Source organism: Eurosta solidaginis, chromosome 3 (assembly GCF_040869045.1).
Source record: "Eurosta solidaginis isolate ZX-2024a chromosome 3, ASM4086904v1, whole genome shotgun sequence".
Taxonomy (NCBI): Eukaryota; Metazoa; Arthropoda; class Insecta; order Diptera; family Tephritidae; genus Eurosta; species Eurosta solidaginis.
In genome coordinates this window covers 209,062,265-209,350,622 of record NC_090321.1, presented here as the reverse complement: position 1 = coordinate 209,350,622, position 288,358 = coordinate 209,062,265, and the positions used below count along the sequence as shown (strand labels likewise).

At 36.7% G+C, this 288,358-nt stretch overlaps 5 protein-coding genes, 3 non-coding genes and 1 pseudogene across 16 annotated transcripts; 6 read left to right on the top strand and 3 right to left on the bottom strand.

Annotated features, from left to right (window-relative positions):
- The first annotated feature begins 2,826 nt into the window (after positions 1-2,826).
- TRNAT-UGU (transfer RNA threonine (anticodon UGU)) lies at positions 2,827-2,898 on the top strand. The gene has a single exon. It is a non-coding gene; the product is annotated as a tRNA-Thr (tRNA).
- A 2,337-nt stretch (positions 2,899-5,235) lies between these two features.
- Positions 5,236-5,307, top strand: TRNAT-UGU (transfer RNA threonine (anticodon UGU)). Its single transcript has one exon. It is a non-coding gene; the product is annotated as a tRNA-Thr (tRNA).
- Positions 5,308-11,742: 6,435 nt separating this feature from the next.
- Positions 11,743-13,960, bottom strand: LOC137246940 (histone acetyltransferase type B catalytic subunit-like; annotated as a pseudogene).
- Positions 13,961-23,361: 9,401 nt separating this feature from the next.
- Positions 23,362-28,560, top strand: LOC137245004 (uro-adherence factor A). The gene is made up of 4 exons (XM_067774966.1): positions 23,362-23,864; positions 23,933-25,969; positions 26,077-26,216; positions 26,281-28,560. Exons 1-4 carry the CDS (start codon positions 23,797-23,799, stop codon positions 26,454-26,456), a joined length of 2,421 nt encoding a protein of 806 aa, XP_067631067.1. The 5' UTR covers positions 23,362-23,796; the 3' UTR covers positions 26,457-28,560.
- A 5,727-nt stretch (positions 28,561-34,287) lies between these two features.
- Xrcc2 (X-ray repair cross complementing 2) lies at positions 34,288-97,554 on the top strand. Of its 4 annotated transcripts, none has more exons than XM_067774962.1 (2): positions 34,288-35,135; positions 97,186-97,546. In XM_067774962.1, exon 1 carries the CDS (start codon positions 34,346-34,348, stop codon positions 35,129-35,131), a length of 786 nt encoding a protein of 261 aa, XP_067631063.1. In that variant the 5' UTR covers positions 34,288-34,345; the 3' UTR covers positions 35,132-35,135; positions 97,186-97,546. The 4 variants fall into 4 exon arrangements, 3 of the variants coding, with proteins under 3 accessions (XP_067631063.1, XP_067631066.1, XP_067631064.1); XM_067774965.1 differs by lacking the exon at positions 97,186-97,546 and adding an exon at positions 92,741-93,269; XM_067774963.1 differs by lacking the exon at positions 97,186-97,546 and adding an exon at positions 92,758-93,267.
- sug (sugarbabe) lies at positions 46,537-53,298 on the bottom strand. Its single transcript, XM_067777988.1, has 2 exons — positions 52,576-53,298; positions 46,537-47,677 (listed from the first exon to the last, which is right to left on the bottom strand). Exons 1-2 carry the CDS (start codon positions 53,166-53,168, stop codon positions 46,759-46,761), a joined length of 1,512 nt encoding a protein of 503 aa, XP_067634089.1. The 5' UTR covers positions 53,169-53,298; the 3' UTR covers positions 46,537-46,758.
- LOC137247380 (small nucleolar RNA snR44) lies at positions 54,729-54,857 on the bottom strand. Its single transcript, XR_010951844.1, has one exon. It is a non-coding gene; the product is annotated as a small nucleolar RNA snR44 (small nucleolar RNA).
- A 9,057-nt stretch (positions 97,555-106,611) lies between the features above and the next one.
- LOC137245002 (ribosome biogenesis protein BOP1 homolog) lies at positions 106,612-120,906 on the top strand. The gene is made up of 5 exons (XM_067774961.1): positions 106,612-106,827; positions 106,902-108,516; positions 119,714-120,201; positions 120,269-120,564; positions 120,629-120,906. The coding sequence occupies exons 1-5, from the start codon at positions 106,720-106,722 to the stop codon at positions 120,780-120,782; spliced, it is 2,661 nt and encodes an 886-aa protein (XP_067631062.1). The 5' UTR covers positions 106,612-106,719; the 3' UTR covers positions 120,783-120,906.
- Positions 120,907-130,220: 9,314 nt separating this feature from the next.
- Positions 130,221-284,088, top strand: Dhit (Double hit). 6 transcript variants are annotated; one of them, XM_067777983.1, is made up of 9 exons: positions 130,221-130,502; positions 130,594-130,800; positions 143,365-143,666; positions 199,928-200,298; positions 202,915-203,340; positions 265,457-265,537; positions 266,493-266,554; positions 280,293-280,581; positions 280,651-284,088. In XM_067777983.1, the coding sequence occupies exons 5-9, from the start codon at positions 202,916-202,918 to the stop codon at positions 280,739-280,741; spliced, it is 948 nt and encodes a 315-aa protein (XP_067634084.1). In that variant the 5' UTR covers positions 130,221-130,502; positions 130,594-130,800; positions 143,365-143,666; positions 199,928-200,298; position 202,915; the 3' UTR covers positions 280,742-284,088. The 6 variants fall into 6 exon arrangements, with proteins under 6 accessions (XP_067634084.1, XP_067634087.1, XP_067634082.1 ...); XM_067777986.1 differs by lacking the exon at positions 130,594-130,800; XM_067777981.1 differs by having other exon boundaries at positions 130,221-130,800.
- Positions 284,089-288,358: the final 4,270 nt, after the last annotated feature.

Here is a 288,358-nt window from a genome sequence, read left to right as displayed (position 1 = left end):
TTAACACAACTGATCTTAAGCCGTGATTACTCACGAACGTACGTAGAAAAAACGTGTCAGCTGACACGACCTATCTTATGAGTGTGCAATGTAAACGAAAACTCACCGACGTGCAACGCCCGTACGTACGTAGCGCGGAACGTAGAAATCAAAACAATTTTGATTTTTTCCGTATGAACGTGTCAGCTGATCGCTCTCTCACTAGACAGAGTTGCCTAGTAAACTTTTGTGCGCTAATTTTTGACCGTTTGCAGTTTTATGCAAAAACTCCTAATTAAAGTTTGAAAAATTGTGAAAATAATTCGAAATAATTATGTAAAAGTGCAGATTATATATATGTAATCTATTTATTTTTATTTAATATTAATTCCAGCCTTTTGCAACATCAAAAATTAAATTGGAAAATGTTGATGTTTCCATAAGCATGCATGCAAAATGGTCAATGGCAACAGTGCTTATCTGTAAACAATACACACACAAATATCTTATGTACATGTACACAGACGCACACATTGATTCCTACGGGCTTGAGGGTTCGGTCAAATGTGCTTCGTACGACAAACGTCCTTACGTACGGCACACGTCGGTGGGTAACTGCCACATTACAGGTCATTTCAACGGCGATCAACTGTCAATACATGAGCAAATTTCAAAGAGAATTTTACGCTCACTGCGCTCTCTACTTTGTACTTATGATGATGGTGCCACTTGTTAAAAAAAAAACACCAAAATAAGAAAACCATCAAATCGAAAAAACACACAAAATGGGAAAACAACAAAAAACTAGTTTTTCAGTTATCAATACAAATTGATATCGGGTACAATTTTGCAACTTCTCTTCAAAGCAAAATTGCGCCCTCTTGTTGCAAAAGTTTTGCTTGAACGAACAGGATTTTTCCAAATTTAGTAACATTTTGTTCAAGTTTTTATGAATTTTTACTCACGCGAACGAATCTAACAAGATAATAAAAAAAAATCCTTTTTTAATGTTGATGTTTCCGACAAAATAAAAGTTTGAGTTGTTTTGGAATTGTTTCAACTTAAAGTGTTACGAAAACTAAACTTGCCGAATTACATGTAAAGTTACTGCAGTGGTGAATTACCTTCCTGCGATTTGATTCTTTACTTTTCTGTAACTTACAAGTTCTCTTTTTAAAATGTTACGTCAAACATTTATATTAAAAGTTTTGTTCGAAAAAATCAAGTGTGGCAACTACATGCGAGAGAAGAAATTGAGAATGAGCTGAGCTGCAACTGAAAGAATTGAGAATCAGTTTTGTGACTATTATTTTCATTTCTATATTCATATGTATGTATATGTAGCAAGCATGCGTTTTATGTATTCACATATTTACGTATTTATATGGCGGCCGCAGTGGTGTGATGGTAGCGTGCTCCGCCTACCACACCGAAGACCCTGGGTTCACACACCCCGGCCAAAGTAACATCAAAATTTTAGAAACAAGCTTTTTCAATTCGAAGAAAAATGTTCTAAGCGGGGTCGCCCCTCGGCAGTGTTTGGCAAGCCCTCCGAATGGATTTCTGCCATGAAATGCTTTCAGTGAAAACTCGTATGACGTGCAGATGCCGTTCGGAGTCGGCATAAAACAAGTCGGTCCCGTCCCGCCAATTTGCAAGAAAAATTTAAAAGGAGCACAATGCAAATTGGAAGAGAAGTTCGGCTTAAAATCTCTCCGGAGGTTATCGCGCCTTACATTTATTTATTTATATGACAACATAGGTATTTTCATAGAAAGCTGTCGCAACAACTTTTTTTGTTCATTTGACTACTAAAACGGTCAATTACGAATCAACGATTTGTGCGCAGTTGATCGATGGATACAAATTGACAGAAAGTTCGGTTGAATTGACCCGTAATTCGGTTGATTTTACCTGTATTTTTCTTTCAGTGTAAGAGCTTACGAATTTTTCTCGAACACAAACGAGAATTTCAAAACCCGAGAACTTAGCTTTTCGCGAGTTTCTCATTTGTCATATACTGAAATTTTGCCGCTGTATTGACAATATCTATGGACTCTTTCTTACTTGTGGCTTTTTTGTTCATTATATTGTTTTTCCAATGATACTGCACTCAAAACATATTTATATATATATTTTTTTTTTTTTTTCGAAGTATTCTAATTTTTCATGAAGATATCGAGAAATCGGCTTTTCTCGAAACTCCCGTAAGTTTCGCGAGCTTCTCGACATTCAATTTAGCCGCTGTATTATTTGTATTCCATGTGTTCCGGTATATTTTATTTGTGGTTTTGTGAAAATTTTTATTTGTGCTCCAGAAGAAATCGTAAGCTCTATATAAAACTGCCAGTGCAGCGATTAAGCTGGAGTCATTGGTGCCGTATGTCGTATCGCTGTATCCGTATCCCTAACGTAATCAGCTGTTTATCGTTACGACGGTAAACCAAAACCCAATTGGTTGGCTACGATACGGTTACGACTTTAGCGGCACCAATAATCGATTGCATTGATTCTCATAAGGTTGGTCGAATCAGCTGTTAAAATGTTACCGATACGGTTACCGATAAAGCACCAATGTCTCCAGCTTTAAGCTGAATGTCGAGAAGTTTGCGAGCTTTACGAGTATTTCTGAAATCCCTTCTCGAACTTGTTAATCGTAAGTTGTATAAGTTTAAGCTTTTTGACGTAATTTCCTATAGGTTCAAAAAAACTGTAACTTACAATATTTATGTCAAAAAGCTGCAACTAAATGTGCATGCGCCAAAGTTCTAAACATTATTAGCGGTTGGTGTGTTAAACATCCACGTAATAATAATAAAAACGTACTTTGACACATGTAAAATATTCGCCTCTTTAGCTCAGTGGCAGAGCACTGGTCTTGTAAACCAGGGGTCGTGAGTTCAATCCTCACAGGAGGCAACAATTATTTTTTTTTAACACAAATAAAGCTTCTTTTTAAATCACAGTTTTGGTCTTTATCATTGACCGAACTAACTTCCAAATGATATTTAAAACGGAATTAAAAAATTTCTGGATCTCTCATGTTTACGTGGAAACGCAGTGCCACGTTTGTTTGTGTACATACATCTTTCGCAGGGGTTAGAGTTAGTTGTGAGTAGAATATAGAATTTATGAATCGGTTTTGTAGATGCCTGTTTCAAAGCAGGACCGAATATTCAAATTGGTTCCGTCGAATACATGGGCAACATACTAGATAGCGGTGCACCACCTGATTTTGGGCCAAATTTCAAGGGTGGTATCCTCCGTTTTAATAAAATTAGAAAATATATTTCTGTGAAGAGATATTAGCAAAATTTAGCAAATTTAGGTAACGTTAACAAGGCGGTACGTAGTTTTGAGGTATAAAAATACGCGTTTTAGCTTTCTCTATAAGATCCTGAAACCGAAAATTATAACTTATTTCTGTCAAAATATCTATATTAGAGAAAAGCGAAGCAAATTTTGTATGTGGTTGTTGAAGCTTGCATAATTTTTTTTATACACACACATAGCAATTCAGAAAGGGTTTCTAGGCTGGAAAATGTGGAAAGCGTAGCTGGTGTTGGACCTATCCAGGGTTAATTGTTTTACCCCGGCTTGAAAAAGAGTCGCGCAAAAATTTGGAATAACAAATCGCGTGATTTTTTACTCCAAATTTTCTGATTTTTCTATCAAATACACACGTTTTATTGAAAAAGTGCCGCAGCCGAAAATTTAGAATAAAACATCGCGCAATTCGCTATTACAAGTTTTCATATTTTTATGATACGAAGGTAAAACTGTCTTGCGTAGTAAAAAAATTTCGACAAAAACATCCCCTCTTTCCCCGCTCTCTCTCTCTCTTCTCATATCTTCTCTTCCGTTTCCTTCCTTCTCTTCTCTCCTCTCATTCCTTCCTTCTTTTCTCTCCTCTTCTCTTCTCTTCTCTTAATTTTCGTTAATTTCACTTAAAAAAACTCCTCAGGATATTGCTTATTCTATGTTTTTATGCAAATGTGTAATTTTTTGCAGTGTTCGTGTGACCTGCACATTTTGTCAACTTTTGATTACAATTAGGCAGTGCACCTTCATATAGTAAATTACACAAAGCCAGTTTTAACATAAAAAAATAGTTTTGAATATAAATACTTTATTTTTAATGAGTAAAACCACTGAAATGATGGAAAAATATTTGTTTATTTGGCATCTTATTTTGTGACTGTTTGGGTTTTTTGCTACCCAACCCTGATTTTCATCCGCAAGTTTTATTTGAACAGGTCTAGCAGCGTGCTGCTTAGCATGCAGCGATACATGTGTGTTATAAATCATAAATATAAGGTGTAATAATATCGGAAGAGATTTTAGGCCGAGCTTCTCTTCCAATTTGCGTCGTGTTTTAATTGAACCCAGGATCCTCGGTATGGTAGGCGAGGCACGGTTCCATCGCACCACGCCGGCCGCCATGTGTGTTTGCGTAGCATAAACCAATGTGTTTAAAATGAAGTTTTTTTTTATATAAATGCGTTCAATGCAATCTTATGCATGATGAGTATATTGCACGTAGTTTTATGGAAAACGGCAGATCGAGCGACTCTGGGGCTATCTGAATTGAAAAGTAGCCATCTTCCAACTTTTGTTAGAAGAATAATTTGACATTTGTTATGGCTATGAGTGCTTTCACACCATAAATCTGCAATAATTACAATCTTTCATATGTCACGCTATTTTTTGATACGAAAATCTTTTAAGATAGGATTAGTTATTAGAATCATGTATGAGAGATGTTTTTTGAAGATATTCCTGTTCAGATTTTTATTGCCAAGCGTGAGTAAACTTAAATGCACATCAAAATGAAATATTCAGATATATTTTTGATTTGTAGAACATTGAAGAATGTATATGCTTAGTTCGAAAATGTAAATTTTTTTCTATATTATATAGTAACTGTATTAAAATCTTTTCATTACATTTAATTCAGGATTTTATTCTTGAATTCCAGCTCAAGATCCTAACACTAATATTAAATTATTATTGCTATGATAAATTTTTGTTTAGATAAACAAAATTTTAATTAGGGTAAGAGAAAGAAATTTTATTCATTTAATTGAAAGTACTGAGTTTTGTGATTCGGTTCTTGTATTTCTTGATGTATCTTTATAGGATGTATGTGTAGTTTTGAGTGCACTGTATTATTCTTACTATTAAATAAAATTTGTGTGGCATCTTTGTCTAATTACTGTTACGTAAACTGAGTACTTTGACACAAAATTAACAGAAGCCTCTTTAGCTCAGTGGCAGAGCACTGGTCTTGTAAACCAGGGGTCGTGAGTTCAATCCTCACAGGAGGCACATACGTTTTTTAGTATTTTTTTTTTTAACTAAGCAAAACATACGTTTTTAAAATATTGGGGAAGTTTTTTTTTATTTAATCTGTAACACAATAAAATTTCTGGAGCGCCTAGTAATAGTTTTTTTTTTATTTATATACATTCAAAATTTTTGACTTCATCGATAAGGTGGCGGCTAATTTTCAATTATAATTATATTTACAATTTTTTTCATAAACAAATTATTTGTTTATGACACACTGGCTATGCGTATGGAAGGTTTTCTTATGGCTTGTTCCGTTTTGAAAAAGTTAACAGTTCGCACTCAAAATCGGATTATTTTCTTAAATAAACATTACAAGGGGAGTTGAAACCCATTTCATGTTAATCTGTGCATAAGCAACTACTTTATGCAGGAGCTTAAGAGCTCTTAATGTGTATTTTATGCATTAGTTTTGAGGTTCTAAATACGTAGAAAACGTGCTCAAAACGAACTATTTCATGAACTGCATCAACTCGTTTTAGAGCTGTTTATGCATGAAAAAAGCCCAATAAAGATTATTTTATACACTGGCTTTTGACTCTTTAAAAATTACAAAAAATCACTCAAAATTTTTATTTCACTTAACTGTTTTTTTCGATATCAAATATTATATAATTTCTACAAATTTATAACCGGTTATAAAACTAAGCATAAAGTTGAGCGAAGCTTGAATTCCAGATTTGGTAGGATATGCTTTCTATTGACAGCATTTCGTGAAAATCCAAAATAATGAAAAGTAAATTCTTTGCCTTTTCATAGATTTCATAACCCCCGACAGCTTCACATTCACAACGAGGTGTGTGAAGTAATTATAATTGTTATAAATCTTGGGTGTCACTTATACGCCTTTTTCTATACGTTTTAAGTCGGAGCACTGTTTACATGACAAATTGCCAAAGAAAAGTCTTTTAATCGGCTCCAGTCGATTCCAGTCAAGTCTATTGAATGAAGGCATGGATTCGTTATATTTATATATAAACAAAGCAATTGAATTTATTTAAAGCTCAAAACATAAGTTGAGAACCGCTGCGCACTACTAGATTTAAAACCCACTGATTTACATAATGCATAAAGTTTGCTGCATTAAATCAGGGTTTGGTAACGAAAACATTGTGTACCATACTTATCCACAAGGAACGAAGAACCCAAACAATAGTTGTGTTTTTTTCACGTCTATATACGTTTACGCTTAAACTTTATATGTACTGCTAAGCGACAAACTTTAAATACACCCCTGAAATTGCTACGCATAAAATTAGTACTACTAAATTTCAATACGCATTATACTCAGATGTAACTGAAATATGTGTCCATGTTTCACCCTCTGCACTAATTCCATGTATTCTATACGCGTCCACTATCTATCACAAGTGATTCAGACATATGTTACACACAGAAATATAACAGAGGGTTTTGTCTCCGCTTTTCGGTACATCCTGTAGCTGTAGCTAGTTATTTAACCACTGCGGCTAGATGGGTCTCCTAAGCATTATCTAAGCGAGGATAAGCGTTTTTTACGCGCAAATGTAAACGCATACGGTGTAAAAAAAACACGGCTAATAATGATCAAGAACAAAACAAAAAGCCAAATATATAAATATTTTTCCGTCATTTCAGTTGTTTTACTAATATAAATTCAAAGCTTTATATTTAAAAACATTTTTGGATTATAAAATTGATTTGACATTAACAAATTCATTATTTAGTGCGTTTGAAAAATATTTTATACTCTTTATAAAAATCTTTGACACAAGGCGCTGCGTATAGCTGCCAGGTAAATTTAACTCCACGTGAGCAAATTTTTTGAACATAAAGATGTTGCATGCGCGAACTTCAGTGGAAAGCAGCGTATAATACTTATTGAAATAATTTTATGCAGCAATTTCAGATGTGAATTTTTGTTTGACGCTTATCAGTCAAAAAGTATTAAAGGGGTAACAACGGGTCACTATCCCCTTTACCCAACTTCTGCATACTAATTGTTATAAAATCTCAGTTTAGTCGATTAAACAATGAAAAGGCCAACAAATACAATACAAGGCTTGATGTATTTATTATTTAAGCAAGGGCTGCAGCCATACAAAGTACATTATTTACATAACTAGTAAAAAAAAAAAACCAAGCGAAGAATTCGTATTTTTGAAATGAAAAGAATTCAAATATACATGTATAAAACTATACTTATACATACATCCCAACAAGCAACATTTTTAAAAATAATTTAAAGTGAATTAGCTTGAACAAACGATATATAAACGTTTTCAAAATTTTACTTATTTTGAGTTTTTGGGCTGGTTATTGGTTTTGAAATAATATCAATTTTGTAAATTTTACTTATAACATCTGAAAATCTTACGACCGCTAACTAGATTTGTTTTCAATTTATGCCATTCGTGGCGCCTACGCATATTTTGTAACTGTTAATTCTGTGCATGAGAAATTCGAGTTGTCAGTTGGCATTATTTGCTTTTTTTTGTCGCTTTTTGGTCACTAAGGGCTCATTTACATACGTATATCTGCGCACTCAGCACAAATCGGTAATGCTATTCTGCGGAGTTCTTAAAACAATAAAAAGTTTATAATACTAATGGAAAACAAAAGCTTACTTTTTCATTTGGAGAACGAAATAGCCTAACGTACAATATTGATAGAAGCAAGACGGCTTGTCGAAATATACATATATTTAAGCCCCTCTTTTACAAAAATTTAACGACAGCCTTGTTTAACCTATCTTTGAAGTATGGAACTTTACCGACAGCATGGAAGGAATCCTTTCTCATCCCTCTCCATAAATGTGGCATTAAGTCGTCCATTGAAAACTATCGTGGCATAGCTAGACTGTCCGCTATTCCAAAGTTGTTTGAAGCAATCGTTACAAATTACATAACATTTTCGATTTCAACATTAATTGCAAGTTCTCAGCATGGGTTTTGTAAGGGCAAATCAACCATAACTAATTTACTTGAGTTCACAACTCTTATTTCGACGTTATATACACCGATTTTAGAAAAGCATTCGATAAAGTATGCCACTCATTACTTATATATAAACTCGACATGCTTGGGTTTCAACCTAATCTCACTTGTTGGATTTCCTCCTATCTTTGTGGCAGAACACAAAGAGTAATCTTTAAAAATATGTTTTCGAGTATCATTAGTGTCACCTCTGGTGTTCCTCAGGGCAGCCCTCTTAACCCGATTCTGTTTTTGCTATTTATAAACGATATCTAGACAATTATAAAATATTCTAAAATCTTGATGTATGCTGATAATGTAAAACTTTTTAAGACTTACGCGTCGATTGAAGAACGCTATTTACTTTAGACGGATTTAAATTGCTTAGCTGCTTGGTGCAATGTGAACCACATGCCGCTTAATCTTCAGAAATGTAAATGTATGTGTTTTTCGCGCAGGAGTTTACAACCAGCTTCTTGCACAATTTACAACCAAAACCTTGAAAGTTTTATTGTTTTTGTAGACTTGGGAGTTACAATGAACTGCAAACTTAGCTTCAACTCTCATATAAATGTCACTGTCAATAGAGCTAAAGGTGTCTTAGCATTTGTGAAAAGGTGGTCAAAATTTGTGACTAACAAATAAATAAATAAATAAATAAATAAAAAAGAGTTTAGCGACCCCTACGTTACGAAAACCCTCTTCACAACATTAGGGCTGGCCACATTCAACACGGCGGATACAGACCACAGCTACAGCAAAGCAAAACTTGACCACAATCGTAGCCATGCATTGGCTACTTGGTTACAATGGCAACCACAGCTACAGTGGCAGCGCTGTTTCGAACAGCTGATGTATTTTAACATTTCATTGGCAAATAAGCGTCTCGCCAAGTTGATTGAAATTCTGCAAATAAAATTAAAAAGTCAGCTACATGAATTAATGGAAATAAAATAACTCGTTCTGTATACTGTATAAATCTGATATATTTCTACGATCATTCTACAATCAACAAATTCATTATACTCTTAATAGCAAGCTGCTACACATGGTTCTGGCCTCTGGTATTACCATTGGGAACTGGTGGAGCTCGACGTTCTTGGAATTGTAATTAAATACCATTTTCACTGGACAATAACCTGGAATCTGGACAATGGAGAGGCGAAATAAATTCATTGGAGTCGTTCCAACAGAGAGTTGTAAACCGTTCTTCCTCTCATGCTTTTGAATTACGAAACAGCCTTAAAGAATTTTTAAATACAACTTTCTAAAAAAGAAGTGCAGCAAAGGGAATTATAGGCAACAAGCTTCAAAATTATATCGTCGTTCTCTTGTCAGAAGTATAAATGAGTGTTTTTTCAATTTCACTGGTTTCATCAGTGAATGTTCTATATTAAAATCCCGAAAGCTTATACTATAGGAAACTACATTTTTTGGGCTTTAGTAAAGCGAATATGAAAAAAATTCTAGATTTTCTGAAAATAGCTAACTTTAGAACTTGACGGACATTTTGCTTTTTGTTCATTCATGCTCCTGGCAAGTGGGCGACGAACAATCCAAGTTTTCATGCCTTGACAAAAACCAAATATTGAATTGATTATTTTGTCTTTACTATAAATATTTCTAATTTAAAATATTGTTTTGACAAACTTAAGTAAAACTATAACGCACACCTACGCTTAAAGAGTGTTAAGTCAAATACCTAAGTCTTTATACACACTACAGTGTTCTCTAATCCTATACAGACTGATCTATATACTCAATTAAATAGTAGTTCCACCACTCACCCCCAAAGGCTTGATGAAACCTGACTTTTATTTAATCTATATGATGGAATCAGACATCTTATCAAGTTTTTTAAACATTGTGAGTTTTTGAGTTATTCACTCTTTAGGTAAAGGTGTGCGATATATCAGTTTTTTCGTTTAGTGATCGTAATCTAATCTGCTTGGGGGGGGGGGGGGGGGGTCTTTGCAGCTAACCGCTTTATGGCATCAATTACGCTCACCGAATGAACCAGGAAGGAGGCAATGGTGATGGTCTCTATCTTTACAAGTAATACCGAGCATTATCTTATCAGAGCCGTAATAAACTCCTTAAATCTCTTGCTGGCAGTACCTGGGGAAAAGATAAAGAAACGCTCATTACCACTTGTAAAGCAATTGGCTAGCCGATTGCATGCGCGTCCCCGATATGGTCGCCAAACCTTGGGGGGGGGGGGGGGGGTCGAGGGAGGGATGACCTGAAGGATTAAGGTAAATCGTTACCGGGATGGTCGGGCTAGCACTTTAATGGTGCTGTGTCACCGGAGCGTACCGGATCTGTATCCGGCAAAGGACCATCACATCGATAACACTCCCCAAAGCCTTCGGGGAGTAACCTTATCGCTACAACAACAACAGGCCTGTCAAAGCACTGCCCTCAGGACCGCTACTGGCTGTCTTCTTATGTCCCCAGAAAATCACTAACACAATGAGGCGAGAATATCCCCCATTAGGGAGAGAAATGAAATGCTAACCAATCAGTTCCTGTTGAATACCAAGAAACCTGGGCATGTTGTTGTTGTTTTTGTAGCAGTGCTTCGCCCCATCAAATTGTCATCAATATCCTCTAACGGGAGTCCAAGGAAATTTGCTGTTTCAACAGGGGTGAACAATAATGAGAGGGGTATTAGAGGCAGTGGTTCCACAATACAGTTAAAGAGATGGTTGGTGTCATGTGGGGACATATTGCAAGCAGGACATATGTTTTTTAAGAGTTTAACCTGTTACAGTATCCAGATCGAAGTTGAGGTAGAGTGACTCGCGTTTCCCTAGGGAGTGTGCGTTCCTCTTTTTCGTTCTGGATAACCGTGTCAAAGGTTTTTGACAAATTATGCACCACGACTACTATCTTTCTTTCCTGGCCATAAATCCATAAAGCCAAGAAAGTGAGGTGTTCAAAATGATTGCAAGAGGGTGATACAAAAGCATTGGTTCGCGATGACGTAGTTTATAAGTCCTGCACTGACTCGCGTTTGGGGCGTCCCCATTCAGCGTGCTAAAAGTCATATTATCTGCAAGTTCACTCACTTGCTGACGTCTACACAAAACATCCTGTCAAAGATATACCCAGAAAAGTTTTTGTTATAGCGAAAAATCAACCATCCTCCGTCTCTTGCGGGATATTAATCAACTAAGCCCAGGCAGTATCATGACATTCCCGTAACCAATTCAAACTGACCATCGTAACTTCTTCGTATCTATATTTTCATGTTCTCTGTATATAAAGCTACGCAGCAGACGGAGGAGGTAAAAGACGTAATACACGAATAAATTCGGAACTCTTATTGTACAATTAATAATTTAGGTTTTATTACATAAAAAATAATAATCAGATGTAGAAGAATACAAGCTAAATGACACTTAAAATCTATATCATTTACTGTAACACATACAAAAACTTTGCTAGGTTCATAAGCTTAATCACGTAACTTTTCAACAATTTGTTTTGTATGGGTTCTCTTCTTTTTCATATCCCTCATGCAATTGCTCCATACGTTGACTTGGTGTAGGTAAACGCGGTCTCAACCATTCCGTATCCACTTTAGCTTTTTCCATTTTCTTAATATCATTTATGTATATGTTTATAATAAATTGCGTTTAACCGACGCTTTACATCTAAACGATAAGCATGATAATCGTCCTTATCATAAATGTTTGTATAATATAGTCGAAGTATTTCATAAACCCGGCGACACTGACGTGGATTTAGCTGGAAAGAGATGAGCATCAGTTTAACAGGTGGTTTTAATAGTTACTAGTTAAATTAGTTTACCTTGTACGTTTCGCGTGCCTCATGAACCATTCCTTTGTTAAATCCTTTTTTGATGACATCACTTCCAAAACTTTTTAGGCCCATACACAGACGAGCATCAATATAGTTGCGTAAACGCTGAAAATCACCCGATGGATCTTCCACTGCCATATCAATGACATTAATGATTGGTAAGTAATGTTTATAGACAGTTTCAATGAATTTTGTGCCAAATTGACTAATGCGCGGTCGTATGTGTTGAGGATATGCGTAGTACTCATTTACAGTGGTGTTGCCAGTGGTTGCAGACTGATAATCACCATTATCATTTTTATACTTTTCATAGCTGTAGGAATATAAAAATTGATATAAGTTACTTATTGAAAGTAGCATATTTAGTCAACATACCATACAAAGAAGCTCCATTGCGGATCATCAACATCAATATAGGATACTGCATCAACGAACCATAATTTAAATGTCTACAAACGACTGAAGAATTTTAAGAATGCTGGCACCTTATAGTCACAATGATATAGTTCGAATAAGTGCTCTTGTCCGTCTTCATCAGTAACACTGTGTTCGGTTATTTTTTCACCAAATGGTTGAAACTTATCTGCTTTATCTAGTGTTTTCAAAAACGCATCCATATTAACAAAAAAAAACAGCCATCAGGTAATTTTTCCGCTATCGGTCGCACAACTACATCAACCTTTATATCTCCGCCTGATAGTTCACCAACTCGACTGTCATATTCAATGCCAATATAAATATGTAGAGGACCAGCAGTGTATAAAATACGCACACATAAACCTTTATATCCGAATATGCTTTCAGATTCACCAAATATTTGATGTGCCATCATGGGATGAAATACAAGGCTGGCATCTTCCAAATCTTGTTTGCGGCGTACTTGAATATGCGAAACATATAACTTTTGTGCTGTTTATGTTAAATATTTTGTGTAATGCGGATGACTTACTTAATTTAAATTCCACACCTTGGACTGCAGTACGAGGTCCACATATTCGTGTATACCTTTTAATTCGTTCGTAGGAGTCTCGCAAATCCTTCCACCGCTTTTTGCATTGTTCCTCTACATTTTAAATTGAAATTTACACCACATGAAGAAATAAATCTCAAATATGTATACTAACCTTCACTTTGCATAGCAGAGGAGACCTGCCTCCATGCCAATTCCTTTTTCTTTATGTTTTTATAGTCCTCCAAGCCCAGATTATATATAATGGGCATTTTCCGCACCTCTTCAATTAATTTTTCATCTATATCCATATTTAATTTGTTGAAATTGTAGCAATCTATGTATGTAATTCAGGTTTATGAAGAAACAATTTTTTCATATTTTTTCAGGTAATTGTTTGCTTTAGGTTACAACTGCTAAAACTCGTCCAAAAATATTGGGAGAGGTGTCAAAAGACGCACTTATGACCCAGGATCACGAATCCGTGAAAATATATTGCCAAAAACCCGGCTCCGCAGCACTCCGAAACCGGGGGTGGGATCCATAGTATTTTTGCGCAGAACGCCTTTCTGCACTGGCGCCCTTCGGCCACGCTTATAAAAAATTACCCTGGGTGGGTCCAACACCGGTTTGGAGACCAAAACTATATCCGCGCAAAACACTTTTACCCACAGTTTTTCTTGTCGGTACCACAAAATCACAAAAACCACATGAAAATTTTCGGTTTTGTTTCCAAATGTCTCCGAAAAGAAATAAAATGTCTGGTTTCCACTTTCGGATTCGTGGTCCAGGGATCAAGACGCATCTTTTGACACCTCTCCCGATATTTTTGGACGAGTTTTAGTAGTTGTACCCTAAAGTAAACAATTACCTTTTTTCAGTCGAAGATTTTTCTTACCAATAATTTAAACTGTTTCTGTATAGCTTAATATAATATCAAATAAGTTATTATTATTATAAAACCGTGAGATTATAACTAATTTTATTATTTTACCAATTTTACCCAAGAAAAACTTTCAATAAACACGCGCGAAATTAATTGTCAGAAAAGTTAAGAAGAAGCATTTATGCTTTGCCGCTTGTCAAAATAGAAATAGATTTAATCTGGCGACAGCGGCATTCGTGGTTGATTGGCGTGTTGCCATGTTGTCGTTAAAAAAACTATCGCCATAAGAACATGAGTAAAAATAATATGACAGATGTGGCGGCTACACCGCCGTCGTCAATGTGGCAAGTCCTATTGGTTAGACCGATATTAGAGTATGGCTCAATAGTCTGAAATCCGCGTTTTCAAGTCCATACTGACAGGCTCGAATCAATACAAAAACAGTTTTTACTATTTGTCTTAAGGAATTTTCAATGGGATTCTTCATTTAATCTTCCCCTTATACTAATCGATTAAAACTTATCAATCTTCCAACCCTTGCTAGTCGTAGAGAAATGCTTGGCGTAATATATATGACAAAACTACTGAATGGATCGATTTCAAGCTCATTTATTCTGAACGAAGTGAACTTTGTGTTCCCTGTCGCACTACGAGACACTTCAAACCTCTTCTTTTAAAACAATGTAGAACGAATTTCGAACTTAACGAACCTTTCCGGTGTTTGTGCCAAGATTATAACTCTCACTCAAACACATTTGATATGTCGGACTCCCTTTTTTCTATAAAAAAGACTGTCCTTATCTCTCTTAATCGTTAATGCTGTATATTTTTTTTTTGTTTCTATATTCTATTAATTTAAGTTTTAAGTGTTTTAGACAAACCACTGCCCATCAATGACTCGGCCCAACAAAAAAAAAAAAAAAAAAAAAAAATTTATAAAATTAATTAAAAACAAAAAAAAAAAAAACAAATAAAAAAAATATTGAACAGAATTAGCCTGGAATCATTGGGCCACTTAAGGGCAGTGCGCTGCCACAACGTCCAATTATTATTATTATTATATTGTCTGCTTCTCTCGTTGTATATCTGTACTGTAATGTTTGACAGGCTGCACAGTTCAGTAGTAGTGATATAGAAGTATTACATATATGTTAAATTCTTATAGTTTGGAAGTTACTTCACGTCATTGCATTAAATAGATGTTTTGACAACGTCCTACTATGTGCCTCTTTAGTTCAGTGGCAGAGCACTGGTCTTGTAAACCAAGGGTCTAGAGTTCAATCCTCACAGGAAGAATTTTCGCAGCTTTATATTTTCTATTTGAACATTTTTTTCAAATCATAGATATTTTTTATTTGATTCGGTATCCGAATAAAAAATATTTTTTATTTGTTATTTGATTCTTCAGCCGGAGCAAAGATATTTTTTATTTGATTCGGCTTTCAATTAAAAAATCCCTTGATTCTTGAGCGGAAGCAAAGATACTTTTTATTTTTTATTTGATTCGGCATTCAAATAAAAAATACATTTTATTTGTGATTGGATTCTTCAGCCAAATCAAAGATACTTTTTATTTTTTATTTGATTCGACATCCATTTTGTTACGCTAGCCTCAAGATACATAGATACATATGTCACCGGCAACCGTACTTGTTCTTGCGTTACACCATTATCGACAAAATGTATCTCAACCAGGTATCTGCGCGTGTTGCGCAACATTAGTGGAAGGAGGCCTACATGTACAGGTATGAATGTGTGCATGCGCAAAAACGAAATGCAACTGCACATGCGTGGGTGTGAATTGAGTGAAAGTGGTAGGAAATTCCGTTTAGATACGAATCGGGGTATGCGCACGATCGAGCTGAAGTGCGTGGGCGTGCCGCGGAAAAGCTAAAGTAAAGTATAGTGCCGGTCAAGTGGAAAAAAAACTTCATTATTAATAAAAAAAAAAAAAAATCCCGTAATTTTCACAAAACGGTTTCAATTCCGTTCAATCTGCAAAATTGTAAAGTCCAAGCCAACCAACAACGAAAAGGAAATTTCGTTGGACACCCTGCCACCGGTAAGTACTAAGGTACAGTTTATTTAATTAAATTCCAGTTTGTGTCTTTTGCTGAAAATTTAAATTGTTGATTATTTCATTCTTTTTCCGAAAAGAAAAAAAAAAAAAGATTCACGTTTGAAACTAAAACTTAGTAAAATTTAAATGCACAGAATTTTTCCAATTTTTAGTTACCTCTTTTTGTACTCGTAAGTTGAGCGAAGTTTCCCTTTTGCAATAAATGTAAAAATCACTAAAATAGACCTCGGTCTCAAATGACGCAAAAGATTTTTTTTGCAGACAGGTGAACTTTAGCAATATTATTTTTCGCCATGGTAAAATTATATAAATTATTCCCTCAGTTGACATAAATTAAAATTTAGCTAATTTTTCTTCAACTTAAACCTAATCGAAAGATCTTTTTATATTAAACATAAGTGGAAGATAAAATAATCTCTTTAAAATGCAGGCTAAAATTTAATAAACAATTAAATGAATAGAAAAATAAATAGGTAGAAAAAAAATTTAAATCTTTGGAAGTTAGAATTTAGTTAAAATAAAATTGGTGTAGAATGAAAAAAAAAAAAAATTAAATAAACCCAAAAAAAAAAAAATTAAAAAGAAAACAATTTTATTAATCAGAATTTGTTTGGAGTTTGAATTTTTGAGTAGCAGAAGTTAATTTAAATTAAAGTAAAAATCCGAATTAAATTAATGGAGTTTTCTTTTCTGAAAATGGTGTCGCCCTGTTGGTTTTTCCCAGCTCTCTTGTGAGTTTGTTTGTTCTTTTCAAAAATATTTTCCACCGAATAAGAAAAGGGGTCCATTTACTACGAAGAAGAGCCATTTTGCATCGCGGCAGGTGGCTAGATCAAAAGTTAGAATTTAAGAGGGCAACATGAGGGCAACATTTTTTTTACAGAAAAGAAAACGCATAAAATTAACTTGAAATTAGTTAAAAGGATAAATGATAATTGATTTGGAAAAAAATTTGAAGTTGAAATGAGACTAGTAGGTGAAAACAAAGAAAGAACTTTTTTTTTTGGTTTGCTTTATTGCATGCATATATGTATGTAGGTATGTCCATACTTACTGCATTATGTGCCAATTGGGATTGGAAAGATAGGGTATGGCTGGGCAGACATACATAGGAGCAAGAAGCAATAAAGGAAACAACGAGACATGATATTCAGCCTGTAGACAATTTTTGGTTTTTTTGTTTCTTGTTTCTTTTATAGATTTTGGGGCAGAACCTAGGAAGGGGGTAAGGCACATACTTACCCGCATTTTAAACATTTTTTAAAGAGAGTGATTGGAAATTCTGGAACACATATGTTCCAACGACATATGTAGCGCACTGGATTGCCGTGGAATGTCATAGAGAGCAAGGAGAGAGAGAGAAACTTCCAGGCTAGAGAGTGATCGTGGCCTGCAAGCGACATTAACTGAGCGAAAGCAAAGAGAATAGATAATAAGAGGCGTCATATCGCCATTTCAGAAAAATGACTGCGTTTTGTATGAAATTTGCCAATGTACCATTTCATGGGCTCGGCCATTCCTCTTTGTGCCTGTCCGCGAAGATTTGGTAAAATGCAGTGAAGAATTAACTCAGTGAATGAAAAGTAAATATTGGCGCATATTCATAGTCGAAATAAAATAGGTTTTAAATTTAGTTGCAGCTTTTTTGATAGATAGCTCATAGAAAATTATGTCAAAAAGCTGCAACTAAATTTAAAACTTATTTTATTTTGACTATGATTATGCGCCATTGTGTTTCTGTCTTAAAATAGTGTAAAAAGTGAATAAAAAAGGCAAATAAATAGTGTAAAAATTTAATATAATTGTGTAAAAACATATAAAAAAGTGAAGTGAAGTGAAATATTGGCTTCAAATCAAGAAATTGTGCAAAAAGTTTTGTGTTTGAGCTAAAACATAAATTGAGTGAGAACTGCATTCTCCTTCAACCTTTTGTTTGACCATACGGCTTCAGGCCTGAAGTGAAGGGAACATAGAAAGTTCTCCTTCTTCTTCAGGCTTGAAATTTTTAAATTATCCATCCATTTTCTTGATAGGTCGGGATCGTCCGGAAACGAAAAGAAAGTTAATCCTGGATCTGCCCTTGCATTTCTGCAGCACCCAGGAGCGGAGCACTTTCTTAATGAAGGCATTGTTCAATGTTCAAATTTATTTTATTAATTTTTTTTTGATTTTCACAATTTTCACAAGTGAATTTTTTCAATTATTTAAAATTTATTTTAAAAATTTGTTTGTGTATGTTTGTATAAGTATAAGTAAAAATTTTTTTGTTAATTTTTTTTGATTTTCACAATTTTCACAAGTTAATTTTTTCAATTATTTAAAATTTATTTTAAATTTGTTTGTGTATGTTTGTATAAGTATAAGTAAAAATTTTTTTGTTAATGTTTTTTGATTATCACAATTTTCACAACTTTTTCAGATTTTGATTTGCGCAGAAATATATGCTTCTACTTAATTCGAAGTTTTCTGTATATTAAATGTTCATTGGAATTTTACCAATTTTGGCGCAATTTTCTACCGATAATTTCCATTAAATCAGAGATTAATAACTTTATTGCTGTAATCCAAATACATATACATTTATATAATATTGTATAGATTTTAAAAACACATATACAATATATATATAATACATATATAAATTTTGGAAAAACTTATACACCTGCATAATTCCTTTTAGTTTCTTTAATCACACACAAATTCTTTTTGAAATTATATACCACGATTTCAAACTTCACTTAACACTTTACAACATTTTTCACAACTTTCTCAACTTTCTGCACAATTTTCCGAAACAATTTTTTCTAAAATGTTTATTTATATTTCCACTTTTTTGCACAATTTTCCGAAAGAAATTTTTCTAAAATTTTTGTTTATATTTCCACTTATTTGCCTTTTGAGCATAAACAACACACACTTCTCACAACACAACACAATCTTCTTTTCACTCATTTAAGCTCAAACGAACAACTTATTTTTTCAAGAAATCTGATTTTTATGACAATATTTCACTTCACTTAACTTTTTTATCCTTTTTTACACAATTTAATCAACTTTTTACACAATTTTAATCACTTTTTTACTAATTTGCACATAATATTTACGAGTTTTTATTTCTTCACTTCGTATCCTGTTTTTGTTTACATTTTCATTTACACTGACATTTCACATTCTCACTCAATTTATGCTTTAGCTCAAACACAATACTTTTTGCACAATTTCTTGATTTTAAGTCAATATTTCACTTCACTTCACTTTTTTATCCTTTTTTACACAATTTAATCAACTTTTTACACAATTTTAATCACTTTTTTTACTAATTTGCACAGAATATTTTCATGTTTTTATTCCTTCACTTTTTATCCTGTGTTTTGTTTTACATTTTCATTTACACTGACATTTCACATTCTCACTCAATTTATCTTTTAGCTCAAACACAAAACTTTTTGCACAATTTCTTGATTTGAAGCCAATATTTCACTTCACTTCACTTTTTTGTATGTTTTTACACAATTATATTAAATTTTTACACTATTTATTTGCCTTTTTTATTCACTTTTTACACTATTTTAAGACAGAAACACAATATTTACTTTACACTCACTGAGTTAATTCTTCACTGCATTTTACCAAATCTTCGCGGACAGGCGCAAAGAGGAATGGCCGAGCCCATGAAATGGTACATTGGCAAATTTCATACAAAACGCAGTCGGTTTTCTGAAATGGCGATATGACGCCTCTTATTATCTATCCTCTTTGATATAACCATTTGTTAATTTCAAAATTTTTTTAAATATCACTATTTATTTTATTTCTGTAAAGAGTCCCTTTGTGTTTTTGCTAGGAACGCGTGGCTTGCACATTGCTGGTTTTTTTTTTTGTTTTTGTTGGTTACACGTAAGCACATTTTTGTTGGCTTCCAAGCTAGCTTTCGGGTTTTAATTTTTTTTGATATTTTTTCTTTGTAATTTTTTTCCTTTGCACACAAATTTCTTCGGTTTTTTTCTTTGCGGTGTTCAAACAATTTTATCTCCACCCACCTTTAGATTCAAGCCACTAATAATATTTTTTTCGTAAGCAAATCTTTATGGCACTTACATACTTTTTTTGTGAGATTTTTTTTTGTTCCTTTGGTATTTTTTTGGCCACGCAATTTCGTAAGCCACTCGACGCCCGCTACCGCGAGTGAGTGAGCGTTTAGGCAATGAACGTATGGTATTTGTACGAGTGAGAAGAGACATATGTATGTAAACTTTTCCTCCCTCACAGGTCCCCCACAGCTTGAAGGCGCCTACAATGCTGATGTGCTGAGATCAGGTGAGTGAGAAAAAAAAAACAAAGAAATCATATTCTTCTCTTTACATATATACGTATGCAATTGACCTATATATATTCCTATGTACATAATACCTTAGCCTAGGTCAGGAATTTCCATTAACTTTAGCTGCTTTGGTTACTTTATTATATATATATATACACCGATAGATCTTTTTGCGGTTTATTAGAAGGAAAGATATGACAATGATTTTTTTTGTAGAAGCAAAGTATCTTCCTAATACGGAATACATTAGGGGGTGACGAGTTATACACAACCCTCAATATCGTTCACATAATTTTGTTTGAATTCGACTATTTTTTTTTTTGTTTTTTGCTTCCAACTGGATTGTTTTTTTGAATTATGGTTGAAAAGTTATTTGAAGATGTCAAGCTCTTGTTTAAATAGATATATTGTATTGCTAAATAGAATTGTCAAAATACTTTATTAGCCTTTTTTTGCGAATTGAAATATTTTTGAATGATATGTTATTTAATAATGATTAATACATGTTAATAAAACATATTTTCGTCAACCAGACGATACTAGAATTCTTTAGCATTATGAATGTATTATTCATTACGACACTAGTTCGCAGTTCTTTTTGAAGGATTTTTTTGGGTAAGAAATGGTATCCTCTTAGTAGAAATGAGGACACTTCAAATGGGTATACGATCAGAATTTTGTTCCTTTCGGCAGTCCCCTACTGCGCCACACGACGAGCTATGGCATCTCGTATATGAATTGATAATTTTGTTCCATAGATTATGTGTAAAATGGTAAGTTTTCAGTTTGTGTTACTTTTCCATTAAAAAGAGTTCTACGTGACCTGTTGGAGGCAGAGTAAGGTAAAGAACCAAGAGTTTAACCAAGTTATGTATAGCAGACATCCAGTCTGCCAATTTTTGGAAAATTAACAACTTCAGTCTTGATTTCTTTTAGGTTCCATATAAAAGCAGGAGATTTTTTGCGTTGTACAAAAATGGCGTGTTCTTGTATTTTGAAAGCCGATAACCTCGAAAAATCTCAGGGCCAATAGAATTTTTCTGATTTTTACCTAGGCCCGATCAGCCTAGCCAAGCTGTGGAGCATAATCGGCTCGTGAGCGCCTAAAGCTTCTTTTGGCTAGAGGGATCAGAGGCCAGAGAGCTCGCCAAGGAACATATATTATAGTGGTCCTATCCTGTCGGTTCCGACACAGTTCTAATCAGAAAGCAATATACATATACCCGCTCATGGCTAAATACATTGCGATCATCATGATGATTATTTCAGTATTTTTATCGGTGGGTCTATCTCGTCCCCTTCAAAGACTTACAACTTTGAGATTCGGACCAAACTTAATGTACCACTCCATTTGCATGAAAGGTGTAAAAAATATCTTTGATTTGGCTGAGAAGCCAAATCAGAAATAAATATTATCTTTGATTTGGCTGAAGAATCAAATAAAAAATGAAAAATATCTTACGGCGGAAGAATCAAATGACCAATAAAAAGTATTTTTTTTTTGAATGTCGAATCAAATAAAAAATAAAAAGTATCTTTGATTCGCCTGAAGAATCAAATATTAAAAAAAATATTTTTTATTTGGATGCCGAATCAAATAAAAAATATAAAGCGTCTTTGATTTGAAGTTGAAGGATTTAGAATCCACCCTGATTACTATTTTATAAAAATTAAAATAAAGATCCATTGTTTTTTGCCGCAAATTCGCGGGCAAATTTTATGACTACGGAACCGAAAGTGAGTTCCTTGCCTTTGGTTCGTTCGGATCCACTTTTCGGTCATCACGTCACTCCCAACATCGGGACTCACTATGTTAGCCCTAGGGTGGCCACAAGAAATCAATTTTAGATTTTCCGCTAGGGCACCCCCATAAAATATGCCAATAGATTAGAAAATGGTACATACAAAGTTTCAAGCCAATCCGATAATATTAACACGTGCCTAATTTCGGTCAAAGTTAGGAAAACAGCGATTTTCAGAAAAAAATGTTGTGTTTCGTCAGTATACGACGAGTCAAGTTCCTGGCATAAATGGTTTCACTTTTACTGACGAAACACTAAAATTTTTTCTGAAAAATAGACCAAAATAGACGTTTACGCTAAAATTTTATATGGACTGCTAAGCGTCAAACTTTAAATACATCTCTAAAATTGCTGCGCATAAAATTGGTACTACTAAATTTCAATACGTATGAGAAGCAAGGCACAAACACATACAGATATCTTATCTGAGATATGCAATATAATTGTGAAAGTGTCGCTCACAAACACACGCGCACGAGCTGGGAGAGAAGCTATAAAAATTGTGCATCTGTAGTTATAGCTGAGAAACTTATAGCAGATAACCAACTAGTAGATTCCAGAACAGAACCGCCTAGAAATGTCAACGAATAAACCAAACAGTATAAAAGGCGACACCAGTAGAGGCGCAATAATCAGTTTCGATTAAGCACGCTATCTGTCGAGCAATAGATGTGTTATTTTGAAAGTAATTGAATAAAGGCCATTTTGCATTATTAAATATTGGAGTTATTTATTCAACAGTTTAGTGATTCGAACTTAGTAGAAGGTTGCAAATAAGGAGATTTGCAGTGAAATCGTTGCAGTATTATACTCAGATGTAACTGAAATATGCCTATGTTTCACCGCTACACTAGTTCTATGTAACACCTCTTAAAATGGTGCGTGTCCACAATTCATCGCAACTGATTCAGCTATATGTTATACAGTATGGCCATCACAGGGTTGTGTCTCCGCTTTTCGCTACACCCTGTGCTGTAGCTAGTTATTTAACCACTGCCGTTAGAAAGGTCTCCTAAGCATTATCTAAGCGATGATAAGCGTTTTTTTTATGCACAAACGTAAACGTACGATACGCGTGTACAATAACACGGCTAATATACAGTTATCGAGTCAATAAAGCGTCGATAGCATTCTAAAGATGACATATCCAAACTGATTATCGGCAACCGTTAGAAAAACTTTATCAGAGTACAATTATCGACTAACACATCACCAATCAGAATTAATATCGAAAAAAAAGGTATTTTTATTGGAAAAGCTGGAGAAATAAATTCATCTGTTTGGGCAGCGGTGCTTGTAAATATAAAAATTGGCCATAAGCTCCTAAAAACAAGCAAGTCTGCAATATTTTAAAGGCTACAAACAAATCAAGGCAGTAAAGGCGACTGGAGTGTAAAAAGACCTTGAAAATGGTTTCAGTGTCACGACTAGTGGAAGGCGAATACATGTGGGATGATTCATGGCTTACGATTAGTGTAAAAGTCCAAAATATCTGCGATATAATTAGTTGCGTAGCTAAAAACTAGTAAAACAAATTTGCAAATATTGGCAATTATTTGGATTGTGGGTAAATGTAAAAGTTTATTAGCATCTTAGCTTGAGTTAACATAAGTTTAAAAAGACAACAAAGTTGTCTCCAATAAGAAAAATGCCTTGTGAATCGTGTCATGTACAATTTACCGTATTTCGCCGTAAGCGTAGCTGTGCTGATTGCAAGTAAATAAAAAAAATTAAATTAAATTGCAGCAAATCTTTTATAACTAAATTACTTGTATCCCTCACAGGCGTTTTTATTGCAGCAATTGCTTGACAACAACCAAACGTCGCACCATCACTACCAACAATGTGCATGTTGCTGCGCCGGGGGCCCAACTTTGTAGGCGTTGTTTAATTTTTGCTAAACGTCCACTGCTTCGCACTGATTTGTTACAATTGAGACCGAAGGACCTGATTTTCTATTTACAATCCAAACACATTTCAACAACTGGATGTGTTGAAAAGGATGAACTTGTTGGCTTGGTGCTATCACATGTACATCAAATCGATGCGGCTGCCAGCGAGTCCACAGCAACGAATTGTACGTCTGATGATGGAAGTGGTAGTGCGCGCAATTACACAGAATCCGCGCCACATTCGTTCGATAGTATAAAACAAACGTGCCAAAGTTTTTTCACAAGTATTACCGAGAATATAAGTGATTCTCTCAATTCGTTTGACAATAAAACCTATTCGCCTAAACCAAGTGCACGTGGTGAGAACAAGGGTAGAGAAGCACGTTCAGGGCGTGGTTCAACAGATAGTGATGCATCTATTTTTGATCAGCCTAGGGTGTCAACTAGGGAAATACCTTCCTACGCAAGTTTTCAGCAGCAGCAATCTAATCACAATAATTATCATATAACGCAAGCAACGACAGTAACCACAACGACGTCCACATCAGAGTTTGTACCATTCACAACAAGAACAACAACTGCAACAGAAACTAATTTTACTACCTCGCCTACATTGGTGAGTAGCGGTAGTGTTAGCCAATCTTCTGTTGGTCCTGAAATTAGCATCAGTTCAATCGATCGGGCTTTGGCGGTCATACCACAATATACCCCGTCCTTGACTAACCAACCACAGCACATTGAATTAAAAGCCCTCCAGGTTGCTATTGAGATATCAGATTGTGAATGCTCAGATGATGAGTTATTAGCAACGTTTAGTGAACGTTCTTTGGCGGCACGTAAAACTAATGAAGATTCCTCTACTAAAGAGAGTACTAAAAATTTGGAAACTGATGAACGTGTTGGTAATAAGTCTAGAGCCAGCACTGATATAAATTTCGCTGAAATATCTTCACATTCCTCTTTCGAAGAACTGGGTGCCATTGGTGGTATATCGGATGAGAGCAAAGCTGCCACCGACACCAATAGCAGTAACTTAGAACAGTGGCAAATTTTAGACACTGCAATAACGCTTCAAACCTCTGGTAGCCCTTTAACAGAACAGAGTTCAACTGTCGCATGCGCTTCAGCAGTTCCTGTAATAAACAGTAATATGCACACTGACGATACTATAACAGATATACCAAAAGATTTGCAGGTTGCTATACCTACAAGACAAGCACAACAACCGGGGCAAGCGCTATGCCAGCCTGTTCCGTCAGTGTCGCAGCGTGTAAAAAAAGTGACTCGCCGTCGCTCTGAAAGTTACCTAAACAGATTGCGTCAGCGTCCAACTAGTGAAGATGATTCACCAACAAGTAATCAAGCATCTAATATGGTATATTTTACACTTGATGAACTCGGCGTTGAAGATATAGTACATAATGCAAGTACAGAAGCGAATGAGACTGATGATGCGTTGGTGCGTCTAAATAATGTTTGTAGAAAACGTGTCATCGGTGGCAGCGGCTTCACCACCAATTGTCAACGTTGTGGCAAGCATAAGGCAACATTACGTAAACAAGTAGAAAAAATGCGTCGACATTTGGAAAGTGCTCAGCTTTCTGAAGAAGAAATTAAAAAAGAACTAAAAGATTTTCTTAGTTATCTTGAGCTACGTAGCATATCGATGGAATGTTCAGATACGGAAGCAGTAGGTTCGTCGTTGAGTGGCAGGAATTATGGTGTCGAATCGCCAGGATATGCGCAATCAACACAACCACAACAACAACAACAACAGCGAATTATTTGGGATGGAGCAAGCATGTCACCTTGGGACTATCAGCTAGATGATAATGAGGGTATTCATGTGTATGCTGGTACAAGCTCTGACATGAGTGATTATAATGGACAATCGTCGCGTTTTATTAATCTTGATGATTTTGAAACTATGTGAGTTTATATAAATTATGTATGACGAATTCAAATACCTACCTAAGTACCTAATTACTTAAATCCATTACTAATTTCAACTTATCTTTTAATCTCTTTTGCTCCAGCGATGACCTCGAAAATTTGTCAGTAAAACAACTAAAAGAAATTTTAATGCTTAATCGTGTTGATTATAAAGGTTGCTGTGAGAAGCAAGAATTGCTCGAACGTGCACAGCGTTTATGGAAGAACTCAAAATCGGCTCCAGGTACGTTTATCATCCTCCTTATAATTATCTTGAATTCATCAATTTCTTTTTAAATGATTTACAGCTGTTGATAAGTTGCCAACCGATGAGCTATGCAAAATTTGCATGGATGCTCCAATAGAGTGTGTAATATTGGAATGTGGACACATGGCAACTTGTACCAGTTGTGGCAAGGTACTAAGTGAATGTCCCATTTGTCGTCAGTATATTGTCCGTGTAGTACGTTTCTTTCGTGCGTAAATGAAATTCAATTGGTGATAACTTGTGGAAAAGCGACGTCTTATTAAATATTTGGTATGCTGCTACGCTATTGAGATGATTCTAAATTACTTAATTAGCAAGGTATTTCTTGAATTAATGAAACGAAAAATCGCAGCGATCATTTGAAAGTGCTCTTAAACGAAGTGGACCATTAAATCGAGAAAAAGGAGGCTAGTCCTCGTTAAATTGCATGCATTAGCTTATTCACATGCAAATTATTCAACAATTGATTCAAATTTCAACTCTTATTAGTTATTGTAGCGTATTATCTTATGTGTGTATATCTAATTATAATAATTACTAATACGTTAAATATTTCGGACCTATACCAGTGGTTTTTCTCGTCGAAATAAAACCGGACTCGATGAGTTTCTGTTCGGACGTTATCGACATCGATTTTGTATAGTTTTGTAAAAAGTACGTCAATCGGAAACGACTGCAAATATGTTTGTACTTACGATATATGTACATATATTAGAATGATTTTCTGTCATCCATCTTTTTGTAGCAGTGTCGGTCATCTTTCGTCAAATTCGGTTTGGAGCCAAACCGACTTCCAGGTTTTGTCATTTTCACATCTGACACAAGGGTCTTTGGAAAATCGTTCCAATATCTATAAATTTTCCACCTTGTCGAAAAATCTCATCGCGAGAAAAACAACCGGAATATGATAAATTATGTTAAGTATACATTATTGTGCTAGAATTATTTTTTAATTTTAATACATCATTTGCTGTATTTTTAGTTTTCGATGCCATATAAAAGCAGTGACTGGTAAGTGCGTGATCTAACTAAGAGGAAAATTCAAGGTTAAATTGTTGGGACTCAAAGTTAATATAGTTTCATGTGCCTAAAATCCGCGGTACTAACCGCATCATAAGAGCGGACGAGCTTGCCAGGTTCGCAGTGGCCGGAAAGCCAATAGGACCCGAGCCTATGGTGCCAATAGGGTCACATATAATAAGGGAGGAGTTTCGACAAAAGGAGGCGTGCCTCAGAGAACAACACTGGCGCGAAAGACCAGGACTTCGGCGGGCAAGGGCATTAATAGGAGGGTACAATTCAAAGCGATATAAAGCTATGATTAACCTCCCATAAAGTAGCCTTAGGATTTTAACAGGTATACTCACAGGTCACTGTAGGTTAAAGAGCCATATGCATAAATTGGGCATATCGTCTAGTAGCCTATGTCGATTCTGTGATGTCGAAGATGAGTCTGCAGAACACATCCTGAAGGAATATCAGGCAGTCGCGAGATGAAGACTTAGGATCCTAGGATCATCCAAATTAGAAAATAGTATACACCCTCTGAAGTCGAGAATCATTCTGGATTTTCTCAGAGAACTCGGCTTGGATGAGGTGTTTTAAAGAGAATGAGGGCACAATAGACCAATATGTCGCAGTGCTTAACCTCACAACATCTATCTATCTAACCGCATCATAAAGATTCAAACCCCCATTTTGCGAAATGTCTGTAGTTGCACAGATACTTATTTTTTGGTATAAATTTCGCAAGCAAATATCAAAAATTCTAGTTTTAAATCCTTCGAAAGTAACGCGTCTCTTCGCGCGTTTGTTTTTTTTTTTTTTTTTTGTTCTCAGGCAACTTTTTATTCCCTGTATTTTGATATAGAATATAGGACAACAAATGCTCTATGATCAAATATAGAAGAATGTGGATTCTATACATATATATCAATATATGTTAAGGCCGTTACAATCAAATTTAAGGTGAACAAAGTAAAACATTTGAATTGACAAACGAGCTATAAAAATGATAAATTATATTAAAAAAATGCATTCAAACTTTAAGTGCAAAATCGACGCCTCTTAGATCGCACTTATCAGCTGCCCTTCGTGATGTTTTTTTTTTAACACTCGTTAAGTTTTTTTCTTGCTTAGCATTTTAAATCTTTTACTTATTCCTAAACTAAAGTCCAAAATAGGAGACTCTTACCATAAAATGGAGATGCACTAGATGTGATGTCAAATAATAATAAATTTGTAAAAACAATTTGCATACATCCTATATCTACCTGTATATTTAACTAAATAAATAAATATATATATATATATATCTTTAGTTAGGATGTAAAATATGAATTTATAGTATCTTGTTAATTAAAACTTTTCTGCAATGTTTATGTACAAATGTACAATTTATATAAACAACAAAGGCATACATACATATATATGTGTATACCAGCTGTATATACAAGTTCGATTAATAATTTTTTTTCTTTTTACGTAGTCTTACTATTGTATTAAATTACCGCATTTCCAATAGGTCTGGTTAATGCAATATGAATACAATAAAATAATAATTAGCATAAAATAAATATAGATGACACATACATACATGCATAGTTCTTATTGCAATGGCAATAGGAATGATATACTACACTTATAGATAATATATACATACACAAGAAATAAATATATTTCTCTTAAAAATATCTTATAACTTTAAACGAGCTATTCTCGTACATTTGTATGCTTGTATAGCCGAACGAGCTCGGGAACGGCCCAACCGGTTTAAATGAAATTTGGCACAGAGATAATATAGCCATCATCCAGTGGCAAAGAGCCTGAGCCAAATAAATAATTTTGCAAATGCAACAACAATGATTCGAGCCAGATATATCCAGACAGAAGGCTTGTTCAATTTGTGAGCCAGATAATTTGTTAATTACTTGTCTTTAGTTTGGCAACGCTGCCTTTAATAAACATACTTTTTCAAAAATAGCCTTTCGCCGTATGAGTTAAATGAAAAACAGCGGCGACATCGGCCTATCACATTTCACGTGTGTGAAAATTTCACGACATATGCTTTTCAAGTCTCTGGATGATCCAGAGCATTCCCGTGAGAATTGAACGTGAGCCGGAGCTGTAAAACTCACTGGGTGACGGCAAATGTACACCTTCCCTGCAAAAATTGTTGGATTACGTGTTCCATTTTCTTCATGTTGGAGTACTCGAACAATACTCCTTTGCAATGCGTTTGCGAACTACCATCAGCCGATCATTGCTCGTGTTTTAACGAACGTGATCACGACACGATGACGATCGAACAGAGTTGCCAAACGTAAAATATTGCATACAAATAACTGATAATAAAATTTTACTATGGCAACTCTGATAAAATGCGCACTGGTTTTATGTATACACTCTATAGTATAGAGAAATATTAGTTTCTTTATTCACGCAAATGCTAAATAACAAGAATATTCCCCCTCTTCATTTACTTTCATTTTAAATTAAATTCACTCCGATAATTCTTTCCGACACAATTTCTCCTTAGTACTTCGGCATATGATCCTCTGTGGGTGCTCCATGTTGTTGTTGTTATTGTTGTAGCGATTAGGTTACTCCCCGAAGGCTTTGGGGAGTGTTATCGATGTGATGGTCCTTTGTCGGATACATATCCGATACACTCCGGTAACACAGCACCATTAAGGTGCTAGCCCGACCATCTCGGGAACGATTTATATGGCCACATTGAACCTTCAGGCCATCCCTCCCTCCCCACCCCCAAGTTCCATGAGGAGCTTGGGGTCGCCAGAGCCTCGTCTGTTAGTGAAACGGGATTCGCCGCTCGAAGGTGAGGTTGACAATTGGGTTGGAGAAGCTATATATTGCGCTACACAACCCCTTGAATCCCGGGTACTCAAAGGAGTACTACAGTGAAAGTACTTTGGAAAGTACTCTCACGTATGTACTCTATGGAATACTCACAAACAAAGCCAGAGTGGGATCACCTACTCCTCTCCTAGGACATCGCAATGTTAATTGGAGCACATTTTTTGTATGAATACAGATTAGTTTTGGAACACTCCTATACTCCCAAAGGAGTATTCCTTACATTATTTATGGAGTACTCGCGTTTTTTGAAGGGTTGTAACTTTCTACCTAGGTGTTGCCACTCCGAATGTTTCACAAGGTTGCCATCTATTCGAAATTAAAAAAAATTGCATGATATATGCTGATATGGGTATCAAACGAAAGGTATTTCACTCCGCATTATAATAGGGACATTTTTGAGTAGGGTTGCCATTTAGGGTTGGGGTAGTTAGACGAAATAATACTCTACTTATTCATATTCTATTAAAGCTTTAAAGGAGAACATGAAAGTTAAAAATCTTCGTAAAAAAATCTTACACATGATTCGACTTAATTTTCTTAATTTCACACACGTTAATAAAATTGAAATGCAATATCAAGGCACCGTGGCAAATTCTAGCAAAAAATATTTAAATGTATATTTTTGGCAATTATGAAATGAATAATTGCAATTTCTCACAGATTACTATTAGAAAGATTTCTCACCATAGCAAAAAGACATCCTACCATGGTAATTTGCTACCGTTGAACACTAGAGGCATATGTTCAATTTGAAAGCGACATCTAACCATTTAACTACTTACCAATATATGGCGCTTAGGGCAGTAAGTTGACATTTAATTAAACTAACTGATAGTTGTCATAACTGATAGTTGTCATTCGTGAAATTTCCAAATTTTTGGAATGTAATAAAATTGTGAGATTTTCATAGTGTATAATTAAAAGAATTTTTGAAATTAATAACTCGGCGCATGAAGACACTCGACCTAAATAACTTAGTTCCCGATTTCACTAATTGTCATAACAATCCCTTATACTATAGGCTGGAATTACCCATTTCAAATTTTTCATTCCAGTTCATTTTGCGGTTAGTGTTTGATATGTTTTTGAAATCTATTTTTAAGGAAATCAAATATTGGCAAATAAAAATATATAATATATGTACATATAAAAAAAGTAGACTTTGATAAATGATGACATATAGAACAAAGTATGTTATGCGGCATACTCGAAGATTGCCGAGCTAAGCTCGGTCGCCCAGGTACTACTTAGTTAATCTTCCAGATTTTGTGGTTGTTGTTAAGCTGGCACATCGAGTGGTAAATTCCTAATAAAATCAACTCACATTTTCCAAACGTATTTGCCCCACGGTATGCTTTTTGCTAGCTGTTCGAGTTTATTTATGTCTTGAAAGCGCTTGAGCAAAAAATTGTAAGAAAAGCACACTACAACGAGGATGAAAAGCTTGGCTTTAATTTCCACGAAGGTATAACGAAGAGGTAGGGAAAAAAATAATATTTTTTTCAATTTCGAAATTGAAATCTCAATAGATTTTTTGTTATTTTTCGGTTTTGTAAAAAAAGTATAAATATGAGTGTCCTCTACCCTTATTTCTCATTTTATTAGTTTTTGTTTTTACCTTTCCAGTTAATATCACAGTAATAAATTTATAATAAAGAAATTTAATTCTTTTTTAAATAATTTTCGAGCGAAGGTTATATTTTTGTTCTGATGTTTTTCTTAAAAAATGTCTTGCATTTTGGCTTCGTTAAGAAAATGAAAGGGAACGAATTTCTCATATTTTCTCGTCAATAGTAAACTATGAAAGAAGTAGGTATGTGGATCTGCAATTACGGTCACTTTAAGTATGGAGCCGACTTACATCCCAAACCTAATAAATAACATCTTACCTGAAGCAATGCTGGTGTTTGATGTTTAGATGAGAGGGGAGAGGCGTGGTAGGGATTCAAAGGGCTGTGTAGCATAATTCTTTCAAAGGGGTTGCCAGTGCAATTAATTTAAAGCTTCGTCAACTCAATTTCTATCTGTGGCGAATCTTGTCTCTACCAAGCGAGTCTCTGACGACCTTCCTTCCTAGGGAAACTAGCGGAATGAATATAATGGTGGAATGATCTAGAACATTCAATGGGTTTGGAGGCTTCGACGCTTTTGCTGATCTTCCAACCGGCCAAACTCGATCGGACATGAGTCCCGATCGTTTCGTACCTAAACTGGACAGCGGAGATAGTAATGACGCGCGCCTTTTCATGTCCATCCCGTTATCTTTCGGCTCGGTCTTCCATGCCAAGCATTGTGGATAAAACAAGTGTGATATCTTCTGCGTAGACGTCAAAATTACAAACCACAAGCTGAAGATAGCCGACCGTATGCGTTGCCATATTGAATATCCAGTCAGGCAGTTGATGGTTAAAGCGGGAGTCATTGGTGCCGTATGTCGTATCGGTGTAGTCGTATTCCTCACGTAATCAGCTGTTTATGTTACGATGGTAAACCAAAAACCAATTGGTTGGCTACGATACGGTTACGACCTTAGCGGCACCAATAATCGATTGCATTGATTCCCATAAGGTTGCTCGAATCAGCTGTTATAAGGTTACCGATACGGTTACCGATAAAGCACCAATGTCTGCAGCTTAAGGGCCAAATTAAACTTCCTTAACCCTAACGCCATAGTAGTAACCATACCCATATCCATATCCATCTCCAATGTGATCGATTAATGGTGCCTTAACCTAAAAATCGTGAAAATTTCATAAAAATGTAGAAAATGCAAAAAATTACAAACATATTCCACAAAAAATAAGTCTCTTAGTCAAAACGTATCCAAAACAATAAATAAAATACACAAAAAGTTAATAAATTCACCAACTCAAATATTTTTAGGTTATGGATATGGCGAGAAACCAAAAACCAATTGGTTGGCTATTGGCACCATTAGCCGATTACATTGATTTCCATAAGGTAGGTTCGATCAGCTGTTTTATCTGGTTATGGTTTTATGGTTATAAGTCACCATTAATTAGCCCAGACATTACACTGGTTTTGTACAAAATAGCCCTTATCCCGTCGCAAAGATCCTGAGCCAGATATATAATTTTACATGTAAATGCAACAACAACGAGTTGAGCAAGATAAATCCAGATAGAAATCTGGTTCAATTCGTGAGCCAGATATTTTGTTAATTTCTTGTCTTTAGTATAGCAACGCTGCCTTTAAATAACAAACTTTTTCAAAATCCTTTCAGCGCAATAAATAGCTTCTCACACCCAATTCTCACTATCATTGTGAATGATAATCTGTGATGTGTGATATCTTCTGCATAGACGTCAAAATTCCAAAGTGATTGGATCACCTGATTTGTAATTGACTAGCGCTGTCTCATTCTGTATCTCTTTCTATCACCCGCTGAAGATAGGCGCCGCCATATTGACCACCCTGTCAAAACGCTAAAAAGTAGCCATATTCAACAACCTGTCAGGCAGTTGACAGATAAGATATCACACTTAGTCATCATTCACAATGGTCACTATCTGTGGCGAATCTTGTTTCATTAACAACCGAAGCTCTGGCGACCCCGAATTCCTCATGGATCTAGAGGTGGGAGGGCATTATGGCCTAGAAGGTCGCATGTGGTCATAATAAATCGTTCACGAGATGGTCCGGCTTGGTACCGGATCTGCATCCAGCGAAGGACCGTCAACATCGATAACACTCCCTAACGCCTTCGGGGAATGTCCTTATCATCTCTACAACAATGACAACAACAGAAAAGCCACTGGATGATTCTAATGTTGCCAGGTGTTAGCTTGAACTTGAAACAAATTACAAACCTTTGCACGGCATACTTTTTGGGTGTTAAAACTGAAAAAAGAAGCAGACTACTACTATTTACTCAAACTGAAGCACTAACCTCTAATCATCAGCTGACACAAATCACAAAAAATATTGCGTATTGCGCATGTAAACATTAGATCAGCTGTTTTTTATGGCCAAATTTTACATCATTTTCGCTTAGCTCTTGTTTTTTTCTATCTTTCTTTCATTCGCTCAAGCAGTCACCTGTGACGTTGTTGCGCAGAACGAAGCAATTTTTAACTCGTGAATGCGCAATCTATTATCTTGATTTGTGATCAGCTGATTCATACAATTCAAATTTCGATTATTTGCTTAAATTTTCTTTTACAGTGAATTTGAATTTTGTGTTCTATTAAAAAAAAAAATTGCAAATGGCTTGTAAAGTTTTTAATGCTTTCGAAGGATGCATAGGTGAACTAGCAAATCAAAGACTAACACTCCAAGATATCGACACAGAGCTCTTCCCTGATGGCGCTCCACTTAATAAATCTCTAATTGAAATCTCGGGATCTTCTGAGGCGGGAAAAAGTATGCTATTGTGGCGCCTAATGATACGTTGCTTACCGCCCACATATTTTGGAGGTCGCAATGGGGATGTCATTTTTATAGATTTACGTCATAAATTCGAATGCGAATATTTTGCAGAACAAATCAAGCATTTTGTTATATCCTCCGGTGAGCCACATACTTTAGCCGAGTTGGATGGGGTGGCAGAGAAATGTCTCGATTCATTGCATTTGCTAAATTGTTATACTCCCAAACATTTTGAAGCTGCTTTGGAATTAACAGAGGCACTTTTGATCAAACACACCGACTGTGCATTGATTGCAATTGAAGGTCTGGATGCTTTCTATTGGTTAGACACTTATGCTCGTCGTCAACGTATGCAAATACATTATTCACGTAATGTGGAACGCTTGCGTAATTTGTGCGAACGTCATGGGATATGTTGTGCTTATACAGTTGATGCCAATTATTTGGCTGCAAAACGATCGAAGGGTGTAGATGGAAGCGAGGCTGATCAGTGTGCCTGTGCGCCAAATGTAAAAGTTGATCATAAATTATATTTAGAGCGGAGATCGAGTGGTGAACGTTATCTTAATGGAATACCTGTGGAGATTAGAGATAACGGCTTGCATTTTGTGAAAGCGCGTTGAAAAAGTGAGTACCTAAATGAGTTGGTTTGAATTGGTTTGTTTTTTATACTCAGTGTGCTTTGCAAACATAGTATATTAACTTTGATTGGATAACGGTTGATTGTACACGTATAAAGGAATCGAAATATATATAGACTTCCATATATCCAAATCATCAGTATCGAAAAAAAAATTTGATTGAGCCAGGTCCGTCCGTCCGTCTGTCTGTCCGTTGACACGATAACTTGAGTAAATATTGAGATATCTTCGCCAAATTTGGTACACGAGCTTATCTGGACCCATAATAGATTGGTATTGAAAATGAGCGAATTCGGATGATAACCACGCCCACTTTATATTTATAACATTTTGGAGAACACATAAAATCTGATTATTTAGTAAATAATACACCTACAATGTTGAAATTGGACGTGTGGATTGATATTGAGACTCTTGATAAAAATTTGAAAAATTTTTTTAAAACGGGCGTGGCACCGCCCACTTGTGATAAAATCAATTTTACAAATAATCATAAATCAAAAATCCTTAAACCTATCGTAACAAAATTCGGCTGAGAGGTTGTCTTTACTATAAGGAATGCTTTGAAGGAAAATTAACGAAATCGGTTAAGGACCACGCCCACTTTTATATAAAAGATTTTTAAAATGGTCGTGGACGAATAAAATAAGATATATCTTTGCAAAAAAGAGCTTTATATCAATGGTATTTCATTTCCCAAGTGGATATATAAGAATAAATAGGAAAAACTTCAAATTTAAAAAAATGGGCGTAGCACCGCCCCTTTTATGACTAAGCAATTTTCTATGTTTCGGGAGCCATAACTCGAAGAAAAATTAATGGATCGTTATGAAATTGTGTACACATATTTTCCTTATAGCAGAAAATATTTCGTAGACTAGAAAAATAAGCTATAACTTAGCAAAAAAATAGATTTGCATCAATGATATTTCACTTATCAAGTTTTACTGTAAGAGGAAATGGGGAGACATTTTTCTTTTAAACGGGCGTGTTATGTAGAAAAGTAATTTATCTGAAATGGAATGTCACCTAATTTTAAAGAAGTCTTTAAAGACAAAAACAACGCCAACATCACTCAATTAGTAAATTTTTTCCAAAAAGCCAATCTTAAATTTTGAAAAATAAATTAATAAAAAATTAAAAATTCATAACAATAACCTCTTCAGACCCTGGGGACACATATGTGCACTTTTAATTTCATACAACTTAATCATCTTAGTGACATGTTATGGTAAAGGTTTGTACTACAAATTCTTCTAAAGCTATCAAAGTTTCCACTATTTATCACTAGGTAGCCCTAAACACTTATTTTTTATGTATTTATCTAATTGGAATTTGACAGTTGAGAATTTTTGCAAAAGACGCCTACTCAGTAACTTTGAAATTCTATAAAAAATCAATTGTTCATTTTTTTTTTGGTAATTCAAAGTGGATACTACAGTTGAAGTGTTGGATTATCGTGTGAAAAGGTAAGTTTTACATTTTTCTTAATTATACCCGCGTAACTTTTCCTTATTTTCTGTGGTGCACATATGTGTACCTCAGGACTAAACACTAGTTTTGTGTAATGTATGACCGATTTTCAGTTTCAACATGGACGACCGAGAAATTGAGGCTTTATTGAATGATAGCGACTTGGACTTCTCCGGAGATAGCGATGATGAGTACCTACCTTCAGATTTCATGGAAACGAACAGCGAAGAAGGTGCAGATGTCATGGAAATGGGGAAGGCGAAGAGGGTGCAGATGTCATGGAAATGGATGGCGAAGAAGATGCAGGTGTGGAACTGGTACAGAACGAGACGAATTCAGAAGAGGAATCGTAGAATACACTGCGATCAGCGTTGTGGCGCACTACTGAAATGACTCCTCGTGGGCCAGATATTTCAGAGGATGTACTTGTTTCGAAGGGTACGTCAGACATGAATATATTGTACTGCTTTTTTGAGTATCTGGGCCTAGAATTCTGGGAGTTAGTAGCAGAGCAGAGCAACCTATATTCGGCACAAAAGCGGGATTTAAAATTGTTGAACACGAACGTTATTGAAATGATTAAATTTTGTTATGGCTATCAGCTATCTTAACTAATTTTTTTTGCATTCTAGAATTGTGGGTAGGGATTTGTTTAGGGTAGAATCAGTCATCATATCAACCCACCTGATGTGATCTAAGTAGTAAATTGATTATACCTTATTCTTTTGCGTTACCCAACACTACCACGGTGTGTCAAAAAAAAGGAAACAGCTGAGAAAGAGAGAATAGAGGTGGGATGAAAAAAAAATTCGTTTGGCTCGGCCATTTTTACCGGCGGATCGAGACGAAACACAATCTTTTTATTTGAGAGAACACCAATAATTTGGGTAAACCATTAAAGTTTGTATTTTTTTATAATCCGGTGTTCTGTGCGCCATCATCAAAAATTGTGGAAAAAGCCCACCGCAATTGGACTGCTAAAAGTCGCAGCAGCGTTTCTGCGCATATATTTGAAGGAAAATTCCATTCCTTTTTATCAAAGCTTACATCGCACCTGTATCAATTCGCTTGTAATATCAAGCAGAGTGCCGCCGCTTGTCTAAAGATTCCTTGGCATAAATCTGCCAAACAATTCGTCATAAAAGCAAAAGTGATTGATCCAGGCGACAAGGGTGAGTGAAAAGACGTTCCACGTAATTTGGTGAGAAGTTTCATAGTGCATGCTCGCGTCTAGCACAAGACAGCAATGATCATGATGGGGTGCACGTGCACGTATACTTAGAGAGGATTAAGGATGGCCAACCATAATTGACGGGTTCCGACGAGAAGTGGACGATTTTAGAAGGTGATCGCCTACTGCATATTCTTATATCACCGCCTCCACCCTTTCTTTCTCAGATAAAAATGAAAAGAAAAAGGCGATATATAATGGAAACTAACTAAATAATATTTTTTTGCATATTTCAATTTGAGGCGAAGTTAAGAAAACTGCAAACAACTTTGATTACAACACGACTCGAAGTCTAAGCAATTTATAGTCGCCAAATATTCTACAAAATTTTATTTAAAAACTGTAAAAGCTATTTTCATAAGTAAATATGAAGAAAGATCTGTAATAAGAGAAGCATACATTTGGATATAGGTACTCATTTAAGCCAGCTAAAAAAAATAACAATATTGTAACAATATGGAACTTCACAACATGTTTGCGCAAAGAACGTTAGATAATGTAAGTCCTACACTAATTTAAATTTAGCTATATGCATATGTATATATTCGTAATCGTATATTTTTTTTTAAACAAAAATACTAGAGTACGCCAACTACCGTATTTTCTTTCTGCTTACATCATTCAAAGTGTGAAGGAACAGTATTCATAGTTTGAATGATTTTCATTAGTGTTTAACTAAATTTCATTTCCACACCTCGCTTTGGGGGTGATACACATCAGTGGGTTTATCTACTTGTAAACAAACGTATGTATATACATATATACGTGCAAATGGTCTGCATGAATTCACGATGAATTATTGTTCGGAATTCATTACAGGTGTGGAAATCGTAATTTAACAGATTTTTTTTTGGGTATTTAACCCAACTAACATTGTAAAAGGATACAGATTCTTTAGAAAAGTTTTTGCGATAAACACTAAGCAAACGTTGATTTTTTTATAGGCTTGAAATAGTCGAAACGGCGTTGCCGAAACGCTTAATTGATATAAACCTATAAACCAATTTAAGGAAAGTTTTTTTGCTACTTAGTTTTTATTGAACGATAAGTTTCATTTAGATACCTACAAAATTTCAATAGGAATAGATACCTAAAATGAAAATAATATATGTATGTAGATCCACACATGAATTTCTGATGTCATACATTCATTGAGAGGAGTGTAACTGCAATGCTAACGAATCTTAGCAATGCTAAGAGATGTTCAATGTAGCTATTCTCTTACATGTGCAACGTTTTTTTTTGAAAGATAACTTGAAGAAAAGTTCAATTAAATAGACAAACTGTTATCTTGAGTTTTGTTGTTACCATTTACATAGGGATTCAGAATCCAATTAATTATAATCGCTGCCTCCAACACTTATATACGTTATTTTTTTTTGAAAAAAGTTAAAGAAATTATTTAATACCGGAAACGCTTTATGTCGCTTCACAAAGCAAGTTGCTTTAAGCCACTTGTAAAAACCTTTATAGTAATGCCTGTACAGAAATATAAACGGCACAGTCGTTTACATACATAAGGTTATTAAATAATAGTTTTCAAAATAATGAATAAAGTGTAGATTATTGTTATGGTCTTGTAAGCCAAATATGCAGTCGTGAGTTTATTTATTTTGGTTGGGTATGGGAGAGTGCCAGTAACTCTCAATACAAGGTAGGGCAGGGGATTGAGAAGACACTCAGAGGAGTAACGACACCTATCTCCTCCACACGCTGGTGTATACATTTTCCTTTTGCTGAGGCACACTTTTGCGTAGTCCTGTTTTTTTTTTTTGGTTGTGTGTTACGACCTTCACCTTGAGGTTTTTCATTCCACTGTTGTAAGAAGTCCGTCCGTTTCTACTATGCCAGTCAATAGAGTAAGCAACGAATATAGGCTGTGTGCTTTTTGCTTTTTGTGCTTTTATTTTGACTCTTTGTCTTTAGGCGGTTTAGTCCGCATAGTGCATGAAAATTTATAGTTATATACATACGCTCACACTAGGGTGGATCGCAGCAAGAACCCCGACCTCCCGAGTAACCAAGCCCGGTTAAAACAAGCATGCACGCCCGCTCCGAGCTCCCTAGGTCAGTTGCAGTAGAAAACTGATTTGGCGTTTGGTGGTATATATAAATTTGCAGGCGTGTACTTGATGATGGGCAACCTCAAATATCCTCAAGGTAAGCTTTATTGGAATAGAGATTTATGTGTGCCTATTATTGCGGATACAATGAACCGAGACAGATTATATGAGCTTCGAAATTATCTACACTTTGTTGATATAAATAAGCTAAATGCCGATGACAAACTATGGATAATAAGACCACTAATAGACCCCATTTGGAAGAAATGCCATAAGTTGCCACGGTCTAAGCATATGTCCATAGACGAACAAATGATTCCATTTTCAGGACGATGTGAATTTCGCCAATATGTGCCATCTAAGTCAAATCCTCTAGGTCTTAAGAACTTTGTACTGGCTGCCCGAGATGGGCTGGTGTTGGATTTAGAGATTTATGTTGGCAAAAATACTCTACCCCAAGAGGTTGTGAAAAGTCTAGGACTAGGAGCAGGCATGGTACAAAAACTTTGTCGCACATTTGTAAACAGCTGTGTCCTGTACACTGGCAGGTTTTTTACTAGTCTAAAACTGGCCGAGCTTTTGCTAGAAAAAAATGGTGACATTTTTTTGACTGGGACTGTGATGATAAATCGCATTGGCCCAGTAACAAAAACTTAAGGCTGATAAGGCTCTGCAAAGAGGACAGTGGGATGAAAAAGTAAGGAGTGACGAACGAGTATGTGTCGTCAAATGGATGGATACAAAGCCTATAACAATGCTGTCGACATGCACAGGAGGTACTCCGGCAGATACCTGTAAACGTTGGTGTAAAAAGCAAAAGCGAAAAATTGATGTAAATCGGCCAGTAGCTATTAGAAATTACAACACCTGTATGGGTGGGATTGACTTATGCGACAGGCTAATTGTTTACTACCGGTGTAGTGTGCGAAGAAATAAATGGACAGTTAGAACTTTCTGTCATTTCCTTGACCTAATTTCCGTCAATTGTTGGATTATGTACAGGCGTTGCTGTGCTGAAGAAGGCATCCAACACAAGGACAAATTAGAACTACTCCTATTTGTGTAAAATGTAATATCTACCTATGTATTTTAAAAAATAATTGTTTTGAAGACTATCACACCGTGAAAAATCTCAACTCGAAATAACATAAGTGAGACCTGAAGTACGCATATGTATGTGCCATCCATACTTAAAAATAAAAATGTTTATATCTTTCAAAACATGTGTTTTTTTCAGAGATGCACCTTAACGTTAAACTAATCGTTTATCAAAAAATTTCCACCGTTTCCGTTGAAACACTTCGAAATATTATCGATAAAGAAATTATCAAGATAAATTGTATCTCGTTTTTAACCGAAACGAAAAGCTTTCGTTTACGTTAAAAACGTTAACAAAAACGTGATACTTTATGTTTGAATTGTGCTGGCAATGCTATAGCCATGGTGAAGCCGTAAGGTGGTAACAACGAGGGCACATACACACACAAACTCCATGTAATTTGTTTGTGTAATTCGTTGGTGGTAATGTCAAAAATACTCTGAGAAATGTTCGTACTGTCAAAATTCATGAGAAAAGTTGCAATCAGCTTGGCGAATGCTTTCACCTTTAATGACTCCGCCATCAATCAGCTTTGCCAGCATAGTTTTAAATTAATAATCAACATAAACGATTTGATTTCGTTTTGATATGGCAGAAAACGAAACGAAATCATTTCGCTAATTTGACGTTTTTAACGTTAATAAACGAAACGAAATGACTTTGTTTCGTTTATTAACGTTAATTATCGTAACGAAATGATATCGGTTCGTTGGTTAAGCATGCCTGGTTTTTTTTATACCTCCACAACTACAAAAAACCAAACAAAAACATTAAAACCATGTTTAGATCATGCTCGGGTCTGAAGAGGATATAATAAAAGCAGCTATCATAAATACACATTAAAACTTTTAGTTTGTTAATATTTTTGCGTTAGTCTTATACCTATGTTTTTATGTTTTTTTGTACACAATTCTCGATTCCACCTTACTCATAAATTTTTTTTTTATGAATAAAACTTTTCGAAACAATTTTATATACATTTCAAACTGCAATCTTCATTGCATTCATCATAAAACTAAAAGTCAAAGAACAAGACCTTGAAGGGGAAAATACACATATACATATATAAACAAACAATACATATTGCATTCATTTCATCTACAACGCCCTGTGGATCTCAAAATCCAATACATTTTACATTGGCGCATATTCATAGTCGAAATAAAATAGGTTTTAAATTTAGTTGCAGCTTTTTTGATAGATAGCTAATAGAAAATTATGTAAAAAAGCTGCAAGCGAGTTCAACTCGCTCATTGTGAAATAGTACAAATAGCAAGCTGCTACACAGGGTTCTGGCCTCGATGGTATTACCCTTGTGTACTAGTGGAGCCAAAATTACACATACACATTGGAAGGTTAATCCAGTAATTAATCATTACACACATTGGACAATAACCTGGAACTGGGACTTTCAAATATAAGAAGGTCCTCATCCATGCAACCAAATCTCGAAAAAAAAAGAAATGAAATGTGCAATTGAAGCTCACGCTGAGTATATAATGTGCGGTTACACCCGGACTTAGACACCTTTACTTGTTTATAGTTTGTTTTGTTTTCTTCTCGACCATCTTGGAGTTATTGTTGTAATGGAAGTGTTATTAATCGTACTCGCTCGGACAAAATGGGCGTATTGTTTAGATTATTCTGCGACATGTTATGGTGTTAAGGGCCAATTAATGGTGACTTATCTATAACCAGATAAAACAGCTGATCGAACCTACCTTATGGAAATCAATGTAATCGATTAAAGGGCCAATTAATGGTGACTTATAACCATAAAACCATAACCAGATAAAACATCTGATCGAACCTACCTTATGGAAATCAATGTAATCAATTAATGGTGCCATACCATAACGCTAACGCCGTAACCGTACCATAGCCAACCAATTGGTTTTTGGTTTCTCGCCTTATCCATAACCTAAAAATTTTGAGTTGGTGAATTTAATAACTTTTTGTAGATTTTATTCATTGTTTTGGATACGTTATGACTAAGAGACTAATTTTTTGTGGAATATGTTTGTAATTTTTTGCGTTTTCTTCATTTTTATGAAATTTTCACGTTTTTTAGGTTAAGGCACCATTAATCGATCACATTGGAGATGGTTATGGATATAGGTATGGTTACGACTATGGCGGTAGGGTTAAGGAAGTTTAATTGGCCATTTATTTAATATTATAAAGCTGCCCGGCAACGCACAAAATTTGCTTGATTGTTACCTAGCAACGTGTAGTTGTGTGCGTATCGGGCGATATCGTGCTCACACGTATTTGTTGTCGGCTTCGCGTTGATGAAAATCTAAATTTTTAGATTTTTTCGCTTGACAGGTGGTCTATTTGATCGTGGCCGACGTCGTTGACAAGCATTAATGTGTTAGTTTTGTAAGAACGTGCAATGAGCAGCTTCACGGAAGAAAGAGATTTTACGTTGCGGTTTAGTGAAACCTACGATAGCAAAGGTCGGATGGAAAAAAAAAAATTGCCAAAAATCAGGTAATTTTCTTAGTGGCTTAAGATTAGCATCTTATTATATTAAAATTGAATAAGCTACAAAACTGCAACTCGAAAAAATTCTTAGAAGAAAGTTGAAAATTTTTATGAAAATTCGCAAAATTTACAAGCAATAAAAAATCGTCATCCGATGACATGTTTACGTCTGCACGCTACGAATTTTCAATAGTATTGAATCAATACAAATGGCTTTTGATTCTTTCTGCTTGTGTGGTGGCCGGGCAAGCGACAATCACCCGAAACGCATACAACTACACGTTGCTATGGTAACCATCAAGCAAATTTTGTGCGTTGCCCGGCAGCTTAAATGCGAAAGTTTAAATGCTAGAATAGCCGTGTTTTTTAACACGCGCGTATACGTTTCGTTTGCGCGTGTTAAAAAACGCCTATCTTCGCTTAGATAATGCTTAGGAGACCCATCTAGCGGCTGTGGTAAAACAACTAGCTACAGCAACAGGGTGTAGCGAAAAGCGGAGACGCAACGCTCTGATGGCCATAGGGTATAACATATAGCTGAATCAGTTGCGATGAATTGTGGACACACATATAATACATAGAATTAGTGTACAGGGTGAAACAAAGACACATATTTCAGTTACATCTGAGTATAATGCGTATTGAAATTTAGTAGGACAAAATTTATGCGCAGCAATTTCAGAGGTGTATTTATAGTTTGTCGACTAGCAGTCAATATAAAGTTTAAGCGTAAACGGATATACGCGTTTTAAAAAACACGGCTAATGTCACTTCGTGTTGTAACGTCGTCGCGTCAAGTTCGTTTCCCCACAACTCAACCGCGTGCTATAAAAGGACGCTATTCATGCGGTTGAGAACAAAATGGCGGATAGTGAGGGAATCGAAATTACAAAAAATTATTAAAAATAGTTGAAAAACTTAAAATTTATCGTACTTGGAGTAAACCATTAAATCTAAATATAATTCATCGTACTTGGAGTAAACCATTAAATCTAAATATATAATAACCTTAATTACGCAGAAACCTACGCACATGGTTCTGGCCTTAGTGTATTACCTGTGTGTTGGTGGAGCAACTGTACAACAATTTAAAGACATTAAAATTTGAATATATAACATGGTGTTATGTATTAACACCAATGAAGGGATAACCTGGTGTTTTATAAGCTTAAGCTTTAACCAAGAAACTAATAATCCAAAAAAAAAAAAAAAATGTTAGAATGTGGGGAAGTGTACACGTTTGGCTTGGTGACTCAATGACGCCAGATTGGCTGAATAGATTCTGATAAAATTTGGCTCACAAATAGCCAATAGTTCGGCTACATTAGACATCGAAACTATTTTGAAATAGATTTGGATTGTCTATTATTTCCTTTTTCGGGACTATCTCAGGATATTTTCAGGACTATTTCGGGATAATTTTGCAACTCTGAGGATTGTTTCTGGGATAATTTGGACCGTTTCTGAATTGTATTGGCATCATTTCAAGTTGGTTTTGGGATGATTTCGGAACTTTCGAAGTATGATTTAGCGACTATTTCCGGAGCACATTGGAGTTTATTTCAAAATCTTTTCTAAAATATTTTAGGATAATTTCGGAACTGTTTTCAGGGCGGCCGCTGTGGTAGCGTGCTCCGCGTACCACACCGAAGGTCCTGGGTTCAAGCCCCGGGCACAGCAAAATCAAAAATTTAGAAAGACGTTTTTTTTTATTAGAAATCAACTTTTCCAATCAGGTCGCCCCTCGACACTGCTTAGATGACGTTCGGAGTCTGATTAAAACATGTTGGTCCAGGCCTTTCAGTTTATAGGGAAAATTAAAAGGAGCACGACGGAAATTGGAAGAGAAGCTCCGCTTAAGTCTCGTCATAGGTAAATCGCGCCCAGTAATTTTTGTAAATTTAATTTTGTTTCGGGAATGTTTTGAAATTGTATCCGGTATAATTATAAAACTATTCCGGTGGTAATTTCAGAAATATTTGGGGGCACGTTCGGAACAATTTCATGCATGTCCATGAAATTGTTTTAAGGAACATTTCAAGTCAAATTCCGGATCTCTACGGCACAATTTCCTGATTGTTTCAATCATGGTTTTTTTGGAATCAGCTTGAGATAATTTGAGGTTAATTCGAGGATCTGGATCAAATCGGGATTATTTCGGAATAATTTAATGATTGTTTTTTTCATAACAAGGTTTTCGGGATCATTCTCTCTAGATCTCTAGATAATTCCTAGATTATATAATTGATTTTCGGAAACACTTCAAGCCTATTTCAGAATAATCTCGGAACTCATACTTAGCCCATTCCCAGCTCACGATCCTTTCGTCAAATTTGTTGCTTTGCGAACAATATCGCAGAGAAGGCTTTCGAGCTTGTTTCTTTGCAATTATAACCATTTCGTCCGCGCAATGTATAGCTTCTCCAACCCAATTGTCAAAATCACCTACCCGTGGCGAATTCCGTTCCTTAACAGGCGAGGCTCTGGCGACTCGAAGTCTCTCATGGAGCTAGGGGTGGAGGCGGGATTGCTTAGAAGGCTCAATGTGGTCACATCAAATCGTTCCCGAGATGGTCGGGCTGGTGCCTTAATGGTATTTGTTACCGGAACGTACCGGATCTGCATCCGGAAAAGGACTATCAACATCGATAACACTACTCAAGGCCTTCGGGGCGTGTCCGTATCGCTACAACAACAACAATAAGAATCACGCTTAGAAAAACCTCTTTAAATTGAAAAAATTGTTTCTAAATTTTTGATGTTGCTTTCCCCGGGACTTGAACTCAGGGCCTTCGTTGTTGTGGGCGGTATGGTAGACGCTACCACCTCACACATCGAATCCTCTATCTATATCTGGAATGGCGCAAAGCATTACCTCTTCAGCAAATCTTCCGTCATCTACGCGCCTTGTTGAGTGTGGTGGACAAGGGACACGATAGGAAGGCGAAGAATTATAGTAAATTTAGAGTGCGAGAAACATAGAAAGGGGGGGACATAGAAATGAAAAAGATAAATACAATAAAAGTGCATTAACATGTTATTTCTTATAGTATTTTAATTTATGTTAAAAAATAAAACAGTCTTGATAGAAACACATGCAATAACAAAAAACTATAATTATGTTGTAGGCTAATAATCTTTCTATGCTAAAGGAACTAATCCATTTTAAGGGGATGCACATACATACAAGCTATTGTAAGACTAGAATTGACATGTATTCATTGGCATCAAATTCAAAATCAAAACTATTTGCACTTCAACTCCGATTCACTCGCAAATCGAGTGGCGTATCCAACTCCATACCGACTCCGGCAGTTAAATCGCTTTGGACATTAGAGCTGCAGCTGCTCGATGTAGTGGGGGTGCTAGGTGCTGGGGAATGACCCACCGTTGTGGCATAATAATAATCAAGTTGGGCTGCTTTAATGCTGCTACAAAGATCCTCCTCCATGGCAGCACTCAGATAATAATGCGGCGGCAGTGGTGGTGGTACGCAAAGTTGACAAATTGCTGGTATTGTAGCATTGTTATAAACTTTTGCCGCATACGCGTCATCATGCAAATGATGATTACCATAATGCGTCAAATGTGTTGGAACCAAAACACTCGACTGCTGGTGTGCCGTCTGTAAAGGGGAAGTGGCTTGCTGTGTTGTTGCTACCGCATTTCTTGCGTCAATACCAACTCCACTATTTATTGTGGCATTCTCCGAAGGTGTAATCGCTGCAGTAGCTATTAGTTGTGTTGCATGTTTGAAAGTTTTAACATGTTTGCGCAATGACGAGGGATCCGTATAACGTTTTTGACAACCAGGCACCTTGCACATATACGGTTTATCCATGGCATGTGTGCGTGTATGCTTAAAACGATCCGATGAATTCGAATATGCTTTGAGACAGCCTTCATAGGTGCAGAGATAGGGTTTTTCACCCGAATGTGAACGTATATGAATTTTGAGATTCTCGGCGCGTGAGAAACTCTTCGTACAGAGATGACATTGATGCGGCTTCTCTTTGGTATGAGTACGCGCATGTACGAGCATCTTATAACGTGCCGAAAAGCCACGCGTGCGTGCACATCTATGCCAACGGCAATAGTATAAGCCATCAATGGATGAGGCAACAGCGTGAATTTTGGTTACATGTGCAGCTAAAGCTTCGAGCGTGTTGTGATCTCTGTAAGATAAAGAAAAGATGGTGCTGCCATATAGTCTGGGTATGAGTAGTTCAAACACTATGCTAGACTAAAAAAAAAATAAAAAAAATTTTAAGCACTTCCTTTATATAAATGGACAAAAATCAGCGAAAAATGTCTCCTTATATAAAGACATATTCTTACTAAACTTTGATTTTTAAATTTTGACATAGAAATTGCAAAAATATTTATGAGAAGTAAAAACATAAAGGTGGAAATTAAATACAATTTTTATACTCAGTTGAGCAGAGCTCACAGAGTATATTAAGTTTGATTGGATAACGGTTGGTTGTACATATATAAAGGAATCGAGATAGATATAGACTTCCATATATCAAAATAATCAGGATCGAAAAAAAATTTGATTGAGCCATGTCCGTCCGTCCGTCCGTTAACACGATAACTTGAGTAAATTTTGAGGTATCTTGATGAAATTTGGTATGTAGGTTCCTGAGCACTCATCTCAGATCGCTATTTAAAATGAACGATATCGGACTATAACCACGCCCACTTTTTCGATATCGAAAATTTCGAAAAACCGAAAAAGTGCGATAATTCATTACAAAAGACAGCTAAAGCGACGAAACTTGGTAGATGAGTTGAACTTATGACGCAGAATAGAAAATTAGTAAAATTTTGGACAATGGGCGTGGCACCGCCCACTTTTAAAAGAAGGTAATTTAACACTTTTGCAAGCTGTAATTTGGCAGTCGTTGAAGATAGCATGATGAAATTTGGCAGGAACGTTACTCTTATTACTATATGTACGCTTGATGAAAATTAGCAAAATAGGAGAAGGACCACGCCCACTTTAAACAAAAAATTTTTTTTAAACTCCAGTAATGATATGGTGCAACAAAATACAAAAATAAAAGAAAATTTCAAAATGGGCGTGGCTCCGCCCTTTTTCGTTTAATTTGTCTAGGATACTTTTAACGCCATAAGTCGAACAAAAATTAACCCATCCTTTTGAAATTTGGTAGGGGCATAGATTTTATGACGATAACTGTTTTCTGTGAAAATGGGCGAAATCGGTTGATGCCACACCCAGTTTTTATACACAGTCGTCCGTCTGTCCTTCCGCATGGCCGTTAACACGATAACTTGAGCAAAAATCTACATATCTTTAATGAACTTGGTTCACGTGCTTACCTGAACTCACTTTATCTTGGTATGAAAAATGAACGAAATCCGACTATGACCACGCCCACTTTTTCGATATCGAAAATTACGAAAAATGAAAAAAATGCCATAATTCTATACCAAATACGAAAAAAGGGATGAAACATGGTAAGGTAATTGGATTGTTTTATTGACGCGAAATATAACTTTAGAAAAAACTTTATAAAATGGTTGTGACACCTACCATATTAAGTAGCAGAAAATGAAAAAGTTCTGCAGGGCGAAATAAAAAACCCTTAAAATCTTGGCAGGTATTACATATATAAATAAATTAGCGGTATCCAACAGATGATGTTCTGGGTCACCCTGGTCCACATTTTGGTCGATATCTGGAAAACGCCTTCACACCAATCCCTTTTTAAAGCTCTCATTAATACCTTTAATTTGATACCCATATCGTACAAACTCATTCTAGAGTCACCCGTGGTCCACCTTTATGGCGATATCTCGAAAAGGCGCCCACCTATAGAACTAAGCCCCACGCCCTTTTAAAATACTCATTAACACCTTTCATTTGATACCCATATCGTACAAACAAAGTCTAGAGTCACCCCTGGTCCACCTTTATTGCGATACCTCGAAAAGGCGCCCTCCTATAGAACTAAGGCCCACTCCCTTTTAAAATATTCATTAACTCCTTTCGTTTGATACCCATATTGCACAAACGAATTCTAGAGTCACCCCTGGCCCACCTTTATGGAGATATCTCAAAACGGCGTCCACCCATGGAACTAAGGATTACTCCCTTTTAAAATACTCATTAACACCTTTATTTTGATACTCATATTGTACAAACAAATTCTAGGGCCACCCCTGCTCCACCTTTATGGCGATATCTCGAAACGGCGTCCACCTATGGAACTAAGGATAACTCCCTTTTAAAATACTCATTAACACCTTTCTTTTGATACCCATATTGTACAAACAAATTCTAGGGTCACCCCTGGTCCACCTTTATGGCGATATCTCGAAAATGCGACCACCTATACAACAACCACAACTCCCTTTTAAACCCCTCATTAATACCTTTAATTTGATACCCATACCGTACAAACACATTCTAGAGTCACCCCTGGTCCACCTTTATGGCGATATTTCGAAACGGCGTCCACCTATAGAACTAAAGCCCACTCCCTTTTAAAATACTCATTAACACCTTTCGTTTGATGCCCATATTGTACAAACAAATTCTAGGGTCACCCCTGGTCCACCTTTATGGCGATATCTCGAAACGGCGTCCACCTATGGAACTAAGGATTACTCACTTTTAAAATACTCATTAAAACCTTTCTTTTGATACCCATATTGTACAAACAAATTCTAGGGTCACACCTTTATGGCGATATCTCGAAACGGCGTCCACCTATGGGACTAAGGATTACTCCCTTTTAAAATACTCATTAACACCTTTCATTTGATACCCATATCGTACAAACGCATTCTAGAGTCACCCCTGGTCCACCTTTATGGCGATATCTCGAAAATGCGACCACCTATACAACAACCACCACTTCCTTTTAAAACCCTCATTAATACCTTTAATTTGATACCCATATCGTACAAACACATTCTAGAGTCACACCTTTATGGCGATATTTCGAAACGGCGTCCACCTATGGAACTAAGGATTACTCCCTTTTAAAATACTCATTAACACCTTTCATTTGATACCCATATCGTACAAACGCATTCTAGAGTCAACCCTGATCCACCTTTATGGCTATATCCCTAAATGGCGTCCACCTATAGAACTATGGCCCACTCCCTCATAAAATACTCTTTAATGCCTTTCATTTGATACACATGTCATACAAACACATTCCAGGGTTTCCCTCGGTTCATTTTCCTACATGGTTATTTTCCCTTATGTTGCCACCATAGCTCTCAATGTAATGTTCGGTTACACCCGAACTTAACCTTCCTTACTTGTTTTATTTTATTTTTATTTTCTCCTTTTCTTACATTTTCTCGATGTCTTAACATATCTGTTAAGTTTTACGCTTGTAGCTCGAGAACTTACATAAAAATCAATCCCAAAATTCCCTTCGTTCCGTTTGATTTTTCTAAATATCTCAGTCCGTGCGCCCCTAGCGAAACTTTTTGTATTGTGTCATCGGCAGTCATCGACCTCTGAATTAAGCTCTAAATTTTTAGCCTCTAGCTCATCGAGAAGTTACTTAAAACCCGGTTTCAAATTTCCAAATTATTATATAATTTTTTCGATGCGTGCGCCACCTAACGGAATTTTTTCTCCTTTTGTTCGTTTGTCACGGTGTTTTAACCTATCTCTGAGGTTTCATGTTTGTAGCTCAATGAGAAGTTACTTTAAAATCGATCTCAAAACACCAAATTTCCAAATTCTTATCGAAATATATTGATCCGTGCGCCACCTAACGGAATTTTTTCTCCTTTTCTTAAATTTTCTCGGCGTCTTATCCTATCTGTGAAGTTTTACAGTTGTAGCTCAATGGGAACTTACATAAAAATCAATCCCAAAATTCCCTCAGCTTTGTACGGTTTTTCCAAATATCTCATCCCGTGCGCCCCCTAGCGAATCTTTTTGTATCGTGTCATCGGCTGTCATCGACCTCTGAACTACGTTTGAAATTTCAAGTCTCTAGCTCATCGAGAAGTTACTTAAAAGCTGGTTTGAAAATTTTTAAATTCTTATTTAATTATTTCGATCCGTGCATTGTTGCATTTTGTCACTTAGTTCTAACCTGTGTGTAAAGTTTCACGTTTGTAGCTCAGTGAGAAGTTACTTAAAAATCGATTGAAAGATTTGTATGAAAAGCAGATAAACGTTCAACCGACCTAATATCAAGGAAGTAAAATGATAAAAAATATATAGTATAACAAAAATAATGATAAAAGACTGAGTTCACTTTTGGTTCCTTCATTTTTGATTGCGATCGCAAATGGACGGGTATGGTGAGGGGCATATAGGGGGGAGGGAAGGAAAAAGGAAAGGGAAGGGGGAAGCTAACCTGGAAAAGAAAAATAGAGCAAAGTACTGATAAAGGGGGAAAGGAAGTGCACAGCGATGGGAGGGAGTCAGTCATGACTAGGGTAAAAGTAATAAAAATGAAAAGGTAGATAAGGAGGTTAACTGAAAAAATAGGATGATGGTAAAGCTGAAAGTAAAGGGGTCAGGGAATCCGAAATTGAAAAAGAAGTGGAACTGGATGTTTTGGCTAGACGAACAAAGTGCAGAGGGTCTAAAGTTATTGGCGCCATTCAAGAGAGGACATAAATTTTGAATGGAAATTTTCGGTACTTAATATTTCAGGTGTGTAATTTATTAATCGACGTTAGATCTCACAGATCGCAAAAACGATAGTCCTGCATGAATAATAGACAGGGTGGCATCTCTACTGACGTAGTAACTACAAGGCGCGGTATACCTCCGAAAAGATCTAGGCCTAGCTTCTTTTCCTACCTACATGTTTTACGCCGACTCCGAACGGCATCATGGCAGAAATACACTCGGAGTGTTTGCCAAATCACTGCCGAGGGGTGACCCCGCTTAGAAATACTGTTTCTAAATTTTTGATGTTGCATTGCCCGGGACTTAAACCCAGGATCTTCGGTGTGGTAGGTGGAGCATGCATGCTTCCACCACACCACGGTGGTCAGTCATTACTTAAAAAAATTTTCAAACAGCTAACCTAAATTTCAAATACATTTTCGAACTTACCTGCCACAATCAATCCACTCACAAGTATAATCACTACGCTTAGGGCTCGAACTAGCGCTACTTGTGGCTGATCGTATTGTTACCGTCTCATGGCGTAACGCATCAGCCGCATCATTACTAACATCATCCAAACCCACAATATCTACAGCCATGTCATCAAAATGTTCCGGTGTTGGAGGCATGCCATCACCACTACTGCTATTCACTTCACTTTGACCAATTTTCATTATGACCGATTTTGTGTGTTCTATATCCTTAGCATGGGCTCTGTTTCTTGGACTGCCGATACTTTCGTTGCTGGCGGTGGTGGCGGCAGATACCGCAGCCACAGCTAGCTTATATGAATTGTATTCGTTGTTGGTGTATGGTGGTGTTATGGGAGGTGTTGGGAATCTTAAATGTTGCATTTGTAGCGCCACAACGTTGTCCGCCGATAAATCCGTTCTACCAAAATTCGTCCAGCCTTCATAGCCGGCTAAAGCAGTGGCAGTAAAGTTGGCATGCAAATGCTGATATGATGTATAATAAGCGTTCGTAGGCACAAATGCGGAATTTAAGGTACTGCTCTGAAATTGTGGATTTTTAACCGCCATTTTGCAGTAGACTTTGTTATTTGTTTAGTTTTGTTTTTTACGCAATTTGGAAACTGTGAGCTAGAGTGCTCTTCTCCAAGTGTCTCTTCTTGTTTTTTTTTTACTTTTCCTAGAACCGTTATGTGGGGCGGTTTCACGACAACTGAATGTGTCTACTGGCGCGGCCTCTCTCATATAAGGTTAAACACCAAGCGCCAACGATAAGAAAGTAGCATACATCCATATATACATACGAGTAGAGCTTATCAGCCACCTTCCTGCATATGCTCTGCTCTTTACTATAAATGAATGTACGTAGTGTCTGGTAACTAAAAAATCTATGAATATATGTATGCGACTAGCAGGGGGGCAGGCAAGAGTCTACCAACAAAGTGCGTTTATCAGACCAATATTCAATAAGTGTTTCGGCTATTTTTAACAGCGACTATGAGGTTTGCGTATATGTAATACATTTCACGCATTTCCGAGTGAACTTGATTTTTTTATGAGCCAACTCTGGAGTAGGCTACCTATATTTGGCCATGGGTGAAACATGAGTTGGTAAGATTGACTCCTACTACATCTAATGACCGTCCTTGAGCTTTATTGATAGACATTGCGAAAGACAACCTAATAGGAAATTTGAGGCGTTTGAAATTTAAAGGCATATCTGCCGGTATTACTTGAATCCTTGGTATGAAAACTTTGTTGTTTTCGAAATTTCCCGATCAAATCATTGCTTCAATGACATTGGAAGTTTTGTGATGATAAGCCTTGTCGCATTACATAAGCGCAGAGGATCCAAATTACGAAGCATAATATTATGGACCCTTTTTTAAGGATCAATCGATGAGGAGGAATTCCTGGTGGCTCCAAGTAGTTAAGAAACTCAACCGGACAATGCACAGTTTGCGATTCTACCACGACTAGGTCCATGGATTGATAAGTAGTATCGTTTGTTTGGATTTTTATGTAGATATAGAAGATGTAGACAGACTGAAATTAACAAAAAATTTTAACGGCGACAGATTACTAAACGTCCAAACGGAATAACAGCCAAACTCACATCTGTAGTTAAACTTTAGCTGTTAAAATAACCTTAGTTTGTTCGGCAGCCATAGTTCTGAAAAATCCCATTTGTAGGGAAGGTGCCACGCCCCTTTTTCCCAATTCCACATTTTACTGGAGGTGTTAGGACTTAATGTCATATAGCTCTTTACCAATTTTTATTATCCTACCATTACTACATCCAGAGATATGCAGTATGATATATTCCATATATGTATGGGAGGTGCCTCGCCCCCTTTTTCCTAATTCCACATTTTCTTGGTGGTGTTAGGGATTGACCTCATATAATTCCTTACTGAATTTCAATGTTCTAGCATAATACCTTCAGAGTTATGCAGTATCAAAGATTCCATTTTTATGGCAGGTGCCACGCCCCTTTTATATATCAAAATTATTTTTAGCCGATCACCATCCCTGGAAGGTTTCAGGTGGGTTGTGCAAATTTGGTTGTGATCGGTCGATCCGTTTAGGACGCAACCCGAACTATACCTACATACATATGTACATACATACATAATTTGAATTTTATATATGTGACCCGGCCTATGAAAAGGTGGCTTATGACTGAAAAAGAACAGCTGTTAACAGCTGTTTCTCACAATTTCTTTTTTGAGTCATAAGCCACCTTTTCATAGGCCGGGTCACATATATAGATATTTGTTCTTGCTGTTGCTACTATTGTTTTTTTGTATATAGTTTAAAAAGTAGTCCGGGTGCTGCATACTATTTTCAAGTCTATATGTGCATACGAAGAAACGCCGTCTGTCGTCGTCTATCCATCTATCCATCCTGTCCTGGGCCCGGATTACGTGTTACGATCCGTGATCGAAACTCATTTTTTAAATTAAACGGTGGATCGGATTAATTGCATATGCGAACTAGCGACAAATAGTACTCAATTATTATAATTTTTAGAAATAGTTTGACAGTTGCATAGTTATCGCTTGACTGAAAATGGGTTTCAGTCACTGATCGTAACACGTAATACGGGCCCTGTTTTCATTTATTCGTCTGTGTACTGTTCACTGCTTCGTCCATACAGCCGCCTTTCTATCCGTCTACCTATCCGCCCATGTTGTTGTTGTATTAACAGTGCTTCGTCCCATTTAATGGGCACGACCACTCACAAATTGTCATCAAAGTCCTCTAACGGGTCCATGTGGGGACACATCACATGCAGGACATATATTGCGTATGTCGGTGTGGTCTGGACAAGTAAGAGTTTAACCTGTTACAGTATCCAGAGCGAAGTTGGGCCAGGGCGACTCGCGCCTTCCTTGATAGTGGGATATTGAATATTAATAACGGGGTTCCCCGGGTCCTGGCGTCCTGGCAAAAGCGTTTATCGATTCTATGCGGATTTGGCTTAGGGCCTGCTTCTCTGGATCAAACGATTGTGTTGGCAGGTGCCGAATCTCGTCATAGTGCTTATGGAGATGTTCCCTCAATCCCCGTGAAGGCGGTGCTAGATCAAGCAGTTGTTTGCTAGGATGTCCTGGTTTGTTGTAATTTAGCAAAAACTAAATTCTACATTTCGTTGTGCTCTTTAATATTGCGCTCTTTGGCTCACCATGTAGGTTGTGTTGGGGGTTATAAGGAGACATCCGTTTGCAGTTCCGATTACAGCATTCTGACAGGCCTGTAGCCTTTTCTGGCGACCCCAAGCTCCTGACGGAACTTGGCGGTGGGGAGGGAGGGATGGCCTGAAGGTTTAATGTGGCTATATAAATCGTTCCCGATATGGTCGGGCTAGCACCTTAATGGAGCTGTGTTACCGGAGCGTACCGGATCTGTATCCGGCAAAGGACCATCACATCGATAACACTCCCCAAAGCCTTCGGAGAGTAACCTTATCACTACAACAACAGCAACAACAACAACAACGATGCTTGAAATACTTTTCTCAAAAACTCGCGATAGAGCTAGAACCGGCAAATGTAACTTCGTAGAAACCAGACTCAGAGCAAAAAATACCGGGACGCGGAGACAAAATAAGACTCTTAAAAAGTTGGAAATGTGAAACGTTGCTGCAATGCGAAAGCTGAGCTTTTTAAGTCCACGCACTCACGGTTACTGTGACAGTGGCAATTATGGTGCATTAAGCATTTTTTCATCCCCACCGTTAAAATATCTCACTCTTATCACCCAGAATACAGAGCAGCTAAAGGACTATACCGTTAAAATAAAATGGAATGGAATGGTGATATTTAAATCGAATCTGATTCTGTAATTGGATTTTTTAATGTTAATTCATTCTCTAGTCATCGCTAATGTAGTTTTCTAACGTCCGTTCCTCCGTTATCGCTTTCGTTGGAGACTAAGTCTTCTAAGGCTAAGACATTTATTCGTCTATCCGCTCTATGTCTCCATATATCCTTCTGCCTATTCATAATCACAATTAATGCCAACTATCCCTGTTTGGCAATAACTGGCGCCAGTTGGGAGCACCAAGGCAGACCAAGTCTACCTCCACCTACTTCTCCCAACTGAGTGGAAGTCTCCACCTTCTTCTGCTTTTGAACTGCGGCGTCGACTGAAATACTTTCATGACGTAATCAGCGAAGCATTATGGCTTTTATTTGCTGCAATATCTTCATATATGCGTAAAGCTTATACAGCTCATTTTTATATCTTTTTCGATACTCATCGTCGGTATCATGAACAGGACGATAAATCTTCCGGAGAACTAGTTTCTCGAACATCCCAGAGTCATCTCATCTTCTTTCGACACCGTTCATGATGCCGACCCATGCAACCAGACAGATATGATGAGTGACTTATAGAGTGTGATTTTCGTTCGTCGAGAAATTAGTCACATATTCATAATTTAGTTGATCCAAATTACTAGTCTGTCAAGTCACTCATCCATCCGTTCTTCTAACCACCCATCTAAATATCAGGCTATTCCCATATGTATTCATTATAATTGTACCTGCTAATAACGTTGCTATGTATGTATGTTGTTATAGCATACCTTGTTTGATTTGCTTTTGTTACTGACTTATTTAGGCTATTTGAAGAGCTTCTCGTGTCGTCAAGTGTTGTATGTGCGTGGGGCTATGTTATGTTTGTGTTGCTCTGTGTAATGGATGAAGAGTGCCTGCTTGAGTGGGTGGCGAGGGGACAAGCCACGAACAATATTTTTTGCGTGTGCTCGTTTTGCATTATATTTGATAGTCTTTGATAAGACAAAAAAAACCGCAATACAAATGTAAGATCGGGTTAAAGTGAACATATGTATTAGACTGGGTCGATTTATTAACCGATATCACGCCATCGATTTTTCGATAGGATTTGGGCTCAGGAAAAAAAGTTCCACTACGCATACCAAAAAAAATTATTTTCGAGCCTGCGAAAAAAAAATGGCGAAAGGGTAAATTTTTCGACCAAAACACTCCCCAAAAAATTTTTTTTTCAAAAAACTGTTATCGTCAACGTTTTTACAACAGTTTTTGAAAAAAAGAAAAATATTTTTCGGGTTTTGGGGAGTGTTTTGGTCGAAAAATTTACCCTTTCGCCATTTTTTTTCGCAGGCTCGAAAATTATTGTTTTGGTATGCGTAGTGGAACTTTTTTTCCTGAGCCCAAATCCCATCGAAAAATCGATGGCGCGATATCGGTGAACTTTCGTCCATACAAATCGACCCAGGTTAATATGTATATACTCAGCTGGCCTCTCTACAAATCAGCGAAATTAACGGTTTTACATTTTCTATATTTGAGCGACTTCAGTATTAAATTAAAAGCGGACTTTCAAAACCTATTTAACTTCAAAAGTGAAATGCAACAATTTCCAGGAAATCCATAAAACTTTGGTTTTAAAATTATTCAGCTCACAAACCATATCAGGGGTGTTAAAACTATGAAAAACGAAGAAAGCTTCCCATTTTATTGTCAAATGTTTTCTCCAAGCAACAAAAAGCTGTGTTCTGCAGCAAAAAGTTTTTACAAATTTTTACTGCACCTCATTCGGTGAGACAAATGGCAATTAGAGAGTGCAATTTTGACATTTCATTGGGATGGGAAGCTGCTAATTTGTGCTGGGGAAATTTCTTCTATCCCAAATTAGCAAGTACAAAAACGATTGTAAATCAGCTGTTTGATTTTTATACTCAGTTGAGCAGAGCTCGCAGAGTATATTAACTTTGATTGGATAACGGTTGGTTGTACAGGTATAAAGGAATCGAGATAGATATAGACTTCTCATATATCAAAATCATCAGTATCGAAAAAAAAATTGATTGAGCCATGTCCGTCCGTCCGTTCACATGATAACTTGAGTATGTAGGTATGTAGGTTCCTGGGTACTCATCTCAGATCGCTATTTAAAATGAACGATATCGGACTATAACCACGCCCACTTTAAGTCAAATTTAAAAAAAAAGTTAATATCTTTACAGTATATAAGTAAATTATGTCAACATTCAACTCCAGTAATGATATGGTGCAACAAAATACAAAAATAAAAGAAAATTTCAAAATGGGCGTGGCTCCGCCCTTTTTCATTTAATTTGTCTAGGATACTTTTAACGCCATAAGTCGAACAAAAATTAACCAATCCTTTTGAAATTTGGTAGGGGCATAGATTTTATGACGTTAACTGTTTTCTGTGAAAATGGGCGGAATCGGTTGATGCCACGCCCAGATTTTATACACAGTCGTCCGTCTGTTCTTCCGCATGGCCGTTAACACGATCACTTGAGCAAAAATCGACATATCTTTAATGAACTTAGTTAACGTACTTACTTGAACTCACTTTATCTTGGTATGAAAAATGAACGAAATCCGACAATGACCACGCCCACTTTTTCGATATCGAAAATTACGAAAAATGAAAAAAATGCCATAATTCTATACCAAATACGAAAAAAGGGATGAAACATGGTGAGGTAATTGGATTGGTTTATTGACGCGAAATATAACTTTAGAAAAAACTGTATAAAATGGTTGTGACACCTACCATATTAAGTAGAAGAAAATGAAAAAGTTATGCAGGGCGAAATAAAAAACCCTTAAAATCTTGACAGGTATTACATATATAAATAAATTAGCGGTATCCAACAGATAATGTTCTGGGTCACCCTGGTCCACATTTTGGTCGATATCTGGAAAACGCCTTCACATATACAACTACCACCACTCCCTTTTAAAACTCTCATTAATACCTTTAATTTGATACCCATATCGTACAAACACATTCTAGAGTCACCTCTGGTCCACCTTTATGGCGATATCTCGAAAAGGCGTCCACCTATAGAACTAAGCCCCACGCCCTTTTAAAATACTTATTAACACCTTTCATTTGATACCCATATCGTACAAACAAAGTCTAGAGTCACCCCTGGTCCACCTTTATTGCGATACCTCGAAAAGGCGTCCACCTATAGAACTAAGCCCCCCTCCCTTTTAAAATACTCATTAACACCTTTCGTTTGATACCCATATTGCACAAACGAATTCTAGAGTCACCCCTGGTCCACCTTTATGGCGGTATCTCGAAACGGCGTCCACCTATGGAACTAAGGATTACTCCCTTTTAAAATACTCATTAACACCTTTCTTTTGATACCCATATTGTACAAACAAATTCTAGGGTCACCCCTGGTCCACCTTTATGGCGATATCTCGAAACGGCGTCCACCTATGGAACTAAGGATTACTCCCTTTTAAAATACTCATTAACACCTTTCTTTTGATACCCATATTGTACAAACAAATTCTAGGGTCACCCCTGGTCCACCTTTATGGCGATATCTCGAAAATGCGACCACCTATACAACAACCACCACTCCCTTTTAAAACTCTCATTAATACCTTTAATTTGATACCCATATTGTACAAACAAATTCTAGGGTCACCCCTGGTCCACCTTTATGGCGATATCTCGAAACGGCGTCCACCTATGGAACTAAGGATTACTCCCTTTTAAAATACTCATTAACACCTTTCTTTTGATACCCATATTGTACAAACAAATTCTAGGGTCACCCCTGGTCCACCTTTATGGCGATATCTCGAAACGGCGTCCACCTATGGAACTAAGGATTACTCCCTTTTAAAATACTCATTAACACCTTTCTTTTGATACACATATCGTACAAACGCATTCTAGAGTCAACCCTGATCCACCTTTATGTCTATATCCCTAAATGGCTTCCACCTATAGAACTATGGCCCACTCGCTCATAAAATACTCTTTAATGACTTTCATTTGATACACATGTCATACAAACACATTCCAGGGTTTCCCTCGGTTGTGACCATAGCTCTCAACTGAGTATGTAATGTTCGGTTACACCCGAACTTAACCTTCCTTACTTGTTGTTTTTGAATTACATCTTTTTACATTTGGTTAAGGATATTCAAAGCGTTTTTTGGGAAATGGTCTAAGCAGATAGTTTGGATGAAATCCCTGGGGCGGTATCCATACGATCAACATACATATGTACATGCCGAGGAGACAATAATGCTTTGAAAATCCACCAGAAAATGTCTTGGGAACATACACTTCTCGGATCTAATGAATAGAGACCGTTAGCAGCAATAAAATAAAGCAAGTCCATATCAAAGTTCAAACAAATATTGTATGTACGAGTATGTACATAATCAAATTTTTATTAAACAAATTTTTTTTTTTTCATAATCAAGTATGAATAATTATTCCAAGTTGCTTTGTTAACTATACATTCCTAGCAATTGGCTCTTAATTTTCATGATGACGGAGTCATAATACGATCATATTTATGACTCATATCGGATTTCTAAATTAGGAGCGCTCCGAGAATGTTTGCGGGGTCATAAATTTTGTACAGTGTTAATGCTAAAATTTGAATATGAAAGGTCAACCAGATAAATCAGTGTTACCATTTTAGCTTTTTTCAAGCTAGATTTAGCTTTTTTCCCCTTTTAGCTTGAAAAGTTGCGATTTAGCTTCAAGCTTTTTTCAGCTTTTTTTTTAGCTATTTTACAGGGACTGAATCTATTATTCCATTTAGACTTGCAAAACTATTAATTTTGGACTTTTAATATATTTGGATCAAGATAAAAATTATTTTCCCATTTTTAATTTTTGAGTCCGATAGAACTAGTTAAACTCGGACTTTTAAAAATAAATGTCCGGAAATAAAAGTTAAATCCGGACTTTTATTTTTTAAGGCCAAAATGAAACTCCGGCTTGATAACAAAGAAACGGCTTATCCGAAATAAAAAAAATCCATTTATATAAAGGAAGTACTTTTAAAAGTCCGAGTTTAACTAGTTCTATCGGACTCAAAAAATAAAAATACAGATTTTACTTTTATATGTGGACTTTTATGGAAAAAGTTCGAAAAATAAAAAGGATGCATGATTAGACATGATATTGCTATTAGGATACCTGAGAACTCAAACATTTTCACCTAGGACAATTTTTTGACCCGGACTTTTTCGACTCCGAAAAAAAATCATTATTATTTTCCGTCCCTGCTAGTTTTAGCTTTTTTCAAAATTATAGAAAATCTAGATAAACAGTTGTATGTAGATTCAATTTTAAGAACATTGAATGAATTTGAGCTAGATTTAAAAAAATTGAGGGCCTAAAGAACAACATACGATCACGGATCGAAAACGGATTTCACACAAGCGATTAAAATAAGGCTATCCAATTATTTAAAAAAAAAAAATATATATTATTAATTTAGTGAGTACACGTTGTCCCTAGTTCACATATTTCATTAATCCAATGAACCATTTCGGAGCTATAGTAATTTAAAAAACGGCATTCGATCACGGATCGTATGTACCGATTAGGCCCCAGATAATGTTGGCATTATGGTAGGCAGAAATCGAGACGTAGTAACTTTATTAAGGCAACATCAACCTAATATCATTTTCGTTCAGTGTGTTTCGATTCTGACTATTTCATCTGCTTCGAAACCGCTTCCGAGAGACACTGAATTTTTGATTTCAGAAACATTTAACTGGTTTTCTAAGTCCACATGTAGACAAAAGAGCTATGCAATGATACATATGCTGCGTAAAGCGACGGACTCGACACTTTGCAAATCGCATCCACACGAATGGGATAACTCCTTGTTTTTCTGTTCTTATGTCAACCGGCATAATATTTATTTGAATGATACCGTTGTGTGTAAGATTTATAGCTCATATAAAGTAAAACTTAGGTAAGGAATTATTATAAGCCATAAGGTAGAATGTAACAACTTTATTATAAGGCTTATGGACCAACAAAAGTAAGGCTTATTTACTTAAGGCTTTATGAAAAGAAACTACTTCCTGTATTAGGACCTTTTATATAAGAAGAAGATCCTGGGTTCACGCCCGGGGAAAGTTAACATCAAAATTTTAGAAACAAGTTTTTTCAATTAGAAAAAAATGTTTACAAGCGGGGTCGCCCCTCGGTAGTGTTTGGAAAGCACTCCGAGTGTATTTCTGCCATGAAAAGCTCTCAGTGAAATACCATCTGTCTTGCAGATGCCGTTCGGAGTCGGAAAAAAACAAGTAGTTCCTGTCCCCCAATTTGTTGGAAAAATTTAAAAGGAGCACGACGCAAATTGGAAGAGAGGCTCGACCTAAAATCTGTTGGGAGGTTATCGCGCCTTACATTTATTATTTTTTTTTTTATATAGCCCACCCAAAATCAGCCTTACGTAAGCTGTTATAATAACGAGGTTGAACGAGGATCAGTGCACCATAGTATAACCTTATTATAAGTTTTATTGCACATATAAAATTGCTTGGACTACTAATAACCCTGCAAAAATCGTTGGATCATGTGGTCCACTTGTGTCATACTGGAATACTGCATGGATTACGCTGATGTAATGCTGAGCTGGAGTATCTCGTCCAGTCCTAGGACATCGCAATGTTAATTGGACCATATCTTTTGTATGCATTGTGGTTAATTTGGGAGCACTCGCTTGGTCCATAGCGAGTACTTCATACATGCATGCATGGAGTACTCGCGATTTTTGCAGAGAAGACACCATCTGACTTCAAATAGCTTTATTCATATTCATAATAACCTATTTCAAAACTATTTAACCGGGTGTCACTCATCGGCAGTGGTTCGGCCAGCCCAGGAAGTGTCATAAAAATATTCCCTCCAAAAATTCATTTGCCATATATCGTTTGGAATCGGTGTAAGACACATACCAAAAACTTGAAAAAGAAGTTCTCAGACAGTGTCCCGCCAATTGTAGGAAAAAACAAAAGGAGTGCGACGAAAATTGGAGGAGAAGCTCGGCTTAAAATCTCTTCGGAGGTTATCGCGCCGTACATTTATTTTTTATATAAAGAGAGTACTTAAAAATTTGTTGTCTTTTTATTTTCTTCTTTTGCTGCATTGTCAAGTTGAGCTGAACTATGTGTCACTATGTTTCATTTTTGTAGCTCAGTACCTCTAAAAATATATATGGACCCCTATCCCATCTAGAAAACTCTTTTATGCTACATATTACAACCTCATAAGGCCCGCAGTTTCGTTCAAAGTTTCAGGTTTCTAGGTTATTGGGAAGTTTTTTAAAACTCTAAAACGAAATTTCAAAGCTTGACTGATTTTCTTAATTTTCACGATCTCTGGACCACCTAGCGAAAATTTGTTTCCTTGATGTTTCATATTAAGGGGTACTAAAGTATGTTCTAAGTTTCAAGAATCCAGCTCTGGGGGACGTTACTCAAATAGCGATCGCAAGATTCCACATATTTTAAACGGACTTTCTAAAATCTCTATCTCTGCCCCTTCAATAAAACTCTTTTGTCCTTATTATTACGACCTTATAGAGCTTAAAGTTTCGTTCAAAGATTCAGGTCTTTGGGTTTTCGGAAAGCTCATTAAAACTCGAAAGCAAAATTTCCAAGTTCGGACGATTTTTGGAATTCTCGCGTTCTCTGAACCACCTAGCGAAAATCTTTTTCCTCACGTTGCATCGTTGTGGGGCTCTGAATTATGTTGTTAGTTTGAAGAATCTAGCTCTACGAAAAAGTATTCAAATAACGGTTGCAAGATTCCATGTGTTGTAAATGGACTTTCTAAATATCTTTTTAGATCCCTGTCCAATATAGAAAACTATTTTATCCTAAATATTTCAACATTACAGAATCATCGTTTTAATCTCTGTGTTATCGGGAAGTTCCTTAAAACTCGGAAGCAAAATTTCCAAGTTCAGACGTTTTTTAGAACTTTCACGATCCATGGACCACCTAGAAAGGTTTTTTCCCTCACGTTAAATTGTTACCGGGTTCCGATATGTGTTACAAGTTTCAAGACTCTAGCTCTCCGCAAAGTCACTCAAAAAGAGATTGCAAGAGTCTACAATTTTGCATGGGAATTGGCCAATAAACATCAAACAAAACTAATATAAAGGAAGAAAAATACCCTCAACAAATTAAAGCAAAGGAAGTTTCATCTGAAAGACTAGGTGTTAACTTGTTAGATACACATATAACCAAAAGTTGAGAAACATCTTTCAGACTCCACACTAGTGGGGGAGAAAAATTGAAAATATACATCAGTACCACGAGATCCACCGTAAGGCATAATCTCTATTCCATTTGAAAGCAGATCATGTTGTTGTTGTCGTGTTAACAGTGCTTCGCCCCACTCAATGGGGGCGACCACTCATAAATTATCATCAAAGCCCTCTAACGGGAGTCCAAGGAAACTAGCAGTTTTAACAGACGTGGACCATAGCGAAGTTGGTGTTAGAGGCCTAGGCTCTAATTACAATTGAAAAGATGATTGACATTATGTAGGGACACAACACATGCACGACGTACATAACGTTTGTTGGGGTTGATTTTGAACAAGTAAGAGTTTAACCTGTTACAGAATCCAGAACGAAGTTGGGCCAGGGTGACTCGTGTCTCCTTTGGTAGTGATTTCTCTCTGCAATTAGGATAGTGTATATTGATAACTGAGCTCATCGGGCGCGTCCTGGCAAATACCTTTTGTGTCTCGTTGTGCTATTTAATGTTGAGCACTTTGGCCTCGCTATGTAGGTGATGTTCAGTGGCCATAAGGCAGTTCTGAGCGCTGCATTTTTGCAGGCCTGCAGCCTTTTCCAGTTTGGGTTCTTAAGAACAGGCGACCAAATTTTTGCTACGCATCGCACATGAGCGGTCGGCCAAATGTCTTGTACGTGGTTAGCAACGTTTCTTTACCTTTTCCCCAAGTGCTGCCGACAAGCAACTTGAGGACTTCCTTGCGGCTTTGTTCTTGGGATACAATTTCGGTAGCATGCGCCCTGAAGGTGAGAGTATTATCGAACGTTACCCCTAAGATCTTTGGGTGACTGGCAGTCGGTGAAGTAACTTCATCGACGTGAACGTCCAATGTCATCTGTGTATTCACGTCGTAAACAGAGTGACCGTCGATTTGGTCGGTGATAATGTCGGTCGCGGGAGGTGAAAAACTAGAAAGACTGTATAGTGACTCCTTCTGAAGGGGAAGGGAACTTTGATATGTAGAAATCAAACAGAAGGGGGGATAGGACACCACCTTGTTGTACCCACTGCTTAATTCTCCTAGGCTTTGAGGTTTCGTTCCTAAATTGAACCGACGCATTATGGGAAAAAGTTGTCTCAAAACCAAAATTCCGAACAATGGTTGAAGCTAGAACGGTAAAACAAGGCCAATCATTTGCCGATATGAGAAAAATCGGATATCGTCGGAAAGTTTAAAGCTAAGTATAATTTGCATTTTTCAGCCGTTTTTTTAATTATTAACAAGTAAGGAAGGCTAAGTTCGGGTGTAACCGAACATTATATACTCAGCTGAGAGCTTTGAAGACAAAATAAGGAAAATCACCATTTAGAAAAAATGAACCTGGGGGTAACCCTGGAATGTGTTTGTATGACATGTGTATCAAATGAAAGGTGTTAATGATTCTTTAAAACGTAGTGGGTCTTAGTTATATAGGTGGACGAGATATCGCAATAAGGGTGGACCAGGGGTAACTCTAGAATGTGTTTGTACGATATAGGTATCAAATTAAACGTATTAATGAGGGTTTTAAAAGGGAGTAGCCCTTAGTTGTATATGTGAGGGCGTTTTCGAGATATCGACCAAAATGTGGACCAGGGTGACCCAGAACATCTTTTGTCGGGTACCGCTAATTTATTTATATATGTCATACCACGAACAGTATTCCTGCCAAGATTCCAAGGGCTTTTGATTTCGCCCTGCAGAACTTTTTCACTTTCTTCTACTTAATATGGTAGGTGTCACACCCAGTTTACAAAGTTTTTTCTAAATTTATATTTTGCGTCAATAAACCAATCCAATTACCATGTTTCATCTCTTTTTTTATATTTGGTACAGAATTATGGCATTTTTTCATTTTTCGTAATTTTCAATATCAGAAAAGTGGGCGCGGTCATAGTCGGATTTCGGCTGTATTTTATACCAAGATAAAGTGACTTCAGATAAGTACGCGAACTGAGTTTAGTTAAGATATAACGTTTTTTTGCGCAAGTTATCGTGTTAACGGCCGAGCGGAAGGACAGGCGGTCGACTGTGTATAAAAACTGGGCGTGGCTTCAACCGATTTCGCCGCATACGAAGTATGCAATGTGTAAAAGATTAAAATATGCAAAAGAAGGCAATTGGGAAAAACTTTACAACAACTAAGGCATGACGTAGCTGAATGCGTTTGTAACCATTTCAACTATCGTAGGAGTGCGGGTTCGACTCCCACTCCCGGGAGAAAAGGCTTTGAAGATATTTACGAGGTATAATCGAAACAGCTGTCGCCTTGTCCGTCCTGATGTCACGTTGTTTAAATTTTTCCCAAATTATTAAATGTATTATATAAGGCTTAGACGCCTGAAGGTCCACACAGCTTATTGACAATTTGTTCCCGCCTCACATATATTCTGCCAGGCGGTATACACCATATAAAGGACCAATTAATGGTGACTTACAACCATAAAACCATAACCAGATAAAACAGCTGATCGAACCTACCTTATGGAAATCAATGTAATCGATTAATGGTGCCATACCATAACGCTAACTCCATAACCATACCATAGCCAACCAATTGGTTTTTGGTTTCTCGCCATATCCATAACCTAAAAATATTTGAGTTGGTATTTAATTTAATAACATTTTGTAGATTTTATTCATTGTTTTGGATACGTTATGACTAAGAGACTTATTTTTTGTGGAATATGTTTGTAATTTTTTGCTTTTTCTTCATTTTTATGAAATTTTCGAGATTTGTAGGTTAAGGCACCATTAATCGATCACATTGGAGATGGTATGAATATGGGTATGGTTACGACTATGGCGCTAGGGTTAAGGAAGTTTAATTGGCCCTTAAAGCAAACTTGTCCCGCTTTTATGGCATCGCTTTAATTTTAGACGCCTTCTTTGTACTACATAGATATCACAAAATTTGTGGCGATTCGTGTTTTACTTTGCTCAATAAAAAAATGCATACTGTCTAACTGTAGAAAAAATTGCCGTCCCGTGGGTTTGAAAGCTGCTGGCTTCGTGGAAAAGAATAAGCAAAGAGTATATGCGAATTGTTTTTTATCTTGACCAAAGGCTTTATTAAAAGTTGTGTCATAATAATAACAAAATTTTTTTGAAGTGCTATAAAAAACTTTCCATTTTCGATTGGCGAAAATAATAAAATAAGAAGTGAAATAGATTAAGCAATAATAAAAGATACGACCATGGGAAAGAGTATACGACAATGCAAAACATACAAATATTTTATGGTATAGTGAAAGATTCAGCCATATTGAATGAGGAGAGCGCCGAAATCCTCCAAAAAAAATCCCTCACACAAAGGTCCCTAGTCTTAAAATTTCCCAAATTCCAAGTTTTTAAAATCAAAATACCCAAACAGTGATTTTGTCGTGAAACAAGTCACGGTAGTCATTCCATCGGCGATAAGTGACGATAATTGGGAACATTAAGAGAGATCAAATCTTCCTTCTTCAGTCTCTCCCAACTCAGTAAAGGTCTCCCCCTTTTCAGCTTCCAAATATTGTTCTGGAACAGGAATAAGGCTGTGTCTTTTTCCTTTGCATAAAATGTCTTAGCCAGCGAAGCCTGTGGGATTCTATTTGTTACATTGTGCTCATATCAGTGTAAATCTAATACAGCACATCATACAACTTCCTTCGATACATACTCTAAGAGCCATCCAATCTTCTCTCTGGAAATGCTTGATACTGATCCATACATTACGGCAGGTGTGATGAGAGATTTAAAGTGCGTGATTTTTGTTCATCTAGTTCAGTCTTCAATTTTCTTCTCAGTCAAAAGAAGCATTTGCTGGTAAAAGGTATTTTTGAATTTCTAAGCTGACATTGTTTTCACTGTTAATGCTGGTTCCCAGATAGACACAATTTTTCACGGCTTAGTATTTATATCCGCCCACAGTGGCGTTGCTGCCACTCTTCCCCGACTCTTCCTTCATTGACAGCAAGTCCTTCGTTTTTTTCTTGTTCAGCGCAGTACCCATGTTTTTGCCTCCAGCCCATAGAATGCCGAATTTTTGTCACATTTCTTATGGCCAATGATATGAATATCAACAGCATACATCATCAATTGCACATTGCATCCGATTGCCGTTTAGATCTACTATTACAATGATTTTTTTAGTGTCAAATTTGGGGACAGCAGTATAGTATGTTATCTTGGATACCGCAATACCAGGTCTCCTTCGCTACCTCCCCCTCAACTTAGTACTGGCCAGGTAGCTAAAACCCTCAATAAATTTTTATTCTTGTAAGCCAAACTTGAACATTTCTTATTTGAAGATATGTACACTCAGAGAAAAAATCGTTCTAAAACGAACGAAACAAGTTCAAAATTAAGAAAATTCGTTGATAAAAGTCTGTTAAGTACGTTTTTTCTTAACTCGTGACCGATGGGCTTGTTTTAAGAACAGTTTTTCCAAGCACACCGTTCGTATTTTATCACCAGTTTGGTATTGATGTATGAACCTTCGGTGCTCATTTCAAGCACTACTTCGGCTTGATTTAAGATTTTTCGTCCTCACGCTTCGAGAACGATTTGGGGTCGATTCAAAAATTTTCGGTCGCAATTCAAGAACGGTCCGTACTTGATTTGGTGGGAGGGGAAAGAATTTTTTTTAAATAGGTACAGATTTATTTTTTATTAATAATAATCATTTTGTCATAAATAAAAAATATTTATAACAAAAAAAAATGTTTATTAAAATTCAAAAGTTTAAGGGAAAATGCATAATATGCATTTTTCATACATTTCTCTTATTGAGAAATTATTCTTTTTTGGAGACGTAATCTGCATATATACTTAAAAAATTTCATAACAAGTTTGAGAATTACCTGTGCATATGTGAATGGAACTGAACGAAAAATAAGAGTTAAAAAAATAGAACATAAACAAATTGTTTTAAAAAAATTCAGAGTTTGACGGTGATTGAACTTGCGCCACACGATTGCAACCGCAAGATCATAGCTGCTCGGTCACTACAACTGCTTGGTAGCTCATGCCGAATGTTGTACTTAACATTGTAATGTTCACGAATTGTACCGTTTTTCTTTTGGTTGAACTTATTTTAAGAACATCGTACTCAATTTGAGAACATTCGTTCTCATTAATAGAACATTTGTTCATAATTTAAGACTAGTCGTTCTCTTTTCAAGAAAATGGTGTCAGTTCAAGAACAAGGTTGTTGTTTTAAGAACAGTACGTTCGTTTCTCAAGAACAAAAAAGTAAGAACATGAAGAGCTTGAATTGAGTCCGGTGGTGCTGGATTTTAGAACGGCGTTTTTCTCTGAGTGAACGATTTGTTATGACCACATGCGACCTTCTAATTTTCTAAATTGCTTCTAAAATATGTAAATTTTTTCCTATCTTTTTGTTCACTTTCATTATAAAATTGCTTCCGAGATGAGTGCTGTAACCATAAATTTAATCCTGGAAGTATTTCTTGAGCATTTCTTGGACCCTTCAAGAAATGCCCAAGAAATCTTTGCACGTTTCAATTGATGCATTACACCATATTTTGATTGAAATTTTGTAAGGAAAATTAATAATAATAATAAGAGAAAATACATAATTTAAAACAAAAAAATTTCAACTTTGGTTTACAAGGGGAAATGCGAAAGACAGACAGACAAATCCAAATCCTTGGGTCCGAATTGCATTCCCCCCTCATTTCTACTGTGTCGCAAAAGCCCTACTTTCGATCTACCTTGCCGATTCCTTCTCGAGGACATCAACCAGCTCAGCCTGTAGATGTCCGGAGTTTGAAGGACATGTCCTTAAATCATAGTACTTAAACCATATGAAATGTGTTATAATGGTACCAAAAATATAGGAATATTTCTAAAACTATTAGTCTCCTATGCAGCTTGCTAACAATGCTGGAAATTTATGAAATAAGTTCGTTCCCATTTCTGTTTATTAATATTATTTTTATACTCAGCTGAGCAGAGTTCACAGAGTATATTAATTTTGTTCGCATAACGCGGCATAAACTAATCGAGGTAGATATAGACTTCTATATATCAAAATGATCTGGGCGGAAAAAGAAATTCATTTAGCCATGTCCGTCCGTCCGTCTGTCCGTTAACACGATAACTTGAGTATTTTGAGGTATCTCGATGAAATTTTCTATGTAGGTTCCTGGGCACTCATCTCAGATCGCTATTTAAAATGATCGAAATCGGACAATAACCACGCCCACTTTTTCGATATCTAAAATTTCGAAAAACCGAAAAAGTGCGATAATTCATTACCAAAGACGGATAAAGCGATGAAACTTGGTAGGTGGGTTGACCTTATGACACAGAATAGAAAATTAGTAAAATTTTGGACAATGGCCGTTACACCGCCCAGAAGGTAATTTAAAAGTTTTGCAAACTGTAATTTGGCAGTCATTGAAGATATCATGATGAAATTTGGCAGGAAGGGATGAATATCGGATGAAGAACAAGCCCACTTAAAAAAAAATTGTTTTAAAGTCAAATTTTAGCAAAAAATTTAATATCTTTACAGTATATAAGTAAATTATGTCAACATCATTCAACTCCAGTAATCATATGGTGCAACAAAATACAAAAATAAAAGAAAATTTCAAAATGGGCGTGGCTCCGCCCCGTTTTCATTTAATTTGTCTAGAATACTTTTAATGCCCTAAGTCGAACAAAAATTTACCAATCCTTGTGAAATTTGGTAGGGGCATAGATTCTATGACGATACCTGTTTTCTATAAAAATGGGCGAAATCGGTTGAAGCCACGCTCAGTTTTTATACACAGTCGACTGTCTCTCCTTCCGCTCGGCCGTTAACACGATAACTTGAGCAAAAATCGATATATCTTTACTAAACTTAGTTCACGTACTTATCTGAACTCACTTTATCTTGGTATTGAAAATGTGTCAAATCCGACTATGACCACGCCCACTTCTTCTATATCGAAGTTTTCGAAAAATTTTAAAAATGCCATAACTCTATACCAAATACGAAAAAAGGGATGAAAAATGGTGATTGGATTGGTTTTTTGATTCAAAATATAACTTTAGAAAAAACTTTGCAAAATGGGTGTGACACCTACCATATTAAGTAGAAGAAAATGAAAAAGTTCTGCAGGGCGAAATCAAAAGCCCTTGGAATCATGGCAGGCATACTGTTCGTGGTATTACATATATAAATAAATTAGCTGTACCTACCCGACAGATGATGTTCTGGGTCACCCTGGTCCACATTTTGGTCGATATCTCGAAAACGCCTTCACATATACGACTAAGCGCCACTCCCTTTTAAAACCCTCATTAATACCTTTAATTTGATACCCATAACACAGTATAGTCACTTCTGGTCCACCTTTATGGCGATATTTCGAAAAGGCGTCCACCTATAGAACTAAGGCCCACTCCCTTTTAAATAATCATTAACACACTTCATTTTATACCCATATCGTACAAACGCATTCTAGAGTCACCCCTAGTCCACCTTCAAGGCGATATCTCGAAAAGGCGTCCACCTATAGAACTAAGGCCCACTCCCTTTTAAAATACTCATTAACACCTTTCATTTGATACCCATATCGTACAAACACATTCTAGAGTCACCCCTGGTCCACCTTTATGGCGATATCTCGAAAAGGCGTCCACCTATAGAACTAAGGATCACTCCCTTTTTAAAATACTCATAACCACCTTTCATTTGATACCCATATCGTACAAACAAATTCTAGAGTTACCCTTGGTCCACTTACGGCGATATCTCGAAATGACGTCCACCTATAGAACTATGGCCCACTCCCTTTTAAAATACTCTTTAATACCTTCCATTTGATACCCTTGTCATACAAAAACATTCCAGGGTTACCCTAGGTTCATTTTCCTACATGTTGTTTCTCCCTTATTTTGTCTCCAAAGCTCTCAGCTGAGTATGTAATGTTCGGTTACACCCGAACTTAGCCTTCCTTACTTGTTTTGGTGAACTTCATCTAAACACATACAACTTTTCTTTTTTAAATTAGCAAACCAGTTTTCGCGAGTTTTGCTCCGATCGCACTGATAACAGCCCCCATCTGACATGATAATACAAACATTCTTAAGTGTGTTAATATGCAAATAAATTGAATGATCCCTCGTAAGGAATACCATTATTAATTGATCCAGCGAATGATGGCAATCTAAGGAAAATCCCAAGCTGTGACTTTCAGCGCAAAAAACAGTATCAGTAACAGGCAAATATCTTTTTTTTTGTTACACCGTGCAACACAAATATTTTTTTCACCTACGAGTAACACCTGTAATAATGAAAAATGCCATGCAGCTTTGGAAATAAGAACGCCCCCTTACAGAGCCATGTTTGTGAGTGTTGCGGATTGGACAGTTCAGTGCCGGATATAACCCCGGTCCACTGTCTTATGAGCATCTTCTGCGCTACTGCCGCGGCAACAATTTTTTGACCCTCGTACACTCGAGTATGTGGTTTTCAGTCCCGTCCAACTACAGGCATGGCTTATAATTATTATAACATTTTGTCGCGGTATATATTCGACAAAATAAAGGCAGATCTTCTCTTTCAACGTTTTGTATACTGCTTTTTATTATCTTCTACAAAATGGTGGACCTAAATGTTTTATGCTGACTCTTAACGGCATCTGATAAGGCAGGTAAATTTAACTAGGAAGCGTTTCATGACAGAAATACGCACTCCCAAGGGAGCAGACTCTCTACATTCTAAATATTCTAAGCCCATATCTGGCTGAAGTACACGCAAATTCGATTTGGACAGTGTTATGGATATGTACATTTATTGTCCATTAAACGGTTTTATTGAAAACAATACTTATATGAAGTAATAATAATACTAAAAGCTAGAAAATAATTAGGTAGGTCCTAGGTACTAGTCATCACACTCCTCATCAATCTAGGGCGTTGATCAGACAATTAAATAAAAGCGTTGGGGCGTGAAATTTCTAAAAATGTGAGGCGTAGCATAACCTGATTAAGGTTCAGTTGGTCTTACTTATCACTATCAATAGAAATTTGACGCATCCAACGCTTTTTTATAATTGTCTGAAGAGGAGTGTGATGACTAGTACCTACGACCGACCTAATTATTTTTTAGTTTTTATTATTATTATTACTTCATGTAAGTATTGTTTTCAATAAAACCGTTTAACTTAAATTTTTTCTTTAATTATTTTATTTTCAAGTTTTTAGTGTTTATTTAATTGCCTATTATTTCTCATTCTATTTAGTTAATTTAGTGACTCATTATTACAAAGACTCTTTCCTGACAATTTGTTACAATCTAAGTCCTCAATACATAATCCTTCCATAGACTTTACTCGACTCAGCGCCACGTATGCTTCTCCCTCCTCGAGCTCCAAAGTATTTTGATGTCACTTCTACCGGACTGTATGTAATATTTGTTCCAAATATGAGCCAAATCGGACCACAAATACGAGTATTTTTAATATACCGATCCTTGTGCCACCTGGCGGCGATTTTTTTCCATACGTCGCCTTCTATTCATGTATGTATTTGTGTTCCAAATATCCAAATATGAGCGAAATCGGACCACAAATACGATACGATATTTCGATCCATGCGCCACCTATCGGAGTTTTTTTCTTATTATTGCATTGTCATCGGGTTCTGAACTATATTCCAAGTTTCAAGCTTGTAGCTTATCGGGAAGTTACTTAAATTTTAATTACAAAATTCGTAAACAGCGGCCGGCCGCTACACAGAGTCAAGCTAAATAAAACCGTTTAAAAATATTATCAAAATTTCAGCTATCTATTATATTTAAAGAGTGTGTGATGCATGATGTCTGGGCCGACCACGCGCAAACTAAAAAAAAAAAAAACAATCAATATACAACACACTTGTTTATTATTGTTAAACGTTAATTTATATATCGCTCATTTACTTCAATAGTGTCATAACTCAAAAAACTCGACTTTTGAGTTAATAACATATAAACGTGCCCAATATCATGATCTATGTTGTATAAAAAAAAAACTTTGTGACCAGTTAAAAATTTACCACGTGCTATAAAAATGAAAATTTGCCTTTATATGCGCAACATACGGCAGTTAAAATCTTTGAATGGCTCTCCTGGAAAATTGTGTTGTTTGAGTTATGACACTATTGAAGTAAATGAGCGATATGGTCTATACACGACGCTTTTAACTAGTGAAACTTTGTTTAGAACTAGCAATGGAAAAGTCTCGCCCGTTCAACTAACACCAATATATTATCGCTGGTTCTTGGTATAGAAGCCCCGAATTGTTGGCCATTTTTTATACCTTTCATGAAAATGAAATGGTATATTAATTTCGTCACGAAACCGAAAATTGTAAGTCCTTAAAGGAAAATAGATAGACCCACCATTAAGTATACCGAAATAATCAGGTTGAAGAGCTGAGTTCATTTAGCCATGTCCGTCTGTCCGTCTGTCTGTTTGTATGCAAACTAGTCCCTCAATTTTTGAGATATCTTGATAAAATTTGGTGAGCGGGTGTATTTGATTGACATTTGTCGGAACCGACCGGATCGGACCACTATAGCATATATCCTCCATACAACCGATTTTTCAGAAAAAGGATTTTTGTAATATCTTCCCCAATTTAACAGATTGAAGCTTCAAACTTCACCATATACTTTCGTATATTGCACATATTGTTGCCTGAAAAAATTTATGAGATCGGTCATATATATAGTATATATCCCCCACAACCGATTGTTCAGATAAGGAACTTTTCGTAATTACTGCCCTATTTTCAGAGCTAGAGGCTTAAAATTTCAACGAATGCTTACGTATATAGCATATATTTTTGTCTGAAAAAATCATAAAGATCGGTGGTATATATAGTATATATATGGTGGTATATATAGTATATATATATATATATTTTCGCAAATTTTAGCCCCATTTTAACAGCTAGAAGCTTCAAATTTCACCGAATATTTACGTATATAGCATATATTGTTGTCTGAAAAAATCATAGAGATCGGTTGTATATATAGTATATATCTCATACAACCGATTGTTCAGATAAGAAACTTTTCGCAATTTCTACCCCATTCTAACAGCTATAAGCTTCAAATTTCACCGATTGCTTACGTATATAGCATATATTGTTGTCTGAGAAAATCATAGATACCGGTGGTATATATATTATATACTTCATATAAACAGTCATTTTGACCCCTTTTTTACGGCTAGAAGCTTCAAAATTCATCAAATTTCATCAAATAGTTACGTTTACGTCATATATTTTTGAAATACGTGATTCGTAGTCATAGTTTTTACATGCAGACCACAAAAAACGTGAAGCATTGCATCCTCACACAGATTACCTACCTATTTTTATACCTTTCATGAAAATGAAATGGTATATTAAATTCGTCACGAAACCGAAAATTGTAAGTCCTTAAAGGAAAATAGATAGACCCACCATTAAGTATACCGAAATAATCAGGTTGAAGAGCTGAGTTGATTTAGCCATGTCCGTCTGTCCGTCTGTCTGTTTGTATGCAAACTAGTCCCTCAATTTTTGAGATATCTTGATAAAATTTGGTGAGCGGGTGTATTTGGGTGTCCGATTAGACATTTGTCGGAACCGACCGGATCGGACCACTATAGCATATATCCTCCATACAACCGATTTTTCAGAAAAAGAGGATTTTTGTAATATCTTACCCAATTTAACAGATTGAAGCTTCAAACTTCACCATATACTTTCGTATATTGCACATATTGTTGCCTGAAAAAATTTATGAGATCGGTCGTATATATAGTATATATCCCCCACAACCGATTGTTCAGATAAGGAACTTTTCGTAATTACTGCCCTATTTTAAGAGCTAGAGGCTTCAAATTTCAACGAATGCTTACGTATATAGCATATATTGTTGTCTGAAAAAATCATAAAGATCGGTGGTATATATAGTATATATATGGTGGTATATATAGTATATATATATATATTTTCGCAAATTTTAGCCCCATTTTAACAGCTAGAAGCTTCAAATTTCACCGAATATTTACGTATATAGCATATATTGTTGTCTGAAAAAATCATAGAGATCGGTTGTATATATAGTATATATCTCATACAACCGATTGTTCAGATAAGAAACATTTCGCAATTTCTACCCCATTTTAACAGCTATAAGCTTCAAATTTAACCGATTGCTTACGTATTTAGCATATATTGTTGTCTGAAAAAATCATAGAGATCGGTTGTATATATAGTATATATCTCATACAACCGATTGTTCAGATAAAAAACTTTTCGCAATTTCTACCCCATTTTAACAGCTATAAGCTTCAAATTTCACTGATTGCTTACGTATATAGAATATATATTGTTGTCTGAAAAAATCATAGAGATCGGTTGTATATATAGTATATATCTCATACAACCGATTGTTCAGATAAGAAACTTTTCGCAATTTCTACCCCATTTTAACAGTTATAAGCTTCAAATTACACCGATTGCTTACGTATATAGTATGTATTGTTGTGTCAAAAAATCATAGAGATCGGTGATATATATAATATATATATGATGGTATATATAGTATATATATATAGTATATATATTTTTTTTTACGATTTCGGCCCCATTTTAACAGCTAGAAGCTTCAAATTTCACCAACTGCTTACGTGTATAGCATATATTGACGTCTGAAAAAATCATTGAGATCGGTGGTATATATAGTATATATCTCATACAACCGATTGTTCAGATAAGAAACTTTGCGCAATTTCTGCCCCGTTTTAACAGTTAGAAGCTTCAAATTTCACAAAATGCTTACGTATATAGCATATATTGTTGTCTGAAAAAATCATAGAGATCGGTGGTATATATATTATATACTTCATATAAACAGTCATTTTGACCCCTTTTTTACGGCTAGAAGCTTCAAAATTCATCAAATTTCATCAAATAGTTACGTTTACGTCATATATTTTTGAAATACGTGATTCGTGGTCATAGTTTTTACATGCAGACCACAAAAAACGTGAAGCTTTGCATCCTCACACAGATTACCTACCTATTTTTTATTTTATATTTATCTTAAAAATCGTTTAGATATGTTCAAATTTCACCAAATGCTTACGTGTATAGCATATATTGTTGCCTGAGAAAATCATAGATACCGGTGGTATATATAGTATATATCCCATACAACCGATTGTTCAGTTAAAAAACTTTGTGCAATTTCTGCCCCTTTTTAACAGCTAAACGCTTCAAATTTCACAAAATGCTTACGTATATAGCATATATTGTTGTCTGAAAAAATCATAGAGATCGGTGGTATATATATTATATACCCCATATAAACTCTAATTTTTGCCCCCTTTTTACGGCTAGAAGCTTCAAAATTCATCAAATTTCATCAAATAGTTACGTTTACGTCATATATTGTTGAAATACGTGATTCGTAGTCATAGTTTTTACACGCAGACCACAAAAAACCTGAAACTTTGCATCCTCACACAAAGTACCTACCTGTTTTTTATTTTATATTTATCTTAAAAATCGTTAAGGTGTGTAGATCTGTTCACTATATATTTCTTATCTTATACATCCGATTATTCGGAGATTACGAACGGGATAAGATTATTTTTCAGCCCCATTCATGAGAGGTATGAAGTCTTCGGCACAGCCGAAGACCGTCCCGTTCTTACTTGTTTATTTTATATTTATCTTAAAAATCGTTAAGGTATGTAGTAGATCTGTTCACTATATATTTATTATCTTATACATCCGATTATTCGGAGATTACGAACGGGATAAGATTATTTTTCAGCCCCATTCATGAAAGGTATGAAGTCTTCGGCACAGCCGAAGACAGTCCCGTTCTTACTTGTTATAACTTAACATATACCTAACATATTTCATTTCATTTCATTTCATATATTGATCAAAATTATTAGTACAATAAGATTTGAGGTCTTTTATAGTACAACAAGAAAGGAAGTAAGTAGTAGTACAAAAAGAAAATAAACAGTTATATGATACTGTTATAAACAAATATATATATGTCCCCCCAGCGGGTTAGGGGGCTTAGAATATACCCGCGGCAGGTATGCCTGTCGTAAGAGGCGACTAAAATACCAAATTGATTCAAGAGGTTGTGTAGCACAATCCTCTCAAGGGGTTTCCAGCACAATATATAGTTTCTCCAACCCAATTGTCAACCTCCCTACCCGTGGCGAATCCTGTTTCTTTAACAGCCGTTGCTCTGGCGACCCCCAACTCCTGATGGATCTGTGGTCATACCAAATCGTTCCCGAGATGGACGGGTTAGTACTATTATGGTGCGTGAAGGAAAATAGGGACCTATCACTATCGTTTCATATATTTGATGTTTGAATTTTTTTCAGCTCTTTTAATCATAATCGTATTATTGTTCTTGTTATACTCAGCTGAGCAGAGCTCACAGAGTATATTAATTTTGTTCGCATAACGGTACCCCGTAACGGCATAAACTAATCGAGATAGATATAGACTTCTGTATATCAAAATGATCTGGGCGAAAAAAGAAATTCATTTAGCATGTCCGTCCGTCCGTCTGTCCGCAAACACGATAACTTGAGTAGATTTTGAGGTATCTTAATGAAATTTGGTATGTAAGTTCCCGGGGCACTCATTTCAGATCGCTATTTAAAATGAACGAAATCGGACTATAACCACGCCCACTTTTTCGATATCGAAAATTTCGAAAAACCGAAAAGTGCGATAATTCATTACCAAAGACGGATAAACTTGGTAGGTGGGTTCACCTTATGACGCATAATAGAAAATTTGTAAAATTTTGGACAATAGTCGTGGCACCGCCCACTTTTAAAATAAGGTATTTTAAAAGTTTTGCAAGCTGTAATTTGGCATTCGAGTATGTAATGTTCAGTTACACCCGAACTTAGCCTTCCTTACTTGTTTTTGTTTTTTTATCATTTTATAAGCCAACAATTTTTGTTTTCTTTTTTTTTGAATCTAATGACTTTTATATTAGGGAATCGACAGTTATAACCATATCGCTATGCAGTAACAATTTTGTATCGATAATCGCCCCTTGGCAGTGTTAGAGAACCACTCCGAATCTATATCTGCCATGAAAAGCTGTCAGTGAAAATTCATCTGCATTGCAGATGCCATTCGGCGTCGGCATAAAACGAGTAGGGCCTGTCCCGCCAATTTGTAGGAAAAATTAAAAGGAGCGAGAAGCAAATTGGAAGAGAAGTTCGGCCTAAAATCTTACTTTTATTTTTATTTTTTTTTAATAGAATAATACTTTAATATTGGTAACGGCATCATTTTCGCCACTTTTCTTCCATTTAATTAAATATAATCATCATCTCGTTAGTTTTGATAAAACTACTTAAGTTAGTGAATAGTAAAATCGATATGGAAAGCAAAAAATATTTAGTTGATTGACAGTAGTTGAGTTCACCAGCTTTTAAAGATGCGATTTTTAGAAATTTTAACTAAATTCTTTCCGCGTACGAAGTCAAAATATATGAACACTGTATATCTTACCTTAGGCCGAACTTACATATAATGTTTTGCCAAAAGCTTCTTGAAAAGCTAGTGCACAATCACTTGGCGAGAGTCCCCAGGTCTCATTTTTGGCCGCCATATATCAGTACAAGGGAACCAGCATTGTTTTCTACTAAAAATAGCACCTCGATATTTAACAGTTGAAAGTACCAACGGCATTTCTCCAGTTAAAGGTGTGCCGAAAGCGAAGTTCTTATACATATATTCTCGTAAAAAGAACCAATTCCGTTTTGCCAGTCCACATGACTCAGCCCACCTAGCGTGTCGTACACATATTACACAGGTGGAGCTCTGGCGATCCCAAGTTCCCCATGCAGCTAGGGGTGGAAAACGGGATGTCCTAGGAAGTTTAGTGTGGTCATATTAAATCGTTCCCGATGGTCGGGGTTGTACCTTAATGGTGCTTGTTACCGGACCACATCGGTTATATATCCGACAAAGGAACAATGAGCTGTTCGAGCTCTACGCAGACATCAACATAGTCCAACCAATTAAAACGCAGCGGCGGCGCTGGCTGGGCCATGTTATGCGAATGAAAGATGTCGCTCCGGCCAAGAAAGTGTTTCTATCGGAACCTGCCTATGGAAGCAGAGGAAGAGGGCGGCCCCACTCCGCTGGAAGGACCAGGTGGAAAACGATTTAAACTCCCTTGGTGTGACCAATTAGCGCCGGTTGGCAGAGAGAAGAAGCGACTGGCGCGCCTTGTTGGAAGGCCATAACCGTTTAAACGGTTAAGCGCCAATTAAGTCAGTAAGTAAAGGAACATTAACACTAACTAAACAGGGTCGTCCTTCGACAGTAGCTTGGCATACTTTTCGAACGTATTTCTGTCAGAGAAGCTCAGCCAAAATCTCCTCGGAGGTATATCGCGGCAAAGTATTGTAATTATTGTTATTGTTGTAGGCCGAACATGGAAGTGTGAAGGGAGAGTAAGAGTTGACTGAGCACAAAGTACATTCTTCGATTATTCAAATTTATAACCGAGACAAACGAAATCGTTATACCGGATTAACTAGCCGGATTAACTAGCTGATTCCAACATAGTTCAAGAATTAAAAATCGTTAATTTCTAATCGTTTAATTGTTATTTTATTCAAAACATATGTATGTATATTAGACTGGGTCGATTTATTAAGCGATATCGCGCCATCGTGAAAAAAAACCTTAAAAATCAAAGTCGAAAAAAGTCAAAAAAATTAAATTTCGCAGGTTCGATAATTATTTTTTTTGGGTATGCGTAGTGGAACTTTTTTTCCTGAGCCCAAATCCTATCGAACAATTGATGGTGCGATATCGGTTAACTTTCGTCTATACAAATCGACCCACGTTAATATATATCAACTGAACAAAATTGTTGAATTGTTAAAAAGTTTGTAAAGCTGTAATTTGTAGTCTGGGCCCTATTCAGTAACTATGAGTTTTGAAATGTACATTTTTCTTTCATACAAATTATATTAAGAAAAAGTGTACATTTTAAAACTCACAGTTACTGAACAGGGCCGCTGACTTGGCTAATATTCAAAATATAAAAAATTTTATGAAAAACGTTTTGTAAACGGCAAAAAATTGTTCCAAAACAAAAAGCTGGGGAATATTTGTTCAAATTATTTTGTTATTCTTTTTCTTCTATTAAAAAAACAAAATTTAAGGCGCGATAGCCTCCGAAGAGATTTTAGGCCAAGCTTCTCTTCCAATTTGCATTGGGCTTCTTTTAGTTTTGCCTAGAAATTGGAGGGACGGGACCCACTGGTTTTATATCGACTCTGAACGGCATCTGTAAGGTAGATGAGTTTTCACTGAGAAGCTTTTCATTGCAGAAATACACTCTCGGAGTGCTTGCCAAATACTGCCAGAGGCGACCCCACTTAGGAAAATTTTCTTCTAATTGAAAAAACGGCCACCGTGGTGTGATGGTAGCGTGCTCCGCCTACCACACCGTATGCCCTGGGTTCACACCCCGGGCAAAGCAACATAAACATTTTAGAAATAAGGTTTTTCAATTAGAAACAAATTTTTCTAAGCGGGGTCGCACCTCGGCTGTGTTTGGCAAGCGCTCCGAGTGTATTTCTGCCATGAAAACCTCTCAGTGAAAACTCATCTGCCTCGCAGATGCCGTTCGGAGTCGGCATAAAACATGTAGGTCCCGTCCGGCCAATTTGTAGCGAAAATCAAGAGGAGCACGACGCAAATTGGAAGAAAAGCTCGGCCTTAGATCCCTTCGGAGGTTATCGCGCCTTACATTTATTTATTTTTCTTTTAATTGAAAAAACGTGTTTCAAAAATTTTCACGTTGCTTTGCCCAGGGCGTGAACCCAGGAACTTCTGTGTGGTAGGTGGAGCACGCTACCATCACACCACGGCGGCTACTCTTCTATTACTGTTTCGTATTAAGTTTTTGTTATAAATATTATCATTGTAGGCCGATCATTGAAGACTGTGGGGAGAGTAAGAGTAATCTGAGCGCACAGTAAATTCTTCAATTATTCTAGTTTATAACCCAGACAGACGCAGCATCAATCTGTATTTATAAGCTGATTCGGATATCACCCAAGCTACTTTTAAAGATAAAATTTAAACTCTAAACATGCATAAACCACGGAAAAAAAGTATTGTTGTTACTAAGGCCGTCCTTTCAGTGCAAGTTTAATCTCTAGTTAAAGTTGACTAGAGTTTAACCCTGCCACTTCGGCCGCTTACACTAAGATGAGCAGAAAATTTTATGTTATCGAACAAAGTCGCAAGATTAAACTCTGTTCAACTTTAACTGGAGTTCGAACTCACACTTAAACAAGTAACGAAGGCTAAGTTCGGGTGTAACCGAATTTTACATACTCAGATATTGATAAGGGTTTTAAAAGGGAGTGGACCTTAGTTGTATATGTGAAGGCGTTTTCGAGATATCGGACCAGGGTGACCCAGAACATCATCTGTCGGATACCGATAATTTATTTATATATGTAATACCACGATCAGTATTCCTGTCATGATTCCAAGGGCTTTGGATTTGGCCCTGCAGAACTTTTTCATTTTCTTCTACTTAATATGGTAGATGTCACACCCATTTTACAAAGTTTTTTCTAAAGTTATATTTTGCGTCAAAAAGCCAATCCAATCACCATGTTTCATCCCTTTTTTCGTATTTGGTATGTAATTATGGCATTTTTTTCATTTTTCGAAATTTTCGATATCGAAAAAGTGGGCGTGGTCATAGTCGGATTTCGCCCATTTTTAATACCAAGATAAAGTGAGTTCAGATATGTACGTGAACTAAGCTTAGTAAAGATATATCGATTTTTGGTCAAGTTATCGTGTTAACGGCCGGGCGGAAGGACATAAGGTCCGCTGTGTATAAAACTTGGCGCGGCTTCAACCGATTTCGCCCATTTTCACAGAAAACAGTTATCGCCATAGAAGCTATGCCCTTACCAAATTTTACCCGTCCTTGGTAACGAATTATCGCAGTTTTTCGGTTTTTCGAAATTTTCGATATCGAAAAAGTGGGCGTGGTTATAGTCCGATTTCGTTCATTTTAAATAGCGATCTGAGATGAGTGCCTAGGAACGTACATACCAAATTTCACCACGATACCTCAAAATTTACTCAAGTTATCGTGTTTACGGACGGACGGGTGGACGAAGCATTTAAATAAAGTAAGTGCTAGCGTCTGTCTACTCTTCTATGCACAAATGCTAGACTGTTATCAGGCAGACATTTTTACTGGTTCAAAGTGGATTGCTGAAGTGCTGATTAAAAACTCGGCATTCAAGCATATACTTTAACATGGTTATAACTAGAACCCAATTTGTTTATATGTAAGTTTGTTATAACACACGATGTAGCGCATTTGTGGAAAGTCTGACGGTTGGCGGTGGATAGAGGTAGGTAACTTGGCTGGGTGGCGGCAGCACATTGAGATTAGCGAATATTCAAAACGACGTAGCAGCAGGCCGCTGCTGGTGGTATTACTCAACACACAGTGATAAGACTCCCAAGCAGGTATACACATCTGTACGAACATATGTCTCAAATAAATTTTCTTACCAAAGAAATAGACTGTGCATGTGATTTGGAGCTCAATTGTAGCTGATCGTCAAATACTTTATGACTTATAATAAATAATTATTTGTATTATTGGTTTATTGGTGGGTGACTTGTCTCCGCCTGCTTGTTGTACATAGTGGGGGCATATAAAGGACACAGCAAAGTCTGCATGTTATCACGGATCCTATGGTTGCGCTATGGAAGCTACATACATATATACGTCAGCTGTCGTAATAAAATCATAGTTCCAAAGTCCAACTGGGTTCAGTCATCCAACCTATTGGGGGGTATTTGCGTTGCGAAACTGATATTCCTATGGATCCAATACAATTAGAAAATATGCAAGTCAGTCAATTGACTAGACGTACAAAGTCCAAGTGCTTCGCGTATGTTCGATAGCCACTTTGACTGACTGCGTAGGCGAAGTTACATATTGACATAGTAATACTGCAACTGTGATGATCTTTAAAACAAGTGCGAATCATGTCAAGATATGAATTACATATTGGTTTCCTTCATAGGCAATTTTCAGCGTCTAGTAGCTAAGTATGCCAGTACGTATCAAGAAATATCCAGTCTTCCTCCACCTGTTTTTTCAGCCCAGTGGAAGGTAGCTTTTCCTCCGATGTCGAATGCGGCTGTCGTTATGAGTATTTTGTACATCGGATCTTCATTATTTCGCATAAAATGATCTATGGTATACCTGTAATACTTAATTTATTTTTTGAGAGACCAATGACCGAATTATTTGGGTATCCGGCTAAATTATTAGCTTATACATTAATTTCCACCTATTTGAGAGAAAATATATGAAAATAGTGCAGCGAATAAAAGACCAAAGGCTTCCTTGGCTAGGCCATGTTTAACGAATGGATGAAGATTCTTCGGCTAAGAAAGAAATTCTATCAATACCGATATTTGAAGGGGGAGACCTCCACTGACTTTTTAGGGGCCGGTGGGGAAAGACTTGATCCAACTTTGTGCTTCCAAAAAGTTGTAGCGAAATAGCTGGCGTAACTTGGCGAAGGCCTTGGGGAGTGTTATCGATTTTGATGGTCCTTTGCCGGATGCAGATCCGGTACGTTCCGGTAACAAGCACCATAAAGGTACTAGCCCGACCATCTCGATTTGGTATGACCACATGAAACCTTCTAGGCCATCGCGCTCTTCCACCCCATAGATCTATCAGGAGTTCGGGGTCGCCAGAGCCTCGGCTGTTAATGAAACAGAATTCGCCACGGTTAGGTGAGGTTGACAATTGGGTTGGAGAATCTATATATTGCGCCGGCAACCCCTTGAGAGGGTTGCAGTACACAACCCCTTGAATCAATTTGGTATTTTAGGATATTCTAAGCCCCCTAACCCGCTGGGGGTCACTAAGTATAGCACATAAAACTGTAAACATCATGACCTAAGGGTTTTAAATATCCCTTCTTATCTTTCCTTTCTTTTCTGTTTTTCTTTCATTTCCTTTTCTTTCTCTTAATTTCCTTTCCTTCCTATCTTTTACTTTCATTTCCTTTCCTCTTCTTTCCTTAATTTTTCATTCCTTCGCTTTCCTTTTGCCTTCTTTCCTTTCCTTCTTTTTTTCTTTTCCTTTCCCTTCTTTTTTCTTATCCTTTCTCTTCTTTTAAAAAATAAAAATAATTGCAAGGCGCAGTTTCGTAGATTAAATACGTGCTTGGCATATGTATTAGTGTAATTTTTCTATTGATATCTAAGCGCAATATTTAACTTTTTAAACGGTTTTATTTAGCTTGACTTGACAGGTTGGCTGGCTGGCTGGCACGAATTTTGTAATTGAAATTTAACTAACTTCCCGATAAGCTACAGGCTTGAAACTTGGAATATAGTTCATTAGAACGCGATGACAATGCAATAATAAGAAAAAACTCCGATAGGTGGCGCATGGATCGAAATATTTTAAAAACTCGTATTTGTGGTCCGATTTTTTTACCTTTGGAACACATAAAACATACATGAATAGAAAGCGACCTATAAAAAAAATCGCCACTAGGTGGCGCAAGGATCGAGATATTCAAAAAATCATATTTGTGGTCCGATTTGGCTCATATTTGGAACATATAACAAATACATACATGAATGGAAAACGACCTGTAAAAAATCTCGCCGCTAGGTAGCGCAGGAATCGAGATATTCAAAGAAATCGTATTTGTGGTCCGATTTGGTCCATATTTGGAACACATGAATAGAAAGCGACTTATGGTGTCCGATTTGGCTCATATTTGGTACAAATATTACATATAGTCCGGTAGAAGTGACATCAAAATATTTTGGAGTTCGAGGAGGGACAAGCATACGTGGCGCAGAGTCGAGTCAAGTCTTTGGAAGGATTATGTATTGAGGCCAGAGATTGTAACAAATTGTCAGGAAAGAGTCCGTGTAATAATGAGTCACTAAATGAACTAAATAGAATGAGAAATGATAGGCAATTAAATAAAGACTAAAAACTCGAAAATAAAATAATTAAAAAAAAAAGTTAAGCGGTTTTATTGAAAACAATGCTTGCATGAAGTATTAATAATACTAAAAGCTAGAAAATAATTAGGTAGGTCCTAGGTACTAGTCATCACACTCCTCATCAATCTAGGGCGTTGATCAGACAATTAAATAAAAGCGTTGGACGCGTAAAATTTCTATAGATAGTCATATATAAGACCAACTGGACCTTAATAAGGTTATGCTGCCCCTCACATTTTTAGAAATTTCACGGGTGCAACGATTTATTTATCTGATCAACGCCCTAGATTGATGAGGAGTGTGATGATTAGTACCTAGGACCTACCTAATTACTTTCTATCTTTTAGTATTATTATTACTTCATGCAAGCATTGTTTTCAATAAAACCGCTTAACTTGAAAATTTTATTTTTATATCGATATTTGCATATCGATACATAGATATGTATTTGCATAATTATCTATACCTTAGAATTATAGTTTGGCTGTAAAAGGAGCGCGAAAATTTCAACTTGCCTATTTATATAATATACTAGCAGACCCGTCAGACGTTGTTCTGCCATAAATTTGATCTATCTCCATACTTTTAAATAAACTTTTTCCGTCTAACTCTGCTCCCCCCCCCCCCCCCCCCCCCCCTCCCTCACATTTTCTTAATCCTTTTATTCACTCCTCCATCCGTCTTTTCGCTTCATCTATCTCTATTTTCGTCTCACTCTATCTCTTTCTCAGTCTCCTCCTTCTGTCTTTTCTCTTCTCTAAAGTTTTTCCCATTCTTCTTCATCCCTTATTACCAGGCAAATCGATTAGGACGTATGTAAATAGTTATGTGGGTATTATTAATTCATGTCTTTATTTCGGCTTCGCATGCACATTTATCAGTTTTGCCAGGTTAATACAACTAAATCGAATATCACAATGAAACTAACTTTAAAGCTCTCGGCAACAACTTTCATTTGATATCCATATTACACACACATTCTAGGGGTATCCGGGTCCAGGTTTTGCCCATATCTTGAGACCCTAGTCACCCAGCGGTATAAAATTACTCTGTACTAAAGCACTCATCAACAGCTTCAATTTGATACCCATAATGTAAAAACACATCCTAGTGTTACCCTGATGCACGTTTTGACCTATATCTCGAGAGCCTTCACAAATAGGTATGAAAACTACCCTGTACTAAAGCACTCATCAACAGCTTTCATTCGTTATCCATATTCTATAAACACATTCCAGGGGTACCCGCGTCCACGTTTTCGCTTATATCTCGAGACTCTAGTTACACGCGGGTACGAGAAATACCCCGTATCAAAGTACTCATAAACAGCTTACATTCGATACCCATATTGTACAAACATATCCCAGGATTACCCAGGTCCACGTTTTAATCTCAAGACCCTATCCAGAACGGGATAAAATTAGCTTAAGTCTGTCTCCTGGTTCTAAGCTACCCCTCCACCAATTTTCAGCCAAATATGTACATCCGTTACTTCCTCTTCAATACTCTTTATCTATTAAAAAAAGCGCATCAAAATCCGTTGCGTATTTTTAAAGGTTTAAGCATTCAAAGGGACATAGGGACAGAAAAAGCGACTTTGTTTTATACTATGTAGCAGGCATGCTTAACGAACGAAACGATATCATTTCGCTACGATAATCAACGTTAATAAACGAAACGAAGTCATTTCGTTTCGTTTATTAACGTTAAGAACGCCAAATTAACGTTAATTTGACGATCTTAACGTTAATAAACGAAACGAAGTGACTTCGTTTCGTTTATTAACGTTGATTATCGTAACGAAATGATATCGTTTCGTTCGTTAAGCATGCCTGCTATGTAGTGATATACATCCATACATACCTATAAACCTAAGCCCGAAGTTAAATAACGCACGAATGCTATATATGTACGTATGTATGTGTCGCATCATGCCTCACTCAAAAGCAATTAGCGCGGACAGTTCACAGCGAACAAACACACATACGCATTTTTTGATAAAAATATTACTTTTGTTTAAACAATTTGGCTGATATAAGAAATGAATCAAGTATTTTTTTGATGCAGATCGAAGGTAAATATTTCAAAGTTTTACTGAAAATTAGAATTTTTTAAATCCATCCATCCGTTTATGAGTTATAGCTGTGTAAACAAAAATTTTATAATTTTTTTATACATTTTGGCAATTTGCCACGCCCCTATAATATATACCTTCAAATTATATTAACTGTACCATCTCACGTAGCTAAGTTTTCAAATGCAAAAAACCGTTTTAAAATCGGAGCATTCTGTGTGAAGTTAGTTATGTGCGTACATGGCATTTTTGCGACTTTATTTTATAAGATTTATAGATGATGAAAGAGATCCCTAAATGAGTACTAGCGTCTCAAACAGCTTGCTAAAATTATGTTTAAAGAATGAGCTTATGGTTGAAAAAACTATACTATCATCATAATCCAAATATAACGTACACAGTGCATTTTGTCAATTTTGTTTAAATACTTAGAAGTAGGTACATATTTGCATTTGCGTATCAAAATGCATGGGAAAACATGTGACGAGATACTTTATCTGTCTACTTGTTTTACGTATGGCTGAGAGCTTCAATTCAATTCCTATTCCCAATCTTATATTTTTCCATGCGACAACCCTTAGGTTGAATATACTGCGTTGTTCTTTGACTATGGACGTTTAAACGGTTATGGCCGTCCAACAAGGCGCGCCAGTCATTTCTTCGCTCTGCTAACTGTAGCCAATTGGTCACACCAAGGGAGTTTAAATCGTTTTCCACCTGGTCCTTCCAGCGGAGTGGAGGCTGCCCTCTTCCTCTGCTTCCATAGGCAGGTTCCGATAGAAATACTTTCTTACCCGGAGCGTCGTCTTTCATTCGCTTAACATAGTCAAGACAACGTAGCCGCTGCGTTTTAATTCGCTGGACTATGTCGATGTCAGCTTCTTTGCAAAATATGATCGGACGAGTGCATGCCCGACGATTGGAATCTAAGGGTTCTTTGAAAGAAAAGAGATACTGCAGACTGCGCCAACTATTGCGGAATCAGCCTTCTTAATATCGCATATAAGTTCCTGTCAAGTGTATTGTGCGAAAGATTGAAGCCCACCGTGAATCGGGGGATCTGGTAAATATACCATCGACCAGATTTTCACAATGCTCCAAATCTTGAAAAAAAAAACCCGTGAAAAAAGAATCGACATACACCACCTCTTCGTTGATTTTAAAGCCGCCTTCGACAGCACCAAAAGGAGCTGTCTATATGCTGCTATGTCTGAATTTGGTTTCCCCGCAAAACTTATACGGCTATGCAAAATGACGCTGAACAACACCATCAGCTCAGTCCGAATTGGGAAGGACCTCTCCGAGCTGTTAGAAACTAAACGAGGTTTCATACAGGGTGACCCCATATCGTGCGATGTCTTTAATTTGAAAATTATACAGAACTTAATCGCTCTGGAACAATATTCCATAAAAGCGTGCAATTACTGGTATATGCTGATGACATTGATATCATCGGCCTGAACACACGCGCCGTTAGTTCTGCTTACTTCCAAACTGGAAAAAGAAGCGGTAAAGATGGGTTTGATGGTGAATGAGGACAAAACGAAGTACCTGTTGTCATCGAGCAAAGAGTCAGCGCAATGCGCCTTGGCAACCACGCTACTTTTGGCAGCCATAACTTCGTAATAGTAAAAGATTTCGTTTATTTGGGAACCAGCATTAACACTAACAACAACATCAGCTCTGAAATCCAGCGAATAATCACTCTTGCCAATAAATGCTACTTTGGACTAGGTAGGCCATTTAAAAGTAAAGTCCTCTCTCGTCAAACGAAAATCATGCTCTGCAAGTTACTTATCGTATACGTCCTGCTATATGGTGCATAAGCATGGACCATGACAACATCAGATGAAGCGGCTCTGGGAGTGTTCGAGAGAAAGTTCTTCGAAAGATTAATGGCCCTCTACGCGTTGGCGATGGCGAGTACCGAAGAAGATTTAATGATGAGTTGTACACGCTTTACGCAGACATCAACATAGTCAACAACATAGAGATAAGAGTGTTCGAGAAAAAAATTATTCGGAAGATGTACGGTTCTGTCCGTGATGTCGAAAAAGCCCAAAGACTTCCCTGGCTAGGTCAAGCTATGCGAATGGAGGAAACCTTAATCTCCCTTGGTACTTCCTATTGGCGCCAGTTATAGCAGCCTATGGATAGCTGGCGTGACTTGTTACGCAATGGTCAAAATCGCTTTAGCGGCTTAGCACCAATAATTGAATGTATGAGTAAATGAAATGAGTTTAGCACTTGAAATGCAGCCAAGTGGCTCTCAAAGGGATATTTATATAAAAAGAATATTCTACGCTATTTTGGAAATACGTCAACTTTGTTTATATGCAGTTTGGGATAATTTTAAAAATATAGCTGAAGTACCTTTATGACCGTCGTCGTCAATCATAAGTATGTGGGTATTTCCGTAAAAGTGCCAACCAGGAGCGAAAAAGTAAAATGTGCCTAGTATAATATACATATGTGACCTGGAATCACGAAACGACCCTATTGTGCGAAAATACCGTTCTTCACTTTTTGAGTGATTCTTATAGGAAATTTCCAATAGAACAAACCGCAGTTTTCTATCCTCTTTCTTGGTTTTTTCACAAATCGCATTTAAAGCCAAATCGGACCACAAATACGAAATTTTGAAATATTTCGATCCATGCGCCACCTATCGGAGTTTTTTTTTTCTTATTAAATTTTAATTACAAATTTCGTTCACAACGGCCACTCGCTACACAGAGTCAAGCTAAACAAAAATTTTAAGCGCGTTTTTCTCTAAAACTTGTTTTCGCACAATAGGGCCGTTTCATGATTCCAGGTCATATATACATATTGTAACGAATTTACTGCAATTCCCCTTATTTGCAATCTTCTGCTAACGTTCGAATCACTGAACTGTTGAATAAATAACTCCACTATTCAATAATGCAAAATGGCCTTTATTAAAGTACTTCTCAATAAACAACACTACTATTGCTTGCCAGATAGCGTCTTAAATGAAACAGATTCTAGCGCCCCTACTGTTGCTGCCTTTTATACTCTTTGATTTCCTCGTTGCATCTTCTAGGCGCTTCTTTTCTAGAATCTACTAGTTGGTTATCTGTTATAACTACAGATGTACGTGTATAGCTCTCATATGCGCGTGTGTTTGTGAGCGACACTTCCACAATTATAATTGCATATCTCAGATAAGATATCTGCATGTGTTTGTGCGTTGCTTCTCCGCTGCGTGTACGTACATATGTGTAGACATAATGATTGAATTATTGATGTGCATTCACGTCACTGCTTAGCATCGGCTTAGAGATGACAGTACCTATTAGTGTTGCTAATATTCGTTACAATATATAGATCTCATTCGAAAAGCCTGAATGTCCTCTTCTACACAAAATATTGTTCCAATTAGTTGGCTGATATAGAAGATATTAACGGTTATTCGAATATGCTTAGTAACATGCCAACCTAATAAAAACGCACTGCGTTTTTTCAACGCACGCACTTAAACGGGTTTTTTTGCCCAAACCGAAATAAGCATGCGTTGCGACAATGTAAAACATGTATGCAAACGTTAAACCGAAATGTCACGCAGAACAAAAATTAGAAGTCGAGTTAGTTTATGCAGTAAATAAAATTTCGGTTGCTCTCATACAATTTATATGTCTATAAGACATTTTTGACAGAAAACTGCCGCAGTGCGTTTTTATCAGGGCGGCCTGTAACATCACAATTTTTTTTTGGCTATGATTCAACAAATCGGCCATAATATAGACAAATATATGGGAGTTAAAATAACGGGGTTATCTATAAAAGGTCAGTCACAAAATATCGTTTTCACACAGAAACTTAATCGAATCACAATTTTATTTAATGAAATAATTAAGTTTCCCTTTTCATACAGGGTCTTTTGCTTCATTAAGCCGACATCAGCACGACGTCAGCAGCCCCAAAAAATATTTCTTTTTTAACAAAAATAGGATATTGGAATGCAGCCGTTTCCTTCTTGCGCAACTACCAATAGATTTTGCACCTAACCAAATATGTGCCTACTTTCGAAAAAGCCGTATTATCTTTTACAGCAAATGCAGCGAAAATAAAATTTTGAATTTTTTCGTGTTTTTCGTAAATTATTGGAAATAATTTATTTTTGATTGTCATTTGTTACATTGACAATAAAATTCAAATGTAGTGTTTATCATGGTATAAATATTACAAGGTAAAACCGGTGAGAGCCGAAATGACGTTTAAAAAAATTTTAAAATTCTCACTGCTCTCACATTTTTATTTTTATACTCAGTTGAGCAGAGCTCACAGAGTATATTAACTTTGATTGGATAACGGTTGGTTGTACAGGTATAAAGGAATCGAGATAGATATAGACTTCCATATATCAAAATCATCAGGATCGAAAAAAATTTGATTGAGGCATGTCCGTCCGTCCGTCCGTCCGTTAACACGATAACTTGAGTAAATTTTGAGGTATCTTGATGATGGTTCCTGAGCACTCTTCTCAGATCGCTATTTAAAATGACGATATCGGACTATAACCACGCCCACTTTTTCTATATCGAAAATTTCGAAAAACCGAAAAGTGCGATAATTCATTACTAAAGACGGATAAAGCGACGAAACTTGGTAGGTGAGTTGAACTTATGACGCAGAATAGAAAATTTGTAAATTTTTAAAAGAAGGTAATTTAAAACTTGCAAGCTGTATTTGGCAGTCGTTGAAGATATCATGATGAAATTTGGCAGGAACGTTATTCCTATTACTATATGTATGCGTAATAAAAATTAGCAAAATCGGAAACGACCACGCCCACTTAAAAAAAATTTTTTTTTTTAAGTAAAATTTTAACAAAAAATTTTATATCTTTACAGTATATAAGTAAATTATGTCAACATTCAACTCTTGTAATGATATGGTTCAACAAAAATAAAAGAAAATTTCAAAATGGGCGTGGCTCCGCCCTTTTTCATTTAATTTGTCTAGGATACTTTTAATGCCATAAGTCTAACAAAAATTTACCAATCCTTGTGAAATTTGGTAGGGGCTTAGATTCTAGGACGATAACTTATTTCTGTGAAAAAGGGCGGAATCGGTTGAAGCCACGCCCAGTTTTTATACCCTGTCGACCGTCTGTCCTAAACTCAGTTCACGTACTTATCCGAACTCACTTTGAATTGGTATAAAAAATGGCCTAAATCCGACTAAGACCACGCATACTTTTTCGATATCGAAAATTACGAAAAATGAAAAAAATGCCATAATTCTATACCAAATACGAAAAAAGGGATGAAACGTGGTAATTGGATTGGTTTATTGACGCAAAATATAACTTCAGAAAAAAACTTTGTAAAATGGCTGTGACACCTAGAAGTAGAAGAAAATGAAAAAGTTCTGCAGGACGAAATAAAAAACCCTTGAAATCTTGGCAGGAATACTGTTCGTGGTATTACATATATAAATAAATTAGCAGTAACCGACAGATGATGTTCTGGGACACCCTGGTCCACATTTTGTCGATATCTGGAAAACGCCTTCACATATACAACTACTACCACTCCCTTTTAAACCCCTCATTAATACCTTTAATTTGATACCCATATCGTACAAACACATTCTAGATTCACCCCTGGCCCACCTTTATGGCGATATCTCGAAAAGGCGTCCACCTATAGAACTAGGGCCCACTCCCTTTTAAAATACTCAATAACCCCTTATCGTACAAAGAAATTCTAGAGTCAACCCTGATCCAACTTTATGGCGATATCCCTAAATGGCGTCCACCTATAGAACTATGGCCCACTCCCTCATAAAATACCAAGAGGGGTATCAAAAGACGCGTTTTGGATCCAGGATCGCGAATCAGCGGAGGTAAAAAATTTTGGGTCTGTCAAGAGATATTTGCAAAAGAAAATTTTCATGTGGTTGTTGTAATTTTGGTGATTTTAGTTTTGGTCTCCAAACCGGTGTTGGACCCACCCAAGCGCCCCCAAAGGCCGCCAATGGCAGAAAGGTATTCTGCGCAAAAATACTATAGATGCCACCCTCGGTTTCGGAGCACTCCGGGGCCATTTTTCGGTTTTTCGTTAATATCTTTTGAACGATCTAAAATTTTTATTTACCGCCTTCGGATTATTGTTGTCGAGGTTAATACGATTCTTTTGACACCTCTCTCGGTATTTTCGGACGCGTATTACCAGTGTCATGTTGTCGTTAATATTTTTGAGTTCTGACATTAATATTATGATATTTTATCCAAAACCGAATTTTTTATTGGTGGAAATAACTTTTTTTGGGTCGAAAAGAAATCTCAACGGTCAACCGCATTCCAAAGTTTTCAATTCAAGAATTGTATTGTGGTGTCCGGCAAAAAGAAGCCTCAGGCCAACAAGTTGTTTAGAAATTTATCTGCGTCTGCGCGACGAGAAGAAAACCCCGACTTACTTCCAAGGTGTACGGAAGAGATACATACATATCTACAATAATAACAATAATAACAATTTGGTGTGATATATATCTGAGGAGATTAAGGTCTAGCTTTCCAGCCAATTCGAAGGCTACGTATTGTGTATTCGTTTTTCTACGAACTGACCCAAAAATTATCTGCTAAGGTGGACGAAATTTTGGTGCCAAGGTAATGCCGAGGGAAAATCAATACCATTTATACAAATTTTCTTAAATATTTTTGAGGAATAGGCCAACACACTAGCTCTACACCACGGCGGCAGACTTTGACCGTTCAGCCGCTAAATTCAGCCTCCACGAACTATCATACTCTAACTGGACGATGATGTTTAGCTAAGCTGCGAAGTGCTACTGCGTTTTTGCTGGCGTGGGCAAGTTATGGGAAGATCTCCACTGCGTTCGGAGAAGCAGGTGGGAGAAGACTTTGATCTCTCTTAGTGCCCGCTGTTGGCGTCAGTTATCGCGAAACAGCGTTAGCTGGAGTGGTTTGTTACACAACGGCCGCATCTGATAAAGTGAAGTTTCGGCATATTTAATGGTTAAAGACATAGCAACCAAGTGAGGAAGGATGAATGAAAAATCATAGGGGTTGATTCCAACATTCGCTTCTTAATTAGAAGAGGTTAAGATTAAGGTCTTTTCTTTTGTCCCTTTGCAAAAATAGGACGTGTTGAGGCATCCATTATATTGGTAACTCATTTTTTTGCCTTATATGTACATATAAACCGATTTCAAAACTTTTCGAAATATTTTTTCATTTATTTCATAAGCATTCTATTTTTTTGGGATTTAAAAAAAAGTTAAAAATGTCAAACCAACAATTTTTTTTGGGTTTACTTTGGTTTGGCATTTCCACAAAATTTAAGAGTGATTTTAAAATTTTTTTAAAAATCAAAAAACCATTATGGCCGCCAAGAAGAGGAAATGGTTTTACCTGGTAATATTTATACCATGGTGTTTATTATTTGTTATTAAATTATTAACTTTGTATTTTATACTTTAAATTTTAAAATATTTTGTTATCGAATTAGTTTTTGTAAATTTTTGATAAATAATATTTTTATACTTCAAACCTAAAATAAATATTTTTAATATTTGGTTAACCACCAAATATATTGCCATTATATTTGGTAATAAACCAAATATTTATTTTATTTTTAAAATTAATTTTTATTTATTTTTGAGTTTCAATATTTTAATACTAATTAGAATTTTCATTTTGAAGTTAAATAAAAATTTTCAAGTAAAAAAGAAAACATAATTAAAAATTATTTTTAAAAATTAAAGTACAAAGTAGTTAACACTATAGCACCAAGCAAACCGACTGAATGAGATAATTAAGAATTTGTATTTTGGATATATGGAAGATTGAGTTCAATTGGGGCTTTAATGTAGAAAACTTGACTAATTATTTCATTAAGCCTCTGTGTGAAATTGGCATAAGAAAAAATAAAATAACAAGCATTTATTTTATTTATTTCACTTTTATTTTATCATTCAGTTTCGTTAATACCGTTATCTTGCTCTACATGACATCGCCTTCTTTAATTTGGTTTAGTTTTGTTAAATTTCCTCTTTTATTTCATTTAAGTGTTTTTAGCTAGCTTGAGGTCCAGAAAGTGTATATATAAAATGCAAGTTTTATCCGTTTTTTACCAATATGTTTCGATTACACACGGTAATCGTCTTCAGGGTATTCGTGTCCATGTCTCAAGCCAAAAAAAAAAAAACTCTTAAATAAGTAAAAAGCTCGACAAAGAACTTATAATTATTTTATTTTATTTAATATTATTTGTTTTATTCTACTTAAATATATTTTTATTATATTTTGTTTTATATAATTTATTTCCTTTTTTAGGAATTAACGCCTACGGTCGCTGTTACCATTTATAATTTAATATGACCGTTGATTCCATGCTCATATTCGAATCAAATGGAAACAAAAAATGACTTACTACAATACAAAATAAAATTAAAATATTAAAATTTATAATTTTTTTCTTGTAAAATAACTCATATTAGTACAAAAAGGTAAAATAAAATAAAATAAAAAATATTGAAATAATTTATTAAAAAAAGCGCTGCAAGCGAAAATTTCGAAAAAAAAAAATCGCGCGATTGCACTACACTATTGGATAGACGTCTAGCAAAAGACTTCTATCGTTTTTAAACTCAAATTAGTAAACCAGTATGCAACGACCGTTAAGTTGGAAACACCCATGTGCAAAGTAACAAAAAAATTGTACATTAAACACGACCAGATGGCATGTTAAAAAATATTTTATATATATTGCTAATGTTTGCTTTTATTGTACACTCAAATATTCTTACTAGATAAACATGTCTAGACCTATGCAGCAACACCAACAACAGCATTAAAAGCAGAGGCTGCAGGTGTAGTGCAAAACGCGTAAAAATAAAATATATGTAGGTATGTATGTATGTATGTATGTATGTATATATGTATTGTGTGATAATAAAAAAAAAAAGGCAAATAATTAGACATACCCTAGCTTTTATCTATATATGTACTAGAAGACCCGGCAGACGTTGTCCGGCGCTAAATTTGGCCTATCTGCATACATTTTAATAAGCTTTTTCCGTCCGACTCTACCCTCTCCCCTTTTCACTTTTTCCTAATCCTTTTATTCATTCCTCCCTCCGTCTTTTTCGCTTCATCTATCTCCATCTTCGTCTCATTCTATCTCTTTCTCAATCTCCTTCTCCTTCTCTCTTTTCTCTTCTCTCAATTTCTTGTCATTCTTCTGCATCCCTTATTGCCTGTCCCAGAGGGTGGTATGTATTTTATTCCAGTCCCAGTCCTAGTCATAATCCCAGTCCCAGTCCGTCTCTGGATAATATATTACTCTGTACTAAAGCACTCATCAACAGCTTTCATTTGATATCCATATTCTATAAACACTGGCTAGGCATTCACTGGCCCACGTTTTGGCCTATATCTCAAGAACCTAGTCACCCAGGGGTATGAAAATTGCCCTCTACTAAAGCACTCATCAACAGCTTTCATTTCTTATCCATATTCTATAAACACATTCTAGGGGTACTCGGGTTCACGTTTCGGCCTATATCTCGAGACCCTGTACGTCGATCGCAACCAAACCTATGTAGTAACCACAGCGCGAGGTTTACGCAACTTGTGTGAAAGTTTGAACAAGATCGACCGACGCATCTCTTCAAACACCGGCGACCAACTAACACACATTTTAGCCTTTCTTTTTATATATATAGATTTTTATTTTTCACACTTCACTATAATATTAAAAAGAAATGCAGATTTTCGTTGCTTTTGAAATTCGGCTTAAAAGTTGCACTTGTTCCATGTAAACTCTCCTGAATTAAAAAAAAAATGTCATAGTACCTCTAAATCGCGGGCCCCCACAGAAACCCCGGGCCCGGGGCTAAACCCCTCCCCCCCCCCATAATATTGCGACTATAAACTGAGATATAACCTATCCTATATTTCAAGTTAGATCGAACTACAAACGGGGTGCAAAACAAATTCTAAATCGGTTCAGTAGTTTAGAAGTCCATCGGGAACAAACATAGTGACACGTGATTTTTATATATTAAGATGTACATTGTAAATGTAGGTATGTACATATACATTAGGCATGTAGACGAAGTGAGTTTAACAGTACCAGAATAGGATTTCCTGGGTTTGTTTCACAGGCATCGCATCTAATCACTTTGACGCTTTGATATCGCCATAAGATAGCAATAAAGCGCCTTGCGGACCTCTTCATTTTGTCTTTAGGCCAGAACTGTGAGTTTTGAAATGTACACTTTTTCATACAATTAAAAAAAGGTACTTGGCGCGATTCATCTCCGATCTCCTTTTAATTTTTCTTACAAATTGCCGATACTGGATTTACATCTTTTATGCTGACTCCGAACGGCAAGATGAATTTTCACTGAGAAGCATTTCATGGCAGAAATACACTAGGAGTGTTTGCCAATCCATTGCCGAGGGGCGACACCGATAAGAAAAATATTTTTCCAATTGAAAAACTTGTTTTTAAAATTTTGATGTTGCTTTGCCCAGGACTTGAACCCAGAACTTTCGGTGGTAGGTGGCGCACGATACCACCACGTAATGGTGGCCGACCTGACAACATGATCTTACAAATATATATTCGCATGAGACAGGGTGTGCGAATAATCCGAATCCGGCTACATTTTGTAAGCTATTATCCGGAAACCGGTCAAAGCATCTACATATATCATTTGGGAACAGGGTTAACTGATTTTGGTCAGTTGTTATTTATATAGCACCATGGCATCTTTTCATAGCTAGGGCCGCAAACTTGTGTTATAAAGCACAAACTTACTACCATATACATATGAACCCCCAGCTGGTTAGGGGGCTTAGCATATACCCGCCGTAGGTATGGCTGTCGTAAAAGGCGAATAAAATACCAAAAAAACCCTCCCAAAGGGTTGCTAGCGCAATATATAGCTCTCCAACCCAATTATCAACCTCACCTGCCCGTGACGAATCCGGAACATAACGGATCTGCATCCGGCAAAGGACCATCAACATCGATAACACTCCCCAAGGCCATCGGGAGTGTTCTTATCGTTACAACAACAACAAACACCAGAGTTGGGATTCAAGGGGTTGTGTAGCGCAATATATAGCTTCTCCAACCCAATTGTCAACCTCACCTTCGAGCGGCGAATCCCGTTTCACTAACAGACGAGGCTCTGGCGACCCCAAGCTCCTCATGGAACTTGGGGTGGGGAGGGAGGGATGGCCTGAAGGTTTAATGTGGCCATATAAATCGTTCCCGAGATGGTCGGGCCAGCACCTTAATAGTGCTGTTACCGGAGCGTATCGGATCTGTATCCGACAAAGGACCATCACATCGATAACACTCCCCAAAGCCTTCGGGGAGTAACTAATCGCTACAACAACAACAACAACCAGAGTTGGTCAGCTTTGGCAGAGCTTTCATGGTGTGCGTGGAATTGTGTATCACAAATTAAATGCGAATGTGTAGCGCCCCATGGTAATGGAGCCGTCGCTTGTGTACCGTCCTTATGGGCGGCGCTCCCTAGCCATCTAGACCAAAGTGTTTTTTAACGGCAGTGTGGTCACTTGTACATATTTGCTCAGAAAACCTCTATTATATCCGCAAGAGTTTTAAGCCATTGCAACGGTCTTCAAGGTGCACACACGGAACTCGATGTGTTGTTTCATACACTTGTAACGGCCATATTTAGAGTGACTAAGCAAATTTGGTTCCATATCGACGAGAACAGACTACTTAAACCTAATTGTCTTGCTTTGTTCCATTATTTGGAGTATTAAGTTGGGAGGTTTCTTTGGCTTATATGGTTTGTGGGGTGTTTGCCCGTTAAAACAACAAAACCCGACGGTAACTACAAAATGTCAGCTTTTATACAAGTATTTTACTTGTATGATCTTTTTTCAGCATATTTTTAATTTTACTTGAATTAAATTAAATATTTTGAAAATCTATTTTTCTCCGTTTGATTCGTTTTCGTATACTTGTTAACTAAACAAAATTTTAAACACGACGCATACAAGCTTACAGATTCCAAATTGCGTGCTTACATAATACAGATAGGATTTCCAAACAATCTTAAACGAAATAATGTTTTTCCGCTACCACAAATGTTTAGATAAAATTTGATATTTAAATTTTGATTTGATAATTAAATTTCGCAAGTTTTATTATAAGTACTTATAAGAAAGAATACCTGCACTCTTACGAATTTATTCACCACTAAACCTTGACTACAAATGCCGACCTCAATAATTTCTAAAGACGTTAAGTGGGGGGTCCTTATGGCCTAAAATGTGAGAGCATACATACATATGGATAGGTAGGTAGAGTTAATGCAATGTTGTTGCAATGGTAGCGCTTAAAAAACCTGGCTGCAAAGACGAAAATAGGTACTACTATGAGCAAATTAAAAATAGGTTGTGTGTGTAACATAGTGACCCTCCACGGCCTTCACTGGTGGCATTCGAAAGTAATGATAATTACAATCGAGTTGGTGTTTACAGGAGCAAAGTATACAACTCAAATATAAATTTAAGTATTTATAGGATTATAAATATTTTAGTGCCAAAATTAATTACAGTCCAATGCTATTTGCTTACATTTATAACTTATATTAAACATCATGAAAAACTAAAATTAATAATACTTTATTCAAGTGTTCTACGCATGTACATTCGCCCGCACCCACTCACTTAAGGCTTTCTCCACCAGCGTACCATCGATGTCATTTGTTTGCACATTACAACTAACTATAAATTGACGTTTGTAACGTCTACTCCAGAGATCAGCTAAACGTTGAGAGTTGGATGCATATTCTGGCCCAAATAATGTTGTACTTGAAGGTGTCACACCTTTTCCACGCGCTGGAAATGCAATGCCCATTTCGTCTAGACTTTCTTTGCTTTGTGGACATATGAAAATCATTGTTGCAGAAGTCATACGCAGCATTCGTACTGTTAACTTTCTGCCCTTAATATCTAAATTGTTGCTACAGGAGGTAAAGCCGGTATCTATAGGTGGTGCGCCATTTGTTCCATTCACTATTTCTTTGGAGTCAGTTTTTGCATCCATTTTGAAAACTTAAGATTGCAGTTGTTGGAAGGAATTTGGGCTATCGCAGTTTTGGTTACTGTAGAATTTTTTAAATTAAGCAAGTCACCGAATAGTAATAAATAATTTGGTGATAAAGAAAAGCTATCGTTTTATTTGTTTGGAGCTTGAATGTATCGAACGTTTTTGGTATCGAAAATTTGTTAGAGCTTGCACAATTTGGTACTTAAAGGTGGTTTTACATAAACCCTTTAAGATAACAACGAAACGGCTTGACGCTTTCTGCGCTTTGAAACCAACAATTTGTAATGGGTGGATTTTCTTGGTACCCTTGGCACCCTGATTTATTTTGACAGCGCTATAAGTTAATGCCGAATTTACATTGAAAGCTTTGTTACATTGCTATGTCTTAAATATGATTACAAACTATGACCGCATCTATGTCTTGTTAGGCAAGGTGCACACGAGGCTACGCGTCATAGACACTGCAGGCGAAATTTGTACGCTTTGATGCCGAACACATGTATTTGAATGGAGAGCTGCATACGAGGCGTCAGCTGCAGAAACCGACAAAGCATGAAATTTTCGTGTAGCTAAGCGTACAGCAATGTTGGTCGCTGGGCGTACGTACGCTTGAAAAAAAGGAAGAACAATATCTTTTAATTTTTTTTGTATGCAATTTTGTGTAATTAGTTAAAAAATGTTACTTTAGTTAACAAAAGTGCGGGAAAGGTATATTACCACAGCGAAAAAGAGTATTAAACACCACAACAGCTTGGTTAGACATTGTTGAAGCGTTTAAAAGGCTAAAAAGTGTTGGAAACTAGAAACCACCCTTTTCTCTAGTCCGCGGTGGTTTAAAATTGCCTTTCATAATTTACAAAGGCACGGGGATGCGAACAACGTTTAATACATATTTTCCTTTGGTTTCGGGGACGGATGTAGCTGAAGAAATTTAATTTTTTATTTTTTGCAATATTTGTTTGCTTTTTGTAGCGACGCTCGAAAGTAGCTTCTTGTGCAGATTTTGAGGCGTAGAGAAATTGTAGCTATATGAAGTATCTTGTACGCGTCTATGACGCGTAGCCTCCTGTGCACCTTGCCTTACAAAAAAATTATGGAAGGTAAAACAGGTAAAAAGTTAAATAATTTAAGCTAATGACGTTGCCAAAGCGACAAAATAGAGCCACGTGAAAAGCGTTCTGGAAATTCGGACTTAAGAATATCTTAATTTTTTTCATGGCTTTGTGTTCCTGAAGAAAGTGTTTTATGTAAATCCGGTTTTATGCGAAGCGAAAAGTTATGGCCGTGTTTTTTTTTTACGCGTATATACATATACGATTAAACTTTATATGGACTGCTAAGCGTCAAACTTTATATACTCTTCTGAAATTGCCGCGCATAAAATTAGTACTACTAAATTTCAATACGCATTATACTCAGATGCGACTGAAATATGTGTCTATGTTTCACCTCTACACTAATTCCATGTATTACCTCTACAAATGGTGTGTGCCCAATATTCACCGCAACCGATTCAGCTATAGGTTATTCACATTAAATGGGGTTACACTGCCTAGGGGCTTAAGGAGTAATCTCCGTAAGCATTATGAGGAAATACGGCACCTGAGAACACAGCCGTATGAAGCTAAAAAACACAAGCAGGTCCTCAGTGCACTCCGCAGACAGGCGTCGGACCTCTATGCCAGGAATTGCCCGGTGAATCCTGTACTCAAGAAAAATACCCAAAACTAGCAGAAGAGGAACGCACTCTCCCTAGTCACTCTAGCTCAACTTCGATCTAGATACTGTAACAGGTTAAATTCTTACCTATCCAGAATCAACCCCGACATATAAAACATATGTCCTGCTTGTAATGTGTCCCCACATGACACCAACCATCTCTCTAACTGTATTGTGGAACCAATGCCTCTAACACCCTTCTAAATATGGTCCACCCCTGTTGAAACAGCAAGTTTCCTTGGACTCCCTTTAGAGGATATTGAGGACAATTGGTGAACAGTCGCACCTATTGGATGGGGCGAAGCACTGCTACAACACCAACAACAACAACAACAACAACATAGGTTATACGTCTCAAATGTCGACCATTTTGAACATCCACGTCGATGGCACTATGCTACCGACTGTCCTACATCCCAAAATCTTGGGTGTGACGTTTGATCAGGATCTACATTTTGGTGAGCATGCAGCCTCCATTGTACCGAAAATCCAGAGTCATAATAAAATCCTCAAATCTCTTGTTGGCAGTACTTGGGGAAAAGATAAAGAAACGCTAATTACCACCTACAAAGCAATTTGGCAGCCGATTGCATGCTATGCGTTCCCGATATGGTCGCCAAGCCTAAAGACCACTCACTGGAAGAAGCTACAATAATGCCCTCGGCATGCCACGGGTTTCTTCTTATGTCCCCAGAACACCATCTAGATAATGAGGCGAGAGAAATTAAATGCTAACCAAACAATTCCTGTTGAATACCCAGAAACGGGATTCAAGGGGTTGTGTAGCGCAATATATAGCTTCTCCAACCCAATTGTCAACCTCACCTTCGAGCGGTGAATCCCGTTTCACTAACAGACGAGGCTCTGGCGACCCCAAGCTCCTCATGGAACTTGGGGGTGGGGAGGGAGGGATGGCCTGAAGGTTTAATGTGGCCATATAAATCGTTCCCGAGATGGTCGGGCCAGCACCTTAATTGTGCTGTGTTACCGGAGCGTATCGGATCTGTATCCGACAAAGGACCATCACATCGATAACACTCCCCAAAGCCTTCGGGGAGTAACCTAATCGCTACAACAACAACAACAACAATACCCAGAAACCTGGGCATCTCAACAGACATCTGATTGATGAGCCAACACCGCCCAGGGGCTTAAGGAGTCATCTCCGTAAGCATTATGAGGAATACGGGACCTGAGAACTCAGCCATATGAAGCCAAAAAACACAAGCAGGTCCTCAGCGAACTCCATAAACAGGCGTCGGACCTTTATGCCAGGAATTGCCCGGTGAATCCAGTACTCAAAGAACAGTACCCAAAACTTGCGGAAGAGGGACGCATACTCCACGTGAGTCACGCAAGCTCAACTTCGATCTGGATACTGTAACAGGTTAAACTCTTACCTATCCAGAATTACCCGCGACATACAGAACATATGCCCTGCTACAACAACAACAACAACAGGCCAACAGTGTGTGTCTCCGCTTTTCGATACATGTTATGTGTCTAGTTGCCGCTAGATTGGTCTCCTAAACATTATCTAAGTGAGGATAAGCGTTATTCTTACCCGAAAACGTAGAACGTAGACGTATATACGTGTAAAAAATATATGGCTATTTTTAACTTCTGGGGCTGTCAACATATGAGTTTGCAAATCTATTAAAATTTTGCCAATTTTACTCTTTAATTAGTATACATTTTGGCTGCGTGAAATATTATGTATATGTATATGTATTTGAGCAATTAGCTGGTAATTTTTGATTTTTTTCTATTATGAAGCAATTACGTTTTTAGCATACGACACCAAGGGCCTTGAAACAAAGAATAAAAACCCCGACACGTAAGCAGATTTTCATATAGATTAATTTAATACAAGCTTATGCATTGTGAGTAGATTGTACGTATTTTTACGGAGAATGGTAGAATGAGCGACACTGGCGCCATCTGATATTGAAAAGTAGCCAACTCCCCAATTAAAAATCAAAATCATAAGAAAAAGAATTTGGCATTTGCTTTGGCCACGGGTATTGGTATACTTTGCAAGGGAATTTATTTTTCCTACTGGTTGGTAAATTTTCTATCATTTTTCGCAATTAAAAACTGCAATATAACAATCGAATAACACAAAATATGTTATCAAGTATTTTTGTTGTATAGGAAGAATGTTTACAACAGTGCTTCGCGAAATTTTGTATATGAATGGACAAGGCGTAATAAACTTCAATTGCCAAGTCTGAAGTTCCTTCATATTTACAAACGCAACATCTTGGTTGATTGTGGCGATGTTATTGAAATGCATAAACTTGTGTTAAACGCATATATATGAAAAATGTCATTGTGCCGCGGCCTTTAACGCTCCCTTCTCCTCGGTGGGTTAAGAAAGAGGACTTGAATCATGGTACAATGACTTGAATACAATCATGTGTTTGTTTACATTTAAATGTCAAACACTACAAAAATCAAAATCAAAGGAAGAAGAATTTGACATTTGCTTTGGCCAAGGGTATTGGTATACTTTGCAAGGGAATTTATTTTTCCCACTGGTTGGTAAATTTTCTATCATTTTTCGCAATTAAAAACTGTAATATAACAATCGAATAACACAAAATATGTTAGCAAGTATTTTTGTTGTATAGGGAGAATGTTTACAACAGTGCTTCGCGAAATTTTGTATATGAATGGACAAGGCGTAAGGTGTAATAAACTTCAATTGCCAAGTCTGAAGTTCCTTCATATTTACAAACGCAACATCTTGGTTGATTGTGGCGATGTTTTTGAAATGCATAAACTTGTGTTAAACGCATCTATATGAAAAATGTCATTGTGCCGCGGCCTTTAACGCTCCCTTCTCCTCGATGGGTTAAGACATAGGACTTGAATCATGGTACATGACTTGAATACAATCATGTGTTTGTTTACATTTAAATGTCAATACAAAAAGTGGCAGCCTTGTTGTTCAACTGTCACTTAAGCTACACGTGCAGTTTTGTGGAGGAATTTGTAAAAAAAAAACAAAAGAATAGGAGTTCTGTTGATGCAATTTGATATAAATGGCTAAGAAACAGACAAAAAGAAAGGCAACTGCATATGTGGAGACGCATAAAGCTAAAGACACTGAGCTTGAGTTGGCGGATGAAGCTGAAGAGGTTATACAAGAGGTGAGGAACTTTTGAGTTAACTTTTGCATGTTAAGCAATAAACCAGCAACCTAAAATGTTTTTATGTGCTATAGGACTTATTAAGGAATATTTCGAATGAAAATAGTGGCGATACTACGGATGATGAAGTGAAAAACAGGAATTATGAATCTGATGATAGTGACGAGCTGGAATTTGAAAGTGATGAAGAGGGTAATTATGCATCTAAATGGGATGCTGGAATGGAATCAGACGATAGTGAAATTAATGAAGAAGCATCTGAAGATGATGAAATAAATGAATCGGATATTGAAGATATATCAGGTGAGGATGAGGGCGAAGATGAAGACGATGAAATAAATGAATCAGATATTGAAGATATATCAACTCAAGATGAGGACGAAGATGATATAGACTCAGATGACCATGATGATAAAAGTGCTGATGAGAAGGTCTCTCTAGAAAAGAAAACAGAAAAAAGTATTGAGAAGGAAGCAAGCACTCAAGCAATCACATCTGCTAAAAAAATAGACAACTCAGAAAAAATTTTGAAAACGCCTCTTAAGAAATCTGAAAAACAGGTTGGAAAAGAAACACTAGAGCCCAGTACGTCCAAATCCGCGATACGAAAACTCAAATCGCAAACAGCTAAAACAAGTCAAGCTCTAAACAACTTACAGAAAGAGCTGGGAAACGAAAATGGTGCAAAGATTAAAATTGGCAAAGCAGCAGAATATGACAACTCAGATACGTCCGATGAGGAAGATATACGTAATACCGTGGGTAACATTCCATTGCGCTGGTATGACGAATACAAACACATCGGATATGATTGGGATGCGAAGAAAATAATAAAACCACCCAAAGGTGATCAAATCGATGATTTCTTACGTAAAATTGAAGATCCTGACTTCTGGCGTACTGTTAAAGACCCACAAACAGGACAAGAAGTTGTACTCACCGAAGAGGATATAGCTCTAATTAAACGTATTAACTCTTCACGAGTACCCAATCCACAACATAATGAATACGAACCATGGATTGAATGGTTTACAAATGAAGTTGAACGAATGCCTATAAAAAATGTACCCGATCATAAACGCTCATTTTTGCCGTCATCCTCTGAGCGCAAAAAAGTTTCACGTATGGTACACGCACTCAAAATGGGTTGGATGAAAACTACAGAAGAGTTGGAAAGAGAAAAGCAAGCTGCACGTGGACCCAAATTCTATATGCTATGGGAAACTGATACCAGTCGAGAACAAATGCGTCGCATACATGATCCTGTATCGGCACCAAAACGTGACTTACCAGGACATGCTGAATCGTATAATCCACCACCAGAGTATTTATTCGATGCCAGGGAGGAAAAGGAATGGCTGAAATTGGCTGATCAACCTTATAAACGAAAATTACATTTCATGCCACAAAAGTATAATTCTCTACGTGAAGTACCAGCTTATCCACGCTATATACGTGAACGATTTATACGTTGCTTAGATTTGTATTTGTGTCCACGAGCTAGACGTACCAAATTAAATATCGATGCAGAATATTTGATACCGAAACTGCCATCAGCAAAAGACTTACAACCATTTCCCACAGTGGAGAGCTTGGTTTATCGTGGACATACAGATTTGGTGCGTACCATTAGTGTTGAACCAAAGGGTGAATATCTCGTTTCCGGTTCGGATGATAAAACGGTTAAGAGTAAGTAATAGTTCGAAGTGTTTTCTACTGCTGAGCAGCAGTGTTAGAGTCCACTGTTTAGATGGTGGAGAATAAGTCCTGTCGTTAGCATTTCATTGATCCTTTATATGTCCTCACAGTTTTCTCCCTTCTGTCTGAATTATTGCACCCCAAAAAAGCTGCTGCAAGGTATTTTATATATATAGTAAACTAGAAGACCCGCTAGACGTTGTCCTGCCCTAAATTTGGCCAATCTGCATACATTTTAATAAGCTTTTTCCGTCTGACTCTGCCCTGCCCCCTGTTGTTGTTGTTGTTGTTGTTGTAGCGATAAGGTTGCTCCCCGAAGGCTTTAAGGAGTGCTATCGATGTGATGGTCCTTTGCCGGATACAAATCCGGTACCATAGCACCATTAAGGTGCTAGCCCGACCATCTCGGGAACGATGTATGTGGCCACGCTAAACCTTCAGGCCATTCCCTCCCTCCCTACCCCCAAAGTTCCATGAGGAGCTTGGGGTCGCCAGAGCCTCGTCTGTTAGTGAAACAGGATTCGCCGCGGATAGGTGAGGTTGACAATTGGGTTTGGAGAAGCTATACATACATTCTAGGGGTACCCAGGTCCAGGTTTTGGCCTATATCTCGAGACCCGAGTCACCCAGGGGTATAAAAATTACCCTCTACTAAAGCACTCATCAACAGCTTTCATTTGATATCCATATTCTATAAACACACTCTAGTGGTACCCGGGTCCATGTTTTGGCCTATATCTCGAGACCCTAGTCACCCAGGGGTATGAAAATTACCCTCTACTAAAGCAATCATCAACAGCTTTCATTTGATATTATCCATATTCTATAAATACACTCTAGGGGTACCCGGGTCCACGTTTTGGCCTATATCTCGAAACCCTAGTCACCCAGGGGTATGAAAATTACCCTCTAATAAAGCACTTATCAACAGCTTTCATTTGATATCCACATTCTATAAACACATTCTAGGGGTACCCGGGTCCACGTTTTGGCCTACAGCTCGAGACCCTAGTCACCCAGGGGTATCAAAATTACTCTCTACTAAAGCACTCATCAATAGCTGTCATTTGAGATCCATATTCTAAAAACACATTCTAGGGGTACCCGGGTCCACGTTTTGGCCTATATCTCGAGACCCTAGTCACCAGGAGTATGAAAATTACCCTCTAATAAAGCACTCATCAACAGCTTTCATTTGATATCCACATTCTATAAACACATTCTAGGGGTACCCGGGTCCACGTTTTGGCCTACAGCTCGAGACCCTAGTCACCCAGGGGTATGAAAATTACTCTCTACTAAAGCACTCATCAATAGCTGTCATTTGATATCCATATTCTAAAAACACTTTCTAGGGGTACCCGGGTCCACGTTTTGGCCTATATCTCGAGACCCGTCACCAGGGGTATGAAAATTACCCTCTAATAAAGCACTCATCAACAGCTTTCATTTTATATCCACATTCTATAAACACATTCTAGGGGTACCCGGGTCCACGTTTTGGCCTATATCTCGAGACCCTAGTCACCCAGGGGTATGAAAATTACCCTCTACTAAAGCACTCATCAACAGCTTTTATTTGATATCAATATTCTATAAACACTTTTTAGGGGTACCCGGGTCCACTTTTTGACCTAAAGCTCGAGACCCTAGTCACCCAGTGGTATGAAAATTACCCTCTACTAAAGCACTCATCAACAGATGTCATTTGATATCCATATTCTATACATACATTCTAGTGGTACCCAGGTCCACGTTTTGGCCTATAACTGGATACCCGAGTTACCCAGGGGTATAAAAATTACCCTCTACTAAAGCACTCATCAACAGCTTTCATTTGATATCCATATTCTATAAACACACTCTAGGGGTACCGAGGTCCACGTTTTGGCCTATATCTCGAGACCCTAGTCACCCAGGGGTGTGAAAATTACCCTCTACTAAAGCACTCATCAACAGCTTTCATTTGATATCCATATTCTATAAATACACTCTAGGGGTACCCGGGTCCACGTTTTGGCCTATATCTCGAGACCCTAGTCACCCAGGGGTATGAAAATTACCCTCTACTAAAGCACTCATCAACAGCTTTCATTTGATATCCATATTCTATACACACATTCAAGGGGTACCCAGGTCCACGTTTTGGCCTATATCTCGAGACCCGAGTCACCCAGGGGTATGAAAATTACCCTCTACTAAAGCACTCATCAACAGCTTTTATTTGATATCAATATTCTATAAACACATTCTAGGGGTATCCGGGTCCACTTTTTGGCCTATAGCTCGAGACCCTAGTTGTTGTTGTTGTTGTAGCGATAAGGTTGCTCCCCGAAGGCTTTGGGGAGTGTTATCAATGTGATGGTCCTTTGCCGGATACAGATCCGGTACGCTCCGGTACCACAGCACCATTAAGGTGCTAGCCCGACCATCTCGGGAACGATTAATGTGGCCACATTAAACCTTCAGGCCATTCCCCCCTCTCCACCCCCAAGTTCCATGAGGAGCTTGGGGTCGCCAGAGCCTCGTCTGTTAGTGAAACAGGATTCGCCGCTGATAGGTGAGGTTGACAATTGGGTTTGGAGAAGCTATATATTGCGCTGGCAACCTGAAGGGTTGCACTACACAGCCCCTTGAATCTGGTATTTTAGTCGCCTCTTACGACAGGCATACCTACCGCGGGTATATTCAGATCCCCTAACCAGCTGGGGTCTCGAGACCATAGTCACCCAGGGGTATGAAAATTACCCTCTACAAAAGCACTCGTCAACAGCTTTTATTTGATATCCATATTCTAAAAACACTTTCTAGGGGTACCCGGGTCCACGTTTTGGCCTATATCTCGAGACCCGTCACCAGGGGTATGAAAATTACCCTCTAATAAAGCACTCATCAACAGCTTTCATTTTATATCCACATTCTATAAACACATTCTAGGAGTACTCGGGTCCACGTTTTGGCCTATATCTCGAGACCCTAGTCACCCAGGGGTATGAAAATTACCCTCTACTAAAGCACTCATCAACAGCTTTCATTTGATATCCATATTCTATACACACATTCAAGGGGTACCCAGGTCCACGTTTTGGCCTATATCTCGAGACCCGAGTCACCCAGGGGTATGAAAATTACCCTCTACTAAATCACTCATCAACAGCTTTCATTTGATATCCATATTCTATAAACGCACTCTAGGGGTACCCGGGTCCACGTTTTGGCCTATATCTCGAGACCCTAGTCACCCAGGGGTATGAAAATTACCCTCTAATAAAGCACTCATCAACAGCTTTCATTTTATATCCACATTCTATAAACACATTCTAGGGGTACCCGGGTCCACGTTTTGGCCTATATCTCGAGACCCTAGTCACCCAGGGGTATGACAATTACCCTCTACTAAAGCACTCATCAACAGCTTTCATTTGATATCAATATTCCATAAACACATTCTAGGGTTACCCGGGTCCACTTTTTGGCCTATAGCTCGAGACCCTAGTCACCCAGGGGTATGAAAATTACCCTCTACTAAAGCACTCATCAACAGCTTTCATTTGATATCCATATTCTATACACACATTCAAGGGGTACCCAGGTCCACGTTTTGGCCTATATCTCGAGACCCGAGCCACCCAGGGGTATGAAAATTATCCTCTACTAAAGCACTCATCAACAGCTTTCATTTGATATCCATATTCTATAAACGCACTCTAGGGGTACCCGGGTCCACGTTTTGGCCTATATCTCGAGACCCTAGTCACCCAGGGGTATGAAAATTACCCTCTACTAAAGCACTCATCCACAGCTTTTATTTGATATCAATATTCTATAAACACATTCTAGGGGAACCCGGGTCCACTTTTTGGCCTATAGCTCGAGACCCTAGTTGTTGTTGTTGTTGTAGCGATAAGGTTGCTCCCCGAAGGCTTTGGGGAGTGTTATCGATGTGATGGTCCTTTGCCGGATACAGATCCGGTACGCTCCGGTACCACAGCACCATTAAGGTGCTAGCCCGACCATCTCGGGAACGATTTATGTGGCCACATTAAACCTTCAGGCATTCCCCCCTCTCCACCCCCAAGTTCCATGAGGAGCCTCTTACGACAGGCATACCTACCGCGGGTATATTCTGATCCCCTAACCCGCTGGGGTCTCGAGACCCTAGTCACCCAGGGGTATGAAAATTATCCTCTACTAAAGCACTCATCAACAGCTGTCATTTGATATCCATTATCTATACACACATTCTAGGGGTACCCAGGTCCACGTTTTGGCCTATATCTCGAGTCCCGAGTCACCCAGGGGTATGAAAATTTCCCTCTACTAAAGCACTCATCAACTGCTTTCATTTGATAGCCATATTCTATAAACACACTCTAGGGGTACCCAGGTCCACGTCTTGGCCTATATCTCGAGACCCTAGTCACCCAGGGGTATGAAAATTAACCTCTAATAAAGCACTATTCACCCAGAGGTATGAAAATTATCCTCTACTAAAGCACTCATCAACAGCTGTCATTTGATATCCATATTCTATACACACATTGTAGGGGTATCCAGGCCCACGTTTTGGCCTATATCTCGAGACCCGAGTCACCCAGGGGTATGAAAATTACCCTCTACTAAAGCACTCATCAACAGCTTTCATTTGATATCCATATTCTATAAACACATTCTAGGGGTACCCAGGTCCACGTTTGGGCCTATATCTCGAGACCCTAGTCACCCAGGGGTATGAAAATTACCCTCTACTAAAGCACTCATCAACAGCTTTCATTTGATATCCATATTCTATAAACACATTCTAGGGGTACCCAGGTCCACGTTTGGGCCTATATCTCGAAACCCTAGGTACCCAGGGGTATGAAAATTACCCTCTACTAAAGCACTCATCAACAGCTTTCGTTTGATATCCATATTCTATACACACATTTTAGGGGTACCCAGGTCCACGTTTTGGCCTATATCTCGAGACCCGAGTCACCCAGGGGTATGAAAATTACCCTCTACTAAAGCACTCATCAACAGCTTTCATTTGATATCCATATTCTATAAACACACTCTAGGGGTACCCGGGTCCACGTTTTGGCCTATATCTCGAGACCGTAGTCACCCAGGGGTATGAAAATTACCCTCTACTAAAGCACTCATCAACAGCTTTCATTTGATATCCATTTTCTATAAACACACTCTAGGGGTACCCAGGTCGACTTTTTGGCCTATATATCGAGACCCGAGTCACCCAGGGGTATGAAAATTACCCTCTACTAAAGCACTCATCAACAGCTTTTATTTGATATCAATATTCTATAAACACATTCTAGGGGTACCCGGGTCCACTTTTTGGCCTATAGCTCGAGACCCTAGTTGTTGTTGTTGTTGTTGTAGCGATAAGGTTGCTCCCCGAAGGCTTTGGGGAGTGTTGTCAATGTGATGGTCCTTTGCCGGATACAGATCCGGTACGCTCCGGTACCACAGCACCATTAAGGTGCTAGCCCGACCATCTCGGGAACGATTTATGTGGCCACATTAAACCTTCAGGCCATTCCCCCCTCTCCACCCCCAAGTTCCATGAGGAGCTTGGGGTCGCCAGAGCCTCGTCTGTTAGTGAAACAGGATTCGCCGCTGATAGGTGAGGTTGACAATTGGGTTTGGAGAAGCTATATATTGCGCTGGCAACCTGAAGGGTTGCGCTACATAGCCCCTTGAATCTGGTATTTTAGTCGCCTCTTACGACAGGCATACCTACCGCGGGTATATTCTGATCCCCTAACCAGCTGGGGTCTCGAGACCATAGTCACCCAGGGGTATGAAAATTACCCTCTACTAAAGCACTCATCAACAGCTTTTATTTGATATCAATATTCTATAAACAGATTCTAGGGGTACCCGGGTCCACTTTTTGGCCTATAGCTCGAGACCCTAGTCACCCAGGGGTATGAAAATTATCTTCTACTAAAGCACTCATCAACAGCTGTCATTTGATATCCATATTCTATACACACATTCTAGGGGTATTCAGGTCCACGTTTTGGCCTATATATCGAGACCCGAGTCACCCAGGGGTATGAAAATTACCCTCTACTAAAGCACTCATCAACAGCTTTCATCTGATATCCATATTCTATAAACACACTCTAGGGGTACCCGGGTCCACGTTTTGGCCTATATCTCGAGACCCTAGTCACCCAGGGGTATGAAAATTTACCCTCTACTAAAGCACTCATCAACAGCTTTCATTTGATATCCATATTCTATAAACACACTCTAGGGGTACCCGGGTCCACGTTTTGGCCTATATCTCGAAACCCTAGTCACCAAGGGGTATGAAAATTACCCTCTACTAAAGCACTCATGAACAGCTTTCATTTGATATCCATATTCTTTACACACGTTCTAGGGGTACCCAGGTCCACGTTTTGGCCTATATCTCGAGACCCGAGTCACCCAGGGGTATGAAAATTACCCTCTACTAAAGCACTCATCAACAGCTTTCATTTGATATCCATATTCTATAAACACATTTTAGGGGTACCCAGGTCCACGTTTTGGCCTATATCTCGAGACCCTAGTCACCCAGGGGTATGAAAATTACCCTCTACAAAAGCACTCATCAACAGCTTTTATTTGATATCAATATTCTATAAACACATTCTAGGGGTACCCGGGTCCACGTTTTGGCCTATATCTCGAAACCCTAGTCACCCAGGGGTATGAAAATTCCCTCTACTAAAGCGCTTATCAACAGCTTTCATTTGATATCCATATTCTATAAACGCACTCTAGGTACCCGCTTCCCCAGGCAGTCGGTTCTATGTACCGGAGCGACTCGGTATTATTTTTCCCGACCAAGGACTGTCATTTCAGTGTGACCCCATCTAATTTGTTTCGTCCCTCCCACAAATTGTCATCCTCCGAGCAGCTCTTTGCAGCAGGACTGCTCCATATTCTCTTACTCCGGGAAGGCATCGAATCCAATCCGGGTCCGTCTCCCGACCCCGGTCCTGAGAAATGGTTTTGCTGCATCTGCCGGAAAAGAATCTTTTTAAGACGGTCATACTCTGTTCAGTGTGTCTCGTGCAATGGATGGTTGCATCGGACAGGTTGTTCTGGGCTTCATCCCAAACCCCGACGTCCACGTAACTTTTATAAATCTTTTGTGGCTCCTTCTGTTCACGCCCAAGGGCGTCCCATAGTCTACGCCTAAGGCCCCCCCCCCCCCCCCCCCCCCACTATCTTCCAGCAGCCCTGCTGCTCAGCAAGCCACAACAAGTACCCGCTGCTGCTCGCGCCCCACGGCGCCAACAACTCAATCAGCTGATACCACTCATAACTACTACCTTCATAGTAGAGTTGGTTGCAATGCTGAGCATCAGCCCCTGCCCCCGTCTTCTCCCCCCTCTTTTCCGGCAGCAATCGTGCAGGTCAGGGAAACAGACTCTTAGTCCCTAACTCCGTTTGCACCGTCTGCCATCACAGAATATATAGGTTTGCGACATCCGCCCAATGCAACTCCTGCCTTGGGTGGTGCCACTTTCCTAGATGTTCTGGTCTCCGCGACGGCAACCCCCCGACGGGTTTCATCGCGCCATATTGCCAGGTCGCAAACCCAAATCATCCGGGTACCCCAATGCTTGCCCAAGGACGCCCAGTCCGAGGGCCACAACAGCAATTGCGTACTGGCCTTCCACAACCCAGGCGTAGTCACCCGTCACTTACCCCCAGAGTGGCGACGTCTCCTCTTATGCACTTCAGAATTCTGCAGTTAAATTGTAATGGACTAACTGGGAAGATTACGGAGATAGTCGATTTCATGAAGCGGCACAACATCCGCATTGCTGCGATTCAAGAGACTAAACTCACAGCAAGATCTGCATTGCAGACCTGCTCTGGGTATAACGTCCACTGGAAAGACCGCGAGAGCGGAAATGGAGGCGGTCTCGCGTTTATCATACACCACTCTGTGCAATATTATATATTTGATCCTGGCATCGACCGCAGGGACAATGTCTTAGAACGTCAAGGCCTATCTGTCCGGTCAGGCGATGCAAGCCTAGAAATCATCAACGTCTACATCCCTCCTGCCACCTGTTGCCCCAGTGGATACCGCCTCAGGGCCTTACTCACTGGCAACAATCGCATTATCTTAGGCGATTTCAATGCCCATCATGATCTATGGCATTCAAACTTGCGGGCGGACAGTAGGGGTGAGATGTTGGCGAATCAAATAGAAGAAACGACGTTCTGCACAATAAACGGAGACGCCCCCACACGTATGGTAGGAAGCTGTCACAGCTCGCCAGATATCTCAATCGTGAGCGCAGAACTCGTAAACTGCGTCAACTGGCAGCCGATGGTAACATTGTCATCCGACCACCTGCCCATACTTATTTCGCTTGAGCGTACCGCCGACTTCATCGTCACTGAAAAACGCACTTTCATAAACTTCAAAAAAGGAAAGTGGGAAGAATATAAATCCTTTACAGACAGCCGCTTTGCTGCCCTCCCTATCCCGACTGATGCCCGCCAAGGGGAGCGTGCCTTCCGTATGGTCATTAAATCCGCCTCGGCACATTTCATTCCCGCCGGGAGAATTCCCGAAATCCGGCCCCACTTCCCGGCGAAGACCGCAAACTTAGCGAGAGAACGTGACCTTATAAGACACCTTGATCCAGGCGACCCCCAAATAAGGGATATAAACCAACGCATCAGATTGCTTGTGGATGAACATGGAGGGAGGAGCACCTAAGAGGTTGTAACCTCTCTACCGGTGTGGGTAAACTTTGGTCCACCGTAAAGTCCCTATCGAATCCGACTAAGCACAAAGACAAAGTTTCCATCTCCTTTGGCGACAAAGTGCTGTCGGACGCGAAAAAATGCGCGAGGGCTTTCTGCCGACAATATATAATGCATCCTACGGTCGACAAAGATAGACGGAGAGCCAATAGACACGCACATAAACACAAATTCGGCGCGTCACCAATCACCATCACCGCTAACGAGGTTGAGGACGCCATTGGTCGTGCTAAACTATCCAAAGCAGTGGGCCCAGACGGCATAGCCATGCCGATGCTTAAAAGCCTAGGGAAAGAGGGTTTCAAATATTTAGCGCATGTCTTCAATCTGTCTCTTTCCACCTTTGTCATACCTGAGAAATGGAAAATGGCCAAGGTGGTCCCGCTACTAAAGCCTGGGAAACCAGCTAACATAGGTGAGTCGTATCGTCCGATATCTCTCCTATCGCCAGTGGCAAAGACGCTTGAAGCCATTTTGCTCCCTTATTTCAAAGCAAATTTGCAGCTAGCCCCTCATCAGCATGGCTTCAGAAAACTCCATAGCACTACCACCGCGCTAAATGCCATTAGCACCCAGATAAATTGCGGTTTAAATCAATACCCCCACCATAGAACAGTACTCGTAGCGCTAGACCTATCAAAAGCTTTTGATACGGTCAACTATGGCTCGTTACTGCAGAACCTGGAAGGGTCTACCCTTCCCCCATGTCTTAAAAGGTGGACCGCAAATTATCTGGGTGGTCGGCAGGCATCGGTGCAATTTAGAAACGAAACATCAAAACCAAGGAGAATTAAACAAGGGGTGCCACAGGGTGGTGTCCTATCCCAACTTTTGTTTAATTTCTACATTTCTAAGCTACCTTCACCACCGGAAGGAGTCACAATCGTTTCCTACGCCGATGACTGCACAATAATGGCCGCAGGCCCAGGCCCAAAGATCGATGCGCTATGCAATAAAATAAACGGCTACCTCCCTGATCTCTCCAGTTTTTTCGCCTCGCGAAACCTGGCAATATCACCGACTAAATCTTCCGCGACCTTATTTACAACATGGACGTCCCAAATGTCGACCATTTTGAACATCCACGTCGATGGCACTACGCTACCGACTGTCCTACACCCCAAAATCTTGGGTGTGACGTTTGATCAGGATCTACATTTTGGTGAGCACGCAGCCGCAATTGTTCCGAGAATTCAGAGCCGTAACAAAATCCTCAAATCCCTCGCTGGCAGTACTTGGGGAAAAGATAAAGAAACGCTCATGACTACATACAAAGCAGTTAGCCAGCCGATTACGTGCTACGCGTCACCCATATGGTCGCCAAGCCTAAAAATCACCCACTGGAAGAAACTACATGCCTGCCAAAATACTGCTCTCAGAATCGCCACGGGCTGTCTTCTTATGTCCCCAGAACACCATCTGCATAATGAGGCGAGAATACTCCCCATCAGGGAGAGAAATGAGATGCTGACCAAACAGTTCCTGTTGAATACCCAGAAACCTGGGCATCCCAACAGACATCTGATTGATGAACCAGCACCGCCTAGGGGCTTAAGGAGTCATCTCCGTAAGCATTTTGAGGAAATACGGCACCTGAGAACCCAGCCGTATGAAGTGAAAAAACCCAAGCAGGTCCTTGGTGAACTCCATAAACAGGCGTCGGACCTTTATGCCGGGAATTGCCCGGTGAATCCAGTACTTACGGAAAATTATCCAAAACTTGCGGAAGAGGAACGCATACTCCCCAGTAAAACGCGTGCCACTCATGCTCAACTTCGTTCTGGATACTGTAACAGGTTAAACTCTTACATATCCAGAATCAACCCCGACATTCAAAATGTATGCCCCACTTGCAATGTGTCCCCACATGACGCCAACCATCTCTTCAATTGTAATGTGGAACCAACGCCTCTAACACCCCTTTCCTTATGGTCCACCCCTGTTGAAACGGCAAGTTTCCTTAGACTCCCGTTAGAGGATATTGATGACAATTTGTGATCGGTCGCGGCTATTAGGTGGGGCGAGCATTGCTACAACAACAACAACAGGGGTACCCGGGTCCACGTTTTGGCCTATATCTCGAAACCCTAGTCACCCAGGGGTATGAAAATTACCCTCTACTAAAGCACTCATCAACAGCTTTCATTTGATATCCATATTCTATAAACACACTCTAGGGGTACCCGGGTCCAGGTTTTGGCCTATATCTCGAGACTCTAGTCACCCACTCACCTATCCTATATTTCAAGTTAGATCAAACTACAAACGGGGTGCAAAACAAATTCAAAATCGGTTCAGTAGTTTAGGAGTCCGTTGGCCTCAGTTGTGTGACATGTGTTTTTTATATATTAAGATATTAATAATGTACATACATATAATCCATATCTTTCTACAGTTTGGGAAATTGCAACTGGCCGTTGTATACGCACAATCGAAACTGATGATGTTGTACGTTGTGTTGCATGGTGTCCGAATGCTAAGTTATCCATCATTGCAGTCGCATCAGGCAATCGATTACTTTTGATTAACCCCAAGGTGGGCGACAAAATGTTGGTAAAGAAAACCGATGATTTGCTAGCTGAAGCACCACAAATAGACACTTTAGAGAGTGAGCGCATTAAAACGGCTGTACAATGGTCAGTCGCTGAGCAAGAAGAACAATCTAAGGGCGTACGTCTAGTTATCACACATTTTAAACCCATTCAACAAGTGACATGGCATGGACGTGGTGATTATTTGGCTACTGTAATGCCAGAAGGTGCAAATCGTTCAGCACTTATACATCAATTATCCAAACGACGTTCACAAATACCATTCTCCAAAAGTAAGGGTCTCATACAATGTGTACTCTTTCATCCAATCAAGCCATGTTTGTTTGTGGCGGTGAGTAAACGCATTAAATTATTTTGTGCACTGTACTAAAAAACTGTGTTCGTTTTTCTCTTCACAGACTCAACACAATGTGCGCATTTATGATTTGGTTAAACAAGTGTTAGTTAAAAAATTACTAACAAATTCAAAATGGATTTCTGGCATGTCTATACATCCAAAAGGCGATAATTTATTAGTGTCTACCTATGATAAAAAGATGCTCTGGTTCGATTTAGATTTGTCAACAAAACCATATCAGACGCTGCGTTTGCATAAAAATGCTGTACGTAATGTTGCTTTTCATTTGCGTTATCCGCTTTTCGCATCCGCAAGTGACGACTTAACCGTCATAGTGTCACATGGCATGGTTTATAAGTGAGTAGAATTTTCTGTACTAATATTTTCCTTGTCATTTTCTATGCAATTTTTTCCACTTTAGTGACTTGCTGCAAAACCCTTTGATAGTTCCCGTAAAGAAATTGCAGACACACGAAGCGCGCGAAGAATTTGGCGTGCTTGATGTAGCATGGCATCCAGTGCAGCCATGGGTATTCTCTTCAGGCGCAGATGGCACAGTTAGGCTTTACACGTAGTTCAATAAATTTGTATTTTTTAAAACACTTATTATTAATGTAAATGAGGTATGTAAACAAGTATGTATATCCTTTGAAAAAGTTAAAGATTGGAAAATAAAGTCAAATTAAAGTTAATAGAAAAGCATTTTTGAATGTGGGGTGGGAGGGACGCAACAAATTAAATGAGGTTACACTGAAATGGCAGCCCTTGGTCGGGAAAAATCCCGAGTCGCTCCGGTACATAGAACCGGCTGCCTTGGGAAGCGCAATTTTGAATGTTGTTGTTGTTGTTGTTGTAGCGATAAGGTTGCTCCCCGAAGGCTTTGGGGGAGTGTTATCGATGTGATGGTCCTTTGCCGGATAAAGATCCGGTACGCTCCGGTACCACAGCACCATTAAGGTGCTAGCCCGACTATCTCGGGAACGATTTATGTGGCCACATTAAACCTTCAGGCCATTCCCCCTCCCCACCTCCAAGTTCCATGAGGAGCTTGTGGTCGCCAGAGCCTCGTCTGTTAGTGAAACAGGAGGTTGACAATTGGGTTCGGAGAAGCTATATATTGCGCTGGCAACCTGAAGGGTTGCGTTACACAACCCTTGAATCTGGTATTTTAGTCGCCTCTTATGACAGGCATATCTACCGCGGGTATATTCTGATCCCCTAACCCGCTGGGGCCAATTTTGAATGTCGAGGTTCGAGGTTCCTTCTGTGCTCTCAAAAGAAAAGGTTCGCGGCGTTATGGTCTAGAGGGTTCAATGTGGTCACATTAAATTTTCCGGGGGTGGTCGGACTGGTACCTTAATGGTGAATGTTACCGGAAAGTGCCGAGTCTTTATCCCGCTAAGTACCATCACCATCGATTACACTCCCCAAAACTTTCGGGAATTGTGTTTATAGCTACAATAACAAGAAAAGAAAAAGATAATTTTTGTGACGACTATATACAGCAATAATGAGCAAGGTAGCCCCGAGGGTCCAACATGAACGCACCTTAAGCCCTTGGCTTGAATATTATAAGGGAAACCAGGCTATGGGACGGGGGTTGTGTATAGCCCGATCATAGTAATGAGGTGTCACACCCTTCAAGAAATATCTCTGCTTTTGTTAATAGTCGTGGATCTAGAGAGGACAACTCGATAAAATCTGAAGTCCTGGTATACTGTGCCAAGCTCATTGGTGGGACGACTGCTTTATATGGAAAAACAATTAGGGCTTGGGTTTTGAATTTATAAACGATAGGCCCAAGACCCCCAGCGGGTTAGGGGTTAGAACATACCCGCTGTAGGTATGCCTGTCGTAAGAGGCGACTAAAATACTAAATAGATTCAAGGGGTTGTGTAGCGCAACCATTTCAGGTTGCCAGCGCAATATAGAGCTTCTCCAAACCCAATTGTCAATCTCACCTATCCGTGGCGAATCCCGTTTCATTAACAGCCGAGGCTCTGGCGACCCCGAGCTCCTCATGTATCTAGGGGGTGGGAGGGCGGTATGGCCTAGAAGGTCACATGTGGTCATAAAAAATCGTTCCCGAGATGGTCGGGCCTGGTACCGGAACATTCCGGATCTGCATCCGGCAGAGGACCAAGGCCTTCGGGGAGTGTCCTTATCGCTACAACAACAACAACAACAACATAGGCCCAAGAAGGTATGCGCGAACCCCCGCTGGGTTGTTGTTGCTGTTGTAGCAGTAAAGGCACTCCCCGAATGTTTTTTGGGTGTGTTATCGTGGTTGATGGTCCTTTGCCGGATATCGATCCGATACGTTTCGGTAACAAGCACCATTGAGGGGAACGGTTTCATATGACGATATTGAACCTTCTAGGCCCTTGAATCCCTATCAACCCCTCGAATCCCTATCAACCCCTTGAATCTCCTGAGATCGCGTGGTCTCTGCGTATCAAAGAAAGCCACAGGAAAATCGATGACCGATTACACATCAGCTCCCGGATAACGGATTTGAGAATGGAGAGGAAGGGAGGCAAACAGGATGGACGAAACAAGTTAAAAGTCATTGCAAATGGATGGCAAGGGGTGCCGAAAGTAACTCTTAGCCCATGGCAACCATGCTGGTTTGTGCTTGAGAAAAAAGAAGCAACAATTACCACCGATTTCATAGACATCAGATGATTTAGTTGTATTTTTTGTTGTTCTACGCACGTGTTTATATTTTTTGTTTACATTTCAACATGGCTACTTTCCTTCTCACGTTATACATACGGCGGATAATGCTTTATTCCCACGTCCGAAAGAGCTGTTATTGCAGAATGCGGAGTCCATCGACCCTATATCTGATACGTAGGAAGCTATCTGCTGTGATCTTCAGCGTGTAGGATCTTACCCCAGTTGCTTATCAAGAAATGGAGGCGTCCATAGGATCCAGCTACCATGAATGCGGCTACTAACCCCGTAAATTCAGAACGCACTGTTAGTTGAGCTTTTAGCTTCTAATGTACTTTTTGCCTGGATCTCTATAATTTACTTATAGCCTACATCCGAAATTATCGGTGCTACGCAACGATTCTCTAAGTACTTATAGGTAACATCACCGTTATCTTATGTGGCATCAAAACGGGCTTTCATGCTGTCCAAGTGAGCTTACCTGTTGGCAGCCACAGCACTTCAACCTACCTATTTGATTGGGAGGGCCCTGTTCATTAAACCAAAGCTACGGAAAATAATTTTTTTCAGTCTTCAAACAAAGCCCTTCTATGTATATCCACAGCCTAATTGATAGTCCTTTTGGCAATAGTCTAACACTACTAATCACTTCCTAACAATGTCTTCCATGATTAAGCAAATACCTACAAAAAATCTTATTGGGTGATTTGAAAATTATTTGCAAAAATTAGCTCAAACAAGTAAAGGTGTCTAAGTTTGGGTGTAACCGAACAGCTTCAATTGCACATTTCATTTCAGTTAAATTATTTTTATACTCAGTTGAGCAGAGCTCACAGAGTATATTAACTTTGATTGGATAACGGTTGGTTGTACAGGTATAAAGGAATCGAGATAGATATAGACTTCCATATATCCAAATCATCCGTATCGAAAAAAAATTTGATTGAGCCATGTCCGTCCGTCCGTCTGTCGGTCCGTCCGTCTGTCGGTCCGTCCGTCTGTCCGTTAACACGAGTAAATTTTGAGGTATCTTGACGAAATTTGGTATGTAGGTTCCTAGGCAATCATCTCAGATCGCTATTTAAAATGAACGATATCGCACTATAACCACGCCCACTTTTTCGATATCGAAAATTTCGAAAAACTGAAAAAGTGCCATAATTCATTACCAAAGACGGATAAAGCGATGAATCTTGGTAGGTGAGTTGGACTTATAAATATTTTTTTAAGTGAAATTTTAACAAAAAAATTAATATCTTTACTGTATATCAGTAAATTATGTCAACATTCGACTCCAGGAATGATATGGTGTAATAAAATACAAAAATAAAAGAAAATTTCAAAATGGGCATGGCTCCACCCTTTTTCATTTAATTTGTCTAGGATACTTTTAATGCCATAAGTCGAACAAAAATTTACCTATCCCTGTGAAATTTTGTAGGGGCTTAGATTCTAGGACGATAACTGTTTTCTGGGAAACAGGCGAAATTGGTTGAAGCCACGCCCAGTTTTTATACACAGTCGACCGTCTGTCCTTCCGCAGGGCGAAATCAAAAGCCCTTGGAATCTTGGCAGGAATATTGTTCGTGGTATTACATATATAAATAAATTAGCGGTACTCGACAAATGATGTTCTGGGTCACCCTGGTCCATATTTTGGTCAATATCTCCAAAGCGCCTTCACATATACAACTACCACCACTCCCTTTTAAAACCCTCATTAATACCTTTAATTTGATACCCATATCGTACAAACGCATTCTAAGAGTCACCCCTGCTCCACCTTCATGGCGATATCTCGAAAAGGCGACTACCTATAGAACTAAGGCCCACTCCCTTTTAAAATACTCATTAACACCTTTCATTTGAACACATATTGTATAAACAAATTCTAGAGTCACCCCTGGCTCACCTTTATGGCGATATCTCGAAAAGGCGTCCACCGATAGAACTAAGGCCCACTCCCTTTTAAAATACTCATTAACACCTTTCATTTGATACCCATATCGTACAAACAATTTCTAGAGTCACCCATGGTCCACTTTTATGGCGATATCTCGAAAAGGCGTCCACCTATAGAACTAAGGCCCACGCCCTTTTAAAAAACTCATTAACACCTTTAATTTGATACCCATATCGTGCAAACAAATTCTAGCGTCACGCTGGTCCACCTTTATGGCGATATCTCGAAAAGGCGTCCACCTATAGAACTAAGGCCCACTCCCTTTTAAAATACTCATTAACACCTTTCATTTGATACCCATATCGTACAAACAATTTCTAGAGTCACCCATGGTCCACTTTTATGGCGATATCTCGAAAAGGCGTCCACCTATAGAACTAAGGCCCACGCCCTTTTAAAAAACTCATTAACACCTTTAATTTGATACCCATATCGTGCAAACAAATTCTAGCGTCATGCTGGTCCACCTTTATGGCGATATCTCGAAAAGGCGTCCACCTATAGAACTAAGGCCCACTCCCTTTTAAAATACTCATTAACACCTTTCATTTGATACCCATATCGTACAAACAATTTCTAGAGTCACCCATGGTCCACTTTTATGGCGATATCTCGAAAAGGCGTCCACCTATAGAACTAAGGCCCACGCCCTTTTAAAATACTCATTAACACCTTTCATTTGATACCCATATCGTACAAACAATTTCTAGAGTCACCCATGGTCCACTTTTATGGCGATATCTCGAAAAGGCGTCCACCTATAGAACTAACGCCAACTCCCTTTTAAAATACTCATTAACACTTTTCATTTGATACCCATATCGTACAAGCAAATTCTAGAGTCAGCCCTGGTCCACCTTTATGGCGTCCACCCATAGACCTCTGGCCTACTACTTCTTAAAATACTCTTTAATACCTTCCATTTGATACACATGTCATACAAACACATTCCAGGGTTACTCTAGGTTAATTTTCCTACATGGTGATTTTCCCTTATTTTGTCTCCATAGCTCTCAGCTGAGTATGTGATGTTCGGTTACACCCGAACTTAGGCTTCTTTACTTGTTCTACATAACACGTGGCACCGCCCGCTTAAAAAACAAAAAAAAATGTCTCCCCATTTCCTCTTACAATAAAGCTTGATAAGTGAAATATCATTGATTCAAAACTATTTTTTTGCTATGTTATAGCTTATTATTCCATTCTAAGACCCTTTTAAAAATCTTTCATTTAAAGTTGGGCGTGGTCTTTAACCGATCTCGTACATTTTTTCCAGAAAGGGAAAATCTGTGTACCCAATTTTATTACGGTCCGTTAATTTTTCTTGGAGTTATGGCTCCCGAAACATAGAAAACTGCTTAGTCATAAAATGGGCGGCGCCACGCCCATTTTTTAAAATTTGAAGTTTTTCCTATTTATTGTTATAAATGAACTTAGGAAATGAAATACCATTGATATAAAGCTCTTTTTTGCAAAGATATAGCTTAATTTATTCGTCCACGACCCTTTTAAAAATCTTTTATATAAAAGTGGGCGTGGTCCTTAACCGATTTCGTTAATTTTGCTTCAAAGCATTCCTTATAGTAAAGGCAACCTCTCTGGCGAATTTTGTTACGATAGGTTTAACGATTTTTGATTTATGATTAATAATATTTGTAAAATTTATTTTATCACAAGTGGCCGGTGCCACGCCCATTTAAATTTTTTTTTTTTAAATTTTTATCAAGAGCCTCAATACCAGTCCACATGTCAAATTTCAACATTCTAGGTGTATTATTTACTAAATAATCAGGTTTTTTGTGTTTTCCAAAATGTTATATATATAAAAAGTGGGCGTGGTTATCATCCGATTTCGCTCAATACCAATCTATTCTGGGCCCAGATAAGCTCGTGTACCAAATTTGGTGAAGATATCTCAATATTTACTCAAGTTATCGTGTTAACGGACAGACGGACCGATATGGCTCAATCAAATTCTTTTTCGACACTGATGATTTTGATATATGGAACTCTATATCTCTCTCGATTACTTTATACCTGTACAACCAACCGTTATCCAATCAAAGTTAATATACTCTGTGTGCACAGCACGCTGAGTATAAAAACCAGCTGCTGTGGGTGAAAGTACTTTCATACTTGTGTCGAACTGATGATGCGAAAGGTTCCTTGTGCTCAGCTATTTCATTCACAATGCACAAGTGGTTGTCTCTATGTGAGTATGAGTGTGTGTGTGTGCACGGATTTGTTCTGATTACCTAAGCTATGTGCTACAATGGAGCCTAGACGACGAGCGCAACACATTGTCATATGGCCAATAGAGTTTGGCCTCTGTTTTGGTACACATTTGTGTATGCTTATTTGGGCGAAATAGAACACAAAGAAAAAAACGGAAAAGAGAGCAAAGCACCCATGAAAGAGTGCAAAAAGCTCCAAAGCATTGAAAAAAAAAACACAATAAACCACCTACTCGGTAGTCTTCGTACTCGCGTGCGTAAAATTTGGGCTAAAGCAATGGCAAACTAACCCGCGCCTGAGTGGACTGTGCCATCCAATTGCTCGCGAGCAAGAACATTGGCGAGTAACTAAGTGAATGGGGGTGAGCAAGTGAGAGAGTCCAATTTGGCGGTTTTATCTTATATTCACCTGCTGATATGGGCTATATGCGAGCTTTTTGCCAAAACACAAGTATGGGAATAAAAAGTTATGATTTTAAATGCGGCTAGAATCCAGCAACATATAACCCGCAGCGGGTTCTTTAACTAACTATTTAAGATGAAATAAAACTCAAATCGAAGAATTCAGTAATTTAACTATTTGTTTTTTATTTTCGAATCATTTCAAAGTTAGTGGAGGTAGTAGAAGCCGTGATAACCAATTTTTATAACCTACGACTTGAAGCCGCTCAGGCCCGTGAGTTGCCAAAGGAGGATGCCGCACTCGCTGACGAAGTAGTAGACGCACCAATCCACTTGGGAGAAGTCAAAAGCAGACAGGAGTTTCATATGTTCCATCAAGCAGGAAAGGCGTGGAAAAAAGCGCGAGGCCGCAAAATTTCTAAGTTCTTTTGTAACTCCTACGATATCAGACTTATAAAATTGCTCATATCTCCAAAGAGAGCAGACTAAAGGCTCATGATGGGCAAAGTAACTGGACACTGCTTTCTGGCGTCACATGTTTATAAATTAGACCTCGTCAGTAACAGCAGATGTAGGACCTGCGGGCTGCAGGAGGAAACGGTTAAGCCAGTGTTGTGTTCGTGTGCTACGCTCGCGAGGTCAAGGCTACAGTTATTACGAGCGGCAGAACAGCTAGATCTCGGGACAGCTATTAAGCTAGTTCCTAGAAAACGTTAAGTATTTGCCAAGAGGATGGAATTATTTTATAACAAGCCCTAGTACCGAATTGAGGTTTTTCCGTTTGGTCGTGAAACCAATTCTGGTAACATTCTTCATTGACCCACCAGCTCAACATAACCCAACCTTCAACCGCTTAAGCACTAATCGACAACTCACCCAAGAAAGTTAAGATGGGATGCATTCACTTCTCTACCCTGTTGGAGGCTTGTCAATGACCTGTCCAAAGACCAAATTTTCGCGAATTACGAATCATCACAATTCGTTTAAGTTATGTCAATACGATCACAAAACGTGCATGCATAAACTTTTTGTCGATTTCTATGCAGCCTAGGATGGTACGAAAAGGAGCTGTCTATTAGAGGCCTGCATGACTAAGTTAGGCGTTGTACGAGTGAGTAAGAAGCTAACGCTTCTGATGGTTGCGATAATGCCAAAGTTACATCGAGTACCTACGTCGCAGAGTGAAATGTAGTGAATGGATGTAAGTTGGGTCTTAATATGGCTCCTAGAATGTAATTCTGGTGCAGATCTGGTTCCGAGAGCAACCTGTGACTATACAAAAATGGTATTCGAGATCAATCCGAGTCAAGTTTGGGATCATTTTTGTTTGGGGGTCACTTCAACAGCATTTCCGGAGTTTTCAAGTTGTTTCGGACCATTTCAAGGACACTTCAAAACAAATCGGGAGTGTTTTTCGTATTACTATGGGTTCATTTAAGGGTTCCTAAAAAACTGATTCCTAAATAATTTGGAAATGTTTCCGAAGTGAGCTCGAAATGATATCAAAGAAACCCTACAATGTTATTCAAAAATGTTGTCGAAGAGATCTTGTGAACAATCTGGAAATGTTATCGGAATTATTTGGACGTAATCCCGAAGCAATTCCAAAACGATACTTGTGGACAGAAATAATCGACCAATTACAATTCCAATGTAAAGTTGTCCCATAGGACACCAACTAGCAATGATCCCGTACTGACCCTATTACATACCTGAGGACAAGCTCTCAAGCTGTTAATCCTGAGTAATGACTTAAGTAAGTAAGGTTTTGTAATCACAGAAGTTGAAATTTGCTCTGACTGTTATGATCATAGAATTTATCTGGTTAAAAAACCTTACTTACCAGCTATGATAAAGAGCGTCTGATAACAAGATAGATAAGTGATGAGTAATAGTCAAAATCACAACAAATACCATAGAACTAAGGCGATCATTGCTTTATCATGTTCACATGCTGAATTACCAGCACATGCTGAATTACCGGCGCAGGTAACATCACCAACTCAGTGCTAAGCAGTGTCAAAAATTCGCTTGGTGTTATAGTGATAACTCATTGAGTTGACCCCGGCCTTGGCGTTGGTGTCATGGTGTCAAAACCACAAAAATGCGGCTTAGTATAAAGTTAAGCTCATGGCTCAATTATATGGTTGGCTCATTTCACCAACTGATTTTATTTTTTTCATTTCACAAAAGCTGTTAAGTTTTATGTTTTCATTCCATTACATTCGTCTAACACCACCACGCTGATTTTGACAATCTGAACAAAGGTTGTTGCTGTAGAGATGAGCCATCCATATAGTTGAGCCATGAGTTAAGCTGTTTATCAAAATGGTAAGGAAACCCTTTTTGTCGTTGCTTGAAATTCTCAAAAATTGAATGCTAGCGCTGGTGGGTATAAAAACAATGACTGTATAGGATAAGTTTTGTATACACGTAGAAGCAGAAAAAGCTTTCAGAAAAAATTATTGCTGATAACAAAGGTATTGCGAAAGCGCTCGCAACTTTTTCAATTTCGAAAGAATGTATTCACAAATTTGTGAGTAAAGTGGGAGCATAACAAGCCAACTTATCTCTGATTGAACATATGTATGTATGACCATTCAGATATCTTCACATTCTCGACTAACCAACTGCTACTGGAAATTTGGCTCATTATGCGGTACCACAGCTGCTGGCTGGCCTATGCTCCTTATTGTGCGTGCATACGAAATCAGTTTGATTCGCTCAACCATAGACAAACAACGGCCGGGTTTAGGTGGTCAGTTGTCTGCTGGGAGTACCAAAAAAAAAAAAAAAAATAAATTTTAATAAAATCACTCAGATATACAAGAAAGATAAATGTATAGATAGAGTAAAAAAGTGATTTTTCATATAGGAAACAAAATATTTTTAAAAAGTAAAATGTTTTTTTAGAAAAAAAAGTGAAAATAAATTTTCATAAAAGCAAATTTGTATTTACCAGCTCGACAAAGAAGAATTAAACCACAAAAATCTACAATCTGTGTACACTAAAATTAAGTGTAAGTGATATTGTGTTACCATAGCTAAATGAGGTATTTGTAGTGAAAAAAATTACAAAAATATTTAAATTTAAAAAATTTCAAAATACAGGAAAAGCAAAAATTTCGAAAGGTGCGAAAAATATGCCACAAATTCTTTGAGTGCGAAAATTCCGAAAAAGAAGAAGAAGAAATATATAAAAAAAAATAAATAAAATACAGAAAGTGGTGGAAAAAACTTGTGAGTATTTGTGTATGTGGTGTAAAAACGACGCTGATTGGCGCGAGGCAGGACGAAGTTGAGGCAAATCATTGAGCGGTGAGATGGATTTTTCTTTCACCTACACAATTTTCGCGCACATAAACATATCCCAGCTAATGAAATTAGGAGTACTCTGAAATAAAGAGGCTTATTTGAAAAATATCTGCGTTGTTCAAAGATTCTCCAATAAAAGGTTCGACATAAAGCAGGAAAAGCTTTAAATCACTTCCATGATAAAAACACTCACAAGGCATAACCGTTCTCTTTTCGTTGGCAATGACTTTTTTGAAGTTCTTGCGCTTTATAATATTAAAAGTAAAATATTAAAATTTGTTTTTGTTTGAGAAAAAGCATTTATATGTTTGTGTGCAATAAGAAACGGTTATACCTTGTAGGTGTTTTTATCATTATCAACGTGTTATTTTTGTGAGTTCGAAAATATTCAAAACTCGAAAAATGATTTAAAAATGGTCACGCAATCCCACTTCACCGAATTTGGAGTCATTTCAGAGTCCTATCCATGACTCCTTTTAATTCATTAATGACTCTAAAAAAGCTATAAAATTCATTTGAAAAATTCATTGGTTTCTGTTTCGTTTCGAACTTTCAGTGCACGCGCTTAGAATGATTGTTTGCTCATTAAGGTTTCGGTCGGATTCGAAATTTTTTCGTATTCATTTCTACGACTCCGTTCAGTAGGCCAGACTAGTTGCTTATTAAAGCCTAGTTAGTCATTTATAACTCAAAAAATTCTCTCAAATTCACTTAAAAAGAGTCATAACACGCTCAAAATTCTTCGGTTTCTGAGTCCTTTCGAACTCATGTATTTAATCTTTCTTTCTGAAAAGAGAGGTTTCTGAAAAGAGCTATTTACGTATAAGGACAGTTTTTGGAAAAGTTTGTGTTCTATGGCTTCTAACGGGATCTTTTCTCTTGTCAAATTAAAATTGAATCCAAAAAAGTGTAATAGCCTAGTTGAGGGGTCGACTGCTAATACGCTACCAAAAATATCGAGTGAGGTGTCAAAAGACGCGTATCTCGAGAACAATAATCCGAAGGCGGAAAAGAAAAATTTTATCTCTGTCCGGAGATATTGGAAATGCTTCAAAAAATGTGCGGTATCAATCTCTTAATGTAGACTTTTCGCCTTCTTTTGGTTAGATAACACCATGAAGAAAAAATGCGAGTTAGCCACGCAAGTCGACAGTCTCATACTACAGATTCAGTGACTACTTCTGAGCCGCTGCAATCAATCAAAGTCGGCAACTACCTCAGAACCACGTTTTAAAAATGTCAAAAGCCGGTTATTTGCAGTATTAAAACTGCCAGTTAGAAGTACTGCGATGGTACAGAATTCGAACTAGTACCGTCTATTAATACAATAGTTTTGCATTAGTTCGGAAAAATTGCTATTCCCTGCAGGGGATCTATGTAGTAGGTACGCAAAAAAGAAAGCACACGTCCATACATACATACATACTTAAAAAAATATGTGATATACTTACGTACATATTACAATTTGTTTGTTTCAAACAGAAAATAAGCGTATGGCTGGGCGGAAGATCTGTACTCATTGTCGTTGGAGCGTAGTGGGAAATAAAAGCCGCTGCCTGCGTTGACGTTGGCGTTGATGGCGATTTGTCGTGCGACCGCTCGTTCGCATTTCCATTTCTATACATACCTACATATCCATACATACATATCTGCGTTAATGTTTGATATGCCTGCATTATTCTGCTACGAGGTCGGCTTTAATATATATACGTATGTATGTATATAGGTAAAGGCTAAAAAACAATAACAAATACAGGCGATCTTGATCAGGGGTGAGCCAATTTTTACACATTGCAATTTTTTTAGTGTAAAAAACATTTTTTCATTATACGTTTTCGAAATCCGATTTGAAAGTCTTTCCAATGGTACCAAGATCTTTTAAATCGGTTGAGCCATTCCGTAGTTATCACAGCTCAAAAGCACCATGATATCAAAATATAAAAAGATGCATTTACTTAAAAATTAAAAAAAAAAAGTAGAAAAAATACGACATTTTAGTTTTTGAATATGTTATATATATTAAATAGGCCTTTCTAAAAAAATTTCTTTTATTTTAAAACGCTTGGCCTTTGAAGTTTTATCCAAGTTTAAAAATTTATTTATGAAAGAAAATTTTTTTTCAGTGTAATAAAAAAAATTTACAGTGTATATTTTCGAAAGCCGATCATTTCCAATGGTAACAAGATTTTCGAAATCGGTTGAGCCGTTCTGTAGTTATCACAACTCAAAAGGACCTATTACCGTAATTTTTTACGCAATTTTCACAACTTTGACGCCTTGCCACGCCCACAATTTTTCAAAAATGGAATTTCTAAAAATGAGGTGCTTGTATAGGTAAAGTGTACCTCTATGCAAAATTTCGTGAAAATCTGAAGGGGTCGGGTTCAAAATGTGCCTTTTTTATAGGTTTTGATATGAAATTCATCATATGTACATAAATTGTCAATATTTAGAATTTTTGTCTGTTTGGATGGTTAGAGGCGCATCATTCAAAATCGACTCCTGGAGTTAAGTGAAGCTTTCGAGGACAAATTGCTGTAGACATGAGTGAAAAAACGCTTCTAAGATGCTATGGTAACGCTAATACGCTTTCACCTTATACGCTTATATGTTTTGTGGTACGGTATGATGAGATGATGAACACGTATACCCTTAAATGTTTAAGCGCAAATACGCTTTCACGCCAAAACGCTTTCACGACAATATGCTGTTACGCTGATACGCTTTTACGAAAGTACGTGTTTACCTTAGTACTCATTAACGCCTTCACCTTATACTCTGCCGTATGTTTTGTGGTACGGTATGATGATATATGTATACTCTTAAGCCTTTTAGCGCAAATACGCTTTCACGCCAATACGCTTTTAAGCTGATATGGTTTTATGACAATACGCATTTACCTTAGTACTCATTAACGCTACTCCGCTTTTATGATAATACGCTTTAATTCGTAATGGCTAGCGCCAATACGCTTTGCATTAATACGCTTGTGCGCTACGCCGTTCCTAAGTTTTCCCCATAATATGCTTTCACACTTAAACGCAAGCACGGGTTTGCTATATTATTATTTGTCTATATGTCTGAATGTTCAGAGGCGTATCATTCGAAATCGTATGTTGGAATTCAATGTAGCTTTCGAGGACAAATTGCTGCAGATATGAGTGAAAATACGCTTCTACGATACAATGTTAACGCTTATTCGCTTTCACCTTCTACGCTTATATGATTTGTGGTACGGTATGATGATAGCATGATGCACACGTATACTCTCAAACGTTTTAGCGCAAATACGCTTTCACGCTAAAAAGCTGATGTGCTTTTATGACAATGCGCTTTTACTTCAATACTCATTAACGCTACTACAATTTTATCATAATTCGCTGTTATGCCAGTACTCTTTTCTCCAATTCGTTTTGCACTAATACGCTTGTGTGCTACGCGGTTGATAAGTTTTGCCCATAATATGCTTTTACGCTTAAACGCTAACACGCTATTACGTTCTGCACGCATATTCTGCTACGCGCACGCTATATGCCATACCGTTTAAACTAAATATATTGTATTACTCTTATATACTCCAACGGTATGACGATATGCCGTTACGCTTACGTCTACTACTCTTTCTATGCCTAAATTAAGTTCTTTTTAAACGTTTATGACCAGTGACGTAGAAAATTACTGTACTGAATGGCTCAACCATGTGTAAAAAAAATATGGCTTAGATCACTCTTTAATTGTATACAAGATTGCCCCTCAACGAACGAGCCCGGCTTTGCTAGTAGTTTCGTAAAAAAGTAATGATTGAAAAAAATATAAAAGACCAAAATGTCTTGAAATATAAAAATAGATAAATAAAAAGATAAATACTTTTGGGAAAATTCAAGCATCAGGACGGACAAGGCGACAGTAGTTTAGATTGTCTCTGGGAAATTTCTTCAGAGTCGTTTTCCCAGGTATTTGAATTCCTAAGATAATCGGTCTGTCTCAAAAAACACAAGTCCCAAGCCTTCTAACTTATAAATATGCATGTCTCTATTGCCTTCGGCTGGAGATATTCTTTTGTACAAACAAACTTTGCATATCTATATGTAACTAAATGATTAACAACTGCAACGAGGCTCAGTGCCTCCGGGCAGCTTGAGCGCAGATCATTCGTAGTGGAACGACATATACACTTTTTAGAATATGTGTGGATTTGTGTGTATTCACCCAATAAACAAAATGTTTTTGTTAAGTGGTTTGTTGGGTAGATACACACAAATTTCATAACATATCATAAAAAGTGTGTTTGTCATTTTATAAAATTTTGTGTGTGGTAAGAAAATGTTGTCAATGTGTTAGTGTCATTTTGAGTTTGCCATCTCCTTTTGACAATCCCATCAACCATGCAATGATAAAAATAAAATCAGCTGATAAGATGAGCCAACCATATAATTGAGCTATGCTCTATTCAAAACTGGTAAAAAGCTTAAAATCAGTTGAGATATAAGTCAAAAATTGCCAAGTAAACATTTATGAGTCATGTTGATACAATTTTATATTTTTTTCAAATTTGGCTTTCATGAAAATTTGAGTATCTCAGTTAGTTTTGAATATATTTAAGAAAATGAATACTTACTGAACTCAAATAAAATTCTGATGCAAGTCTGGGTTGATGCCGTCTGCATATAGCACCAAAGTTAACAGAACCCGAAAAAAGGTGAAAAATTTATTCGTTGTGAAAATTTTCACAGTTTTGTTAAGTTTTCCTAGTTTATATGGATATCGTTTAAAGGGGTCGTAATGTGATTAGCTCCGAAAAGAAAACGAGAATCGGTGCATAACCAAAAAAGTTATAGGCTCGTAAGGGTCAAAAGGTGCGAAAAACAAGTTTTTTACCCGTAACCCGATTTTGGAGGTATCCAGGGAAAATTTCGTATGCAGTCAATCTGAGATCTTCAAAATCTACTAGAAAAATGGTATCACTTACCAGGTATTTTTTTTTCAGAAATAAATAAAAAAGTAAATGGGCGTGGCACCTCCCATACAAATGGAATCTTTGGGACTGCAGACCTTTGAAGGTATACATGCCAGAACATTGAAATTCAATGAGGAGTTATATGAGGTCAATCCCTAACACCACCAAGAAAATATGGAATTGGGAAAAAGGGGGCGTGGCACCTCCCATACAAATGGAATATATTATACTGCATATATCTGCATGGTAGGATAATTAAAATTGGTAAGGAGATATGTGACGTTAAGTCCTAAAACCTCCAGTAAAATGTGGAATGGGGAAAAACTATGGCTGCCGTACAAACTTAAGTTATTTTAACACCTAAAGTTTGACTGCATTGTTGAGTTTAGCTGCTATGCCTTTTGGACGTTTAGTAATCTGACGCTGTTAAAAAATTTTTTTAGCTTCAGTCTATCTACATCTTCTATAAAAATCAAATTCTGTGTGTGTGCTCCCTATGAAAACGTGTTTGCTATACTTTGATCATCACCGAATTTTGGCTCGAGGTTTCCTTCGATCAAGACGAAAGTTTTTCATATTTCAGAATTAAGAATTTTAAATTTAAATGTTTTTGTTTTTTGGCTATGCGAAAGAACTATCTTAGCTCCCAGAAATGATCATGTTAACAAAATCAATGATCGCTTTCAAAATCAATTTCCTGGTGAAGTGACGAAATATAAATCGATCGACACAGTTACAGATGAAGATAAAATTGTGAATTATCCAAATGAATTTCTATACTCCTTAGAACCAAAAGGAATGCCTGCGCATATATCAACTTTGAAAATTGGCTCACCAGTCATGCTTCTTCGGAATGTAATCAAAGCAACAATCAGCGGTAAAAGCAAAATGTTTTAACAGAAAATTTCACCAAATATGCATACAAAATTCAATTCAATTTACAGAACAATAAATTAAATTATCAACAAACAAAACAGAAAAAATAACGCAACATCCATTCGATCTCGGGCGTTACAACATGCGCCTGGTAAAGCTAGATGCCTTTAACCACTCAGCCAAATGAATGCCCACTGCTCGCTTTGCAAAAAAAATCATATAAAATTAGTATATACTTAAATGGTGAATAAAGGAATAGCAACAAGAACGGCACCCGCCGCGGGTTAGGGCGTTAGAATATACCCGCGGAAGGTACGCCTGTCGTAAGACACGACTAAAATACCAGATTCAAGGGCTTGTGTAGCGCAACCTTTTCAGGTTGCCAGCGCAATATATAGCTTCTTCAAACCCAATTGTCAACCTCACCATCGAGCGGCAAATCCTGTTTCACTAACAGACGAGGCTCTGGCGACCCCAAGCTCCTCATGTAATTGGGGGGGGGGGGGAGGTAGGGATGGCCTGAGGGTTTAATGTGGCCATATAAATCGTTCCCGAGATGGTCGGGCTAGCACATTAATGGAGCTTTGCTACCGGAGCGTACCGGATCTGTATCCGTCAAAGGACAATCATATCGATAACACTCTCCAAAGCCTTCGGGGAGTAACCTTATCGCTACAACAACAACAACAACAACAACAACAATAACAAGAAAGGCAATACTTAGAGACCAATTGCAAAGCGAGCAGCGGGGCATTCATATGGCTGAGTGGATAAAGGCATCTGCCTTCACACTAGTATAAAGTATGAATGTTGGATATTTCGAGTTCAATACTCAGCGCCTAAAAAGCTAGCGAAGAAGTAAAATTCAGAAACATGACCTACTAACCATCGCCGTTTGTAAACATTGCAATCTTTCTCTAATATCTATAACAAAAACAATTGTATAAAGCAATATAAGCATGTCTCGCTAATTAAATACAGACAAAGTTTAAATATTTTACACTATTCGTTCTCTGAATCATTTAATTTATAAAAAAAAAAAAAACTAAAACAAATTTTAACTTTTTTTTTGGCTTTTTTCTTTATTTTTAAGATGATCGAAAAAAAATGGAAACTCCATTATCATAATTAATTTTTCAAATACCGCACCTCATACAATTATAATGTGAATTAAAAAAAATTTAAAATTATTTATTCTCATACGTTTGAAGTGTTTAAACATAAAAAAAAAAAATGTCAAAACATTCTCGAACAAATTTGCTGCTACTTCTACTTGCATTTTTTTCCCCCTTTTCTCCCCTATTCCTGAGTTATCATCTGCTCATCCTTAACAGCAGCAGAAAGTGTAGCTTTGCGCATTCAGCTGCTGTCAACACAATTTTTGTTATACCCGAACGCTGTAGCACGAAACATGCATACAACAACAAAAATGTCTCATTTTTCTCTCCCAACCAACGTACATACATACGTACTCGAACAGAATCCACTACCCTTCCATTAGAAAGCTTTCATTTGTTAGCCGAATTTTTGCCTTTGCTAGCACGCTCTCTCAGTGCGCACTTACAAGCACTCTCATTTAATATCTGATTGAAGAAAATTAGTTTGTGCAAATCATATGCAAATATGTAAAGAAATTGTTTGAAAGACGATAAAAGCAACAAGAATATAAAAAATAGAAACTAAGTAGTAAAATTCTTTTTGAGAAAAAATAACTGACTCCAAACTTGTGATATGAAAATAAAAATTTTAAATTTCTAATTACAGATTTTCGACACACCTGATTTAGTCAGCTTCCGTAAAATACCCATTATTGCTTTTGTTGTATTATTATTATTTTTTTTTAATTTTTCAACCAACGTCAAAAGTAGCTGCTGATCAATTCATTATAGACACATAAACATACATAAAATCCAGCCACCTTCTCCCGTATGGCGCCAATCTTTATTGTAGATATTTTATTTATCAAATTACACTTAAAAATGCTAGACACCCACACATGTGCACGTTTTATAACATTGCGCCCCATTCATGACAATATCAAATTTTTCATTCAACATTTTACCATTTGAATACTTCCTAGAATTTATCGAGCTGATATTTCTCCCGCCACCTGCTGATTGTCAACTTTTCTTTGAACTTTCTGACAAAGTGTCCCACACACAGTGAAACTCACTGCTACGTTGTTTGCTTGTTTTAACCCTTACATTTACCATTTCACATTTTTTCTTATCTAATTTGAGTTCATTTTTTCTCCTTTTATCGATAAAAGTCATTCAATTTGTGCGTGTAGGCGCATAAGATATGCCACTTTACTGATGTGTGTATGTGTGTGTGTGTGTATTTGACTCTTATGAGTAGCTATGCTCAGTCAAGCGTATGCATAACAATCACCTACATACACATTCAAACTACACACTTGCTTGTTTTTTTTCTTTCATTACGAGTTTGCAACTCATGAATGGTCCTCGTCAATGGAACTTTGTGTGATAAATTTTCAACTTCCTTAAAGGAAGTTTTCAATCAATCTTTATTAATCGCTTGCGTGAAAGTTAAATTTGTTCTGTAGTTTTTTCCTATTTAATTTACGATCAATGTTCACATGATACTAGCAAAAGTTGAGGCTTGTTCTTAGTGTGTTGTGTAGGAGTACGCTGCGTATGAGTGACATTTTTCGGGCTACTAATTATACCTTTCATGAAAATGAAATGGTATATTAATTTCGTTACGAAACCCAAAATTGTAAGTCCTTAAAGGAAAATAGATAGACCCACCATTAAGTATACCGAAATAATCAGGATTAAGAGCTGAGTTGATTTAGCCATGTCCGTCTGTCCGTCTGTCTGTTTGTATACAAACTAGTCCCTAAATTTTTGGGATATCTTGATAAAATTTGGTGAGCGGGTGCATTTGGGTGTCCGATTAGACATTTGTCGGAACCGGCGGGATCGGACCACTATAGCATATATCCTCCATACAACCGATTTTTCAGAAAAAGAGGACTTTTGTTATATCTTACTCAATTAAACAGGTTGAAGCTTCAAACTTCACCATATAATTTCGTATATTGCACATATTCTTGCCTGAAAAAATTGATGCGATCAGTCGTATATATAGTATATATCCCCCACAACCGATTGCTCAGATAAGAAACTTTTCGTAATTACTGCCTTATTTTAAGAGCTAGAGGCTTCAAATTTCAAGGAATGCTTACGTATATAGCATATATTATTGTCTAAAAAAATCATAAAGATCGGTGGTATATATAGTATATATGGTGGTATATATAGTATATATATATAGTATATATATATTTTTTTGCGATTTCGGCCCCATTTTAACAGCTAGAAGCTTCAAACTTCACCAAATGCTTACGTGTATAGCATATATTATTGTCTGAAAAAATCATAGAGACCGGTGGTATGTATATATATTATATGCCCCAGTAGGGTACTTAAGTATTAAATGGATATAATTACTTGAATGCTTATAACTTTTGTATTAGTCGATTTTGCTGAATGAAAGCTTATTTTTTTGTAATAAAACAGAGCTTAGAGGGTGAAAAAAACCTGTAAAAAAATAAAAAGTTTTCGGATCCTTCCTCGCAAAGTACAATTTTTTTTAATATTTTTAGAAAAAAAATTGAAAAAATCCGTAATGATTTTTCGTTATCTTTGAATCTGCAGGGCGTAGTAAAAAGTATTGTATGCACAGTTTATAGCAAATTTTATTGCCTTTTAAAAGCTTCAAAGAGTTAGGAATTGATCAATTCTTTCTCGAGATATATATGATTAAGTGCACCCAATTTTTTTTTTTGTTTGAAAAAAAAAAAACCGTTATTCGTAAATATCTCAAAACCGTTACGTTAGAATTAAAAATAACCTTGATTTTCGGAATCAGGGGGTGATTTTACATAGGAATTTCATAATGGCGTCTCTGGTGCAGAAAAAAAGTTGGAAGTTTTGATCCAGTGGTAGGTGATATTTAAACATGGTTTATAGGCTATCATCAATGTGATTCATTCCAAGGGACTAGTTTCGATAGGGATTTGGGAAATATCAAACCGGAAGACATGTGTGTTGAATGATGAATTGTGAAAATCAAAATTAACAACTCAGACGCTATTTTATAGTTGCGCAAATAAACAACAGATGTTTGAATGTAAGCCCAAGCGATTTTTCAAACCCTTCTCATACGCACATACATATATTTCCAACTTAAGTATGAGGTGAGAGTCATTTCAAAGTAGTATTTAAATCCCTGGAACCCACTAAGGGGATTTTACATCACCGATTTCGCTTATTCTTGGCTTAAAGATATAGAATTTTTGAAAAAATCGGAACCGTTTTTGGATAACTTACTTTTTATTGCCATTTGAAAGCACGTTCGACTTGGGTCATTCTATTTGAATTCATTTTTCTATTTAAATTTTCTGAAAAAATTATGCAAAGTGAGCTTTTAAATTTATTATATAACTTTTCTTTTAGAGCTTTGTAAATAAATTGTTGTTGTTTAATAAATTGTTGAACTCGGTGATGCAAAATCCGTGTTGAGCTGGCATTGAAAGCGCCTGGTCTTTTAACGAACTTTTGTACGGTTAGAAAGAGTTAAATTTCGCAATCGAAATCTTAAAACTAGCAGTTATGCGTAACCGTTGATACCCCTTTCGATCATATCGGACCGATTTCCGACATGAATAATAAATGTCCTAAACAGTCTTAAATTAGTATAAAATATAGTATCGCGCCGAACGCAATCGCCGCGCCGATATTTTTGATAATCGGCGGCGCCGTACGAAAAACCACAAAAATCGGTGGCGTTATTTATCTCTATAGTGGAGGGTTAGTTCGTGTCGAAATTTATGATAGCGGTTGCAAATTTTGGTTTAAACCTTAAACTTTTTGGTCCACATATATGAACTTTTTTTGGTGTTAAGTGCAGATCTTGCACTCTCTATTCCATTCTCTTCTATTTTATCCTCCATTTTTTTATGCTTGGCCATGCCTTATTCCGTTTATCTTCCTCCCACTCCCGAACCCATACCCACTGCCACTCCTAGCCCCACTCCCAGTTTCACTCCCCCTCCCTCTTCGACTCTCACTTCCTTTCTCTCTAGCTCTCTCACCTCAATTTCCTCAAATATGGAATCTCTATACCAAATATAGATTACCTGCAGCACCTCACCGGCTGATCTTTATTTCTATGAGCCACTACGACACTATATGTATGGAACTAACGTTCTCTAATGCATCTACTTTCTCAATAAACGGAGGTATTTGTCATATTGTAGCTTCTACAAAAAACAAATATATATTCTTGCCTTTACTTCCTCCTATAAAGGCTTGATCCCTGTCTCTCCTCCGTATCTCCTCGCTGCTATTCACGATTTCTCTCTCTTTTACCCCCACTTTATTCCTCTCCCTTAACCTGCTTAATTTTTATTCATCTCCTTTCCTTATCTAGGTTCCTCTCCTTGTTATATTTCCCTTGCAGCTTCTCCATATTTTTTTCTCTTCCTCACTTTCCCTCTATTTGTCTCTGTCGGTACCTCCCTACCATTTCAATACCGCTCTTCTTCTTAACCACCACCTCTTTCCAAACACTCATTAACACATCCTATTTGATACCCATATTGTGAAAACATATTCTGGTACACATTTTGGTTTATATGTCAGAAATGAGTCCACATATGAGTCCTAAACCCACTCACAAACCATCTACAAAACGTTACGAAACTAACAGGGCTATGATTTTTAAAATTGGTTTATCCGATCTTGGGTCATAAACATACCAATATATTTTGCATTCATCTTATATATAAGATTAACCTATTCAAAAGGCTAGTCCTGGTCCACTCCCCGGAAAGAAAAGTTTCTGAAATAAAAAGTTTATCATGGAAGTATCCCAAAACCGAACTTCAAGAGAATCACATCATAAACATTTTTTTTGAGAACAGGTAGGCCCCTGGTAAGAAAGAAAACGGACAAAATTGTAAAACTAAAGCATCCCCAAATCCCCTTGAACACACGCACACAAAATCGATTCGGTTGTTAAGAGAAGTGACCCCACTTCCCAGAACGAAAAGTTTCTCAAATATTATTTTAGTCAAAGAGGTACCCCTGTACCGAATTCCAAGCGAATCGCATCATGAATTAAATTTTTTGGCGCCCGTTCAATTCCCGAAAAGAAAAGTTTCTGAAATAATGAGCCAGTAACGGATGTACCCATATAACAAAGTTTCAGGGAAATCGGATCATATACTATTTTATTTGGAGTACGTTGGCCTCTGGCCCACTTTCCTGAAATAAAAGTCTCACAAATATTATCTTTGTCAAAAACATACCCCTGTACTGAATTTATAGCGAATCGCTCCATAAATCGGATTTTTTTGAATAAGTCGGTTTTTGGTCTACTTCCAGGAAAATGCAAACCCAAAGCATTCTCAACCCCCTTCAACAAACACACAAAATTTCACCAAAATCGGTTCAGAAGAAATGTATATATTAAGATATATTTACATGTACTCACCTATACTTTGCCGTCCTAAAAAATGCACCGAAAGTTATAACAACCCAAAGTAGTGAGCACGTTATATAAATTTAAAACAAAATATTATCATGCTGAATTGCAGTAAACAAAATTTCCAACTAATAACAAAAGAAAGTGTATGTGTAAAGAAAGAAAAACAAGAAAAAAAATTATTTATTAATAATAAAATTCCATTTTTGTTTCAACAGTGCAATGCCTTCCATGAAACAACGTTTACACCTTGCAGTCAAAATATCGACAAAAATAACAACAACAATAGCTATCAATACTTAAGTTGCAATAAATGGAATTCAACATTTCAAGTGTCGACGGTTAATGCAACAAAAACAGTGAATGCGTTATTGAAACGACGGCATCGTCTAGTGACTCCAGCGGCTTACTTATTAAGCTGCACAAAGTGTTGCGACCAGCGCCAAAACGTAAAAGGTCTCATTTGCGTGCGCATCGTTTCGTTACGCGTGCGTGCATTGCATATTTCATTATATTTCTGGTGAGTTTAACGACATCAATAGTCCACAATGAAATTAATATGTAACATGATAGGCAAACAATTTGACATAAATACAGACAATTTAAGAGCCAGACAATTGCACAGCCATTTACTTGATGTCTATTTCATAATCGTTTAAAGTCATTCATAAATACATTTGCTCAATTATTGCTAGCCAATTTGTCAATGACCCACCATTCGTTCGGTTAATTTGGTGGTACTGCAGAAATTGCATAAAACCAAAAAATATGGTAATCGAATATCTTCAAATAATTTCTTGTTGGTTTTATTCAATGGTTTTCTGCATAAATTGATTTTTGATTCTGTTTGCGTTATGCTGGAGTGTTGGACATGAGCTTGAGCTGCTGACGAAGTAGGAAATATGTATATAAAATTTTGTTTAAGATTGCTTTATATAAAAATGCATATGTACAGCAAACTGGGTCGCAAAAAAGGTGCAATAGTCCGCCCCTAATTTATTGAAGCTTTTGAAACATGTAGTTCCATAAATTTGTAGGACAAATGAAACAAGTAAGGAAGGTTAAGTTCGGGTGTAACCGAACATTACATACTCAGTTGAGAGCTATGGTGACAACATAAGGGAAAATAACCATGTAGGAAAATGAACCGAGGCAAACCCTGGAATGTGTTTGTATGACATGCGTATCAAATGAAAGGCATTAAAGAGTATTTTATGAGGGAGTGGGTCATAGTTCTATAGGTGGACGCCATTTAGGGATATCGCCATAAAGGTGGACCAGGGGTGACTCTAGAATGCGTTTGTACAATATGGGTATCAAACGAAAGGTGTTAATGAGTATTTTAAAAGGGAGTGGGCCGTAGTTCTATAGGTGGACGCCTTTTCGAGGTATCGCAATAAAGGTGGACCAGGGGTGACTCTAGAATGTGTTTGTACGATATGGGTATCAAATGAAATGTGTTAATGAGTATTTTTAAAAGGGAGTGCGCCACGTTCTATAGGTGGCCGCCTTTGCGAGATATCGCCATAGAGGTGGACCAGGGGTGACTCTAGAATGTGTTTGAACAATATGTGTATCAAACGAAAGGTGTTAATGAGTATTTTAAAAGGAAGTGGGCCTTAGTTCTATAGGTGAGCGCCGTTTCGAAATATCACCATAAAGGTGGTCCAGGGGTGTAGTTGTATAGGTGGTCGCTTTTTCGAGATATCGCCATAAAGGTGGACCAGAGGTGACTCTAGAATGTGTTTGTACAATATGGGTATCAAACGAAAGGTGTTAATGAGTATTTTAAAAGGAAGTGGGCCTTAGTTCTATAGGTGGACGACGTTTCGAAATATCGCCATGAAGATGGTCCAGGGGTGACTCTAGAATGTGTTTGTACGATATGGGTATCAAACTAAAGGTGTTAATGAGTATTTTAAAAGGGAGTGGGCCTTAGTTCTATAGGTGGACGCCTTTTCGAGATATCGCCATAAAGGTGGACCAGGAGTGACCCTAGAATTTGTTTGTACGATATGGGTATCAAATTAAAGGTATTAATGCGGATTGTAAAAGGGAGTGGTGGTAGTTGTATAGGTGGTCGCCTTTTCGAGATATCGCCATAAAGGTGGACCAGGGGTGACTCTAGAATACGTTTGTATAATATGTGTAACAAACGAAAGGTGTTAATGAGTATTTTAAAAGGGAGTGGGCCTTAGTTCTATAGGTGGTTGCCTTTTCGAGGTATCGCAATATAGGTGGACCAGGGGTGAGTCTAGACTTTGATTGTACGATATGGGTATCAAATGAAAGGATTTAATGAGTATTTTTAAAAGGGAGTGGGCCTTCGTTCTATAGGTGGTCGCCTTTTCGAGATATCTCCATAAAGGTGGCCCAGGGGTGACTCTAGAATATGTTTGTACGATATGGGTATCAAATTAAAGGTATTGATGAGGGTTTTAAAGGGAGTGGTAGTAGTTGTATATGGGAAGGCGTTTTCCAGATATCGACCAAAATGTGGACCAGGGTGACCCAGAGCATCATCTGTTGGACACCGCTAATTTATTTATATATGTAATACCTGCCAACTTTTTCATTTTCTTCTACTTAATATGGTAGGTGTCACAACCATTTTACAAAGTTTTTTCTAAAGTTATATTTCGCGTCAACATACCAATCCAATTACCATGTTTCATTCGTATTTGGTATAGAATTATGGCATTTTTTTCATTTTTCGTAATTTTCGATATCGAAAAAGTGGGCGTGGTCATAGTCGGATTTCGTTCATTTTTTATACCAAGATAAAGTGCGTTCAGATAAGTACGTGAACTAAGTTCAGTAAAGATATGTCGATTTTTGCTCTAGTTATCGTGTTAACGGCCATGCGGAAGGACAGACGGACTACTGTGTATAAAAACTGGGCGTGGCTTCAACCGAGTTCGCCCATTTTCATAGAAAACAGTTACCGTCATAAAATCTATGCCCCTACCAAATTTCAAAAGGATTGGTAAATTTTTGTTCGACTTATGGCATTAAAAGTATTCTAGACAAATTAAATGAAAAAGGGCGGAGCCACGCCCATTTTGAAATTTTCTTTTATTTTTGTATTTTGCTGCAGCATATCATTACTGGAGTTGAATGTTGACATAATTTACTTATATACTGTAAAGATATCAAATTTTTTATTAAAATTTTACTTAAAATTTTTTTTTTTTAAGTGGGCGTGGTCCTTCTCCGATTTTGCTAATTTTTATTAAGCGTATATACAGTAATAGGAGTAACGTTCCTGCCTAATTTCATCATGATATCTTCAACGACTGCCAAATCATAGCTTGCAAAAGTTTTAAATTACCTTCTTTTAAAAGTGGGCGGTGCTACGCCCATTGTCCAAAATTTTACTAATCTTCTATTCTGCGTCATAAGTTCAACCCACCTACCAAATTTCATGGCTTTATCTGTCTTTGGTAATGAATTATTGCCCTTTTTCGATTTTTCGAAATTTTTGATATCGAAAAAGTGGGCGTGGTTATAGTCCGATATCGTTCATTTTAAATAGCGATCTGAGATGAGTGCTCAGGAACCTACATGCCAAATTTCATCAAGATACCTCAAAATTTACTCAAGTTATCGTGTTAATGGACGGACGGACGGACGGACATGGCTCAATCAAATTTTTTTTCGATCCTGATGATTTTGATATATGGAAGTCTATATCTATCTCGATTCCTTTATACCTGTACAACCAACCGTTATCCAATCATACTTAATATACTCTGTGAGCTCTGCTCAACTGAGTATAAAAAGCAGCGTATAAATTGGAAGAGAAGCCCGGTCATAATATCCCTGCGCCTTTATGTACTAATTAAAGTTGCTTGGAGGCGTCTTCAATTCAGCCATTTCAATTTCTTCACAAGAATATATACATGAAGCGGGCTGTCTTCCATTAGGAGGTCACAGGAATGTGGCCTTAGGCTAAGGTGGATTTACTACCATTCACGAGGAAGTACAAGCCACCTGCTTTTAAATTAACAAGGCTAAACGGCCAGCAATTAATCTTATAAAATAGCACCAGTAGCGGATTTGAGGTGGGATTTTTTTTTTTTTTTTAAAATGGACTATGTGAAACGTGCTGGTCTGAAAAACATGATGGTATAATGAAGTTTGAAGAAAACATCCCAAAATGTTGCTTCGTTTCAAGAAATTTCTACTTGGCAAGATTCAACAACAAGTTCTGAGGCCCGTTCTATGTTGAAATCTATTTGCGAGACAGAGTTCGTGATTTCAATGATTTGTTTGAGCAATGTACTTTCTGTTACACGACCACTAAGCTTATTTTTGCAAATACCGTCAATAGATTTGAGTCAAGCTTCTGAAGCATTGAGTGATACTTTGCGAACATTAAAAAACCATAGACTTGAAAGAGGAAGTCGTTTTTCGGTACTTTACAAAAAAATAGTGGCTTTAGCAGATGAGTTGAAGTTTGATATTGTCTTCCCACGAATTGCTAAAAAGCAAATACATCGAGCGAATTACACTTCATCAGACGCTGAAGAGTATTATCGAAAAGCAATTTATATACCTTTTCTTGATCATATCATTCTTGATTTACAAGGTAGATTACCTGAAGATACAATGCAAGTTTTTAATCTTAATTTGCTACTCCCATCGAGAATCATCAAAGATAATACACTGCAAAAAAAGAATTTGTCTAAAGAGCTTGTCCAAAATCTTGGTAAACGATACGCATCTCTTATTGGAGGAAATAAAATTAATCTAGATGGAGAGTACGAAGTGTGGTCAGAACGCTGGTCTATAAGCAACATAAAAAATCAATTCCACTATCAGCTGAAAAAGTTTTGAATATGCGTTTCCATCAATAAATGCTCTTATCAAAATTTTGGCCACGCTTCCAGCTAGCAATGCTTGTGCTGAAAGGAGTTTTTCGACACTTCTCCGGTTGAAAACGTGGTTACGGCCCACAATGTCCGAGAACAGACTCACCGGTCTTGCACTTTTAAATACCCATTTCGATATTGAGATTGATGATATTGATCATACAATTGAAAGTTATGTAAAAAAAGGGAAGCATAGAATTAAATTTACTGTGTGAATATAAACTATGCAGAAGATAAAACTGATGTCAAAAAATTTGTTGTACTATTGTTAATTTGAATAACTAAATGAAACAAAATATGTGTATGAAATTACTAAACAATGTAAAAAAATACTAATAAATTTACGTTCTGCTATACGTTTCCCTTGTTGTTTTGACTTGCATTTTCACGTATAAAGTATCTTGATATGAACTTTGTTCAAAACACATCAGCTCTTGGGAGCAACAATTACTGACTGAAATAAAGGTCAGTGTAGTTTGTGAAAACTGGCCCACCGCGGATTTTGATCGTCTTGTCGTCTTGTAAACCTGCTTACTATCAATTTGCTTATTTTCTTCACAGTTAGAGGGAGTCTAGGTGTTCTAAGGATACACATCAAGCGTATTTAGTATCCTTAATCTTCTTACGACGGGCACAAATTGTGCTGAAATAGACTATTATTGCATTGATGCAATGTTTCCCGGCCGGAACGATCGCAACAGATAACAGCGAACAAATCTTCAGGGATTCAAGGGATTGATAAGCGCAATACAAAGCTTTATAGCTTCAAAGTTCCCGCAACCCAATTGTCAACATCACCTACGCGAGGGGAATCCTGTTACAAATATGAATGTATCTTACACATAGTTAGCAGGCGAGGCTCTGACGACCCCAGGTTCCTCATGGAACTATAAGGTGGGGAGGGCGGTATGGCCTAGATGGTTTAATGTGGTCATATGAATCGCTTTATCGTTAATACAACAACAACAACAATATCAACAACAAATCTTCACCGTGGGGTCCAAAATGAACTCAGGTGTAGGGGTAGGAATATACTCGGTGTATATAGAGATTTCAATGTCATTCAAACTTCCGTCGTATTGCGGTGTATTTCAAGCTGAAGTCTTTGCGATTTGGTAAGCCTGTAAATCACATCAGGAAAATAAGATAGCTGGCAAGGTAACAATAATAATACAACAATTACCTGAGCCCAAATCACATCGCAGTGGATATTTCTAAATTAAATCACCAACATCTATATTAGTTATCACAAGAATATCACCTAATAATATTAGAATTCAAATGGCAGCTCCTCGCCGTGTCACATTGTATCGAATTACTTGAAATTGCATATATTGTGTGATACTGCAATTTCGTCTATCAGGGCTCCAAATCACAACGTCAGAGTATAAATAACTTAGGTTGCAAACATTTTAACAGATGCTTAAATTATTGTACGTCTTAAATTGTATAACTTCAATACCTCTTGATGTCATATCTATCATATCACTTCATAGTATCACACATCATTTGACCATATCATATTGTAACGAATTTTGTGAAATTACTGATAATTATACAAATTCTGCTAATGTTCGAATCGCTGAACTGTCGTTGCCTTGTACATAAGCGTGGCTGCTTGCTGTTGTTGTTGTTCTGATTATTTACTAATAGCATAATGATGCTAATATTCGCCGCGATATGATCTCAAAAAACATCATCCTGGCTGTAATAGCGCGAAAAATTATGGGATCTTAGCTCATTGTATCATATAAAGTAATTGATATCGCGTGCGTTTAAGTTTATCATATCAAATGGCTCCGAATCACATTACCTCAGATCAGGTATTAGCAACATCCTAACGCCATAGGTTTTATATTGATCACATATCACCTGATCTGAAGATCTCATATTAGTCATATGATAAATATATCATTTGATATAAACAATTTGCTGCCCCATTCAGAACTTAGCTTACACATATTTTAATATCCATGCAACCAAAAAAGCGCTAGTTGCGCCACATAATAGCTCCAAGCTATGCAAGCAACTATCAGCTGACACCACTGTAGAAGCTGCACAGATGTAACTACAAAAGAGGCAGTTGAGCATTTAATGTGCAAATACCCGGCTATAGCTGAAATAGGTCTAAGATCCTTCGGAAGCCCCTTTTAGGAAAACATGTTCGGGTGAGCAGAAATAAGGTTTCCAAGTATTCGTCATTATTCTAGATTAATTCATTTTCTCCTTTCAATCTCCATTTTCACACAGGTGCAAATTGTACAAGGATATCATCTATCAGTTAGTTGCTCTCAGCTTATTTTAATAGGTAAATGCTATTGTTCCACAAGCTTTTTCAATTAACTCTACAAGCGCATTCTTAATTTTATTTATTTTATGACCTACATATTAACCACCCGTTCCCCAATGAAAGCATGACTTTCCGCTCCTGTTTCATCCTCTTATCTACTATGCAATCTTTGAAATACGTAGCCAAGTGCAATATATCTGCCAATCGACAAAGCGATACACTCTGTAAATACGTTTGTATGTATGTGTCTAAGTGTTCCCTGTAAAAAATTTGTAAACCTTAGTAAGACTTATTTCAATTGATCCAAAAGTATGACATTGCGCATGGGGAGCCTTAGAACGGCATTTAATGGTTAACCAGAAAAAGCAATTCAATTTATCCATTATATAACAATCCATTTCGAGAAAAAGAAAGGGCTTTCTTGGAGAGACATGTTTAATTTTGAATTTCACTATTTTTTTATTTTCCGCTCGTAAAAATTTATTTATGAATACAAAAAATGAAATTATTGTTACTATTGCTATCGACGAGTTATCGCATTATTATCGATAATAACTATTCTTGAAGAGATGCCGGTGCATTATCGGAGAACTATCGACGTGCTATCGGTCTAATATCGAAAAGTTATCGATTTGGGTTTTTCGAGAACAAGACGATATTATTTCGACAACAATTCGAAAGCTTATCGATAACAAAGCGAAAACTGAGAAACTATCTGATGAGGAAATAAAATTCAGAACCATGTCCTAGTAACTATCGCCGTTTGTAAAATTTGCAAATTTTCTCTAATATCAATAACAAAACATGTCTCGCCAATTAAATACAGATGAAAACTGATTTGTTTGAAAATAACGCTTTCGGGAACTGTTATTTGCCATCTCTGCGTCTCAGTGATGGTTGACCGCCAACTTAAAAGAATTTTGGTTTATTGGCTAGTAGTACCTTCGTATTCTATATTTGTTAAAATCGCTCACATCATTTTTTGCTGGGTGAATACTCAATGAGAATGGATGTTGGAGAGTTTGATGCATCTTTTCCTTGTGTTTCAAATTGCTTTTAGCGTATAATGTTATTGACATTTACTTAAGTACAAACGAAATTGTGGTTACTCTTACTTTAACGGTTTTGAAAATTAACCGCTTACTCATCAATTCGTGTGGGTTTTAATTGACATATTGCGGCTCTCTGAAAAGGGGTTAAAGTTTCTTTAAAACAGTCTTATTTATCATCCCATATTTTGTAATCGCCTATCCGGTAAATTAGATAATAGCGAGAATGAGAAACGAGAGAACAGGAAAGGGCAGGGGAGAGCGTAGTGAAGAGGGAAGGCTATACAAATAAAGCTAGGGAAGGAGAAAAATGAAGGAAGCGGGAGAAAGAGGCGAGTAAACAAGCAAGTGAGAGAGGAAGTTTAAGGCGAAGAAGATAAAAAATTTCTTATGCAAAGTCAATCAAACCTTGTGGAAGTTCTCGTTGGAAGACTACTGTTTCTGTCAATGGCAGTGGTCTCCCAAATGCAGTATTGCCTTGAAAACTAACAAAGCATCCCTAGACCTTGAGGGGCCTGAAAGCAATAGCACATGCCCTCTATGCTTTTGTCAGTAACGGACAGGGCCATTCTGCAGTCCTCAGTGATTATAGCTATACTATTATCTGGTGAGATCACGGCACATCTATGGTAGAGTACAGCACAGCGCAGTCAAACTGCCCTTGCTTTGTGTTATAGGAAGTATACTCCGTAAACTTAACATATTCATTGAACTCGTGGTCTAACGGTATGATGCAATTCAAATGGTATTGTGCCTGGGTTCATGCGGGAATATGCAGGAATTACTGAAGAAGCTGAGTGAACAGTCGGAGTCCGTAGAGCGGAGCGTTAACCCCTTATAGGTATAACAGCTGCTATTCAGCGGTAGAAAACTCCAAGATTTCGGCTGTCGACCCTTTATGGTCATGACTGAGTCTTTTTGACAGTACCAAAAAACTAGAGGTGCTTCTCACACCTAAGCCGAACTGAAGATCATAAGCAATACTTCGAGTCAAGTGATCTTCCGAGGATATGAAACAAAAAAATACTTATTTTGGCCTTAGGCCAGAACTAACGATATGGAAATGCAACCCGGTTATTCGCTACATATGAATCACTTGTGTGGCGAAAGGCAGTGGGGATGAAATACTTGAGTAGCATGCCAGCGAAAATTTAACGCTCTGCCTGAGGGGCGATTAGATTATGACATTCAAAGATGAAGATGATGCGTAACGTTATACAGACCGATTTCCCTATAAATATAATGGCCTTTCAGGTTTCCGTAGGGCTTCATGAGTGGGATCTTTTGGATGAGAACGAATGCGGGTTTGACCATATCCTGCTCTATGTTATTGACTTCTTCGATACGAACCATTGGATCCTCTTTTAAATAAAGGACCACGTATATGCTATGACAGGCCTGGGTACAAACTGGGGCTGTGAACTGCATCCCGATTTTTCAACTATCCGGATAAACCGGATATTCGAATAACCGGGTAGCTAAGCAAAAAATCCGGCTATCCGGATATCCAGATTCGTAAATGGAAAATCCGGATATCCGATGTTCGGATATCCGATACGTAAACGGGAAATCCGGATATCCGTATGTCCGGATACTGGAATATAAAAGTTGAATATCTGCATATCAGAATTGAACGAAGCAAACATCGAAAAGTTATTCACAAAATATGTAGATTATTAAACTATTATTAGGAAAATAGTTTAACATCATATTACATATTTCTCAATATGCGCCTTTTTTGTATTCACAGTTAATTGATTTATATGCCCACGAAATTATTGTTATTAATGTTAAATAAACATATATGGTACATCAATTTGTTGCTTTCACTGGATATCCAAAAATACGGTTATTAACCGGATCTTCATAAATACGGATATCCGGATCTTCATAAATACAAACTAATATTAACCGGATATCCATGCCGTCCGAATTTTATCCGTGTCAACGGATATCCGTATGGATATCCGGATATTCGAATATGCGGATAGTCCCAGCCCTAGCACAAACTATTATCTAATTTTGGAAAAAGGATTACATTGGACATCTCTGCTATTTCGGATGTATTTAAAATTACGTATAGAATGGAAGCGGACGTCGTTGTATCACTGTCGTCCACGTCGATTGTTATGCATCTCCTAGACTAAAAGATTGCCTTTGAATCCTAAATTCAGAAACCCTCTTAAATATTACTTTATACAAATAGTACTGGCTACATCGTAGCCATACTTTCCGATAGCCAGGCGGTTTTTCGGGCTTTTCGGTCTGTGACGACAACATCAAGTCTGGTTTGTCAGTGAAGAGAGTGTAATGTGAGTATGGTGATTCGAAATCGTTTTGATGTCGCAGGAACGAGGGAGGTCCGTGCACGTCTGGGCCTGATAAAGGGTCGTATCTCCCAAAATTGGCTTAACGAGGCTAACAAAGAATTTTCAGAAGTATTAAATATGAAATACGCAATAATGTCAAAATACTAAAAGGCAGGGGATTTCCGTACCCATGAAGTGGGGAGCGAGGTGAACTGGCTTATAAGTATGCGACTACCGACCGTGACCGAGCAACTTAGGTGAGCAACGATCATTGTAAGCAGGAGAGAGTATGCAGACAGCAAGAGTTGTGCACCGGCTTAGCGGCAATACGACAGCGAGCGGACAAAGATCTCAGTAGGAATGGCTCAACGCAGACATGAACATAGCGTAACGAAGAAAAGCTTAAAGCATTCGCATGCAAGGCCTTTTGATGAGAATATAAGCCAATCCAGCTCAGAATATATTCCTACCAGTACCCGTATTTGAAAGCAGATGAATAGGGAGATCTCCACTTAGTTTGGAAGAATATGCAGAGAAAGACTTGATCAACCTTGGTGCTCCCAAAAGGCTAGCTGGCGGGATTTCGTACGCAACGGCCATTATCCTTTCAGGGTTTAAGCGTCATAATGATTATATTTTAATGGTAATCTATCGGAGGTGTTCGTTCGATGAAGTCGTCATATTCAACAAGTGCCAGCAGCCAATGCCGGTCGCTGTGATTATAGCCGCATGAGCTGCCATTAGCTAATGTTTGTTTTTTGTTGATTAGCTGGTTCGTGCTACTTGCGATACTAGACTGTAGTGCAATTTCAGGCGCATTTGAAATTAAAGTATTTGTCGTATTATCGTGATGTTAAGGTCATTTGACCTTTTCATAGAGGAAACACTTTGTGCAGGTAGGATGGGTTGTTTGGTTGAGCCCACGCACAGTGGCGCCTCTGCCGTTAAAGCATGGCAAAAATCAAAAAAAAAATCATGAAAGCGTTCGCTAAATCTAATACATGTTTCTAATAGAGAATTTTCCAGGGATCAAGAATATACAACTGTTTTTTCACAGAAGATTATAGTTTACCAAGTAGACCCTCTCAAAGTTGACCAATTTTCAACATTGGGAAAAATTTGAAATTTTTCTTCTTTTTCGTTGTATTCAAAATGGCTTTGTGAGTAAATAAGGCGGCCGGTTGTCGTTTTCTTGTATAGCAATTAAAGATAATTTAATTTAGGATTGAAACAAAAAAAAATTTTTTTTTTTGGTAAAAGTTGGCGGATATACCTGTTTTTCGAAATGCCTATTTTTAGGCCCTTTTTAAAACTTTGATGGAAAATAAAAAAAAATGTTATAATATGTGCTCCGTCAAATCACCTATCTACCTGCGTCCAGCTGCAACTTCACTTTTTATATCAAATATTGTTAAACAACCTTGGGCAGAAATACGCGCCTGAGCATGTATATATATATCAGTACGGCCGTAAGGTCGTTTTTATACTCAGTTGAGCAGAGCTCACAGAGTATATTAAGTTTGATTGGAAAACGGTTGGTTGTACATATATAAAGGAATCGAGATAGATATAGACTTCCACATATCAAAATAATCAGGATCGAAAAAAAAAATTTGATTGAGCCATGTCCGTCCGTCCGTCCGTTAACACGATAACTTGAGTAAATTTTGAGGTATCTTGATGAAATTTGATATGTATGTTCCTGAGCGCTCATCTCAGATCTCTATTTAAAATGAACGATATCGGACTATAACCACGCCCACTTTTTCGATATCGAAAATTTCGAAAAACCGAAAAATTGCGATAATTCATTACAAAAGAGAGATAAAGCGACGAAACTTGGTAGATGAGTTGAACTTATGACGCACAATAGAAAATTAGTAAAATTTTGGACAATGGGCGTGGCACCGCCCACTTTTAAAAGAAGGTAATTTAAAACTTTTTCAAGCTGTAATTTGGCAGTCGTTGAAGATATCATGATGAATTTGGCGGGAATGTTACTCCTATTACTATATGTACGCTTAATAAAAATTAGCAAAATCGGAGAAGGCCCTCGCCCACTTTAAAAAAAATTTTGTTTTAAAGTTAAATTTTAACAAAAAATTTAATATCTTTACAGTATATAAGTAAATTATGTCAACATTCAACTCCTGTAATGATATAGTGCAACAAAATACAAAAATAAAAGAAAATTTCAAAATGGGCGTAGCTCCGCCCTTTTTCATTTAATTTGTCTAGGATACTTTTAACGCCATAAGTCGAACAAAAATTAACCAATCCTTTTGAAATTTGGTAGGGGCATAGATTTTATGACGTTAAGTGTTTTCTGTGAAAATGGGCGAAATCGGTTGATACCACACCCAGTTTTTATACACAGTCTTCCGTCTGTCCATCCGCGTGGCCGTTAACACGATAACTAGAGCAAAAATCGACATATCTTTATTGAACTTAGTTCACGTGCTTACTTGAACTCACTTTATCTTGGTATGAAAAATGAACGAAATCCGACTATGACCACGCCCACTTTTTGATATCGAAAATTACGAAAAATGAAAAAAAATGCCATAATTCTATACCAAATACGAAAAAAGGGATGAAACATGGTAAGGTAATTGGATTGTTTTATTGAAGCGAAATATAACTTTAGCAAAAACTTTATAAAATGGTTGTGACACATACCATATTAAGTAGAATAAAATGAAAAAGATCTGCAGGGCGAAATAAAAAACCCTTAAAATCTTGGCAGGTATATAAATAAATTAGCGGTATCCAACAGATGATGTTCTGGGTCACCCTGGTCCACATTTTGGTCGATATCTGAAAAACGCCTTCACATATACAACTACCACCACTCCCTTTTAAAACTGTCATTAATACCTTTAATTTGATACCCATATCGTACAAACACATTCTAGAGTCACCCCTGGTCCACCTTTATGGCGATATTTAAACGGCGTCCACCTATAGAACTAAGGCCCACTCCCTTTTAAAATACTCATTAACACCTTTCATTTGATACCCATATCGTACTAACAAAGTCTAGAGTCACCCCTGGTCCACTTTTATTGCGATACCTCGAAAAGGCGTCCACATATAGTACTAAGGCCCACTCCCTTTTAAAATACTCATTAACTCCTTTCGTTTGATACCCATATTGCACAAACGAATTCTAGAGTCACCCCTGGCCCACCTTTATGGCGATATCTCGAAGCGGCGTCCACCTATAGAACTAAGGCCCACTCCCTTTTAAAATACTCATTAACACCTTTCATTTGATACCCATATTGTACAAACAAATTCTAGAGTCACCCCTGGTCCACCTTTATGGCGATATTTCGAAAATGCGACCACCTATACAACAACCACCACTCCCTTTTAAAACCCTTATTAATACCTTTAATTTGATACCCATATCGTACAAACACATTCTAGAGTCACCCCTGGTCCACCTTTATGGCGATATTTCGAAACGGCTTCCACCTATAGAACTAAGGCCCACTCCTTTTTAAAATACTCATTAACACCTTTCATTTGATACCCATATCGTACAAACATATTCTAGAGTCACCCCTGGTCCACCTTTATGGCGATATTTCGAAACGGCGTCCACCTATAGAACTAAGGCCCACTCCCTTTTCAAATACTCATTAACACCTTTCATTTGATACCCATATCGTACTAACAAAGTCTAGAGTCACCCCTGGTCCACCTTTATGGCGATATTTCGAAACGGCGTCCACCTATAGAACTAAGGCCCACTCCCTTTTAAAATACTCATTAACACCTTTCATTTGATACCCATATCGTACAAACATATTCTAGAGTCACCCCTGGTCCACCTTTATGGCGATATTTCGAAACGGCGTCCACCTATAGAACTAAGGCCCACTCCCTTTTAAAATACTCATTAACTCCTTTCGTTTGATACCCATATTGCTCAAACGAATTCTAGAGTCACCCCTGGCCCACCTTTATGACGATATCTCGAAACGGCGGCCACCTATGGAACTAAGGATTACTCCCTTTTAAAACCCCATTAATACCTTTAATTTGATACCCATATCGTACAAACACATTCTAGAGTCACCCCTGGTCCACCTTTATGGCGATATTTCGAAACGGCGTCCACCTATAGAACTAAGGATTACTCCCTTTTAAAACCCTCATTAATACCTTTAATTTGATACCCATATCGTACAAACACATTCTAGAGTCACCCCTGGTCCACCTTTATGGCGATATTTCGAAAATGCGACCACCTATACAACAACCACCACTCCCTTTTAAAACCCTTATTAATACTTTTAATTTGATACCCATATCGTACAAACACATTCTAGAGTCACCCCTGGTCCACCTTTATGGCGATATTTCGAAACGGCGTCCACCTATAGAACTAAGGCCCACTCCCTTTTAAAATACTCATTAACTCCTTTCTTTGATACCCATATTGCACAAACGAATTCTAGAGACACCCCTGGCCCACCTTTATGACGATATCTCGAAACGGCGTCCACCTATGGAACTAAGGATTACTCCCTTTTAAAACCCTCATTAATACCTTTAATTTGATACCCATATCGTACAAACACATTCTAGAGTCACCCCTGGTCCACCTTTATGGCAATATTTCGAAACGGCGTCCACCTATAGAACTAAGGCCCACTCCCTTTTAAAATACTCATTAACACCTTTCGTTTGATGCCCATATTGTACAAACAAATTCTATGGTCACCCCTGGTCACCTTTATGGCGATATCTCGAAACGGCGTCCACCTATGGAACTAAGGATTACTCCCTTTTAAAACCCTCATTAATACCTTTAATTTGATACCCATATCGTACAAACACATTCTAGAGTCACCCCTGGTCCACCTTTATGGCGATATTTCGAAACGGCGTCCACCTATAGAACTAAGGCCCACTCCCTTTTAAAATACTCATTAACACCTTTCGTTTGATACCCATATCGTACAAACGCATTCTAGAGTCACCCCTGGTCCACCTTTATGGCGATATTTCGAAACGGCGTCCACCTATAGAACTAAGGCCCACTCCCTTTTAAAATACTCAATAACACCTTTCGTTTGATACCCATATCGTACAAACGCATTCTAGAGTCACCCCTGGTCCACCTTTATGGCGATATCTCGAAGAGGCGACCACCTATACAGCAACCACCACTCCCTTTTAAAACCCTCATTAATACCTTTAATTTGATACCCATATCCTACAAACACATTCTAGAGTCAACCCTGGTCCACCTTTATGGCGATATTTCGAAACGGCATCCACCTATAGAACTAAGGCCCACTCCCTTTTAAAATACTCATTAACACCATTCGTTTGATGCCCATATTGTACAAACAAATCCTAGGGTCAGCCCTGTTCCACCTTTGTGGCGATACCTCGAAAAGGCGTCCACCTATAGAACTACGGCCCACTCCCTTTTAAAATACTCATTAACACCTTTAATTTGATACCCATATCGTACAAACGCATTCTAGAGTCAACCCTGATCCACCTTTATGGCTATATCCCTAAATGGCGTCCACCTATAGAACTATGGCCCACTCCCTCATAAAATACTCTTTAATGCCTTTCATTTGATACACATGTCATACAAACACATTCCAGGATTTCCCTCGGTTCATTTTCCTACATGGTTATTTTCCCTTATGTTGTCACCATAGCTCTCAACTGAGTATGTAATGTTCGGTTACACCCGAACTTAACCTTCTTTACTTGTTGTTATTGGAACTTGCTAAAAACATACATTTTTTTTGTTACGAATTGTATACCTGAAATTCATTTTAATAATTTGAGTAGGTATATAAAGCTATTAATCATACAATGCACATTATCATTCGTCTTTTGGAGATTAAGGAACTAAGTATTTTGTTTACTTAAATAAAGTGAATAGTATTTTTAAATATAGTTCACAGTTTAATATTTAGTCAGATACACTCGAAGCCAATTCTAATATGTATCTAGAAAACTCGAAACTATTTGCGGTGTATAAATCTACAAAGTCAAGACGGGACTTCGTTGAGGCTATTATGAGAGAATTAGCGAGTGAAACAAGCATTAAAGAAAAGGAAGGCCTGGAATAAAAAATTTGTTTACAATACATTATGATAGAAAGAAAATGGAAGGACGTCTATCGTAACAATTCAAAATTTTATATAATTATAAACAAAGAATAAATGTAGACGATGAAACAATTACAGATAGTAATATGTTTATGGCTTCTATTGTTCCATTACGACTAAAAGATGAAGCTTCAGAATATTGGAAAAATCCACGTCCGTCATCATCTATATTGTGCCACCCGATATTATTTAAATACGAGAAGGAGTCTTCGGAACTCATAAAAGCTACAGTGAGTGATATAAAAAATCAAATTGCCAATTAGAACCAACAATTATTGAAATTGAAGAGGAGAATGTCATTACAATAAAGCATGATTTTCTTCTAACAATGGTCGATGGAAAAGTTTTGAACTTAATAACAAATGCGACATCTACAATGAAATGTCCAATTTGATTCAATAACTGACGAAATAAATTATGAGTATGGAATATCTCCTTTGCATGCTAGGATAAGATGTATGGAATTTGTTTTGAAGCCGGCTTATACACTACCACAACAAAGAGAAGTTTTCGACGACAATAGAACATGTAAGGAGAAACAAAACAGGAGAAACAAAATAATTCAGGATGCATTCTATAAAGAGATTGGCTTTAGAGTTGACTGTCCAAAGTATGGATACGGAAATACAAATGATGGTAACTCCTCAAGAAGATTTTTTGAAAACGATGAAGTAACTGCTCGCATAACAGGAGTTGATAGGGATATTGTGAAAAGATTGGGAGTAATTTAAATATTTTAAACTGCCATGAACCAGTTAATGGACCCAAATTTGGAGAATATGCATCTAAAACTACAGAGTTGCTGCATCAAAAGTAACCTGAGAAGAAACTTACACCAACGGTACATAAAATTTTAGCACATGGAAAAGATTTAATAGAGTACCAGTGCTTACCATTAGGAGAATTGTCTGAAGAAGCTCAAAAATCTAAGAACAAGGACTACAAAAGATATAGATGTATGAACACCTGCAAAGTATCAGGAGTTAGACAAAACGAAGACCTTTTCAACATGTTAGCTATCTCTTCTGATCCAGTCGTATCATCTATGAGGTATGTAAGAACACAAAAAGATCTTACAGATGCGTATAGCTCAGAAATGGTTGCTTTGTTAGATATATGTTCCAGTGACGAGGACTATGTTAAGATAAAATAAGTTTCTCACTTCTTATCACAACAATGAAAAAGAGATTTACTAATCAATTTTGCTACTTTATTGAAAAATAAGATATCTATGTACAAGTTAATTTTTTATTTCAAATAAAAGAATTAATTAATTTAGTAATTTATAAATATATACTTTTCGTTATTGCATTTCTTTAAAGTTTATCAAATTTATTTTAAAGCTTAGGCATTTCGCCTTCAAACGATTATTAAATTTTTATAGAAATCAATACGTCTATCGAGTTTGGTACAAATTGGTAAAGCGGTTACTAAGATCAAACTTTTTAGCATAAATGGGCAGTGCCACTCCCCTTTTCCAAAATTCGTTGGCTGTTTAATCTTTAGTTCAAATAAAATTTCATTGAACCACTTTCAACAACTTTTAGTTATTAATAAAATACATATTTGGCTTAATAATTAAAAAAAAATATGTAAAATTTTACGATGAATTTTGAAGCACCTTGTTATTGTGGCACCAAAAACGGACATTTGAGTTTTATAAGAGTATTGTCATTTAAAAGAAACAATACGTCTATCGATTTTGGTAGTTATTGATTACGTGACTACTTAGATACAACTTTTTATCATAAGTGGGCAGTGCCACGCTATCTTATCAAAATCATTAGTTTATCTTATTTAATGCTTAAATACGTCATTATAAGACAAATCTCATTTTATTTTTTTTATTTTTTACTAAAAACGTTTTCTTTTTGCATTTTCTAAAAAATTTGAATTGACGAATTTTTTTGAAGCACCCTGTATCTGTGACATTCTGAACTTCCACACACTTCAAATAATTAGCTTTCATTTGCATTTTAAATTTTTAAAATATCTTCATTGGTTCAAAAGTTATGATTATTGCAAAGAAAAAACTCAAAAGGCGCCACTGTGCGACGGTGAGCTACGCTATGATGGTCCATTATATAGGCCACCGGAATGGAATACACAAAACTAAGTTTATACCAATCATTGAAATGCTTCTTTGCGGAATTTCATCTAAAAACAAATGGCTTAAAATTAAATTCTATTCATTAAAATCTGTTGCTGATAAGAAAAACAATTCATATTTTGTGCCACGTGCTTGTAAGTGTATGCGTGAGTAGGCGCATCATAAACTAAATGAGCCAAATGCGTGGTCGTCATTCAAATTATGACATTCATTCATTTTATCACAAACAGAAATTGACATAGCGAAAGTTTATTTGTTCAATTTCAACTTGTAAATTTTCCAACGTTTATACTGCTTTTCATTAGAAGTTCGTCGCCCCCACTTTGGCATGTGCGACTTGGTGTTTTCTTTTTGATTATTATCATTGACATATATTTTTAATTACCAATTCCTAGCTTTTGCTTTTTATCTGCCCAATTATCTCACTGACGTGTTTTATTTATATATCGATAAAATGTTTCCTGTTCCGGTTGCTTTCCGCTTTGGTTATTTTGTATAACAATTTTTATTGTTGTCACGCTATTTAACAATTTCTTATGGCAATTTTAGCATGAAAAATTATTAACATTCTCACACTGTAGTAATGCCTGGCTAGATAAATAAACGAAATATACAAATAATAATAAGGCAAATCATCAGGTGAAGTCAAGTCAACTTATCTCAAGGGAAGTCAACAAAAGTCTAGTCAAGTTAAGTCAAGTCAAGTTAGGGGGCTTAGAGTAAACTCGCGGCCGGTATGCCCGTCGCAAGAGGCGACTAAAATACCAAATTGATTCAAGGGATTGTGCAGCGCAAGCCTTTCAAGGGGCTTTAAGCGCAATATACAGCTTTTCCAACCCGATTGTCAACCTTACATACCCGTGGCGAATCCTGTTTCTTTAACAGCTGTGGTTATGGCGACCTCAAGTTCCTCATGGATCTAGGGGGTGGGAGGGCGTCATAGTCTATAAGGTTTCATATGGTCATACCGAATCGTTCCTGAGATAGTACCTTAATGGTGCTTGTTACCGGAACGTATAGGCTCTTCATCCGGCAAAGGACCATCAACATGGGTAACACTCCCAAAGGCCTTCGGGGAGTGTCCGTATCGCTACAACAATAACAGGTCAAGTCAAGTCAACTTAACTCAGGTTAAGTCAAGGAAATTCAACACAAGTAAATTTAAGTCAAGTCAAATCAAATCAAGTCAAGTCAAGTAAAGATACTGATGTTAATTGGGAACACCAATGAAGATGAAGTCCTCTTGCGCCGGCCTCGCCAAACTCAGTCGAGATTCCCAGTAAGGATGCTGGTTGAAATTCTTTCTTGGTCCAAGCGTCTTAATCCTTTCGCATAACATGACCTAGATAACGAAGCATTTGGGATGTTAATCGTTGCACTCGCTTCATTGGCGGCCACCGTGGTGTGATGGTAGCATGCTCCGCCTACCTAAAATCTCTTCGGAGGTTATCGCGCCTTGCATTTTTTTTATCTATCTTCATATACATATAAAGTTTATACAGCTCCTTCGATACTCGCCATCGGCATCATGGGCACAGGGCCAGATTGACAAGTAGGCAGAATAGGCAGTTGCCTGGGCCCCCGAAAATTAAAAAGACTTCTAAAATTTTCTTACAAACAAAAAATTCTAGAGAGTGAAAGTAAAATATAATCAGAACTGAACATAAATTTACTCAAATAAATAAAACTCAATTTACCGAATTCAAAAGGCGACGACCGACGAACTAGACAAGGTTCCTAAAAAGGACATTTCCGACTCATTTGACAAATTGTATGAGCATGCAAAGAAGTGTATCGAAGTGAAAAGAGAGTATATTGAATAATAAAAAAAGAATTATTTCAAAATGTACACTGGCTGTTTTTATTTTGAAAACTTTCGGTTATTTTTGGAACAGAGGGTGTAGAAGTCTTCAAGCGGAAATTTCAACTAGAATGATGAATGAGTAAATGATTACACAGGTCAACAAAATAAGAGTTTTGGTTTGGTGCAGCTCTACTTGTAACCAAATTTGGTAGTACTCGGTACCCTGATAAAAACTGTATACTTACTTTTTTAATGCTACGTACAGTTTTCTAGATAGGGTCAAGAACCGCTTTTTAAGAGGTTAAGGCATGTATGGATCCATAACTTTGTTTCTGTTTATTCTATCAACACAGTTTTGATGTCGTTAAAAAGAGTACATTTTGCCGCTTTTATCAGTATACAAGTTGTTAATATGTCTTCACAAACATCAGAGAAATTGCCAAAATAATGTGAAAAATTAAATTTTTTGTTAAATTTTTTCATTTTTAATCACGGTTTTCTCGTATAATTTGTCAACCAGTGCATATGTAAATTATTTTAAAACAATCTCCTATTAATTCTGTTCTCAAAGACATTTAACTTTTTTATATCCGCGTAGATCTTCCTGGCATTTTCTACTTTAGTACATTTCTACTGTGAAAAAAAATTATATTTTTTAAAAATTTTTTCCTTCCCCTTTATTTTTTAAATTTTCTGTAATTAGTACTTTCGGGAGCGCGGTTTCAAGTGTTAGTGCCTTTTTATAAATAAATAAAAAAAATTCAATATCATGTCTTCATCACGAGGTAGTTGTGTCAATGACCCAAATGTGTTTTGCTAGCTTTGTGGGGAATACACAGTTCAAAAATTCAGGAAAAGTATAACAGATTTTATAAAAAGTGCTTATTTTTTGTACTTTAAATTGCAAGTTGTAGACAAAAACAAGCCGTGGATACCAGGAATAGTTTGCAAAATGTGCTGTGAACACTTGAGGCAGTGAGTCAATGGTAAAAGAAGCCATATGAGATTCGGGGTGCCTATGCAATGGAGAGAACAAACAAATCACTTCGATGACTGCTACTTCTGCTGGGACGATTTGCGTGGTGTTAATGTTACAAAAATGATATATCCAAACGTTCAATCCGCTAAGAGACCTTTACCACATCCAGAGGAAGCACCTGTTCCAACATTTTATTCTACCCGTGAATTATCGAATAGTGAAGTGCCTAGCGATAGTGATATCGAAGAAATAGCGTCTACTGAGCCAACAACTTTTACCCAAGTAGAATTAAACGATCTAATAAAGGATCTTGAATTATCTAAGGAATCTGCAGAAGTGTTGGCTTCTCTATTAAAAAAAAAAAACTTGTTGGCTACAGGTACGAAAGTGACTCTCTACCGTACAAGAGAGCAAGACTTGCCATTTTTTAATTCGGAAAGTGATATAGTTTTTTGTTCAGATGTGCAAGGTCTCCTTCTCAAAATGGGTCTTTCAGAATACCACCCAAATGAATGGCGTCTCTTAAAAGACAGCTCTAAACGAAATCTTAGGTGTGTTCTTTTACACAATGGCAACCAATATGGTTCAACTCCGATTGCTCATTCAACTAAATTAAAGGAAGAATATCAAAATATTGCACTTGTTTTAGACAAAATCAAGTATAATGAACATAATTGGAGTATTTGTGTATATCTAAAGATGTTTAACTTTTTGTTAGGACAACAAAGTGGATACACCAAATACCCATGTTTTTATTGCCTGTGGGATAGTCGTGCCAAGCACCAACACTGGACAGAAAGGGACTGGCCTGTACGTGAAATGTTGGAAATGGGAAAGCAGAATGTGATAAACCCACCTTTAGTTAAAAGAGATTCAATTATTTTGCCACTCTTACACATTAAACTGGGTCTAATGAAACAATTTGTGAAGGCGTTAGATAAAAATGGACAATGTTTTCTTTACATAACGAGAAAATTTCCTAGGCTAAGCATATAAAAAATAAAAGCGGGTATTTTTGATGGCCCACAGATAAGAATGTGGATAAAAGATACTGATTTGTCAAATTCAATGACCAGTTTGGAATTGCTTGCGTGGAATTCGTTTGTTGAAGTTACTAAGAACTTTCTGCGAAATCACAAGTCAAGTAACTACTCTGATATTGTTAACAACATGCTAGAGAATTACAAAAACTTAGGATGTAACATGCCCATCAAAGTCCATTATCGCCACAGCCATCTTTACCAGTTTCCGGAGAATCTTGGTTCCTATAGCGAAGAACAAGACGGATGGTTTCACTAGGACCTAAAAACTATGGAAGAGAGGTACCAAGACCGATGGGATCAGCATATGATCCCATGACTACTGCTGGGGAATGCAACGCGATTGTCTTGCCATACTTCATTCACGAGAATCACGTAAACGAAAGTTTTTAAGTAAATAAAAAGTTAATAATAAAATAAATAACAAAAAACTTTTTTTTTCACAGTAAAAATTTACTAAAATAGAACATATTTGGAAGATCTACGCGGATATAAAAAAGTTATATGTATGTCTTTGAAAACAGAATTAATAGGAGATTGTTTTAAAATAATTTACATATGCACTGGTTGACAAATTATTCGAGAAAACCGTGATTAAAAATGAAAAAATTTAACAAAAAAATTGAATTTTTCACATTATTTTTGCAATTTTTCTGACGTTTATGAAGATATATTAACAGCTTGTATACTGATAGAAGCGGCGAAATGTACTCTTTTTAACGGCATCAAACGTGTGTTGATAGAATAAACAGAAACAATTTATGGGGCCATACATGCCTTAGCCTCTTAAAAAGGGGTTCTTGACCCTATATAGAAAACTGTACGTAGCATAAAAAAGTAAGTATAGAATTTTTATCAGGGTACCGGGTACTACCAAATTTAGTTACAAGTAGAGCTGCACCAAAATCACTGTTGACCAGTGTTAGTGATGGATGACAAATAAATGAATAACGTGTTTGGTGATTTCCTGATATTTTGCACCTTCTGCTAACATTCGTATCGCTAAACTACCGAATAAATAACTCCAATATTCAGTCGGTTTTCTCGTTTACCCATCTCTCTTAAGGTCTAGTAATTTTGCGAACAGTTGTAAGTCATGCTTGGTTACCAGCTATATACATGCATATTTGTAGTTTATGCGTGTGTATGTGTGCGTAACTACTTCGGCTGATGACTACATGTATGTGCGTGAGATATCTCTTCACTTCGAACTGCTGGTTATATTTGTGGAATGTTCTTCGTTGACTTGTACATAAGTATCGCTGCTTTCTGTGTTTTGTTGTTGCGATTATTACTAACAGCTTATCCAATTAAAAAGAATCAAAGCTGCTGAAAGAGCTACAACGCGACAAGAGCGACTCGAGATGTTAGGTATACCTTGCATTGAGTCAGATTTATTGAACAAAATCGATATTGATGATATAATTGATGAATTTGCTGAAAACTAATATAGAAAACGACATGTTTAAAATGTAGATAGTAATTTTATTGATACTACTACATTGTGACAATAAAATTTTTATGAAAGATATAAGTTTGTATTTTTTAATCGAAAAAAGAAGGGAACGGACGTGAAAAAAGAGCCTCCAAATTGATGGTTGCCTAGGGCCCCGTTGAGGGTTAATCCGGCCCTGAATGGACAGTATCATAAAAGCTCCTATATGTAAGCGTTGTCGTGTGCGACGCGAAGAGAAAAGAGCGACAGATACAAAAATTATACCAGAAAGCCGGTGGTTGATGGTAGGTTTTAAGTCCGGGGCAACAATGTTATGCTCAAATAGCTTATTCAACAGCAAAATTGGTTGCACCATCCCAGTATGATGAAGTAGATATACACGGCCCGAACCACAAGAGTGACGACTCCTCGAACCGCGAAAGTGGGAACCAGGGAACCAGTTTGCTCCAAATCGCATATAAGGTCCTATCAGACGCCGAAAAACTGATTGCACCTTATCAGTGCACATTCAGAGCTAGTATATCTACTGCCAACCAAAATTTCACAAAGACGTTAGATAAAGAATTCGACACACACTTTCTCTGCTGCTGCTCAGCCTGAGTTTAGGTGCTTGAACAATTTATACGGCTTTGCTCCTGATCGTGATGGGCTTTGCCATACTGTTGTCTCAGACAACAGATATACAAGCATCTCAAGCCCAATGCCGCCTATTGGATAACTTTTACTGTGCAGACATTTATTTTCATATTTCATAGCCCAGCGGAATTTTTTGACGTTAACTCCTAAGACGATAGGCAAGTGTTTAGAGAGAGTCATATTTGTAACAAAAGAATCGATCTTATTTGGTCACGGATATACAAAATTGTAACAAACGCAGTTTAATGACAATACAATAATACAATTCCACTGCTACAATTTGCCTTTTCTGTGAAGTTGGCCTAGTCACAGTTGGGGGGGGGGGGGGGGGGGGGGTGTTTCTTACTTTATGCGTTTTTACGGTAACACTGTTTTTCGAATTTACGATAAGGCTACAAAACGCTTGTACTCTCAAATGCTTTCATGCTACTATTCTCTTGTGCTAATACCATTTTACGATCGTACGAACTTGCTCTAATACTCTTTCACGCTAACACGCGTTATGCTTTTGCGCTTTTACGCTGGCACGCTTTCGCGCTAGTATTCCCTTGTGCTACTACCATTTTATGATAGTACGAACTTGCTCGAATACTCTTTCACGTTAACATGCTTTACGCTATTGCGGTCTTACGCTGGCACTCTTTCGCGCACGAGGGCCTTACGCTGGTATCCTTGGCTCGATCACACATTAATTCTAGTTCACATGTATGTTATTAAGGCGATAAACTTTCACGCTAACACGCTTTATGCTATTACGCTAGCACGCTTTCGCGAAAGACTGTCTTACGCTGATATGCTTTGTTTTACCACGCATTTACACTAAATCATTTGCATGATATTAAGGCGATACGCTTTTACGTTAACACACCGAAGAGCTTTAACATTAATACGCTTTTATGATAACGTAAATACACTTTTACGGTTACGTTAATACGCAATTCAGTAACGTAAAGTTGTTAAGACAAATCTCGTGGAATATCTAAACTGATGTTTTTTAGAACGAAAAATTACATTCAAGATTGCACAACGCCGAAACCGCTTTGTACCGAAACCAAGTTTGGAAAATCGTTTAATTATTCACACGGTTGGAAAATCAACTAAACAAAAAGTATATCCAAATGCTTGAGAAAACAAATTAGGTTTTAACTAATCTACAGTTAGATGATTTCATAACACTAGTGTTTTATATACATACAAGCAATTTTTAGCCTGCAAAAACAAAATACAAACGTTCTTATAAATAGAAAAAACCAAACAATTTCGCTAATCAAAACATAACAAAGCAATGAGTTACTAAAATCATTTTCAAAACTTATTCATGGAAATAAATACACTGTCCCGATCCCGACCATAACGAGCCCGATGTTTTTTTTTTTGTATTTTTTTAAAGTTGGTATGATTTGCTACCAGGAAACAATATCTTTATAGAAATCATGTTAAAAATTTGGTGTTATTTAGCAGATCTGTTAACTTCGTCTGCTCAATCAATTTTCCCAAACAAAACTAAATTTATTTAATATTTTAATTAATAAAAATTTATTTAATATTTTAATTATTTATAAAAGAGAAAAACTACAAAACATCACCCGAAAATATGTTTTCGAACTCCAATTTCGCCAGTTCACTTTTGCGAGCTGGAGAATGAAGCGCCGTTTCACACACTCTGCCAATACGTCGCTCTGGCAAGGCAACCTGATTCCCTTGAGTCACACTGGTTTTAGAAGCTGACGCCCCTACTACTCCGCGAGACGACTGTCCCGTTTTTCGCTGTGTGATTTTATTTTACTGCCAAGGCTGTTTTTGTCTTCCTTAAACATTTCAAAAGATTTTTCTGTATATTAGGAAAGTGCCATTTTGCCAAACATTTTACGCATTTGACAGTTACTCAGTCACTTGAATCCTCCGATCCCGATGTAGCGCGCTCATCTCTATAATGCACGCTTATGAATCAGATAATCTATACATGGGTGCCTATGTGTGAGTGTGGTATTTATAATATTTCTCGATGAGGTGGTTGTTTATAATCACAGATGGCTAGTGACGCCATTTGGCATTCCATAGATTGCTTGCCACTGCCACAATTTTGCAATTGTTGCCGACTTTTTGTTGTTATTGCCTATTGTTGTATATTCGTTGACGTGTATGCGAACTTGCAACAATTAACTGGCATATTTCAGAGCGCATATTTGATTGTGATGTTGTGATGAGAAGCATTTCATAGGAGACCTCTATATCGATGGCAGGCATTGATCCAGTGGTCTGGATGTGCGCACTCCACAAGTTTCAAATATCGACATGGCAAATATCGAAAGGCAAAGTTTGTTTTCGAAAAGTCTTGAAGAATACCCAAAATAAGCAACTTGATACTCATGGTCTATTTTCCATTTCCAAAGCAGCTTTTGATAGCGCAAAGAGTTTTCTGTTTTGAAGTGACATGGTGGCAACCGAGAAATTAATTTCAACTTATGTAGGAAAACATAGTTCTTGCAGCATAGCTATTGTTTAATCTGCTCTGGAATGAAAAAAGAAAAGCCCATCGTACATTTCAGTTAACTGCAAATTTCACCCTGCTATGCCCTGGCGCCCGAGCAATTTTTTTTATCTTTATTAGTTCGCCCTTTTCGCCTAGACAATTTCGGCCATTGCGTAACCAGTCACGCCGATTATCCTGGTTACGCGATAATTGAAGCTAAGTGAGAGAACCAAGAAAGTCAGCATTCCGCAACTTCTTCCTCCGCACTCACTGTGGAAACCTAACTCCATTTTCTGCTGCCAAATACGGATGTCAATAAAAATTGCTTCTGGGATATTTTAAGATATTCGTTTTACATTACTTAACCAGCGAAGACCATGTCTCATCAAGTAATTTTAGGTTAGTTGTCCCCACACTTGAGGTGTGTACCTTCGTGTTGGCCAATGCACTACTTAAAAGGCGAATTTTTCCCTAAATTATGAGGAAAAGTTTTAAGTTTTGCTCACCCCGATGAATATATTTAACATGCTGCAAAAACACGCACAGCCGAATAATACAACAACAATATCATCAATTATAATAAAAATTTGTTGGTTTGTTTTATTTTCCATGTCGCTTTTTCATTTCAGCGTCGTTTTTACCGTGCATTTTTGCCTTTGATAGTTGCGCTGAAATATTTTTTGCACAACGGCAACAAAATTTGCATTTTTGACATGATAAATGACTATATTCCTTGCTCGTTCAAATCATCCTATTCAACACCCCACAGCGCATATTATCTGCCCAGCTGATTTAATCACCTGAGCTTCTGCTGTAATGCGTTACGATATCTGAGTAATGGAACAATTATATTCATGTGAGGGCCCACATTATAAGCAGGGAGAGGAGGAATTAATAACTAATGGCAAAAGTATGCAATGGGAATGTGGCCTGTCAATTAGGAAACTCAATCAATTCACTATTGGCTTTTCAATTATCGTTTCGTCTTTCATTTTCAAAAGCTGAATCAAATCAAAAGAACTGCAGATTTCATCTAGTGGGAATTTCCCTTTATCAGCCAATCATTGTTTGTTTAAATAATGGAAAGAAGAAGATGAGAATAATTTTTATGCAAGATTAACTTTTAATGATTCAAATGAAAAGGACTATGAAAAGCAGAAAAATATTAGCATGAATATTTTTAAAAACATATCGAATTTTGTTATTGATATTAGAGAAAAATTGCAATGCTTACAAACGACGATGGTTAGTAGGACATGTTTCGGAATTTCACTTCTACATCAGCAAGCTTTTCGGGAGCTGAGTATTGAACTCGGAGGGGTGAGCCGTGTGTAGAAGTCTACGAAAGTGGGGAAAGCTGCTGACCGCCATTCGCCTGGGAATGGCCAGAGCGATTCTTTTGCATGCGGTTCAAGCAGCTCACTACTGCCGGATTTCATCGGCAGCGTCTGTACACCTCGAGGTGCGGCTGCAAGCGGGCGTCTGTCTTGGAGCAAGCGGCTTGCTATATAAACGTGCAAGTAATATTTTCACCCCCGCTGAGCGGGTTGTGCGCTGGGCTTGGGACCCGCCACGTAAACCATACTCCAATGAATATAACAACAAGCCTCGGATAAATACACTCTCTATTGATGACGACCATGGCAAACGTTGGAAGGACAATGAATTGAGGGCATGCACCTGGAACGTCCGCTCGCTGAATGGGATTGGTGCAGATGCCCGCCTGGTTGATGTCCTCGTCAAAGCAAAATCTGACATCACCGCCATCCAAGATATGCGTTGGACGAAGCAAGGAAGAAAGAACATCAAAAATTGTGCAATCTATTGAAGTGGCCATACGACTAAGCACAGTTTCGGCGCGGATTCGTGGTGGGAGAGAGACTTTGTCGCCTAGTGCTGGCGTTCACGCCTGTGGACGAGCATCTCGCCGCTATCCGAATAAAAGCAAAATTTTTTAATACATCATTCATCTGCGCCCATACGCCGACAGAGGAGAAAGACGATGAGATGAAAGATACTTTTTATGAACAAATAGAACGCACATACGAGCACTGCCCCCGTCATGATATAAAAGTCGTGCTTGGCGACTTTAACGCCAGGGTGGGCAAAGAAGGTGTTTTTGGCCCTACAGTCGGAAAGTTCAGCCTACACAATGAAAATTCTCCTAACGGACTGAGGCTAATTGACTTTGCCGGTGCTCGAACATGGTCATATCGAGCACGAAAAAAAAAGATACACCAAGTTACATGGCCGTCTCCTGATTGAAATACTCGCAATCAGATCGATCACGTTGTGATAGACGGACGGCAAGCCTCCAGTGTTTTAGATGTGCGCACGTTACGAGGACCTAACATCGACTCAGACCATTATCTCGTTGCAGCCAAAATACGCACCCGCCTCAGCGTGGCTAAAACCAAGGAATAAAAAACACTAGACGTCGAAAACTCAATAACAACAGACTGTCAATGATTTCGCAACTCGACTCTCACACCTGCTCTCTGAGAGCACAACTCATCCTGAAGGAATACAGGAGCATATCTCCAAAGCACTTCGTACTGCCGCCGAGGAAAAAATTGGTTACCGGCGGCCACGAAAAAACAAGTGGTACGATGAAGAATGCCGCGTTGCAACCGAGAGAAAAGACGCTGCCTACAGGGCTAAGTTAAAAGCGAGTGCAACAAGAGGAGTGTGTGAACGCTATCGTGAGTTGAAAAGGGAAGCGAGACGCCTTTTCAGGAAGAAAAAAGCAGAAGCAGAAAGGCGCGAGTGCAAGGAGCTTGAGCTGCTAGACACCAGGAATAACGCCCGAAAATTTTACCAAAAAATACGTAGACAGACGGAAGGTTTTAAGACCGGGGCAAACTCCTGTAGGAACGAAAACGGCGAACTTGTAACTGATGTCCAGAGAGTGCTTAGATTATGGAGGGAACACTTCTCTGCTCTCCTAATTGGAGGCAGCGATTCACCGCGCAGAGATGACGAACCCGATCACGCAATCGATGATGATGGAATATATATCCCCCCGCCCGATTATGATGAAGTTAGAGTAGTAATAACCAGATTTAAAAACAAAAAGGCCGTGGGCGCTGATGGATTGCCTACGGACCTATTCAAGTACGGCGGCGAGGAGTTGGTAAGGCGCATGAAGCAGCTTCTTAGCAAAATATGGGCGGACGAGTGCATGCTCGACGATTGGAATCTAAGTGTTCTTTGCCCAGTCCACAAGAAGGGGGATACTGCAATGCACCAACTATTGTGGAATCAGCCTTCTTAATATCGTATATAAGTTCCTTTCAAGTGTATTGTGCGAAAGATTGAAGCCCACCGTGAACCGGCTGATTGGACCTTATCAGTGCGGCTTCAGACCTGGTAACTCTACCATCGACCAGATTTTCACAATGCGCCAAATCTTGGAAAAAACCCGTGAAAAGAGAATCGACACACACCGCCTCTTCGTCGACTTTAAAGCCGCCTTCGACAGCACGAAAAGGAGCTGCCTATATGCCGCTATGTCTGAATTTGATTTCCTCGCAAAACTTGTACGGCTGTGCAAAATGACGTTGAGCAACACCATCAGCTCAGTCAGAATTGGGAAGGACCTCTTCGAGCCGTTCGAAACTAAACGAGGTTTCAGACAGGGTGACCCCCTATCGTGCGATTTCTTTAATTTGATGCTGGAGAAAATTTTACTAGCTGCAGAACTTAACCCCACTGGAACAATATTCTATAAAAGCGTGCAATTACTGGCATATGCTGATGACATTGATATCATCGCCCTAAACACCCGCGCTGTTGGTTCTGCTTACTCCAAACTGGAAAAAGAAGCGGTAAAGACTTCGTTTATTTGTGAACTAGCATCAACACTAGCAACAACATCAACACCGAAATCCAGCGAAGAATCAATCTTGCCAATAAATGCTACTTTGGATTAGGTAGGCAATTGAAAAGTTAAGTCCTCAATCGGCGAACGAAAACCATACTCTACAAGTCACTTATCGTACCCGTCCTGCTATATGGGGCAGAAGCATGGACCATGACAACAGCAGATGAAGCGGCTTTGGGAGTGTTCGAGAGAAAAGTTCTACGAAAGATTCATGGACCTCTACGCGTTGGCGATGGCGAGTACCGAAGAAGATTTAATAATGAGCTGTACGAGCTATACGCAGACGTCAATATAGTCCAGCGAACTAAAACGCAACGGCTGCGCTGGCTAGGCCATGTTATGCGAATGAAATATGATACTCCGGCCAAGAAAGGGTTTCTATCGGAACCCGCATATGGAAGCAGAGGTAGGGGGCGGCACCCACTCCGTTGGAAGGATCAGGTGGAAAACGATTTAAACTCCCTTGGTTTGACCAATTGGCGCCGGTTGGCAGAGAGAAGGAGCGACTGGCGCGCCTTGTTGGACGGCCATAACCGTTTAGACGGTTAAGCGCCAATTAAGTAAGTAAGTATTGAACTCAGAATCTCCAGCATACATACTTAATACTAGCCACTCAGCCATATGAATGCCCCGCTGTTCGCTTTGCAATTGGTCTCTAAGTATTGCCTTTTTGTCGCTTTATACACCGTTAGGTTCATACTAATTCTTTATGTTTTTAATCCTAACTGTGTGGAATAATTATAGGCGCGATCCAAGAGCTTAGTAGCATTGGGGTTTTTCTCTAATATCAATAACAACAAGAAAAGGTGTCTAAGTTCGGGTGTAATCGAAGATTATATACTCAGCGTGAGCGGGCACAGCCCGTTTAAAAGAAAAATGTTTCCCATTTCCTCTTACGGAAATATAATAATAACATAGAAAATTGCTTAGTCATAAAAGTGTTTTCCAATTTAATATTATAATTCAATTTAGAAAGTAAAAGTCTATTGATACACAGCTCTTTTTTACTAAGATATAGCTTATTTTATTCGTCTACGACCCTTTTAAAAATCTTTGATATAAAAGTGGGCGTGGTCTTTAACCGATCTCGTCCATTTCTAGAAATATTTCCTGCTATAAGGAAAATATGTGTACCAAATTTTGTTACGATATGTTACTTTTTCTTCGAGTTATGGCGCCCGAAACATAGAAAATTGCTTAGTTATAAAAGGGGCGGTGCCCCGCACATTTTTTTAAATTTGAAGTTCTTCCTATTTCTTGTTATAAACGCACTTGGGAAATGAAATACCATTGATATAAAGCACTTTTTTGCAAAGGTATAGCTTGTTTTATTCGTCCACGACCCTTTTAAAAATCTTTTATATAAAAGTGGGCGTGGCCCTTAATCGATTTCGTTAATTTTTCTCCAAAGCTTTTCTTATAGTAAAGGCAACCTCTCTGCCGAATTTTGTTACGATAAGTTTAACGATTTTTGATTTATGATTAGTAATATTTGTATAATTGATTTTATCACAAGTGGGCGGTGCCACGCCTATTTAAAACATGTTTTTCAAATTTTTATCAAGAGTCTAAATATCAGTCCACACGTCAAATTTCAACATTCGAGGTGTCTTATTTACTAAATAATCAGGTTTTTTGTGTTTTCCCAAATGTTATATATACAAAAAGTGGGCGTGGTTATCATCCGATTTCGCTCATTTTCAACACCAATCTATTCTGGGTCCAAATAAGCTCGTGTACCAAATCTATCAATATTTACTCAATTTTTTAAAATATTATTATTGGCCTTTAATCTTTAAAATTTATTAAACTATTTTTTGAGCTCGTAGGCTTATCCAAATAAAAACGCAGTATAAATATTTTATATTTGTATTTTTATTTTATATTCGATATTTCGACTTCAGTCTGAAGTCATCATCAGGACTGTGAAACAAAACAAAAACAAAAACAAACATTGTAACATTTTCAAAAATCAACCATAAAACAAATATCACTTACATAATTGAGTATGTTATACAAACTAACCATATGTGCGAAAATCAAGATTGTTCGAGACAAATAATCATACAAAAATATAAACAATATTTCAAAGCACCGTAAATGTAAACGAAATTTTTGCAAAAACAAAAGTACATGGAGTGGCTAAAAGTACGACATACAAGCATACATATATACATATATCATCTGATTTTCCTATTGTTGTGGGAGAGATCTTCCTACAGCGCATTGTTGTTGCCTTAAAACTAAGTTCCGATACACATGTGCGCAGTGGTCAGTGTCCGCTTTAAAATTCATCCTAGTACTATTAGGGGTGTTCGATATATGAAGCATTTCCAAAGTAAATCTTTTATTATAATTTCTCTCCTCCTGTAAAATAGTTACATTATCGAAGTCTGGATAATGCCCCGTATCTTTACAATGGGCTGACAAGGCCGTCTTATTTTCTGAATAATTGTTTCTTAACTTAATATTAGATCTGTGAGCGGAAATCCTTGTCTTGAGTTTTAATTTTGTTGTCCCCACATATACACTGTCGCATACGTGGGACCCGTCACCATTACACGGAATTCTATAAACAACGGCGGATTTCTCATGCTTTGGTATTTTATCTTTTGTACTGCTGTAGACCTTTCTAAGAGTGTGATTATATGTCGATGCTATTTGGTATTTTTCCCGACTGTAAAGATTTGAGTATTTTATTCGGTTCGTTACGCCCTGCACATGTACTACTGTTTTATATTTTATCTCCCGAAGTTTGTCTAATTTTATCATTGTTCAACCTGATCACGGAATTTCTGAGCAATTTGTTGATTATCTTTATGGGGAATTCACTATTTCTCAGAGTTTCTTTGACAATTTCGATATTCTTCTTGTGAAAAATCTTGTCACTTATTGAGAGAACTCTTCTTATAAAGTTACTCGCCGTATTTATAATAGTTCTATTTTCGTGTTTTGAGTTAAAGTTTTTGAGTCTACCTGATGCGGTCGGCTTTTTATACCAGCCAATAAGCAGGTTGTTATACTTCCTTATAACAAGTGTATCCAAGAATGGTATTTTTCCATCCTTTTCTAATTCTGTTGTGAATTTTATTGATTTGTTGCAGCTATTAAGATTCTTAAGCATATTTTCCACCTCCTCTGTTTTAACAACCGCAAACAAGTCATCCACGTACTTAGTTAGTAAGCGGGGTTAAAGGCCAATAATAATATTTTAAAAAATGTTCAAACGGAGAGCACACCTTCAGAAAAACAATACATTCAAAGTGTACAAAAACATCAAAGAAATCTATAACGTTACAACCAACAAATACATAAAGCGCTACCAACATACTACAAAGCAAGTTACAAGACTAACAACATCAACAACATTTTTGGAGAGATGCAGACGAAGCGGCTTAACTCCGAACTTTATCTGCAACATAGGTTAGGTTAGGTTGGGGTGGCTGCCCGAGGGCACACTTAGGCCAGTAGTACTAGGCCCGTTGTGATACCACGAAAAACACCGTTACCTCTCCTCTTCGAACCATTTTGAGGACCTGATGAAATCTCCTTGACGTCACGCTCCACAACCTGACTCATAGTATCAAGAAATGGAGCTCCCCGAAAGCGCTGCCGTGCTCCGCTTAGCGCTGGGCAGTTGCAAATGAGGTGAACCACCGTTTCCTCCTCCTCATCTTCCTTACAACTCCTACAGCAACGACGATAAGGCGCTCCTAGCCTTTCTGCATGCCTACCTATGAGGCAATGACCCGTTAGTGCCCCTACAAGTGTGGAAATTTTATCCCTTCTTAGGTTGTAAACGTGACGGGACCTTTTAGGATCCCATTTAGGCCAGGTTTCTTTCGACGTTCGACATCCCGGTGTTTGTAGCCATCTTTCGTCGGCTTGACGGTAGATGTGCTCTTTTAGCATTAGCTTGCATGTGGACAGGGGCATACCTAAGCGTTCTTGTCCAGGAAGAACCTGCTTGGTTGTACCCTGCCTAGCGAGTTCATCTGCAATACAGTTTCCCTCGATATCCCTATGTCCAGGGACCCATGTGAGGTGTACACGGTTCTGTTGAGCCATCTCTTGAAGAGATCGGCGACAGTTTAGTGCTAGTTCAGAATTGAACGAGTGGGAGCCCAGAGATTTTATGGCAGCTTGGCTGTCGCTGAAGATAAAAATTTCTTTGCCGACAATGTATGTCCCTATCCTAGCTGCGGCTTCCATTATGGCTGCAACTTCTGCCTGGAATACACTGCAGTGGTCGGGTAGTCTGAATGAGAGCTGGAGGTCAAGGTCCCTTGAGTATACTCCACCCCCAACTCTCCCGTTTAGCTTGGAGCCGTCCGTGTATATGGAAATGCTGTTGCCCATAGCAAGGCACTTGTCCGACTCCGTCCAGTCATCCCTGCTGGGTATGTTTATCTTAAGGTTGGTTTCCGTAACTATTGTGGTCGCACAGCGATCCGTGCTAGGAGGGAGAAAACTGTATTTGTTTAGTATACTTGAGTGTCCTGTGGTACTGTTGTTCCAGCACGACAACTCCCTTAGACGCAGGGCTGACGTTGCCGCTGCTCGATGACCAGCCAGATCCAGTGGAAAGATGTCAAGAATGACCTGAAGAGCTTCGCTAGGCGTTGTTCTTAGAGCCCCGCTTATGCTTATCGTGCTGGATCTGTGGACTTTACCCAACAAGTTTAGGTTTGACGCCTTGCTCAAGGCTGGCCACCATACGACTACCCCATACAGCAGTATGGGTCTGATAATCGCGGTATAAATCCATCTGCATATGTTGGGGGTGAGTCCCCATTTTTTGCCAATGGCTCTTTTACACGTATATAATGCAATGTACGCTTTCTTTTGTCGCTGGATAACGTTGGCCTTCCAGTTCAGCTTTTTGTCTAAAACTACGCCTAAAAATTTGGCTTTATCTGCCAGGCTTAGGCGCACCCCATTTAGTTCAGGTAGGTTCAACGATGGTATTTTGTATCGTTTGGTATATAAGACAAGCTCTACTTTATCGGAGTTGACGCTGAGTCCACATCGGGAAGCCCACAAGGAAACCTCTCGCAATGCTACCTGCATCAAGTCGCACAAAGTTTGAGGAAACTTGCCTCTGTAGATAATCGCTAGGTCATCAGCATATGCCACGACCTTCCCGCTCCCCCAACTAGTATCTCTTAATAGCGAGTTTACCGTTAGGTTCCATAGTAAGGGGGAAAGGACACCACCCTGGGGCGTGCCCCTTGCGACAAATCGTGTTACCTCAACCTTCCCCAGTGAGGAGAGCACTTTCCTTCCCCTGAGCAGTTGATCAATTAGTCCCACTAGGGGTCTATTTACGTCCAGATCAGTTAAAGCAATGTTAACGGCGTCTGGACTTATGTTGTTGAATGCTCCTTCAATGTCTAGGAAGGCCACAAGACAATAATCCTTTTCGAACAAGGATGTTTCTATAGTAGAGACTAGGCTGTGTAGCGCAGTCTCCGTAGATTTACCTTTGGTGTACGCGTGTTGATAGTCCGAAATGAGATTCCTATCAATGCTTGTAGTGAGAAAATCGCTAACTATTCTCTCTAAGGTCTTGAGTACGAAGGATGAAAGACTGATAGGTCTATAGTCCTTCGGCTCGTAATGAGAGGCTTTGCCTGCCTTAGGAATGAATATGACCGTGGCGCTCCTCCATGCACACGGAATATAGTTCATAGCCAAACAAGCGATATATATGTGCCGCAGCCAGTTGGCTGATACCTCCAAGGAGCAGATAAGTTGAGCGGGTACAATCCCGTCTGGTCCAGCAGCCTTAAAAGGTTTAAAACTTTTGACTGCCTTCCTCACTCTCTCCTCAGTGATGGGTATATTCACAGCTTGGTTTGCTGCAGGTACTTCCGGTGCGTTTGTCATATTTCCCGGGAAATGTGTGTCCAGGAGCAGCTCTAGAGTTTCCCCTTCTGTGCTGGTCCAGGTACCATTCGGTCTCCGCAGAAAGCTAATAGCTGTTTGCGTCTTAGAAAGCACGCACCGTAGCCTGGATGTGTCCACGACACTTTCGACTCCAGTGCAGAAGTTTCTCCATGAAGTTATCTTCGCTTGTCTCAGGACTTTTTTGTAGGTTCTTAGTTTGTCCTTGTATTCTAGCCATTGTGAATCTGCAACATAACCAAGAACATAATTTACCTTATCATCAATAATACAAGTAACAACAAAATACCCATCAGATTCTGCAACGTAGTGTCCGCATTTGTAGAAAAAGTGCAAAGAAAACTTATAAATTTACTTATAAGCATGAACTATCAGAAAAAAGGAAAGAGAGGTAAATATATTAAGAACCCAAATTACTCAGTCTCTGGGGTTGAATCATTCTACTAAATTTTTTCGAAGTGAGAATATGTTAGTAAACAAACTCGCAGAATGTATCAAAAATACACAAATTAAAAAGTACGAATAACTGGTAAGGAAACAAAGAGAAAAGTTAAATATTAGGGTGATCCCTGAACGGTTTCAAAATAAAACATCTTTAGAAATACCAAATGACATTCAGTGGCTTTTATCTTTAGGCCCTAAGAATGCTCTTCCAATCCAAAATAAGGAGTTTCCACTTTTCCAACTTATTGCAGACGGGGAGAATATTATGCATACTTTAGAAGATAAGGAGGAACAGGAAATAGGAAGAAGCAATTTTACAAAGCGCATACACGATCATCTTAATAAGAATACCTTGTCAGCGCGAGATAAATTTATACAAAATACCCTACATTCCACAAGAAAGTTTCTTAAAAGAAATAAAGATATTTTAATACTTACTGCCGATAAGGGTAATGTAACAGTAGCGATGGATAAATCTGAATACCACAGAAAAATGCAAACAATAGTTAATAATATTTCAACCTATAGAGTTTTGAAGCGTGATCCTACTAGCAAACTCCAAGAAAAGAATAACGAGTTAGTCCAAAAAATGTTCAATCTGAATATAATTGATTTAAGGGAAAAGAATCATCTGGTCTGCAAAAGTGCAAACCCTCCACGAATATATGGTTTGCCAAAAATCCATAAAGAAGGGGTACCTCTCCGACCGATTTGCTCATCCATAAACTCGCCGTCGTACAATTTATGCAAATATGTAGTAAACATACTTAAGAATATAACAAACACCTCCAAGTATAACGTTAAAGACTCAATTGAGTTTAGGAACAAAATAAAAGATACATTTATTCATGATGATGAGACTTTAGTGTCATTTGATGTGGTTTCTTTATTTCCGAGCATTCCAGTAGAATTGACCTTGGAGATAATTTCCTCTAAGTGGAATGATATAAAAGAACATACGCGTATACTAAAGGAACTATTTATAACAATTATCAAGTTTTGCATTAAAGAGAACCGATATTGTAAATACAATGATAAAATATATGAACAGCGTTCAGGGATGCCCATGGGATCGCCAGCAGTACCTGTCGTAGCGGATATAGTAATGGAGGAACTATTATCCAAATTCGTAATGGAATCCACCAACAAACCCCGCTTACTAACTAAGTACGTGGATGACTTGTTTGCGGTTGTTAAAACAGAGGAGGTGGATAATATGCCTAAGAATCTTAATAGCTGCAACAAATCAATAAAATTCACAATAGAATTAGAAAAGGATGGAAAACTACCATTCTTGGATACACTTGTTATAAGGAAGAATAACAAGCTGCTTATTGACTGGTATAAAAAGACGACCGCATCAGATATACTCATAAACTTAAACTCAAAACGCGAAAATAGAACTATTATAAATATGGGGAGTAACTTCATAAGAAGAGTTCTCTCAATAAGTGAAAAGATTTTTCACAAGAAGAATATCGAAATTGTCAAAGAAACTCTGAGAAATAATGAATTCCCCATAAAGATAATCAACAAATTGCTCAGAAATTCCGTGATCAGGTTGAACAATGATAAGATTAGACAAACTTCGGGAGATAAAATATATAAATCAGTAGTACATGTGCCGGGCGTAACGAACCGAATAAAATACTCAAATCTTTGCAATCGGGAAAAATACCAAATAGCATCGACATATAATCACACTTTTAGAAAGGTCTACAGCAGTACAAAAGATAAAATACAAAAGCATGAGAAATCCGACGTTGTTTATAGAATTCCGTATAATGGTGACGGGTCCCACGTATGCGACAGTGTATATGTGGGGACAACAAAATTAAAACTCAAGACAAGGATTTCCGCTCACAAATCTAATATTAAGTTAAGAAACAATTATTCAGAAAATAAGACGGCCTTGTCAGCCCATTGTAAAGATACGGGGCATTATCCAGACTTCGATAATGTAACTATTTTACAGGAGGAGAGAAATTATAATAAAAGATTTACTTTGGAAATGCTTCATATATCGAACACCCCTAATAGTACTAGGATGAATTTTAAAGCGGACACTGACCACTGCGCACATGTGTATCGGAACTTAGTTTTAAGGCAACAACAATGCGCGGTAGGAAGATCTCTCCCACAACAATAGGAAAATAAGATGATATATGTATATATGTATGCTTGTATGTCGTACTTTTAGCCACTCCATGTACTTTTGTTTTTGCAAAAATTTCGTTTACATTTACGGTGCTTTGAAATATTGTTTATATTTTTGTATGATTATTTGTCTCCAACAATCTTAATTTTTGCACATATGGTTAGTTTGTATAACATACTCAATTATGTAAGTGATATTTGTTTTATGGTTGATTTTTGAAAATGTTATAATTTTTGTTTTTGTTTTTGTTTTGTTTCACAGTCCTGATGATGACTTCAGACTGAAGTCGAAATATCGAATATAAAATAAAAATACAAATATAAAATATTTATACTGCGTTTTTATTTGGATAAGGCCTCGAGCTCAAAAAATAGTTTAATAAATATTTACTCAAGTTATCGTGTTAACGGACAGCCGGATGGACGGACGGACATGGCTCAATCAAATTTTTTTTTCGATACTTATGATGTTGATATATGGAAGTCTATATCCATCTCGATTCCTTTATACTTGTACAATCAACCGTTATCCAATCAAAGTTAATATACTCTGTGTGCAAAGCACGCTGAGTATAAAAAATATTTCTTTACATACTCTTCAAATTTTCGAGTATATTCGAAAACCTTTTCTAAAGTGGTGTACATAAGTTTCTTTACACAATTCAAAAAAAAAACTTTTTTTATTTAAGGAAGACATTCACTTTCTTAAATAGCTCTCTACCGATTTCTTAAATTTTTTCGACATCGTTTTTGAATACGTGGTTACATAATTCTCTTAAAGTTTTTAATGTATGGAAAAAAAGTAAAGAAACGAAAATGAACTCTAAAATATCATTCCTTGACAATTTCTAAGACAATAAAAACAAATATTTTTACTTACTTCTCGAAATTTTGAACTCTTTTAAAAATGTTTCCGAAGTGGATTCCATAGTTTTCTTCGAAACTATTTTAATAAAGACAATGACAAACATACATCTTTACCAACTTCTCGAATTGTTTCGAAAATGTTTTCGAAAGTAGAAAACATAAAGTTCGTTAAGTTTTTTTTAATTCAAATAAAAAAAGTAAGGAAACGAAACTTAAAAATCAAACTCTTAAAATTTCCAATTTTTTTCAAAAACACTTTCAAAATAGTTTTACATAATTTGCTTTATATAATTTATCAAAGTTTTATTCAAATAAAAACAAAGGAAAAAATCGGTTTATAAATTTTTTGAAAGCGTTTTCGAAAGTGGTTTACATAGTATTTTTTTTCAATTATGATAAAAAATCTAAGAAATGAAACGAAAGTTTTAATGACTCGTTCTTCAATAACTTATCGAAAACGTTTCCGAAAGTTCGGCAACTATCTAGGGCTCACTTGATAAGAAATTGAACTGGACACAAAACACCACGGAACGTGTTCTAAACGTGTAAAAAGGCAATTGGACGGAAATGGGGTATGTGCCCTAGGATAGTGCATTGGATATACACGGCCATAGTTAGGCCAATATTGTTATACGGGGTGGCGGTATGGTGGCCCGCCTGAATAAATCCTCGACGGTTCTTACTCTTCAAAAGGTGCAAAGATTTACACTACTATGCATAAGCGGAGCCATCCGCACAACGCTAACGGAGGCTATGAATGTAATACTGAACCTACTACCCACAGATATAGTAGGCATAAAATATGCAGCATGTGCAGCTATTAGGCTGAGGAAACTGACCACATAGATTCATTGCAACCATACTGAAATTCTCGATTCTGCATACCAGAATGGACACATTTCTGCAAACCACATACCAATTTTAACAAGGGATACGAGATAGTAATCCCTGAGAGGAAACAGTGGGTGAATGAACTTGATTGGCCTAATAACAGCATTCAGATCTGCACAGATGGATATTAACTGGATAACAGGGTCGGAGGGGGTGTCTATTCGGAACGATTGGACATGCAAAGATCATTTCGTCTCCTGGATCAGTATAGCATATTTAAGGCCGAGCTTGCGGCCATACAAGACGATGTGGACTGCCTAAGACAGAAGGCAGTCTCTCAGAGGCACATTTATATTTTCTCAGACAGTCAAGCAGCGACTCTGTCATAACTAATTCTGAAACTGTAGTAGGCTGTCGCAGATCACTTAACGTGATGGCTGAACTGTTTACTCTGCGGCTGGTATGGGTTCCGGGACATACGGGCATACCAGGTAATGAGATGGTGGATGAGCTTGCAAGAAAGGGTCCTTTCCACTTTCGCCATCCTCGAAGAGACTGGGCATGCCGCTCTCCACCTACAAGCTCAAGATAACGGAGGCTCTACTGATGGAAGCGGGAGCCAGGTGGAAGCATAATGATAGATGCCACACGGCAAAACTCGCCGAATGGAATGAGATGGGATCGCGAGAGCTTCTCACCCTCCGTAAGAGGGATCTTTCCTTAGTTGTGGATCTTCTCACTGGTCATGTTTGTATTGGACTGCATGCGGAAATGATTGGCGCTCCATTTAATGATTATTGTAGAAGCTGCGGCAACGAAGAAGAGCCTGAAACTGTTAGGTATCTACTATGTGTATGTCCAGCGCTCGGTAGAAGAAGGCAAGGTTTTATGGGCAAGATGTTTCTCGCAGATCTGACTGATATAGCCGAGGTCAATACACGATGCTTAGTTAGCTTCACTAACTCAACGAAGTGGTTTAATTAGGTGAGTAGGAACATATTCGTGCGGTTTCACAATGGGTCCATAAAGGCCTAAATGTGCCGCTCCGATGTGGACGGCAGCTACTTGAACCTAACCTAACCAAACCTTTCCGAAAATGTGTTACGAAACTTTATAAATTCATTCGAAATTCTTAACATAATTTTCTTTGTACTGCCCAAAACATTATTCAAGAACTGCAATAAGAAAATCGTTCTTTGCCAACTTTTTTGAAAGGTTACTTATTTTTCGCAATGGTTTTTTTAATATAAATAAAGAAGTGAAATAACGGAACTCTAAAGAATAGTCCATTACAAACCCTCCAAACTTTTCGAAAATGTTTTCGAAATTATTTTACGCATTTATCTTTAAACAATTTACCAAAGTATTATCGGAAGATAGACAATCAAATAAAACAATTTTCTTTGCCGAATTTTCGAAATTTTTCGAAATCGTTTTTGAAATACATATGTAGCTTAAAAAATTTTCTTGAAGTTTTTTTTTTCAAGTTAAAGAAAAACGGTGAAGAAATCAAGTTAAACTCTTATATATCATTTCTTACAAAATCTTCGCTTTTTTCGAAAACGTTTTCGAAATTGTTTAACACCATTTTCTCTATACATACAATACACCAAAGCTTTTTTTTAATGAAAACAGTAGAAAACAACTTCCTTAAAAGTTTCTTGAATTTTCGAACATTTTCGGAATTGTTTCCGAAAATGAGGTATATTGGTAAAGCCCTTTTTTTAATCATATGTATTTAATTAGCGAGCTTTGCTCATATTGCTTTATACAATGGTTTTTGTAATTGATATTAGAGAAAAATTGTAAGTTTACAAACGGCGATGGTTACTAGGACATGTTTCTGAATTTCACTTCTTCATCAGCTAGCTTTTTCGGGAGCTGAGCGTTGAACTCGAGTCTCCAACATTCACATCAGTGCAAGCCTTTTTTAGCTGCTACGCCATATGAATGTTCCGTTGTTATTTTTTTAATATAAAGAAAAAACTAAAGAAGCAAAACTCGCAAAAATTATTGTTTACTAGCTTATGAAATTTTAAAATTTATCCCAAAACATTTTCGAAATTTTTTACATAATTCTCCCTTAACATAAATTTTCATATGAAAGCTTTATTTAAATATGGACTATAGTAAAACACATGATGTAATAATAAAGGGGATGTCAACATTTTAGGTAGCTCTATTTTCCAGCATTTTCTTGTATTAAAAATTATTAAATTTTGATTGCTTCATTCTTCGTACAAAATTCCCCAAAAAATGCGTTATCTGTAGAATTTTTTCTACATTCTTCTGTCGAACACAAAGGTACATTAATCTCTTTTCTAAACAATTCTAGTAGCGGCTTATATAGTTATAACTATAAGATCCGGCAGACGTTGTTCTGCCCTAAATTTGGCCTATCTGCATTTTAATAAGCTTTTTCCGTCTGACTCTGCCCTCTCCCCCTCTTCACTTTTTCCTAATCCTTTTATTCACTCCTTCCTCCGTCTTTTTCGCTTTATCTGTCTCCATCTTCGTCTCATTCTATCTATTTCTCAATCTCCTTCTCTCTTTTTTCTTCTCTCATGTATTTTTTTCCAGTCCCAGTCCCACTCAGAGTCTCAGTCCCAGTCCTAGTCCTAATCCCAGTCCCGGTCCGTCTCTGGATAATATATTACTCTGTACTAAAGCACGCATCAATAGCTTTCATTTGATATCCACATTGAATAAACACTGTCTAGGCATTCACTGGTCCACGTTTTGGCCTATATATCGAGACCCTAGTCACCCAGGGGTATGAAAATTACCCTCTACTAAAGCACTCATCAACAGCTTTCATTTGTTGTCCATATCCTATAAACACATTCTAGGGGTACTCCGGTCCACGTTTCGGCCTATATCTCGAGACCCTGTGCGTCGATCGCAACCAAACCTATGTAGTAAACACCGAGTGTGGTTTACGCAACTTGTGTGAAAGTTTGACCAAAATCGACCGACGCATCTCTTCAAACACCGGCGACCAACTAACACACATTTTAGCGTTTATTTTTATATAAGTACTAGCAGACCCGTCAGACGTTGTTCTGTCCTAAATTAGGTCTATCTACATAAATTTTAATAAACTTTTTCCGTCTAACTCTTCTTTTTTCAGCACTCATCAACAGCTTTCACTTGTTATCCATATTGTATAAACACGTTCTAGGGGTACCAGGGTCCACGTCTATCTCTCGAGACCCTAGTCACCAATAGGTACGAAAACAACCCTGTACTAAAGCACTCATCAACAGCTTTCATTTGTTATCCATATTGTATAAACACTGTCTAGGGGTACACGGCCCACGTTTTGGCCTAAATCTCGAAACCCTAGTCACCCAGTGGTACGAAAAATACCCTCTAATAAAGCACTCATAAACAGCTTCCATTTGATAACCATATTGTACAAACATATCCCAGGATTACCCAGGTCCACGTTTTGATCTCAAGACCCTAGCCAGAACGGGATAAAAATTATCCTATGTCTGTCTTCTGGTCCTAGGCTACCCCTCCACCAATTTTCAGCGAAATATGTTCATCCGTTCCTTCCTCTTCAATCACTCTTTATATATTAAAAAAAGCGCATCAAAATCCGTTGCGTATTTTTAAATGTTTAAGCATACAAAGGGACATAGGGACAGAAAAAGCGACTTTGTTTTATACTAACTGTGTAGTGATGTCCATCCATACATACCTATAAACCTAAGCCCGAAGTTAAATAACGCAGTGAATGCTATATATGTACGTATGTATGTGTCGCATCATGCCTCACTCAAAAGCAATTAGCGCGCACAGTGCACAGCGAACAACAACACAAACACATTTTTTGGTAAAAATTGTACTTCTGTTTAAACAATTTGGCTGATATAAGAAAGGAATCAGGTATTTTTTTTATGCAGATCGAAGGTATATATTTCAAAGTATTTACTGAAAAGTTGAATTTTTTAAATACATCCATCCGTTTATGAGTTATAGCTGTGTAAACACAAATTTTATGATTTTTTACTACACTTTGGAAATTTGCCACGCCCCTATAATATATATCTTCAAATTATATTAACTGTACCATCTCACGTAGCTAAGCTTTCAAATGCAAAAAACCGTTTTAAAATCGGAGCATTCTGTGTGAAGTTATGTGCGTACATGGCATTTAGCGACTTTATTTTATAAGATTTATAGATATAGATTTTTATTTTTCACACTTCCCTGTAATATTAAAACGAAATGCAGATTTTCGTTGATTTTGAAATTCGGCTTAAAAATTCCACATGGAACAACTAAAGACTCTCCTGAATTAAAAAAAAATGTCATAGTACCTCTAAATCGCGTGCCCCCTCAGAAACCCCTGGCCCGGTGCTAAACGTATAGTAAAATCTACTACGATCGTAGTAGAACTCAAAGACAGTTCTGTATGATAGACAACCCTTTAAATTGTGCATGCCGAACTTGTCAGAATAAGGGAAAGCGTCAACGGGATGAGAACACCTGAATTTTAATTTCATCGTGAGTAAAACATTCGCTTTACCAACTTTTAGATTTTTTTACGATAGTTATCGTTTTACAATTTCTTAATTTTTTCAAGGTAAAGAAAATAAAAATATCAAAAAAAAAAAACATAACTTTTAATAAAACTTTGCTCAGTGTAATACGTACTTATACTTTATTCCAAAATCGTTTACTACTCGTAGTAGTAATTCCATAGAAATGAATTTATTGCTTGACATTTATGTCACATATCCTCTTACATAATTCATAAGTCAAGTATCGCTTTCAAAGGAAAATAAAATATATTTACACACACATGTACAAACATATATACATACATATGTTTGTATATGAAAAGTAAGTATAATAAATACTTTTGCCACTATAAAGCGGCAAAATCCCCTCGTCTTAACTTAATAACAAACAAACATGTTCTGCAGCAATTTTTTCGCACACTCACCTCGCACCTCTCCGCTTTGTTGGTATGCTTTGCGTTGAGCGATTTCCTGCTTTAATTATTTTCTAGTTGCACCTGTTACTATTGTTTTGCGCGTCTTTAGGTAAGAGTGTTTGCAGGTGTGTATGTGTGTGTCTGCACACCCAACAATATCCTAATGCTCACTTTGTTACAATGCCAACTTTGCTGGTATGTATGCATGTGGGAATGTATGCGCGGGTGCACTCGTGCATGCATATGTGTGTGTGTGTGCTTGTATTGAAGCATATCAGCCTTGTAATTTGCATTTCCTGCCATATTCAATGGAAAAATAATGTGTGTACTGGTAGGTATCTGCATACATATAAAGGTATGTGTAGGTGTGTAAATTGACAAGTATGTGTTCGTATGTTAAACAAATGTAAATGTAAACATATAACCAAATACATATACCCAAGCACGTGTGTGTATCTATGCTAAGCTGATATGTTTTGATGTGGCTTAGATTCTTCGTAATATTCAAATTGAAAGCAATGTCCCATTTAGCTGCAGGTGCTGCTGACCTCGATTAGAATGCGCTGCTTGTATGACATTCGTAAGCTATTTGTAATGCAACTGGGACAACAAGCAAATTTGAAATTACATATTTATATATGTAGCTGCATATATAGTATGGTGATAGATGCATTCGTTATAGATATAGCTGAACCCTCTTGCAAGGATTATATATACGAAAAATATTAGGTAGGTACCATTGTTCGAGGTCGAGAGCTCGTAAGACTGAGACGATCTTAAAGTATAACAAGCAAGAAAATATAAGCTTGGTTGAAACTTAACATAAATCGTATATGATTTCTTTCCTGAAATAGTAACCGGTTGTAGGAAAGTAATCGGTTTCGAAATTGTAACCTTTTCTAAAATAAGTAACCGCTGCAAAGAAGTCACCGTAAAAAAGTAACCCGTTCAAATAAAGTAAACGCTTGTAGGAAAGTAGCCGGTTTCGAAAATATAACCGCTTCTAAATTAAATATAATTATTATTATTATTATGTATTTAGGCTTAAAATAAATTTTAAGACTAACAAAATAATTAAAATTATATAATCATGACCTGATTGAAGAAGATTTATGGCTCTATTCTTGATGCCGACGGAGAGTATCGAAGCAGGTATAATGATAAGCTGTATGAGCTTTACGCAGATATGAAGATAGTGCGTTATGTGAATGGACGAAGGCGGTCCCGCCGGTCAATCGATACCATAGTTTGAAAGCAGAGAAACGAGAGACCTCCACTGAGAAGGTGTAAGAAAGAAGAAGAAGGCTTGACCTCCCTTGGCGCTCCAAATTGGCGTCCGCTATCGGATAATAGGGACAGCTGACGTGACTTGTTACGAAGCGGTCAAAATTTCTTATGCTGCTCCTTATGTGACTTTCATGATCCGCGAAACCTCTGAGATTTGAGATATAATGATGCTATCATTGAATTAGGTTAGCATGGTGTTTGAAAACGCTGCCGAAAAGGCGGCTAGCAGTCTGCTCACCTCGTGCTGTTGAAAGCGTTTCTTACGTCTAAGGTTGCAAGGAGGATAACTTGGCCTCTGATAAGCAAGAGTTTATGACTGTTAGTTCTAGTTTAGATGCCATGTCCATTACCCGTCTTTGTCTAGAGCTAGTCGTTGGTATTCTCAATTATATGGCTTTTGAGGTAAAGTCAACTCCTATGTTTAATGCTTCGTCCATTTCTAGGGCCGTGGTCTCTATTCATCGAATTCAACGTGGTCCTCCATTTTCTAATCCTCGGCCTGGCTTCATATGTCCAACCAAAATAAAGTCCAAGTATTTATATTATTTCATATGCAAGAGTTCGTTCTCATTTAGCATATCTCAGACTAGGTCATAATTCCATTTCCTTATTGGTAATATACATATATTTCAACTCCGCTTCTAGAAAGTTTATATTGCAGCATTTAAAAGCATGCCTCAAAGCGTTATATCGTTGTAAACACACATATATGTAACTATGTAAACTTATATACCAACGCCTCATGTGACATTTCACATATCACATGCTTTAAGCTGCCATAAGTAACTTAAATCAAAATAAGCTCAACGTTATATTTTAGTTGGTATTTTGACTGAGCCGCATTTATGTATATATGTATTTCATACAAAAATCTACTCCTGTACAGACCTATTTTGGTAGCTTATTCAATAAATATATATGATTTTAGAGGAATGAAAAATAATATTATACGTTGCCTATGTTGACTTAAGCTGCTTTTACTCAACAACACGAATATGCATTTCAATAAGGTAAAAAATTCGTATACGCGCTTCAATACATATGGCACATCTAGACAAAAATAGCGATCAACGTAAAAACCTTCAATATTCGGAAAACGCTTACAACGGACTGCCTTGCTCATATCCGCCAATGCAGTTTTTATTTTCTACAAAGCCTTGTTTCGCTTATTACTTCCTTACTTAATTGGCGCTTAACCGTCTAAACGGTTATGGCCGTCCAAAAAGGCGCGCCAGTCGCCCTTCGCTCCGCCAACCGGCGCCAATTGGTCACACCAAGGGAGTTTAAATCGTTTTCCACCTGGTCCTTCCAACGGAGTGGGGGCCGCCCTCTACCTCTGCTTCCATAGGCTGGTTCCGATAGAAACACTTTCTTGGCCGGAGCATCATCTTTCATTCGCATAACATGGCTTAGCCAGGGCAGCCGCTGCGTTTGAATTCGCTGGACTATGTTGATGTCTGCGTATAGCTCGTACAGCTCATCATTAAATCTTCTTCGGTACTCGCCATCGCCAACGCGTAGAGGTCTATAAATCTTTCGAAGAACTTTTCTCTCGAACACTCCCCCAGCATGCTTCTGCCCCATATAGCAGGACGGGTACGATAAGTGACTTGTAGAGTATGATTTTCGTTCGCCGAGAGAGGACTTTACTTTTCAATTGCCTACCTAGTCCAAAGTAGCATTTATTAGCAAGATTGATTCTTCGTTGGATTTCAGTGCTGATATTGTTGCTAGTGTTGATGCTGGTTCCCAAATAAACGAAGTCTTTTACTATTTCGAAATTATGGCTGCCAACATATGCGCTGACTCTTTGCTCGATGACAGCAGGTACTTCGTTTTGTCCTCATTCACCATAAAACCCATCTTTACCACTTCTTTTTCCAGTTTGGAGTAAGCAGAGCTAACAGCGCGGGTGTTTAGGCCGATGATTAGTGTTTCGCTTATTAGTGGAGATATTAGCCAATCGAGTATACAGTACGGTAGGTATTGCACTGGGCAGCCCGAAGGTAGTCATAACTTCGAAATTTCAGGTTTTTGAGTTAGCTCCTTATTGAACTAGTCATACGATATGTATACCTTCATCAAAGATTGTACATACATACATGTTACAGAAATGATATGAAATTTGCGGTTTCGAAACATCCTGATTTCTAAATAGAGCAAAAATTCATATGAACGTTACGTTGAAATGTTACTCATACGCCATGTATCACCTTTTAATAGATGTCCGATATAAAAAAATCTAAATAATAACAAGTAAGGAAGGCTAAGTTCGAGTGTAACCGAACATTACATACTCAGCTGAGAGCTATAGAGACAAAATAAGGGAAAATCACCATGTAGGAAAATGAACCTAGGGTAACCCTGGAATGTGTTTGTATGACATGTTTATCAAATGGAAGGTATTAAAGAGTATTTTAAGAGGGAGTGGGCCATAGTTCTATAGGTGCACGCCATTTATGATATCGCCATAAAGGTGGACCAGGGCTGACTCTTAGATTTGTTTGTACGATATGGGTATCAAATGAAAGGTGTTAGTGAGTATTTTAAAAGGGCGTGGGCTTAGTTCTATAGGTGGACGCCTTTCCGAAATATCGCCATAAAGATGGAACAGGGGTGACTCTAGAATGCGTTTGTACAATATGGGTATCAAACGAAAGGTGTTAATGAGTATTTTAAAAGGGCGTGGGCTTAGTTCTATAGGTGGACGCCTTTTCGAGATATCGCCATAAGGGTGAACCAGGGGTGACTCTAGAATGCGTTTGTACAATATGGGTATCAAACGAAAGGTGTTAATGAGTATTTTAAAAGGGCGTGGGCTTAGTTCTATAGGTGGACGCCTTTTCGAGATATCGCCATAAAGGTGGATCAGGGGTGACTTTAGAATGCGTTTGTACAATATGGGTATCAAACGAAAGGTGTTAATGAGTATTTTAAAAGGGCGTGGGCTTAGTTCTATAGGTGGACGCCTTTCCGAGATATCGCCATAAAGGTGGAACAGGGGTGACTCTAGAATGCGTTTGTACAATATGGGTATCAAACGAAAGTTGTTAATGAGTATTTTAAAAGGGCGTGGGCTTAGTTCTATAGGTGGACGCCTTTTCGAGATATCGCCATAAAGGTGAACCAGGGGTGACTCTAGAATGCGTTTGTACAATATGGGTATCAAACGAAAGGTGTTAATGAGTATTTTAAAAGGGCGTGGGCTTAGTTCTAGAGCTGGACGCCTTTCCGAGATATCGCCATAAAGGTGGAACAGGGGTGACTCTAGAATGCGTTTGTACAATATGGGTATCAAACGAAAGGTGTTAATGAGTATTTTAAAAGCGCGTGGACTTAGTTCTATAGGTGGACGCCTTTCCGAGATATCGCCATAAAGGGGGAACAGGGGTGACTCTAGAATGCGTTTGTACAATATGGGTATCAAACGAAAGGTGTTAATGAGTATTTTAAAAGGGCGTGGGCTTAGTTCTATAGGTGGACGCCTTTTCGAGATATCGCCATAAAGGTGAACCAGGGGTGACTCTAGAATGCGTTTGTATAATATGGGTATCAAACGAAAGGTGTTAATGAGTATTTTAAAAGGGCGTGGGCTTAGTTCTATAGGTGGACGCCTTTTCGAGATATCGCCATAAAGGTGAACCAGGGGTGACTCTAGAATGCGTTTGTACAATATGGGTATCAAACGAAAGGTGTTAATGAGTATTTTAAAAGGGCGTGGGCTTAGTTCTATAGGTGGACGCCTTTTCGAGATATCGCCATAAAGGTGGACCAGGGGTGACTTTAGAATGCGTTTGTACAATATGGGTATCAAATTAAAGGTGCTAATGAGTATTTTAGAAAGGAGTGGGCCTTAGTTCTATGGGTGGACGCCTTTTCGAGATATCGGCATAAAGGTGGACCAGGGGTGACTCTAGAATTTGTTTGTACGATATGGGTATCAAATGAAAGGTGTTAATGAGTATTTTAAAAGGGCGTAGGCCTTAGCTCAATAGGTGGACGCCTTTTCGAAATATCGCCATAAAGGTGGACCAGGGGTGACTCTAGAATGCGTTTGTACAATATGGGTATCAAATGAAAGGTGTTAATGAGTATTTTAAAAGGGCGTGGGCTTAGTTCTATAGGTGGACGCCTTTTCGAGATATCGCCATAAAGGTGGACCAGGGGGGACTTTAGAATCCGTTTGTACAATATATGTATCAAATTAAAGGTGTTAATGAGTATTTTAGTAAGGAGTGGGCCTTAGTTCTATGGGTGGACGCCTTTTCGAGATATCGGCATAAAGGTGGACCAGGGGTGACTCTAGAATGCGTTTGTACAATATGGGTATCAAACAAAGGGTGATAATGAGCATTTTAAAAGGGCGTGGGCCTTAGTTCTATAGGTGGACGCGTTTTCGAGATATCGCCATAAAGGTGGACCAGGGGTGACTCTATAATATGTTTGTATGATATGGGTATCAATTTAAGGATATTAATGAGGGTTTTCAATGGGAGTAGCCCTTAGTTGTATATCTGAAAGGGTTTTCGAGATATCGACCAAAATGTCGACCAGGGTGACCCAGAACATCATCTATCGGGTACCGCTAATTTATTTATATATGTAATACCACGAAGAGTATTCCTGCCAAGATTCGAAGGGCTTTCGGTTTCGTATCCTAGACAAATTAAATGAAAAAGGGCGGAGCCACGCCCATTTTGAATTTTCTTTTATTTTTGTATTTTGTTGCAGCATATCATTACTGGAGTTGAATGTTGACATAATTTACTTATATACTGTAAAGATATTAAATTGTTTGTTAAAATTTTACTTAAAAAATTTTTTTTTTTTAAGTGGGCGTGGTCGTCCTCCTATTTTGCTTATTTTTATTAAGCATACATATAGTAATAGGAGTAACGTTCCTGCCAAATTTCATCATGATATCTTCAACGACTGCCAAATTACAGCTGGCAAAACTTCTAAATTACCTTCTTTTAAAGTGGGCGGAGCCACGCCCGTTGTCCAAAATTTTACTAATTTTCTATTTTGTGTCATAAGGTCAACGCGCCTACCAAGTTTCATCGCTTTATCCGTTGTTGGTAATGAATTATCGCACTTTTTCGGTTTTTCGAAATTTTCGACATAGAAAAATTGGGCGTGGTTGTAGTCCGATTTCGTTCATTTTAAACAGCGTTCTGAGACGACGGCCCAGGAACCTACATATCAAATTTCATCAAGATACCTCAAAATTTACTCAAGTTATCGTGTTAAAGGACAGACGGACGGACATGGCTAAATGAATTCCTTTTTTCGCCCAGATAATTTTGATATATAGAAGTCTATATCTATCTCGATTAGTTTATGCCGTTACGGATTACCGTTATGCGAACAAAGTTAATATACTCTGTAAGCTCTGCTCAGCTGAGTATAATAAACCAGAACGCCTCAAATTTCCAAAAGGAGTATTGAACGGTATTTTCCGAAGAATATCAGGACAATCTACAACGTCGGTAAGGACGTTCAGAATAAAAGAGCAAGATAAAAGTAATCTCCTATACACTAGTAGATTTAAGTTTAAAAGCAAACAACGTGGCTTATAGGATGGCATAGGTTCGCTGAAGTTGAGAAAGCTTAGTGCAGACTTCATAAATTTCCTTTGCAGACGCTCAATTCTATTTATGTGGGTACTATGAAAAGGTTGCCAAATAATAGTAGCATATTCAAACCGTGACCTAACCAAGGCCGTATAAAGAGACTTAAGGGTGTACGGATAGGAAAAACCGTAGCTAATGTGGCGTACAAGGCCCAGCATATACTACTAGGTCTTTAACCTGATTTCAGTTGATTACCAGCAATCGAGTAGGTCGAATTCACTGTAATCAACTTTCTTGAATAGACTATCTGAAAACATTTGTCAATGTTTAAAAATAGGCGATTCCTTTCACACCCAGAGTTAACTCTCTCGAGATTAGATTGCAGAGACATAGGGTCCTCAGTTCTCGAAACAACCGATTAAATTTTGAGATCATCAGCATAAAGCAGAAAATGTTATAAAATACAATTTTATTAACGTATAAACTTAAAATTCCCTTTGAATCCGGAAGAAATACAGATAATAGAAGGAATTAGTTACCCCTTACTGATGTTTGCATCTGTAGAACCTTCATTTGAATATTCTGTTCTCAAGTATATACAAGTTTCTAACAATCCCTCATTTGCATTCCCATTCAATACATCTTTACACAAATACACTTATACTCAAAATTCCACGAGCAACAGTTCAATTCGATAAATTATTGTTCAACTAAGCTATCAAGTCAGTTGAGTGACCAAGTTGTGGTCAGTGCTTTGTCACAATAGCATTCACTGATATCAATACAAACAAATCTATGTAAAAACACGTACAAAATTTGGTTAGAAGAATTATGCTGTTGCATTGTTAAATATTCATACATATCAACATATACAACTGCCTCTCTTTCAATTTAACACAAAAAACCAAATCAAGTGTATACTAGCTTAAAGGTATGTATGTATTGTGTGTTTGCATATGGGTATAGGTACGTTTAACATCCTGTGCTTAGTCGAATGTCCATTGTTGTTCAGTGGTTCAATGTGGTTCATCTTATAGGTGCAGACCAATACTTTTTTCTTGTTTATTGCAAGCAATCACTAACAATTCTTTGTTGTTTTTTTTGTGTTTTTTAACTTTTGTTTTTGTAGATTTCACATTATTTGCTTTTGATTTCGTTTTTAATTTGTTTCTTTTTTATTTAAGTTCTATACCTTTTGTTCTGCTGTGGTAAATTTGTCACAATAGCATGCATGTACATACATACACACTTTCTACTTGAGTTGATTGAACATTCAGAAATGCATACAAATTGCTTCCTCGCTTATTTACGGGCATAAGGCACATTTAATGGGAGACACACCTTAAAACATTGTTTCAGTGTGCTGTCATTGTGTCTTGTTTCATTTGTTTTGGTTTGAGTGAATGACGGCTGTTGCTGCCTTTGGTGCGGTTATATTGGTGGTATCAATCAGCAAATGACATACACACACATGCACATGCTGTGTTGGTTGGATGTTTGTAGTACCTATATATACATATATGTTCTAGCTATTTACAGCGTTGGTAAGAAAGAGGTGTACACTGCAATTAGTGCAGACTCGATTAATTGATTAATTTTATGAGGATATTGCTTAGAAAGTATTTCAGCTCATAGAAATCTAAATAATTTTCTAGTTGATACAAGCACCGTAAAACTCAAAGAAATTTATGTATGTGAACCAGGATGTACTATAATAACAAAATAAATATTCGATTCACAATTGGAGCAAAAATCGAGGAAAAAGTACTGGAGGCAAAAAGCTCAAAATTGCGGACGCTTATACTGAGAACATACAATTGAAATACTTTCATTAACTTATATCTTTTATTTTATTTTATTTTATTTTCTATTGATTTTTTTTTTATTTATTTTTTTTTTTAATTTATTTTAATTTGCTATTTTGTTTTATTTTATTTTATTTAAATTTGTTTTATTTTATTTCATTTTATTTTCTATTGATTTATTTTATTTTATTTATTTTTTAATTTATTTTAATTGGCTATTTTGTTTTATTTTATTTTAATTAGATTTATTTTATTTTATTTTTTTATTTTATTTTATTTTCTATTGACTTATTTTATTTTATTTTATTTATTTTTTAATTTATTTAAATCGGCTATTTTGTTTTATTTTAATTTAATTAGATTTATTTTATTTTATTTTATTTTTATTTTCAGTTAACTTATTATATTTTCTTCTATTTAATTTAATTTAATTATATTTAAATTAATTTTATTTTATTTAAGATCGTGGCTACGAATAGAGCTCAAGGCCTAACAATAATTATGTTATCATTATTATTGTTATGATAAATTTTTTCTTAAATAAAAACATTTTTTTTGTTTAAATAAGAATATAAGAAAAAAATATTTAGATCCATTTTCATTTAAGAAACATTTATCATGACAATAATAATGATGAAATAATTATAGTTAAGCCTTGAACTCCATTCCAAACCGCGATCTTACAAATAAGTAGGCCGATATAACAACAAAAATTGTTATTTTTTTTTAAATTTTATTTTTTTTAAATTTTATATTACTTCATTTTATTTGATTTGATTTTATTTTATTTTAATTTATTTTATTTTATTTAATTTTGTTTTATTTTATTTTATTTTATTTTATTTATTTTATTTTATTTTATTTTTTGTTGTTTTATTTTTTTTTTAAGTTTATTTGATTTTATTTTATTTGATTTAATTTAATTTAATTTATTTCATTTCGTTTAGTTTAATTTAATTTATTACATTTTTACTTTGTGTATTGAATTAGCGAGACATGCTCATATTGCTTTATACAATTGTTTTTGTTATTGATATTAGAGAAAAATTACAAAGTTTACAAACGGCGATGGTTACTAGGGCATGTTTCTGCATTTCACTTCTTCATCAGGTAGGTTATCGCGAACTGACTATTAAGCTCGAAATCTCCAATATTCATACTTTATACTAGTGTAAAGGCAGATGCCTTTATCCACTAAGCCATATGAATGCCCCGCTGCTCGCTTTGCAATTGGTCTCTTAGTATTACCTTTTTGTTGCTGTTCTTTTATATACCTTTTATTTTATTTTATTTTATTTTGTTTTATTTTATTTTATTTTATTTTATTTAATTTTGTTTTACTTGATTTTGTTTTGATTTATTTTATTATATTTGACTTAATTTTTTCTTATATATTTTATTTTTTTTCATGTTATTTTATTTTACCTTACTTTGTTTACTTTACTTCAATTTAATTTTTATTTTATCATCTTCACCTTTATATTTCGCTCTATTCAGTATGGGAATGGGACAGGGACAGGGGACTGAATTTCCATTCTTGCCTTCCCTGAAGCAAAGTGCACAGATAAGGGCTTTAAATACAGAAAACTCGATTCGAGCAACTGGAGCTTCCTAAGGCAGTTCGGATAGTACCCGAAGCAGCCACTGTCGAACAGTTCTAGATATTTATCCGTCAAAGTAGTGCCATCTGGAATCACGGCACACCCAATAATCTACATATTTGTACATTGCCTTCATATACCTTTACTCTACCGACATAAAGCGTCTCATAAATCACAAAACTACAGCATTTGCCATTTTTTATGTTGCTCAACAGCCAATAAAAACTTGAACTTACAACAAAGTAACTGGCGGAAATTCCATTTTCTCAACTCACTTAACATTCTTTCCTTATAATTCTTTTACAGAAATTCTATTCGACTTACTCTGTTCAACCACCTACGTGCTGTCAACTGCCAGTAAAAATTGTACAAAAATCTAAGCTTAATATCCTGGAGCAGTGGATTGCAGGTGTGCCATTACTACGAAGGTGGCTGCTGCTGCTGCTAATTTTGTTTTTGCCGTTTGTGGCGCGAGAATTTAAAGTGCATTTCCGACGTTGAAAGCAGGTTTATAACAAAATAGACACGTTGGCGGGCAACGAAAACAACAAGTACAGCAATAGTTAGTGAGTGGTAAAGTGGAGGGGCGTCGCAGCTAAGAAACGGAGTCGAGAGAGCAGGCCAAAACGTTGAAACGGAGCGTACATACGTGCAACGGGACTATAAATACATTTTCTGTGAGTATCCAATGTATGTGATGTAGAAATGTTTGATAGTAAGCAAGAAATATGTTGCGCATACGCCATGTTGCTCTGACATTTTACTGTATTTTTGTACGAGCATGCCTCTACAGTGTTGTGCAATTAAACAGCAGAGTAAAATATGGACGGAATTAAGTCTCGCAATTCTTTGAAGTTACCGGACTATACTTAAAAAAATTGTTCTACTGAGAAATATATAAATCTTTTTAAATGGTATTTTTCTGAATTATTTTTTTTTGTAATTCAAAATGGTTTTAAATTTTGTAGATTTATTGGTTTTTGCAAATTTAATTTCTTTAGGATATTTTTTAGGTTGCTTTTACAGCAGTATGAGGTATGATTGGTTGATTGGAGATTTCAATATCAAAACTTAGCTCCCGAAAATCTAGCTGATGGAGAGATGAAATTCGGAATAATATCCTTGTAACCATCGCCGTGTTCACATTTTGCAATTTTTCTCTAATATCAGTTATGGCAAATAAATTTAAAAATCTTTTCCGAAAAAAAAAAATTGTCAAAAATCAATACAAATATTGAGAATCCTAAAGTTTGTGAAAGTTCCTAGTATAGATTTTAAATTTTTATGCAGATTTCCAAAAGCTTTTCGCATACTCGAAGCTTTGTGAAAATGGTTTTGAATCAGATTTATGTGGTTTTTTTTTATATATTTTCCTTTGCTTGAAAAAATCAGATAAGAAACTTTTAATTGCTAGATTGCTATGTAGATTCTAGAAAAATTCCCACATTTTCGAAGCTTTTCGAAAGTATTTTGATTAAGGCGTTTATGTTTTTTGATATTGATTTATTTTGAAACTAGCGAAAATTAGTAAAAGATAAAAGTCTGATCCAATGTCTTCGAAAATGTTTTTGCATACGATTTATATAGTTTTCGTCATTAAAATTAGCAAAAATTAATAAAAGAAGGAACAGATAAAATGTGGATGACAAATTTTAAATTGTAGTTTCGAAACAAATCTGAAGTTTTTTTTTAATATTTGGAATGAGGTGTACATGTTTTTGATATTGATTTTTTCTGAAATTAACAAAAAATACTAAAATATCAGAAACTGATAAAATGTGATTACTGACTTTAAATTTTTATGTAGATTTAACTTTTTTTTGAGCTTTCAACATTTTTCGAAGTAGAATTTGATTAGAATTATTTGATCTTTCAACATTTTCGAATTTGATTTTGATTTGAATTATTTAGCTTTAGTTTTTTTTGTATACAACTAACCAATATTAAAAGCCGATAAAATTTGATAAAAAAATTTAAATTTTATGTAAATTTCCAATAAATCCTCAAATTTTTCTAAATTTTCCGAAAACTCTTTGCATTTTTTTTGTATACAACTAACCAATATTAAAAGCCGATAAAATTTGATAAAAAAATTAAAATTTTATGTAAATTTCCAATAAATCCTCAAATTTTTCTAAATTTTCCGAAAACTCTGCATTTTTTTTAAGTTTTTAATAGTAATCAAATTTTTTTTATATAAACATGAATTAGTAAATTAAAACAAAAATTGGTCAATTTCAAATTTCTTTGCAGAATTTCAAAAACATTTCGAGTTTTCGAAATTTTTTGAAAATATTTTTTAGTAAATTTTCGTTAGTCTGTCCTTTGTGGTGGAACTTGATAACAAATTTAAAACTTTCATGCCGATTTCACTAACAAAAATATTATAAAATTAAAAATTGTATGTAGGGTTTCAAAAATTTCTCGAATTTTCAAAGACCCATTTCGAATTAGTTCCTTAAGTCTCGATTTAAATAAATTGATGAATGAAATAATTAGAAAATGTAATAAAAAATTTATAATTCCCTACAGTTTTTCAAAAATACTTTAAAATTTCGAAATTTTTCGAAAATGTTTTTGAATAATTTTTCTATAATTTTCGTTATTCTTTCTTTTGTAAAATAATATAATAGAAGTTTTTCAACTTAGTTGTAGGTAAAACTAACGAAAATGAATAAAAGAAATTATGCTGATAATAAGTGATATAAAATTTGGATAAATAGTGATAGTGGCTTAACTGCTAATTGTGTGCACACAAGTGTAGATTGTAAATATAGCACACAATTTTTGCCAAATCTTCAATATGTAGAATGCGAATATCTTTTAGATTAATATCAATCATGGGCTTTTGTATAGTCACAAAAGACAGCGAAAACAAATTTATGAATTTTGAACCAAAGTGCTCTGTAAAACAATGTAAAATGCCTTTATAGTTATTTTTGGAATGCTAAACGTTCAAAGGGCTGTCATTTTCCAAAAATTCGACATATAAAGTTTTTTCGAAAGAAAATATTTTTTATTTTTTCCTTTTTTTAATTTTTGGCAATTAATTTGATACTGGAAGTTTTAATAAATTTTTTTTTGAAATTATATGATCTCAACATCGAAGTTATATTCATTGTTTTCGTCAGAAAAAAACCCAAAAGAAAAAAATTATAATAATGTAGGTTCCATAGTAGTCCATTTGCTTATATAACTATTTCTTTGCACACCGCTATATATTTACAAAACAACTTATGTAGGCTCAACACTTTTCTTCACCTTTCTTAAATATTTCTCTTTCATTTTCGTAGAATGTCTTGTACAGTGTCAGAACTGCCATCGGGATGCCACCTACGTGGCATGAGCTCGTCCGCCACTTCAGCAGCTGCCGTGGCGGCGGTGGCAGCGGCAACACAAAATAACAGCGGAAATAACAGCACATCGAATGCAGGTGGTGGTGGTGGTGGTATTAATAGCAATAGCGGTGGCGGCAACCTTCACGTGGGTGGCATGTTAAGTACAACAACCAGTTCGCGTGCCAGCTCAACAGGAAATGCGGCAGCGAGTTTTCTGTCCGAAGCAGCGTTGATGACGACGACGACAACAACGGCGGCTGCGATGACGATAGCAACAATGACGACGACGATGGCGACAAAAACAACACAACACCAACGACAACAGCAACAATCACAGAAGCCATGCTGCTTTTGTTGGTGTTGTTGTTGCTCATGTTCATGGTGAGTGTACTGATAGTTCTTAGTAATTGCATGTGCAAATCCAAAAATGAAATGAAAATCATAAAGTATTACCAACTCGAGCTATAGGTTGTGGGACTAACACAAATGCGGGTTTGATAATATAATGCACCATTATTCTAGTTTTTGTTGCCATTGCGCTGATGTGCTATATTCAAGAAAATCCATTGCTTTGAATTTCATACAACTGACATATTTTCTATTTTCTTAAAATTTTTCTATTTCCTTTTTTCTTAACATTCTTTTTAACGCACATACCTTGGATATTCGCTACGCGCACAATATTTCATCTTTTGTTGTTGTTGTTGTTGTACAACGTAGGTCAAAGTGGTGAGTAAAAGAATTGCAATTTATTAAAGTAGATATTAAATTAAATTTTAAGTGCTCGATGTTATCTTACAAAGCGAGGATTTAAAATTATTTTACAAGTAATAGAAACTACATATATAAGATTGAGATTCTTTTCACAATAGTATATAAAGAACTTAGTTTATAGTCTGATACTACCGTATTTGGAAAAAAAATCACAAAGAACGTGGTGCTACTTTTACAATCTAAATTACAGCAAACAAAAGTTTATCATACGACATGGCGTACTTGCTCAAGTTTATAACTTTGTCTTTTAAGTAACTCTTGAAACTGTTTTAGTTGTCAGTAATTGTATATAAGTATGATGAAACCGACTTCAAGCTTTCAAGCATGGTATAAATATTACCAGGTAAAACCATTTACTCTTCTTGGCGGCCATAATGGTTTATTGATTTTTAAAAAAATGTTAAAATCACTCTCTTAAACTTTGTGGAAATGCCAAACCAAAGTAAACACAAAAAAAATTGTTGGTTTGACATTTTTCACTTTTTTTAAATCCCAAAAAATAAAATGCTTATGAAATAAGTGAAAAAATATTTCCAAAAGTTTTGAAATCGGTATATATGTATATGGCGAAAAAATGAGTTACCAATATAATGGATGCCTCAACACGTCCTATTTTTGCAAAGGGACAAAAGAAAAGACCTCACTTCTTAACCTCTTCTAATTAAGAAGCGAATGTTGGAGTCAACCCCTATTGATTTTTCATTCATCCTTCCTCACTTGGTTGATACGTCTTTAACCATTAAATATGCCGAAACTTCACTTTATCAGATGCGGCCGTTGCGTAACAAACCACTCCAGCTAACGCTGTTTCGCGATATCTGACGACAACAGCGGGCACCAAGAGAGATCAAAGTCTTCTCCCACCTGCTTCTCCGAACCCAGTGGAGATCTTCGCATAACTTGCCCACGCCAGAAAAAACGCGATAGCTCTTCGCAGCTTAACTAAACATCATCGTCCAGTTGGAGTATCATAGTTCGTGGAGGCTAAATTTACCGGCTGAACGGTCATAGTCTGCCGGCGTGGTGTAGAGCTAGTGTGTTGGCCTATCCATGAAAAATATTTAAGGAAATTTGTATAAATGGTATTGATTTTCCCTCGGCATTACCTTGGCACCAAAAGTTCGTCCGCCTTAGCAGATAAATTTTTGGGTCGGCACAAAACATGTATTTAGGTGAGCCAGTTTATAGAAAAACGAATACACGATACGTAGCCTTTGAATTTGATGGAAAGCTAGAACTTAAACTCCTCAGGTATATATCACACCAAATTGTTATTATTAGTAGATATGTATCTCTTCCGTACACCTTGGCGGTAAGTCGGGATTTTCTTCTCGTGGCGCAGACGCAGATAAATTTCGAAACAATTTGTTGAAGAAAATTTCTTGGAGGAGGATCGTGGCCTGATGCCTCTTTATGCGGGAAACCACAATACAATTCTTGAATTGAAAATTCTGGAATGCGGTTGATAGTTAAGATTTCTTTCCCACCAAAAAAAGTTATTTCCATCAATAAAAAATTCGGTTTTGGATAAAATATCATAATATTAATGTTAGAACTCAAAAATATTTACGACAGCATGACACTGGTAATACGCGTACAAAAATACCGAGAGAGGTGTCAAAAGACTCGTATTGACCTAGACAACAATAATCCGAAGGCGGAAAATAAAAATTTTAGATCGTTCAGAAGATATTAACGAAAAACAGAAAAATGACCCCGGAGTGCTCCGAACCCGAGGGTGGGATCTATAGTATTTTTGCGCAGAACACCTTTCTGCATTAGATTTATAAAAAAATACCTTGGGTGGGTCCAACACCGGTTTGGAGGCCAAAATTATATCCGCGAAAACACTTATGTTCAAAATTTTTTTGTGGGTACCACAAAATCATCAAAATTACAACAACCACATGAAAATTTTCAAAACTTCTTTTGTAAATAACAGATCCCGGATTCGGGATCCTGGATCAAAAACGCGTCTTTTGATACCCCTCTTGATATTTTTGGAAGTGTATTAAGAGTGTCATGCTGTCGGATAGAATTACCAAATATATTACAGTGTGTTATATTTCTGTTATGAAATCAAAACCAAAATAAACAAGCAAAGAAGGTTAAGTTCGGGTGTAATCGAACATTACATACTCAGTTGAGAGCTGTGGTGACAACATAAGGGAAAATATCCATGTAGGAAAATGAACCGACATGTCTATCAAATGAAAGGCACTAAAGAGTATTTTATGAGGAAGTGGGCCATAGTTCTATAGGTGGACGCCATTTAGGGATATCGCCATAAAGGTGGATCAGGGCTGACTCCAGAATTTGTTTGCACGATATGGGTATCAAATGAAAGGTGTTAATGAGTATTTTAAAGGCGAATAATCCTTAGTTCCATAGGTGGACGCCGTTTCGAGATATCGCCATAAAGGTGGACCAGGGGTGACCCTAGAATTTGTTTGTACAATATGGGTATCAAAAGAAAGGCGTTAATGAGTATTTTAAAGGAAGTGATCCTTAGTTCCATAGGTGGACGCCTTTTCGAGATATCGCCATAAAGGTGGACCAGGGGTGACTCTAGAATTTGTTTGTACGATACGATTATCAAATGAAAGGTGTTAATGAGTATTTTAAAAGGGAGTGGGCCTTAGTTCCATAGGTGGATGCCTTTTCGAGATATCGCCATAAAGGTGGGCCAGGGGTGACTCCAAAATTTTTTGTACGATATGGGTATCAAATGAAAGGTGTTAATGAGTATTTTAAAAAGGAGTGGAAGCCTTTCGCCATAAACGTGGACCAGGGGTGACTCTAGAATGCGTTTGTATAATATGGGTATCAAATGAAAGGTGTTATTGAGTATTTTAAAGGAAGTGATCCTTAGTTCCATAGGTGGACGCCTTTTCGAGATATCGCCATAAAGGTGGACCAGGGGTGACTCTAGAATTTGTTTGTACAATATGGGTATCAAAAGAAAGGTGTTAATGAGTATTTTAAAAAGGAGTGGAAGCCTTTTCGAGATATCGCCATAAACGTGGACCAGGAGTGACTCTAGAATTTGTTTGTACAATATGGGTATCAAAAGAAAGGCGTTAATGAGTATTTTAAAGGAAGTGATCCTTAGTTCCATAGGTGGACGCCTTTTCGAGATATCGCCATAAAGGTGGACCAGGGGTGACTCTAGAATTTGTTTGTACGATACGATTATCAAATGAAAGGTGTTAATGAGTATTTTAAAAGGGAGTGGGCCTTAGTTCCATAGGTGGATGCCTTTTCGAGATATCGCCATAAAGGTGGGCCAGGGGTGACTCCAAAATTTTTTGTACGATATGGGTATCAAATGAAAGGTGTTAATGAGTATTTTAAAAAGGAGTGGAAGCCTTTCGCCATAAACGTGGACCAGGGGTGACTCTAGAATGCGTTTGTATAATATGGGTATCAAATGAAAGGTGTTATTGAGTATTTTAAAGAAGTGATCCTTAGTTCCATAGGTGGACGCCTTTTCGAGATATCGCCATAAAGGTGGACCAGGGGTGACTCTAGAATTTGTTTGTACAATATGGGTATCAAAAGAAAGGTGTTAATGAGTATTTTAAAAGGGAGTGGGCCTTAGTTCCATAGGTGGATGCCTTTTCGAGATATCGCCATAAAGGTGGGCCAGGGGTGACTCTAGAATTTTTTTGTACGATATGGGTATCAAATGAAAGGTGTTAATGAGTATTTTAAAAAGGAGTGGAAGCCTTTCGCCATAAACGTGGACCAGGGGTGACTCTAGAATGCGTTTGTATAATATGGGTATCAAATGAAAGGTGTTATTGAGTATTTTAAAAAGGTGTGGGCCTTAGTTCTATATGTGACGCCTTTTCGAGATATCGCCATAAACGTGGACCAGGGTGATCCAGAACTTCATCTGCCGGGTACCGCTAATTTATTTATATATGTAATACCACGAACAGTATTCCTTCCAAGATTCCAAGGGCTTTTGATTTCGCCCTGCAAAACTTTTTCATTTTCTTCTACTTAATAATTGGTAAAATGGGTGTGGTAGGTGTCTAGTTTTTTTTCTGAAGTTATATTTTGCGTCAATAGACCAATACAATTACCATGTTTCATCCCTTTTTTGGTATTTGGTATATAATTATGGCATTTTTTTTCATTTTTCGTATTTTTCGATATAGAAAAAGTGGGCGTGGTCATAGTCGGATTTCGGCCATTTTTTAAACCAATACAAAGTGAGTTCAGATAAGTACGTGAACAGAGTTTAGTAAAGATATATCGATTTTTGCTCAAGTTATCAAGTTAAAGGCCGGGCGGAAGGACAGACGGTCGACTGTGTATAAAAGCTGGGCGCGGCTTCAACCGATTTCGCCCTTTTTCACAGCAAACAGTTATCGTCCTAGAATCTAAGCCTCTACCAAATTTCACAAGGATTGGTAAATTTTTGTTCGACTTATGGCATTAAAAGTATCCTAGACAAATTAAATGAAAAAGGGCGGAGTCACGCACATTTTCAAATTTTCTTTTATTTTTATATTTTGTTGCACCATATTAACTTTTCTTTTAAAATTTGAATTAAAAAATTTTTTTTCTTAAATGTGGGCGTGGTCGTTTTCCCATTTTGCTAATTATTAGTAAGCAGACATATAGTAATAAGAGTAACGTTCCTGCCAAATTTCATCATGATACCTCAAAATTTACTCAAGTTATCGTGTTAATGGACGGACGGACGGGCATGGCTCAATCGAATTTTTTTTCGATACTGATGATTTTGATATATGGAAGTCTATATCTATCTCGAATCCTTTATACCTGTACAACCAACCGTTATCCAATCAAAGTTAATATACTCTGTGAGCTCTGCTCAACTGAGTATAAAAATGTGAGAACAGTGAGAATTTTAAAAATTTTTTAAACGTGGTTTCGGCTCTCACCGGTTTTACCTTGTAATATTTATACCATGCTTTCAAGTATTTTAAGCAGTACAGTGTTTTAAAAACAGATGCTCCTTTGAATAGAAAATAAGCGCATTTGTTAGCTACTCAATACATTTTTCTAATTTTAAAAATTGTAATTCTTTTTATTCAAACAAACTATAACGAAAGTAATCCCCATAAGTCAATCGCATTTTAATATATTCTTTGCCTTGCCTTCGTCCTCACATTCGTAATAGCCCTGCAGAAAAAATTGGAGATAGTCACGCAAGGCGGCAGTTTCGCACTACAGGTTTAATGACGTCCTCGAAACTGGTGCTAGTCGAGTTCAGAGCAAGGCAGTTGGTAGCCATACCTGTACCAACAGCGCTTAGGTCTGAGGTAAATGTATTTAAACAATATCAGAATACCTACGACTGAACCAGTTAAGAACTCGTTTTTAAAACCAGCAAAGACGAGCAATTGCTATATTATTGTACATCACAATCTCAAAAGTGCCAGTTAAAAGCACTGTGAGGGGACTGAATGAGACCTGGTACTGTTTTTATTGCGATAGGCCTGCGCTAGCGTATAGCTTATGAGATTCGTTGCACGGATCTTCGTATCTATCTTTATATGGGATATCTTCTTTTCGTTTTCATCCACACCATTGCAATTATTATACTCAGCTGAGCAGAGCACAATAGCTTGAGCAAAAATATATATCTTTACTAAACTTAGTTCACGTAGTTATCTGAACTCACTTTATATTGGTATTAAAAATGGCCGAAATCCGACCTTGACCGCGCCCACTTTTTCGATATCGAAAATTTCAAAAAATGCCATAATTCTATACCAAATACGAAAAAAGGTATGAAATATTGCGAATGGATTGGTTTTTTCACGCAAAATATAACTTGAGAAAAAACTTTGTTAAATGGGTACCATATTAGAAAATTCTGCAGGGCGAAATCAAAAGCCCTTGGAATCATGGCAGGAATACCGTTCGTGGTATTACATATATAAATAAATTAGCGGTACCCGACAGAAGATGTTCTGGGTCACCCTGGTCCACATTTTGGTCGATATCTCGAAAACGCCTTCACATATACAACTAAGGGCCACTCCCTTTTAAAACCTTTAATTTGATACCCATATCATATGAACTCATTCTAGAGTCCCCTGGTCCACATTTATGGCGATATCCCTAAATGGCGTCCACCTATAGAACTGTGGCCCACTCATTCCAGGGTTACCCTAGGTTCGTTTTCCTACATGGCGATTTTCACCTTATTTTGTATCCAAAGGTCTCAGCTGAGTATGTAATGTTCGGTTACACCCGAACTTAGCCTTCCTTATTTGTTATATTTATGTTCGTCTTTCTGTTGACCTTCAACTATCTCTTGGCCTTCGTCGTCTTCTATTCATCTTTTTGTAACAGTGCCTTCGCTTCACTTGGGTGAGCTGGTCTTTAGTAATGCGGTCGGACTTTCTTTTTTTTCTGTCCTTAAGATTTGACTTTTATTTTGAGACTCATAAAATAAAAGTAGATTTTTCTTTTATTTGTGAATTTTTTTGAAAAAAGTTCAAAAAATAAGAGGGATTCATGATTCTTCATGAAAATGCAAGAGAGAACACCGAGATATCATAAACTTTCGCATAGGAAAATTTTCTGACTCGGACTTTCTCGACTATTACGATAGTTGAAAACCAACCAAAGTTGTGCAGAGTGACGCGCGTCTCCTCTAATGCGAGTTTCGGGAAGTGAACACTGACAACGAGCTTCGCCGTGCATTTATCGGCATTGAACTTTGCCGGATCTTTGTGTGTTGAGGTTGAGTCTCTGCTAATGTGATACAAGCGGCTAAATTCTAGTGTGCCAGATTTCTTCGAAATATTGCAAAGATGTCCACTTGTATCCTCGGGAGGCGAGGCCTCAACTAAGAATTCAATAAAAACTCTTTGTTCTGAAGTTTGTTTCGCTTCTTCATAGGTAGTGTTCTTGCCTCAATGTGCAAGTAATGTTATTGGCGACATAAGAAGACATTCTGTAAATTCGGGAGCGTTATACCACGATAGTACATATCTGTAACAAAACCGAGGATTTTCGTCACTTCTTCTTATTTCATTTTCTTGCAGTATGAAATTTCACAGTATGTGTACATATAAGGCATACATTGTTGTCTGAAAAACCTATTAAGATCGATCATATATTACACAAACGTATAATATAAATCCCATACAACTGATACTTCAGATTTTTGGAATTTTTGAAATTTCATCGGATCAGTTTCTTTCATGAAAGATATGAGGCCGAAAACAGTACCATCACTACTTCTTTTGGGTCGACAGCATTCTTGAATTGAAAAGAGATGATTATCAAACATTCCGAGGGCATTTCTGCTCTGCAAAATTCTCAGTGGAAGATCATCGGACTTGCAGATGCCATACGGAGTCGGCATAAAATATGTAGTCCCATCCTACCGATTTGTAGGAAAAGTTCAAAAGTATGATGAAACAAATTAGAAGGGCAGCTCTGCCTAAACTTGCTTGGATGTAAGTCGCGCCAAGTAGTTATCTTATTTTTTATTTTGCTTTTTCCTCCTTGAAAATATGCGACAGTGTGATTTACTTAAACTCCTACCATTGAGCCTTTTGGTATTTTTGCTTAATTAGATCTGTACAAGTTTAGTGAATAAATGTCACTTCCTGCGCTGACATTCAAACTTCGTTGTGCAAGAAGAAAACCGAGTAATAGCGAAAGTGACAACAAAACTCAAAATTGTCGGATTTCTATTAAGAGTAATTAAGAAAAAGGTGCAGATAATATTACAGAGCAATTAAACATACATGCTTACGGTCATACATACATATATACATACATATGTGTGTATAAAAATAAAATAAAAGTGACAAGCAACATAACGAGTACACGAAACACAATCGTATATACATACATATATAGTACATATAAACTTTTGCGTGAGTTGATTTGATTGAATTAAGTACAATACGAGGCACAACCCACAGACCGCAGCAAACATTTCAACCACAAAATGTTACGTATACGCAGTGCTGCTCTCAACTCAATTGAGTACACAGAAAATGAAGTGTGAAAAGACTTGGAAAAAATGAAAATGTGACAAAGAGATAAATAAAAGATAAACTGAGTGCGTATCGCAAGATATAAATGAGAGTGAGCTAATGGACACACAGTCAAATAAAAGTTGGGGTACAGGTCATTCAATCAGTTAGTCAGGCTTTCAAGTGTTAGTCTGTTGTTAAATGGACGGGCGTAGGCGTATGAGGCCGAAAAGCTGTACGAATTTTCTTTTAACTTGCGTAGCAGAATTCTTTAGCAATTTTTATAATGGGCGAGGAATTAAAGCGCTGGTCTGGTAACAGGTACAGAGAAATGGAGAACATTTAGTAGGCGGACAGGAAGGTAGCTGGCGCTTAGGAAGTATTACATACTTATGTGCACATTATGGGAAATGCTTGAAAATCTATTTATTTAACATATTGTAACGAATTTACTTGCAAATCCTCTTATTTGCAACCTTCTGCTAAGTTCGAATCACTAAACTGTTGAATAAATAACTCCAATATTTAATAATGCAAAATGGCCTTTATTAAAGTACTTCACAATAAATAACTCTACTATTGCCCCACAGATTGCGTGCTTAATCAAAACTGAATTACAGCTCCTCTGCATCTGTCGCCTTTTATACTCTTTGATTTTAACATTCGCATCTTCTAGTCGCTTCGAGAATCTACTAGTCCAGCAGCTCTCAAACTTCTCAGCTGTAACTACAATTGCACAATTTTATAGTTTTTCTCATTGCATACTTATAGGAGTATCTCAGATATATGCATGTATTTGTGCATTGACTCCCTGCTGCTCGTACACGTACATGGTACATATATGTAGACACAGTTATTGTTTCGTTTATGTAGATACATTATGAATGAATTATTGATGTGCATTCACGTCACTGCTTAGCATCTGCTTAGAGCTGGCAGCACTCCTTAGTTTTGCTAATATTCGTAACAATATGTTTGCTCTAGCTTAAATATTTACTTATCGAGATTTTTTAGAAAGGAAAACATTTTTTTTGTCATCCTATAAACACAACGAAATTAGATTTTTTTCTCCGACTTTCACTTTGGCAATGTTGACAAGTACATATTATCCTGATGAGAAAGGGTGTCAAAAATGTAGGGCCAAGCAAAGTGTGTGCGAGCAGCTTCAGATGTTGGGAGTGCCGAAACGAAAATTGAGCTAAAGAGATCCGAAAACCCGGGTATTACCCGGTAATTCAATGCCTATCTTGTACTTACCATAGATAGCATAGTAGCAAACACTTGTATATACATACTAGTCCTTTTTTGCCTTTGCGGCGCCTATTCCAAAAACTGCCACAATCCGTTACCTTGTCGTCAATAACCACAAGTTCATTCTTCTTCAACAATCAATTGCTAATCCTTTTCCCTCTTTAATGTGGGATGACACCTGACAAAATAGAGCCAATAGAATGGCATTAGCAAGCAGATTATAACTTCATAACTTCTATAGTATCACGTTAGCATGCCAATAGTAAATGGTTATAAGCCGATATCATCCTTTTGCCTATTTTGACATTTAGTTTATGTTGAAGTATATTTAGATAATAAAAGGTGGATAAAAATAAATTTTGATCAACAAATATTTTGAAGAAAAAGGCGTAGATGCAATATTTTCACAAAAACTAAAAAAAAGTCATAAGGGATTTTCTAAAAAAAAAATATAAAGAAGCGTATAAACAAACAAGTAAGGAAGGCTAAGTTCGGTTGTAACCGAACATTACATACTCAGCTGAGAGCTTTGGAGACAAAATAAGGGAAAATCACCATTTAGCAAAATGAACCTAGGGTAATCCTGGAATGTGTTTATATGACATGTGTATCAAATGAAAGGTGTTAATGATTATTTAAAACGTAGTGGGCCTTAGTTCTATAGGTGAACGCCTTTTCGAGATATAGCAATAAGAGTGGACCAGGGGTGACTCTAGAATGTGGTTGTACGATATTGGTATCAAATTAAAGGTATTAATGAGGGTTTTAAAAGGGGGTGGTGGTAGTTGTATAGGTTGTCGCCTTTTCGAGATTTCGGCATAAAGGTGGACCAGGGGTGACTCTAGAATGCGTTTGTACAATATGGGTATCAAACGAAAGGTGTTAATGAGTATTTTAAAAGGGAGTGGGCCTTAGTTCTATAGGTGGACGCCTTTTCGAGATATCGCCACAAAGGTGGACAAGGGGTGACTATAGAATGTGTTTGTACAATATGGGTGTCAAACGAAAGGTGTTAATGAGTATTCTAAAAGGGCGTGAGGCTAAGTTCTATAGTTGGACGCCTTTTCGAGATATCGCCATAAAGGTGGACCAGGGGTGACTCTAGAATGTGTTTGTACGATATGGGTATCAAATTAAAGGTATTAATGAGGGTTTTAAAAGGGGGTGGTGGTAGTTGTATAGGTGGTCGCCTTTTCGAGATTTCGGCATAAAGGTGGACCAGGGGTGACTCTAGAATGCGTTTGTACAATATGGGTATCAAACGAAAGGTGTTAATGAGTATTTTAAAAGGGAGTGGGCCTTAGTTCTATAGTTGGACGCCTTTTCGAGATATCGCCACAAAGGTGGACAAGGGGTGACTATAGAATGTGTTTGTACCAGGCATGCTTAACGAACGAAACGATATTATTTCGTTACGATAATCAACGCTAATAAACTAAACGAAGTCACTTCGTTTCGTTTATTAACGTTAAGATCGTCAAATTAACGTTAATTTGTCGTTCTTAACGTTAATAAACGAAACAAAATGACTTCGTTTCGTTTATTAACGTTGATTATAGTAACGAAATGATATCGTTTCGTTCGTTAAGCATGCCTGGTTTGTACAATATGGGTGTCAAACGAAAGGTGTTAATGAGTATTCTAAAAGGGCGTGAGGCTAAGTTCTATAGTTGGACGCCTTTTCGAGATATCGCCATAAAGGTGGACCAGGGGTGACTCTAGAATGTGTTTGTATGATATGGGTATCAAATTAAAAGTATTAATGAGGGTTTTAAAAGGGAGTAGCCCTTAGTTGTATATGTGAAGGCTTTTTCGAGATATCGACCAAATGCGGACTAGGGTGACCCAGAACATCTTCTGTTGGATACCGCTAATTTATTTATATATGTAATACCTGCCAATATTCCAAGGGCTTTTAATTTCGCCCTGCAGAACTTTTTCATTTTCTTCTACTTAATATGGTAGATGTCACAACCATTTTACAAAGTTTTTTCTAAAGTTATATGTTGCGTCAATAAGCCAATCCAATTACCATGTTTCATCTCTTTTTTCATATGTGGTACAGAATTATGGCATTTTTTTCATTTGTCGTAATTTTCGATATCGGAAAAGTGGGCGTCGTAGTCGGATTTCGGCCATATTGTATACCAAGATAAAGTGACTTTAGATAAGTACGTGAACTAAGTTTAGTTAAGATATATCGTTTTTTGCGCAAGTTATCGTGGTAACGGCCGAGTGGAAGGACAGACGGTCGACTGTGTAGACTGGGTATAAAAACTAGGCACCTTCAACCGATTTCGCCCATAACAGTTATCGTCACAGAATCTATGTCCCTACCAAATTTCACAAGGATTGGTAAATTTTTGTTCGAATTATGGCATTAAAAGTATTCTAGACGAATTAAATGGGCGGAGTTACGCCCATTTTGAAATTTTCTTTTATCTTTGTATTTTGTTGCACCATATCATTACTGGAGTCGAATGTTGACATATTTTACTTTTATACTGTAAAGATAATAAAATTTTTGTTACAATTTGACTTAAAAAAAATTTTTTTAAAAGTGGGCGTGGTTGTTCTCCGATTTTGCTAATTTTTATCAAGCATACATATAGTAATAGGAGTAACGTTGCTGCCAAATTTCATCATGATATCTTCAACGACTGGCAAATTACAGCTTGCAAAACTTTTAAATTACCTTCTTTTAAAAGTGGGCGGTGCTACGCCCATTGTCCAAAATTTTTCTAATTTTCTATTTTGCGTCATAAGGTCAACGCACCTACCAAGTACCACCGTCTTTGGTAATGAATTATTGCACTTTTTCGGTTTTTCGAAATTTTCGATATCGAAAAAGTGGGCGTGGTTGTAGTCCGATTTCGTTCATTTTAAATAGCGATCTGAGATGAGCGCCCAGGAACCTACATACCAAATTTCATCAAGGTACCTCAAAATTTACTCAAGTTATCGTGTTTACAGAGGGACGGACAGACGGACGGACGGACATGGCTAAATGAATTTATTTTGTCACCCAGATCATTTTGATATATAGAAGTCTATATCTGCCCTTGGAATCTTGGCAGGAATGCTGTTCGTGGTATGACATATATAAATAAATTAGCGGTACCCAACAGAAGATGTTCTGGGTCACCCTAGTCCGCATTTGGTCGATATCTCGAAAAAGCCTTCACATATACAACTAAGGGCTATTCCCTTTTAAAACCCTCATTAATACTTTTAATTTGATACTCATATCGTACAAACACATTCTAGAGTCACCCCTGGTCCATTCTTATTGCGATATCTCGAAAAGGCGTTCACCTATAGAACTAAGGCCCACTACGTTTTAAATAATCATTAACCCCTTTCATTTGATACACATGTCATATAAACACATTCCAGGATTACCCTAGGTTCATTTTGCTAAATGGTGATTTTCCCTTATTTTGTCTCCAAAGCTCTCAGCTGAGTATGTAATGTTCGGTTACACCCGAACTTAGCCTTCCTTATTTGTTTTTTATTTAAAAGAACTGGGAAAATAAGAAACTCAATCAGATTTTTAGTTTAAGGTATTTATGCTCGCTTGCTCCAGCACTTGTAAGCTTTACCTGTTAGACGGGTTGTATGTTTTCCTGTTGTGTCTATTTATTTTTTGTTGTTTTTTCACTTAGTTTACCTAAACATTGTATTGGTCGCTGTTTTCTTTAAGACTGTTCGTATAACATTTGTGCGGTCATGGTCGTTCAAGATGGAATTTGTGTATCTACCTATCGGAGCTTACATGTGTGTGTCAGCACACATACTCTAATAAATATATTCACCAAAACCGCAGCAGTATTTAAGCATTATACTCCATTTTATAGCACAGCTGCTGTGATGGATGAGCTAAAAGCAATAACAACAATACTTAAAACTACATTTATATGTGCATACATACTGAACAGAGGAAAATACTACACGTTACACTAAATCTAATATTATTACAATGCCCACATAGGCATATTCTCTTGCATATATTTACTATTTGTGTGTATTCCCCAAAAAACGGTTTGTAAAAAATTGAAAATAAATTTTGAGACGCAAGTTAAGAACGTTGAGTTGAACAGTGGTCGATTTGTTCTCGGTAGCGGCTCAAATTATAGAGATAAACTAGAGTTGTAGCAAGATCGCTCTGCCGAGTATTGCAAGTTATTGAAACAAAAATAATAATAATAATCTTTATATTTTTGATAGCGAGCAAGGCGCATAAAAAATGTTTACAAAATAGATGCATACGAAAATTTCGATAAAGAAATCATAAAAGCTTTTTGATAAAAAGAGCACATTTAAAAAATTCGTAGAAGATAGACGTATACAAAAACTTTCATATTCATAAAATTTTATCGGTAGAAACTAAAAAAAAAAAAAAACAAATCCCAACAAAAAAGCATACAAAAGTTTCGATAAAACAGGGCGTATTATTACTGGAAAAGTACTATGAAAAATTTTCATAAAATGTTTCGGCGAAAACTGTCGATTATAAAATATTTTGACAAAAAAATGTACACAAACAATTTTGACGAAAAAGCGCACAAAAAATATATCGACAAAGTGCTTGAGGAATATTTCGACATGACATTTTTACTCGTTAAATTCGTCTAGAAAATTCAGTACAAAAATTTCGGAGTTTTTTTTTTTAATTCTAGTTTTGCTATTTTTTCCTCATACTTCATTCTAGTAGATACAAGATTTTTTTTCTGGACGAATAACTATGTACTTCTTCTTAAATACTGAAAACAAATAAAAAACAAAGTTGGCCTAACATTTTTAGATATTAGAAGTTGGTTTGTTAAAAAAAGTTAATTATGGACATATCAGACCTAATAAAACGTGTTGACGAAAACAGCCACAACAAAAATGTTTGCCTTAAGAATATTTCTAGTAAGAAGAAAATTTCGAAATTTTTACGGTACATTTGTTGAAAAAAAAATAAATAAAATACGCACAGCACAGATACCAGAAAAGTGATTTTTTTGTGTTCATTAAAAAAAAACTGTTTTCTAAAAAATTTTATACTTTTAAAAATTTTCCGAACTTTTAAAAACCGATTCAAGGAATTAATTTTTTTTGTAATCCGAAAAATTATGCAAAAGTTTGAAATGATGATCTATCAGAAAATAACAGCTCAGATAATGATTATTAATTTTTATTGTGTTCAAATGAATTTTATTGAATTAAATAAATAAAACAAAATTGAAGCAATCGTATATTTATGTATGTTCGTACTTAATTGAAATCATCATTATTTGTTTGACTTGTATTAATTATATGTTACCAATTTAATTGTAATAGATAAATTTATGTTCTGAAGCTAAATACAACCTTGTAGGGTTTTCGTAAACTACGTATATAATCATATTGAATGCATATTTGCAAACACAAATTAGGAATCCTCGTTATATTTCAATGTATAGATATATATTTGATGATCGACAGAATTCACTTGGCTTTGGGCTTGGGAACTGTTCGGACGTGTATGCACATTATTATTTTGGGCAACACTCCAAGCACTAGCAATTCTCCAAAACTCAATAAATACAAATAATTGTACAGCAAGTATTGTATTCTTTTATTTAATTGGACAATGGTAAGCTACAAAAGCAAAGCACCGCAAATCAATTTTAGTCGCTTCTACTTGCATAGTAGAACAACAACAAAACGAAGGGTCCCTGCTCGCTGTAGTTACAAAGGAAGTGCGCGCATATTATTGCTTTGGGCAGAAGGAGTACTGCCTTTTTATTAAGTGAGTTATAGTTTACGCCCATCGAGTAGACCCAACGTTTAAAAATTTATTGTTCAAACAAATTTTTTTAATCTTAGATAACCTCTGTTTTTGAAACGAAATTTACTAAAGATACATAATTCATGATACCAAACCAGTGACTTTTATCGTGTTCATCAAAAAATATTTTTTATAAAAAAAAAATATAAAAATGACTTTCTGAATAAAGATTTTAAAATTCCTGACCTTTTTACGAATTCGGAAAACCTATCGAAGACACAATAAGGATACATTTTTATTGTGTTCTCTAATTAAAAACGAAAAGTTAAAAAAAGTTTGTTTTCAAATAAATTTTTTAGTTATAAGTTTTTAGCGACCTTTCTTTTTTAAATAAATAATTTTCTTGCCGGCTTGAGGTCCAAATTTGTAAATAAAATTTTCAAAAATTTGTTGAGTTATTTTCTTCAATATATTTCGGTTACCTACTGTAACCGCACGCACGTACCGTCAGTACAAAACTCCGCGTTGAGCAGTGAAGACGCGTAAAATAATTTAATCCTGAAGACGGTTACAGTAGGTAACCGAAATATATTGAAGAAAAAACTCAACAATTTTTGAAAATTTTATTTACAAAATTGGACCTCAAGCCGGCAAGAAAATTATTTAAATTTTTAGTTTTTAGATTTTTTCCGCACCTCAAAAAAAGTTCATTGAAAATATGTAATCTTTTTTTTTAATTAATTATTTAAAAAAAAAAGATTTTTTCTAATTCTTAATTTTTTTCCGAACATTTTTCCTTTTAAAAACATTTTTAATTCTTTTATTACTTCTGTATTTAAAAATTATTTTATTGAAGATATGTGCATAATTTATTATATTTAAAAGACAATGAAAGAGAAAGACTTATGAATATTTTTTATGTCAGACATTTTGAATAATTGTTTTTGTAATTACCCAAGAAACTTTTCTTAAATTTTTTCAAGAAAAACCCTTTTATTGAAAAAAAGAAAATGGGGTTTTTCTAAAATCTCTTCAAGAATTTTTTTTGTTTTCAAAAAAGTAAAAAATTAAAAATATTTTTCTGAATTTCCAAAAATGTGTATTCTGTCCATATAAATTTGCTTTAAATAAACAACTTTTATTGTGTTCTCTAATTAAAACGTCAACTTTTTTTTCAAATAACAGTTTATTTTTTATATTATTTCGGTATTTGAAAAAAAAGTTTACTAAAAATATATACATTTTTTTAAATTAATTATTATTAAAAAAAATATTTTTTAATTCTTAATTTTTTTCCGAATTTCGAGAAACCAACTCATGAAATTAAAAAAAAAAAATGCTCCAGTCCCAGATTATTTCCGTACTAAAAAAATATTTAATTGCAAATAAATAATTTATTATATTTAAAAGACTACATATGTAGATAGATAGCTCAGTTACCGAATAGTTGCTTTTGTATTTTTGGTGATAGAAGAATTTTTTCCAAATTTTTTAAGAAAAAAAACTTTCATTGAAATCATTTCAATCAAATTTATATTTACTTTTTATGATCATTATATCAGCTCTTCGACTTTTTCTGATTTCGTGACAAAAACCTATTAAATATACATTTTGCCTTGGTTGTTATTAATTTTGTGCCGCGGAAGGCAAATCGACCACTGTACAACGTTAAAATCTTCATTCAGCTTATTTGAAGCCTAAGAAAATTTCCTACATGTGTGCATATGAATGTATGTCCATTAAATAAAAGCCTGAATTGGTAACATTGTTCTTACTTTCTTGAAAAAAAGTTACTCATACGCCTTGTTGGCCGATTAATACCAATTTACATCTTTGAAATAAATTCAAATATGTAAATATGTGAACAAGTAAGGACAGGACTGTCTTCGGCTGTGCCGAAGACTTCATATATTTCATGAATGGGGCTGAACAATAATCTTATCCCGTTCGTAATCTCCAAATAATCGTATGTATAAGATAAGAAATATATAGGGAACAGATGTACATACCTAAACGATTTTTAAGATAAATATAAAATAAAAAAGTAAGGAAGGTTAAGTCCGGGTGTAACCGAACATTACATACTCAGTTGAGAGCTATGGTGACAACATAAGGGAAAATAACCATGTAGGCTAATGAACCTAGGGTAACCCTGGAACGTGTTTGTATGACATGTGTATCAAATGAAAGGTGTTAATGAGTATTTTAAAAGGAAGTGATCCTTAGGGGTGACTCTAGAATGCGTTTGTACGATATGGGTATCAAATTAAAGGTATTAATGAGGGTTTTAAAAGGGAGTGGGGGTAGTTGTATAGGTGACCGCCTTTTCGAGATATCGGCATAAAGGTGGACCAGGGTTGACTCTAGAATTTGTTTGTATGATATGGGTATCAAATGAAAGGTGCTAATGCGTATTTTAAAAGGGAGTGATCCTTAGTTCCATAGGTGGACGCCGTTTCGAGATATCGCCATAAAGGTGGAGCAGGGGTGACCCTAGAATTTGTTCGTACGATATGGGTATCAAATGAAAGGGGTTAGTGAGTATTTTAAAAGAGAGTGGGCCTTAGTTCTATAGGTGGACGCCTTTTCGAGATATCGCCATAAAGGTGGACCAGGGGTGACTCTAGAATTTGTTTGTATGATATGGGTATCAAATGGAAGGTGTTAATGCGTATTTTAAAAGCGAGTGATCCTTAGTTCCATAGGTGGAGGCCGTTTCGAGATAACGCCAAAAAGGTGGACCAGGGGTGACTCTAGAATTTGTTTGTATGATATGGGTATCAAATGAAAGGTGCTAATGCGTATTTTAAAAGGGAGTGATCCTTAGTTCCATAGGTGGACGCCGTTTCGAGATATCGCCATAAAGGTGGACCAGGGGTGACCCTAGAATTTGTTTGTACGATATGGGTATCAAATGAAAGGGGTTAATGAATATTTTAAAAGGGCGTGGGCCTTAGTTCTATAGGTGGAGGCCTGTTCTAGATATCGCCATATAGGTGGACCAGGGGTGAATCTAGAATGCGTTTGTACAATATGGGTATCAAACGAAAGGCTTTAATGAGTATTTTAAAAGGGCGTGGGCCTTAGTTGTATAGGTGGACGCCTTTTCGAGATATCGCCATAAAGGTGGACCAGGGGTGACTCTAGAATGCGTTTGTAAAATATGGGTATCAAACGAAAGGTGTTAATGAGTATTTTAAAAGGGCGTGGGGCTTAGTTCTATAGGTGGACGCCTTTTCGAGATATCGCCATAAAGCTGGACCAGGGGTGACTCTAGAATATGTTTGTACGAAATGGGTATCAAATTAAAGGTATTAATGAGGGTTTTAAAAGGGGGTGGTTGTAGTTGTATAGGTGGTCGCCATTTCGAGATATCGGCATAAAGGTGGACCAGAGGTGACTCTAGAATGCGTTTGTACAATATGGGTATCAAACGAAAGGTGCTAATGAGTATTTTAAAAGGGCGTGGTGCTTAGTTCTATAGGTGGACGCCTTTTCGAGATATCGCCATAAAGGTGGACCAGGGGTTACTCTAGAATGTGTTTGTACGAAATGGGTATCAAATTAAAGGTATTAAAAAAAATAAATAAATAAATGTAAGGCTTAATAACCTCCGAAAAGATCTAAGGCCGAGCTTCTCTTCCGTCGTGCTCCTATTGATTTTCCCTACAAATCGCCCGGACGGAACCTACATGTTTTATGCCAACTCCGAACGGCATCTTCAACGCAGATGAGTTTTCACTGAGAGCTTTTCATGGCAGAAATACACCCGGAGCGCTTGCCAAACACTGCCGAGGGGCGACCCCGCTTAGAAAAATTTTCTTATAATTGAAAAACCTTATTTCTAAAATTTTGATATTGCTTTGCCCGGGGTGTGAACCCAGGGCATACGGTGTGGTAGGCGGAGCACGCTACCATCACACCGGGGTGGCCGCCAAGGTATTAATGAGGCTTTTAAAAGGGAGTGGTGGTAGTTGTGTATGTGAAGGCGTTTTCCAGATATCGACCAAAATGTGTACCGGGGTGACCCAGAACATCATCTGTTGGATACCGCTAATTTATTTATATATATAACTAGCTTTACCAGGCGCACGTTGTAACGTCCGAGATCGAATGGATGTTGCGATATTTTTTCTGTTTTGTTTGTTGATAATTTAATTTATTATTCTGTAAATTGAATTGAATTTTGTACGCAAGTTTGGTGAAATTTTCTGTTAAAACATTTTATTCTTGTATCTTATTGTATTTTATTTTATATTATTGTATTGCTTTTACCGCTGATGATTGTTTCTTTGATATATATTCCGAAGAAGCATGACTGGTGAGCCAATTTTCAAAGTTGATATATACGCAGGCATTCCTCTTGATCGAAGGAACCTCGAGCCAAAATTTGGTGATGATCGAAGTATAGCAAACACGTTTTAATAGGGAACACACACACAGAATTTGATTTTTATAGAAGATGTAGATAGACTGAAGCTAAACAATTTTTCTAACAGCGGCAGATTACTAAACATCCAAAAGGCATAACAGCTAAACTCAACAATGCAGTCAAACTCTAGGTGTTAAAATAACTTAAGTTTCCACATTTTACTGGAGGTTTTAGGACTTAACTTCACATAGCTCCTTACCAATTTTAATTATCCTGCCATTACGACATCCAGATATATGCAGTATAATATATTCCATTTGTATGGGAGGTGCCACACCCCCTTTTTCCCAATTCCATATTTTCTTGGTGGTGTTAAGGATTGACCTCAAATAACTCCTTACTGAATTTCAATGTTCTGGCATGTATACCTTAAAAGTTATGCAGTACCAAAGATTCTATTTCAATGGGAGGTTCCACGCCCCCCTTTTTCCAATTCCGCATTTTCTTGGTGGTGTTAGCGATTGACCTCATATAACTCCTTACTGAATTTCAATGTTCTGGCATGTATACCTTCAAAGTTATGCATTACTAAAGATTCCATTTGTATGGGAGGTGCCACGCCCCCTTTCTCAAAATTCCGCATTTTCTTGGTGGTGTTATGGATTGACCTCATATAACTCCTCATTGAATTTCAATGTTCTGGCATGTATACCTTCAAAGGTATGCAGTACCAAAGATTCCATTTGTATGGGAGGTGCCACGCCCCTTTTATATATCGAAATTATTTTTAGCCTAAAACCTTCCCGTTGATCGAAGGAACCCAGAACCAAAATTTGGTGATGATTGATGTGTGGGAAATACGTTTCCATAGCGAACACACACACACAGAATTTGATTTTTATATATATATGGCTAAACCGATTTGGGATTTCAAAATCAACTAACCATCATCTCTCCTTCCTGCATCATACAATCAAAATGTACATTTCTTTTTATATATATACATAGATACCACGAACAGTATTTCTGCCAAGATTTCAAGGGTTTTTATTTCAGCCTGCAGAACTTTTTCATTTTATTCTACTTAATATGGTAGGTGTCACACCCATTTTACACAATTTTTTTCTAAAGTTAAATTTTGCCTCAATAAACCAATCCAATTACCATGTTTCATCCCTTTTTTCATATTTGGTATAGAATTATGGCATTTTTTTTAATTTTTCGTAATTTTCGATATCGAAAAAGTGGGTTCAGATAAGTATGTGAACTAAGTTTAGTAAAGATATATCGATTTTTGCTCAAGTTATCGTGTTAACGTCCGAGCGGAAGGACAGACGGTCGACTGTGTATAAAAACTGGGCGTGGCTTCAACCGATTTCGCCCATTTTCACAGAAAACAGTTATCGTCATAGAATCTATGCCCCTATCAAATTTCACGAAGATTGGTAAATTTTTGTTCGACTTATGGCATTAAAAGTATTCTGGACAAATTAAATGAAAAAGGGCGGAGCCTATTTTGAAATTTTCTTTTATTTTTGTATTTTGTTGCACCATACCATTACTGCAGTTGAATTTACTTATATACTGTAAAGATATAAAATTTTTTGTTAAAATTTGACTTAAAAAAATTTTTTTTTAAAAGTGGGCGATCCGATTTTGCTAATTTTTATTTAGCACATATATAGTAATAGGAGTAACGTGCCGAATTACAGCTTGCAAAACTTTTAAATTACCTTCTTTTAAAAGTGGGCGGTGCCACGCCCATTGTCCAAAATTTTTCTAATTTTCTATTTTGCGTCATAAGTTCAACTCACCTACCAAGTTTCATCGCTTTATCCGTCTATGATAATGAATTATCCCACTTTTTCTGTTTTTCGATATCGAAAAAGTGGGCGTGGTTATAGTCCGATAATGTTCATTTTAAATAGCGATCTGAGATGAGTGCTCAGGAACCTACATACCAAATTTCATCAAGATACCTCAAAACTTACTCACGTTATCGTGTTAACGGACGGACGGACGGACGGACATGGTTCAATCAAATTTTTTTTCGATCGTGATGATTTTGATATATGGAAGTCTATATCTATCTCGATTCCTTTATACCTGTACAACCAACCGTTATCCAATCAAAGTTAATATATTCTGTGAACTCTGCTCAACTGAGTATAAAAATGGCAAAAAACCCCTTATCTGAACGATCGGTTGTATGGGATATATATTATATATAGCTCCGATCGAAATGATTTTTACAGGAAATCTTCTATGATATATTAGAATAAATATCACCAAGTTTAACGTTTTTATATTGGAAATTAAGGGAGAAATTGCCAGAAATCTTTCTATCTGAACGATCGGTTGTATGGGATATATACTATATATAGCTCCGATCAAAGTGATTTTTTCAGAAAATCTCCTATGATAAAAAAAAAATAAATAAATGTAAGGCGCGATAACCTCCGAAGAGATCTAAGGCCGAGCTTCTCTTCCAATTTGCGTCGTGCTCCTCTTGATTTTCCCTACAAATTGGCCGGACGGGACCTACATGTTTTATGCCGACTCCGAACGGCATCTGCAAGGCAGATGAGTTTTCACTGAGAGCTTTTCATGGCAGAAATACACCCGGAGCGCTTGCCAAACACTGCCGAGGGGCGACCCCGCTTAGAAAAATTTTCTTCTAATTGAAAAACCTTATTTATAAAATTTTGATGTTGCTTTGCCCGGGAGTTGAACCCAGGGCATACGGTGTGATAGGCGGAGCACGCTACCATCACACCACGGTGGCCGCCGAATCTCCTATGATATATTGAAATATATATCACCGAGTTTCACGTTTATACTTTCTAAATTAAAGGAGAAATGGCCAAAAATCTTTCTATCTGAACGATGGGTTGTATGGGATATAACTATATATAGCTCCAATCAAAGTGATTTTTTTCAGGATATCTTCTATGATATATTAGAATATACATCTCCGATTTTCAAGTTTATACTTTCTAAATTGCCGCAGGAATGATCAAAATCGTCTTATCTGAACGATCGGTTGTATGGGAGATATATGTTATAGTGGTCCAATCCTACCGGATCCGACAAATGTCTAATATAATAAAAAATACATCCTTGTGTCAAATTTCATTGGGATATCTCAAAATTTGAGGAACTAGTTTGCGTTCAAACAGACACACGGACGGACAGACGGACATGGCTATATCAACTCAGTTCGTCGCCCTGATCAATTCGGTATACTTAATGGTGAGTATATCTTCTATATTTCTCAACGTTACAAACATCGCACCAAAGTTAATATACCATTTCATGTTCATGAAAGGTATAAAAATAGTTGTACCTGACAAATAATACTTTGACATTTCTGATAATAAGTGGAAAACCATTTCGGTGTGTAATATTTATTTCATTTATTATGACCGGACAATCATAAATAAAAATATATTTAATTTAAAAGGAAATTTTCTCCATTAGTGAATTATTAATAAAGCAGTATTAATTAATTGCTATCATCAGTTTAAATGAAAATGCGCAAGGAAGAATTTTAGCTGCATCCCACCTCTCACCATGTATGCCTTTTTTCCAATTTTAACATCAATACATAACTACATATTTGTATGTATTCAACTTTTGTTGCTGTGTTTAATTTGAATATGGGAAAGTGTAGAGAGTGTGGATGCTGGAATGGAGTACGCTCACGGAATTTATTCCAGTGTAAAGTGACTGCTCTCTCTTTTCTCGAAGTTTACATTTGGTGAAGTGGAGAGATTTGCAGGGTTAAATACTTAAAGACTTCGAAAACTTTTTGTTTATGGTAGTGTGAGTTGAACTCAATATGAGCAAATAGGGATACCTACCATGAGTTAGGAAAGCACTGATATACCACACGCACCTGATAGTTGTCCTTTTTTTGAAGTGTAAACATCATCGCTAAAGACTTGATAGAAACTGCGAGTTACTCAAAACTATTCTAGGAACAATAGTGAAACTTCAGTTAAATATCAAAAGAAAGGCTTAGCGAGTATACATAAACCAAATCGGAATAAGAATAAGGCGGAGCAAATAAAGTGTGTGTAAAAATGAAAGGGAAAACATTGGAGTAGCGGATAGACAAGACGTCGGTAAGGAAGAGTTAATATGAAAAAAGAGTGGACAGAAAAGTAAAGAGAATACCAAATGAATCGGGAAAGAGAAAACAAAGTTAAAAGAAAGTTATGGAAAGAGACGAAGAGGAAGACGCATAGTAATAATAGCGTTAGTGATGTGATATGATGGTGACGATGGCAGTCATAATGGTTATGATGATAGTGATGAAGGGACGACGAATATGACGAAGGCAGCCTACCACATCACTTACAGTTAGGGTTACAATTAATAATTCATTTACTACGGTTCAGGCTTAAAGTTACAGTTAAGAGGCGTGCACGGTTGAAGCTTCAACTGCTGTTCTTACAATTTATGCGTATGGTTATTCTTACGGTTACTGTTTGGAGTTCCGTTATTTTACACCACGTTTTAAGTGAGAGTTATGATTGTGATTACTGCCGCGATTTTAGACGTGGTGATATTAAATATGACAATTACTGCGAACGTTATATTTACAGTTGCATTAAAGGTTATGGTGACAATTATGGAAAATGCTCGGATATTTTCCGAGTGTTATGAATATTTTGGTTCTGGGGCCGAATGTCCCCGTTCCATCGCCCTATGGTGCTTTCTAATTATCCGTGTAATTTATGAGAGTGTCATTCTGTGTTTAGCGCTTTTAGCTTGCAAGTGTCCCACGTGAAATTGTTCCCAGATCTATTCGAAAACACTTTTCAATTCGAATCAGCCTCCTGGTGTCATCCCTGTATCACGTTGCCTTTGCCGAAGACTTTCTTAGCAATTTTCAGTAACGTGCTCCCGGTAGCACAATCATTACCGCGGTTGGTCATCAGAGCTGATCTTGATGCCCACGCAACTGATCCACTTTTATGGGCTTTACTTTCATCACGTATATCATCATGATCTTAGGATCTTTGGGCATTATTGCTCTAGTGATATGGTGTTGTTGACGCGCTATCTCCGCAGTAGTGGTTGAGTCGAAAGTGACTACCACCAATCGTACTCTATCTTTAGGATTTGTCTCATTCCAACCAGTGTTCTTCTTCTGGTAAATGCTATAATGGCCGCCTTGCTAAGGTTGAGGCTAAAAGCCCCGACACATAAGCATATTTTCATATAGATGAGTTTAACACATGCTTATGCATTATGAGTAGATTGCATGTATTTTTATGGAGAATGGTAGAATGAGCGACACTAGCGCCATCTGATATTGAAAAGTAGCCAACTCCCCAATTTTGTTCCAAGCAAATCATAAGAAGAAGAATTTGACATTTGCTTTGGCTAAGGGTGTTGGCGCACTTTGCAAGTGAAATTATTTTTCCCACTGGTTAGTAAATTTTCTAATTTTTTCACAATTAAAAACTGCAATATAACAATCAAATACGAAACAAAATATGACCCCAGCGGGTTAGGGGTCAGAATATACCCGCGGTAGGTATGCCTGTCGTAAGAGGCGACTAAAATACCAGATTCAAGGGACTGGGTAGCGCAACCCTTCAGGTTGCCAGCGCAATATATAGCTTCTCCAAACCCAATTGTCAACCTCACCTATCCGCGGCGAATCCTGTTTCACTAACAGACGAGGTTCTGACGACCCAAGCTCCTCATGGAACTTGGGGGTGGGGAGGGAGGAAATGGTCTGAAGGTTTAATGTGGCCACATAAATCGTTCCCGAGATGGTCGGGCTAGCACCTTAATGGGGTTGTGGTACCGGAGCGTACCGGATATGTATCCGGCAAAGGACCATCACATCGATAACACTCCCTTCGGGGAGTAACCTTATCGCTACAACAACAACAACGACAACACAAAATATGTTAGCAAGCATTTTTGTTGTATAGGCAGAATGTTTACAACTTATACTCAATTGCCAAGTCTGAGGTTCCTTCATATTTACAAACGCAACATCTTGGTTGATTGTGGCGATGTTATTGGAATGCATAAGCTTGTGTTAAACGCATTCATAGGAAAAATGTCATTGTGTCACCGCCTTTAGCTCCCATTTGCATTATTGTCACAAAGGTGCTATCAAATCTGTTCCTAGCAATTATAACAATTTAGGCCAAGGAAGAGTAGGTTCCATTATCTGAGAGCCTCTGTAGGAGTTCATACTACCAGGCTTAACCTAGATCTCGCGATTTACGTATCGTGTCTCAGGAACGGTTGAGCTCATAAAAACATTGTAAACAACTTGTGTAGTGGATATCATGGCTTAGAACTTTTCAGTGGCCGAAAAAAAACTTGTTTGCCGCATTTTTTGCAAGCAATTTTTAAATTATTTGTTTATAAATATTTGTAAACAAATTGAAACAACGCCAAATCAGGAGGAATAAAACAACAGCTTCCCGATAATCAGAACCATTGCGGGTCTATTTCGCGTTGGCGCCGTGGTGGTTTTGAAATTTTGTCTGGACTGTCTCGTAATCATTCCAGATCAGAGAAATTTTCGGAATTTCCGGTGGATCCCCAAATGATACTAGAATAGTCCTTAATAGATCCTCAAATATATCCCGAAATAAGCGACATCACTCTTTCGAAATCACCACAATACTAAAGACCATCTGGAAATTATCCCGTAAAAATCCTAGTGATATCCCGAAACAGTTCCAAAAGGTTTCTGAAATATTCTCGAAGTTGGTCTCATTGTCTCAATAAGTAGTTTTGGTTGAGCCATGTTCGTCCGTCCGTCCGTTAACACGATAACTTGAGTAAATTTTGAGGTATCTTGATGAAATTTGGTATGTAGGTTCCTGAGCACTCATCTCAGATCGCTATTTAAAATGAACGATATCGGACTATAACCACGCCCACTTTTTCGATATCGAAAATTTCGAAAAACCGAAAAAGTGAAATAATTCATTACCAAAGACAGATACAGTAACGAAATTTGGTAGGTGTTAGATATATTAGCTTCGACAACGTTTATCGCTGTTAAATAAAAGAATACGATGTAACTTTATTAGTATACTCCAATACTTTATTTCAATTATTTTTACTTGCACAAGAGCATGTGCGCAATATAGATAAGCACAAAAAACCAAGCAAATCAAAATCAAAACAACATTATACTGATGGATAACTACGAATGACAAGAGAATGATATAAAGCAAATTAATGTTAGTGTTGCCATCTTGCCATTGGTTGTGCTTAATTATTAACAGTAGGTGAGTTGAACTTATGACGCAGAATAGAAAATTAGTAAAATTTTGGACAATGGGCGTGGCACCGCCCACTTTTAAAAGAAGGTAATTTAAAAGTTTTGCAAGCTGTAATTTGGTAGTCGTTGAAGATATCATGATGAAGTATGGCAGGAACGTTACTCCTATTACTATATGTACGCTTAATAAAAATTAGCAAAATCGGAGTAGGACAACGCCCACTTTTAAAAAATTTTTTTTTAAAAGTAAAATTTTAACAAAAAATGTAATATCTTTACAGTATATAAGTAAATTATGTCAACATTCGACTCCAGTAATGATATGGTGCAACAAAATACAAAAATAAAAGAAAATTTCAAAATGGGAGTGGCTCCGCCCTTTTTATTTAATTTGTCTAGAATACTTTTAATGCTATAAGTCGAACAAAATTTACCAATCCTTTTGAAATTTGGTAGGGGCATAGACTTTATGACGTTAACTGTTTTCTGTGAAAATGGGCGAAATCGGTTGAAGCCACGCCCAGTTTTTATACACAGTCGCGCGTCTGTCCTTCCGCATGGCCGTTAACACGATAACTAGAGCAAAATCGACATATCTTTACTGATCTGAACGCACTTTATCTTGGTATAAAAAATGAACGAAATCCGACTATGACCACGCCCACTTTTTCGATATCGAAAATTACGAAAAATGAAAAAAATGCCATAATTCTATACCAAATACGAAAAAAGGGATGAAACATGGTAATTGGATTGGTTTATTGACGCGAAATATAACTTTAGAAAAAACTTTGTAAAATGGTTGTGACACCTACCATATTAAGTAGAAGAAAATGAAAAAGTTCTGCACGGCGAAATAAAAAACCCTTGAAATCTTGGCAGAAATCCAACAGATGATGTTATGGGTCACCCTGGTCCACATTTTGGTCGATATCTGGAAAACGCCTTCACATATACAACTACCACCACTCCCTTTTAAAACTCTCATTAATACCTTTAATTTGATACCAATATCGTACAAACGCACTCTAGAGTCACCCCTGGTCCACCTTTATGGCGATATCTCGAAAAGGCGACCACCTATACAACTACCACCACTCCCTTTTAAAACCGTCAGTAATACCTTTAATTTGATACCAATATCGTACAAACACATTCTAGAGTCACCCTGGTCCACCTTTATGGCGATATCTTGAAAATGCGTCTACCTATAGAACTAAGCCCCTCGCCCTTTTAAAATACTCATTAACACCTTTCATTTGATACCCATATCGTACAAACATATTCTAGAGTCACCCGTGGTCCACCTTTATGGCGATATCTCGAAAAAGCGACCACCTATAGAACGAAGGCCCACTCCCTTTTAAAAATACTCATTAGCACCTTTAATTTGATACCCATATCGTACAAACAAAGTCTAGAGTTACCCCTGGTTCACCTTTATTGCGATACCTTGAAAAGGCTTCGACCTATAGAACTAAGGCCCAGTCCCTTTTAAAATACTCATTAATACCTTTCGTTTGATACCCATATTGTACAAACGTACTCTAGAGTCATCCCTGGTCCACTTTTATGGCGATATCTCGAAAAGGCGACCACCTATACAACTACCACCACTCCCTTTTAAAACCGTCATTAATACCTTTAGTTTGATACCAATATCGTACAAACACATTCTAGAGTCACTCTGGTCCCCTTTATGGCGATATCTTGAAAATGCGTCTACCTATAGAACTAAGCCCCTCGCCCTTTTAAAATACTCATTAACACCTTTCATTTGATACCCATATCGTACAAACATATTCTAGAGTCACCCGTGGTCCACCTTTATATCGATATCTCGAAAAAGCGACCACCTATAGAACGAAGGCCCACTCCCTTTTAAAAATACTCATTAGCACCTTTAATTTGATACCCATATCGTACAAACAAAGTCTAGAGTTACCCCTGGTTCACCTTTATTGCGATACCTTGAAAACGCTTCGACCTATAGAACTAAGGCCCAGTCCCTTTTAAAATACTCATTAAAACCTTTCGTTTGATACCCATATTGTACAAACGTACTCTAGAGTCACCCCTGGTCCACTTTTATGGCGATATCTCGAAAAGGCGACCACCTATACAACTACCACCACTCCCTTTTAAAACCGTCATTAATACCTTTAATTTAATACCAATATCGTACAAACATATTCTAGAGTCACCCCTGGTCCACCTTTATGGCGATATCTCGAAAAAGCGACCACCTATAGAACGAAGGCCCACTCCCTTTTAAAAATACTCATTAGCACCTTTCATTTGATACCCTTATCGTACAAACAAAGTCTAGAGTCACCCCTGGTGCACCTTTATTGCGATACCTCGAAAAGGCTTCCACCTATAGAACTAAGGCCCACTCCCTTTTAAAATACTCATTAACACCTTTCGTTTGATACCCATATCGTACAAACAAATTCTAGGGTCCCCCCTGGTCCACCTTTACGGCGATATCTCGAAACGGCGTCTACCTATGGAACTAAGGATTACTCCCTCATAAAATACTCTTTAATGCCTTTCATTTGATACACATGTCATACATACACATTCCAGGGTTTCCCTCGGTTCATTTTCCTACATCGTTATTTTCCCTTATGTTGTCACCATAGCTCTCAACTGAGTGTGTAATATTCGGTTACACCCGAACTTAACCTTCCTTACTTGTTTTAATTAAAATTTAAGTTAACAGGCTTTTCTGATCTGAGCCGAGTGTGCAAAAAAGATTAGCAAAACGTTGGGAAAACAGTGAAATAATTTAGTTTTATTTGCACACTCGACTCAGATTATAAAAGTCTTTTAACTTAAGTTTTGATTTATATTTTTGACTTTAATAAAATAGTGAATTTTTAACTATTTTTTAATTTAATTTTTGGCTATTACTTTCGAATTTGTTTTAATTAAGTATAATATTTGACGTTTACAATGGAAGTCAACTTTTAACTTTTATTTTTGTCTTTTAAAATAAAAATCACCTTTTAACTATTATTTTTGACCTTTATAATAAAAGTAAAATATAACAGTCAAAATCTAACTTTTCTGATACAAGTAAAAAATAGATATTAGGTTTTGATTTTTATATTAGAAGTCATAACTGTTAGAAGCCCTGATTCTGCGCCTTGTTAGGGGTAAGAGAGCTCGAAGTAGTCGATCAGGCCTTTAATGACAGCAATTTTCCCTTACTATAAACAATTTCTTGAAAATTTCTTATATTAATTCCTCTGGCAACGCTACTTATAGCAAAAGCTCTTATACGCTACACAAAAAACTAAAGCACCCCCCTAAAAAAGCCTTTACCATAACGAACAATTCATTCATAAAATTGCTTAAGCATAAATGAAAAGCTCATTAAAGATAATCGAAAAATCTCGCAATGCTTGGTATATTTTAATGCAAACATATTTACACACAATATTAACAAAAAAAAAAAAAGCTGGAATTTTGCTAGCTTTTTATAAGCTTTACGCTAAATGCTCTAATAAAAATTTTTCATAAACATTTGTGTGTATGAATGTGCACATATATGTGATGAGTGATATATGTTTTGTATTCACATAGAGAGCGTACGTATGTCTTGCAGCTCTAAAGTATAAATGTATGACTAATTTTTGTGGTATTTACATATTCATAGATGTATATGTGTGTGTAGACTTTTCTCCGTCCATGAACTATGGTAGCATTTTTGATTATTTGACAATAATGAAGCGGCGGCAAGTACGGAAAATGTTGGCAAATATTTTAGTTATTCATGTTGAATGCGACACAGACAGACATTGGGATATTTAAGTGGTGGTCTTGCTGGTGGTGTTGTTGTTGCTGTCTGTACAAGCTACGGATGTTATTGCGGTAAAGTTACTATCAAATATAAATGAGGATGCTTAAGGAAACTGAGCTCATTTTAATTTTAACCCCTGCCTGTAATTCGTATACAGGGTGCTTGAAACTGCGTACAGGTATGCCATTTGAATGTGAAAGTTATTGAGTTAAATTTTAGTAGATAAGGGGTAAAGTTGAGATCTATCTATGATTTTTTTATCTCCTAATAAATTGTATCACGGCCGCCGTTGTGTGATGGTAGCGTGCTCCGCCTACCACACCAAAGTTGCTGGGTTCACGCCCCGGACAAAGCAGTATAAAAATTTTAGAGACAAGTTTTTCAATTAGCAGACAATTCTTCTAATCGAAATCACCGCTCGGCAGTGTTTGGCAAGCACTGCGAGTGTATTTCTGCCATGAAAAGCTTCTGAGTGAAAACTCATCTGTCTTGCAGATGCCGGAGTCGGCATTAAGCAAGTAGGTTCCGTAACGCCAATTTGTAGGAAAAATTAAAAGAGGCACGACGCGAATTGGAAGAGTGTTCCTTTTTTTGCTGTGCGTTGTGGCTGTGCAGAACCTCTTTCGGGAACCAGGGATGTGCGTAGATTCTATTCTGATCGATAGTAATAGACCCTTCTTCTATTAGAGCTGTGGCATCGAGGTACTGTGCGATAAAAAATATCTGGGTGCTAGAAATTTTGTGTCAACCATAAAAAATATTTATAGATGAAGATAAAGTGTTCGTTTTCTGCCCAGACTTATGCCACGAAATTGGTTTCAGATTTGTATCAGGTGAAGAAGTTGAGTTTTCTGGTTTTAGTTTTGCTTCCGGTTTCACCTCTGTTTCTGTGAATAATAAGGTTTCGCTACAAAATTCTGTTTGGGGTCGAAATTGGGTGTGTTTCTGTTAAGGAATTCCTTTTTGGTTCTGCCTTAGGGTTTCGAATCTGATGGTCTGACGCGGATCTAGCTTCGATTCGAATTGATAATTCTCTATTGAGCCAATCCGGTGGCTGCCACAGTGTGGTGATAGCGTGAACCGCTTCCCATACCGAAGGTCCTGGGTTCAAGTCCCGGCAAAAGCAACATCAAAAATTTAGGAACAACTTTTTTTAATTAGTTTTTTGGTTTCGGTAAAAATATCGGCTTCGGTTCCAACTAAATGTTTGGTATCAAATCCAGTTTCTAGTAAAGGTTTCGGTTACGAGCTCAGCGTAAAACTCGAATGCGATCAGATACTCGGTTGTGGTTTGCGTACAGCTATCGGTATTATTTTGAGTCAAAACTTTGTGTTTGGACTTGGTTTCGACTCCAGTGAAGAGCTCGATATCTATACTGTTTTCTACACCAGTCCAGTGTTAGGTTTCCGATCTGATTAGGATTTCAGCTCTGATTTTGTTTTCTCACTGGTTTTTTTTTATCGACAAGCAGCTCGGTGTGGTTTCAGTAGCGACTCTAGTTTGCTAAGGAAACCATTTTCACGCTGGTTTAGGAAACTGCTTCGATTCAAAACTTTGTAGTCAGATTTGGTTTCGATTTCGGTCGGATATTCTTGCATTTAGATTCTGTCAGCCTTTGCTCTCACAAAGTCATCAACTAGCCGGGGACCTTCCTCTTATAGGTTATGTTAGGTTGAACTGGCTGGCCAATAAACACCTCGCATAGACTGATTATGTCCTCCGTGTTACCAGAATTTGTTTGATGACCAACCGGAGGAACCCCAATCAAGTGCCAGAACTTATGTTAGAGATTAACTCCGTCCTCTTGGCAAATACTTTAAGTTTTCTAGGATCTAGCTTAATTGCTGCTTCGAGATCTGGAAACTCTGGGGCCCCTTATAGCTGGAGCCTTGACCTGGCAAGCGCAGGACATGTACACAGATCGTGCTCAACCATTTCTTCCTGCAGCTCGCACTTTCTACATCTGTTCTTACTGACAAGGCATAACTTATAAGCATGGGACACCAGAAGGCATTGTCCAGTAGAGCCCATCGTCAGCCTTAAATCTTTTCTCTTCAGAAATGTGAGTCTACTATCCTAGCATTTTCATATTATCTTAGGAATTTTGCAGCCCCGCGCTTCTGTCTACGCCTTTCCTGCTTGATTGCACATATGCAACTCCTTCCTCCTTTTGATTTCCCTTTATCGGATTAGGACGTCAACCGTCGAGTCAGCGAGTGCTGCACCCTGCTGCTTATATTTCTTTATGACCGGGAACTAAGCAAAGAGGTGTGGTCCGGCCTTAGCGAATTTTTTCCAGCTTTTCTTTGCATTCCAGGATATTTCTTGATGAAGTACTGTGTGAGATTATTGCCTTAATCGCGGCCTGACTATCAAGCTTCCTCCAGAATTTCTGCTGCTTTCTTAACGGCTAAAATTTCCGCCTGAAAGGCGCTGCAGTAATCTAGACATTAAATTTTTCATTGTATATTCTAAGCTCCTTAGCTCACTGGTAACAGGATCCAATGAATTAATAAAACCCCTGGCGGTGAGGATGGTTGTAACAAAAAAATAACTAGCAAAGGGCAAACAAGCTCGTAGGAATGTGCTCACGGGCATGTAAGTTTGTGTGTTTTTGTGGTTTCGTTTGATTTGGCTTTCCCTGCATCTTACATTTTTTGCGGCAACATTGTTTGAATGTATTTCTTTGCGGTGGCTATTGTGGCTAACTACTAAATTGTTACTAACAAAAATATATTTTCAACCTTTATAGTTATGAACAATACCGGCGCATGACGAGTGCACATTGAGTTACTCATTAGCGCAAATAAACACTTTTAACTTTTTTTTGTTTACTTGGCTGCTCTGTATATATTCCTTTGGTCCGAGGGTCAGTTGCCATTTTAGTAGCATCATAACTGGGAATTGGGTCGTTGTAGGTCGGACAACTTTCAGCGTAGAAACTAGCTTCGAACTTTTTCGGGATCATTTAGGAATTATTTTGGTTTCTATGTCCTGAATATTTAAGGACTATTTTGGAACCATGCCCGGGATATCTTCATGTTATTCTGGGACTTTTTAAACTATTATGTCGGAACTATCATCCAATATTAGAGATTCTTTTGTGATTGTTTTTGGCACCCTCTGGATACTATTTTAGATCATTTCGAGGATTTAAATGGTTATTTAAGGAATATCTCTAGATCATATCGGGACTATAGTAGGATTATTTCAGAACGATTTCGGCATTATCTCCCAATTATTTAAGAACTCTTTTGAAATTGGGATTATTTCTATATCATTTTGAGACTATTATGGATACCAAGTTGGAACTTGCCGTGACAATCTACAGATCATTTCGGTGATTTTTCGGAATCATTTGAGGGCTGTATTGGGTTTTTTCCAGAACCACCCCGGAAACATTTCGAGAGAATCTCAAAATCATTTCGGACTGTTTCCTAATGGTTTCGAAACTTTTTCGGATTGCCTTTGGATTAATTTCAGGTTTATTTCGAGACTATTTCCGGACCATTTTAGAGCCAAGTAGTTTGGGACTGTTTTCACGATCTGTTTGAGGAATATTTTTTGGGACTGCTTTCGAAATTTATAATTATTTCAGAACAATCTCCAGATCCTTTTGGGAATATTCTCGGGCCCGATTCGGCTGTTTAAGTAAAATTTTAGGATCATTTTCGAATAATTTTTGGACTAATTCGAGATTTGTTTTAAGGATCATATCCATAGTATTATGGGAGTTTTTTTGGAAGTGTATGGTCATAATTCCAGGATTATTTCTCGATCGTGTCGGTTCTACTTCGGGTAGTTTAGAGTTTGCTGTGTGCATATTTATAGATTGTTTTAAAGACCATATCGAAATTGTTTCTGTATGACTTCTAGGATAATGCTTTAGAGTTCATATTCAAATTATATCTGGACTGCTTCTAGCAATTTCGGTTTTTTTGTCGGGATCATTATAGGGTTGTATTAAAAGTTTTCGAGACCATTTTGGGAATATTTTGGGATCATCTTCAAATTACTTCAAGGTTGCCATAATTTTTGGGCAATTTCGTAATGATTTTGGGACTTTTTCAGAATCATGCAGAATAATTTTGGAAGGGTTTCAAATTAAATTCAAGGCTATCTTCGGAACATTTAAGGCCTACTTCGGTTTTGTCTTCAGGAGTTTCTCAAAGCGATTTCGAGCTAACTTGGCGATTATCTTTGAGGATTCTTTTTAATTTTAAATTATTTTGGAACTGTTTTCAGTTCATTTTGGGATTGTTTACGAGATCGATTTAGACTTTTCCGGGACCACTTAAGAATCATTTCGATATTATTTCGAGTCTGTTTTAAGGATCATATCCGAACTATGTCGGGATTTATTGGAAATATTTCTAGACTATTTCTAGATCGTTTCGAGTCTATCTCTGTATCATTTCACATCAAATCGAAATCATGTCCTTCACATACAAGCAAAAAACCGACGTCTGAATGTACTCGAAAACATGGGAATCAACAAACAGGAAAAATTCCACGATATAATAAAACAAGAAGAGATAAACACAATTTCTGACAAAATACTTGATTTAAAGCCTCAAGGTTGTTTACAAGAAAAAAGTAATCACACAGCTACAACAGACATACAACAACAAATAAACACAAAACACGCACCATAAGCAAAAAACCCACAAACAAAGGTAAACCGACTAGAATTACTGACTTTTACCTGCCCAAGTCAGCCACAAAAATTCATCAGTAAAAACCACCCGCGGTTCTGAATGAACACACAGCACTTACACATAAATATACACAAATATCAATTTTGACAATATCTTCTAATGTACCTACGAACTATAAATACAAAACAAACGACAAAAACATATCAGAACGAAAATCGATGCTGATGATGGCACAACGTTAAACCGGTTTTTTCTCTAAACCAAAGGGATGGCGGAAAATCGTTCCAATATACATCGAAATTATTTCGAGATCTATTCAATTTCTAGCAAAACGCTATGCACAATATATTTGTAAAAGTAAAATTTCAGCTTGCTTTGTATCACTTTTACCGAAATCTGACAGCTTACTACCGGTCTACCAAGTAAAAGCATGGACTATTTGCTTACATACAAGGCATACCTGAATTGAAAAGATTGACCCCAAACAACAACCACGCGCCACATGTGGCCGCTTCATAGTTTCACTCACACACACACACACATATGCACTTTCATACGCTCGCAAAACTCTTTTGTTACTATGGCAGCCGTCGTATTTGTCATTGCTTAATGCCAATGTTTTAACTCATCGCTTGCTTTCAGTGGAATTTAGTTGAATTTTTTCGTTCGTCCAGTTAACGCGTCTGATACAAAAACGCGAAAAGTAAAATATCATGATGTGGTGCCTTTGATAGAGCGCGCGAGTGTTTGCATGTGTGGGAGTGTGCGTTGGGGTATTTTTTTGTGCGTGTTAATTTCGTACATATGGATAATTAAGTTTTTAAATTTTTTTTGCTATACAAATCTTTTCGCTAGTTTAGATTTTTGTTTATTTAAAATTTATTTTTTTCTTCGTAAAAATGTTGTAGCCACACGAATATTTATTTGTGAATTCAAAACACTTGTTTGTTTGCAAACATAAGTACAAATGTATCTATGTATAATATATATTTATATGCTTTTAACCAAATTGGATTTTCAGACAACTTTTATTGAGTTACTTTTACGCATAATTACATACACATAAAAATGCCGACATGTTAGATATGCACAAAATTGTATATTAATATATCGATGTATCGATTGTTTGCAGAGGTTTATTGTACTTAAATCGATGATAACGTGCATGAGGTGTGAATCTTTTCTTCACCTATGGATTCAAACATACTTTAAATGAAAATTAATTTTCTAAAAAAAAGTAAAATAAACGTAAGGCGCGATAACCTCTGCAGAGATTTTAGGCCGAGCTTCTCTTCCAGTTTGCCAATTTTTCCTACAAATTGGCGGATGTTTTGTGACGACTCCGAAGGCGTCTGCAAGGTAGATGAGTTTTCAATGAGAAGCTTTTCATGGCAGATAACACTCGGAATGCTTGCCAAATCACTGCCGAGGTACGAATCCGCTTAAAAACACTTTCATGTTATTTTTCTAAATTTTTATATCTAAATATACGCGACGCAGTGCTGGAAAACAGCAAAAAACAAGTAAGCACGGGACTGTCTTCGGCTGTACCGAAGACTTAATACCTTTCATGAATGGGGCTGAACAATAATCTTATCCCGTTTGTAATCTCCAAATAATAGGATGTATAAGATAAGAAATATATAGTAAACAGATGTACATACTTAAACGATTTTTAAGATAAATATAAAATAAAAATGGAAAAAACGCCCTTATCTGAACGATCGGTTGTATGGGGTATATATTATATATAGCTCCGATCGAAATGATTTTTACAGGAAATCTTCTATGATATATTAGACTAAATATCACCAAGTTTATCATTTTTATATTGGAAATTAGGGGAGAAATTGCCAGAAAGCTTTCTATCTGAACGATCGGTTGTATAGGATATATACTATATATAGTTCCGATCAAAGCGATTTTTTCAGGATATCTTCTATGATATATTAGAATATATATCACCGAGTTTCACGTTTATACTTTCTAAAGTGCGGTAGGAATGACCAAAATCGTCTTATCTGAACGATCGGTTGTATGGGAGATATAAGTTAAGGAGCCCAAGGACTAGGGCTCCAAAAAGTTAAAGTTGGGGGCCGCCCCGCGGCCCCATTGCAACCTGAAAAGATCCAAATAAAAAAAGCTTTTTCCGCTTAACGATATTTACCATTTATTCTTCCTCAATGTCAAGAACAGACTGACTCTATCATTCACTTAACCTAAGCTCTAAGCTTCTACATTAATCTAAGTGATTTCATAATTGCTGACACTGCACTTCCCACGGTTGGCCAAAATAATATTTTTCGCTTGTGTGGCGAATCACACGGCTTGCATTTTGTCCGCATATCATATCGCTTACGCTGCAGTTCCCATGAATTGCATTTTGTCTGCTTACACAATATGATATCGGATCGTTGGCTTTGCTTGTGTTTGTTGAAGTGTGGTGTCAGCACATTCTTACAAGTAAGTGTGTCTGCCCCTTTGTTAAGTACCCCCCCTTTAAACATCTGCGTCCCGCAGATGAGCTCCTTTTTCAGAAGGATCCTTTGCATGGCTTGGCTGGTCCTGATCTGTGGTCTGATTTAGTCTAGGAAAGTTGATTGTAGTAGTGAGTTTTCTCCAGATAATGTAGCATACGGCTGCTAGAACGGCCAAGGCAAGTGCGTCAAAAATTAGCGAAAAGTGAAAATTGATGCCAAGTTGTTTAAGCTGATTAATATTTTCCATGCTCAGGCCGTGAATGTAGTTAAGGTTCAATTTTAGTCCTTCGCTCGTGATGTTTACCAAGGGCGGTGGCAGGGCCTGCGCTGTGCGTACTGATCTGCTGGTGAATGTTTGATTTCCCACCGTGACTGTTTCGTTGTTCAAAATAATGACGTACGTTCCATTTAGGGTTGTGGAGTAGTTCTTCCCTTGTAATAGGCCTTCAAAGTTTGTAACAAATATTGTTGAGTCTGTGATCATCTCGACGGTTTTGGTGTTGTCTGGTTCAAAGCGGCATTTGGCATCGCCACCTTTAACTAGCCTAGCTAGGCACCCGTTTTCCCGTAGTTTAGTCAGGGATTTGGGAGAGCAAATTGTTGTGTTGCTGATCGAAGGGCAATCCTCGGTCACCCCAAACGTTTCAACTTCGTTTATTAGCATTTTTTTATAGCTGAGGTCAACGTGTTGTCCTTTTATAACAGCGGCCCGTGTTATTAGGAGTCGGTAGCCATCTGGTTTTACCTTTGGCATTGAGAGTACGTACAAAAGTGTGCTACCGTTTGAATACACGGAGGCCGACCCGTACTCTATGGCTTCAATGGTGTTCTGATATGGTAGGGAATCTTCCTCCATTATGAGCCTTCCAATCTCGTCTTGATCAAGAAGATTTGTGTTGATTACGCCAGATTTCGCCATTTGGCACGCTTGGACGACTTCTGACACCTGTTCCTTCAAGATAAGGACTTTGCTTAGGTCAAGTAGTTCGATATTCTCCTCGCTAATGTTTTTGCTTATAGCGTTAATGTGGAGCATCGCTTCGTTTGCTTTCTCGATTGCCTCGCGGGTACCGTTGAATAGTTTTTCGTTGACCCGGTACTGGTGATTGTTGTTTATTATTACGTCATTCATGCTTCGAAGAATATAGTCCCAATCCGCTGCATCTGGAGACCCAGCTATCCACTTCCATGCTGAACCAATCCAGTCAATGGAACGTACCCTTCGTGATTTGCTTATTTGTAGTTCGTCGAGACGCAGCTTAGTTTGATTTAGGTGGAATTGTAGCACAGTCCGCACAGCCCTGCTTGTAATATCGTGCTCTGTTGACTGCATCAATTTGACCAAAGCCGTGTTGAAGTAGTTTAGGTCGACCACATGGACTAAACTGAAGTGTCCGTTCAGGATCCAACCACGCCCGTGCTCAATAGTTACTAGTGGGGAGCCATAATTGTAGATGTTGAGGCCGTACACGCCAGATATTAAAAATAAACTGTGTTCCATTATGGAGAGAAAAAAAACTCATTAGTGTTGGTAAGATTAGTATTGACCATTTTTTGTTTTTAGGCACTTTTATTATTTATCCCAGGGACGGTGAACTAATAATAAATGGTTACATAATGTAAATATTGTTTTCTTTCGTATTTTTTCCTTTTATTATTATTATTTAAAGAACATTCTATTGTATAATAAAAAAATCTTTCCACACTAAGGGAAGAGTTAGAAAAAAAATTTTGTGTGCTTTTTTGAAGTTTGTTATTTTATTTATGTGTTTTTTGTTGCGTTTAAATGTATTCCTATATCCTACCACCGTCCCCGGCTACCCATCGTGGTACTTGGAAGGTCCACAGGATCCGAGAGCATGGATATGAAAGGGAGGTAGTTTGTAATTCTTTACTTTTGTTTGAAAGGTAGCGTTAAAGGCTACTACCCTTGGATCCTGCCGCCTTACAAAAACTCGTGGTAAAGAAGCTGAGGAAAGAGGATAATATTTTTAAGAATTACTGAAATGTTTCCTCTTTACCCCCTTCTTTAAAGTTTTTTTTTTTTTTTTTTTTTTTTTGTTTTTTTTTTTTTTTTTCTTGTTTTTTTTTTTTTCTATTTGTCTAATTTGCCTTTTTTAGTAAGCGCATAATTAGTTTTTTGTTGTGGGCAGATTTCTTAAGAAAAAATTTTATTTTTTATTTTGCCTCTTTTATTAAGCGTGTAATTAATATTCTTGTGGGCAGATATTGCTTCATTAAAAAAAATTTTTTAAACGAAAAATCGTTTCCTCTGTTTTTTTGTATTTTTTTGTTGTTGTTTTTTTTTTTGTTTTTTGCAATATTTTATGTTGCCTCTTTAATCGCTTATGTGGTTTGTTATAGAAAAGATCTTTGATCTTGAAATTGACGCCTTTTTCGCGTCGTCTGTGCTATAGAATTTCAAATCTTTGGGTCCCTTATTGGGACATCTTTTTGTTGTTGACTTCCCGTGGTGACCTTTTTATTTTTTTTTTTTTTTTTTTTTTTTTTTATGTTGGCGTATTTTTTATCTGCGCTTTATGAATCCTTTTGCCAGTGTCTGTGAGCAATGTCACTGTATTGTCTTTACCAACCGTTTCTTTTTTGTAAAGTGCCTTTTGTTTTGATTTTATCTGTTTATCCCTGACGTAAATCTCATCTCCTGGCCTAAATTCCTTAGCTCTTTTCCTTTTTTTATTCAATCGGAGATTTCTTAACTCCTGGTTTCTCTTGATTTGTTCCCTAATCTCCTTGTGGACCCTACTTTTGAAGTTGGTTAGGCCTTGGTAGTTAATTCTTTCGGTTCTGTTGAAAAATATGTCGCTAGGCTTCCTCTTTGTTACAGAGTGTATTGTTGTGTTGTAACGATCGACAGCAATATACACCAATTCCTTTGGTCTAGCGTTATTAATTTCTTTCCGGAGGCACCGATAAATCTCAATAATGGTAGAGTGGAATTTTTCGATCTGGCCGTTTACTTCACTTCTTTGAATTGGAGTCTGATATAGTTCGATTCCCAAACCTCTTATGTAGTTACATACCAATGGAGTCATAAATCCCCTCTCATTGTCGGTGACTATCATTTTAGGAGTTGTGAAATAGTGTATTACTTTGGCTAGCTTAGCGCGGAGAGTGACGGATGCTTTATTTTTAATGTGGAAAAGCTTGGCAAATTTTGAAAATTTGTCTATGCAAGATAAAAATTTCTCCCCTTGAATTTCAAAAATGTCCACATGCACTATTTCGCATGGATATTTCGGCACTGGGGTCTCTTTTATCGGTGGTACTGCCGGATGCCTATCATACTTGTTAGCAAGGCAGGTTTCACAGTTAGAAGTGAAATTTTTTATCTTACTAGCCATTTTGGGAAAATAATACTTTTCCAAGATTTGTTCCCTATTTTCTTTTGAGTTTCTATGGGCCCTCCTATGTTCTGTCTCTATTATACCGCAAATCCTATCCTCGTTGGCCACATCCTCGACCACCCTCTGAGTTATCCTAATTTTGTATAAAAGGAAATTTTCTATATATACTTCTTGTAGGAGTTGTAAGTAACTTTCTGGAATCTTTATTCCATTTATGAGTGCCGGGTTTAGGCGTTCCTTCAAGGCTTTGGTTAAGCTGGACTTTTCAATTACATCTAGTCTCACATAATGACGAGTGAATCCTGGATGTGGGTTTTCAACACAAGTCATTGCATTCCCCTCCGTAAAAATTATTTGGTTTCGGAAAACGTTTAAAGGGGCTTCAACGTGTGGAATAAGGTCCGAAGAATCCTGTTCAGCACTGTGAGCTGTCCCCTCGTCACTTCTAGCTTCTGTTGGTGCATCTTTGGGTTCCGATGGTGCTGTCAAATGGTTTGCCTGGCATGGAATTCTGGAGAGAGCATCCGCCACGACATTCGATTTACCAGGAGTGTAAATCAATTCGTGGTTATACTCTTCTATTCTAGCCTTCCACCTCTTCAACTTGGCGTTATAGTTTCGACTTCCTAACGCAAAAGTGAGAGGCTGGTGGTCAGTGAAAATTCTAACTTTTTTCGCCCCATAGAGGTAGGATCTCAAGTTGTCTAGAGCCCAAACTATAGCCAACATTTCCTTCTCGTTTGTGGCATAGTTTTCCTCTGTTCTGCTTAAAGATCTTGAGATGTAGGCGATGGGTCGATCTTTCCCTGTTTCTCCTTGGGATAGCACCCCACCAATGGCATAGTTTGAGGCGTCGGTGGTAAGGTTGAACGGTTTTTCGAAATCTGGAAATGCGAGAATATCTGAGGAAACGAGTAGTTTTTTTAGAGTATCGAAGGCCTGAAGGGCCTCGGAATTCATTTTGATACGCACTCTTCTAGATTGGTTTGCCTTGACCTGCGAATTCTCACCGCGTGTGAGATTGGTCAAGGGTTTAGCAACCTTAGCGTAATCTCGAATGAACTTTCGGTAATACGACGTCATTCCCAAAAAGCTTTTTAGTTCCTTAAGCGTTTCTGGGGATGAGAGGTTCTCTATAGCTTGGACCTTTGAAGGATCTGCCTTCATCCCGTCGGATGTTATTACATATCCCAGAAATTCTACTTCCGTTCTCATAAACTTAGTTTTTTCCAAATTCACTCTCAAATTAGCATCCGCAAGCCGTTTAAACACTATCTCTAAATTTACTAAATGTTCGTCGGTACTTTTTCCAAAGACAATAATGTCGTCGATATACACGTAGCATATCCTCCCTATATACTCTTTAAGAACGTCATCAATCATTCGCTGGAATATAGCCGGAGCGTTTTTTAACCCAAAAGGTAATCTCAGAAATTCGTACTTTCCATTCATTGTTGAAAACGCTGTTTTGGGTATATCTGTTTCTTTCATTGTGATTTGGTGAAAGCCTGAGGTCAGATCTATAGTTGTGAAATATTTTGCGTTCCCTAAACTGGCCAGCGTTGCATTAATATCTGGGATAGGATAGGCGTCTGGCACGGTGACTGCATTCAGACGTTTGAAGTCCACTACCATTCTATACTGCTTTTCACCAGAGGGTTTGGGTTTTTTCGGAACTACCCAAATAGGAGAATTGTACGGGCTTTTGGATGGTCGTATAATTCCTTCTTCAAGCAACTCAGTAATTTGTTTTTCTACCTCTTCCCTCATGTTTGCAGGATATGGGTAACTTTTCGTGTATATGGGCTCATTCGTGGTAGTCTTTATCTCAGCTCGAACTGTGGTTTTAATATTTGATTTGATGTTAAGTGGACCGAACAAATGAGAATACTTTTCTATCATGGCTTTTAGGTTTGGGAGAATTGCGTCGGGTATATCGCCAGTTTCGAAAAAATTTAGGCTTCCTACGACTTTGTTTTTGAGCGGAATTCTTATATTGGGATCTATTGTAAGGACATGTTTTTTCCTGTCTATGACGGCACCCAGTTCTTTGAGGGTGTCATCGCCTATTATCCCATCAAACGAGCTTAAACCAGGAAGTGCGTAAAAGGTCACCATAGCTTCGTTACCAGCATTCTGGAAAAATCTCCCGCTGATTTTTTTGTTTATTACTACAGGTCCCGCTACGGTGGTTACTGAGAAAGGTGGATTGACTGGGACTGTATTAGTTGCCAATTCAGGTTTTATAAAATTTTTATTTGCCCCTGTGTCAACTAAGAACTTTAGGGCTACTTTGTTTGGTGTCAAACAAGTGAGATAGGGTATACTGGATTGCGCGGTAGTGCTCATATGAAATAGGCTGGTGGCCCGTCCGCCATAAAATTTACCTGCTGGAAGTTGTCTTCTGTCGATTCAGCATACGTTGAAAGTCCGCTTTCTACATCTGCGCTGTTGGCTTCCATGTTGTAGAGCCTCTGCTGTTTGGGCATCTTTTCAATCGATGATGCAGGTCCCCTTTTGAAGGCGTTGTAATTCGTCGGTCGGTTCATGTAGTTCACCTGTCTGGTTTGAACACTGTCGTCGACATCCATTCTTTCCGCAGGTCTTGGGGCTGCGGGTCTAGCAGGAGGTGCGGTGTTCGTCCCTTGATTGCCTTGGAATCTGTTGTAGGATGACCGGCCATTCCATTGAGTATTGTTTTGATTCGTCCAGTTGTATGTAGACCGTGATCGAGGAGGTAACGGTGGTCTCTGAGTAACTTGCGACAGGGTATTGGTGGGGACAATTACTCTATTTGGAGTGTTTGCATGGACTATTGTGTTCCTTAACGTTAGGTTCTGGATGTCAAGGCAGGCCGTGTACGCTTCTGGCAGTGTTTTTGGCTTCTGCACTATAAGCATACGTGACAATTCTGGAATGAGGCCCCGTATGAAAACATCGAGTGCCCTGTTACGGTACGTTTCCACAAGGACCGACACGGTTTCCTGGCTATAGTCATCGCACTTGATTTTGTTCACTATTAGAGACAACTGATGATTGACCGTTGCGTAGAAATCATCTAATATTGAACCTCTCTGAGCTAGCTGATTCAGTTGGTGCTCTAAAGTCCTAATGTCCCTTTTGTCTGCGTAATGCAGTGATAATACCCTTTTTATTTCTACCCAATTGCTATCGAAAACATTATACGCTACCAGTGCTGCATCGGCAAAGCCACGGATTTTCTGCCTAATATGTTGCAGGATGGCACGATACAGGGGCCTTTCCTTGACGATGTCGTAGTCCGACAGAATTCCTTCAACGCTGTGAACCCAAGAGATGTATTGAGAAGGGCTGCCTTCAAAAACTTGCAGCTCCTTCACGCAGTCGGGGAGTCTGCCAATATCCTTTAGGTCTTGCTCCGACAGTGGTGTTCGCACCGCTGCCAATACCCCCTGTGGCTGCGTTCTTACGCCACCCTGTTCTACTCTTCCCAATCGCTCATCGATTCTGGCAAGATTTTGTTCTAAACTCGCGTTATTGCATTCAATTTCCCCTAGCCTAGAGTTCAGAGCAACACCGTTGCTTTCTATACCCCCAAGGCGTGTCTCAAGCCGCCTAATCTGCTCGAGCAGAGCATTAATGCCCCCATTAAGTTCATTAACTTTCGTGGCTAAAGCGTTCATTTTAGATAAAAAAAATTTTAGTTTGGGATTAAAAAATATATTTTTAAATTTTAATTTGGCACACGGTGGCTCTTTAAAAATTGTTTTTTATTATTTTTTTTGTTACTTACTGGCGTTCGCGATCACCTGACGGGATAGTCCTTATAGCACAGACGATTTATTTGTTTTTTGTTTTAGTTTTAAGGTTGTCCTTACACTTTGACAGTTTCCTGCAAAGAAAAAGAGGACTTTAGTTACATTTGTGAAACTTTTACCGTGTTCTTATGGCAACGGCGACATGTACCAAGTTGGCGTTTCACAGTACATTAGTCTTTAAATAATTATGGTTTTGGTCAGGGGAGGCTGTGTCACTCCTTTTTAGTCGTCGACAATCAGATTGAAGGCAACCTACTAAGGCACAGTTGCTCCACAACGCCCTGGACATATTGCGAATCTTTAGCGTGTTCTTATGGGTACGCTGAAAGTATCGCAAGTAACGAGTGACCGTTTCCAGTGTGCGCTGATGTGTACCCTGGAAACTTCACAAAAGGATAAGCCGGCCCAAGTGTGTTCTTATGTGTACGCTCAGGTTAACTTTTAAAGCCGGCCCAAGTGTGTTCTTATGTGTACGCTCGGGTTAACTTTTTCAGCAGGAAATTTTTGCCGTATCCTGAAAGGAGCGGCAAGTTGCATATTGCAAAAAAAATTTTGTGTACATGACACGGTCACAGGAGTCGTTAACCATTTTTCGGCCTTTGGTATGGTGAGGTCCGTCCTAGAAGTATAGGTATACGGACTCACCCAGCCAGTGTGATTATACGTGCACTTGGAATAGCAATAGTGGGGCCGTAGGATAATTCACTTATAAAATTTTTCAATTTTCGTGTTGAATTTTATTCGCGCGCCAGAGGATCTTAGGGGTCACAGGCTCGCTTCTTTTAATATTATTCCTGTATAGCCCTCTGAGGGCTTTTAGGATTGGACGTAGTAATTTACTGCGTGTAGCATCACTTTTCACTCAACTTTTTGTTATTCACTTGTTTTTTTTTATTATTCGTTTTACCTCTCCTGGGGAGAGGAGCTTTTATACCCTGGAGGGTCCCGAAGGGAATCGCAGAGTTAAGCTATCGTTATAACCGGAGGGTCCCCTCGAAGGTGAATCTCGGTTTTGGTATTTTCGTTATTGGCTGTACAAGCCTTAAATTATCTAAGCTGAGGTCTTGCCTCTCTATATTTTTTTATTCCTTTATCGGTAAAATTTCTATTATTTTTTTTCTTAGCACTCCACTATCACTATCACTTTGTCACTAATCACTATGGACCTCACATTTAAGGAGGTCCTTTTTGAAGGACCCACTTGCCAGTGGGTCCCTGCTCGGGCGCCAGTTAAGGAGCCCAAGGACTAAGGCTCCAAAAAGTTAAAGTTGGGGGCCGCCCCGCGGCCCCATTGCAACCTGAAAAGATCCAAATAAAAAAAGCTTTTTCCGCTTAACGATATTTACCATTTATTCTTCCTCAATGTCAAGAACAGACTGACTCTATCATTCACTTAACCTAAGCTCTAAGCTTCTACATTAATCTAAGTGATTTCATAATTGCTGACACTGCACTTCCCACGGTTGGCCAAAATAATATTTTTCGCTTGTGTGGCGAATCACACGGCTTGCATTTTGTCCGCATATCATATCGCTTACGCTGCAGTTCCCATGAATTGCATTTTGTCTGCTTACACAATATGATATCGGATCGTTGGCTTTGCTTGTGTTTGTTGAAGTGTGGTGTCAGCACATTCTTACAAGTAAGTGTGTCTGCCCCTTTGTTAAGTTATATGTTATAGTGGTCCGATCCTAACGGATCCGACAAATGTCTAATATAATACAAAAATACATCCTTGTGCCAAATTTCATTGAGATATCTCAAAATTTGAGGGACTACTTTGCGTTCAAACAGACAGACGGATGGACAGACGGACATGGCTATATCAACTCAGTTCGTCGCCCTGATCAATTCGGTATACTTAATGGTGAGTCTATCTTCTATATTTCTCAACGTTACAAACATCGGACGAAAGTTAATATACCATTTCATGATCATGAAAAGTATAAAAATGTATCAAATATAACTTAAGATCTGAATTATGAACTGCAAGATATGTAAGGATATTTAAAAAATGTTTTCGAAAAAGTTAAAAAATTCCATTTTTTTTAAAATCGTCATAAAAATTCCAAACAAGGAATTCGCATAAAAATTTTTACTATACGGTTTTGTAGTTTAATCAAAATTCTCATTGATTTTTCGCAATCTTCTCTTCAAAGGGTTAGTCTTTTACCTATGTGGGAATATTTTGTATGGGAAAACCCTAAATCTGAAGTCTAAGGATTTCCTAAAATTTACAATTGCTACCAAAAATTTTAATAAATACTGAACCTTAGGTTAGGTTAGGTGGCAGCTGCCCTGATAAGGATAGCTCACTTGGACAACACGAAAGTCCGTGTGATACCACATACACCAAAAATAACGGTGACTTAGATCTAGCTACTTAGAGAACCGTTGGGTAGCAACGATAAAGCTCCGAATGATACCGATCTCAACTTTGCATAAATCCTCGGGAGATCCAAGTGAGTCGCGACCGAAGTACTTTCACCTAGTTCTGGCAAAAGCTGGGCAATCAAGCATACAGTGATTTGGTGATTTCACTTGACAGCAGGACGGAGTTTCCAGTATATTGAGACGTACCGCATGGATACCCAGGGGACAGTACCCTGTCAATACCCCAATAACCTTTGATAGGTGAGCCTTAGTAAACCCAATTATTTCAACAGACCTCCTGCCATCCACTTTCGGTCAGAAAGATCTTGCTACCTTGCAAGACGTGGGGTGCGCCCAACGTTTGCTGAGCTGACTCGAGGCCCAGCTATGAAGGAGAAATCCACAGGTGGCCAACGGAATCCCGAAATCCTTACAGCCATCTTCATCCGGTTCAGTTGTACCGATGCGGGCTAAGAGATCCGCTTGACAGTTACCTGGGATATAACTATGGCCCAGATAATCTTAATTGTAAAATAATTCGATGCAATCGCAAGCGTGGTCAGGCACTCCCAGGCCACCCCGTATTTGAGCTCAAGGCTTTGATAGCCGCTTGGCTATCAGAGTAGATGTTAAATTCTCTAACCGTAGTAGCACTGGATAGCATTTCATCCACCGCATCCTTAATCGCAGCAACTTCCGCTTGGAATACACTTCAGTGATCAGCCAACTTAAACTTGCAGCTTACATTAAGCTCTTGACAAAAGAATGAACCTTGCACTTGTAAAATAATAAACTTAAAATTTTCCTAAAACTTGTTACAAAAAGTTTTGAAAGTTTATTAAAAATTTTCGAAAGCCAGAATTTTTAAAATTTGTCGATATTCAAATTTTTTTGAAAATTTGCAATAAAAATTGCGTGAAATAAATCTTTCAAAATTTTTCGAAAACTGCTTAATCAAAATTTTCGAAAATACCTGACAAGAAAATTAAATGCTTAAAATTTTTCACAATAATATCAAATATTTCTTTAGGAATTTTCAGAAAAATTTGAGCATACCTTTTGAAATTTATATACCTAAAACTTTTTGAAAATTCCTAGCGAAAACTTTCTCTATTTTAATAGACATTTTTAAAAAATATAATATCCTAAATTATCAGAATACGTTTTTGAAAGCAATTAACATAATTTTTGTTAAATAATCCGTTGAAAGTTTTTTTGCATTAACAAAATTGAATAAAATAAACAACTTTACATTAAATGTTTAATAATTGTTGCTACTCTTTTTGTGAACACATTCGTACATCAGCAATCACTATTTTATTATATCTCCATAAAGATCCAATATAAAAATTTTAGACTTTTGTTATAACAAATTTGCGAAACAAAAAATTTGAAAAATGGGCAACGTCTAAAATTTATAAATGGTTTTTATTGATCTCTCAAAAAACAGTTCCGCTATATCAAGCGACGAAATGAATAGGAACACGCTTTTGTAATATTTAGCTTCAAAACTATCTCGAATCCCGAAATGGTTACTAAATGATTTTCAAAATAATCCCGAAATAGTCACGAGACTAATCATGAAATTATCCACAAAAGACTTTTTAAATAATTAAAAAAAAAAAAAAAAAGCACACATCAATTATACCGAAACATTCCTGATGATTCTGACACGTCCGAGAAATTATCCCGATAATGATCCCGAAAACGAGCCCAAATTTATATCGGTATGGTACCGAAACAGTCCCGAAATGATCACAAAAGTATTTGTAAATAATCTCGAAAACTATCAAGTAACATTTTGTAAATGATTCTTAAAGCAGTCTTAAATTGATATTGAAAACAATACTGATATTATATCGAAAGAGTCTCGAAGTGATATCGAAAATAGTTCCACAACTATCCGAAAATAGTTTCAAAACTTACATGAACTCAAATACTAAATGCTATCGAAGAAATCCCGAAAGAGTACACAGGATGGACACAGGAGTCAACCTGAAGGTGCATTACTGGATACCAATTAACTAGTCCCAGAAAAACCCTATTAGTACTTTACTGAAATTGCTTGAGCCCCAATCGGTATTACATATATTACAAATATCATTGATCAAGGTCACATAGACACAAGGTTATAAGGATTTTTAAAAACGATTCTGAGAAGGACGGATAAGAAAGTATCCAAAATTCCTTCGATCTCGAGCTATTCCACATGTGTCCAAATTATATTGGCCTTTTATGAAACAGGTTTAAAGTTTTAACGTTTTAAAAAACCTGTTCTCAGGGAGAGAACGGGGTAGGGTGCCACTGCGCACTTATCTAAATTTGCCAAGACCTGGATCAAAATGACAAGGGTATCAACTATTTTCATTTATCACAAACAGACTCTGATTTATTGAGACTTATAAGTTTTTAGTTAGATCTCGGTTTTGTATCGCCAATATATCTAATATCATTGCAATAATTTAAAAAGAGTTTTAAGAGAATTGTATCATAACAGTTTGAGTGCCTGATTTTCAAAGTTTAAATATGAAAAACAAAAACTTACTATGTATCGCGAAGTATCGATATTTTGTCTCCTAGATATCACTTAAAAAGAAAATCGATGCCTTTGCAGCTCTACTCATACGCATGTGTGTATCTGTGTACAAAACGCGTGCCACTTAATGACACATTGTGTGCTTTGAGAGTTTTGGGTAATCAATTTTCATTTTGTTAGTAATTTTTGTTGTTTTTGTTTATGTCTCTCTTTATTGCTCTTGTTTCTTTTACATATCTATTCACATTAGTATTTTCTCACATGCGTATGTGTACTTACACTTGTGCATTGCTAAATGCAGTCAATGACACAGACTATGCGTCACCTTTTATTTTATATAAAAACTAATATCTACATACATACATATTTACTTAGAACTAAAGTAGCCAAATTGATGGAAATTTGTATAGGTGAATTCATTATGATGAAATTTGTATAAAATTTGCTGGTTTTTTGGTCCATTTATATAAAGCTAGTGTTAAAAGTTTGATTTCTCATCCCTTTATTATTTAAAATTTGTATGTTCTAAATATATACTAATTATGAGCGAAGTGGAAACACAATAAATATTTTCTAAAGATTTCGTTGAAAGCGCCACCTGTTGATGCTTTTCTTATAACATTAAACTTCACTTTGTTCTAAACAAATTTTCAAATCGCAAGGGGTAATATCACCTCTTAAACAGCAACAAAGAGCATAGATATTACTCACACACATACACAGCAACAAATTGCGCAGACAACATAACTCACACAACAATAAACAGATAAATATGTATGTATATAGCCAATCGAATATGGAATACAGAAACAAGAAATGAATAAGCAACTATCCGAAAAGGCTATACGCGAATTGAAGTACGCGAATACATTAAATTGTGAAGATCTCCTCTCATAGTAGTGCTATAGTAGTGAATTTTATATACAGAACATTTGAGTTTATTTAAGCATTTGACCGTTCAGTGATTAGAACGATGCAGATGGCGCAGAACAATCGAGAATTCTTAAGATCAGCAGCAACCTTCACCAAAATATGCGTAAATTTTGTCGGTTGCAATATTTCTGGAGCCACGCGTTCATGCGTCTGGATGTATTCATAGCATAAATCTGAAAAGTCGTAAATCGTTATTTGCAGCTTGGGAGTAATGTGAAGTGAGAGAGGAAATGAGAGCCGTTATTTGAGTATGAAGATTCGCCTTAAACTTTCTCTTCGCCTCGCGATCAAAATTGCTGTGGCATGTGAATTTATAGCAGTTCGGTGCATATTGTACCCAAAAATTCTTAGCACTTGACTTAGTGCGTGTAAACCAATCTATGACAGATTTGCTGTCGTATATGGTTTCGATGTGAAATTTTAAAATAATAATATTCATCTCACCAATTTATCTTCAAATACCTTAATTCAAACATGGGCTTAAGTCTCACACAGCGGGGTTTGTTTGTAGATCTCTTGCAACAGGTAGAAGTGCACATGTCAATCTCATATACAGATATTTACATGTCATTACATAAACAAGTAGTCGCTAGAAATGGTCTTTTGCACACGCACTCACTAGCGTGCATATCTACCCTCTTATACCTATGCACGTTACGAATATTTGCTTAGATCCCTCATAACCACCAAGTCAATATTGTCCTTTCACGTGCCAAAACAATACCAAAAAAACAAAAAAAGCAACGTGAATGCTTTTTAAGTAGTAAAACAAATGGCATTGTGATACTTGCATATACATATATGTATGTATATTTGTATATTTGTATGTATAAGGAAGCATATGGTCACATAACAAGTACAACTGTTCTTGACATTCGAGTGTGTGTGTGTATGCACGTCTATTGACGCGCGGCTTCTGTATTGTAGTTGTTCGTTAGAGTCGCTTGAATCAGCGGCACTTTTTTGTTGTTGGTGGTTTTGTTTTTTACAGATTTGCCTTCGTCAAGTATAATGAGTGTTTTGTAGCGCAAGCTAAGTTTGTTGGTGTTGCTGTTGTTAAGATGAGTGCCCACTTTAGTACAAGTAATATTCATATTACTTTTATTTGTGTGTATGTGTCTATGTATGTGAGCATGATTATGGCTCAAAATTCAAGTGGCACTAATAAAATATCCGACTGCGGATTGTGGCAACTTAATTATGATCTTTAAGCAAGAAAGTGTACCACAATGCGATGCCGCTTATATTACCTTAGTGGTTAGAAATAATTTGAGCTGACACGGCGTATGAGTAACATTTTGGTGCAACATTTTTTTCGTGGTTTTTTATTTCAATTTGTTTATTGTATTAAAGTTGAAAAATGATTTTTAATTTTTGCTGAATATATTTTAATAGTTTACTATAGCGACAACACTTAGCAGGACTGTGTCTTTGTACAGATGCAGCTGATAGTGCTAATATGGCTAATTATTGATGAACTTTAGTGAAACGAACAAAAAAATTAAGAAACAATACAATGAAACATTACGAAATCTATATTAAAAAAGTAATCTCAAATTCGGTTAGCGCGTTCGAGATGTGATACTTAGTGTTGGGAGTACGAGTAGCAGTCGTTATGAGTGAGCATTGGCGAAGTTTGATAAAAAAATTTAAACAAAGGTATGTGTGCAAGTATGATTTGACGGTGATAGGAACGTTTCATTTTCCTTATTTGTTTGTATTAATTTGTGGTCGAATTTTTGTTGGTTCAAACAACTTTCTACACGCGTTTAAAAAATAAAAAAAAAAAGTGAAAAAAGATTGAAATAAAATGAATTGGAACAAAAGACATATTGAAAATCAAAAAAACAGTTAATGAGTAAAAAAATATATGAAAGACAAATAATATTAGTAAAATAAAATAAAGTAAAATAAAATAAATATTTTATTATATAATATTTAATGAGATAAAATAAAATAAACTAAACTAAATAGATTAAACAAAATAAAATGAAATGAAATAAAATAAAATTAATATAAATAAAATAAAATAAAGTAAAAGAAAATAAAATAAAAATTTTATAAGATAATATTTAATAAGATAAAATAAAATAAAATAAAGTAAACAAATTTAGTATTTATGATTGTTTGTTTAATGGTGTGTTCAATTTATACTTATTATTAACAATTCATGAGCTTAACACCGGCTTATAATAATTGAATATTCAATTACTATGTTTTTTCTAAGAGAAACTGAAAAGAAGGAAAGAAACATCTACTGGCATATTGCGATGGATAAATTTCGAAAACTGCCAACGTAATAATCATCGGGCAATTTCGTAATGTTATCAAAGGTTTCACCGAGATTCGAACCGCGAAAAAAACATAGTAATTGAATATTCAATTATTATAAGCCGATGTTAACCTCATGAATTTTTAATAGTAAACAAATTAAAATATAAAATAAAATGATATAAAGCAGAATAAAATAAAATAAAATGAAGTAAAATAAAGTAAAAGAAAATAAAATAAAAATTTTATAAGATAATATTTAATAAGATAAAATAAAATAAAATAAAGGAAACAAATTAAGTATTTATGTTTGCTTGTTTAATGGTGTGTTCAATTTATACTTATTATTAACAATTCATGAGTTTAACACCGGCTTATGATAATTGAATATTCAATTACTATGTTTTTTCTAAGAGAAACTGAAAAGAAGGAAAGAAATATTTACCGCGAAAAAAAAAACATAGTAATTGAATATTCAATTATTATAAGCCGGTGTTAAGCTCATGAATTGTTAATAATAAGTATAAATTGAACACACCATTAAACAAGCAAACATAAATACTTAATTTGTTTACTTTATTTTATTTTATTTTATTTTTTTTTATCATGAATTCTTAATAGTAAACAAATTAAAATATAAAATAAAATGAAATAAAGTAGAATAAAATAAAATAAAATAAAATAAAGTAAGATAAAATAAAATAAAATGAAGTAAAATAAAAAAAAAATAAAATAAAATGAAGTAAAATAAAATAAAATAAATATTTACTAAGATAATATTTAATAAAATAAAATAAAATAAAATAAAATAAACTAAGTAAATTATTGTCCAACATTTTACTAATTTTCTATTCTGCGTCATAAGGTAAGCCCTCCTACCAAGTCTCAACGCTTTATTCGTCTTTGGTAATAAATTAACACACTTTTTCGGTTTTTCGAAATTTTCGATATCGAAAAATTGGGCGTGGTTATAGTCATATTTCGTTCATTTTAAATAGCGATCTGAGATAAGTGTCCAGGAAGTGGCATACCAATTTCATTAAGGTACCTCAATATTTACTCAAGTCATCGTGTTTACGGACAGACGGGCATGGCTAAATTAATTTCTTTTTTCGCCCAGATCATTTTGATATATAGAAGTCTATATCTATCTCGATTAGTTTATGTCATTACCGGGTACCGTTATGCGAACAAAATTAATATACTATGTGAGCTCTGCTCAGCTGAGTATAAAAATAAAATAAAAATAGCCCATAAACCAGTAAACACACTAAAACACATTTTAATAGAACAAAGTCAAAAATACCAACCGCGGAAAGGAAGGGACACCCCTTAGGCCGATATGTTCAACCACTGGATCAGCGTCGTTCGGTCTATGTAAATTCATTACAAATATTTAAAAAAATTCAACAGAAAATTCTAGTTATAATGTCACTGATACACTTGAATTTAAGGAAAGAATAAATAATACTCTTATTAATGATGAAAACTAATTTCGTTCGATGTTGTATCGCTTTTTCCGAGCGTCCCCATACAACTAAATCTTGAGGTTATTCAAGAGAAATGGACAATAATAGAAAAGTACAATAAAATATCGAAAAAACTATTCATGGAAATATTGAAATTTTGTATTCAGGAAAACCGTTATTTTAAATACGAAGATCAAATATACACACAAATAAGAGGATTGCCAATGAGATCGCCAACGTCACCAGTTAACGCAAATATTGTTATGGAACTACCTGAATATATAAAAAATTGTGATGGAAACTTATTTAGCAGCCGGTTGTATGACTACACCAAATCTAGGCCGATTAAATGATATAGTCGTTGAGATTTAAATGATTAGTTTTACATGTGTCATTATTAAAATTTTTTTAATTTAAAAATTTAGATTATGTACACATTGTTAATTAATGCAATCATATTTTTAAGTTTTGAACTATGCTCTTAGAGTCGTAATAAATAAATAAATATAAAATATAAATATAATGCAAAAACTCCGGGTCCATGTTTTAGCCTATATCTCGGGACCCTTGTCACCTATCGGAGTAAAACTTAACCTCTACTAAAGCACTCATCAACAGCTTTGATTTGATATCCATATCCTATAAACACATTCTAGGGGTACACGGGTCCACGTTTGGCCTATATCTCCAGACCATAGTCACCCAGGGGTATGAAAATTACCCTCTACTAAAGCACTCATCAGCAGCTTTAATTTGATACCCATAATATAAAAACACATTCTAGGGTTACCCTAAAGCTATTGTGATTTCGAAAATAGTTTTCATTCGCAGATCGTAACACACGATACGGGCCCAGTTTGTTGCAAACTAAATTTCTAAATTTATGTAGTTCGTATCCTTAACCTGATCAAAAATTGCGTTTGCTTTCTTCTTTCAACCAAACGAACATTCTTTATCCCCACGTATATGCAAAATTCAAGTGTACAATAATTTTCCATAAAAGCAGTTTTTGTTCTTTTTTTTCAGATAAAACCAAACATTACCCTTACCACACTTAACACCCCTCGTGCACTCTAAAACCATTCCTCCCGGCACTAGAGGCAAATATTCCATCGGGTGCCATCAAAGAAATATGTAAATATATATGTATGCATGTACATATATATTTGCATACTTGTGTACGGGAACAAATAGCATGTTAAAGTGTATTTCCATGTATTTTTTTTTTCATTGCTTTCATTTGTTAGCGTGATGCCGGTTCTAAGGTGGCATAATTTAATAATTTTTAAATTTCAGTCTTTAGTCTCAATACAAATATATTGTAGGAATGTAATTGTACATTTTGAGTAAATAAAAATTCATGAAATTACAAATTGCTGTATAATTGATGTAAAAAGCTTTTTGTACCCAAACCAAGTAGAACAAATGTAATTGCCTCTTATTCAATAAAAGCAATTTCTTTATAATTGTTATGCAAATTGCTTGGACAGGCTACTTCATTGGCAAAAGCATTCATCCGTATGATGCGCTGAGATATTTGTTTTGCATTTTCAACAACAATTTTAAAAGTATCTTCCAGTGTTTTAGTGAAACTCTCTTGGAATCTTTCTCTCATATCAAAAGTTTAAGTTTCACTTTCTTTTCGTTTTCTGTCACATATTTTTACAGTTTCCGTTATAGTTCCAGTTATAGCTATGATTCAACTTCATTTCTGTTTCAATTTCGGTTCTAATTTTTATTTCAGCCAAAGTTTCTGTTCTTGGTTTTGTTGGGTTCAATTTCGCTACGAATTTCAAACTCTTATTCCGGTTTTGGCCACAATTTCTGTGCACTCTGTACTCTAATTTCAATTTTGCCTTTTAAGTCAGTTTGCGTTCTGGCTCTGGTTTGGTTTTTAATCTCACATTCGTTACCCTTTGGGTTTTTAGTTATACTTCTGGTTCAGTATATGTTTTAGTCATAGTTTCGTTTGGGTTTCTATTACAGTTTCGGTTATATTTAAAGCGCGGCTTCGGTTCTAATCTCTGTCCCAGTGTCCGTTCTAATTTTCTTCGAAATTCATTCCCGAGCTTGGCTTCAATGCAGTTCCAATTTTCGGTCCGCATTTGGTTTCAATTTCTGCTCGGTCTCTGTTCAAGTTTCGGATTCGGTTCTGGTTTCTATTTGAGTCGATGTTACTGCTTATTACTTATGACTCAGTTTATGTTTCGGTTTCTATTTCAATAGCATTAGGTTACGCTTATAGTTATGCTGATTGTTCTGGTTTTTATTCCTGTTTCTGTTCCGATGTCTCCTTTTATTGTTGGTTCGGTTTTCGGCTTAATTTCTATCCCCATTCTCTGTTCTAGTTTTATTCACGGCTTATGCTCCAGTGCTGTTCTGATTTTGCATTCAATTTCGATAAGGGTGTCGCTTCGAATTATGGTTTTGGGAACTAGTTAATGCTTTAAGTTTTAATTATAGTTTTAATGCTGTCTGCTCCGATTTTGGATTCCATTTTGAATTCTGGTGTCAAACTCGGTTCAAAGTTGTGTTTAAGTTTTCGTTTATATTCTAAATCCCGTTTCTGTTCCAGTTTCAGATTCATTCTGGTCTTGTTTATAGTTTTAGTTATTGTTTTGCAGCAATTTATTTTTCGGTTTATATTCAAATTTTTTTCTGGTTTCTCATATAATTCCATTTCTTCATTTATTTTATTTTACTTTTTATTTTATTTTATTTTATTTTATTTTATTTTATTTTAACTTTCCAATTTTCTGGCTCGAGGTCTATGTTTTTCTTGCAAAACTAATAAAACACAAGTTTTTCGTTCTGTCAATATATTTCGAATTACCGTCGGTAATCGTTTTCAGGACAAACTAATAACAACACAAAACATTTATATTGTAACGAATTTAGTGCAATCCCCCTTATTTGCAACCTTCTACTAACGTTCGAATCACTAAACTGTTGAGTAAATAACTCCACTATTCAATAATGCAAAATGGCCTTTATTAAAGTACTTCACAATAACACTAATACTTCAAAACTTATAGCTTGCTTAATCAAAACTGATTGTCGTGCCTCTACTGTTGCTGCCTTTTATACTCTGTGATTTCTCGTTCGCATACTTCTAGGCGCTTCCATTTCTAGAATTTACGGTTTAGTTATCAGCTATAAAATTAGTACGTTTATAGCTTCTCATATGCGCGTGTAGATGTGACTGATACTTGCACAATTATAAATGCCTACTTTTTGGAGCATCTCAGATAAGATATATGCATGTGTTTGTGCGTCTCTTCTCTGCTGCGTGTACGAACATATATATAGACATAATGATTTATTGATGTGCATACACGTCACTGCTCAGCCTCAGCTTAGAGATGATAGTATCCCTTAGTGTTGCTCATATTCGTCACAATATAATAAATAATTAACATTGCAGCAAATTTATTCATATATGTACATACATTTATTTACACGTTTGTACTGCTTAACGTTGAGTATAATCTATAATATAAAAATAAGTGGGGCGACGCTATAACTCCAGAACGAACGAACCGATTTCCACGGTTTTGCATTCGTTGGAAAGGTCTCGGGCTCCGTGAGATTTGCAGCGAATTCAAGATCGACGTACAGGGTCTCGAGATATGGGCCAAAACGTGGACCCGGGTATCGATATCGAAAATTTCGAAAAATCGAAAAAGTGTGATAATTCATTACCAAAGATGGATGAAGCGATGAAACTTGGTAGGTGGGTTCACCTTATGACGCAAAATAGAAGCTTAGTAAAATTTTGGACAATGGGCGTAACACTGCCTACTTTTAAAAGAAGGTAATTTAAAAGTTTTGCAAGCTGTAATTTGGCAGTCGTTGAAGATATCATAATGAAATTTAGCAGGAACGTTACTCCTATTACTATATGTGAGCCAAATAAAAATTAGCAAAATCGGATGACGAACACGCCCACTTAAAAAAAAAATTTTTTTAAAGTCAAATTTTAAAAAAAAATGTAATAAGTTTACAGTATATAAGTAAATTATGTCAACATTCAACTCCAGTAATGATATGGTGCAACAAAATACAAAAATAAAAAAAATTTCAAAATGGGGGTGGCTCCGCCCTTTTTTCATTTAATTTGTCTAGAATACTTTTAATGCCATAAGTCGAACAAAAATTTATACACAGTCTACCGTCTGTCCTTCCGTTCGGCCGTTAACACGATAACCTTAGCAAAAATCGATATATCTTTACTAAACTAGTTCACATACTTATCTGAACACACTTTTTCGATATCGAAAATTACGAAAAATGAAAAAAATGCCATAATTCTATACCAAATATGAAAAAAGAGATGAAACATGGTAATTGGATTGGTTTATTGACGAAAAATTTAAGTTTAGAAAAACTTTGTAAAATAGGCGTGACACCTACCATATTAAGTAGAAGGAAATAAAAAAGTTCTGCAGGGCGAAATCAAAAGCACTTGGAATCTTGGCAGGAATACTGTTCGTGGTATTACATATATAAATAAATTAGCGGTACCTGACAGATGATGTTCTGGGTCACCCTGGTCCACATTTTGTTCGATATCTCGAAAACGCCTTCACATATACAACTAAGGGCCACTCCCTTTTAAAACCCTCATTAGTACCCTTAATTTGATACCCATATCGTACAAACACATTCTAAAGTCACCCCCGGTCCACCTTTATGGCGTTATCTCGAAAAGGCGTCCACCTATAGAACTAAGGCCCACTCTCTTTTAAACTACTCATTAACACCTCTCATTTGATACTCGTATCGTAAAACATATTCTAGAGTCACCCCTGGTCCACCTTTATGGCGATATCCCGAAAGGGCGTCCATCTATAGAACTAAGGCCCACTCCCTTTTCAAATACTCATTAACACCTTTCATTTGATACCCATATCGTACAAACGCATTCTGGAGTCACCCCTGGTTCACCTTTATGGCGCCCACCTATAGAACTAAGTCCCACTCCCTTTTAAAATACTTATTAACACGTTTTTTCAATAAATCATATTTCATTCATAAGATTGAGTCGATTTCGAGTATTCTTTTTATCGCAAAAGCTTTAAAACACACTTAAAAATTATTCCCACAAGACTCATAAATGTTGGCAAATATGACTCGAAAAAGGCTAAATACTGATTAGAAATATGGGTTAAAAGAGGCTCACAAGCGTAGTCGCGCGTAGGGTACCATTTTCTCCCGACGAGGGAGTCTTTTCTGATCAGAAAATGAGCGCATATATGCTTATTTTGATCATGATGGAGACTCGAAAAAGACTCTAATATGCTTAATAATTTCAAAAAAATGCTGGGTGGGTTATTACTTAATATTTATTTAAAATTTATTATTATTAATTGTTATCTGAAAGAAGCAACTCACAAAAGATTAAAAAACTCTAGTGACGAACCTGTAAATTGGCTAAGGATACGTTGGATGCGATTTATAAAAAATGCACCCTATAAAATGCTTTATAAAGAATCTAGGGAAGTGGATAAATAATTCAAAATACTTGATTTATTACCTTGTCGGGAAAGACCAAGGATCTTCAACAAAATAAAATTAACACAATTATACAAAAATTATGTCCCATTTCAACTCTTAAGTGTAAGGATATTATGGAGTTAATAAGGTATATATAACCTATGCATCGTGAATATTTTAATAGCCTCACACATAATATAAATGAGGAGAAATAATGTGGCAAAACCTTCAATATAATCCCTAATAAATAAATTAATGTAAATTAAATTAAAAAAAAAATGGATTAATATTTATTTTTAAAAACCTTTTTTTTAATTACATAAATAAAAATCTGTATCTAACTTGAAAACTTCCTTATTTAATTTAAAGCTATTACATTCATCTACATCAAAGATAAAATATTTACAATTTTTATTATTAAATTTCTTAAAAATAGGTGGACTTATTCCTTTTCACGAACAAAAAAGTCATTTTATTAATTTGGAAAGTGGTTTAAGTTCATTTTAGGTTCTGAACACACTGCTTATTTTTATAGTCAAGTTTAAAAAACATATTACGTTAGATATTCTAACATGTTAAGGTCACAAAGCCATACAAAAAATTAATACTACTTAACAATATTTTTGAAACAAATCAAACACAAATCCTTAAAAATCTCAATATAAGAAAAAATGGACTTAAACCACTTTCAAAATAAACGACGCATATATCGTTTGAGTGCAAATGGTTTTCGATCGCTGATCGTAAAACACGATACAAGCCCTGGTTTCGATATTGTGTCAGCTTCAGTCTCGATTTTTTTTTAAATTTCACTGAAGATGGCACAATGCGGAAACTGGTTTGCCTCCAAAATGAAATGGGATGACGGAAAATCGTTCCAATATACATCAATTAACGATACCTCGGATAATAAACAAAAAGGAAGTTTAGAAATTCGTAAACGTTTTTTTTGGTTCACGTTAATGTCACAAAGCCATACAAAAAATTAATATTACTTAACAACATTTTTAAAACAAATCAAACACAAATCCTTAAAAATCTCAATATAAGAAAAAATGGACTTAAACCACTTTCAAAATAAACGACTCATATATCGTTTGAGTGCAAATGGTTTTCGATCGCTGATCGTAAAATACGATACAAGCCCTGGTTTCGATATTGTGTCAGCTTCAGTCTCGATTTTTTTTAAATTCCACTGAAGATGGCACAATGCCGAAACTGGTTTGCCTCCAAAATGACAAGGGATGACGGAAAATCGTTCCAATATACATCAATTAACGATACCTCGGATAATAACAAAAAGGAAGTTTAGAAATTCATAAACATTTTTTTTGGTTCACCTTAATGTACATTTATCAGTACCTCGTTCGCTTTAACACATTTGTCAAAAAATATCTATATTTATTGTGCCAATTAACTCAAATTCCTTCTCACTTTTAATACAAACATTCATAATTGTAAACATGAGCTTTTACCCGGCGAACACACACACACAACCACAAATTCACATCACCGCTCAACCTCTGTCAGCTGTCATTTGCTCTCATTCACCGATTTCTGAGCTCAAATTAAATTCATAATAAATTTACATAACACTACGTTTGCTCCGTAAATGGTATCTGTGTTTTAGTTTTATATTAAATAGTCAAACAGCTGCTAGCAAGCGCTTACCTCCAACAACAGAAAGAGCAGAAAGAGAAACAATGAATAGCAATTTTATACGCGAAAAATTGTTGACTTTGTATGGAAAAGCAATTATTTATGTATTTAGTATAGAAAAGGTGGAAGAAGAAGAAAATATTGTAGATTAGATTGTGAACATTATATATATTTAGTATGTTTAACTATGATTTGTTTTGATATTTTTTGGTTATTATATAAAAAAAATTTCCTCTTTTCTTTGTAGTTTGGCAATAAAAAACGCAGAAGACAATGCACCCACAAGACGTGATCCAGCGAGCGTGGATCTGTTATTAGACGGTGAACAGTGAGTATACAAAAAAGAAATACAAAACATATGGTCAGTTGTGTATATTTACAGTAGCGAGCACGACAACAGCAGGGGTGGATTTTATCAAATTTCGTTAATTTAATATTTCCCCTTTTTGTTTTCGATGATTTCGGAGAAAACTTCAATGAATTTTGTCACTTAAGCTATGCTACCCAAAAACGTTTTGGAAAAAAGTTCGAAAAAATTTTGTGAAAATTTCGAGCTTTTAATTTAGAGTTTTCTCAATTTTTTGGCGAGTTTTGAAAAACCTATAACTTGTACCTTGTTAGGCTTAAATTGATTGAACTACACATTCAAAAAATTCAGAAAACTATAAATATAAAGTTCGAAATTTTAAGTGACGCCAATATGTTGAAAGTGTAGAATTAGTTAGTCTATATGCTCAGAGAAGTTAAGTAACTTCCTGTTTCCTAAACAGTTTTTTACAACTCAAACGAACTCGTCCCATAAGTAACCCAATAGACCCTTATGATTATATGTCTTATGAAGTGAAAGTGAAAGAAGTGTGTTTTTGTATGATACCCTTATTTCAAAAATTTGAGCTGCTAGAAGAAATTTGATGACAGATTTGGAATCGACTCAAAATTAGTGAGAAACAAAAGAAAAACTCCACGCAACAGACAAAAAGTGCTGTTTCATTCACCATTGCTATACTCCTCACATCTTGAAGCCATTTTGCATATAATAATTCAATAATTACATTAAAAGTTTTATTTAAAACTATTAAAGTTTTACACAAAGTGTTGTGACCGTAACAATAGAAACTCCCACAAGTTTTTTCTTAAATTATGGAAAATAAAAAAAGGAAACATGATGAAAATCGTCCCTGCTATTTTCGTGCTCGCTGCTGTTTACTATGTATTTATTTTATACATAGTTTAATTATTTACATATTGATTTATTTGTTTTTGTTTTTTTTTTCATATTGTAGGCCTAGTCTGGAGGATATAAGAAGTTGGGGCAAAAGTTTTGATTTGCTAATGAAAAATGCGGGTAAGTAAATAGTAGATTAATTAATGCTAGTACAATATTTTTTTTTTCCCAAATGTTCTCACAAGCCTCGCTTTATCCACTAACATTTTTTGTAGAGCCATTCCATGTAGGAAATTGATAAAGAGCCTTCTTCAAAAAGCAATGGGGGGGGGGGGGGGGGGGGGGAGCGAGAAACAGAGTGAGAGAGAGCGATAGTATGGAAAAAAAGTAACAGTATCTACAGGGTCTGGTAGTCTGGTAGAAAATTTACATGTGGTGATCTCACCTATAACCGATAGTGTAATATTATCGTCGAGCTATCAGTTTGATATAGGCTTGCTATCGCCAAGTCGTTGTCTTTTTCTTGGTTTCTTAACTGCCTTTTATCGATAGGTTAGAAAAGTCTTATGGACTTTATATTGAAGTTTTATTGATATCTGTATCATAACTAAACCGATAAGTCATCGAAACCAAATCGACAACAGTTTGATAGCGAATCGGCAGTACCCCGATAAAAAATCGGGTAACTTTTGGTTATCAAAGATATAACTTTTGATTCGATAGGATAGTTTAGGTTGAACTGGCTAGTCAATAACTCCCTCACATAGACAGAATTGTGCATAGTGTGACCAGCATTTCTTCACAACTAAACGGCGAAACCCCAGTTAGGTATTAGAAATTAAGTTAAAGAATGACTCCGTCCTATTGGCAAATACTCGACATTTTCTAGGACCTAGGTTATTTGCTGTCTCGAGATTTGGCAATCCCGCCGCCCTTATTAGCTGGAGTCTAGCCATCGCTAGATAAAATTTTCGATAACAAATTGTTAACTCTCCGGTAAAAAATCGATATTTTTTTGTTAACAAATCGAAAAATCGTCGATAAAGAATCGGTAACTCATTGGTAGCCTTTTTTATCGTTAGCAAACTTGTAACACTTGGATAACAAAAAGACAATTCGTCGATAATACACACAGCGATAACCTTTCGATAAGAACCGATAGCAAAGCGTTAACACATCGATAACAAAAATTATTCTCACATTACTTTAAAGTGCTGTGACTACACCCTACTCTAAATATAAAAAGTTTAAACGGCAACCTTAGCTAGAAATCAACGTTAAAAATCCATAGTTTGATAACCATGTTGGTATGTCTCATTAATTAAACAAAATTTCAAATAGGTGTGAAACTTGTTCAGGTATCCTCTGTGGTAGATATCAGTGTACCAAATGTCCTCTTTGGGCTACTAATGTAACTATCAACAATTAAACAACATTATGGTTCAGTTATACTTCTCATATCCACCCTTCGGCATAGCCAAAGACGGGGTTATCTCTACTTCCTCAAGGTCACATACATATGTATCAAATTAAGCTTATATTTTTTTCTTTCAACAACTAAATCAGATTTAATTGTTTGCACATGTTCATAGTTGTACTAGGTTCAAGTGGTATTACTTACTTACTTAATTGGCGCTTAACCGTCTAAACGGTTATGGCCGCGACGTTAAATACTGAAAACCTCTAAATTATCAAGGGCTATTACCGTTAGAAAAAGTTTTGAGCCAGCGAGTTTGGTAAGCGAAAACCTTGGCAATTGTCTTCACTTCGACCTGTGCATTTTGTCATCCTTACAGGCATAAATATATAAATACATACAAACAAATGCCCTTCATAAAAAAGGGTATGCCATGGCGTATACGTTATATTCATACAGTACAAAGCAGCAGTAATAATTTTGTTAAATAAAAAATAAAAAATAAATGTAAGGCGCGATAACCTCCGAAGAGATCTAAGGCCGAGCTTCTCTTCCAATTTGCGTCGTGCTCCTCTTGATTTTCCCTACAAATTGGCCGGACGGGACCTACATGTTTTATGCCGACTCCGAACGGCATCTGCAAAGCAGATGAGTTTTCACTGAGAGCTTTTCATGGCAGAAATACACCCGGAGTGCTTGCCAAACACTGCCGAGGGGCGACCCCGCTTAGAAAAATTTTCTTCTAATTGAAAAATCTTATTTCTAAAATTTTGATGTTGCTTTGCCCGGGAGTTGAACCCAGGGCATACGGTGTGATAGGCGGAGCACGCTACCATCACACCACGGTGGCCGCCAAATAATAATTTTGTTAGCCAAATTATTAATCAATATTCAGGCATTATTATTTTCCATGAGCTTCATTATTGTGATAACAGTATATTATAGTTGAGTATGCATATATGTATGTTTGTGCTTATGTATGTATTCATGTGAGATAATCAAAATACACAGCGGTTGAAATGCAAATACACAGAATTGATTACCAGCTTTGTCTACAAGCAAATGAATTTGAGAAACTTGATGAAAGATAGTAACCGCTTTACTATATCTTGTATAATTCGATGGTAAACAGCGCTGCAATTAGATACATTATTCATTGTTGGCAGTTTTCTTTGTTTATTTGCCTTGCTTGCCTATTTTCTGTATGCCTACCTCACTGACAATTGTTTTGTGTTATTTAACCTAGATTTTGGTGATATTCGCTGAAAATTTGTTGACATTTTTATTTACTTTGCCCATGAGTTTTCTTCTGTTGCTGCTTTTGGTATTGAAGTAAGATTTGTTTGTTTTTGTGAATAAATAAATTTAAGAAAAAGCCACATCTTAAGCATTGATTTGTGAAATATTGGTGCCATCTGCAAAGCAAATACGAAAATAGCAGTAAATTTTTTTTATCAAATTTCCCTAATTAAACTTGTCTTTTTTATTTTCAGTAATTTAAGAAAAATTTTCCATAACTTTTGTAACAAAACTCTGTAAACCAATTTGAAATAGTTCGAAAATTCGATAAAACTTAATGAAATTTTCGAACCTTTTATTTAGAATTTTCTGTATTTTTTTAAGCATGCAATGTCACAAATTAGAAGTTATATGTCTCTCAAAATTGGCATAAATTTTTGACAAGTTTTTTTAGAAAGGTGTTTCAGATTTTCTTCTATATAAAAAACAAGTAAGGAAGGCTTAGTTCGGGTGTAACCGAACATTACATACTCAGCTGAGAGCTTTGGAGACCAAATAAGGGAAAATCGCCATGTAGGAAAATTAACCTAGGGTAACCCTGGAATGTGTTTGTAGGACATGGATATCAAATGGAAGGTATTAAAGAGTATTTTAAAAGGAGGTGGGACATAGTTTTATAGGTGGACGCCTTTTCGAGATATCGCCATAAAGGTGGACCAGGGGTGACTCTGGAATGTGTTTGTACGATATGGGTATCAACTGAAAGGTGTTAATGAGTATTTTAAAAGGGAGCGGACCTTAGTTCTATAGGTGGACGCCTTTTTGAGATATCGCCATAAATGTGGACCAGGGGTGACTCTAGAATGTGTTTGTACGTTAAGGGTATCAACTGAAAGGTGTTAATGAGTATTTTAAAAGGGAGTGGGTCATAGTTCTATAGGTGGACGCCGTTTCGAGATATCGCCATAAAGGTGGACCAGGGGTGACTCCAGAATGTGTTTGTACGTTATGGGTATCAAATGAAAGGTGCTAATGAGTATTTTAAAAGGGAGTGAGCCTTAGTTATATAGGTGGGCGCCTTTTCGAGATATCGTCATAAAGGTGGACCAGAGGTGACTCTAGAATGTGTTTGTACGTTATGGGTATCAACTGAAAGGTGTTAATGAGTATTTTAAAAGCAAGTGGGCCTTAGTTGTACAGGCGGACGCCTTTTCGAGATATCGCCATAAGGGTGGACCAGGGGTGACTCTAGAATGTGTTTGCACGATATGGGTATCAAATTCAAGGTATTAATGAGGGTTTTAAAAGGGAGTGGCCCCTAGTCGTATATGTGAAGGTGTTTTGAGATATCGACCAAAATGTGGACCAGGGTGACCCAGAACATCATCCGTCAGGTACCGCTAATTTATTTATATGTGTAATACCACGAACAGTATTCCTGCTATGATTTCAAGGCATTTGATTTTACAAAGTTTTTTCTAAAGTTATGTATACTTTGCGTCAAACAACCAATCCAATTACCATGTTTCCTTCTTTTCGTATTTGGTATAGAATTAAGGAATTTTTTTCATTTTTCGAAATTTTCGATATCGAAAAAGTGGGCGTGGTCATAGTCGGATTTCGCCCATTTTTAATACCAAAATAAAGTGGGTTCAGATAAGTACGTGAACTAAGCTTAGTAAAGATATGAAGATTTTTGTTGAAGTTATCGTGTTAACGGCCGAGCGGAAGGACAGGCGGTCGACTGTGTATAAAAGCTGTGCGTGCCTTCAGCCTATTTCGCCCATTTTCACAGAAAACAGTTATCATCATAGGAGCAATGCTCTTACCAAATTTCACATGGATTGGTAAATTTTTGTTCGTCTTAGGGCATTTTAAATAAAAAAGGGCGGAGCCACGCCCATTTTGAAATTTTCTTCTATATTTGTATTTTATTGCACCATATTTTGACATAAATTACTTATACACTGTAAAGATATTCAATTTCTTTTAAAATTTACTTTAAAAAATATAAAGTTTCATCGCTTTATCTGTCTTTGGTAATGAATTATCGCACTTTTTCGGTTTTTCGAAATTTTCAATATCGAAAAAGTGGGCGTGGTTATAGTCCGATTTCGTTCATTTTAAATAGCGATCTGAGATGAGTGCCCAGGAATCTACATACCAAATTTCATCAAGAAAGCTAAACATTTACTCAAGTTATTGTATTCACGGTCAGACAGACGGACGGACGGACGGACGGACCTGGCTAAATGGATTTCGTTTTTCGCCCAGATCATTTTGATATATGGAAGTCTATATCTATCTCGATTAGTTTATGCCATTACGGGGTACCGTTATTCGATCAAAATTAATATACTATGTGAGCTCTGCTCAGCTGACTATAAAAAGAGCTTTGCACTCTTCTTATGTAAGAAAATATAAAAAAACAACCTTCAGAAATAAAATTTTTCAAAAGTCAATAGCAGGGTTGCGTGATTTTTATTTGAATAGATCACAAATCCAAAAATGAAATGTATTTGTTATTTGAAAATGTTTTCAAATCAAAGATATTTTTATTTTTCATTTGATTTGGCATTTTATTTTATTGTTATTTGATTCTTCAGCCGAATCAAAGATACTCTTTATTTTTTATATGACTCGGCATTCAAATCGAAGATACTTCTTATTATTTTGGATATGTTTGGTTGAGATGTCTAGCCTTACACGTTGGCTTTATCCCAAAATGTCGACTGTTGTTATTGTAGGTACTTTCACTCCACACTCAAAAAAAAGTTATCAACAGGGCGATGCCATCGAGGCATCAATGTGCAATTGTGGCTTATCTTTTTTCTTCATCAATGGTCTTTTATTATTGACATTTTGGAAATTGTGCAAATGATATTGTGACGAATATTAGCAACACTAAGGGATACTATCATCTCTAAGCCAATACTAAACAGTGACTTGTATGCACATCAATAAATCAATCATTATGTCTATACATATTTCCATACAAGCAGCGGAGAGCAACGCACAAACACATGCATACATCTGAGATACTCCCAAAAGTAGGCAATAATTTGTGCAAGTATCACTCACATATACGCGCGCATATGAGAAGCTATAAACGTAGTTATAGCTGGTAATTTTATAGCTGGTAACTAACTAATAAATTCTAGAAATAGAACCGCCTAGAAATATGCCAACTGGGAAACCAAACAGTATAAAAGCAGCAACAGTTGAGGCACGATTGAGTTTGATTTGATTTAAGCAAGCTATCAGTTGCGAAGTATAAGTGTTATTGTGAAGTATTTTAATAAAGGTCATTTTGCATTATTGAATAGTAGAGTTATTTATTCAACAGTTTAGTGATTCGAACGTTAATAGAAGGTTGGAGTAAGCGGAATTTCAGTAAATTCGTTACAATATTTTCGAACTTTTCAATTTGATACTAGTTGCTATTAATTTAGTACTTTTTTAATAGTATCATTTTGATACTCTCTGGTGTAGAATTGAAACTTATTTCTTTTAAAACTGAGTATCAATTGGTCCTTGTGCTTATTAAATTGATACTTACTATTGTGAAATTTTTTGGTATTAGTTTGATACTTTTACGGCATCAATTTGATATTTTATTGTATATTGAATTGACGGTCACTTTTGTAAAATTTATACCACTTATTTTGCTAAAAAAAATTACAGCTTTCCAAACAGAAAGTCGTTTAGTACTTCAATTCAATTTTAAAACTTCTTTATTCGTATAAAACAAATTCCATTTATATATATATTGTTATATTGTTATACATATGAATAGGGGGCCCTTCGAAACGTATTAAACTATTAACGTGTAAAACTCTGTCTTTATTACCAACTTCATAACATTGGTAGTGTTAATATTATTAAATATTTGATCACTTTAATAAAACGATTACAACTCTTCGCGTCAAAAAACGACAAATAATTATACACGAAATCTTTCGTCTTACGCACGAGTCTCGCTTTTCGAATTTTCGAACAACAATACTTGTATAATGATGCGTTCACAGTATCAATTTGATATTGCTTATGCATTTGAATGGATGAATATTAGTTTGATACTTGCATTTATCAAGTTAATAGACTACTTACAAATATAATGCGTGTTATGATCAATTTAGTATTCAATGTTATAAATTTGGTGCAAAGGAGAAAACGTTCGCCTTTTTTATTAATTTTTCATGTGCTTTTGACACAGTTCCGCGGAATATGCTTTTCTATAAGTTAGCACAGCTCAACCTCTCCAGGCCCATTATAGAGGTTTTGCGCTCCATTTATGAGGAAACAGCCAGTCAGGTATGGATGGATGGAGTGCTTTCAGATCCGTTTACTGTTAACCACGGTGTACGGCAAGGTTGTTGGCTGAGTCCAACACTGTTCTCATTATACATCAACGATTTAAGTGGCAGTCTCTCCGGCGGTGTAAAGGTTGCTGACACAACAGTAAATGTACTTATATACGCCGACGATATCGTTCCTTTAGCTGACTCTGCCACTGTCTTACATAAAATGATAAATGAGCTTTACGTGTATAGTACGCAATGGGGTTTGAGAGTTAACCTGACCAAATCTAAAATATTAGTGGTCAGGGAATGTAGTAGGTGTCCTTCTTTTCGTTTGTCTTATGGTAGCGAGTTTATTGAGAGTGTAAATGACTCTTGAATTACAAACTATCCTTTACAAAGCACCTCGAGGCAAAATTAGCTGAGGTTAAAACAGCGATAAGTGCTACCTGGTCAAAATATATAAATAACCCTCGCATTTGTATCTCAAATAAGATGCAAATTTTCGAGGCAGCATGTAGGTCCATTGTGTTTTATGGTGCGCAAGCCTGGGGTCTTGATAAGTTTGAATGCGTAGAGAAACTACTTCGCTTCTTTTTAAAAACGTAAATTTTTTTACTAGCTAATACACCAAACTATATGTTACACCTTTAATCAGGTTTATCGTCGTTATTCAGACACACCTTACGCATTCACATGCTTTATATTGCGCGCTGTTTAAGTTTGCCAGCAAATAGACTGCCCCGAGTTGTAGCAGAGGAGACAGTGAGACAAGGGTCGAACTGGGTAAAAAAGTGGGGAAACGTTTATGAAAGTGTCGACTGACTTTTCTTCCGAATCGCTTAATATGGGCATACCAAATTTACTAGAGAAATTGTTAAAAAAAAAATACCAAAATAAGAAAACCATCAAATTCAAAAAACACACAAAATGGAAAAACAACTAAAAATTAGTTTTTCAGTTATCAACACAAATTGATATGGGGTACAATTTTGCAACTTCACTTCCAAGCGAAATGCAATATTGCGCCCTCTTGTTGCAAAAGTTTTGCTTGAACGAACAAGATTTTCCCAAAGTTAGTAACAGTTTGTTCAAGTTTTTATGATTTTTCACTTACGCGAACGAATCTAACAAGATAATAAAAGAAATCCTTTATTAATGTTGATGTTTCCGACAACATAATAGTTTGAGTTGTTTTGGAATCGTTTCAACTTAAAGTGTTATGAAAATTAAACTTGCCGAATTACATGTAAAGTTACTCCAGTGGTGAATTACCTTCCTGCGATTTAATTCTTTACTTTTCTATAACTTACAAGTTCTCTATTTAAAATGTTATGTCAAACATTTATACTACAAGTTTTGTTCGAAACAATAAAGTGTGGCAACAACATGCGAGAGAAGAAATTGAGAATGAGCTGAGTTGAGAATTGAGAATCAGTTTTGTGACTACTATTTTCATTTCTATTTAAAAAGCGAAGTTCAAAACTATAATTTAAATAAATTATAAAATATAAAATTTGGGGAAAGTGCATTTAATAAAACAAAATAATACAGTGTATAAAGTTTAATGTGTGCCAGCATATTTGATGTACGCCGAATTGAAATTCGATTAGTAAGTGCGTACATATGTATGTAAATGTAGCAAGCATGCGAGTTTATGGATTCATATATTTACGTATGTATATGGTGGCCGCCGTGGTGTGATGGTAGCGTGCTCCGGCTACCACACCGAAGACCCTGGGTTCACACCCCGGGCAAAGCAACATCAAAATTTTAGAAACAAGCTCTTTCAATTAGAAGAAAATTTTCCTAAGCGGAGTCGCCCCTCGGCAGTGTTCGGCAAACACTCCGAATGTATTTCTGCCATGAAAAGCTCTCAGTGAAAACTCATCTGCCTTGCAGATGCCGTTCGGAGTCGGCATAAAACAAGTAGGTCCCGTCCCGCCAATTTGTAAGAAACATTAAAAAGAGCACGACGCAAATTGGAAGAAAAGCTCGGCCTAAAATCGTTTCGGAGGTTATCGCGCCTTACATCTATTTATTTATATGGCAATATAGGTACTATCGTACAAAGCTGTCGCAACAACTTTTTTTGTTCATTTGACTACTAAAACGGTCAATTACGAATCAACGATTTGTGCGCAGTTGATTCAACATCTTGTTGCGCTGGATACAAATTGACAGACATTTCGGTTGAATTTACCCGTATTTCGGTTGATTTTACCAGTCTTTTTCTTTCAGTGTATAATTCACTCTTTGTTTATATAAGAAATTGCCTTAAATATAGAGAACTTATTGTCAACGAATTTTCATAAATGACTTTTTTAGTTATAAGTGATATTAAGACACACAACATTTTTTGTTATTGTCTGGAATCTTTATTTATTTTCATTTTTATATATTTATAGTTTAATTCATTTTGCTTTACTTTTGTAATTACTAGTTGAAAGAAAATAAATAAATCACTACAACTATTTAATGTTATCATAATGAAACCAGGAAATTAACACATGTATCATTTTGATACTTTTTAAGGGCGAAACAAATATTTTCCATGGGCAAATCAATAGCCAAGATACAAAATTGCTAATTTTAATTATACTTTTTATAATATTTATCGTTGTATTGATGCCACGAAAATGATACCGTGTTATAGTTTAATTTTTGCACATCGCGTATTATAATGATAGGGATACTTTTTTTTTTTTTAGTGCACCTCCATACTCGGTAACACGTTTTGACGTTTCTGATGCGATTTCGAGCTGCGACCTTTTCCTCCCTCCTGCAAAATGATCTCTCTTCTGGTCTGAACTTCCATCGGTATCCCTTTTCTCTTTCATTTAGTGCCAAGTTTCTCATGGAGCAGGAGATATTTTGAAGCCCAAGACCTAAAATACGTTCCTCATGCTTTATTTTATCGAATTTGTGAGATCTAGAAAGAGCAACTCGATAAAACTCGTAATTGTTAGTGTTATATAAACCGTGCTCATTAAGCCTTTCGTTGTGTACACTTTATTTTGCAAATATCAATTTTAGTACTATACGGTTCTTAATTAAGCGCTACTTTTTCGATAAATGTACGAATATCTCCTAAGATATTTGTCTGATTGAAAAACACTATGAGGCGGGATGGTGGGGCGACATAAGATATTTAATGGGTTGAAACGCGTTTTCGCAGTTGCATATAAAAACAAGAAATTTTTTGCGTATTACGAAAACGGTGCGTTCTTGTTGCTTGAAAGTCTACAACTTTGCAAAATCTCAGACTCAGGAATTTTTCTTATCTTAACCTACGCCAGATTGGCCTAGCCAAGCTTTCTAGCATAATCGGCTCGTAAGCGACTATAGCTATTTGTAGCTTGAGGGATCAGCTATGACGAGGCCAGAGAGCTCGACATATCCAAATCAATCCAGCTCATCATACTGACTAAGTCCGTATTTTTATCGATTGATCTATCTGTTCTTATTTAAGGACTTACAAGTTCGAGACTCGAACAAAACTTAATGTATCACTCCATTTGCATGAAAGGTGTAAAAAGTATCTTTGATTTGGCTGAAAAACCAAATAAAAAGTAAAAAGTGTCTTTGATTCGCCTGAAGAATCAAATAACAAATAAAAAAATTTTTATTTGGATGCCGAATCAAATAAAAAATAAAAAGTATCTTTGATTTGAATTTGGATTTTAAATCAAAAATTATTTAGAATCTCGCAACCCTGGTCAATAAAATTTTGGGAGACCTCTAACTTTTATTTTGTATGAGTGTGTCCAACAATACTGCATGCTCCAAAAAATGTTAAAAGTTTTAAACAAAAGGTTCGAAATTTTTGTAAAGTTTTCTCGAGTTTTCGAATTTTTTTCAGTTGCTCAGTTTTAGTTACTTAATTGATGGAAGTTTTTTCTTAAATTATTGAAAATAATAAAACATGAATTTAGGTGGCCAAAATTTATAAAAGTTGCCACAGCTATTCTCGTATTCGCTGTTGTATTCATTCCCATTGTAAAAATATAATAGGTTAGTTGTCTATTTTGGTTTGGTTTTTATTAGCTTCTCTTTATCACTCTCACTTTTATTCTCACTCCCACTTTCACAACCACTCCCACTGCCGCTATATAGAATCCTGCTTTTGAAACTCCACTTTTCCTTTCTATGAGGATAATATCCCGAAATTCGAAATTTGTATAACTTGCCCTTATTCCTCAAGCTGGCTTTGATAGTGAATTCCTATCGAATCCGGATAAATGTTTCTTCGAAAAACTGAAAGGTTAATACAATCCACCGTGTGTAGTAGTTACACACACCCACACTAAATAAATAATAATAATTGTTCACAAAAAAAAAAAAAAAAAAAAAAAAAATGCAAACAAACACACTTAACTTTTGTTTATTTATTTTTTCTTTCTTTATTGCGCGTGCAGAACAAATGTTCTCCTTTTATTTGTATAACCCATACACTCACAATAATATATGATGAATAAAAATGTGTGAACATTTATTTTGACGCGCGATGCCACTTTCATTCAATAGCTGAATTAAGTAATTTATCATTAACTCGTTGTAAACAAGCAAGGACGGTACTGTCTTCGGCTGTGCCGATAGGTAGGTACTTGTATCAGGATGCAAAGGTGCACGTTTTTTGTGGTCTGCATGTAAAAATTATGACCACGAATCACATATTTCAACAATATATGACGTAAGCGTAAGTATTCGATGAAATTTGAGGCTTCTAGCCGTAAAAAAGGGGGCATAAATGACAGTTTATATGGGGTATATACAATATATACCACAGATCTGTATGATTTTTTCAGACAACAATATATGCTATATACGTAAGCATTTGGTGAAATTTGAAGCCTCTAGCTGTTAAAATGGGGCAGTAATTATGGAAAGCAATATACGAAAGCATATGGTGAAGTTTGAAGCTTCAATCTTATAAATTGAGGAAGATATGACAAAAATCCTCTTATCTGAAAAATCAGTTTTATGGGGGATATATAATGTCTAATCGGACACCTAAATATATCCGCTCACCAAATTTTATCAAGATATCTCAAAAATTGAGGAACTAGTTTGCATACATACAGACAGACGTACAGACGGACAGACGGACATGACTAAATAAACTTAGCTCTTCATCCTGATCATTTCGGTATACTTATTGGGGTGCGTGACGAAGTTAATATACCATTTCATTTTCATAAACGGTATAACAATTTTTTGAACCCGAAAATACTTGATTGAATGTGATTTACATGCTATGCCTCTAAGAAAATATAGGTAAAATTAACTTTTGTTCAGCTCTTTCTTGAAACGAAATATAAACAAAGATTGTATTGAATATTGTCTTCAATAAGAGCAACTTTGATATTAACTGATTGCAGTGAAATTTCCGGAACGAAAAGCTGCTTACAGATGAAAGCGATGTGAATTATTTTTATAGAAGCATACTTTTATTGAGAGTAATTCATTAATTTTATTCGTGGTTGTTTATTTTATTGTAAGGTGTTGATAACAAATTTATAACTTTCCGATAAATTTTCGTTAACAACTTGATACATTTTCGATAACATATCGATAAGTTTTGAATAATATATCGATAACTTTTCCACAACATATCAATGAAAAATTCAAAAATTTCAATGATAAACCCACAACTTTCCGATCACATTCTTTGATACTCACAACTTTTCGATAAACAATCGGACACTTTTTGATAAAAAACCGATAAGTTTTGTTATCGATAGCCAATTTATAACACATTGATGTCAAATCGATAACTCCTGTTTAACATGCCGTTAACACACCTTTCAAGAACCGATAAGTCGTCGACAAGGAATGGATGAAAACAGGCGATAACAAAGCGATAACTCATCGATAAAAAACCGTTAATACTTCGATAGCAAATTGAAAACACGCCTCGCTCTACCTTAATTTGATGGCTGAGGTTGTTCATAATAACCCTACCACGTACATTGTTTCTACATTAGAGTGACTACACTTACGCATACATTCTGTATCCGCCATACATTATACCACATCATTCATACCGTGAGCGTAGATGTTTATAACTTTATAACTTTATCTAGGGATTAGAGAGGCTCTTGAACCGTGAGCGTATGCTTACCAATTTACAAGCAGTAGCCCGAGTATTCTGTAGAGGGTCTAGCCAGATTATTCTATGAATTGCTGGCATATCATATGCAGCCTTGGGGAATATTCTCAGAAGGTTGTTTCCCGCGCGAATTCCCGGATTCACAAAAAAGTGTCATATACCACTGGCCACTGTCTTGGAGTGTGCGCTCTGCTGTGAGTGGCGCATTGTAAAAAAGTTAAGTCATTCCGAAACCTAGATTAACCTCTAATCCATAATGAAAGAGATTCAATATCTTTGATAAATCTGTGCTGATTACGAAACAGCTTTATTAATAGAAAGCAGATCGACAAAATATGGCTCATTAAGTCGCTCATAGCATTGATTTATTATTTGGAAAATAATGACAAAATATGCATGAGGACCCGACCATTGGCGTAGTGTGCTTAATAGGTAGCATTATATCTGGATTACCACAAACACATTTTTCCAGAAAGTAGATCAGGAACCAATATATTTAAAAAAAATCATATTTATGGTTTAATGGAAGAATGAGTTTAAGAGGGCGAGGAAGAAAAATGGGAGGAAGGTGTCAGACCAAGGGAAAATGAGATAGTAAAGGATTCAGAGAGAGGTATTAGGATGGGGTGCTGAAAATGTAGGAGGCGAAGTGGAAAAAATTAGAGAGACCTTGGAAAATGAGTGGTAGGATAGGAAGACTCTGCGATACAGACTTATTGGAATACTGTAAAACTATACTGGTAAAGAAACTTCGAGCTTGGCAAGGACTGGCGGCTTATGTATAAAGGATAAAACTTGTATATTTTCTTATATAAACACATATATTTTTGTCCTTGTTCCCTATCCCAGCTGGACGCAAAGTATTTCGTGATTTTCTACGTAGTGAATTCAGTGAAGAGAACATCCTATTTTGGCTTGCCTGCGAAGAGCTAAAAAAAGAGAGTAGTCCCGAAGCGATTGAAGAGAAGGCGCGTCTCATATACGAAGACTACATTTCGATATTGTCACCACGAGAAGTATCACTCGATTCACGAGTACGTGAAATTGTGAATCGTAATATGGTTGAACCGACAACGCATACATTTGACGAGGCGCAAATACAAATCTACACGCTCATGCATAGAGACTCATATCCAAGGTGAATATAATCAAGTTTCGAGTCGAATAAATAGTGAATAAAATGCGGTTTTTTGATTTGTTTTTACAGATTCCTCAACTCACAAAAATTCAAAGCGCTAGCACAACTACAGGATGGCAGCTTATCAGCAGCGGCTTCCACGACGGATAGTCCTACTTAAGAGAGTGCATTGGTAGGTGTAGTTGTAGAGAGAGAGAGGTAGAGATATATAGAGAACCGGAAATCATGTTTGCTGAGCAGACGATGTTAACTGAGCGAAAGTAAATGATAAAAGTGTTTAAAATGCTTGAAAGTTTGCTTTGTACTGCAAAGAGAAAAGTGGAGGTAAGAGAAACAAGAGCGGAGAGAAAAACATCAGCAAACAAACAACAACAATAAAGTAGAGCAGAGAGTAACGTGAAGGTAAGAGAAACAAGAGCGGAGAGAAAAATATCAGCAAACAAACAACAACAATAAAGTAGAGCAGAGAGAAAAGTGAAGGTAAGGAAACAAGAGCGGAGAAAAAAACATCAGCAAACAAACAATAACAATAAAGTGTGTTCGCAGAAAGCTTGCGAAACGCAACAACTGAGCTTGAGGTAGCTTTTAAGCTTAAGTTCTAGTACTTATAGGTCAAGACTAAGGACTAAGCGTGAACAAGCATTAAATACTAAGCTCTTAGGTCTAAGGATACGTTATAAGACACTATTACTACAACAAATAGCATAAAATAAGGAGCAAAAAACATTCTGCATACACACAAACAACCAAATCGAAATGTTGGCTAAACAATTTTTCGTTTTGCTTGGAAATTAAGGGCGTCATCCTCTATTACGAAACGAACGTTCGTTTCGCCTCAGAGATGAAACGCTTGTATATTTGCACTATGTTAAACGATGGCAACATTTCATTTGATAACTGATTTCGCCTTCCGATTTGAAATTATCTAAGAAAGGAAAAGACCGAACGAAAATGATAGAGAATACCATTGCTATACGAAATCGTTTGAAGGCGAATCGTTCGTCTGAGCTATCGTTCGCAATACAGAATGAAGCCCTGAGATTTTCTTTGTGAGTTTTTTATTTTGCTCGGAAAATCATAATTAAATTTTAGTTTTTCATTTAGTTTAAAAAATAACTGTTGTTTTTCGAGTATTTAATATCATATGAAATACAAATATTATTTTTTGAGTTTTTTATTTTTTGGAAAATAACTGTTATATTTTGAGATCTTCCTTCCGCTTAGAAAATAACTGCTATAACTGGGGTTTTTGATTTCGTTCAGAAATCAATAATTAATTTTCGAGTTTTTTTGTTTCGCTTGGAAAATAAAAATATTTTTAGGTGACAGAATTCAGGTCAGAAAAAATTTAAATTTTTCGATTTTTTTCGGTCAAAAAACAATAGCAACCATTTGAATATTATTTTTTGCTAAATGTAACAGTTATGTTACGAGTTTTTAATTTTGAGATTTTTTTAGGTCGGCTGACAACAGTTATTTTTTGGGCTTTTTATTTTCCTCTGGAAATAACAGTTATTTTCTGAGCAAAATAAAAAACTCTAAAACTGACAATTTTTCCCCAAGCGTAAAAACCACAAAAAAAGAGTTTTATATTTTGAGAAAAATTAAAACAACTCAGAAAATAATAATTAATTCCGACTTTTATAGTAAAACATAAACCAAAAAAAGGTCAATCCATTTATCGATCGTATTTTAAAAAGATGAATGATGTACACCAACATCCTATGTAGGTGGCTTTACCTCTGCAGTATAATTTTTTTTGGTTTCATTTTCTTTCTTTTTCCAATTTAAACACTAGAAAAGAAAAAACACCTAAAAGTATGCTAAAAAAAAGAGAAGCCATAAATAAGCAATAAAAAAATCCTTAAAAGAGAAAATTAGATAAAATATGTTGCTTAAGACAATAGCAAGTAAGAAATGAAAGAAGAAAACACAAATAATGAAGTAAAATAAAAAGGAAAAAGGCGATTTGTAGAAGTTGTTAAGTGTAAAAGAAAAAACAAAGAGTTGATTTAGAAGCATAATGAGCAAAACTAAAAGTAAAGGAAGAAGAAACTTGGCCCGCATCATGTCTTCCGTGATCGAGATACTCGTATTGTAAAATTGCTGGTTCGATATCGTGTTATACGTAAACGAATAAGTAGTATCATATTTTGGCATTGTGAGATCAGTGAACGTACTAAAAGAGTTGTCGAAATCAAAAAATTTTATTCGATACCAAGAAAATTTTCGAGTAGTGTTAAATTTTTTTGTAAATATTATAGTTTTGTAAAGATGTATGCACATGTATACAGAAAACCAGGAGAACGCCATTATCCCAAATCACTAATATTTCATAGAAAATATCTGTTTTGACGCCGTAGGTCAAATACGCATCGTTCACATGACCGGGTTATTGTCCACGCTACCGATATATTGATGTATACAAATCTTAACAAAACCGCTGCTTATGGAGGTGCACATGTGTGTCATCGACAATGTCTCAGCAGAAATTCTTTTGGTTTAGAAATGTCTCCAAATTCACGTGAGAAAACTTCTACGTCCACCGCATTTGCCAGTGTTGGGCCTTTTTCGGCGAATCTCTGGCAGCTTACTTTCCACTCTGACACTGCATAACACTGTCCCACAGCAGTCAGGAGGTACGCCTTGCCAATCAGCTAAAGTAAATATATTTTTCCGGCACCCATCTGCTATCTCACTAGCAAACCAATAAAGAAAAGATAATAAACAGGAATAGGTGTAAATGCCGCCAGTAAAAATTAAAAATAAATAAATGTGAGGCGCGATAGCCTGCGAAGAGATTTTAGGCCGAGCTTCTCTTCCAAATTGCGTCGTGCTCCTTTAAATTTTTCATAAAAATTGGCGGGACGTGACCTACTTGTTTTATGCCGACTCCGAGCGGTATCTGCAAGGCAGATCATTTTTCAGTGAGAGCTTTTCATGGCAGAAGTACACTCGGAGTGCTTGTCAAACACTGCCGAGGATTAAAAAAACTTGTTTCTAAAATTTTGATGTTGTTTTGACTGGGGGGGTGAACCCAGGATCTTCGGTGTGGTGGGCGCAGACTTCTGCAAAAACATAAAATGGCTCTTATGTCCCTGATCTCTTAGTTTTAAGGCAAACTTGGCCATTAATCAGAAATCACTATTATCAATACACCATTTTTCCATCCTAAAACTTCTATCTGAATAAATATTTTTTATATTTGAATGTAATTTATTTTCAATATTTCATTACAATTTCCTGTCAAATCTATTACACACTGTCAGAAATTACGATACGATGATGATAGCTATATGACACTACTTTAATTTGTCTTGGATTCCAAGCCAGAAAAACTAACGAAACTTTATCGGAACTTCAAAATACAAAAACAATTTCTACCATGACATATCGAGACCACTATTCTCCCAAAATTTGTGAGTTTGACATGTTTTTGTTTATGTCGTAGATTTTATTTTTTCACTAACAATTTTAACAATAAAAACAATGCAAATAACATTTCGGTCTCTGATGGTTCACCTTTTCCACAAGAAAGTTGATTTTAGGCCGTGTGCGAGTTGACCTAAATTTCTAGGTAAGGCAGTGCAAAATAAAAATTTAAAATTTTTATGAGCATACTTTTCAACCTAAATTCGATTGTCAAATTTCAAAAACAGAAATATTGATTTTTCAATATTCTATATGCAAATATGTATATACATTAGGCCGGGTCGATTTGTGGGGAGGCAAAAAAATCGCCCATTGCTCTGTGAAAATCATATTCTAGGGATCAGTATAAGAAACTTTGCCGAATGAACCATACATCTAAAACGAATTCTGATGTCCCCCCCTTTGGATCGTAGGGGCACATTTTGAAAAATCCCACTTTGAAATGCCTATGTTTTTTCTTTTTGGAGTTTATTTTTCTCTTTAGAAATTTATTTAGTCAGAACATATGTAAATGAAAAAATGAATATAACTTAGTAATAGAAAAGAAATTAAAAAAAATTATTAGAAATTAGCGTTTTTACAACCCCCTTTTAAAACCAAGGCATCACTGTGATGCATTTGCATGTCGTAAACATAGTTGTGTGGGTTTTTTATTCAACCGTTTTAAAAAATGAAGGTATCACTGTGACACAATTGCAGATCGTAAAATTGCTTGTGTTGTTTTTTTTTAAGCCACCACAAGACACAGCAGGTAAAATTGAAATTGCCCCTACCCAAAAGTTCGACCCAAAGGGGGGGGGACATCAGAATTCGTTTTAGAGGTATAGTTCCTTCGGCAAAGTTTCTTATTTTGATCCCTAGAATACGATTTTCACAGAGCAATGATCGATTTTTAAATCGACCCGCCTTAATATACATATATGAATGGCTCTTGTCCATTCAATTTAAATAAATCATAGATCGCAGAGCGATGATCGATTGTACGTGATGGTGAGCTCAAATTTATTCAAGCTGATGTTGGCGACACAAGATTTTGATCCTTCTCAAATATGGACCGCAGTCTGAATATATTTGGCAGCCAAGTGCACTAATTGGTTTAAAGAAGTTATTGGAGGCGTACCGACATCACAGTATTGAATTCGAGATTGTGGAAAAGGTCATTGTGCACGTGCCCCACTATGTCCGAAAAAAAGCTTTATAAAACGGAGCCACTGCATTTTCTTGAACTGCTATCTTGGGATAGGTACTTACCGTGGACCCTAATTGACCTCGGTCCTATTTAAGCGTGAAAACGCATCAAAAATACCAAATTTCCCGTATTGTTATTATTTTCTTAACAGAAATAAACAATTTAGGTTTTCAAATCAACACGCACAACTTTGACAGCTTTTTCCTAAATTATTGCAGTGCTGGAAAGTTCCAGTGGAATATTAGTTTAAAAAAAAAAAAAAATAAATGTAAGGCGCGATAACCTCCGAAGTAACATAAGGCCGAGCTTCTCTTCCAATTTGCGTCGTGCTCCTCTTGATTTTCCCTACAAATTGGCCGGACGGGACCTACATGTTTTATGCCGACTCCGAACGGAATCTGCAAGGCAGATGAGTTTTCACTGAGAGCTTTTTCATGGCACAAATACACTCGGAGCGCTTGCCAAACACTGCCGAGGGGCGACCCCACAAAAATTTCTTCTAATTGAAAAACCTTATTTCTAAAATTTTGATGTTACTTTGCTCGGGGTTCGAACCAAGGGCATACGGTGTGGTAGGCGGAGCACGCTGCCATCACACCACGGTGGCCGCCGGAATATTAGCTTAGGTAACTAAAATTTAGGCGAGCTCGCACCCAGCCTTAGTTGTGTTTTTATGCACAGAATTTTCAAACTAAAACAAAATGTTCATTTGTCAGAAAAAGTAAAGAAAAAATGGTCGAATGTTAAAAAAACCTGTCGAAATACAAATTCGCTCGTTTGTTTTTAATGAACTAGGTTTTATTTTTCTTGTATTTCGTTAGTTTTTTTGAAATATAGTTTACACACTTACACCAATACTGAAATCGTATAAGTAGTGTCATATAGGTATGAACGTATGTCGCAATACCAATATTGCCGCTCATACGATAAGTAACGTAAACTTATTTCATACGATTGTCGATTCGATCACGGAAAACACGTTACGACCGCTTGGGCCGTATTACGTATTACGATCAGTGACTGAAAATCATTTTCACTCAAACGATAACTATGCAACTGTCAAACTATTTCTAAAACTTATAACAAGCGATGGGTCTAACGTGTATTATTTGTCGCTATTTCACATACATATGCTCTTAAATCCGATCCATCATTCCAGAGATATTGTGATTTAAAAAATGAGCTTCGATCACGAATCGTAAAATGTAATACGGTAATGGGGGCCAATTCACGCTCTGTGAAGGGATAAAATGAAAACCAATTTTCATACATTTGAACAAACTTTTGTATGACCTTTTTTTCATTTCACCACTTCACAGAACGTGAATCGACCCCCTGAATTGAACTGGAAAACGAATTGTATGCGCACAAATAATGTTTAAAACATTTGGTTAGGATTTAATGAATTGAGAAATGAATGCATAAAGCAAGAAATTGTTTTTAGAAATAAAAGAAAAATGATAGAAGTTATATGTAATTAATATCAATGTGGAAAATGAATTTGTAAAAATTAAAAAAGAAAACGCAAAAGTAGGTTTTCTAGATTATACACTTAAATTGCATAAGATCGTGAAAGGAAACAAAATCTAGTCAGCCTGGTGATTGTCAAAAAAAAAAAATATTTTAAGAGAAGTGAGTAAAGAAGAGAGTTTGGCAAATGCGTATAGTAACCTGGGTCGATTTGTATGGACGAAAGTTAACCGATATCGAGCCATCGAAAAGTTGCACTACGCATACCCATAAAGAAAATAATTTTCGAGCCTGCGAAAAAAAAAATCGCGAAAGGGTTAATTTTTAGACCAAAACACTTTCCAAAACCCAAAAAATCGCAAGCTCGAAAATAATTTTTTTTGGGTATGCGTAGTGGACCTTTTTTCCTGAGCCGGAATACTAATGAAAACTCGATGGCGCGATATCGGTTAACAAATCGACCCAGTCTAGTGCATAGTGTACATTATTCTAAGTTTTTTGATAGGAGTTTTTTAAATATTTTTTAGTTTCAATTTAACAGCGATTAAAAAAAGAGATTTTGTCTGTCTTAATCAGTCCAATTCATTTCCCTCACCTGCTCAAGTCCTCGTTTTGAATAGCTTGTAGATAGAAGCATAATCGTAGTTGATCATGACATGACCGCCGTATTGCTTTTTTTCGAAACTCGCTGTTAGCCTAATAAAAAGGTCCGTAAATCTTTTTGAGAGGTAAACTTAACTGCCACGATACACTTTTATCCTCAATTCATACCTCGATCTGAAGTGATAATTGGAGGCTAATTTTTAATTAACGCTGCTTCTGAATTGCTCAAAATCCTTCACAGCTTTGAATTTGTACCTGCCAACTGTGCTGGTTTTCTTTTTTTAAAGCAGTAATTTCTTCCTCTTACCCACGGCCATGGTATAGCGTGGGTCTCTATTTACCTCTTTACGTTGATGAAGCTAAAACAGTGTTTAAAACTGTAGCCGTGACATGAACTGACAACATGACTGAAGCTGAAGCAATGATAGGGGTTGAAACAGTAACTAAACCTGACAACCAAAATCTTCGGGGAATTTCTTTATCGCTAGAACAACAACAACAAACGGATATCGCCACTGACACTGAAACCGCGACTGATACCATAGCCAAGATAGGAACGATAGAGTTACTTAAACTTAATCCGTGAGTTTAACTTAAACCGTGATTGAAGTTGTAACAGTGAGTAATAATATAACCATGATTGACACCGAGACTGTGACATAAACTGAGACTAAAACCGTGACTGATACCATAACCAGGACTGAAACCGAAACTAAAACTTAATCCGTGACTTAAACTAAAACCCTAATTGTAGCTAAACGATTGACTGATAGTGTAACCATGGTGCAAACTGAAACCGTGATTAGAACCCAGTCTGAACTGAAACAGTAATTTCAACTGAGTACGTGACTTACTGACTGGAAGGATACTCAGCAAGGGCATAGTAGTATCCTAAAGATACTTCCGGATGGTACATGTAGTACCGAGACAGATTACCTCCCCCCAAACTGAAGTTTGAGTACGGTTGTAACACCGCCATTCCAAGCAGGAACGAGTGGAAGAGAAACCCGGGCATAAGGGTCGATGACATCCAAATCTACACTGACGGCTCCAAGATGTAATCGGGAGTGGGGGCGGGAGTCT

Bases quoted from the DNA above. Each gene is read 5' to 3' on its own strand.
- LOC137245004 (XM_067774966.1), top strand. From the start codon at position 23,797: ATGCCTTGTGAATCGTGTCATGTACAATTTACCGTATTTCGCCGTAAG. The intron at 25,970-26,076 runs GTGAGTTTATAT...CTTTTGCTCCAG, and splicing joins CTTGATGATTTTGAAACTAT to CGATGACCTCGAAAATTTGT. The intron at 26,217-26,280 runs GTACGTTTATCA...AATGATTTACAG, and splicing joins GAACTCAAAATCGGCTCCAG to CTGTTGATAAGTTGCCAACC.
- Xrcc2 (XM_067774962.1), top strand. From the start codon at position 34,346: ATGGCTTGTAAAGTTTTTAATGCTTTCGAAGGATGCATAGGTGAACTA.
- sug (XM_067777988.1), bottom strand. From the start codon at position 53,168: ATGGCGGTTAAAAATCCACAATTTCAGAGCAGTACCTTAAATTCCGCA. The intron at 47,678-52,575 runs GTAAGTTCGAAA...TTTATCTTACAG, and splicing joins GAGTGGATTGATTGTGGCAG to AGATCACAACACGCTCGAAG.
- LOC137245002 (XM_067774961.1), top strand. From the start codon at position 106,720: ATGGCTAAGAAACAGACAAAAAGAAAGGCAACTGCATATGTGGAGACG. The intron at 108,517-119,713 runs GTAAGTAATAGT...ATCTTTCTACAG, and splicing joins GGATGATAAAACGGTTAAGA to TTTGGGAAATTGCAACTGGC. The intron at 120,565-120,628 runs GTGAGTAGAATT...TTTCCACTTTAG, and splicing joins TCACATGGCATGGTTTATAA to TGACTTGCTGCAAAACCCTT.
- Dhit (XM_067777986.1), top strand. From the start codon at position 202,916: ATGTCTTGTACAGTGTCAGAACTGCCATCGGGATGCCACCTACGTGGC. The intron at 203,341-265,456 runs GTGAGTGTACTG...TTTTCTTTGTAG, and splicing joins TGTTGTTGCTCATGTTCATG to TTTGGCAATAAAAAACGCAG. The intron at 266,555-280,292 runs GTAAGTAAATAG...TCCCTATCCCAG, and splicing joins TTTGCTAATGAAAAATGCGG to CTGGACGCAAAGTATTTCGT.